Below are 288,358 nucleotides of genomic sequence, written 5' to 3' on the forward strand. Positions count from 1 at the left end.
AGTGGGTCTGGAGCTCCAGGCAGAGGTTCAGGCTGGTAAAGAAAATTGGACCCTGTATTTCCTGTTAGCTCACTCCCTGTTCTTAGCCAAACTTCCTGTGAGTAGCCTTATCCACAGTATCTACTTCCTCAGCCCTTTGCGCTCTGGCCTCTGTCACTGCTGCTTTCCTGAGATGTCTTGGGGAAAGGGTGCAGCCCTTTGTGGTTAGCCAAGTCTGAGTCTTTAGCTCTCGAAGGCTTGATTTGCATCCAGTAACACTGTGAGCTGTTCCTGCCTTGGAATGTTCTCACTTAGTCCCTTGTCTCTCTGGTTCCTCATCCTGTGGCCCCTTTGCTGTCTCCCAACTTCTCAGCCAGGCCCTGAAATGATAGTATTCCCCCAGCCTTCTGGCCTTGGTCCTCCTGGGTTCTCTCTGTGCCTCTTTGAACAAAAGAGTCCTCCCCACTTTCATCATGCCAATGTCTACTTGCCTTTCCAGCCTCATCTCAGCCGCCCTCTCCTCCAGGAAGCCTTCCCGACCCCTCAGGCTGGATTAGGTGCCCCTTCTCCTTTTTCATTTCTCCTGGAGCATGAAGTGGATATGATAGCACTTAGCACCCTGCTTACTTATTTGTCTCTCCAGTCTAATCGTGCTTGAAGGATAGGATTACAACGAAAGGCCCTGTGATCTAGGACAAAGATTGCTTTCTGTAGTTTAGGTGAAAGCCACACTTTGTAATGAAGGTATCTACACCTGATTGTATGTCCTTTAGTAGAGCAGTCATTTCTCACTTGGTCTGAGGACCGGGATTCTGGTATAATGTCTTCTGTGAACAGAAGGAATTACCTCAAAAGAATTAGTAATTGTCTCCATCTTCTGAAAGGAGAAGAAATCTGAGAATTTAAGAATATGAATTGGCTTCAGAAGAGCTTCCAAAGACCTGCCATGCCTGGTAATTTCGTTCTCCACACCCTTGTTCCCACTTCAAAAATGTGTTCTATGTGCCTCGTATTTTGTGATTCCACAGTTGTGGGTTCGCCGTTACAGTTGCCTCTGTGTTGATGAGCACTAAAGTTCTCCTGGACTGAATTGTGATAGCCTTTGAAGGCAGCAAACAGGGTGAACGAAAGACCAGCTTCTGCCTTTATACCCTGCCTCCTGCTAACCGGCTCACTGTGTGAGTGAAAAACTAGAGACAGCACAGTATCCTCTTAGGCATGCAAGTCACAACCCTGCACTTTCAGCAAGGTGGCCAAGGCCACTAAGCTCTCTTCTCCTTCAAATGTCTTCTTCTACCCCTTTTTTTAAAGTTTAAATTTTAGTTAACATACAGTGCAATATTGGTTTCAGGAGTAGAATTCAGTGATTCATCACTTACATTCAACACCCAGTGCTCATCACCAGTGCCCTTTTTAATGCCCATCATCCATCTAGCCCATCTCCTACCCACCTCCCTCCATCAGCCCTCAGTTTGTTCTCTATTAAGAGTCTCTTGTGGTTTATTTCTCTCTCTCCTCCCTTCCTCCTCTCCTCCTCTTCTCCTCTCCTCTCCTCTCCTCCTCACTTCCCATATGTTCATCTGTTTAATTTCTTAAATTCCACATGAGTGAAATCACATGGTATTTGTCTTTGATTGACTTACTTCACTTAGCATAATACATTCTAGCTCCATCCATGTAGTTGCAAAAGGCAAGATTTCATCCTTTTTGGTGACTAAGTAATATTCTTTGTATGTGTACACACACACACACACACACACACACCACACGTCATCTTTATCCATTTATCAGTTGATGGACATTTGGGCTCTCTCCATAGTTTGGCTTTTGTTGATAATGCTGCTGTAAACATTGGGATGCATGTACCCCTTCAAATCTATATTTTTGTGTCCTTTGGGTAAATACCTAACAGTGCAATTGCTGGATCATATGGTAGTTCTATTTTTAGTTTTTTGAGGAACCTCCATACTATTCTCCAGAGTGGCCGCACGAGTTTGTGTTCCCACCAACAGTGCAAGACGGTTCTCCTTTCTCCACATCCTTGCGAACACCTGTTGTTTCTTGTGTTGTTAATTTTAGCCATTCTGACAGGTGTGACATGGTATCCCATTGTGGTTTTGACTTGTATTTCCTTGATTATGAGTGATGTTGAGCATCTTTTCATGTGTCAGCCATCTGGATGTCTTCTTTGGAAAAGTGTCTATTCACGTCTTCTGCCCATTTTGTAACTGGATTGTTTTTTGGGTGTTGAGTTTGAGAAGTTCTTTATAGATTTTGGATACTAACGTTTTATCAGATATGTCATTTGCAAATATATTCTCCCATTCTGTAGGCTGTCTTTTAGTTTTGTTGATTGTTTCCTTCACTGTGCAGAAGCTTTTTATCTTGAAGTCCCAATAGTTGACGATTGCTTTTGTTTCCCTTGCCTCTGGTGACCTATCTAGTAAGAAGTTGCTCCCACTGAGGTCAGAGAGGTTGCTGCCTGTGTTCTTCTCTAGGACTTTGATGGTTTCCTGTCTCACATTTAGGTCTTTCATTCATTGTGAATTTATTTTTGTGTGTATGGTGTAAGAAAGTGGTCCAGTTTCATTCTTCTGCATGTTGCTGTCCAGTTTTCCCAACACCATTTGTTGGATAACAAATGGATATTCTTTCCTGCTTTGTCAAAGATAAGTTGACCATGTAGTTATGAGCCCATTTCTGGGTTTTCTGTTCTGTTCCATTGATTTGTGTGTCTTTTTGTGCCAGTACCATACTGTCTTGATGATTACAGCTTTGTAATACAGCTTGAAATCCAGAATCATGATGCCTCCAGTTTTGTTTCTCTTTTTCAGGATTGTTTGACTATTTGGGGTCTTCTGTGGTTCCAGACTTCTTCTACCCTTTTGAGTTCTTTCTGTCTTCTCTAGGTTCCAAACCCACTTTATCCTTTTTTTTTTTTTTTTTTTTTGCAGGTGGAACAAAGAAAATAAAATATTGAATCCCTTTTTCCCAGTGGCTTGAGTTTTAGAAACTTTCTTGCTTTTTTCAGTGTTCAGTGTTCTGAGCCTGACTGAGTAAAAATCAGAGACACCTTTTACTAAGTGCAACACTTAGTTTGATTACTCAAAATAATGCTACAGTTTGTCCTTGTGCCTTTTTGGTATAGTGTGGAGCTGATTATTTTTTGGGGAAAAAACACTGAGGTTGTTATTTGTTTTAACTATAGACATCTCTCAAATAAAATGAGACTGCCTGAGTATATAGAACAGTGGCCTGACTTTGAGCCCCCATCTTACTTTCTCAGGCGTTTCTTGTTATTAGGGTGAGCAGTGCTCACGCATGAGCCACTCTCTATTGATTCTGCTTACGTTTACTTCTGGTGTCCAAACAAGACATTAGGATTGCAGACTCTCAGATAGGAAGTGACATAGGGTTTTCCAGTATGCTCACTGGTGAGACACCAACTCCCCTTCTCATGTGGGGGGACCTCTCTGTTAGCCCAAGAACATTCTTCCTCACAGGAAGCTGTAATCTGTCTTGTGACCTTTGACCCATTTAATTTTCTTAGTTTCCCCCACCATATACAACGTATACCTCCCTTCAAGTACGTGAAGGCAGCTATCATCGCTTTCATCCCTCAGGCCCTTTGTTCTAGAGGATGGATAGCTGGTGTTTTCAGATGTTCCTTATTCTACATACTGCGATTCTCATAGATCATCCCAAGGTTTTGTTAACTTTTTCAGGTGGCTCAATCTCTTGTTAAATTTACTCTCAGCTGAAACCCGCCTCTGAGTGAGGTTCTAAAATGTCTATTTAATGGACTCCTTTTATCTCAGGGTCTTAAAAGTACTTTGTTATATTTGGTAATATTATAATATGTTTCTCCTTAAAGAAAACACAGGCTTTTAAGTCCTGGGGTGCTGGTGCAATGCCAGTAAGGCCATAGAGGTTGATTGCTAGCCACAGAAGAGGTAAGCAACTTCATTTGGGTCTGATAATAAAAGCTAGCGTTGACTGAGCCCTCATAGCATGACGGCCGCTGTGCCAAGGACTGTTATGCATATCATTTAGTTTAATACAGCAGTGCTGGTTAATAAAGATACCTCTAATACTGGATGCTGTTATTGACCTCATTTTGATGGTGAAGAAACTGAGACTTAGACAGGTTGAGACTTACCCAATTTTCACTTTTCAGTGTGATCCAGACCTTGAACTCTTAATACACGATTATACTGCTTCTTTAGCACCTTTTTGCTGGGTAAAGCTCTATGTACAATGCCCTTCTCTTGTGTTTCGTAGTTAGCTCTCTGATTTTCTTAAAGTGTAAATTTTGAGGGGTTCCTGGGTGGCTCAGCCAGTTAGGCATCCGGCTCTTGATTTCAGCTCAGGTCATGATCTCGCAGTTCGTGGGTTCGAGCCCCGCGTCAGTCTCCGTGCTGCCAGCACAGAGCCTGCTTGGGATTCCCTCTCTTCCTTTCTCTGCTCCTCCCCCGCTCATGTGAGTATGTGCTCTCTCTCTAAATAAATAAACTTTAAAAATATATAAATTTTGAGGGGTGCCTGGGTGGTTCAGTCGGTTAAGCATCCGACTTCGGCTCAGGTCATGATCTTGTGGTCTGTGAGTTTGAGCCCTGTGTCAGGCTCTGTGCTGACAGCTCAGAGCGTGGAGCCTGTTTCAGATTCTGTGTCTCCCTCTCTCTCTCACCCTCCCCCGTTCATGCTCTGTCTCTCTCTGTCTCAAAAATAAAAAAACATTAAAAATATATATATATATATTTTTTGAAAAGAAAGAATTAGATTGTTCTTTGCAACTCACCAGGGCACTAGAAGAGTGCCCTGCACGTGGTGGGTACTTACAGTAGAACTGAGGTCCTTCTAGGTCTCTAGATCCAATAAAAAGAGACTAAACCTCTAAGAGTTCTTTAGACTTAAGTTGTTCTCTGGTGCCCCTCCAGACCCCACATGACCATCTTAAGCCAATAAAATTCTAATGCCATCATGGTGGGCTGGGCTAAACTTTTGATTTGCCTTTGGGCAGCTTGTAGCATGGATCAAATGGGAGAGAGGGGTGGCGGTGGTAGTTAAAGTTAGACTGGCAGGCAGATAGCTGTACTCAGTCCTGGCTTTGCCGTACACACTCTCTAGGGACCTCAGTGTCCTCATTTCCTGGGAGTTGGGGGGGAGAGAGAAAGGCAGGAGGATGGGGGTGGGTGTTGGTTACTCCACACTCTTTCCCACTCTTTCAGAGGTTAAAATAGCTCTTTTGGTATTGGAGATTAAGTTTTTGTGCCCTGTTGCCCAACTCCGCACTTGAAACAGTGGCACAGTTGGAAGGATGGGTCTTTGGGAGGCTGCTCTTTCCCCCAGCCCCCAAGAGATTGGTGACTTGGATACCGTTATTAACTTGGGATAAAACTGGACTCATTAACTATGCTTGGACTGAGGAATTAAAATACGGGTCTGCTTTGGGGTGCCTGGGTGGCTTAGTTGGTTAAGCGTCCGACTTTGGCTTGGGTCATGATCTCTCAGTTCATGAGTTTGAGCCTTGCATCGGGCTCTGTGCTGACAGCTCAGAACCTGGAGCCTGCTTCGGATTCTGTGTCTCCCTCTCTCTGCCCCTCCCCTGCTCACACTGTCTGTCTGTCTGTCTGTCTCTCTCTCTCTCTCTCTCTCTCTCTCTCTCAAACTTAAGTAAACATTAAAAAAATTTTTTTAAATACGGATCTGCCTAGGACGTCTCCCCCAGTTCACAGGGCCCCAAGGGTTTAGGGACTGACAGTCTGTGGTCTATATGTATATAGTGGAAGGTGGGGAAAAAAGTACGAGGTAGGCATTTCTTGAGCATCACCATGTGCTAGGGACTTTCTCCTGGTACAATCACCTTTTGGGGTGAATAGTAGTATTTCTGTTATATATGTGGAAAATTTGAACCCAAATCTCTTGGCCCTAAGTCAGCCCAGTCCTGGTGATCTCTGTGGTGACAGATGGTAGCCAGATATCCCTCACATCTGATTCTGTCTGCAGCCACAGAAATCCACAGTTGATGGCATTGCTGGGAGAACAGGGAAGGACTGTAAAAGAAGGGCTGTATATTTTTTTTTCCTTCACATCTGTGAACTTGAAGAGACGGGGAAAGAGGAGGAAAAAAACCCAACTTGGCATGAATGATGTTAAGTGAGATCAAATAAGGTGAAAAGCAAAATAGAATCCAGAAATTTAGTTTTGCTTTTACCCAAAGTTCACGGGCGGCTGCTGTACAAAGTCCTTTTTACTTTTCACAAATGTTAAGCACTTTTCATAACATGAATCTCATTATCTTTTACTTTGTTTATGAACTTAAATAGCTTTATAAAAGACAAAGAACCAATTCAACACAAACTGTGTGTCACCTTTGTTATTTTATTTCTTGCTAATGTACAAATTATTACACTTAGGAGTTAAAATTATTTTAGCTCCTCATGCATTCATTGTGAAAGTATTTTTTGAATAGTCAACAGTGAAGTAGAAATTTTAAATAAAAAAGAATCCTAACACCCTAGAAAGTAAACTTTTAAAGTTTTTTTTCCTACTTTTGGTTGCATGCATGCATTAATTTTATATAGCTGGAAATGTACCAGTTTATATTGTGTTCTTGTCTTTATGAATGTGTTTCCATGTTGCTATCTAACCTTCATAATTAATAATTTATCACTTTACCTTAAGCATTCTCCTACTTGTTGAATATTATTACTTATTTACCTTGCTTCATGTCATGAAACAGATTGGCAGTTTTGTTGGACATTGAAGTGGTTTATTTATTATTTTTCTTTATAAACATTATTTATTTGCGTCTTTGTACACCAGTTGCCCATCCCTCCCTCGTTTGTTCTTTCTGGCAGAGGGAAAGGAATTGTTATTTTTTTAGGATAATTTCTTAGAAGTGAGATGAGCAACTCTGAAGGTATATCAAAGAACATAAATATGGTAGTTTTAGGGGTTATTGAGAGAAGCAAGATAACAATTAAAGTGAGTCATTAAGCAGGGTTGTCACTTAAAATGTTAATGTGGATTTTTATTAAATCCTAGTTTTTTATTTTATTTTATTTTTTTAATTTACATCCAAGTTAGTTAGCATATAGTGCAACAGTGATTTCAGGAATAGGTTCCTTAATGCCCCTTACCCGTTTAGCCCATCTCCCCTCCCACAACCCCTCAAGTAACCCTCTGTTTGTTCTCCATATTTAAGAGTCTCTTATATTTTGTACCCCTACCTGTTTTTATATTATTTTTGCTTCCCTTCCCTTGTGTTTATCTGTTCTGTGTCTTAAAGTCCTCATATGAATGCAGTCCTATGATATTTGTCTTTCTCTGACTAATTTCGCTTAGCATAATACCCTCTAGTTCCATCCACGTAGTTGCAAGTGGCAAGATTTCGTTCTTTTTGATTGCCGAGTAATACTCCACTTTATATGTATACCATATCTTCTTTATCCATTCATCTGTCAATGGAGATTTGGGCTCTTTCCATACTTTGGCTATTATTGATAGTGCTGCTATAAATGTTATTGAATCCTAGTTTTAAAAATTATTACTAAAAGAGAAATTAGACATTGACATTTACATACAAAGTTTAACTGAAACTCTTAAGTTGTGATTAAGCTTTAAAAAGTAATTTGTTTTTGGCTAAATTGAATGCAGTATAATTTGGAACAAATCTTGTATTTGGTTAATAGTATTGGTCCAAGTTATCCTGCATCCCTGAAATATTAGCATTGGCCTGGCAGTCCCCTGGGCTCTTCCCTGGAAGGTGATCATCCCCTTCCTAACCCATTCTGTTCAGCCCTGGGGAGCCTGGCCACTTCTGTGTGTCCACTCCTTTTTAACCTGGGGCCCTCTGGCCAGAAGGGCTTCTTTGTATGGTGCTGTTGTCCTTCCACTCGCCTTCCATGGACCGTAATTCTGCTTTCTGGAGCAACAGTCATGTTTATTCCCCTGGTCAGGAAACTTGAGAAAATCAGAGATCTGTTCTGGTTTTTGCTTTCTGCGTCCTTAGCTCTTGGCACAGCTCCTGGCACTTAGGAGGTGCTCAAAAACACATTTGTAGATTGAAATTATCTTGAGACAGTCTTTCAAATATATGAATACAACCATGATGTCCCAACTTAGTCACCTCATCTTCAGGTTTAATATCCTCCAGTCCAGCCGTTCCTCATGAAAGAATTTCCAGAGCCTTCTCCTTCTTAATCAGTTTCTCACCATTGTCTGTGGCTGCCGTTGGCTGTCAGTCATTCTGTTATAACATGTGGCCGGATTGGCACCCAATTCTCCATAAGTGGTCTGATTTGCAGTCATACATTCAAGTGGGCATTACTTTCCCCCCTCCTTAGCAAATCCCTAGTTGCTTATATCTTTTCATGTGATCTGCTGTTAAGCCTAGTTTCTTCTAAGAGGTGCTTGTACTGTTGAGTGTTTTCTTCTAGATTAGTGTCACTTGGGATTTGATGAGGGCTCTTCAATATCCTCATGTGAGTCCTCAGTAAAAATGAGGAACAAGGGTGGCCCACAAAAAGCTCTGTGGAAGCCTCCCTTCAAATTGACAGTAATCCCCTAATCCCATGTTTTTCAAACTGTGGTGTGCCTACAGATTATCTGGGAATTTGGTTAAAATGAAGATTCTGGTTCAGTAGGTCTATGTGCAATGTGAGATTCCAGTTTTCTAATCAGTTCCAAGGTGATGCTGATGCTGTGGGTCTATCCAGTCATGCTTGAGTAGGGAGGCACAGTTTTTAGAGTTGTTCATGAAAACAAATCCTTTGGTGTCTGGATAACCGTACCCGTCAGAGCCCCCAACAGATACTATCTGATGAGGTGCTTGACTCCATTCCCAGAGGTTCATTTCCTTCCACACTAAGTAAATGAGGAAAACAAGAGTGGTGCTATTTCTACCATCTTCCAAATGGTTGTGTATCTCTCCATGCATATTTAATTGGACCCTTTTGTCCAGCCCGGCAAGCTCTTATCCAACATATTTAGTATCTTTTCAGGTTTCTCGTTATGTGGACGTTTGATAATGTGACCAGCTATACTGAACACTTATTTTTTTATTATTAATCTAGCATACTTTTGTATACCAGAAAGTTACCCAAAGAGAAACTAAAGAGACAGTTTTTAAAAACATTGGTTAGAAAGTATAGTGTTACTGATAAAATTCTTTTATAAGAAATGCTATGGAGCATCCAATTTTTTTTTTTTTTTTTTTTTTTTACTCAGTTGGAATTTGGGGAAAATGGATGCATTGTTGAAATTACATTCCTCAACTGAAAGATACTCCTGCAGCTGCCAGCCTTTCAGTAATAGATTAGCAAGTGAGTTTTGTAGAACTCAGGTTGGGGAGGTCATGAGCATCTGATCCCACTTTTCTGCAAGCTTTCAATCTTTTAGCTTAGGAGACAGGTGCTTTTGTACAAAGCAGATAACACTATGTCCAGGACTTTTTTAGGGTGTTTTAAGGGATGATTATTATGTCAAAATTTGACGACAAAGGCATTTACACTTATTTTGTAGAGCTCAATGTGATCTGCTTAATAGAGTGTTGTCTCTGTATTAGGGATTCCCTACCTCTTGGTGAGATAGGCTCTTATTTCCTCAAAGCTGTAGGATTAATAGAACAAGTATTCTGCTAAAGGTCTTAAAAGAGAAGTTTTGCTTTGAATCATTCTGTAGGTTAAGCACCTTCTGAGCTCAAAGGTTGTGCTTAGAAATTGACTAGTGTTCTCTTTTTATGAGCAGGCCTTTCGGATGTAGTGTTCTTGAGGGGAGAGGATATCAGAGTCACTTTCAAAGTGCATTCCACCCAGTGCCCTAGTCATGGCAATTTATAGCTTGATTGTTGGAATTATCACAACCTGCATGTGTGCACACACATTCACAGAGTTATATAGTCCCTTAAATTTTGCTTGTGTAGACCTGTAGACCATCTTTTCCTTTTGTTTTGAATATAGTAGGTGTGGCCACACCCTGGAAAGTATTCTCCCCACTGAATATCAAAAAAACCCCTCCCCCTGCACTCTCAAAGCCCGTGAGCCCCAAATTCATCATTTGAGCATCTGAGGGACAGGTTGACATGTTGCTCTTGTAGTTTATGCATTAATTTCCTCCCTTTCCATGATGATGGTTTTCCATGGTCGACTAGATCTTTTGTTGTTCTTTCGGCTGCTCACGTGCAAGCTCAGTTGCAGTGATAATCATGCCTTCCCTTTAACAATTTTCTTCATTATAATAATTTTCAAAAATGTATTAATAAACCTCCATGAACCCATCACATAATCTTGACAATATCGACATCTTTATGATCTAGTTTCATTTACTTTCTACTCTTCTTTATCCTTCCTACCACCACACGTGGTCTTCTGCCCACCCCCCCCCCATCTTCTAGTCTTTTAAACCAAATTCCAGATATCGTATCATTTCATCTGTGATATTTCAGTTTGTAACCTAACAGATGAATATTTTTTGCCACCTTTTTGTTGAAGTAATATACATAGGGGGAAATGAGCATAAGTGTAGAGGCTCGTGACTTTTCACAAGCTGAATGGATCTGTATAACCAACACCAGATCAAGAAGCACAACATTTCCAGCACTAAGCAGTGGATTTTTCTGGGTGAATTTAATGTTAATCTCCAATTTGTTCTTTACTAAATATTCTGAACCTATGCTGGTGCATAATTGAAGCTTTTATGGTATGTCCACAATTTAACTAGGCAAATGTAATTAAGTTTTTATTCCAAATACTGTATATGAAACAGTTTGAGTCTGGCTCTGTCAAAACAAACCAAAAACCCAAGTATTGCTAGTCTCAATGAGTTGATCACTTAAGCACTGTTGATTAATATGTTTAGATAATTATGACTCCTAAATAGTAAAGACAGCATTTTCCAAATATGTCATGAAAGTTGAGTACTATAACTAGATGTTAAATTAGGAGAATCCCACTCAGAGGATTCTTATCTGATTGATAAGAAATTTTGACTCTGTTAGCATAGCCAAGTGGTTAAGAACAATACTCTGGGTTGAAATCCTTGCCTTGCCACTGTGTAGCCTGAGGCAGGTCCCTTTGCCTCTCTGTGTCTGATTGCTTATCAGTAACATGGAGATGAAACATCTGTTTCATAGGGTATTTGTGAGGATTAGAAGAAATAAGCGTGTAAGGTGCCAAGCACAGTACCTGGTACATAACCATTCAACAAAGCAAACTGTTTTTATCCTTTACTTCTTTTTAGATTTCACAGTCTTTTTAAAGGAAGGCTGTGGGGTTTTAGTAGCTTAATAACATTCAAAGTTGTGTCCACAGATTTATCAAATTTTCCAACAACCATAGCAGAACTTTGTCAAACATATGAGTACTTTTCTTTCAAATCAGTCATCTTGAAACCCTCTTATTCAAATGTTGCCTTTGCTCAAAATGTATTTAGACTTCTTATTACTAGTTGTTAGTCTACAGATGTCCTTTTTGCTGAAATTACAACTAGGATAGAGGTGAATATGTGCATAATGAAATTTTGTTATTTATTTGATTCAGCAAACTTTCATTGACCACCTAGTATTTGTCAGACATACTAGGCACCAGAAATATAGCAGTGAACAGGTGAGACAGGGTCATTGCCCTATGGCATTTGCAATTTAGGGGACAAAAAGCTTTCACCAGTACCCTGGATCATGTCAACAATGTGACAGTACTAAATAACATTGTTAAAACTGTGGGAAGGAAAATGCAAAATTTTGGATGTTTTGTAGATATATCCAGTACTTTTATTGGTACAACAAAATCTCATCCTTGATATATTACCTGAAAGAAGACAGATAACTTCATTAATAAAATGATATGTACTGAGGGACACTCTGATCTGTAACAGTGCAATGATGTAACCAGCCCTTTAAATTCAAATTTGAAATAAAACAAGGAGATCCTTTATTTCCTCTCTGTTTGACTGTGACTTTGGAGCCACTCAGTCATGAACTTTAAATCGGAAGCACAGTTACATTAAACAACACAACTGAAACTAAATTATTCACCAGTGGCCTGGTGATGATCAAAAATGGTTATACATTCAAGAACATTTGTTAGGTTCCATTTTTTAGCATATCTAAAAAATGAACATGCTAACTAATTGATTTCTTCTTAAAATTTTCCAAATATTTGTATCTATTCGATTTAACACCTTAATGTTAAATAATTACAAAGTACATATAGTTAAATAAACAAAATTATAGAGTCCCAAAATTCAAAGGGGCTTTAAAGATAGTTAAGGATAGTCACCCTTACAGTGCAAAAATGCCCTCAGCCTGTGCCCAACACCTCTGGTGATGGAGATGTTTAACTATAGACTAGGGGGTCAAGGGCATATAATATAAATGTAGCAACTTATCTGTTATAGGAGTGGTAGTTACCATATGGGGAACTTTTGGGCCCTCTCTGGAAGTACAGGTTGGTTGGTTGGCTGGTTGTTTTTTTCCAGGTAACATTCTGGCCAGCTGTACATTGTCTTTTGCAGTCTAGTTTCTGTCTGTGGACCTCCATTGTGTCACCTTTCCAGTAAACTTTGGCATTGGGGAGGGAAACATCCCAAGATCTTTTTAGTTTTCTAAGTTTGTAATTAATATTATAGCATAAAATTTTAACCATTTATTCATTTAACAAATATTTATCATCTATTGTGTGCCGGTCACTGTTCTAGGCAGAAGGGATGATAGCACTGGGTAAAACGTCACTACCATCATGGAGATTTCAGGTTCATGAGTGAGTGTCTCTAAAGTTGCAATCAAACATGAAATAAAGGAAATGGATCAGGTCTTGAAGGAGATGATGATTCTGGTTTGGGACATGGTGAGCTTGTGAGGCAGTGGGCCATCTAAGAGCAGATATCTGGTAGGCAGCCAGCTCTGTGGTTGAGAGAAAACTGGCTTTGAGAATTCTTGGCATGTAAGGTGGGACTTGAGGCTATTGGAACAGAGGAAGTCAGCAAGGGAAGCAAGTGGTCTGAAAGTGGGAGGTAGTCTAGGATGGCATGGTGCTTGGTGCCTTGTAAGTGCCACATAGAAGTTTTTGAATTCATTTATTTGATCAACAACTGTAATCCTTTTTAAGTAATTATGTAATAAGCATTACTTATTCAGTAATTGTAACATGAAGCAAGTACAGGTTTCTCATTACTTTGGAGAAACTCTTTTCTACTACAAAAATTTGGGAAGTGGAGGTTTTGTGTAATAACCTTTCCCTTTTTTTCTTTTTAAGAATTGTGTGAGTAGCACATAGCCAAACTTTTAATAGCCAAAAATATGCAAGTGTGAAGAGTAAAGTTTGCCCCTTTACCCCTCTCCTTACCCTTTTCCCACCTAAGACTTTTTGTCTATGGCTTTCCACATACTGTTCCTAGAGAAGCTTTGTTCTGAACAGAGTCTGTTTAGAGACTGAAGAATGTAATTCCTCATGTTTGTGTTTGATTCACAAAGACCATAGATAAGTTATATTAATTTTTCATGGTGGCCTCCCCAGGGGATGTTCTTGCCCTTGCCCTTAGTGGTGGGTAATCTTTTATAGGAAGTCCTTCAACTGCATAGTTAGTGGGTAGCTGAAGCTCCATTATGTACTTTGGGAAGTACAGCTGGACAGATGCAGGGTGAGGTGAGATCTCATTTCCAGGATACTAGAAAATCACACACACACACACACACACACACACACACACACACACACAGATGGGACATGTAAAGAGTTCTGAAATCTCTTTTATGGTGCACTGAATTTTGGGTGTTACTTATACCAGTCAAGAGTTGATCAAAATAATTCTCATGTGAAAAGTAGTCACAAGACATTGTACATTTTGTTAGGATTCTTGTTTCCTTAGTTTTACTGAATGTAATGGATCTAGGTTTCTAGAGTTGATGTTTGGCTGTCATTTATAGGTGGACCTCATTAAAAGCACTGAGAGCCTAATTGTGTCTAATGACTTCTGAGGCATTGATTGCGCAGTATGAAAAATGCATAACCATTTGTGCCTGAGGAAGATTGTTACTTGGTAGGGAAGAGGAGAGAGAAATTATGTGATTGCCCTTGGTGTTTGCAGCATATTATAGGATCTAGAATTTAAATGAAAAATTAGTCCAGAGCAAAAGCACTGCTTTCGTATTTGGTATTTTTTGACAACTTGCTGATCTCTGGTCTTCCCCATCTTGGTAAAATGGTACTTTCAAGAACTTAGTTGTTGAAGTCCTAAACCTGGAAGTCATCCTTGACAACTCTGTCCTGCACGTTCAGTCTACCAGAAGACCTGCGGATCCTACCTCCAACGTAGAAAACCCATCTCCAGGGGTGCCTGGTTGGCTCAGTTGGTTAAGCGTCCAGCTTTTGATTTTGGTCAGGTCATGAACCCATGGTTCATGGGTTCAAGCCCCCCCATTGGGCTCTGCACTGACAGTGCAGAGTCTGCTTGGGATTCTCTCTCTCTGCCTCTCTCTCTCCCGCTCACACACGCACTCTCTCTTTCAAAATAAATAAAATAAATATTCATACTTTTTAACCCAGGGAGTTAAAAATAATCTATCTCAAAGAAATAATCATAGGTTAAGACACTAATTTATATAGAGATATTCATCTCCACATTATAAAGTAAGTAAACAGTAAACCAAAATGAACATGTTCAAGTGCCTGACACTGAGCAATTGTTAAATTATGTACATCTATGAAGCTAACAAAATTCTATGAACAAAATGAAACTAACAAAAATAGACTTTAAAGACATAGGGAAAATGTTTATGTGGTTTTTAGGGATGCTAAGTGAAAAAAATATATACTCCAAAACAGATTTATCCAGAATATCAATTCTATAAGAAGGTATATGCAAAGGAAAGTAAAAATTAATAGTAATTGTTTTTATAACTTGGATTGTGTGAGGGTTTCCCCCTGTATTCATATACTCTTCTGTATTTTCTAGATTTTTACAGTAAGTATACTATAATCAGGAAAAAAATATTTTTTAAATCGCCAAGTTGTCTCACAGAGAAATAAGAATGGCCAGTGATCACATGAAAATATTTAACTTCAGTAGTAATAAAAAATGGGAATAATGCTCAGTGAGATGGAGAATGCCTATTCCGTATATTTAAGTGGGGGGAAAAAAGTAATATGTATACTGTGATCCCAGTTTGGTTAAAATTGTATGTATCAACATGTTGACAGTGCTTATCTCTGGATAGTTGATATTTTTTTAGATGACTTTTAATTTTCTTCTTTATGCTTATGATTTGGATTATGTGAGTTTTCTGCCCCTGTAGTCTTATCTATTTTGTATTTTCCAGTTTTCCTATATTAAATGCATGTTGCTCTTATAATCAGGAAATTTTTTCACACATTAAAAAATATCAAATTAGCCTTTCCATCCTCTAAAGCATACTTTCTGCTCTTAAAATATGCTTAAAATATTTAACTTGGATGTTAGAATGAGAGAAATTTGAGGGAACTCTTTATGTAATTCAGTATTTTTTAAAAATGTTCATTTATTTTGAGAGAGAAGGAGAGAAAAGCCCAAGCAGGCTCCACACTGTCAGCGTGGAGCCCAGCTCGGGGCTTGATCTAACAAATAGTGAGATCATGACCTGAGCTGAAATCAAGAGTCAGATGCTTAACTGACTGAGCCAACCAGGCGCCCCTATAATTCAGTCTTAAGAGCTAAATGTATACAATGATATAAATTTCTACATTACTTTAAAGAGATGTATCTTTGTTTTGTCTAAGGTATATTTGCATACCTCAAATTATCTCCTTATATGGTCGGCCACATAAGGGCAATATGATGGAAAACTGTCTTTTTGCCACTTTTTATGAAGACTTTTGAGCCTTTTTAAAACGTTTTTTTAAAATGTATATTTATTTTGAGAGAGAGAGCATGTGAGTGCATAAGCAAATGGGGGAAGGACAGAGAGAGAGAGAGGGAGAGAGGGAATCCCAGGCTCCACACTCAGTGCAAGTCCCACACAGGGCTCGATTCCATGAACAGTGAGATCATGACCTGAGTTGAAATCAAGAGTCAGATGCTTAACCAACTGAGCCACCCAGGCACCCCTGAGCCTTTTTATTTCTAAAAAATGAGATATCATTGACATACAGCACAATGTGCAGATTTTAAATGTATGGTCCAATAAGTTTTAACAAATATTTATACCCATGTGAATACCACCCCAGTCACTATGTAGATCTTTTTTATTAACTACAGAAAACTTCCCTCATGCTTCCTTCTTGTCAGTCTTCACCATTCAAAGGTAATCTTTATTCTGCTTTTTACCACCATAGATTAATTTCACTTTTTCCAGAACTCCATATGAACAAAATCATATAATATATTCTCTTTTATGTGTAGCTTCTTTTGCTTAACATGATTTTGAGATTCACCCATAGTATGCATATCAGCAACCGATTCTTTCTTTTTAATTGCTGAGTAGTATTCTGTTGTGTGAATAGCAAGGTTTGTTTCCCCATCCTCATGTATGGACATGTAAGATATGTCCAGGTCTGGGTTATTTTATTATTATTTTATTTTATTTTATTTTATTTATTTAAGTTTATTTATTTTGAGTGGGGGGACAGGGGCAGAGAGAGAAAGAGAGAGAGGGACAGGGGCAGAGAGAGAAAGAGAGAGAGGGACAGGGGCAGAGAGAGGGAGAGAGAGAGGGACAGGGCAGAGAGAGAGGGAGAGAAAGAATCCCAAGCAGGCTCCTCATGGTCAGTGCAGAGCCTGATACAGGGCTCGAACCCACGAACTGTGAGATCATGATCTGAGCCAAAATCAAGAGTCAGACATGCAACCAGCTGAGCCACCCACATGCCCCCCAGGCTTGGGCTATTTTAAAATCAGGAATGGTTAGCTTGTAGCTGTGTTATAAAGCCCAGTGTGCACCTGCTTCTCTTTTCCAATGTAGCAGTGTTGGAAGATCAGGCATTTGTCCTGCAGTTCAGGGCTTGTTTCTAGGAGCCTGTCACCAAGACCACCACAAAGAGAGCAGAGAATAAAACTGAAGCGGCTGGCCAAGTCCAGGGCAGATGCCTCAGGAGTTCAGTTCCTGGGCACAGAATGGCAGGCCTGAAGATGAACTGAAAGCTCCTTTCACAGAAAGAAAGAAGAAAGACAAAGCTCAGCAGCGAAAGAGCTCAGGGCGTCCAGTCAGGGACCAAGACAGCCACTACCACATTGAGACCAAATCACAGCAGCTGTGTCAGGTTCCTCAGAGTGCTGAGCGTTGACCACCCGGAGAGAGGGTTGGGGGGTCCTTCCTCACCCCAGCCGGCCCTGCGGCAAGTGTTGCCTGAGTGCCCATCTGGGCTCCCTTCTGCTGGGGCTTCTGGGGTAAGGAGCTCCAGCAGGACTTGAAGCACTGGCTGTGCAGCCTGTGACTGCTCTTCTGATACGAGTCAAGTGAAAAAAACCCATGACCTCTTGGAGATACACCATCTGATAACTGGAAGCAACACTTCCCCGCCCCCAGACTCAAGGTGCTTACCATACATGTGTTATTATCTATACAGTGTAAATTACTCAAGAACAGGAATTGTAAGTTCTAGATTTGAGAGGTCTAGGATGTGTATCTCTGTGACAGAACAGGACACAGCACCTCGTCACCTAGCCTCATTCCTTGTAGAGTTTGTTTCCCTCTGTGCCATCACCAACCAAGGGGAATGTGGCCTTTATCCCATCTCCTTGGGCACTGCCCCTTTATCCCATCTGTCTCCTGAATCTTGACACACAGTTCAGGTTAACTGAGTGTAAACAGAGCTGAGGAAATGGGGAGGAAGAAGTACTTACTCAGTTAGCTTGTTGAAAACACTCTTAGAGGAAGGGATACTGTGGGGGCCCTCATTAGGCAGTGGCAGGACCAAAGAAGAGGGTGCCCCCCACCTGTCATGTTATGGAAGAATTTATGGCAACACTCATCCCGTGAAGAGGGAGTTGACCATGGATATTACACTGACCAGCTTTGCTGGAAACTGCTGAAGGGATCCTTGGATGCTTGGCAGCAGACTCAGCCAGCACGGAGTTCACTCTCTGTACCCCCTAGGCAGCTTTCCCCCTCCCTGGACTGTTGCCTGTCTGCTACCTCACTGTGTCAGAATCTTATCTGATTATCTTTTTGCCCTCATTTCTTGTCCAGGTCTATTTTTTTCTTTGCCTCCTTTTTCCTTGACCTCTTCAACTTAAACTTTCTGGTTAAAAAACAAAACAAATATCAGACTTTCTAACTTTGCGTTAGCTAACATTCCCTGCCCAGGCACTGACCCTGAGCACCTGCCAAAAGATATTTTTATTGCCTTTGGTTTCATTATAGATGACAAAACACATGGAATTGAATGTCTTTTCCCCAGGATTGAGTTGCTAGTTGTTTATTTCAAAACCAGATAGTATTTTCTGATTGAAGTTATTTATAAGCAGTTTCTTTTTTTTTTTTTAATTTTTGTTTAGTGTTTGTTTATTCTTGACAGAGAGACACAGAGTGTGGGGGGGGGGGAGCAGAGAGAGAGAGGGAGACACAGAATCTGAAGTGGGCTCCGAGCTGTCAGCACAGAGCCTGACGTGGGGGTCGAACCCACGAACCGTGAGATCATGACCTGAGCCGAAGTTGGACGCTTAACCGACTGAGCCACCCAGGCGCCCCAGCAGTTTGATTCTTAAAACCCTTTTTGATATTACTGGATCAGTGTGGACTATTAGTCCCATGTGACACATGTGTTGAGAGGACATATAAATTAAAGCATTGATAAGTTGACACCAAACATGGGAACTGAAGCAATCTCTGCCCATCAGATAAATAATCTACTGGTTTTAAGGTGACTTTTACTTTTGGGGGATATATAATTTCCTTGAAATTACTGGTTTTAGGAAAAGCCACAGTTATTTTTCCTGGGTTACTATGTTATCTTCAGTTATAATTTTGATACAAGAGCAAAGAGCAGATTTTGTCTAGCCCGTTACCTTTTGTAACTTCAAACAATTATACTCTCTTAGACTTTAGCAAAGAAATTTTAGAGAAAAGACTTTTAAAGTCTTTCACCTCTCCCTACCAAGTATAGTTGACATTTTTAGGTCTAAATAACCAAGGATGTTTGAGCACATTCTTTAGCAAAGTAGTTAATATTTCATAATCAATTTTTTGGGATTTGAAGTATATGAAAGAAAATTTGTGATACCATTCTATGAAGTCTGTTAAACAACTTATTCTCATCGGTGAACATACAAGGTTCCTGTATCAATTCCTCTAGTAGGAACTGAGGATGATGAAAATTAATTTTAAATAAGGGAAATGAACATATTTGAGTTCTGACCTTTTCCGTAGACAAAAGCAAACAATAAGACCCTGAATAATTGACATTCCTTCTCTGGAATATGAATATTGGGTTCTCCGTGGCAAGTGTAAAAACTTCATATTTGTAAATTACTCTAGGGTGTTAGTAGATTATCATAGAGATAGAGACAACTAAAGGAAATCATTGCATTACCTTATCAAGGGCGTTTTAAGATAAGGTAAAATTATGTCTTTGAACGGAAAGATATCCCATCTTCATGAATTGGAAGACTTGATATTATAAAGGTGGCAATACTACGCAAAGTAATCTTCAGGTTCAGTGTAATCTCTACCAAAATCCTGGAGGCCTTTTTTGCAGAAATGAAAAAGTCGATCCTAAAATTCATATGGAATTGCAAGGGACTCTGAATAGTCAAAACAATCTTGCAAAAGAAAGATAAAGTTGGAAGAATCATACGTTCCAATTTTATTTATTTATTTATTTGTTTGTTTATTTTTATTTTAGAGCATGAGCAGGGAGAGAGGCAGAGGGACACAGAGAATCCCAAGTAGCCTCAATGCTTAGCATGGAGCCCAATGTGGAGCTCAGTCCCACGACTGAGATCCAGTCCCATGACTGGGATCATGACTTGAGCTGAAATCAAGAGTTGGACACTCAACTGACTGAGCCACCCAGGCTCTTCACCCTTTCCAATTTTAGAAAAGCTACAATCATCAAAAGTGTGGTACTGGCATAAGGCTAGACATATAGATCAATGGAATGGACCTGAAAATCCAGAAATAAACCCATATATCTATAGTTATTTGAGTTTTTTTTTTTTTAATTTTTTTTTTCAACGTTTATTTATTTTTGGGACAGAGAGAGACAGAGCATGAACGGGGGAGGGGCAGAGAGAGAGGGAGACACAGAATCGGAAACAGGCTCCAGGCTCTGAGCCATCAGCCCAGAGCCCGACGCGGGGCTCGAACTCACGGACCACGAGATCATGACCTGGCTGAAGTCGGACGCTTAACCGACTGCGCCACCCAGGCGCCCCTATAGTTATTTGAGTTTTGACAAGGGTGCAAAGACTATACAATGGTTGAAAGGACAATCTCTTCAGCAAAGGGTGCTGGGACAACTGGACATTGACATGCAAAATAATGAAGTTGGATCCCAACCTCACACTATATAATACAAGTAACTCAAAATGGCTCAAGGACCTAATTGTAAGAGCTAAAACTCTTAGAAGAAAACATAAGGGTAAATCTTCATGACCTTGGATTTGGTAATGGATTCTTAGGAATGACACCAAATGTATAAGCAGCAAAAGAAAAAAAAAAGAGCTAAATTGGACTCCCTCAAAATTTAAAGCTCTTTGCATCAAAGGACACTATTAAGAAAGTGGCAAGAAAATCTAGAGAATTGGATAGGACATTTGCTAATTTGATAAGGGCCCTAGTGCCCACAATGTATAAAAACTCTTACAACTCAACAACAAAAAGACAACCCAATTAAAATATGGGCAAGGGCTTGATTGGACATTTCTCCAAAAAAGATATAAGAATGGCTAGCACACTTCTGAAAAGATGTTCAACATGCATTAGTCATTAAGGAAATGCAAATAAAAAATCATAATGAGGTACTACTTCATGCCTACAAGGATGGCTATCATCAAAGCAAACAAACAGAAAAGAAGTGTTGGTGAGGATGTGGAAAAATTGGAACTCTCCTGCTTCACTGGTGAGAATGTAAAATGATGTAGCCACTGTGAACAACAGTTTGGCGATTCCTTAAAAGTTGAATATAGAATTACCATATGACCCAGCGATTCTACTTCTAGATATATACCGCAAATAATTGAAGATATACAGTCAAACGAATACTTGTACACAAGTGTTCATCGCAGCAATATTCACAGTAGGTAGAAGGTGAAAACAACTCAAATGTCCATCAATGGATGAATGAACAAAATGTGATCTATCCATACAATGGGATATTTTTCAGTCATAAAAGGAATGAAGTACTGATATTTGCTACAACATGGAAGAACCTCAAAACATCATGCTAAGTAAAAGAAGGCAGACACAAAAGGTCACATACCCAGAATAGGTAAATCCATAGAGACATAAGGCCTGTTAGTGGTTGGCCAGCCTGGAGCAGGGGGATGGTAGTGACTATTTAATGAGTACAAGGTTTCATATTGGGGTGACTAACAAGGTTTGGAACTAGGTAGAGGTGAAAGTTGCACGATATTGTGAATATACTAAATGTCACTGAATTGTACACTTTAAAATGGTTGATTTCATGTTATGTGAATTTTTAAAAATTATGTCATATAGTTTTTATGATCTCATAAATGTGGCTTTGCTGTCATAGTTACCTTGTGACTGTTGGAACCCATGGGCTTTGCAGCGTTTGTATGTTGGGAAAGTTCTTTCCAACTGTGGGCAGGAAAACTCAAAGATGGATGATCCCAAGTGGGTTTCTTTCTAAAATAACAATTGAGAAATATAATTTTGTTTTCAAATTTTTATTCATAGAAGGTGGTAAAACTACCTTGAATAGGCCCTGGGTTGTTTTAAAATGTGGTTTGTTAGTTAGTTTGTTTGTTAGTTTCTTCATTTAACTTAAAAAAACTATGTTTAAAATAACTGTATATTATTTGGTTTTTTGAAAATTAAGAGTAATTTTAAAGAATCTATGATATATATATATACACATATGTATGTGTGTATACATATATATACACACATACATATGTGTGTGTGTGTGTGTGTATATATATATATATATATATATATATATATATGCAATTGGAATTTTCTGATGGTTTGTTGTCCTGCACTGCTAGTGATTTTTGTGACAGTTTCTAAAATCATCACATGTGCTTTGTATTGTCAGCGGAATTGGTGTCAGATATAAGAAGGTTCTGTTTTCAGATCAGTCAAGGTGGGCTTGTGTGATAAAAATCTTAGTTGGTTTTTTTTTTTTTTTTCAAATCTTACACCTGTTTTGTTTTTGAAGGAAGGACTTTAGGTTAGATTTGGCAAAATATCTGGCATTGAAAAAGCTTCTCGCTCAGAGACGTAGAAATGCTATACCAGTGATCATAAAGCTTTTCTTTATGATGAAATTGATGCTTTTGTCTCATAGTTCTGCTTCTGGCCCTGTGTTATTTGTGGACCTGTTTCTCTAGCAGACATATTTATTCTAGTTGTGTTGCACACTCCTACCTGATTCCTTATAGGACTCAAAATATGCCATCCAGGCTTAGAGTTTGTAGACATGAAGCAAACAAAGCTAACTGGTCTGCAGTGGATTGAATCCACAGCTTTTGGCATCATCATCATCATCGTGTTCCAATAACTGAACTAGAGTGTAAGAGAATAAATGCCTTACTTTAGCAAAGGCTTTGCAATTTCAAAATTAGAGGGGATCTGGCAAAAGTGTAGCAAAGTGTCTGGAATAAATATTATAAGCTGAAGTTTTGCGTAAGTGTGAGTAGTCAGCTTAAAATAATTGCTTCTGACTTCCACAAAATTAGGAAGATCTCCGTTTTGTTATGTTCATTGGATAATGTTTTAAAATAAGGGGCTAGTTTTTAAGTTGTGGAGAATTCAAAGTTAAGTTTTTCAATAAATTATTAATTAGGAAAAATTTCCAACAAGAGCTAGCAGTACCAACTAGACATGGTACTGCTGAACCATGACAGCCACAGGAGAAAACAAGTTATGCAGATGAGGCTGCCACTTACTGGGGGTGTCTGTTTGCTCCAGGACCCTGCCTTTGAACAGCAGCTTAGTGCATTTCCTTGTACAGTTTACGTAAACTTTCTGTGCCTTAGTTTCCTCACCTTGGCAATTAGAATAATAGAATCGATCACATATGGGTGTTACCAAGAACGAATTAGTTAATGTAGTTAAAGCTCTTAGAACAGTGCCTGACACAGAGTAAAAGCTTGATGTGAACATTAGAGACCTAAGAATCACGGTGAAAGGTAGCTAGGAGCTACTTTGGTGAAGGGTGCTTTTATGTGTTTACATTCACAGATCCTTATAGTTCCCACCTTCTGTCATGTGCCTGTGCACCGTTCTATCTGAGGTTCTGAGGGCCTCTGGTATACTCACTTTAGGGCCATTTTATTGGTAATGGGCATGTCAACCAAGAGAATGCTTTGGGGGAAAAAAAAAAAAACAACGAACTCAAAAGCAGTGGTTTTTCAGCTGCTTCCTGAGAAATTTGAAGATTGCATGAAGCGTCTCTAGTGGTTTGTTGAAAACACATAGTTACTGTCTCATTCATTTGCTGAGAGATACTGTGTGCCCATCATTGGCCCTGGGCAGAGTGGGACAACATCGGTGTTAAGGGTCAGAGACACAGATGATGATAATATGGTTCCTTGGCCTGGAACTCACAGGGTAGACCATTTTTTGGTACCACTACAATCCATGCCAGGAAAACCCCAGGGCTTTGAATGGCAGAGCATCAGAAAAGAGCATATCCTTAATGGTGTGCATTCTTGAAGTTGTAAGGCCCACATCCGTTGATTTTTTCCTCTCTGTTAAGCCATCTCAAACTTAACCAGAAGAGGGACAGGGAAACTCATTGGTGGAAAGAGTGTTAAAATTACTGATTTTATGAATCACCTGAAATTACAGATTTTAGAAATCATCTTGTTCTGATCTATTATCAGAGAAAATTGAGTTTGCTTTATTTCCGTTTATATTTTTTTCATTTCTGCTAGAATTTTAATAGTTTTAAATTGCTAGTTTGTATTTTTACAACCACATTTTACTCTCCTTCCTCCCTGCCTCCGGCCCTGGTTTTTCTGTTTGTGTATAGTTTTAATGGAAATGAATTAGGAAAGGAGATTGATGAGATTGGGTTACTCAGCTTCCTAAAAGGTACTTTCTCTCTCCTCACAAAGTGATGAGATGCTGCTTTTTTTCACAGGGCTGAATTGCAGCTGCCCAAGCAACAAGTGGACCTTTAAAGATGCATACAGGGCTGCAAGAGATGAAGGGAGAAAGTGGAGAGACCAATGAAGGGAGGAAAAAGCATGTTTCCTGGGTAAATAGTATGCTTCTGAATTTTAACAAGTTTCTTGCCATACTTTGTAACTCCTAAGTCTTTAAAGCTATATTTAGTCTTTGTGTTATGGTTAAACATTCTTTATTTTCTCCTCCCTTGGTTTTTATTGCTGAGCTCTTTGATCAACTGATTTTTTTAATTAATCTAAAAATATTTATTGAATATATAATCTAGGTGAAATCCTAGATGCCTTGATAGGAACTTCTTCTACCTTAGGCTGATTATTGGATATAATAAAAGTTGAGCTGTGTATTGTGTCTCTCTGATGTGCAGGTTTAGTCTGAGGTCAGCTTTTAGTTTGAGTGCAAGACTTATACTTCTGCTTTATTAAATAACTGACTTGAAAAACTAGAACACTTGTTTGAATGCCACTTACCCAAACCATACTCTTAGGCTGCCCTCAGGAATAGGAAACACTTTTCAATGCTAAATATAATACTAAAGACAAAGCAGACGAGCAAACAATTAATGTAAGCCTTCATTTGCTGAAGTAGATGTGACCTACTTATGGTTTTGGGGTGTTTTTTTGTTTTTTTGGGTTTTTTTGGTCATTTACTTATCAAGTTGTGAACTCAATTTATTCTGTTACTAAGCCACTCACAAGCTTTAGACTTTGGCATTTTGTTGTTGTTGGCTGTTGTTGTTAAACTTATGAAATAAAGGAAATCTATTGTATTAGTCTTCATTATAAAGTTAAGAACTTCAGTGTGCTGAATAGAAGTTTTTGGAAAGAAAGGGGAGGAAATGGAGTCAGAGTCAGTGATGGTATATAATGCTGGAAGTTCTGTGTTCAGCGTCCTGACGTAGACAACTGCACAGCAACATCACTCCTCCGCAGGTTTGGGGCTACCCAGTCCATGGGAATGTTTCTACTGTTGGAGCTTCTGGAACTTCCTGCCTTATGGTGGACTGCAGCAGGACTACTGTTAGATATAGGACACATTCCAGCTTGCTCATTCTTTAAATTTGAGGTGTAGATTGAGTAAAACTACTTTGTGGCCTTGCATGTCAATCCTCTAAATTAAAAAAGAGCATAAGATAAGCTTTCTCACACGTGAACTTTTATGTACATTTTCTAATGCTCACCTTCACGCCAACTGTTCCAGTCATACTGGTCTCCTTGCTGTCTGCAATCAATCCAGAGTCAACCCAGAAATGTTCCTGCCTCAAATCTTGTCCTTTCAGATAGCTACATGACTCCTGCCCTCTTTCACCTTCAGGTGTCTGCTGTGGGGACAGAGTTAATAGGAAAGGCAAAGCCAAAATTGGACTCATGAGGAATTCTCTGTTATTTCAGTCTGTTTACCTACTACCTGGCAACACTGAGCCATCTTGCCTCGCTCCAGCCTAGCTCATTGTCCTGCTCCACTCGTACCTATCAAGTACGATGTTTTTGTTTACACTATACATCATGCTTTTTCTATGTTACCTTTAAGAGCTTTCAAAATTGATCTTTGACTTTTAAAGGCACATACCATTTGACCCAGCAATTGCATTTCTAGGAATTTATCTCACATTTAACCTCATGCAGGTATGCAGGTAGCCCTGTTCCCCTTCGGCCTCTGTTGAATCCTCATGCGTACTTCCTATCCCAACGGCACTTGCACCGAGACTCGTTAGCTCTTGCTACCATTATTTTGTTGTGGCTGTGTGTCATGTCCCCCTCTAATAACTTGGGCAACTGCCTGCTTCTTTGCCTAAACTGCAGTGGGCTGGAGACATTTGCACAGTAGCTGATTATATCCCCTTTCAGGTTTCTTCTTTTGAACTCCTGTTCCCTTACACCAATGTTCCCTTAAAGCAATATGGCTGGAACTCCTGTTCGCTTGCAAATATCACAAACTGTTACACTTTTTGTGTTGTGTTTTTTAGATATTTAGGTAATTAAGCATATAAGCATGTACTGGTGGTACTCTACTTGACAGCACACTAGAATCACCTCAGAAGCTTTATAAAATACCGATGCCTGGTCATCCCTCTGGAGATTCTGAGACAGTTTATCTGGGATGCGGTGTAGGCATTGGCATTTTGTATTTAATTTTTTGGTAATTTTTAAAAATTCCAGTATAATTAGCACACAGTGTCATACTAGTTTCAAGTGTACAATACAGTGATTCAACACATGTATGCATTACTCACTGCTCATCATGATAAGGGTACTTGTTTCCCTTCACCTGTTTCACCCATCCCCCACCCACATCCCCTCTGGTAACCATCTGTTCTTTATAGTTAAGAGTCTGGTTTTTTGCTTGTCTCTCTTTTTCTTTGTCCATTTGTTTTGTTTCTTAAATTGCATAGATAAGTGAAATCATATGGTATTGGTCTTTCTCTAGCTTATTTCACCTAGCATCATACTCTAGATTCATCCATGTTGTTGCAAATGGCAAGATTTCATTCTTTGTCTTAGCTGAGTAATATTTCTGTATGTGTGTGTGTGTGTGTGTGTGTTGCGCACGCATGCACGCATGTGTGTGTACATACTACATCTTCTTCATTCATCTATTGATGGAAACTTGGATTGCTTCCATAATTTGTTGCTTCAATAAATGTAAGGATGCATATATCTTTTCAAATTAGGGTTTTCTATTCTTTGGGTAAGTACCCAGTAGTGGAATTACTAGATCATGTGGTAATTCTATTTTTAATTATTTGAGGAATCCCCATACTGTTTTCCACAGTGGTTGCACCAGTTTGCATTCCCACCAACAGAGCACGGAGATTCCTTTTTTCTCCACATCCTCACCAATACTTGTTTCTTGGTTTTGATTGTAGCCATTCTGACAGGTGTGAAGTGATATCTCACTGTGGTTTTGATTTGCATTTCCCTGATGATGAGGGATGTTGAGCATCTTTCCATGTGTCTATTGGCCATCTGTATGTCTTTGGGAAAATGTCTGTTCATGTATTCTGCCAATTTTTAATTGAATTATTTGGTGTTTTTCGGTGTTCAGTTGTATCAGCTCTTTATATGTTTTGAATACTAACCCTTTATCAGATGTGTCATTTGCAAATATCTTCTCCCATTCAGTAGGTTGTCTTTTAGTTAATTGTTTCCTTTGCTGTGCAGAAGCTTTTTATTTTGATACAGTCTCAATTGTTTATTTTTGCTTTTGTTTCCCTTGCCTCAAGAGACATCTCTAGAAAAATGTTGCTATAGACAATGTCAGAGAAATTATTGCCAGTGCTCTCTTCTAGGATTTTTATGGCTTTGGGTCTCACATTTAGATATTTAATACATTTTGAGGTTAGTTTTTGTATGATGTAAGAAAGTGGTCCAGTTTCATTCTCGCATGTAGCTGTCTAGTTTTCCCAACACCATTTGTTGAAGAGACGTTTTCCCTGTTGTGTATTCTTGCCTCCTATGTCAAAGATTAATTGACCATATAATCATAGGTTTATTTCTGGGCTCTCTATTCTGTTCCATCAATCTATGTGTACCATACTATTTGATTACAACAGCTTTGTAGTATGTCTTGAAATCTGAGGTTACGATACCTCCAGTTTTTTTTGTTCTCTTTTTAAGATTGCTTTGGCTATTCGGGGTCTTTTGTGGTTCCATATAAATTTTGGGATTATTCTAGTTCTGTGAAAAATGTTATTGGTATTTTGATAGGGACTGCATTATTTAATGTACCTTGTTTTGCATAGTATGAAAATTTTAACAATATTTGTTCTCCCAATCCATTAGTGTAGAATATCTTTCCATTTGTTTGTGTCCTCTTCAATTTCTTTCATCCGTGTTTTATAGTTTTCAGAGTACAGGTCTCTCACCTCTTTGATTAGGTTTATTCCTAGGTATCTTACTGTTTTTGGTGTAATCGTAAATGAGATTGATTCCTTTATTTCTCTTTCTGCTGCTTCATTATTGGTGTATAGAAATGCAACAGATTTTTGTATATTGGTTTTATATCCTGTAACCTTACTGAATTCATTTATCAGGTCTAGTACTTGTTTGGTGGAGTCTTTAGGTAGGCATCAGCACTTTAAAAAACATCCTGGGAGGTTTCCCTGTGTGATCAAGTGTGAGGACCAGAAACACTATTGATTTTTCTATATTGGTGATGACTCTGGTCATTTTAAACTCATCATAACCATGTAAAGGATTCCTTTGGGTTTATGAATATAAATGGTGTCATATATAAAAACATTTTGCCTCTGGATTTACAGTATTTGTATTTCTTATTTGTTTTCATGTTACTTCATATTGGAAATAAGTTCTGACACTATATTAACAGTGATTAAATACGTCTTCATTTTTTGCCTATTTTTAATGATTACATGGCTCATTTCTTCTTTGAAGTATAATATTGGCATTTTTTAAATAGATATTCTAATAAGGGGAAGAAAGTACACCTTTATTATTCGTTTTAGAAGTTTTAAATTAGGAATAGGTATTGAATTTTAACGGCTGAATTTTTGGTATCTGTTAACATGACACGGTTTTAATTTAAGCTATTCTTAGATTATGTTTACTATTATTTTCTTTTAGATTTGAGCATAAATTCTAAGTAAGCTTTGTCTATAGTTTTCTCTCTTTTCTTTAGCCAGCTTTAGGACCAGGTTAGTACAATAAACTATATAATGTATATCTTGGCCTATTTTAGGCGTAATTTCTATATTATGAATTGTTTGTTTCTGGAGAGTTTGAAAGTACTCACTAATAAACCATCAGAGGCTAGTGGCTGTGTGGGAGTGTCATTTTTTTAAAGATGTTAGTCTAGTTAGGTATTCTATTTCTGCCAGTGTTAGAATTTTACATTTTTAATAGGAAATCCATTTATTTAATTTTATCCAAACTTATTAAGCACATGACACTCCCTTACAATTTTATTGCCTTTATGTCCTGTCATTTCCTTTTTTGAAAAAATTAAATTTATGTTTAGTCTGTTCACAGGAAATTTATTAGAAATACAAAACTTTATTAGGTTATTATTAATAATTATTAATTATTAGAAATGAGAAAACTTTTAACATATAAAAAGAGGCTGTGAAAAATCAGTTTCCACTCCTGCTCCTCAGGTGGGCAGTTCCCTCTCCTACGCAGCAACTCCTGCCTATTTCTTAAGGTTCCTTCCAAAGTATTTTGGGTTTTGCTTTCAAAATCTCTAACTCCTTTCTTTAAAAAAAAAAAAAAAATTTTAATGTTTATTTTTGAGAGAGAGAGAGACAGAGCACATGAGTGGGGGAGGGGCAGAGAGAGGGGGAGAGACAGAATCTGAAGCACGTGCCAGTCTCTGAGCTGTCAGCACAGTGCCCGATGTGGGGCCCAAACTCACGAGCCGTCAGATCATGACGAAGTCGGACACTTAAGTAACTAAGCCACCCAGGTGCCCCTCTAACTCCTTTCTTTAAAAAAAAAAAAAAAAAAAAAAAAAAAAGTTTCTCTAGGTTTTTTTTGTTGTTTGTGTCTCAATATTATTAGCTGGTGTGCTTAGTTTTTTTTTTTTTTTCTTAACAGTACTCAAAGCAATGTTTGTCTTATGTTTTTTTCATTGTCCATAGATACCTTGTGTAGTGATTTTGTTACATTTTCTAACTTGATTATTGTCATTTCAGAGCTTATCTCTTTCAAGCAGATTATTGTTGGGTTTTGTCTTCTGTTGAACCAATCTTGAAGATTCTATAACTTATGTGTAAATTTATCCTCTTTAATTCATGGTTGTTATTGCATTTGTCATATTTTCTATAAATGATTTGTTTCTTGATTTTTATATTAGTTGTCTCTTTTTTGTTATACCTTCTGTTTTGGAGAATGTTTTTTTTCTTTCCTTTTAACTTTTAAACATTTTAAAGGTGAACAATCTTTTGAGTTTTCTTAGTGCCAAAAATAACATTTGTTTCTATATTTATTTACTCTCATCAAAGCAAAGAGGAACTTTTCTTTCCTTCCATATAAGGAAACTTCGCTTCTCCCTGTTTTGGCTTCCTCTCTCCTTATCTACTCCCATTATTTTCCCCTTTCACATTTTACATTTGTTCTGTGAGGTGTACTAATCTTCAGAGCTTCAACCTGGTGCTCACAAGTATTTTGCTATTCTTGATTCGGTTAGTTAACAACCACCGAGGTCTCACTCTAAGCTGGACGGACGCTGAGGTTGGTGCAGGAGATGTAAAGATGAAAGCAGTTCTGACCCTGCCTTCAAGGTCCTCTGTCTGGTTGAGGAGGTGGCGTGCATGCAGACTAACAGTGGCAAAAGATGTGATGTGTCAGGTGTCTCGGAGACACGGAGGGAGGGAGAGAGTAAAGTTTGGTGAGTCAGCAAAGGCATCCTGGGAGCTGAGTTATATTGTACCAGTAGAGCTTTGCAAGATAGAGGATAAAACAAAAGGACAAAAGCCTGAAGATACCCAAGTTCATCACAGCCTAAAGGTACCCAAGTGGCTGGAGATGAGACTGAACAAAGGGATGTTTGTAAAGCACCTCGAATGCCTGTCCAACAAGTTCAGTTTGTCGTATCCTGTGGGCTGCATCACAATGGTTTTAAAGCAAGGGGGCACCATGCTCCAGTTTATATTTAGAAAGATAACTGTGGCTCTCAGGTGAAGCATGGCTGCAGGAAGTCGGTTAAGCAGCTATGGCAGTCATCCAGGTAAGAGATGTTGGGAACTCGAACAAGGTGGTAGCAGTGGTGATGGAAAAGAGAGAATGAGGTGTTTCGAAGCAGTGTCTAAAAGCGCTAGGGTCTGACTCAGGTGAGATTGGGAATTCGTGGTTGACTGAGAGGGGTTGGTTGGTTTTAGGGAAGGCGATGACCAACAGTGGAAATATTGGCCAACTTATGGAGTGGGGTAATGGATGCAGGGGGGCTGCAGAGACTTATTTGGAGAGACAAGAGTTCATTTTAGGACTTGTCGAATTGAGGAAACCCTGAAGAGATGTAGGGAAACATATCTAGGAGCAGTTAGAAGCATGGGTCAGAAAGTCAGGTGTGTTGTGAGGGCTGGAGATAAATGGGTGGGACACACTTGCTCTGAGGATGTCAGAGTCATGAGAATAGACATAAACCCAGAGGTAGAGCGTGTAGACAGAAAATAAAAGGGTTGGGATGGCCTCTGGGCAGAGACCAGTTCTTTATGTTCAGGAAATGGAGATGTCCTGGGCACTCTGATAACATGTCCCACACAGGGTGGTGAGAGCTTTTTCACATGGCTTATTTTATCTTCTCAATAGCCCTGTGTATGGAAATTATTACTACTCTACTTTGTGGGCCAGAAAACTAAGACTCCAAGGCATTGTTACTAATCTAGTTAGTGGGACTGCAAACCAGATCAAAATGCCAAATCGATGCTAGAAGAAGAAAGAGCCGTGTGGAAGAGATGATTTCCTATAAGGGGCAGTGGCCACCACAGGTCCAGTAGGATAAGAAGCCAAGCCACTGGTTTTCCCAGTTAGAAAACTGGTAGCGATCCCAGCCTGCCCAGTTCCCACAGTGTTCTTAAGTCAGCTCTCACTGGAGTGTGGAGAAGCTGAGGAAATGCAGGTGGCTATTGACTGCAGCTTTTGGAGACGGCTCAGTGGGAGAGGATTGACAGGATACCTGGTCTGCCGGGTGGCACCACTGTGTTTACAGATCAAGTGTTTTGAATTGCTCATCTTTTTTTTTTTTTTTTTTTTGAGGTCTTAATGTCTTACATTGCCTTGTTTCTAGGCTTCTGCTACCAAAAAAAAAAAAAAAAAAAAAATCAAAACTCTGCTGGATTTCTTTCACATAATCTGCTTGTTTAACTTGTTTTCTTGGAGTTCTTTTTTTTCTCTTCCCTTTTTTTTTTTTTAATTTTTTTTTTCAACGTTTTTTTTTTTTTTGGGACAGAGAGAGACAGAGCATGAACGGGGGAGGGGCAGAGAGAGAGGGAGACACAGAATCGGAAAGAGGCTCCAGGCTCCGAGCCATCAGCCCAGAGCCTGACGCGGGGCTCGAACTCACGGAGCGCAAGATCGTGACCTGGCTGAAGTCGGACGCTCAACCGACTGCGCCACCCAGGTGCCCCTCTCTTCCCTTTTACACATTGCTTTTAGATATTTCCAGGCTGTGTCTTAGTGACCCTCTTTGATTGCTAATTAGGTGAGACCCTGGGAATTCCTCCTTGTTTCTTTGAGGTCTTTCCATTCTGGAAGTGGTTTTCTTCTGTCATTTGAATCTTTTGTTCAATTCAACTTCATCCAGAATGCTAATTCATAGCCTGTGTGTGTCTTCTGGACAAGAATTTGTTCTTACACTCTGACAACAGGAGAGCCCAGTGCTGAGAGCACGTACTCTGGAACTAGGGCCTGCCTGGGTTCAAATCCTGACTCTGCTGTCTACTCACTAGCTGAGTGACCCTGGGAATTACTTAGCCTTTTTGTGCCTTAGTTTCTGCACCTGTGGTTGGAGGCGATAATAATACCAAGGGTTGTGGTGAGGACTAAATGAACTGCTGCATCGCGAGCGTGCAGAATACACAGTGTCCGGTGCGTGTCATGTGTTCTGCTGTTGTTATTGCTGTTGGTGTTGTCTCGGAGGAAATAGGAGAGATTACCTTTTCTTGATTATCATTCAGACCACGCAAATTCTAAGTGATACCTTTATAGACTATTAGAGCCTTACTTGAAAAACTAGGAATAAGTAAATTCTGGGAGCCAGGTAGCATTCCTCCAGATTTTAAAGTAATTCAGCAATGAACAACTTTGACTTAGGTCCAGATGCCACATCTGGATGCCCGTTGTGTGACCTCACCCTCCCTATGGCAGTGTTTCATTGCTCTCCCTAAAATACAGGCTGTAAAATTTTTATTTCTACCTTACTGAATAGTTATTTCAAAAAACTGTTAATTTTGCTTACCCCATCTGCAAATAATAGATGCTGGCCAACCAGCGCACAGAAGTTAAGTGATTTGCTTGAAGTCCATGATGGAGTTGGATTTCAGCCCATGGTCTGTGTGTGACTCCAGTGGTATTAAAAGAGGAGAAAAAGTTCACTGGGATGTATATACATCAAATTATCTACAATGCTGTCTTAGCTCAGGCTGCTGTAACAAAATACCACAGACTGGGTGGCTGACAAACAACAGAAATTTATTTCTCCCAGTTCTCGTAGGCAGAAGTTGAGATAAGGTACCAGCATGGTCAGGTTCTGATGAGAGCCCTCTTTTGAGTTACAGGTGGCCTTTTTCTTATTGTATCCTCCTATGGTGGGGAGGAGACAGAGCTCTCTGAGGTCCCTTCTGTGAGGGCATAATCTCATTCATGAGAGCTCCACTGTCATGAACTAATCACCTCCCAAGGCCCTGTCTCCTAATACCATTACATGGGGAGTTAGAATTTTAATGTGAATTTTGGGGTGGACACAAACATTTAGTCCATAACAAGTACCAATCCCTAAAGGTATGGTTATGAGCTCTCCACAGTGATTTTTTTTTAACAGCAAAGGTGTGCTATTTTTATAAGCAGAAGAAAAACATAATTCCTTGAACAAACAAAAGGGTAATATCTAAGTGTTTGCGTGATAGAAATAATAAGGTGAAATCATATCAACTGAACTCTTGTTTTTAAGGAAATTGAGTAGACTTATGAATGAGGGGGACAGTATTTTAAGAAATGATTGACAGAATTTGCATAGTCTCAGCTCTCAACATGTTTATTAACTATAAAGGAAAGAAAAGACAATAACTTTGTAGCAGAGAAAGCATCTTAACCAAGTGATCAAGGTGAACTATCAACAGTTAGAAGACATACTGATATAATGACCCCTATGATATGGTGTACTAAGGAGAATACATCATTTCTGTGTTATTTTTGTCAAAAATGCATAACCTCAGGAGAATGGGTTAACTAGGTGATAGGGATTAAGGAGTACACTTGTCATGATGAGGATAGAGCGTATTGAATTACTATATTGTACACCTGAAACTAATACAACACTGTATGTTAACTAACTGGAATTAAAACTTAAAAAAAAATGCATAACCTCAGTGTAGTCATGAGAAAACATCAGGCAAACCCAAATCAAGGGGCAGTCAGAAAAATAACTGATTAATACTCTTAAAAAGTGTCAAGGACACAAATGGCAAGGAAAGATCGAGGTTCTGTCACAGGCTACAGTAGACTAAGAAATAACTACATACAATAGGATTCTAGATAAGACAGAAAAAGGACATTGCCAGAGAAAAACTTGTGCAACTTGAAAAAGATTTTTGGTTTAGTTAATAATATTGTACCAGTGTTAATGTCCAGGTTCTGTTCAATGTGCTAGGCTTATGTAAGATGTTAACATTACAGGAAGCTGGGTCAGGGATATATGGAAACTCTGTTATTTTCGCAACTTTTCTGTAAGTCTAAAATTAGCTGAAACTAAAAAAATTGTTTAAAAAAGAAAATTTTGATAGGATTCATTACCAGAGTTTTCTGTTTTCTCCCTGTCTCATTTTCTTTTCAGTAAAAAGCCATCATAGGCTAGAGAAACAATTTGGTCCTGGGTAGACACTGGCTTAAGAATAGGAACAAAGCTTGGAGGTCAGTCCCCCTCTCTGAGTGGGTAAATGATAATGGTGATTTGCCACAGTGTTGCCTGTGGGCTCAGTTTTTGAATATGTTAAATTTCCTAGACCTTTCTAAAGCTGTGCTGATGGGAGATTTTTCTGAAAATTTTGTGAGGCCGAGCGGGCAGAAAATTAGTCGGTGCAAGATATTGCACTTAAGGAAAAACAGAAATCCAAACCAGAACTTACACAGAGTCATGGGTCCAAAGATATCAATTAGTACCCTGGCATTCTCTTAAGATATTGCCTCACTGCTGCTGAGGCCAAAATGGGCCTTGAAATCGGCGCACATCCATGCAGAGATGACCAAACCCAAGCAGTCCTCTGGAAGCATATGTAGATGAAAGTCTCTCCTTGGTCATTAGGAAGCAGCCAAGTTTTAAAGTCTTGTAAACAGAAAAATCATAAAAATTAGAGGTTTATAACATGTTCAAATGAAGAACGTTGCAAAGAGATAGCAGACTGGGAGTCTGCGTGAAGTCTAGGAGGATTTGGACTCTGTCAGAGTACAGACTGCTCTGTCCACAGGACGGAAGATGCCCCACCAGGCTGGGACTGACATTTTGGTTGCTGCAAAGTTGAGTTCACTATGTATGCAGCTCACTATATATATGTGTGTATATATATATGCAGGTTGAATATCAGGTTTGTACCTGATGAGTTATAGCCTGATGAGGGATTGTTTCCCAGATGCCCTGATGTAAGGAGAGGACAGCTCTGCACAAATGGCAGGAACAGTAAGGCTCCTGGAAAGCTATACCACTTCTAAAAATGAGGGGGGAAATCTCGTGTGTCTCCATTGAGTTTGGTTGGTATTAAACCAATTCTGGCCCACCCAATTAAGAATTTAATAATCTCACTGAACTAAAAAGACAAACAAACTTTGTATTTCTGTACTTCCGAGCTGAAGACTCGACTGTTTTCAGTCAGCAGATATTTTGTGAGCACCCGTTATGTGCCAGGCACTGTGTTAGGCCCTGAGAATAGAGCAGTGATCAAGACAGTCATGGTCCCTGCCCTCATGGAGCTCTGTTCCTCTGAGCTCTGAGACTGAACCAGCCAGCCCACTCACTCAAAGTTGCCTCTTCTAAAATGGTTTGATTTATACCAAGATAAAAGTTTGCCCACATGTAATCCTAGAATTTAAAAACCTCTTTATACATATTTTGTTATTTTAGTTTCCTTCCAACAGTACTTAAAAGGTGTGTTTTCATGTGTATTTCATATGTTTCATATACATAATTTTGAAGTAGTACTTGGTGCCTTTAATCATAAAACCTGTCCCCCTCCTGACCATTCCCCTCAGGCTCTGATGTTGAAGACACTTTGGGAAGGCTTAGTGGGCTTGCTCAGTGCTTCTGGCAATCAGACATATGTTTACCAAGGCAGAGTGAGCTTGGAGAGAGGCAGCGCAGCCAGCTGGCAGTGTCCAGAGGGAGCCACCTCTTCTCTGCTGCATAGACATTTCTTCCTTCCTGAATTTAATCTCTTGGGTCAGATTCTGAGTTAAGCCTCAAAGCGATGGACCAACTAGAGTGGTGCTAACTCACTTGATTCCACAAACTATTGGTAATCTCTTCCTTGGCCCTCCTTCCAGAGGCTCTGGGCTTTCTTTTTTTTTTTTTTTTAATTTTTTGTTTTCAACGTTTATTTATTTTTGGGACAGAGACAGACAGAGCATGAACGGGGGAGGGGCAAAGAGAGAGGGAGACACAGAATCGGAAGCAGGCTCCAGGCTCTGAGCCGTCAGCCCAGAGCCTGACGAGGGGCTCGAACTCACGGACCGTGATATCGTGACCTGGCTGAAGTCGGACGCTTAACCGACTGCGCCACCCAGGCGCCCCATCTGGGCTTTTTTAAGTAGAGATTTGTCCTCACGCCTTGAGTTGGTAAAATACTAACGGTTATGAATTTTTAGTTACTGTATTTGAGAAGTACAGTGCATAAATGATGAGCAGCATACCTTATTTGTCAGAAGAGTCAAGGATAAGCTATTGGTTGACAATTAATTTGGAAGACTCACCTCTACTAACCCAGTGGAGTATATAAATGGTTGGTCAGTTTTTTGAAGCACTTTTGCAGAACAAAGTCCACATTCATCAGCAGAGCTTTTCGCCATCTGATTCTGATTCCTCTCCAGCCACAAATCTTCCAACCCACCCTTACATAGCTTCTCTTATGCCCTGGTTGGCTGTGTACTGTGTACTTCTGCATTATGAGGTTTTCCCTGCCCTCAAGTCCCAGGTCATCCAGCCCCCTTCTCCCCCATCCCCTCCATAAATCCACCTTTGGTCTTCCTCTGGCATTGTTATCCGTTTTATTTTCTGGTGTCCCAGGCCCATTGTAGCACATCTCTTATGGCACACATCGGCCCCCATTCTGTGATGCTTCTGTTGACATGTCTTCCTCCTGTCCTGGATTGTCAATCAACTCCATGAGGTGTCAGGGACTTGTGCATTCATCCACATGTTCTCTGTGTGTATCCAGCATAGTGATTGAGTACTCATACTGTTCTAGCTACTGTCTAAGCACTTTATATATATTACCATGTTTAATTGTCACACTAACCATATGTGTGCCACATACTTGCTCATTATTAAGCTTTCCCTGCCCTTTTCTGCCTTCAAGTCCCAGATCATCCAGTTCCTACCACCCTCTCCTCACCCCCACGTAGCTGTCTTTGGTCTTCTTCTGGCACTATAATGAGAGAGAGATATTGTCATCCTTTTTTATTTATTTAACAGATGAGGAAACTGAGGCACAGAAAGGTTAAAAATTCTGCCCAAAGCTACAAAGTGGTGGAGTTGGGATTTGACTCCAGGTGGTCAGTTAGGAGTCATGGCTTCTAACCACTGCTTGGTATGCTCCAAGCCCATACTCTTTGCTGTATGCTATACTGGCATAATAACAGCTAGCATGTATCAAACACCAGCTGCGGCAGGAACTGGGCTAATGTTGAATGTTTATTATCTTACTTAATCCTCACAGAACTCCCATGATTCAGAGGGCTTAGGGCTGAGACACTTGTAGGCAGTACTACACTGGGTGCCTCGTAAGTGTTTTCAACTAGATGAACAATCGGATGAATAACAGTAGGGACAGAATTTGGGCAGAGAACTAATGTGTATTGAGTGCCTTACATTTTTTCCTGTAGGAAGGTTTTTCCCAGTATTTTATTATGAAAAATTTCAAATGTTCTGCAAAGTGGAAGAATTCCACAGTGAGCAACCATACACCCACCACCAGGTTTTGACCATTAACATTTTACTCTATCCTGTCCATTTATTTAGCCATCTATCCATATTTTTTAATGTATTTTCCCTCAGTGCTTCAGCATACATATCAGTAAGTAGAGGTCATTATTTATAAGCTTACGTTTTTTTTTTCTTTTGAGGTAAGATTTGTACATTTCATTGCAGTTAAATTTTAACTGTACTTGTGCTGAGTTTTGACAGAGGCATACACCTATGCAGCTCAAACTCCTACCAAGATATTATCATTACCCAGAAAGTCATGTCCTGTCCCTTCCTAGTCACTGCCCACCCCTAATTCCCAGAGGAGTGTATACTATTTTTATATTGTATATTTACATGCTTTTTTTTTGTTCCAAAAGAGTTTAAGGTGACTCATTCAGATCCATAAAATTCAGCAAGAAATAGGTGGAAAAAAAGAAACTAAGGAATATTAAGGTGCTCTCCTGGCTCCAGTGTGATATGCCAGGCATTTTTATAAGTAATATATTACTTAATCCTCGCAGGGGTATGCATAATTATTTCATTTTATAGATGGAGATGCTGCAAACTTGTGTAGCTAATAAGTAATAGGGACTCTTTGACTCTGAAGTCCATGCTTTTTCCACTGTAGCTCAAATAAAGCAAGACAACAGGTAAAATAAAAGCTTCTCTTAAAAGCAAATACGATCTCCAATAATATGTGCTCAAGTATTTGTAAAACTGTGTTACCTTTTCATGTTGGTGGATGGCGAGGTGGGGTCATTAAAATAGTCCTGCAGTATTTGCAAAGAGCCTTAAGGTCTAGGTTGGCTTTGAGTCCTGTATGGCCCTAAAGATGGGATTCCATGTACTCAGTAGGAGAAAAAAAGCAGCTTTTCCAGAATCGGTGATAAAAATAGGAAGTCTTGGGGCATCTGGCTGGCCCAGTCAGTAGAACATATGACTCTGGGTGCCTGAGTGGCTCAGTCAGTTAAACTTCTGACTTTTGGTTTTGGCTCAGGTCATGATCTGACAGTTTCGTGAGTTCAAGTCCTGCATTGGGCTGTGTGCTGGTGGTGAGGAGCCTGCTTGGGATTCTCTCTTCCTCTTTCTTCCTCTACCCCACATGCACTGTCAAAGTCTCTCAAAGGAAAAAAAAAAAAAGAATATATGACTCTTGATCTTGGGGTTGTGAGTTCAACCCCCACATTGGGTGTAGAGCCTACTTAAAAAAAAAAAAAGGAAGTCTTAAAATGGTCCCATTGATTATTAAATAGAGCCATACAACAAAGAATATTTTTGATTATTAAATGGTCCCATTGATTATTAAATAGAGCCATACCAACAAAGAAGCAAGCATCTTACACACGAGTCTTGGTCAGAGCTTTCAACTTTGACTTTAATAGGGCTCATTTGTTGTGTTACAAAAGAGTAAAGGTAATATTTGGTAAAAGAATTATAAATATCTAACAGGAGGGCCTTAGAAATATTTATCTCTGCTACTTTCTGCATTCTATGTTGAATCTCCTTTATAATAACAGATTGGATATAGAAGTAAAGGGTCAGGAAGAATTGAAGATTACTTTGAGGGTTTCTTACTTGAAATGTCAGAAAAAGGATCAGGCCTTTTGTGGTAGGAAGGTTATCACAGGGCTCCTGAATAAAGTTAGGGAATGGCTTTGAAAAAGAAAGGAAAATGAGGGTGTTAACTTGGTATCAACTTGGCAGTGTAAAATAGAAGAATTTCCTCTTCTGGGCTGTTCTATAATTTTCATTTGATTCCTTTTTTTATAACTTCTGTTTTCTTTGATGAATTTCTGTTTGTTAATTTGTTTCAGAAAAATTTGTAATTGCTTATTGAAACATTTTTATGATGGCTGCTTAAAAATCCTTTGCAAGCTGGGGCGCCTGGGTGGCGCAGTCGGTTAAGCGTCCGACTTCAGCCAGGTCACGATCTCGCGGTCCGTGAGTTCGAGCCCCGCGTCGGGCTCTGGGCTGATGGCTCAGAGCCTGGAGCCTGTTTCCAATTCTGTGTCTCCCTCTCTCTCTGCCCCTCCCCCGTTCATGCTCTGTCTCCCTCTGTCCCAAAAAAATAACGTTGAAAAAAAAATTAAAAAAAAAAAAATCCTTTGCAAGCTAATTCCAACATCAGATTCATCTTGGTATTGGTGTCATTTGGTTATGTTTTCTCGTTCAAGTTGTGATTTTCCTGGTTCTTGGTATAATGGGTGATTTTTCAGTTCTCTTCTGGACATTTTGTCTGTTACATTAGGAGACTCTGGGTCCTATTTAATCATTTCTTTTACCAGGCAGTCAACTAGTTAGGTTTAGCACACAGGTTGGGATCATTTCTTTTACCAGGCAGTCAACTAGTTAGGTTTAGCACACAGGTTGGGATCTACTTTTGTGGGCTATGGTTCTCTTGACAGTTTCTTTTCTGAGCCTTTGTTTTTACTATTTGGGTTTCCTTAGTTTATCTGACACAGCTGGGGCTCACACTGGTCCTTGCTGGTGCTATCTCATGGAGGGAAGGAGTTTCCTCAGGCCTTGCTGTCTGGTGATGCCTTTAGGTGGGGGTTGGGAGTCTCCATCCTGCTGGGTGAAGAGTACTTCCTGGGGCCCTGTAGGGAGGGAGAGTGGTTCCCCACACTGCTTTGTCAGTGGGCTCCTGATCCATCTTTGTTGGTGCTGCCAGCTGGCCTGGTATCACCAGCAGAACTCCCATTCTATTACAGGGAAGGATGAGCCCACCTTTGCCTTCTGTTGCTAGGTTGGGGCATGGGAAACATTGGATCTTGGGGGGTGTTGAGAGAGCGGAGGGGTGGGCAGCTGTCATAAGATGTTCTACTGCTGTGTTGTTCCTCCAGTCCTGGGGCCACTAACCTGTTTGTCTTCCTTTTTCCACCTTTCAGACTTCCCCTTGGGTTGCCTCTTGTGTTATTTCCAGTGTCTGTAGTTGTACTCAGCAAGGAGGTTGAGAGAGAAGCCATTTATACCATGTTGCCTTAACTGTGACGGTGTTCTATTCAACTATTTGTCTTTTTGGATTATTCAGGGTTTTTTAAATATTTTTATTATTTTTGAGACAGAGAGAGACAGGGCATGAGCAGGGGAGGGGCAGAGAGAGAGGGGCACACAGAATCTGAAGCAAGCTCCAGGCTCTGAGCTGTCAGCACAGAGCCCGATGCGGGGCTCGAACTCACGAACCATGAGATCATGACCTGGGCCGAAGTCGGACACTTAACCAACTGAGCCACCCAGGCGCCCCTATTCAGTTGTTTTAAGTGAGTTCTGTAGACATCATGATGGAGCGGGTGGCTTCCAACCGTCTGGAGATCTGAAAGGCTTCCTTACTGCATAGACCTGCGGGCCTGCCCAGCACTGATGGTTCCTCAGCTGTCTTCCGCTTGCTTGGCTGCTGCTGTCAGTTCTTCACGTCTGCTCCAAAAGCAGGCATTTCTTATTGATGGTGTTCTTATGCTCACTGAATAATGCAGTAGTATGTCACATCTGTAGCGTGATTAAAACAGATAAACTGCTGCCTTTGTATAGCCTTTTCTTAGCCTATCATTTTGGTCAATTTTCTTTCTCTTTTGGCAAAGGTTTTGTATTAAATTCAGCCATGCGAATTATATCTAATTATGATTTAACTATGAGATATTTAATTTTTATGTGAACATTTTTTGTTTCAGAGCTGCAAAACAATAGCCAATTTTTTTTTATAGATTAGTGTGAAAAAAAATTTTGACATTTTCCACTTGTGCATGAGGAATTTGAGGTCATCTCAGTTCTTCCACAGTAAATGTGCCTTAAAAAAAATCAGAGTGGGAAATCCTTTATGTTAGAAGCCACGGGTCCCTTTGTATAGTTTACCATAATAGTTTTGCTCAAATAATTTCAGGTTAAAATTGCATACTATTTATTCCCACCCATTTCCTTTATTGGCTGTGACACACAGGAATTACGCCCATTGCTTGACTAACCTTTCTGACCTTTTGTTACTTGGCTATAAATTGACTTGGGTCTTTTGCAAAAACACTGTCAGGGGGGAAAAATCTTTTTGTTAGAACCCAGCCAATTCCTGCTTCAGTGCAGAACAGTTTGTTCTCCTGAAGAAATGAGCCAGTTCAGTGAACAGAAAAACATAGCCATAAACTGGCATCGCCAGAAACTGCAAAAGCAATTGCCCACGATCGTTCCACAGAGCAGGGAACTTTTATAAAAGTGCGACACTTTGGGGAGAAAAATACGGTTTTGCGTTCCATGGGCTCTAGGTAAACGTAACAGACTTTTTAGAATTGTAACCACATTGAAAGGGCCTTCTTTTTCTGGGCTCTGGCAGTCACCAGCACTCGAACATTTTAGATGGGAATGTTGGATTCTCCCTTTGCCTGCTCCCTGAGTCTCAGACTGCCCTTGGAGCACGTATGCCCTGCATTTGAGTTGATCTGTCCCACTAGGTGTGGGTCAAAAGCTTCTTCTGTTCAACAGCACAGACATTTCTTGAGTGACAGCTCTGTGCAACACACAGAGTCCCAGGCCCATCCCCCAAACAAGACATTTATGGTGGGCTAGCGAATTCCACGAAAATGTGAGAAGTAACTACAGCCTGGCAGCTGCAGGGACAGAAAAACTGTACAAGACACAAAGTCAGTACCTGGCCTGCTTCACTTCATTGGAGTGGTATTTGCAGGCTGTGTGGGAATTTGCCCCACAGAAGGAGAGGAGAAGGATGTAGTGGGCAGTGAGAGGGGTGCGGGAAGTTGACGAGGCGGTGTGGGTGTCCACGCACCGTGAGTAGGATTGCTTGGGTGCGGAGTCTGAGGTGGGGAAGGAGTGGTGGTCAGTGCAGCTGGAGAGGGACAGGGACCAGACAGCGTGGGTCTCTGATGCCACGTGAAGCACTCTGGAGTTTATACTAGGCCATGGGGGCTGTGTCAGGGCTTGGAGCAGGGCTGGCCCCAGGAGCTGGAGTGGGAAGATGTCGGTCCGCAAGGCAGCATGAGTGCAGGAAGGGCGGGTTGGACCAGACTGAGAACGGACCTGGACCCCAGGCTGAGTGGAGGGACCCTGTCCTGTGGGGCATCAGTGCTGATGCCACGCCCCGTGTTTTGGAAAGGCAAATGTTGTGATGCAGGAGCCCACACAGGGAGACGTGTGTGGGCAGGCGGCATACATCACTGAAGTCCCCACAGCAGTCTGCACACAAGAGGAGAGGGACTGTGCTTAGAAATCTCGCAGAGGGGCCACGGCCACCTCAGTGACCTGGGAGGGCAGGGAGTGAGGAAGGAGGCAGGAACCCTGAGACGTCTGCTTAACTCTTGAAACGCCTGGCAAGGACACCGTCACATATGCTGCCTCGTCTCATTTTCCTAGTGAGCCTTGTGCTGTAGGCACCGATACATCCCATTTTATAAAAGAGAAAACTGAGGTTTAAGAGGTTAGATACTTCACCTCAGACGCAAGTGACCTGCACTAGAATGTTGCCGAGTCAGGGTTGGAACTCCAGTTTATCTGACTCTAACAGTAAAGACATGTCACCTCTGCTCTAACTGAGCACCCACCTCCCTGCCCTACCCTGCCCCCACCCGGCCCTCGTGCCAGCCGTCTCACAATGCCTGCATCCTCTCTGCAAGAGCTGTGCCTACAAATAGACTTAGACTTTAGTATTGACAGTGATACAATTCATATTTTGAAAGCCTATTTTTCTTTTTTTCCTTAACCTGTCAATCCATGAAAATATCAGATACATGATTTTATTTCTTAAAATCTCACCATTTGGAAGAATCGGTATGGAAGAGGTCCCAACCAAATAGGCAAAAAGTATAAATGACTCAATATTCTACAAGGAATAATGCAAGCTGGTGCAGCCACTCTGGAAAACAGTATGGAGGTTCCGCAAAAAACTAAAAATAGAACTGCCCTATGACCCAGCAATTGCACTACTAGGCATTTATCCAAGGGATACAGGTGTGCTGTTTCAAAGGGACACATGCACCCCCATGTTATAGCAGCACTATCAACAATAGCCAAAGTATGGAAAGAGCCCAAATGTCCATCGATGGATGAATGGATAAAGAAGATGTGGTGTACACACACACACACACACACACACACACACACACACACACACACACAATGGAGTATTACTCAGCAATCAAAAAGAATGAAATCTTGCCATTTGCAACTACATGGATGGAACTAGAGTATATTATGCTGAATGAAATTCGAGAAAGACAAAAATCATATGACTTCACTCATGTGAGGACTTTAAGAGACAAAGCAGATGAACATAAGGGAAGGGAAACAAAAAGAATATAAAAACAGGGAGGGGGGACAAAGCAGAAGAGACTCATAAATATGGAGAACAAACTGAGGGTTATGGGAGGGGTTGTGTGGGAGGGGGGATGGGCTAAATGGGTAAGGGGCACTAAGGAATCTACTCCTGAAATCATTGTTGCACTATAGGCTAACTAATTTGGATGTAAATTTAAAAAAATAAAAAATAAAACAAGTTAAAAAAATATGTGATAAAAAAAAGAAATGTAATTTTATAATGTTCAAGTGAGTATGTGTATATAACAACTCACATTAGAATAATAAACTATGGCTTTCAGTGATTAGAGAAACTTTTAGGACTAACATGAAGTTAATTTGGTAATTTTTAGTAAATGAATGCTTTTAAAGGTTGCAGAAAACATTTTTCAGGTAAGTGTACTATAGCTGATGGAGAGGTTTACTAAATAAAAACCATCTTCAGTAAAGTCCCAGGATGAATGAATGATTCTATGAAATATTGATTCTGTAGTCACGAGGTCTTGGATCCCAGGGTTAGGACCTAGGAGGCAGATGGGAAAGAACCAAAAGCAAACAGCCTACTCTGTATCAAAAATGAGCACTGGGTGTTGTATGGAAACCAATTTGTCAATAAATTTCAGAAAAAAAAAAAAACAAACAAAAAAACTAATAAACATTTAAAAAAAAAAGTTAAAAAAAAAATATATAGTCTTGGTTAATGGATCAGCCCCTATTTAGTTACCAAAGGGAAATACTTTCCCATTTGGGACTGGAGCCTTGAGGTTCTAGCATCGAAGGCTATAATTATGGAATGTTGCAAGCTGTCTCTTTAGCATCTCATTTCACCCTTTTTTTTTTCTTTTGCTTCTCAAAGTGGAACCAAAAATAGTGTTTTTGTGATAGAAAAATGCTCAAAATGTGGGAAAAGTATCTAAGTCTTAAGCTAAGTCTGTATTATGATTTTGTGGTATCACTAGCAAAAGAAAATTTGCCGGATTAATATCTAATGTGACTGAGCTGCGGAACTGTAGTATGCTCCCTCGCCAAAACAGAGATTATATATAGCACAGGAAAAGCCAGCCCTTCTTTCCTCAAGTGGCTACGCAGCAGAGTGTAGCTGTGGCTGGAGAAGCACTTATGTAAGTGGGTGTGCTCATTAGCTGGGCTGTAAATTCACAGCACTGGGCCGCGCGGGTTCTTTGTCTGCCTGGCCTTAGCTCTTGCCTGCTTCCTCCGTGGGGTCTGGGGCCTGTGCCTGGCACAGAAGGAAATGCTGGAGACACAGAACCCAAAACACAGCCCCTGACAGTCTAGTGTAGTGGAGCAGACAGAGGAGCGGGCGGCCACTGCTCACGCAAAGCAAGAGGCTGTGGGCCCCGGAGCCGAGAGGAGGAGAATCGAGGCCCCCCCGCCCCCAGCAGCCATGCCTGCGGCCTCTGCTCAAGCGGGCTGCCCTCAGTCTGTGAGCAAAGACAGGTCACTTGCCTTCCTGCACCTCACTTTCCTCCACCAAGAAAAGATTATAACACCCACCTGGTCCGCAGGTGTTACACGATGCTGTGAAAATTAAATGTGGTAGCTTTACCCATGCAATGTGCCTTCCCTAGAATTGGCACAACGTGGGCTTTTGTGAATGTTCCATTCTCTGCCCCTTTCCTTCCCTAAGATCCCCAGACCAGTTCCACTTTGTTTTCTCTATACTGACAAACATGGTCCCCCTTGGTGAACTCTGTCAGTATCTCAACCTGGAACCTCAGAATTCTCTCCTCTTCACCGCCCCCCCCCCCCCCCCCCCCCCCCGCCAACCTTTCCTCCCAGTCTCCCATGAGTGAGTCTCCCAGTTGCTCTGGCCTTGTCTGGGCAGCGGCAGCCCCAGGGGGAGAGTGCAGGGCAGAGGGGAGACATTGCAGTCATGGCTGCGTCACACTCCAGCGTTTCTTCTCATCTGGGTCCCCTCAAATCTTCTCCTGGTGGGTCTTCCTCTCTTGCTTCAGGTTACTGAAAGGAGAGAAGGGAGTGAGGATTTGCTCATGCCAAGTTGCCTACATCTAGAATCCTTTCCTCCTGCAGACATTCTCCTCCCAGCCAGAGTCCTGCTGGGCATTCTTCGAAGGCACCCCACTGTGGGACCACATCTGGCTCCCATTTGTCCTAATGTTGTCGGAGTCCATACCTGGAGGAGTTGATGAGTGGACACTGGGGAGATCTGCTCCCTTTCTTGTGTGGTTCATGGCTCCCCTTCCTTCTCCAGCCCCCATGCCCAGGCAGGTCCTTCATCTAAGGCAGTGGTTCTCAGCAGGGCACAATTGGCAATGTCTGTAGACCTTTTTGATGGACACAACAAGGAGGTGGGTGGGAGGTGCTGTAGACACCTAGTGGGTAAAGGTCAGAACATTGCTAAATATCCTACGATACCCAGGACAGCCCCCACCCCCACCCCAACAAAGAATTACCTGGTCTAAAATGTCAATACCAGGTTTGAGAAACCCTGATCTAAGAGATTTTCCACATATGTTTCTTTCCTTGTGCTTGTCTGCCTCTGTGTCTGTGCTTGGGGGCTTGTGTTAACCTCAGAAGCTCTTGCTCCCCAGTAGATGGCCGGCCTTACCTCTCTGAAGTTTTTGTTAATGCCCACCCCAGTCAGAGTTGGTGCTCACCCTCAGGTTTCCAGACTCTGTGTGTCCATTCGTGGCAACACTTACCATCCTTTGCCTTCTGATAATCCCCTTCAATGTGGCCCTTTTTTCTCTTTTGAGAGTAGAGTAAGAGCTTGGCTATAACGAGGATGACCATCCAGGGGTGCCTGGTGCTTAGTCAGTTAAGCGTCCAACTTCAGGTCAGGTCATGTTCTCACAGTTCGTGAATTCGAGTCCCGCGTTGGGGTCTGGGCTGACAGCTCAGTGCCTGGAGCCTATTTCGGACTTGTGTCTCCCTCTTTCTCTGCCCCTCCCCCCATGTGCGCACTCTCTCTCTCTCTCACTCTCTGTCTCCAAAAATGAATAAATGTTAAAAAAAAAATTTTAAAAATGGGGATGACCATCCAAACTCCAGTTTCTAGAGTAATAATATTACAAGGCCCCAAATCTTTTTCGCTAGGAGAGTCCGTGATACAACATGGAATGAACACTGGAATTGGCATTAGGAGATCCAGTCTGATAACTAACTATAACATTCCAGCACTGTGGCCCTAGAAGTAACTTCCCTGAGCTTCAGCTTCCACTAGGTAAGGTGGAGATAACGTCCATTTCCTGGGTTTGTTTGAGGCTGTGAGGAGATGTTAGCACAGAGCCTGGTACACAGTAGTCAGTCAAATGTGGGTTGAACCTGAAAAACGAATCCGATATGACCCCGAAAACGGATTTATTTCCCGTTGCCTTGATAGCAGCAGTCTTAATTCCAGGCGGCACCTCACCATTACACCCATCAGAATGAGGAGAAACCCTACTGACACCGGGCTGGTAGCACATCCTGTTCATTGTAGAAGTACCAGAGTGTTGAAATTTTCGCCTATTCCCACTGACTCACTGGCTTCTGGCTCCCCACTGTTTTATAAGGAGATATTTCTCTTTTGAGATTTCTGGGGCCCTGGAACCATACCCTGAAGGTTGGGAGGTCACCCTGACCTGAGGTGAGGAGAAGTCAGCTGCTTTGTAAGGAGGCTGCTGAGGCATGAGAAGGACACTGCATCCATTCACTCCCACGACTTTTCTGGTACATGAAGACCAGCACAGAGGAAGTAGTCTTACATTTTGTTCAGACATTATATCACATTTGCCTTTTTTTCCACACTGCTAAGTGTTTAGTGATAAGTAGATCCCATGTGCAAAGGCAATTTTCATGTATTCCTAGCGCTAGGGTTATAAAAACCATATCAGTATCCAAACAGTGGAAATACCGTCTAACATTACCAGAGAATTTCAAACTTACTCCTTTTATATATGGCCTTATCTCTAGAACAGAGAATAAGGCTGTGCATATCAAAGGAAGAACTGATCCCACCCTTGGCAATAGCTATAAAACGTCCTCAGAAATGTCATCGGCCGTCCATTTTTATCAGTGGCTAAATAATCAAGAGATACTGCATGAGTAGGTCATGAGTCAGAGGCCAGGGGATAGATGGTGTGTGATCAGCTGGACGTCAGCATCGGTAGGGCTCACACAACTAACAGCAGCTTATGATGGTTCATCATCACACCACATGCCGCCTTTGGTTTCCTCCAAATCCTGGGGAACTTAACTCTACTTCCCGGGACTGAGCTTTTCACTTTAACATACTCTCTAGTACTATTCGCTCTTGCAGGATGTTCGTGTCTGTTTTCTTGCCAACCAGATGTGAGGTGGGTTAAGAGCGTAGCTTTGAGATCAGGAAGACCCGGATTTGAATCCCAGCCTTGCCTGTTGCTCGTGTGACCTGAGTGAAGTTACTTAGCTATTTAACTTTGGTTTCTCAACTTGGAAAATCGATTGATGATACTTAGCTCATAGGATTGTTGTGAGGACTAAATTAAATGGGGAAGTAAATGTGAAGCACTTGGCACAGTGCCTGACATAGAGTAATTTTTTTCGGTCAGTGTTGGTGGTGGTAGGGGTTCTCCTTAAGCACAGAGACATTGTGGCTGTGAATTCTCCCGTTTCTACTGCATTTCTTAGCACAGAGCTGACCATCTCATAGCACTCAAATATTTTTATTTGAAATGGTGACAGGGACACACATCTGCATACAACACATGCTCAAGAGGATAATTTGACAATGGCAATAACTTTAAAAAAAACCTCTAGAGGTCATGTTTTAAAAGTGTTTTAGCTCATTTCTAGAAATTTGATACATAAGAAGGAATCTAAGATAAGTCAGTCCCTACTCTTTGCAGTAATTTAGATCATTTGAAGGGAAGACATCTAGACCATTTCATCTCAATCCTTTGCTGAAATAACTTCACTTGGTTATGATTTACTGCCATGTCCTCTGTCTTCTGGAGGGTCAGTGTAAAGAGTGGCTGTTTGTGTTTTACCAAATTTAGCCTGCGTCCTCGCCATTACCCATTTCTCCTTACATCGAGTTCTGAGATATCTTTCTCCTTGAGTTTACCTCCAAGACACTTTGTGTAAGAGTGAATGTCCATCTTCATTCAATAATGAAGTGTCACTCAAAACGCATTTCCCTGTTTGCCCTTGATAACTAGAGATCTCCAAGTTGAATATAGTACCTGGTGAGAAGTGGAGAACATTGTAACTGTCCCCGCCGCCCCCCTGCCCCATCTCTTCCACTTCCCCACTCCCTTCCCTAGCAAACAGACAATATTTATTTTTGTCTTCCAGTAGAGAGGGATCCCTCTCACTCTCAGCTCCAGGGGTGGATCTTGATTGTGTAAACCCAGTCAGGTAACCCCTCGCATGTTGCCACAGTGATTAACCCAGTGGCAGTCAGTGCCAAGGTTCAGTGCTAGGCATGTGACCCAGTTCAGGCCATCGGAATGTTTGCTGAGGATTTGGGAAGAAGGTTCCTCGGTGTTTTGAGAGTCCTCTCTGTGTCCTTCTGTGTCCTTCATGAAGCCTGGGACTGCTATAGCCATCTTGCCTTGATTAGGGAAGGTACTCCTAGGATACAGCTAACAGAGTAGAGAGAAAGAAAACAGGCCTTGCTTTTATTGTAGAGCAAAGGAATCAAACCCAACCTGTGGGTTCTTCATGACCTGTGTTAGTAAACCCCCTTTATAATATAGGTCATTTGCATTGGATTACTTGTACCTTAGAATCCAAATGGTGCTTGGTAGATAAATTTCTTTCTATTTTATATATATATTAGTGATTCTAATCTATGGACCATGACTCTTACCTTGGAGGAGAGGGGAACAGGTTAGAGTGCTCCATTTTGGCAAAGCATGAGTTGCTTATGTATTTCTGCAAATTAAGGAAGTTTCTTGCCCATATATTAATATTTTCAAATTTATCTGAAGATTTTGATTAGTGAAATAAAAATTTAGGTAAAAGTACTGAATGTATAAGTTTCTATCATGTGTTTTCACATTGAATAGGTGTTAAAGTGTCATGTAAACTTCCGTAAAAATTTTTTGTGGTAGAGAAGGCATTGCTTAAGTGTTTCCTTTTTCCCTCCCACCCTCCCTCCTTCCCTTCCTTTCTCTAATTCTTTCTCTGAATCCTTTATCATCCTTTATCTCCTTCTGTTTAGTCTTGTTATCCCAACATTTGTTAGAAATAGCTGAGATATAAATTCTAATTAATTAATTTAGATGTCTACATTAAGATTCAGTTCAGCTTTCCAGATCCTGCACCTGTGAGCTATACAGACATGTGAACAAATACTGGGTATTTGAGTGCTTTTATAGCAAGAGAAGTGAACTGAAGTTCAATCTCCTGAAACACATTGGGTATTGGATGGGAATACTTGTAATTATACCCCCTTTTTATTGCTAGTAAAGCAGGACACTGCAGGTGAACTCCTGTCACTCGTGTGTTTAATAGATGCCTGCTATGTACACATCAACACTGCTGAAGGTGAGCGGTCCCGCGCAGACCCCTTACCTCAGATCTTGTTCTTTGGAAAGACTGTACACCAGATACTATATGAACCAGAGCTATTTTTATAGAGGAATATATCAGTGGATTGTTCTGGAACCTCTTAGAACTACTGTGTCAGAAGATCAGACTGGAACCTTGCATTTTATAAATGTCAATCACTGCTATTATGAAATATGCTCTTTGCTATTTCTCAGATGCTCTTTTCTTTACCTTTTCTATTTTGCCAGATTCTTGACCAGTAATTCTTAGCTTTTTTTTTTTTGAGCCATTTACAGTGGTTTCTTGTCATAGAACCAAAATTTTGACACCCCTTCCAGCCTTGCACACACGCACATACACACACACACATAAAATTTGTTGCAAGTAGAGCATTGCAGCAATTCATAACTATAACTCTCTCATGGAAAAGAGGCTGTTGTTGGCCCTGCATAGGTGTAAGTGAGCTAGCTGAATCCCATTCGCGTCTTTACTGGTGAATAAAGTAAAGCTGAATGCAGGGGAGATCCCTGAGACTTATCATAAGGACAACCCTGAATTGTTTCCTAATTTGTTCAAAACAAAACAAAACTTACCAAGTCTGGTATTACATGTCAGCAGTGACATAAGCTTGCTGAGCTCCCCAGTATTTGCCTGGCCCCTGTGTGCTGCTTCTAGAAGACCAGGCTGAGGCCGCCAGCTGGCTGTGGAGCCCTTATTCTAAGACTGTGCTGCCACTTTCTTGTGACACTGGAGTCAGAAGCAAAAGGGGCTTGCTGCCAGTAACCTGAAGGGCTGTCTTCAAGCACTGACCTATTTTTACCCTGTAACCGGTTCGGGTTTCTCTTTTCCCTCACAGTACTCACTCATTCTTTTGAGTACTCAAGAAGCCAGCTCCCTGGTACTTCTTTGGCTTCGTTGTTTTTCAGTTTGACATAGGTCATTCTTAACTGGGGACAGGAATATCTGCCCCCTTTCCCCAGTTGGAGGATGGGGGTTGATTGATGAGGATAAAACAAAAGGGACAGGAAAACATGAACCAGGTGAGGATGGGTAGCTGATGAGGAAGAACAGAACAAGGTGAAGCAGGTAGAGGAAGGTATTTGGGATTCTAGGTCCTGGACTCTGCTCTTTACATCCTAATCATGCATATGGACTAATTAGTCTACTCCTCAAACTGTGCTTCGGCTCCATACACCTGAGCGATAGAGGCATAGTGATACGGAGATACAGCCCTCGCCTCTGCCCACAGTCTTGTGGGGGAGGAAGCTCGTTACACAGTGATGGCGCATCATCACCAGGGCTGCAAGGGAGAGGCGTGCCAGCAAGGCTGCTGACTTGTCGGGCAGGAGCTTCCCAGCCAGGCCAGCCCCTCGCCTCCCGTCCTCTCTGCTCCAGTGTGTTTGCACCTCCATTGGACCAGTGCCCAGTCCGTGTCATGCTTGTGTGCTTGTTGCCACTTGGGTATGTGCTTGTTCAGGTGCATTGCTCATGTCTCCTCAAGGAGACCTGTGGGGCAGAAGGGAATGCGTGATGCATGGCCCCATTCTTCCAGTGGTGACATGGCTGGGGGCCATAGGTTTTTTAGTTGTTGTTGTTCTTGTTGTTTTTAAGGCCCTAAGGCCTTTCTACCTAGAATGCTACATGCTCCTCTCCTGCCTGGACAATGCATTCCCACCCTTTAAGATCTGCTCCCACAGGGTGTTAAGTTTTACTCTGTCCTGGGGAACATCCAGATAGTTCTTCTCTTGTGTTTCCACTGCCTTTTTCCTGTTCTCTGTTAGCACTTATAGCTTTGAGCATCAGCTTTACACCTGTATCTGTCTGTCTCCCCCACTGGGCTGTGAATCTTGGACACAGGCCTGTGTCTTGTTCACGTAGGATATACCAGCTGCCTAGTAGTGATGAGTCACATGCGTGAAGTGTCTGTGCCATATAAATGAAGTTCCTACCCAGCACCAAGATGACTGAAGATATGGAGAGGACCTCAAAACATTCTTGAGTGATTTCCAGCCTTTTTGGGTTCGTAGAATATCTTTTGTACTTAAAAATAAAGGAAGGGATATGGAGAACATTTTGGACAATATAGCCTAGGAGAATGTAAAAAGTGGCCTGTTGTCATTCATGAGACAAAGAGACATTGATAAGGAAGGGTCATGTACACTGTGACACCTCAGGGGCACCTGTTGGAAGAGTGTTCCCCAAGTTCTGTATTTAAGGTCCTCTTTGGCGCAGGGCAAAATTCAAATGATCTGGTAGAAAGCATTGCCATGCTTCAACGTGAAATGTTTGTGTGCCAGCTGATTTAGAGATAGCCATGTTTAACATCTACAGAAGTTCAGGTTGACTGTGTAAGAGCCTTCTTGGTTCCCAAGTCAGAAGTGCCATTGTAAGTGCTGGATAAAGATGGAGGTAGTGATTAAATGAACACTAGGACTCGCCTGGTACGAGCTTCTCTTGATTCTTTCTTGGTTTGGACCTTATATTTTGAGAAATACTGATAAATGTCAAGAATCTTCCTCAACTGAAAGCTATGTACACCAGAGGGTGCTGTGTTTCAATTTTCATATCTTTTCTTTCTTTTCCATTCCTAAGATTGTATGTTACGGGATTCGTTTGAAGATTAACCAGCTGAGGATTTGCCCTCAACAAAAGACTGTCGAAGGCCTAAACACACCCTACCCATTTACTGCTTTCTCAGCGTAATTAAAGGCATTTGGAAGTAGCTTACACCACAGACATTCCCGTCCTCTTGCTATATACTGCTAGTTCTTAGTTGTTAAGTTCTTTCTTTAAAACTAGACAACTTTTCTTATGCTGCAGCTTAAGTCCATTTCCAGTATTCTTTTTTTGGTGGAAATGGAGACCATCTGGTCACCATCGTCTATGTAATAACAATGATTGAAGATGGTTATTAAGTCACCCTTCGGCCTTTTCTCTTGTCTAGGCAAAATTGTCTCTGTTCCTGTGGCCATTCCCCATAAATCTCATTTCCAACCCTTTAATCATTTTGGTGGCTTTCTGTGGAAACTACATCAAAGGCTCAGTTTCAGTGACTCTATTCTGGTGGGATCTGGGCTGTCAGCTAATGAATTCAGAATGTGGTTGTTTTAACCATCCAGTTTCTGTAGCCAGTCCCTACATTTCCAAGCCATTCAGGATCTGCTAACCATTAGGAGGATGGTTTACTACCTCTTAATCGTGACACACTTTATAAATATGATTAACGTGCTGATTTGACTTAAAACACAAATTTTGGCTTGTGAATAATTATAGCTTTTTTTTCCCCCTCCAAGCCTGGTTTGTTGCATTTAAGATACTTTTCTGAGCTGATTATTAAGTGGATATGTTAGCTTTTTGGAGGATAGTCTGAATTTTGTTGTGTTTCCTTCATTTATTTATTCGCTCAATATCTGTGAGTGCCTACTGAGTGTCAGGATCTGTGCTAGGGATTGAGGACCCAAAGATGAAGAAGACGTCTTCCTTAAGTTCAAGGAGAGCTCACAATCTAGAAGGAAAATCAAACACATATTTTTTTTTAAGAGACAATATAAAGTATAAAGTGCTATAAAAGGTGGCAAATCAGTAGAAATTTAGAAAAGCTTCACTGAAAGGGCATCTGGATGGCTTAGTTGGTTGACCATCTGACTCTTGGTTTCAGCTCAGGGCACAATCTCACAGTTTGTGAGTTCAAGCCCCACATGGAGCTCTGCACTGACAGCATGGAGCCTGCTTGGGATTTTCTCTCCCTCTCTCTGCCCCTCCCCTCCTTGTGCTCTTGCTCTCTCTTTCTCAAAAGTAAATAAACAAACCTAAAAAATTTTTAAAAAGAAAAACTTCATTGAAGATGTCATATTTGAACTGGGTCTGAGCGTGAATTAGTCTTCAGGGATAATGGAGGTAGAGAAGGCTCTAGTGAGGGGACTCGAGTACATGTGAAGGCAAGGAGGTGTGTCATGGTGCAGCGAACCTTGGGTTGGCCAGACATGAACTTGAGTGGCTGAAGAGGCAGGCAGATGCCAGACTGAAAACTGCCCACAAGCCAACGGGTATCCAACAGAAATATAAGGTACACTTCATATGTCATTTTAAAACTCTCAGAGCAACATTTTAGAAGTAAAAATAAGAAACGAGCTATCAAGCCTTGGAAAGATATGGAGGAATCTTAAACGCATATTACCAAGTAAAAAGACAGTTTTTCAAAAAGGCGAATACTGTGTGATTCCAACTATATGACATTCTGAAAAAGGAGAAACTATAGAGACAGTAAAAGGTTAGTGGTTGCCAGGGATTAGAGAGAGGGAGGGATAGAGCACAGAGGGTTTTTAGGACAATAAGACTATGCTGTAAGATACTATAATGGTAGATACATGTCATTAGAAATTTATCCAAGCACATAGAATGTATAGCATCAGGGATGGATTGTAATGCAAACTATGGACTCTGGATGATAATGATGTGTCCATGCAGGTTCATCAGTTGTAACCAATGTACCACTCTGGTGGGGGATGTTGTTAATGGGAGAGGCTAAGTATATGTGAGAGTAGGGGTGATTTGGGAAGTCTCTATACCTTCTGCTCAATCTTGCTGTGCAACTAAAACTTCTCTCTAAAAAAAATCTTTTAAAGACAAAAAGTCGGGGCGCCTGGGTGGCTTGGTCAGTTAAGCGTCCGACTTCAGGACTTCGGCTCAGGTCATGATCTCACGTCCCATGAGTTCGAGCCCCGCGTCGGGCTCTGTGCTGACCGCTCAGAGCCTGCAGCCTGTTTCAGATTCTGTGTCTCCCTCTGTCTCTGCCCCTCCCCTGTTCACGCTCTGTCTCTCTCTGTCTCAAAAATAAATAAACGTTGAAAAAAAAATTAAAAAAAAAAGATAAAAAGTCAAATTAACTTTAATATATTTTTATTTAACTCAGTCTATCAAAAATGTTAATATTTTAACATGTAATTAATATAAAGGTTACTAATGAGATACTTTACATCACTTTCTTCTGTACTCAGTCTTTGAAATTTAGTCATTATCCGATACACAGCATCTTAATTTGCACTAGCCACATTTCGAGTACTTAATAGGCATATATAGCTAGTGGCTGCTATATTGGACAGAGCGGGTTGTGAAGACTGAAACCTGAGCTTGCCTGATTAAAAAGCCTCGATTCTCAACCACACTGCTCTCCTGCTCCATAAGCGCTGTAATGATAAATACAAGAGGAAGGGAGCTTGCAGACTATCATTTAATCCCACGGTTTCACCTGGTGCCCTCCACACTGCCGGTGGCCCCAGTTCAGAGCATCGAGAGCAGCGCTGGTCAATAGAAATATAATGGAAGCCATATTTGTGATTTAAAATGTTTTAGGGGGGCGCCTGGGTGGCTCAGTCAGTTGAGCGTCCAACTCTTGATTTCAGCTCAGGTCACAGTTCCCGGGGTATGGGTTCAAGCCCTGTATTGGGCTCCACGCTGGGCTTGGGGCCTGCTTGAGATTCTCTCTCTCCCTCCACCCCTCTTCCCTGCTTGCTCACTCTTAAAAAAACAAAAACAAAAACAAAACAGTTGAACATAGAGCTACCATATGATCCAGCAGTTCCACTTTTGGGCATATGCCCCAAAATATTGAAAGCAAGGACTTAAAGAGCTATTTGTGTATCTCATGTTCATGGCAGTGTTACTCACGATAGCCAAAAGATAGAAGCAACTCAGATGTCTATTGATGGATGAATGGATAAATAAAATATGGTGTATAGATATATACAAGGGAATGTTATTCAGCCTTTTAAAGGAATTCTGACATATGGATGAACCTTGAAGACCTTATGCTAAGTAAAATAAGTCAGTAACAAAAGGACACATACTGTCCTTGTATACATACATCACTTCCATGAAGTACCTAGAGTAGTCAAATTCATAGAGACACAGAGCGGGCTTCTAGGGGCTGGGAGGAGGGGATGAGGAGTCAGTGTTTAATGGGTACAGAATTTCTGTTTTGCAAGATGAAAAGAGTTCTGGAGATGGATGGTAGTGATGGTTACACAACAGTGGGAATGTACTTAATGCTACCATGCAGTGAACGATCATTAAGATGGTAAATTTCACATTATGTATATTGTACCATAATATATTTTTTAAATCCCCCTCCTTCCAAAAAAAAGATGTAATAACTTCTGAGACCATCTATGAACATTTAGAATGGGAAAAGACATGAAGGAGACATGAGAGTGAAGGCACTAAGAAAAATAAGCTACCAAAAACTATAAGCATACTGATTCAAAAAGGTAATTTAAGGGTGATTTAAAAGCTACTAGATAGCATTTGTTCTGTCACTACTTTAAATAAAGAACTCTGTTCTATTTTGCATTCATTTTCATATTAAGTCTTCAAATCCCGTGTGTATTATTACCCTTATGATACATCTCAATTTGGACAAGCCACAACTGAAGCGCTGAGTAACCACATGTGGCTCATGGCTACAGTATCAAACAGCGTATGTGTAGAATCTTCTGACCCTGGCAGAAACTCTTTAAACCAAACAAACAGATTTGTTTTTAAGGATGTTGACTCTGCTGGCAGTGTTAGAAGTGGACAGAAGGGGAGAAAGAACTAAGGGCTAGAAGCTTGAAGGGTTGCTTTGGACTCCAAGCCAGAGCAGACAGGGGACTGAATTACAGTAAAGCACACAAGGATGTGCCAGTAGCCCTTGTGTGTGGTGCACTTGCTTGGTGTCAGGCATAGTATCGCACCCCTTGCGCTTCCACTTTATTCTTGCAGCAGCTCTGAGAGATTGAGTCTAACACCTCCACTTACAGAAGAGGAAATGCAAACACCGAAGACACAAGCACCTTGCTCAGGTTACCAGTAAAAGCTCATAGGTAGCAGAATCGGGACATAAACCTGGCCCGTCTGGCTCCAGATATTATGCCCTTAACCATTGGACTATGTCTCTCAAGGATGTAGACAGAAAGTCCAATGTGAAACATTTATAGGCTTCTAGGATTTGACAACAGCCAGATAAGGGGAAGGTGGGCGAGGGCTGCATAAAGGATGCAGGAGTGATTTGGAGATCAGACCTGTTGCTTGGAAATCTGGATGAATGGTGGGAAGTGAGATGAAGATCTAGGCAGTAGAACATGATGGCTGAGTCTTTTGCTTATTTTGTTCTGTTTCTTTTGAGGTGTGAATGCCAGGTAAGGAGAGGCAGAAACTAAGTGTGTAGCTTTTAAAGAACTACAGGGAGCAGTGGCAGTTGGAAGTGATGGATTTGGAGCTTGACAGATAGTTTAGAGCTGGCAAGGACAATTTGGATGTCACTATGTCACTTGGGGACAGGAGATTGCAAGGTCCTGGGCAGGGGGAGTTTGTTGCCTTGTGAAGAGCTTGTAGAGGCGTGGGTCTTAACCTCCTTTGGGTCCTGAATGACTTTGAGACTGGCTGAGAAGTTGGAAAGAGCCACTTGACCAATGACCTCGGTGCAAGTAGTTTGGACAGACTGGGAGGAGGCAGTGGAGCCTGCAGGGTGCCAAAGACCGACTGAGCAAGGAAGCTGAATAAGCTGGATGGTGGAGGCTGGCTCTGTGGGGGAGGGGGAGGTGGGAGGATGGGAGAGAGCCAGTTAAAGGGCCGACTTCTATTCTTATGAGACTTAAGTGGCATTTTAACTAAAGTCAGATGAATTTTATCGTCCAAGATTGTCATAGAAACACCACCACCAAACCAATATGTAATATTAAACCTGCCCTAACAAACAGATAAACAAATACAACTTTTACCAAGTTTATGATGGCTGACACATCACATCAGGAGAAGTTCTTAGAAACTTTTGATTTAGGCACTGGAAATCTCATGGAAAAAACATAAATATGCTTACTAGTTTGCATGTCCCCAAACACTCTCCTGAGCATGGTAGTGGTGAGTGTGTGTGTGTGCACTCGTGTACCACGGGAAGAGAGTTGAAATGGGAATGGGGGACGCGTGTACATTATTCCCAGTTTGATGATGGTTGTGGATATTTGATGATGGTTGTTGGTATTTTATATTTGTACAGTCATGGTCACTCTTGTTTTCATGATTTGTCATTGACTTTACTGTTTTATAGACTAGAGGAGGCTCAGGTGCTGAGACCTATTGCTCGTCCTTACCCCTGGGGGACCTTGGCACCTTAAGGTTGCTCGAGACGGATCCAAGAGCCCCCATGAGGCCCCAAATGCATCTTCCATCTAGCTTTCAACACCTGTGTCCTGATACCCCTCAGGACAACAACATGAAAGTGAGTGTAGGGGCACCTGGGTGGCGCAGTCGGTTAAGCGTCCGACTTCAGCCAGGTCACGATCTCGCGGTCTGTGAGTTCGAGCCCCGCGTCGGGCTCTGGGCTGATGGCTCGGAGCCTGGAGCCTGTTTCCGATTCTGTGTCTCCCTCTCTCTCTGCCCCTCCCCCATTCATGCTCTGTCTCTCTCTGTCCCAAAAATAAATAAACATTGAAGAAAAAAAAAAAATTAAAAAAAAAAAAAAAAAAAAAGAAAGTGAGTGTGACCCTGAAGAGTTACAGGAAAATGTGGAACTTGTTGATCAAATCCAGTTGTCCCTTATGGTTAGACACCCTAAGATAAGGGGTGGATTTGCCTAGAACTACTCTGGTTCTAAGTCACAAGACTGATAAACCCAGTGAATATTATTTAATCGTGCCTGTCAAGGGAAACTGACAACTTCCTTCTGAAATACTAACAGCATTCAAAACATTACTTATAGAGTGAACGTATTAAAACTGTCCTGGACCACCTGGGGTAGCACCACAGTCCCACAGTATTCTGGGGACCGGGCCTCAGGCTCCTGCAACTCCGTTCTGCTCAGGCCTGGAGGGCTGCCCTACTCTGGATAAGGGATCTGGAGATTTTCCAACAGAGAGGGTGAACGAAAATTTTAATTAGCTTTCCTCCCTTCTTGATAAGGAAATAGATTTGAAATTTGACTTGTCAAATTAAAAATAGAGAAACCCGGGGGACATCAGAAAGGACAGGGGAATGAGCTAAAGAGGGAGATGATTTGGTGACAAAAGCTGCCGGGTGGAGGCAAATGGGACTGCTATGACTGGGGCCGTGCTGCTGGCATCATTGGATTATGGAGAGCTTTAGAAATAGTGATATATGGGGGCGCCCGGGTGGCTCAGTTGGTTGAGCGTCTGACTTGATTTTGGCTCAGGTCATGACCCCGGGTTGTGGGATCAGGGCTCAAGTGGGGCTGTCTGCTGAGTGTGGAGCCTGCTTGAGATTCTCTCTTTCTCCCTCCTTCCCTGCCTATCTACCACTCGTGCATGCTCTATCTCATAGTAAATAAACTTTAAAAAAACAGTGATACATATATATCCAAGAGAATTGAAAGCAGGGTCTCAAAGATATTTGTACACCCATGTTCATAGCATTATTCACAACAGCCAAAAGGTAGAAGCCACCTAAATGTCCATTGACAGATGAATGGATACAGAAAATGTGGTCTCTGTATACGGTGGAATATTATTCAGCCTTAAAAAGGAAGGAAATCATGTTGCCTGGGACAACATAGATGATAAACCTCAGTGACGTTGTTACAAGTGAAATAAGCCAGTCACAGAAACACAAATACCACGTAGTTCCACCTATATAGGAGATATTAAAGTAGTCAGACTGTTAGAAAGTGGAATGGTGGTTGCCAGGGCCTGGGGGGAGGGGGGAAAGGAAGTTGTTCGGTGGAAACAGAGTTTCAATTTTGCAAGAGGAAAAGGACTCTGAAGACGTGTTGCAGGGCAGTGTGCATATAGTTGGACTACTGTGCAGTACACTTAAAAATGGTTGAGATGGTAAATTTTATGTGTTTTTTTTTTTTTTACCGTAATTAAAAACACAAGCAGGATAAATCAACGGATGTATCTTTTGCTGTTACACTAGATTATCATCCTCCCGTGGCTAGCCTGTGCGTGGTAGTTAGAGCAGCACGGATTGCTGCAGTGACTGTGACTTACCGCGTGCTTACTGTGTACCAGGAGGCATGCTGTATCCTTTTGTAACCCTATCAGTTCACTGAGCGGCGTGCCAGCTCTGCGAGGTAGGCATCGTTATCTGCACTTACCACTGGGGAGTCCGATCATGAGAGAGGAAGTTGTTTGCCCAGGAATACACGGGTCGTAATGAAAGGGTTTGGGGACAGACCCAGCCCTGTCTGATACTAGATTTGTAGCCCCATTCTCAGCTTCCGCTTATTCATCCGTTCATTCACTGAAAATCCTTACTATGTGCCAGGCCCTGTGTCCGCCACTGAGGATACCGTGGCCATAGGCCCTGATGTTACAGAGCTTAGAGCCTAGCTGGGGTGAGAGACAGTAAGCAGGAAAAGGTGTAAATGCAGATGCAGTGACCAGTTTTGGTAAATGTTATGAAAGAGACAGGGTGCTGCGTGGAGGACTGGTCAGCATGGAAGTTGGGGCCTGACGCAGACATGTTCCCAGAAGAGCTCACGAGGGCTGTGATTCTCAGGAAGAGAGGTGTGCCGCCACCACCACCGCCAGGGGAGTCTGCAGGGGCCTCGCTGATCCAGATAACATGATTGAAATAAAGGACAAGAAACAAAAACATTCCCTCAAGACAAGAAGGTAGAATTCGAAGAGGCAAAGGGAAAGAAAGCCCAGAGCTCCTCCGTCAGGATTATAGACGAGTGTCTGAAAATGTGCAGCCCAGTGGCCTGTGATGAAAGAATCCCAGTCCTGCCAAATTCCAGTAGTGTTCTCTTGTTCCACTGGGCCACGTCACCCCTCTGGGCCTCAAATTCCTCATGTGCATGGGGAGAAAAAGAAAGTAAAACATCCACCTAGATAGGTTTCTGGTAGTATTAGTAGTGATAGTATAATCATTACAGCACTGCTCCTGTGTAATTGTCTTCTGATGGGGCTGCATCTCGAGTGCTTAGTTCTAATTGCCACATTTTGAGAGTGACCTGGACAGATTAGGTGTATCCAAAGAGCAGGTCACTACAGAAAGTGTGGAATGAGTTTGGGATGCTTACCCTGCAGAGGTGAGTGCTGACAGGGGAAATGGTCATCTCCAGTGTGCACAGGCTGTTATGTGGACAGAGTGGTTGACTGAAGAGTGAACAATGAAGGGTGTTCACTTGTTCTGTGTCCATTCAAAAGGCAGATCTGAAACCTGGGAATCAGGCCTGACTAAGAAAGGAACTTTGCAATAAATGGTTATAAGCGATAATGAGCTCCTGGACCATGGGGCTACTCTAACTAGAGACTGGATAACAGGTTGCTGTAGGAGTCTTTAATTGGGAAGGATGGTGGTCTGCATATATGTCTGATTCCTTTGTCTTAGATGTTTCTAAGTTATTTTAGAACAGTGGCTTTAAGCTGGCAGCAGATGGAGTATATTTAGATGTTGTGTTATATTTAGTTGTAGATGAAGTGGCCAATGTACACCATTACAGAAGTTCAACCAAAAGCCCATCTGTATTTATTAGAAATTTGAAATGTAAATGAGCGCCGCATGGCATTGACCTTCATCACAGGTTCTTGTCCTCTGCCCCAACCCCATTAGCCACTCACCTTTTCACTTGTTGCTATCGGTATCAGCCCACACACTTTGGAAAATGTGCTAACATTTTTTCCATTTATATATTAATTCAAATTCTAATTGTTTTGAATACGTGGTACATTGACATTGTTGAGAATTTTAAAGGGTTCACTGGGAAAAGCTTCCCTGACTCCCTATTCCCCTGTCCAGAGGCAACCATGGTTACTAGCTTCTCATGTATTTGTCTAGAGATATTTTAAGTGTATACATACCTAAGCACATGTGTTTTTTTCTTTCTGCACTTTGCTTTTTTAAAAAGCATCCAACTCTTGATTTTGGCTCAGATCATCATCTCACAGTTCGTAGGATCGAGCCACATGTTGGGCTCTGTGCTGGGCATGGAGCCTGCTTAAGATTTTCTCTCTCTCCCTCCCTCCCTCCTCTGCTTGTACACATATACACACTCCCTCTCTCCCTCCCTCTCTCTTGCTCTAAAAAACTTTTTAAATTAAAATTAAAAACCTGTATCAAGATGTCTTGAAGATTAATCCATAGTAGTATAAAAAGTGCTCCCTCATTCCTTTTCACAGGTGCATATTATCCTACTGGCCGTGTTGTGGACAAGGAGGCTATCTCCAGTCCCGTGTTATTACAGCATGGACAGTGGATTACCTTGCATGTCCACTATCGCACACGTGTACAAGTATATCTGCAGGCCATGTTCCTTGAGGCCGACTTGCTGACTCAAAGGGAATAAGCATTTGTAATTTTGTTAGCTATTGTTATATAGTTCTCAATAGAGGTTTTACCAGTTTTCTCTCTTGCAAGCAGTGTGAGTGCCTTACTTCCTCAAACCCTTGCCAAATCGGTATATTGTCAGACATTCTGAGCTTTTCCAAAGTAAGCGAAAGAAAGAATCTGAGTGCTTTCAATTAGCATTTCTCTTACTGGAAGTGAAATCAGTATCCTTTCTCCTGCGTACAGTCTTGCTGGGCTTTGTAGTGAGGCCATTGAAGAAAGTCATCGGTGCAGACTGAGCCTGGAAGGAGGGGGAGGAGCATCATGTCCACAGGACAGAGCCTGAGAGTTCTCTTTTAAATGAATGTTCGTGAGAGGTTCAAGCAGGCTCAGTCTCCTGCAAGCTAGTTAGTCCATAAACTCTCTCACCCACATTGGAAAAATTCAATTAAAACAAAACAAATGTAATTCAGAAGTAAAACCACATCCAGAACAAACCATTTATATTGCTTTTTAAAATTTTTAGTCTTAAATTTAATAAAGTGATTTACTTTTGTATTTGAAACAAAATTTAGGATGCAAGTAACATAATATGTTTAAGTTTGCAAGGAGCTGCCCCGTGCTTCCCAGCGTGCAGGCTCTGACTGGTTGACTCTCAGGGTATCCTTTGATCCCTCAAGGTTTGCTCCCAGCCTCCTCTTGTCCCCAACTCCTCATCCCCCACCCTGCCCACCCTCTGTCCGCCTTCCCTCGGCTTTTGCGGTGAGCAGGTTTTGGCAAAGACCACAGTCTTTTCACTCGGAGCATTGGCATTGCACAGCCTCACTGCTCAGTAGCGGCCTGACCGTTAGTTCTCTAAAATGCTTCTGACCAAACTGGCCCCATCCAGTTTTTCACCTGGAAAGGAACCTTCCAGTCTTAACAGCACAGGTTTGCTTTTGAGTTTTGCAGTAAGCTTCCCAGGTTCAAACCTATCTTGGTTGATGGCAGGGCCATCCTTCAAGTCCCTCAGATCAGAAACCCAGGAGGTCTCCCTGATTGCTATGGATACAGTGTCCACACACTCCATCCAGTCCTTCAGGAAATCTTGTCGGCTCTACTTTGAAAACGTATTTAGAATCCAGCCACGTCTCTGCCTCCATCTGCACCATCCTGGTCCATGCTCCTGTCATCTGCTGCCCGGATAACCTCCTGACAGGTTTCCCGCTTCTCCACTTGTTTCTCCTGTCTGTTCTCCACGCAGCCAGCAGAGGCGACCTGGAGCCACAAGTTGGATCGGGTCAGCCCTTTCTGTTCCAAGCGCTCCCCGTGGCTCTGCCCACCTCAGGGAAACCAGGTCGTCATGGCATGTGGCTCTGCACAGTAGGCCTCCTCACCTCTCTGACCCTGTCTTCTCCCACCCTCTCGACTCCTCCTACCCATCTGTCCTGGCCTCCATGCTGGCCTTTGAACCAGCCGGGCACATTGTCACTTCAGGGTCCATGCCAGCTTGTGTGCTCTTCCCACACATCCAGATGGCTCCCTGCCTCACCTCCAGGTCTCTGCTCCCGTGTCATGTTCTCAGGCCATTCCAGACACCACGTTTCACACTGCAGCCTCATCCTTCCCCACCCAGTGTGGACTCCTTCTCCCTTCCCTGCTTTATTTCTCTCCATTGCACTTACAATTTGATTGATTTATTTGCTTTATGGTCTGTCTTCCAAACTAGAATGTAAACTCCAGGAAGGTAGAGATCTTTATTTATTTATTTTTTAGATCTTGCTCATACTAAAGCATCTAGAACAGTGCCTGGCACAGGGTAGGTGCTTAGCAAACAGTTGTTAAATGAACTCTCTCTCTTTTCTTTACCAAACTTGTTCCTCAGAGTCTGTCAAACCTAAACTAAAATAAACAAGTGTACTTTGGTACTGGTACTGGTGATGTGAATTAAATCCAGGAGCACTCATCCCTATTTTTTGAGGAATCTCACAGTGTAAATACTCAGGCATCATTTGGGTAACAACATGGGGAGAAATCAAGTATGACACAAGAAGTGCCATTAAGGAGAATGCTAAATCCATTCAGACTGTATCTGGAGGATTCAGTTTCGATTCAGGCGCCGCTCCTAAGAGGGCTGTAGACAAATAAGAACACATTCAGAGAAAAGCAGTGGGGAGGCGCAGATGGTCCAACCCGTGACACAGAGTGCAGGAACAAGAATGGGGAAAAGACTCCTAGGGAATAGGATTCCTTTTTTGAAATGTTGAGAAGGTGTTCTGTGGAAGATTACTAGGTCCACAGAGAAGATCTGTAGACCTGGTATCATTTCCTTACTCCCCTCCCCCCCATCCCAAGCACTTCTAGCTCTTGTGCAACCTGAACGTTAGGAGAGAGGCCTCCCTAAAGAAAAAAAGTATAAAGAATATAAGTATAAATTTATAAAAAATAATAGATACAGGCCACTGAAGATGCCTGTGCAGTGAGGGTCTCCAAAGCATCAGCTTCATTTATTTCATGATAAATCCACCCCAGTCAGATTGCATATGCCAGCAAAACTGAGCTCCTTATAATTCTCCGAACACACCATGTTTTCTCTTCCTTCGGTGGCTTCACATAGAGTGTTCCCTGTCTAGAACACTCTTCTCAACAGTATCTACTCATCCTTTAACTTCTAATTCAAAGGTTACCTGTTCTGTGAGGCCTTAGCCGAGTCCTCCGGATAACTTAGGTGGTATGGCTTTTCCCACACCCTCACTGAATCCCATGCGTGCCTCCACTATGGTACCTGGCTTCTTGTTTGACTTTGGTTGATTTGTCAGGCTTCCCTTATACTGTGTATTGGTCAGGATGGGCTGGATTATGCCATAGTAACAAGCAAGTCCAAAAACCTCAGTGGCTTAAAACAGCAAAGGTTATTTCTTGCTCACACTGTGTGTATACATTGTGGGTCAGCTTTTGTTCTCACTTTATGCTAACAGAGTAGGCACAATCTGGAACACTGCCAGTTGTGGGCCAGAGAATAAATAGTGAAGCAGAACATGTACTTTCTCTTAAAGCTTTCTCCTAGAGATGGCATACTTGTCTACATTCCATTGGTTATAACTAATTGCAGGTGGTCAGGGAAATCCAACGTGACCCGTAGGCGAGGAAGCTCCAGAATATTGGCCAGTAGCCTCACAGCCTCAACAATTAGCTTCTTGAGAACAGGGGTGGCACAATTCTAAAAATCTTTATATACCCAGTATCTAGCACATGGTACTTAGCACATAGTAAGTCTTCAACTGTTTTGAGTGAAAAATGTAGAGAGCGAAACCTAAAAGAAGGTAATTGCTTTCCGTTTACTGCAAGGAACCATTTCCAACATCTTTTCAACCTCAATAGGTGCTGACCTTCCTGTCTCTGGAAGTATTCAAGCATAGGCTTTCCTAACTGGTTAGTGATATTTTCAACATAATTCATGCAAAGATGAGTGATTAGAGACTGATGTGGTCTCTAAAATCCCTTTAATTCTGGGTACTCTGTATTTATATCCTAATCACCTTTCTGAGCTTGAGAAGGAATAAATTTGTGTTCACGGAAAAGGTGATAACATCTGACTGGAGCAGGCTATTCTGTTGGTGACTTGAGAGAAACAAGAATGAGTTGAGGGGAATAAACAAGTAGAGGGCTCTGGCCCCAAGCCCTCCACTGAAGGGTGATTACTAAATGCACAAAGTATCGTGTCCCTTACAACCCAGAGCGTAAAAGGAGGCCAGCACTGGACTTGGCGTTGCTTTGACACTTGAGGATTCGGCTTAGAAACAGGCTTGAACTCTTTGTGATTCCTTTCTTTGTTTCAGCAAAACCTGATAATTGTAGCCAGCAGATCTGCTGGCCTGCCAAGGTTCTGCCCACACACATTCCTGAGGATGGACGGTTCCCTTGTGTTCTCTTTGTTATAGATTCCTGATGACTGACTTGGTCTAGTCACTTGGCCCCGCTGTAACAGAACTCTGTAGTCATACATAGGAGTAAATAACGTGCCCCCTCTTCTGACAGTGTAAAATGTTATACATATTAAGGATCATGGTAGCCCTGTCAAATCCTAATTAAAAAAAAGACAACACTGGAATAATTCAGCTTCTAAAACCTTTGAGCCCTTGGTAAGTAGGCTCAAAATAATAGAATTCATAATGTAAATAATGTAAAAATAATTAAAGGTAGTGGGTTTATTATTTAGTTGGTATTCAGAGTGAATATGGTCTAAAAAACAACATGGGATTTAGTCAGAATATCAGGCTCGTCCGCAGGTCTGCTGTGTGACTTTGTCACGTCACCTCAATGCGAAGATGGGGGAAGGGACAATAACCACCGGCGACTTGGAAGGCTAGGGGGATGGATCAAAAGAAATGAAAGTACTTTGCAGGCTATGAAGCACTTTGAGTGATAACATGGAAGTAAATCCAGTTTCCTAGTTGGTCATGGAAATTTCTCGGCCTTTCTTTCTAGCATAGCGGTGGCGCCATCGGTGCAAATTGATCCTCTTGTGTGTGGTGTTATCTTAGACTGCAGAAGTCTCTTCAGATGGAACCTATTGATTCAATTCGGAGCTTCTGGCAGTGGTTCACAGCACCAGCCACTGATCCCCACTGCTGGGATCACTTGACTCATGCTGAACAGTGATCCTGAAAGGTATCCACACGTTCGATCACTTATAGCCCTGACTGAATTCATATGAGAACCTGCCGGGTTTTTTGTTTTGTTTTGTTCGCACATCTGGCTCCAATACAACTTGTTGACACGCTTTGGGTGCTTAAGGGGTTCACTGATTTTTTTCAGCTACTGTGTGCAACTCCATGCAAATATGTGATATTTAGGATGTTTGTAAGTAGGGCTCTTTTTAAGTATCAAAATTCTGTAAGTGGGGCTCTTTTTAAGTATCAAAATTCTGCAAGGATTCTGCCTCCATTTGTGCCCTTATGGATTTCAGGGTGTCAAGCGTTCTTTGAAGTGGTCAGATTCGTTGATGGATTAAGAACCGTGAGTGGTCACCATCCCTCCACCTCCCTAGTCCAGGCCACAGCAGTTATCTTGTATTGTTCCAGGCAAATGACCTCCACAAGTCAGGCTTAGCAAGTAAATGACAAGATAGTGATACCACTTAGGGGCTCCATGTTGACAAAGCCTGGGCACCCCTCCTGCGCAGATGGTTCATGTCACATCGAACCTCCCTGCTCTGTGTGAGCGACTTACAACCAACCCATATGCTGGCCTCTCCATTGCAGGGTGTACTGCTCACTGGCACTATTAATTTTACCTATTTTAATATCTACTGATATTTTTTAATTAAAAGCAATACATTGGGCACCTGGTGGCTCAGTCGGTTGAGTGACTTTAGCTCAGGTCATGATCTCGCGGTTCGTGAGTTTGAGCCCCACATCAGGCTCACTGCTGTCAGCCTGTCAGCATGAAGCCTGCTTGGGATCCTCTGTTCCCCTCTCGCCCACCCCCGCCGCCACTTGCACTCTCTCAAAAATAAATAAATATTTAAAAAGCAACACATGACTGTAACAAATTCAAACAATATAGAAAGCACAAAGTTACAAAAAGAAGGTAAATGTTCCTGTCTGTCCTAATAAAATCACTCACTATTCAATGGATCAGTATTTATTCTTTGTTCTTTTAAATTTTGTTTCTATTCAAGCAAATATAAGTCTACAAAGATTGTTCTTTAAAAAATGAAACATATTTTGCAGCACATTATGTATTATTATTTAAATACGTCTTAGAGATGTATTCACATCGGTACCCATAGGTCTTAACCTTTTTAAATGGCTGTGTTTCATTTCCTAGTGCTAGCTCTATTGTGTGTTTCATCACCACCCGACTAATGGACGTTGTTGCTACTACGAAATGATGCAGTGGATAACCTGATTGGGATCTTTGCGATCATGTGCGTGTATTTTTGTACTTCATCAGATTATGTGGGCTTTTCAGAGTGAAATGGCTAGATAAAAGGAAAGGGCGTTTCAAGTTTTGATGGCTATTGCTAAATTGACCTCCATAAAAATTTCACCAATTTATACTCTCCTATTGCATGAATATGACACAGTCTGTTTTTCTGATTTTTGTCAATCTGTGAAGAAGGAGGAAGAGCCTCATTTAAAAAAATTTTTTTTTTAATGTTATTTTTGAGAGAGAGAGAGAGAGAGAGAGCGAGAGAGAGAGCGAGCACGAGAGGCTGAGGGGCAGAGGGAGAGGAAGACGCAGAATCCAAAGCAGCCTCCAGGCTCTGAGCTGTCAGCACAGAGCCCAGTGCAGGTCCAAACTTAGCAACCATGAGAACATGACCTGAGCCAAAGTCAGATGCTCAATGGAAGGAGCCACTTAGGTGCCCCGAGCCTCATTTTTAATTTAATTTTCATTTCCCTAATTACCAGTGAGGTTGAGCATCTTTTCTAGTTAATAGCTTGTGGTAATTTGCTTGTTCATTTCCTTGCCCCCTTTCTAGTATTTTTGTCATATACATTGTAAACATTATCGTCATCTTATAAATTTCCTCCCAGTGTGTCACTTATGTCTAAGCCTTATTAATGGTTTCCTTTAGTAGTCAAAATTTATCATATTTATGAAGTCAAATCAATCAACCTTTTCTTTTGCAGTTGCTAGGTTTTAAGTCTTGCACAGAAAAAATTTTCAGCACAACTTAAAAAGATTTTCACTGTATTTTTTCTAATATGTTTGTGATTTTGTTTGTTGTATTTCTATGTTAAATTCACCTGGAAATTATTTTTCTTTAAAATATTGGTGAGGATTGAACTTAGTTGCTCTAATACTTATTAATTTGCCTCACTTTCCCAACTGATTTAAAAATAGCACTGTTTTCATACTCTGAAAATTCCATATATGCAAAGTGTATCTAGATGATCTGTTCATCCATTTATCATTTCTTATGCTGATAATACACTATTCTAATTACTCAAGCTTTAAATGTTTTTTTAATGTTTATTTTTGAGAGAGAGAGCGAGGGAGGGGCAGAGAGAGAGCGAGAGAGAGAAGAGAGAGAATCCCAGGCAGGCCCTGAAGTCAGTGCAGAGTCCAAGGTAGGTCTCGATCTCACGAACCAGGAGATCATGACCAGAGCCAAAATTAAGAGTTGGATGCTTAACCACCCAGGCACCCCTCAAGTTTTAAATATGTTTTGATGTTGGGCACCTGGGTGGCTTAGTCGGTTGAGCAGCCAGCTTTGGCTCAGGTCATGATCTTGCGGTGTGAGCCGCACACCGGCCTCTGTGCTGTCAGAGCCTGCTTTGGATTCTGTGTCTCCATCTCTCTCTCCCTCCCTCCCCCCCCCCCTCTCTCTCTGCCCCTCCCCTGCTTGTGCGTGCTCTGAAAAATAAACATTAAAAAAATATGTTTTGATGTCTTGTAAAGCAAGTTCATCTAAATAGTTTTGTTTTAAAACTTAAAGCCGTTTTTTGCTTTTTGCCTTCCAGAGGAATTTCAGATTTAGCTTGTCAAATTCTATAAAGAATCCTGATGGCAATTCCTCAAACATTTTTTTAATAAAAACTTTCAGACATGCAGAAAAATTGAACTAATTTTATAGTGAACACCCACATCCTCATCACCTAGACTTTACCGTCCCCATTTTACAGTACTTGCATTACCTGCTGGCATTTTGATTGTGATTGCGATTGTACTGGATTTAGAGATTAATCTAGAGAAGACTGACATCTACATAGTTCTGAATCTTTGCCTCCAGGAATATACTATGACTCTCCACTTATTTAGGTCTTCTTTTTTGTTCTTGTTAGAGTTTTGCAGTTTTTGCCATATAGATATTGCCTGTGTTTTTACAAAGGTTTACTCTGAGATCTTTTCCAGTTTTGGTTGTTAATGTGAATGGGCTCTCCACCACCCCCTCCCATTTCCTTCTCTAATGGATTATTTTTGGCATAGGGGAAATGTAATGATTTGTGTGTATTGCTAATGTATCTCATCATTTTTTTTTTAATTTTTTTTTCAACGTTTATTTATTTTTGGGACAGAGAGAGACAGAGCATGAACGGGGGAGGGGCAGAGAGAGAGGGAGACACAGAATCGGAAACAGGCTCCAGGCTCTGAGCCATCAGCCCAGAGCCTGACGCGGGGCTCGAACTCACACACCGCGAGATCGTGACCTGGCTGAAGTCGGACGCTTAACCGACTGCACCACCCAGGCGCCCCTCTCATCATTTTTTTAAGCTTATTTATGTTTTGAGAGGGATAGCATAAGCAGAGGAGGGGCAGAGAGAGAGAATCCCAAGCAGGCTCTGCACTATCAGCACAGAGCCCAATGTGGGGCTCGATCTCATGACCATGAGATCATGACCTGAGCCGAAATCAAGAGTTGGACGCTTAATCGACTGAGCCACCTAGGAGCCCCTATCTCATCCTCTTACCCAGTCCTCTTATTAGTTATAACAGTTTTTCAGGAGATTTTCTTATTCATGTGCAAATAACACCAGTTTGTCTCATCTTATTGTCTAGGATCCCATTACAATGTTAAATAATGATAGTGGGAATTCTTATCTTGTTCCTGAGTTGAGTGTTTCACTACTAGGTGTAATGTTTGTTGTGGTTTCTGGTAGAAATCCTTTATCTTCAGGACGTTTCCCTCTTTTTTCCTTCATTTCCTAAATCTTTTAAAAAATGAGAGTTTAGACCGAAACAAGAGTAGAGACCATTTGGACCTGTGAGACACATACAGAACCCTCCACTCAACAACAGCAGAATGTGCATGCACCTTCTTTTCAAGTGCACCTGGAACATTCTCTGGGATGGATCATATATTAGGACATAAAACAAAGCCCTAACAAATTTTAAAAGATTGAAATTATACCAAGTGCCTTTTCCAACCACATTTCTTTGTGGTTGGAAATGAGATGAAATGAAATGAAACAAATCACTAGCAAAAAGAAAACTGGAAAATCCACAAATATGTGGAAACTAAACAACACACTCTTGAACAACCAATGGGTCAAAGAAATCACAAGGGGAACTGGAAAATATCTTGAAACAAATGAAAACACAAACATAACATACCAAAACTTATGGATGCAGCAAAAGCAGTACTAAGAGGGTCATTTATAGTGGTAAATGTTTACATTAAAAAAAAGGAAGATCTCAAATCAACAACTCACTCTGTACCTCCAGGAACTAGGAAGAGAACAAACTAATCCCAAAGTTAGCAGAAGGAAGAGAACAATAAAGATTAAAGCAAAAATAAAATACAGAATAGAAAAACAATAGAAGCCAGTGAAACAGAGTTGGTTTTTTGAAAAGATCAACAAACTTTGGCACACCCTTAAAACAAATTGGCACGCCCTTAGCCAGACTAAGAAAAAAGAGAGGAGACCCAATGACAAAAATCAGAGATGAAAGAGAAGACAGTACAACTGATGCCACAAAAATTAAAAGGATCACAGGAGACTATTAGGAACAATTATATGCCAACACATTGGGTAAAGAAAGAAAGAAAGAAAGAATGGATACATTCCTGGAAACACACAACCTACCAAGACTAGATGATGAGGAACCATTAAAGATCCGGTCAGACTTCTAAGTAGTAAGGAGACTTGAATAAGTAATCAAAAAGCTCTCCACAAAGAAAAGCCCAGGACCAGACAGCTTCACTGGAGATTTCTACCAAACATTTAAAAAAATGACACCAAACCTTCTCAAACTCTTCCAAAAATTGAAAAGAAGGGAACACTTCCAAACTCATTTTATGAGGTAAGCATTACCCTGATACTGAAACAAAGATATAACAAAAAAGCTACTGACCATATTTCTGATTACTGTTGATACAAAAGTGCTTAACAAAATACTAGTAAATCAAATTCAATAGCACATTAAAAGGATTATATACCATAACCAAGTGGGCTTATTCCTGGAACCCAAGGAATGTACTACATATGAAAATCAATGTAATATACCACATTAACAGACTGAGGGACCAAAACCATAGGATTATCTCAATTGATGCAGAAAGAGCACTTGATAAGATTAGACATCTTTCATGGTAACACTCCAAAAACTAGGAATGGAAGGTAATTACCTCGACATAATAAAGGCCATATATGAAAAGTCCACAGCTAACATTATGCTTAATGGTAAAAAACTGAAAGCTTTTCCTTTAAGATCAGGAGCAAGTCAAGGATGCCCACTCACACCACTTCTATTTCAACATACTACCGGAAATCTTAGCAGAGCAATTAGTCAAGAAAAATAAAGGCATCCAACTTGGGAAGGAAGAAGTCAAATTATCTCTCTTCACAGATGATATGATCATATATGTAGAAAATCCTTAAGCTTCCACAAAAATAACTGTCATAACAAAAGAATTCAGCAAAGTTGCAGGACATAAAGTCAACACACAAAAATCGGTTGTGTTTCTATATACTAGAAGTGAAAAATCTAAATAGGAAAACAGACTCATTTACAGTCGCCTCAAAAGAACAAAATAACTAGAGAGCCCAAAGACTCATACACCAAACACTACAAAACAGTATCAAAAGAGACTAAAGAAGACCCAAGTAAAAAGAAAGACATCTTATGTTCATGGATTAAAAGACTTAATGTTGCTAAAATGTTCTTACTACTCAAACCAATCTACAGATTCAATGCAATTTTTATTAAAATCCTAATGGCATTTTTTTTTTGCAGAAATGGGAAAAATCCTGAAATTCATATGGAATTTCAAAGGAACCTGAATAGCCAAAACAGTCTTGAGAAAGGAAAGCAAAGCTGGAGGCCTAACAAATCCTAATTTCAAAATATATTACAAAGCTACAGTAAGAAAAATTGTATGGTACTGGCATAAAGATGGACATAGACCAATGGAACAGAGTAATAGCCCAGAAATAAACTCTTGCATATGTAGTTAAATGATTTCCAACAGGTGTGCCAAGGCTGCTGCACAATGGAGAAAGGATAGTCCCTTCAACAAATGGTGCAGGAAAAACTGGATCTCCACATGCAAAAGAATGAAGTTGGACCGTTACCTCACACCATATACAAAAATTAACTCAAAATAGATGAAAGACCTAAACATAAAAGCTGAAACTATAAAACTTCAAGAAGAAAATATAGGGGTGAGGGCTTCATGACATTGGTTTGGTAATGATTTCTTGGATATGACATGGAAAGCACAAGCAATAAAAGCGAAAATAGACAATGACTATAGACAAATAGACAAATTTGACTATCAGATTTGACTATATCAAACTTAAAAATTTCTATACCTCAAAGGAAACAATCTAACAGACTGAAAAGGTGACCTATGGAATAGGAGGAAATACTTGCAAACTATGTTATCTGATAAGGATTAGTGTCTAGAATATATAAAGAAATCCTATAACACAACAAATAACCTGATTGAAAAATGAACCAAGAACTTGAATAGACTTTTCTCCAAAGAAACTGTACAAATGACCAACAAGTATATGAAAAGATGTTCAGCATCACTAATCATTAGGGAAATTCAAATCAAACCAAATGAGGTATCACCTCATACATGTTAGGGTGGTCACCATTAAAACAAACAAAGAAACAGAAAATAACAAGTGTTGGTGAGGATGTGGAGAAATTCATTGTTGGTGGGAATGTAAAATGGTGTAGCTGCTATGGAAAATATTATGAAGGTTCTTAGAAAATCAGAAATAGAATTACCATATGTCCAGCAAGCCTACTTCGGGGTATATATGCAAAAGTATCAAAAGCAGGGGTTCAGAGAGATATTTGTACACCCTTGTTCACAACAGCATTATTCACAATAGGCCAAACATGGAAGCATCCTAAATATTCTTCAAAAGATGAATGGATAAAATTTGGCATATATGTACAATGGAATGCTATTCATTCTTAAAAAGGAAGGAAATCCTGTCACATGGTATAACACGAATTAACTTTGAGGACATTATCCCAAGTGAAAGAAGCCGGTCACACAAAGACAAATACTGCATGTTTCTACTTTTATGAGGTATCTAAATTTGCTGGACTCACAGAAGCAGAAAGTAGAATGATGGTTTCCAGGGGTTAGGGAGGGGGAAAAAGGGATCCATTGTTGTTCAGTGGGTATACAGTTTCAGTTTTGCAAGATGAAGAGGGTTCTGGAGATAGGATACACGAGAATGTGCATATAGTTTACTGTGCTGGACACTTCAAAGTAGTTGAGATGGTAAATTTTATAGTGTGTGGTTTTTACCACAATAAAAAATTGAGAGAGCCTGGGTGGCTCAGTCAGTTGAGTGTCTGACTCTTTTTTTTTTTTCTTATTAATTTTTTTTTCAATGTTTATTATTTATTTTTGGGACAGAGAGAGACAGAGCATGAACAGGGAAGGGGCAGAGAGAGAGGGAGACACAGAATCGGAAACAGGCTCCAGGCTCTGAGCCATCAGCCCAGAGCCTGACGCGGGGCTCGAACTCATGGACCGCGAGATCGTGACCTGGCTGAAGTCGGACGCTTAACCGACTGCGCCACCCAAGCGCCCCGAGTGTCTGACTCTTGATTTTGGCTCAGGTCAGGATCCCAGGGTTGTGGGATTGAACCCATATCGGGCTCCGTGCTGAGTGTGGAGCCTGCTTAGGATTCATTCATTTATTCATTCATTCTCTCTCTCTCTCTCTCTTAAAAAAAAAAATTGAGAGTATAATCTTATTAAATGCTGTTTTGGTTCTTCTCCTTTAATTAATTAATGAAATTAATTTTTTAAAGAAATTTCCTAATATTTAAGACACTTTGAAATCTTGGCATAAACCACAGCTTCATTTATGACAGATTATGAGCCAATTTCCTTAATATGTGGAGGACTCTCTATAATGCTAAGCAAAATAAGTCTGTCAGAGAAAGACAAATATCCTATGATTTCACTCATATGTGGAATTTAAGAAATGGAAAAAAAAAAAAAAAAACCAGACAAACCAAAAAATGGACTCTTCCCTAGAGAGAGCAAACTGATGGTTACCAGAGGGCAGGTGGATGGCGGGATGGGGGAAACTGTTGAAGGGGATTAAGAGTACACTTGTCGGTCATGATGAGCACTGAGTACTATATGGGATTGTTGAATCACTATGTTGTACCCCTGAAACTAATACAGCACACTATATGTTAACTATCCTGGAATAAAAAAATATATATGGAGGACTCTCAAAATCCCCTAGAACAATGGACAAAAAAGAATTTGTTACAAAATGTCAATGATATGTGAGAAGATTTTCAGCCATGCCTGTAAAGAAATGCAAGTTAAAACAATCGTGACCAGTTTTTTGTGTGTCAAATTAGCAAAGACCAATAGTAACTATATGCAGTGATAGTGAGGGCACTCTAGTTCTCTGGTGGCGAGAGTGAAAATCAGTATCTATTTGGAGGACAACTTTGTATTTTACTAACAATATTTTACTAGTATGAAATTCTTATAAGAAAGTCAGAATTTCACAAATTCTCAAAAGCACAAAAATATATGCAGGGACAGTTTTTGAGCCATTGCCTATAATAGCTTAAAAACTAGAGAAATGTGCAAATGTCTGTTAACAGCTGGATTGGTTAAGTAAATTATGATGCACCCATAATTAGAACGTCATTTCAAAGAGCGAGCTGAGGGGTGCGTGGGTGGCTCAGTTAAGCATCTGACTCTTGGTTTTGGCTCGGGTCATGATCTCACTGTTCGTGGGTTCGAGCCCCACGTCGGGCTCTGTGCTGACAGTGCGGCGCCTGCTTGGGATTCTGTCTCTCTCCCTCTCTGTCTCTCTGCCCTTCCCCCACTCTTGCTGTCTCTGTCCCTCTCAAAATAAATACACGCACGATCTCGCGGTCCGTGAGTTCGAGCCCCGCGTCAGGCTCTGGGCTGATGGCTCAGAGCCTGGAGCCTGTTTCCGATTCTGTGTCTCCCTCTCTCTCTGCCCCTCCCCCATTCATGCTCTGTCTCTCTCTGTCCCAAAAATAAATAAACGTTCAAAAATAAATAAATAAATAAATACAATCAAAATAAATACACGTAAAAAAAAATAAAAGCGTGATATAAACTGTGGACTCTGCCACTCTTCCCATTGTCACGGAAGACACTGAGGAGCAGAATGGGGTGTAAAATACAACTCCATATTTTGTTGTTTAAAAAGTGGTTATAATAATCTATGCCTAGAAAACATACTTGAAAAATGGACACCAGATTGTTAACACCAGCTGTCTTTGGGGTGAATAGGGACGAATTTTACTTCAGTTCATTGTTTCTGAGAGAGAGAAGTTTCTACATAAAGAGCATAATTCGAAGGAGGAAGTAAAAAGGGTAAATCTCTATTACAAAAAGAGAAGGCTACCTGCAAGTTTTTGTTTTGGATAAAGTTGAGATGTACATAGCGTCTGTTATACCACAGGACCGCCTTTGCAGTCTGTTCCAGGGCAGTTTTTAAGAGAATGCCAAGTTGGAAGAGTGGGTATCACTGTTACAGTCGTAGGAGACAGCCCAGTCCTTGGTGTGTCAGATGACCTCCGGGGCCCATCCACCGAGAACCCCAACGTCTACACAGTTTCCATACAGACACGCAAAAAAGGGGAGGGGCTTGGGGAGCCCTGCCCCGTCATGCAGTCTCAATAACGCATACTGTGCCCCCCGAAATAGGAAGATGATTACTGTAAAATATTCGACTATACCCATATCTGTCGAACCAGCCTCATTATAGAAGTCACGTTCTTCCCCTGTGTGGTCCTCTGTTTGATCTTTCAAAACCACGAGCAGTATGCCACAATCTCTCTGTGAAGTTCTGTTTCTGTAACTCTGCCAGCTGCTCCCATGGTTCCTGTTCTTACTGATAAGTCGTGGGCTGTGTGTTTAGGAGGGCAGCCAGACTTGGAAGGAGTCTGCTGAGAGTTGCCTTTCGAAATGTTGAGTCCTCCTGTTGAGCTCATTGTGCTTCTAGTTCCTTCCTCAGAATTAAAACAAACAAAAAAAAAAGTTCTTATCTATAATGTAAAGTTAAACACTTTAAGAATTTGATCTATAAACATTTTTTTCAAGCCCCACATGGATATTTTGTAGTATTGAAATGTAGCGATTAATAACTGCAACTTTGCTAATTTAGTGAATTGAGCGGCTCTGAATTCCCAAAGACAGACTTTTCTTTTTTTTTTTTTTTTTTTTAATTTTTTTTTTTTCAACGTTTATTTATTTTTGGGACAGAGAGAGACAGAGTATGAACCGGGGAGGGGCAGAGAGAGAGGGAGACACAGAATCGGAAACAGGCTTCCAGGCTCTGAGCCATCAGCCCAGAGCCTGACGCGGGGCTCGAACTCCCGGACCGCGAGATCGTGACCTGGCTGAGGTCGGACGTTTAACCGACTGCGCCACCCAGGCGCCCCAAGACAGACTTTTCAAAAAGTTATATGCTTGGGGTTCCTGGGTGACTCAGTGGGTTAAGCATCCAACTCTCGATTTCAGCTCAGGTCATGATCTCACAGTACGTGAGTTCAAGCCCTGCATCGGGCTACATGCTGACAGCACAGAGCCTGCTTGGGATCCTCTCTTTCCCTCTCTCTCTGCCCCTCCTCCAGTCATGTTTCCTCCTCACCCCTCTCTCTACCTCTTCCTCCCCCTGCCCCTCCCCTGCTCACTTCTTCTCTCTCTCTCTCTCTCTCAAAATAAATAAACATTAAACAGTTTTTTTTAAGTTAGATGCTTTTCTTATTAAAAAAAAATTACAAGATGAATTTTCAAGACAGAGTATAGAAAAGATTCTACAAAGAATGATGAGCATGCAGTTGTCACCTGGACCTTGTCTGTGGCTCTTTGGCAGCTTAAAACCTTGCATTTATATCCGCCAGTGTCACTCAGGGCTTGAGTTAGGAGTTCCACGTGGTAATTAGAGCCTCGTTTGTCAGAGCTGGTCCATGAATGTCTTGTGGATGAATGGTTTTTTAGATAATTGGGGCTTTACCCTTTAAGTACCTCTCTTATTGGATGCCCTGTTAAAAATGCATGACAAGTAAGCAAACCCAGCTTACCTAAAGGTAAGGTAATGTTGCTAAAAACAGCCCACGGTAAGCATCCACTTGGTGAGCATATGGGTGTTCACTGTAAAATTCCTTCAGCTTGGTTGCATGTTTAAAATTTTTCCTAATAAATACTGAGGGGAAAACAGCATTTTTGAAAGTCCTGCACACACCTTATTCCAACAATGTTGTGGTTACTCAATGTGTGTGTGTGGAATGGTTAAGGCTGCCGGCTCTGGAGCCAGACTGCCAGGTTCCTGGGCTGTCTCTGCTGCTTCCCAGCTGTGTGCCCTTCAGGCAGTTACTGTCTTCTCTGAGCCTTGCCTTTCTTGTCTGTAAAATGGGAATGACAGTAGTTCCTGCTCCAGGGTTTGTTGTGGGAATGGACTGAGAAGATGTGTATATACGTGCCTCCCGCAGTACCGAACACCCTACACTTTGGCAAGTATGGCCACTCTACCCCCACTACCGTTACATTGCAGGTACCTTCAGCGTTGACCCCTGGCCCACTCAGAATCGTTACTGTTCTCCTTGGTCATTGACTTGAATGACAGTTTGGGGCTACTTTGAGACTTAATTTTCAATGCCATGGGTATTTTCCCCCCAATCAAATCATCTTTATGTTGTCTACCTCCCAGCCTAAATTGCCAGGAACGTAATTTAACTCTTCCTCAGTGAAGCCCAGCCCCATCCCAAACCTCAGTGATGGCAGTGTCTCGGGTGCCTGCGCCCTGTAGACAGAGCTGTGCGCTTTCCTGCCCCTGAATTCTGCTGGCTGCCACCTTCAGGTGAGCACATGGTCTCTTCGTTTGCCCCCGGGGCTGCTGTTCGCTGGTGGCTGTGCATTCTCTTCCCTCCCTCCCTCCTCTCCAGCCTTATGTTCACGACCTCTGCTGTTCATCTTTACCCAGGACAGAAAAGAGGACCGAGGTAAATCAGGAAGTGTCACGGATAAATGACGTCACCTGTATAGGGACCTCATAAGTGGGAATGATGCCCTTTTTCTACAGAACTGAGTGCTAGAGCTTTCTGTCCTCCACCTCTCTTGGGTTTGATGTCCTTCTCGTGGTTTTCAGCATATTCACGTTTTTTTGCAATCATCACAACTGTCTCAGAACGTTTCATGTTCTTAGAACATTTCATCACCCCAAAAGAAACCTCGTATGCATTAGCAGTCACTCCTCATTCTCCCCTCAGCCCTTGGCAACCACCACTCTACATTCTGTCACTTTGGATTTACCTCTTCGGGGCATTTCCTACAAATGTGGTCATATAATGTGGCATTTTGGAGCTGCCTACTTGCAGTTACCATGTTTCTGTCTGTGTTTAGGCATTTTAACGGTGCTTCGTTCCTTTTTACAGCATAATAATAAGCCAGTTACGTAGATATACCAAATGTTGTTTATTCATCCATCTGTTGGTGCACATTGAGATTGTTTCCACCTTTTGGCTATTGCGATGGTGATGCCATGAGTGTTTGTGTGCGAGTGTTTGTGTGAACATATTCTTACTTCTGTGTATATACCTAGCACTGGAATTACTGGGTTTTCTGGTAACTCGGTATTTAACTTGAAGTTGAAGAACTGCCAACTAATCTACCAAGTGGCTGTGCCATCTTATGTCCTGCCAGCAAAGTACGAAGGCTCTGACTTCCCCCCATCTCCACCTGTACGTGTTATTTGTCACTGTGATTGTAGCTATCCCAGTGGGGAAGTGGTATCTCCTTGTGGTTTTGGTTTTTCACTTCCCTGAAGACTAATGATGTTGAGCACTTTTTAATGCTTATTGGCCATTTGTAGATCTTCTTTGGAGGAAGGTCTGTTCAAATCCTTTACCAATTTTTAATTGGGTTGTCTTTTTATTGTTGAGTTGTAAGAGTTCTTCGTATATGCCGGATACAAGCCCCTTATCAGATGGAGGACTTGCAAATAAATTCTCCCCTTCTGTGAGTTGTCTTTTTGACTATCTTGCTGGCAGCCTTTGAAGCACAACCGTTTTTAATTTTGACGGAGTCCAATTCACCTGGTTTTTCTTATGTAACTTGCACTTTCAGATATTCTATTTGATGTCCCCAGTGACTTCTCTGGAAATCTGATTTGCTCACTGTGTACAGAATTGCATTATGCTTAGTTTTCCTGATTTGGAATTGTAAAGCACTTGCTTTAAAATGTTTGCCAGTAATAGAGGATGTTAGAAATGTTGATACTTGTGGAGGTGATAAACCCATTTCTGTGCCTTTAGCCTCAGGATGATAGAAAAAATACATCCTATCTATGCCCAGAGGTCATTTCACTGTCAGTGACAGTGGGACACTGGAAGCCAGTTTAGTAGCAGGGAGGGTGATTAAGTTCATAGTGGGACCTTATTAGGCAACTATTGAATAATATCATTAGGAAGCTTAATGAAAATGTTTATGATGTAATCTTCAATTTAAAAAAAATGAAACACAGGGGACCTGGGTGGCTTAGTCAGTTGAGTGTCTGACTCTTGATTTTGGCTCAGGTCATGGTCTTGTGGTTTGTGGGTTTGAGCCCTGCGTCGGGCTCTGTGCTGACAGCGTGGAGCCTGCTTGGGATTCTCTCTCACCATCTCTCTCTTCCCTTCCCCCACTGGTGCTGTCTCTGTCTCTCAAAATAAATAAATAAACTTAAAAAAAAAAAAAACGAAACACAAGTATGTGCCTTGTATGACTAAAATATGTGTTAAGACATTTGGACTAGGTTGAAGGGTATACAAAATTACAGGTAGTTTTAGTTTCATCTATTTTATTTAATACTGATATTTTATCTTAAATATCAATTTTAAGGTATTTTACCTAACAATTAAAAATTCAGTTTAAAAAAAGTGTGCATGATATTTCAAATCAGTGGGACAAATGGTGACAAGTAGTTAGGTCTGGTGTGCTTATTCTTATCCCACCCAACTTTTTTTTTAACAGGAATTATTTTTTATCGTCATGATCATCAGGGTTAGACTTACAGAAAAATAGTTTGCTATGAGTATTTAAGAACTTGAGTAGAGATATTTTGTCTCTTTACATTTTCATATTAAATCCAAATACTGACGATAAGGTGATTTTGGAATTAGAATTACTATTTATTTTAGTCATTACCAGTATTGCAGTTTGCTATGTTAATAATAGGGGTCCCAGAAACACTTTTCTCATGGCATCTCATGAAAGAATTATAATGATTTTATATGTAAATAAACCAATCACTCCAACATTTGAAACAAATTTCATTGAAAAAAATTCTTTTTATTCGGATTCTGTGTCTCCCTCTCTCTTCCCCTTCCCCGCTCATGTTCTGTTTCTCAAAAGTGAATAAACGTTAAAAAAAAAAAAAGTTAAAGAATTTTGGGGCACCTGGGTGGCTCAGTCGGTTGAGCATCCGACTTCTGCTCAGGTCGTGATCCCATAGTCTGTGAGTTTGAGCCCCGCGTCAGGCTCTGTGCTGACAGCTCAGAGCCTGGAGCCTGCTTCTGATTCTGTGTCTCCCTCTCTCTCTCTGCCCCTCCCCGGCTTATGCTCTGTCTCTCTCTCTCTCTCTCTCTGTCAAAAATAAAAATAAACATTAAAAAAAATAAGTTTATTTAGGGAGAGAGAGAGAGAGAGAGAGAACGCGCGCGCGCAGGGGAGAGGCAGGGAGAGGGGGGGAGAGAGAATCCCAAGCAGGTTCTTCAGTCAGCCTGAAGCTCGATGTGGGTCTTAAACTCAGGAACCGAACCTCGAGATCATGACCTGAGCCGAAACCAAGAGTCGGACGCTTAATCGACTGAGCCACTCAGGCGCCCTTGAAACAAATTTCAAATGATCAAAGATGTTAAAGTGTTTTGTTTGTTTCTTTTAAGGAACAATAAAGGCACCAAAGGAAATATAAAGGGAAGTAAGCACGATGCTAGGTCACGTGTATTATGCACACCCAAGGTGATGCCACAGTCTAAACTCCTGCACCGCAAAGTGGGTCCGTGGCTCCCCTGGCCCTCCGAGCTTTGGCTTCGGTCCGGGGTACAGCCAGTAACTAGGAGGTGTTCTCCCTTCCGTGGCCTGGACCGGGTGTGATAGGGCAGCAGACAGGGAAAGGCCGCAAAGGGAGGCCCGGCTCCTGTGGCAGCCAGCAGCCCCGCACCCACTTCGCACACTGAGGCTGACTTGGCCTCTGGGCCCGGCTTGGGGGAGGCAGAGGCGGTGTCTTGTTGTCATATGTGGGAAGGCTATGAAAAGAAAAACCCTTGTTGGCCCAAACATTTAAACAAGAGTTACACTAGGATGTTTTGTTCTCACTCTGACATGGTCAGAATTAATTTGGGCGTCCAAAACAGGATTATTTTGTTGTTGTTGTTTGGCTTTTGAATCTGAGTAACTTAATACAAGAACACAGAGGGAAATACAAAACAAAATGCATGGCTTAAGTCTGTCAGGGCATGGAACATCCCCTGGAACACCCCCAGGGCATTCTTCGGGGCATGATTTTGTTAGTGTTTGGGGGGCTTCACATTCAAGCTGCTGGTGACCTTCTTTGTGAAAAGGCCCCAGTGATCGGAGGCAAGCAGCTGAGTGTGTGTGGGCATCTGAGAAGTGCGTGGCCAGAGCCTGAGAGATCGTAATCACCGTTTTCTCTTCCTCCTTAGGTTTAATAGGAAAAACTTGCCTTCTGCAAACAACTGAAAAAACTGCCCTCAGAAACCGTTTCTTTGGCCCTCATGGAGCAGCTGGAACTTCCACAGTGAGGCCCTGGACAGGACAAGCTCTCTCTCCTGCCACCCGCCCCCCCCCCCCCCCGACCCCGATCAGCCAGAGCGGTGGTCGCCATGGCCAGCAAGAGGAAATCCACCACCCCGTGTATGATCCCGGTGAAGGCGGTGGTGCTGCAGGAGGCCGGTGTGGAGGCCCAGCCGGCTGAGGCCTTGCCTGAGGGGCCCCAGCAAGAGCCGCCCCCTGAAGTGCCTGCCGGGGGCAGTGGGGAGGTGACCCAGACGCCCAGCAGTACCGACGGCACCACACTGGCCAATGGGCACCGGAGCACTTTAGACGGCTATTCCTATTCCTGCAGATACTGTGACTTCAGATCCCAGGACATAACCCAATTTGTGGGGCACATGAACTCAGAGCACACAGACTTTAACAAGGACCCAACTTTTGTATGCACTGAATGCAGTTTTCTGGCAAAAACTCCTGAGGGGCTTTCTCTGCACAATGCCAAGTGTCACTCGGGGGAAGCCAGCTTTGTGTGGAATGTGGCCAAGCCAGACAATCATGTAGTCGTGGAGCAGAGTGTCCCCGAGAGCACCTGCACTCCCGACGTCTCGAGTGAGCCCAACACTGAAGGGACCGACGGACAGGCTGAAATCATTATTACCAAAACCCCAATCATGAAGATAATGAAAGGCAAAGCTGAAGCCAAAAAAATTCATACGCTCAAGGAGAACATCCCCAGTCAGCCTGTCGGTGACGCGGCCTTACCAAACCCATCGGCAGGGGAGACCGAGGCGAAGGAGGGGGACCACTCCTTTGTCGACGGGGCGGTCCCGGTCGGTCAGCCAGCCGCCGGCTCGGCAAAAGCGCCACACGTGGTCAACGGGCCCCCGATGGGAGCGGTGCCAGTCCTGCCGGCCGGCCTCGCCCAGTTCCTCCCCCTGCAGCAGCCACCCCCGGGCGTGCCCAGCACCACCACCAGCCGCCGCCCACATCCAAGTCCCTCCCCAAGGTGATGATCCCCCTGAGCAGCATCCCCACCTACAACGCGGCCATGGACTCCAACAGCTTTCTGAAGAACTCGTTCCACAAGTTCCCCTACCCGACCAAAGCCGAGCTCTGCTATCTGACTGTGGTCACGAAGTATCCGGAGGAACAGCTCAAGATCTGGTTCACGGCCCAAAGGCTGAAGCAGGGCATCAGCTGGTCCCCTGAGGAGATCGAGGACGCCCGGAAGAAGATGTTCAATACGGTCATTCAGTCTGTGCCCCAGCCCACGATCACTGTCCTCAACACGCCCCTGGTTGCCAACGCCGGCGGCGTCCAACACCTCATCCAAGCCGCCCTCCCAGGCCACGTGGTGGGGCAGCCAGAGGGCACGGCAGGTGGCCTGCTGGTCACTCAGCCGCTGATGGCCAACGGGCTGCAGGCGCCTGGTTCGTCCCTGCCGCCGGCAGTCACGTCCGTCCCCAAGCCGCCCGCCGTGGCGCCCATCAACACGGTATGCTCCAACACGACGTCGGCTGTGAAGGTGGTGAACGCAGCTCAGTCGCTGCTCACGGCGTGCCCCAGCATCACCTCCCAGGCCTTCCTCGACGCCAGCATCTACAAAAACAAGAAGTCTCATGAGCAGCTGTCGGCTCTGAAAGGAAGCTTCTGTCGGAACCAGTTCCCGGGCCAGAGCGAGGTGGAGCATCTGACCAAAGTGACGGGCCTCAGCACCAGAGAGGTGCGCAAGTGGTTCAGTGACCGCAGGTACCACTGCCGGAACCTGAAGGGCTCCAGGCCCGTGCTGCCCGGCGACCATGGCCCCGTCGTCCTCGACCCTGGGCCAGACATGCCCTTCGCCCCAGCGGCCAAGGCCCCGGAGGGGCCCTGCGTCCCACCGGCGGCCACCCTGGCCGCCCCTCCTTCAGCCAGACGGCAGGCCTGGCATCAGACCCCCGACTTCACGCCGACCAGGTACAAGGAGCGAGCCCCCGAGCAGCTCCGAGCCCTGGAGAGCAGTTTTGCACAAAACCCCCTTCCTCCCGATGAGGAGCTGGACCGCCTGCGGACTGAAACCAAGATGACTCGGAGGGAGATCGACAGCTGGTTCTCGGAGAGACGCAAGAAAGTGAGCGCCGAGGACACCAAGAGGGCCGATGAGGACGCCGCTCCAGAGGAGGCGGCGGCGGCTGCGGAGGATGACGTGGGAGAAGAGGAGCTGGCTGGCGACCTGAGGGTCCCTGGCGGAGACGGCTCCCCAGAAGGGGCCGGTGGCCACGCGCTGGCCGAGCGCAAGGTCAGCCCCATCAAGATCAACCTCAAGAACCTGCGAGTCACCGAAGCCAACGGCAAGGGCGAGCTCCCGGGGCTGGGCGCCTGCGAGCCCGGGGACGGCGGGCCCGGCGAGCCGGCCGAGCAGCCCCCCGGCAAGGCGAGCTGCAAGAAGACGGCCCAGCAGCGGCACCTGCTGCGGCAGCTCTTCGTGCAGACGCGGTGGCCCAGCAACCAGGACTACGACTCCATCATGGCGCAGACCGGCCTGCCGCGGCCCGAGGTGGTGCGCTGGTTCGGGGACAGCAGGTACGCCCTGAAGAACGGCCAGCTCAAGTGGTACGAGGACTACAAGCGGGGCAACTTCCCCCCGGGGCTGCTGGCGGTCGCCCCTGGCAGCCGGGAGCTGCTGCAGGACTACTACCTGAGGCACCAGACGCTGTTCGAGCGGGACCTGCAGAGCCTGTGCGACAAGACCCAGATGAGCTCCCAGCAGGTCAAGCAGTGGTTCGCTGAGAAGATGGGCGAGGAGACCCGGGCCGTGGCGGACACCGGCGGCGAGGACCAGGGCGCCGGTGAGCCCGCGGCGGCTCACAGAGGGACTGGTGACGGGTACTCGGAGGTGTCGGAGAACAGTGAGTCGTGGGAGCCCGGAGCCCCCGAGGCCAGCTTGGAGCCCTCTGACGCGCCGAGTCCCCAGGCTGCCCTGGAGCTGGGTAAGGAGGCCCCTGGGAGTGCGGGGCCGTCCTCCGTGGGGAGGGTAGGAGGTCCCCGATGGATGGCCCTGGGGTGCCTGCCATCTCTGAGGCTGCCCCACAGCAGGAGCGATCGGCACAGGATGTGACTCTGACACAGGGTGGAGAGTTGTGTTTTTATTTTGTTTCACGTTTCTCCAAACCTGTGCAGGGGGCGGGAACACAGTGAACCTATGAGGGTGCCAGCTTTTCTAGCCATTTCTTAGCAATCGGAGAACAGGTCAAAGCGCCATCTGAGTCCGGCAGACCCACCACCCCTGCATAGGAGAGAGCAGTGGAGCTATTGAGGACATTCAACTCATCTTGGCGGGCAGAAGGAAAGAGGGGCTTTAATTGTCCTCAGATACGTGAAGCACTTTTTTTTAAATGATGAAAGTCCTATAAATTTGTATTTCTGATTTGTTGTTCTTTCTGATTTGAAGTAATAGAAAGTCATCTTCCTTCTTGTGGAATAAAAAGCCTGCATTTTGTTCCTCAGTTTCTCTGGATCATATTTCTGGGATTATTAGAACTTAAAAGAAAACTTGAGATGATTTTATTGAAGGTAGTTTTATAGCCACAGATAAGTCACATTGTCAGTATTGGATCCTGACCCGAGTTCCCAGCCTGTCCTTTCCCTCCCCACCTTTGGGTATTTGTCTCCGTAGAGGCCTCCCTCATCACAGGATGGCCAGGAGCGATCAAACTTAGCTCTTCACAGGAGGCTGTGGGAACTGAGGAAGTATCTGGATTCTCAGATTCTCCGATTTGGGGACATTTAGAAGTTGGTTCCAGGACCTGATATTTCCAGACTTGACCTTGTTTTCTTCTGGGCCCCCATGAGTCACTGAGGTCCTCATAGGGAGTGATGGGCCCCAGGGAACAGGAGTGGCTTCACAGGGCTGGTTGCCTCAGGCACCTTCTCCAGCCCTGGGCCTGCCCCTCGGGAATGCCCACCCTCGCTTGCTGGCAACTAGAATAAACTGATTTCATTTTTTGTTTTAAATTAAAATTTCCCTTAAGTGTATTCTTGGTTAGCTGGAAATAGGGTGGTGGTTACACAGCCCTGTGAATATATTTAAAGCCATTTAATTGTACGTTCAAAAATAGTTAAAATGGTTAAGTTTTAGGTTATGTATATTTTATCACAACTTAAAAAAAAAAAATGGCTAGCCTGGAATTGGGATGAATGGGTTTGAGTCACAGTCCCTTAGGCTGGAGAATGGAGGAGTGGCTGGCAGGAAGGCATTGCTCATGGCATTAAGAGGTCCCTGGAGCCAGCAGTAGCACCTTGGCACGGCAAGGATCAGGCTGCTTTGGGGGCTATACGAGCGGCAGCTGATGTGGAGGTGACAGGCATGTGTTTTCTCCTCAGAAACGGACTGAATTTGAACTGATTACACTGAAGGACTGGCCAGTCTGGGATGCCGCCTGCCACGTGAAGGGGCTCCACCCGACTCTCCGCTGCCACATGCTGTTCCCACGCCCGCCGCTGGGCACACACGAGAGCTTCTGGAGGCCTCGCTGCCAGCCCGGAGCCCACTGCTACCTTGGGCCCGCCACCACCAAGCGAGCCAGCCAGCGGGGATCGCAGAGTCCTCGTCAGTTCTTCCTCCCACAATGTAGGACCTTTCCTTTGCCTTCCAGTGGATAAAATAGTTCAGATTTCATATTCATAGACACAAATCAAGTTTTTAACATATAAATCTGCCTATACACATTTAATAAAACGTCAGATTGTAAACACTTTAATTACATAGAAACTTTGGTTAGCAAGCAGTACATTGCCGTCTACGTCATCTCTAAACATGCCCCGTGTCTCTTCTCTAGAGATCCCTGGGGCCGCGCGTCCCCTCGGCAGTGGGCCGGGGGCACCGCACACTCAGAGGCGTACCTGTTCGCTCCTCCACGAAGGCAGGGCTTTTGAAGAGGTCTCTGCTGTCACGCCGGGCTCGCGTCGCCCTGCGGGATGATAATCTGTGCAGAAGCGCCGGTCCCTGCGGTTTGTACGTGATGGCGCGTGCTCGTCCCGCGCGAAAGTCCTTACAGCCCTTCTCCTTTTTCATGGGCGTCGGAAGCATGGACCAGAACTTTTCGGTTCTCAGATCACCTTAGACAAAAGTTTGTTGTCAAGCCTGATGTACTGACCTATGTGCCCACATTTTGTTTTTGTTTTTGTTTTTGTTTTTAATCTAGATGTGTTGAGAGTGAGAGGGAAATTGAGAAAAAGGGGGCTTAAAGTGGAAGTGCGCAGCCCCGGCAGGTGGCTTTGGCCGCTGTGGTTTTCAGAGCCCTTGACCCTCACTCGCTTCAAGGCTGCCTTTGGTTGGGAAGGAAGACCTGCACTCAGCCAGTAGTCCGAGTGAGAGCTGACAGGATCTGGGACTCCGGAGTTCTCAGAGCTGGGGTGGGCTTGCACGCAGGGGTTCCTGGCAGGACGCCCAGAGTACTCGCGGCCCTCACGCCAAGGGCCTGGCTGGGTGCTGGACATCACTGGACGGGTGCTTGTGAGGATTTTTCAAGTTCTGCATTTCTGTCCCCAAAACTTGGAAACAAAATCTTGGTCTACTTTAGCCTAATCCTCCCATCCGTTTTTTTTTTTGTTTTGAGAAAATCACAGGAAAAGGTGCTTTTGCAACACTGGGGAACTTGCTTACAGAGCTGTACTACATGGTAAATCCTTCTCTCCCCAAGACGGGCTGCTCTGACAGCAGCGGGTGGAGGGTGGGGCGGGCAGAAGGCCCATCACGTGTACTTCTCACCTTCTGGGGACCACCCGCTTCCCAAAGCACCGTGACCTCATGAGCACGCTCCTCCTGGGCCCAGGCTGGGTGAGTGGCAGGGCCTTTGGGCAAGAAACCCTGGTGGTGGGCTAGGCGTCGTCCTTCTCCCCAACCCCACGCGGGAACTGAACTGCGTGGGGCAGTGCTGGCTTGGCTCCAAGGAGTGAAGGTGGTGGTGGTGCCTTCTGCCTTCCAGGAGAGGGGCTGTCTTTGCCAACCCCAAGCCCTTGAGCCCCTGTTCTTCTAAAGTGTCTTCTCTTCTCCCGGGCCCTGTAGGGACCACCTCTTAGTTGTTAACAAGTGAGTACTTGGCAAGTTTTGCACCCCATGTTTGTGTCCTTTCCATCTGAGTGTGAAGCTCTTTAGCCCCAAGGGCCTGTTTCCAGAATTGCCAAGAGTGGTGAGTGATTTTTCCTTCAGAGAACAGACACCTGGGATTTTTCCTTTAGTGTTTATGTACATGCAGATTAATTTATATATACACATAGATACAGGACAAATACTCACTTTGATACTTTACTCAGAAGATGTACATCTGAGGTGTGCACCTGAGGAATCTAGTGGCGTGTGGGTGCCGGGGACAGTAGCCTGTGTTGAAGGCAGTGCTGGGATCCCAGGTGCGGCTGGGGTGGCCCAGCCGGAAACCATCAGTGTCTGAGACACCACCCTGCGGGCCCCACTCCAAGTCCTGCACATACTGGCCAGAGGGTTGTGTCTTTAGAGAGGGTTTTCTTGGTTATTTAATTTGTGTTCATATTTCATTTACAACCCAAACAGCAAAACAAAAAACGAATTACGTGGTAGACAAGTTGGTGCAGGACATAGGGACCCCGCCTCGGCACCAGCCTGTCTTTGGAAGGTGGGAAAGCTCCGTCCGGTGCTGCCGCCTGGGCGTGTTTTCCTCACAGATGTTCGCTCTCCCTTCGCCCAGGGCCACCCCGCACATGGCAGGACCGCCCAGGTAAGGAGCCCCGCAGACTGGATGGTTCCTCCCCACACTGTGCTCTTGGACCGGATTGGGTAGTGGGGTTGGAGCCTCAGACAATGAAAGGTGAAGGCAAGAGAGACAGGTCAGTGAGCAGGTGGCCCAGGAGATGTTGCAACAGGTGCACAGGGCTTTGGGCGCTTGAGGAATACAGCTGCCCCGGCACGCGGAAGCATGCTGGCCCGGAACCGGAACTGCACCCCGTGCGTCGGGCCCCTGTCCCGTTGTGAGACAGATCACTGCGGTTTTGCACACCGCCGGAGGGTGTCTGTAACGTCACCTCCATTAAGAAGGCAGTCTGTGGGCTGTAGAGCTGAGAGAGGTGGGACGGGGTTTCCTAAAGTGACTGGTCGTTCCCCTCTTCTCCCGACGCACTTGGACTTGTCACGGTAGTAAAATCTTTGGTGTTTCTTGTTGCCTGGCTTGCACGTTTGGTTTATTAATATTTTTACACAGAGTTGTAGATCCAGTTTTAATAGGTGAAACTAGATCATCATTCTGATCAGAGAAATCTGAATTTATGATACATACACTTTGCATATTTAAAAAATTTTTTTAATGTGGTTTTTTTTTTTTTTTTGAGAGAAACAGAGTGCAAATTGGGACAGAGGCAGAGAGAGAGAGAGACACAGAATCCGAAGCAGGCTCCAGGCTCTGAGCTGTCAGCACAGAGCCCAACACGGGGCTCAAACCCACGAACTGCCAGATCATGACCTGAGCCAAAGTTGGATGCTTAACCAACTGAGCCACCCAGGCGCCCCTACTTTGCATATTTTGATTACTCATTTGAATTCTTGACTATTAATGAGCTTTTTGATTTGAGAGGAGCATTCCCATTTTCGGGAGTCGAGGGTTCCAGAGTGTTGGATGGCCTGTTGGTGTTTGGGGTTTGGTAGCATCATGTGACTTAGAGCTCCTGGCTTGGCCAAGCTGCGTGGGTGACCAAAGCACCAGGACCTGAAGGCCTGCTTTCCGGAAGGACAGGTGCGGGAGCTGGGCAGGGTGCTGTACTGACGGTGCCGTCCGAGCTGGCCATGGGAGGCTGACCCACCGGGAAGTTTCTGCAGGTTTTCCAGGCTGAGTTGTGGCTCTTATCCTGCACAGGTCCTGTGTCACCTCCCTCTCCCCTCTGGCTCTGGGACATCTGTGCCCGGCCGCCTTCCATGGAGGGTGGGCGTTGGCCTTTCTGGCTGGGTGCTCGCCTTGTCCGCACACCCTCCTCAGCACCCTGCCTGTGCTGCCCGCTCTCGGCCCTGTTGCCTTGTGTCTGCCTGTTCTCTTCTTGTACCGAGATCCTTGGGTTGGAGCAGCTTTGTCAGTTTAAATGCCACAGCCCACATGGATAAAGGCACTTCGTAGAAGAGAACCAGCCAAACCAAACCTGAAATTTGGGTTTTTTTCTAATTTCCCCCCCTTTTCCTTGCTCAGAGTTTACTCAGGGCAGGTGATTGATTTGACCCACCTTTTGTATTGTTTACATTTTCCTTTATCTTATCAATGTGGAAGGCTCAGTTGTAAGCCGGAGAAGAAAAATCCTGTAGATGTGCTAGGGTCCACACAGCTACTTCTAGGCCAGAGCCAGCAGCTTCCTGGGGCAGGAGGCAAACAGGGCTGGGCTCTCCTCACTACTGCCCGGGGCCGTCTCCAGGTCTCCAGACTCCACTGCTTTGCTGAGGAGCACAGGCTCGCCTAGCCTTCTTCCTGCCCAGACCTTGGGGCGCATCTCCATGTGGCTTGGGGACCGTCTGGCACCTGAGAAAGCAGGGAGTGGGGAGCCGAGCTTTCTTTTGAATGGACCCCTCCCCAAGCCCGGCTTCGATCTGAGGTAACCATCGTGCTGTTTCTCTGGCCACTTAGAACAGCCAGGCTGTGCGACACCAGGGCTGAGAAAACTAGGCAACGTCTCAACAAAGTGACAGGTTTTGATTTGGGCCAAGTGCCTGGGTAGAGGTGACGATCATGAGTGCCACCCAGGCAAGCTCTAAGTCCCACACGGAATGGCGAGGCCTGTGTTGTGTACCTTGGCACTGGTCGTCCCAGGAAGGCAGTTCACTGAGCCACCCAGCATCTGTATGTGGGGGGTGTAAAGTAAAGGGCTCAGGGCATTTGGCCCGGGGGGTGATCCAGGGTCTGCTTTTCTGTTCTTCAGTCCTGAGCGCACTTGTGAAGACTGGCCACTAACCTGGCCTGTCTTCACCAGACTGGAGATCGGACAGCCCGGATCCAGCAGGAAGCAACGATTCTACCTGCCAAAGTCTGGAGCAGGGGTAGAAACCTGATGCCCGGCACGGCCTAGGCAGGCGCTGGTCACCCCATGGACAAGGGTGGGAGCAAGCACCTGCTGCCTTGACTTTTGAAAACGCTCTCCTTGGTTTGCAGGACCGCCAGGATCCGCAAAGAGCATATGGCTACTGCTCTGCTGTCACCAGCCTCAAGGCTTTAGCAGCCCTTAGCGCCTGGCCCTTGTGGCTGCTCAGGCTGGAGCCAGAAGGAGGGGTCTGCACAGCGAGCAGGGCCCGTCTGGCGGGGGCAGGGGTAGCTGCCTTCTCTTCTGCTGTCCGCTGGGGGCAGGTGGCAACCCAGGGTACCGGAGAAGGGTCTGAGCGTCCACCTGCCGTTAGTGCCTCTTCTTCTGGAGCCTGGCCCTCCTCTGTGTGCACGTGCGTACCCCTGAGCACTTGAATGTTGATGAATAGCTTTTCCTGGCTAATGCTTTTATAACTGTTGTTCCTTTCCACCATGAGTGGGTGACTTAGGAGTATTTGGAAGAAGCATTCGGCTGGAGCCGAAGGTAAATTGTCCAGGGTAAAGACTGTTTGGAGTCCCTGAATATAGAAAGCTACAAGTGTGTGGTCTTTCCCAGGAGTCAAACCCCAGAGTAGATACACTGGTGGAGGGTAACAATCTACTCAAGTGGTAGCTGTTCTGTCATTTGTGTTTAAAGAGAGAGATTGTCACTCATCCTTGGTTCCTGCCCCCACACAGTGACCTCCTTGCAGTTTGCTTGAAATGCTGGTGGGGCAGGAGTCCCAGGATGAGTGGAGCTGGCTGGAGGGGGAGCCGGGCCGCCCTCAGTACGGACCCAGCGTGGTCCTCGGGCCAGGGGAGAAGGGGTGGCCCGTGCAGAGGCGTTCCCGCGCTGCCTCGCCATTTAGCTGTGTCGGGAAAACCCGACTGTGCCATAATCGTTATTACAAAGAAAACGCCAACCAACCTTCCCCTCTCCCCTGCCGGCCATCGTCCATTGAAAGTTAACAGAGCACAGTCTTTGTGGAAGTCAGGGAGGTTGCCAGAGCTGCGGGGCCTGCCTGAGAGTGCTGATTCCTGGTTTTCTACCATCCATTTACCTTCTGGTCTTCGGAGTGACCAGAGGCCCTGGGAATGGCTGGGGTGCAGTCAGCTTTAGTGCGCCTCCCAGAGAGATGGCTGAAAGACGTGGTCACCTTGGTGCTAAGAGACAACTGCCCTGTTTGCCCAGAGGCAATCTGCAACTTCACCAAACTATACAAGAGGGTCCCCTGACTGCGGTGGCCAGGGGTGAGACCAAACCAAGGGGGCACACTCTGTCGGTCAGACCTGGGTGGAATGGGAGTTCTTTATCCAGAGTACGTGTTTTTAACAGAAAGCCGTAACTCGCCTTCGGACAGTGGCTATGCTGAGGTGGGGGTGGGCTGTCCTCTCTGGGCTGCCTCCAGGCCTCACGAGGTCCCCTGTGGGGATGCTGCTATTTCTAAGATGCAAATTGCACATTTCCTAGATTTTGTATCTGTGGATTTGGAGAAGGGAGGGAGCAGGGACAAACTGCGTATACAATTTGATATGGGCCGAAATGGTACTTCAGATCTTTTGATTGTTCCTAAATAAAAACGTAAATATGTTTCACATCTGCTGACTTTATTTTGTGGGGGAGCCAGAAAAACTAGAAACGTTTCACATCTGATTTATTCAGTGGGCAAACCAGATCTTAAGCTTGGATGGATGAGCAAGGCCGTTCCCCTCAGCCTGCTTCAGGAAAGTTCCTCTCTCCGTCTCCCACGCTGCTGTGTCCATAGGCCTGGCTTCTGTGTGACAGAACTGTGAGGTTTCTAGAATTATGCTAAACAGACAAAAGGCAGGAAGGAGTCAGACTCACAGTCATCGGGTGTCTTGTGAGAAGGTGCTGGGAAGTCCTTTTCTTGTCCCTTCCCCCACCCCCTCCCACCCAGTGAGGAGAATGTGCTCAGAAGCAGAGCACTTTCCTCTTTGCTAAGGGGGTGCCGGTGAATCGGTTAAGGATGCGGAGGCCTTAAAAGAATAGGATTTTTTAAAAAAGCTTAATTTCTGGGGCGCCTGGCTGGCTAGGTTGGTGGAGCATGCGACTCTTAATCTCGGGGTTTTGAGGTCAAGCCCCACGTTGGGTGGTAAAATCTTTTCTAAAAGCCCAGTTCCTAAGATTCAGAGCAAGTGAATCTTGGGGTGACCCCAAGGGCCTGTGACAGGAAAAAGGGAGCCCAGACAGAAAATCACCTGGGGCAGACACACACCAAGGCCGGCCAGTGATTCTGGTCCCAGGTGGACACCGGGGCCTGTTCCCAACTTGGTCCTTCTGGAGGCCAGCTGAAGTCTTGGGAAAACAGTTTTGTGTTGAGTAAAGCAAGAGCAGCCCAGTGTGGCAGCCTGAATGCCACGCAGCTGAAGCTCGGGGTGAGTGCAGACTCGGGCAGGGGCTTTCTGGGACACAACTGTGGGCAGAGTGGGCAGTGGCAGCCCGCTGTGGGTGGCTGAGCTTCCCAGGGGCACTTGCAGTGGCCTCCGGGCAGGAAACAGAACCCCTGCCTGACTCCTGGGCAGGAGTCCCCTGGGGATCATCAGAGGAAGACCCAATGAGGAGTCTCCAGCGGAGACGGGGCTTGATCTCTTTGAGATGTGAGGAGGCAGGAACTTACTCTGTTCTGTGAGCTACTTTGGTGGGATAACCAGATAGTGCTTATGATGGTTTTTCCCTTCTAAAGAACAGAAATGGTGAGAGAGGACAGGCTCAAACTTAAAGACAAGTGAGTTTTTAAGGAGCCCCAGCCTCCAGATGATGTTCAGGATGTGTCTGGTCAGGAAGGGCGGCGGGGGGGGGGGGTGTCTTGTGTCCACGTGCTTGTGGCCACAGATCCTTGTTAATGGCACTGTCCTCAACTGGAGTCAGAAACTGCTCCTGCCTTCCCCCTTTATAGAGGGGTTCTTGCCCTGACTGCTTTTTTTGCAGGGGCTTCGGAAAGCTGCTGACCTTGCAAGTAGTGCTGTGTGCACGTGTGCACGGGGTGAGAGAAGTGCAGGCCTGCAACTCTGAGCAGTTACTTGTCCCTGGTGTGCCAGCCAGCCAGGAGTGGTTCCTGTTGGAGACAGCAGGAGAGGAGACACCCCCTGCAGGGAGCCAGTCCGCTTCTCATCTTTGCCCCTGGTACCATGGACTTCCTCTTCCTGACCCTGCTTTTCTGGTTTCCTCTGCCCACACTTGTAGCGTCTCAACCCTGACCTTCCATTCAGTTCACCAGGGAAAGCTTTTGAAAAATACCTATGCTAGGGCTGTAGGCACTGGTATTTTTTAGAAGCTTCCCAGATGATGCGTAACCCAGTGGGTAGAAACTCGTGCCAATCCAAGCTGCCCCACCACAGGGACGTGGCCCACATGCATGACGAGGCAAGCAACTACGCACCATAGGGCAAGAGCTTCAGTCTCAAGTGAGGGTTTCCCCTCACCCCCATCCCTTCCCCTTTGTAGGGCCTCATGGGTCGATTAATGAGCTCAGGTCTGTCTGGAGGAAACAGGAGGTGAAACTGATCTGTGTGCTTGCAAGACTGAGACTTGTCCTGTTTTCTACCAGGAAGAAAGATCAAGGCATTTGCAGTGAAAAGCAAAGTAGTGTAGCCTGGGAGCCTGGAAGATAGGTGTGCCTCAGGTCCATGAAGCTGCCTTAGGGACGTCAGAGCTGTTCCTCTCCAAGTCATACTCCAGAAAGACACTTGTTCAGTAAATGGGGATTCATCCTGATTAAAATAAAAATGGTCAACACCAAAAAGCCAAGGATGTCCTGTGATGACAGGCAGCCCCTAACTGAGGAGTCAGCACAGAACTCTTCCTTCACACTGGACAAGCTCTCCTGGCCACAAGAACCTGGAGCAAGAAAACCCAGTTTAGAAGTTCAGACCAACTTCCATCAACTCCCTTGTCGCTGGGAAAAGAACCATCCTTTTGAATAGGACAGAGAAGCTCTAGCAAGAAAGCCAAGGGGCCAGCAAGAACCTGAGCAGTGGGCGCTCTGATACTGGCTCTTATATCTAGTTCAGTGGATGAAAGGAAGTATTTTAAACTGATCCCAGTTCTCCAAGTGGGTGGTGCTCAGAGGGAACTAGAATGAACCAGGACTTGCCCTCAATCTGTCAAATTGGGAATTGTTAGGTCTTGGTCTGACTTATCACATAGGAAAGGGATGCTCCGAACCTGTAACTCTTTTTTTTGAAGAGGGCGCACGTGAGCAAGGGGGCAGAGAGAGAGACGCGGGGCTCACCCAGGGCTCATGTTTTACCTAAAGCAGGGCTCGAGCTCACCCCTTTAAGTGGGCCTCAAACTCATGAACTGTGAGATCATGACCTGAGCTGAAGTCAGGGGCTTACTGGCCGAGCCACCCACATGCCCCTCAGAACCTGTAATGTAACTCTTAATCAGCCTTGGACTTGACAATCTTGCTCTCCATGCTTTGTTTGGTACGTGAATTATCACACCAGCGATACACTAATTACCATCTTAAGAACCAACTGATTACACTTACCTGCATCTTTTCAGGATCCCTGGGCTGGATTTTTATGCTCGTCCCCATCCATCCACCAGGCAGGCAGCTCTGTGTGTGGCATCATGTTTGACCTACACCGGCGCAGACCACCATGAAAACAGCCACAGGAAGGTAAGGGCAGTGCCTTTTCAACCACATCCGGGCAGAGATTTGGTTGCAAGCTATCGAGGCAACCAGAGTGGCACCCGGCAACCTCCTTTTGAAAGGAGAGGCTTCTGTGAACTGGGAAAGGGCTCCGGCTGCATCCCGCTCACCAGGGTTGGCAAGCTGCAGGGATTCGGGCTGCTGTCCCCGGACATCCTGTCTGCAGAGGAGCTGGAAGAGCAGGTGTTCTCACCCCACTCCGTAGCCCAGAGGAGGGAAGAGATGCTTGACCTGGGAAGTGGCCAAAAACTTCCCACCTGCCTGTACCGCACAATAACCACCTGACAAGTTGTCTCCAGACGACCGGCTTCCCGGGACCCGTGAAAGAGCACCCAAGCTAAAAGGACACGGGGCCGATTTATGTGGCAGTCAGATCTTAAGAGGCCAGCACAACTGGCAACTGAGGCCGAATGAGGGCAGTGGGCTTGCGTGTGCCGAGTGCCAGCTGTGCCGAAGGGCACCCTTGTGCCCACGGGCCTGCACCCCTTCGTGGAGCTGCCTTCCCAACCTTCCCGTCTCCTTTCCGGGGTCTTCTCACCAGCTCAATGGAAACAGCCAGCTGCATGGTGACCGCTCCCTCACCTGCCCACACAGCGGGCCGATCCTTAACCCTTTTCTGTCCCTAGGGAACGCACACTGTGTTGTCTTTGCCTTCGAACAAAAACCACCTGACCAGAATAGGCTTTGCTGTTTTCCTCCCACCCCCGGCCCGTTCCCGACAGCCTTACCATCTGTAGCACAGCTGTCCCCACGTGTCGGGTGGTCGCCGGCCCCTCCCTGTGGCTCTGCTCCAAGGTTGCCCTCCAAAGGTGAGGAGCAAGGAGAGTCACTAACTTTGTTACAATACTACTGAGAAGAAAAATAATACTGTTCTTTTCAAAAGGGAAGCTTTTCTAATAAAATTTACGATTTTTGTTAATATTCTGATTATAAACCAAATGATTATAAACCAAACGTTGGCAGCCATATGTAGATATGTTTGCTATGGACAGGATTGCGAGGTCATACTTGCAAAGACAACTTTAGAATTAGTTTAAATAAACCAATACATTTTCTCAGAAATTGTATAATTTCCTTCGGTTTACAATCCATGATCTGGGAAGTTTAATGTAATGTTAAATAATTTACTTTCTACCCTAAAAGTAAACTATAGAAAACTGAATCACTATTAGGATTGAATAACAAGGCTTTAACGGCTCAGTGGTTTTTCTTAAGAGTATATAAATATATAAATCTTGAAAAGGTAACACTGTTAGTTGAGCTGTAAAATCCATAAAAATAACAGTTCTGCCACAGTGCACAGACCAGTTCATTCGTTTTGCTTCCCCCACCCCCCAACCAAGCAGCTTTCCGGTTAGAAGTGGAAGACAGAGAAAATCATACATCCTATGTGAAATAATGAACATGGTAGGAAACGGTGTGCAAAAAATAACCTTTAAAATTCCATACTCCAACATCACAGATGCCCAGCAAGAGGACTTTCAACTGGTTTAATGAATATTCGGGCTGATCTCCACATCCTCCCACAGTGCTGTCCGCAGACTCAGAGCCCAGGTCTTATGCTGCAACGGGGAGAGTGGTCTTCAGTCTGGAACAGGACGGGGGTGGGGGGAAGGGGTCCCCTAGCCGACCTGCTGAAGGGTGCCTTGAAGAAGGGCCTGTCAGTTGTGTGCAGGAGCTTCCCGAAGGTACCGGGGAAAATCCCCGGCGTGGCCTGCGACCTGCTCCTCCGTTCTGGCCACGCCGGCACCCATCTCTGACAAAGGCCTCAAGTCCGCTGACCTTGCTGTTAGACCTTCTGTTGCTCGGTGGCCTCTGCGTCAAAGCGAGGCACGCCCTCCCAATGTGGCAGGAGCTGCTGTACTGGGCCAGCACGGCCACACACTCGTCTACCCTAGTGAGCAGGTCCGGATTCCAGGCTCACATCCCGAGTGTCAACCTTGGGCTGCCTCCCGGCTTTGGGCAGCAGGCAGGTGGTGCAGCCCAAAGCAGGGCAGGACATCCGGGTCTCCCTCATCCTCCCATGGTCCTGAGGGGCTGCTGTCCCCATTCCAGGCAGCGCCCTGGGCCTTGGCCTCCTCAGGCCCCTCACACAGTGGCCTGCAGGGCGACCCTCCATGGCCCACAGCAGCCTGGCTTGCCCAATGCTGCTATTTCTAACACGATCCCCTGTATCTTGGAGGCTGGGCTGTGTTCCCAGCCACGGGCAACATGCCCTTGTGCTGTGTCCTCTTCCTTGAGCAGGGGGGGACCCTCTCCAGGCAGGTCCTGTGCTCCTCTGCCCTGGCTCCAGGGCCAAACCGTGGGGGCATCTACCCCCACCCCTGCCCGGCTGGGGTTTTAAAGCTACAGGACAATGTAAACTTGGGTTTGTTTCCCTGGCCCCATGAGGCTGCTGCGGTTCCTTAGAGCCTCCTGTGCCACAGGCTGAGGCAGCCTCTCTCCAAGGGGCTGCAGCCATGGTCCTGGCCCCATAGATGGAAAGCTCCATCTCCAGAAGTCAGGACCAGAGGTGTGTGCTTAATTAATTTGAGACACAGTACAGTGTTTGCCTTCCCCCAGAGCTGGGGCACGGAGGCCCCGAACAGTAAAACAACTCATTAATGGCTTGGTTTTGTCTAGCAGTCACTGCTGGAATCCAGGCTCCAGGCTACGGGGCCAGGAAGGCTGCCACGACAGGCCACTTCTCAAGAACCCGGCTCACGGCACTCCACGAGGTGCATGGCACCTGCTGCTCTCAACGAGGCTGGCACACAACTAGAGGCGGTTGTCCCCGTTGACCCGAGTCCTTCGTGGGGCCCTGGACACAAGGAGAGAGTGTCCTTACCGGCGGTGGGGCCTCAGAGTGCAGTGGGACAGCCCAAAGCCAGACAACTGTAACTTCCACCCACCCAGGAGGCAAGAGAAGGACCCAGAGGGGCAGCAAGCACTTCTTCCCATCGCTCCCATCATCCCCCGCCTCCAAGCTGCACACTGGCCACCCATCCTCCAGCCCCTCACCTCCGTTCCCGACTGTCAAAATGGTCTGCCAGATGCTCTTGGGAGATTCGAAAGTCCTCAAACGGCTGCTGGTAGCGGGCTTCAAAGGAACCTTCCCGGCCCCGGCCATGGAACAGCTGGCCCGAGGCATCGGAGCCCCGCTCCCGCAGAGACATACTACTGAAGGGACTGACGTCACCGTTCTCCTGCTTCAACAAGGGCGGTGCACGAGAGATCAGTGCCACCCCGGGGCCTTGTGAGGCTGCTGCGTGGCTCCTCCCCAGTCCCCCTTCCTCGTGCTCACCTTGGCAGGGAAAACCTCGATCTTGATGAGCAGGGAGGCCAGCTCCAGGTCCTCACTGTAGTTGTTCTTCAAAGGCACGGCTCTGTATCCTAGGAGAAGGCCTGGCCCTCAGCCCAGGAGGGAGCCAAGCAGGGGCCTGCGCCCCCCGCCCCCCACCCCGTCCCCAAGCTAGATCCCGGGCACTGTCTCTAGGAAGGATCCTCACCTGCCTTCAAGCCCTTCACTGGGAAGGTGGCCTGAGCCAGGAAGTTCTGGTCACTGAACATGTCCTCCTCATACACCACAAAGCGCAGGAAGGCGAATTCTGGGTTACTGATCTGGAAGTGGAAGGGCTTGGCGGGCCAAACAGGGTTCAGTCCGTTGTCCACTGCAAAAGTCAGGGCAGAAGGCCTCAGGCCACCACCAAGAGAGGACAGGGTCACTGGCGTGGTTGAGTGGGGAAGGCAGACCTACCCACAAATTCTGTCTTCTGTTTGATGCTGTCATACTCTGCTCCGGCCACCTCAATCTCCACAAAAGGACACACGATGCCTCGGCCATTCTTCGGCAGGTGCCGGGCCCCCAGCACCTGTAAGGCAGGGTAGAGATGGGCTGGGGGACTGTCCTTTCCACTCCCTCCAAATCCTCACTATGCAGTGGAGGCAGTGCGCCCTCTGCTGGGCCCCAAAGACACGGCCCACTAAGTGGCTCATGGCATCAGGGCCCTGAGCAGTGGTATTGGAAGAAGCTTCAGCCAAACTTCTCATGGGAGTTTCTGCAATCTACTTCATCAAACTCCCCCATCAAACTCATGTCTGTTTCAATATGCAAATCTTTTAAATTACTTCCCCACGAGGTAAAAAAAAAAAAAAAAATTGAAGTCTCCTCTCGGGAAAGCAGCACCCACTCACCTTGTGCTATCCTCACCTCCTTCAACACTGCTCAGCCCCACCCGCCCCGCACCCCACAGCTTCTCACCAGGGGGCATCAAGTGCTCAGGGACTGTTCTAAAAGAGAGCTGGGGATGGGGGTCACTCTCCTTCAAGCCCCCTTCCAGTAAGTGCCGTCCCGTTGGCTCCTGCGGATAGCTCACCACGGGCCCTGGTTTCCTGTCCTGCCAGGCAGCGGCTACCCATGGCCTCACTGGACAGCCTGACTCTTCAGTGCCAAGAACTGGCTACATTTAGCCTACCTGCCTCGGGCTTTCGCCACTCTGGGCCCAGCCCCACGGTGGAGACTTGCAGCTGCCTTCCTATCTCAGAGGACGGTCACACCTTCCTCACGCTCAGGAGCCAGTTCAGTGGCCCCCGCCAGTCACACAAATCAGCACCCCATCCCTGACTCCAGAAACGAGCCCCAGGAGAACAACCCCTGCCCACCCTAAAGCCCACAGGTGAGCACCACCCACCTCGATGCAGATGGCATATGGCTCCAGGCCTCGGAGGCTGCTCTTGTCAAAGGGATCAAAGGCCTCATCCCGCATGGTGCTCGGCTGCAGCACGTAGCCACAGTGGCCACCGGCCATGAAGAGGGCCTGGTTCATCTGCATAGGCTTGTCTGAAAGAGCCAAGTTACAGTGGACTCTGGCCCGATGGCGCCCCTCCCCGCCCCACGGGGCACCTTCTCACCTGGGGTCTGGAAGTTGAGAGCCACGAGCTGACTGCCACAGATCCACATGGGCAAGGGGTCGTAATTGGAAGAGTCTAGCCGCTGGCCCTTGGGGTAGATGCGGGAGAGCTGCAGCCGGTTGTACTGGAGAAACTTCTTGCCTTTAGCCTTGTTCACGTATTTCTCAGCCTTGGTTTCCGGGAAGGACGACATGTCCCGGTAGCAGGCACGTTCTGTGCCAATCTCTGGGCCAAACAGGGAGAATGCTTACAGAGCCCACCCACCTGGGCAGCTCCCCCACCCCCCCTACAAAGGGACGAAATGTACATCTTCCACCTGCCAGGGAGGGCCCCCAAACACACCCCCACCAGCCCTCGGCCCTTACTCTCTTCATCAAAGGGAACAGGCCGACAGTAGACAACCAGCTCAGAGAGCTCCAGGGCGATCTTCTTCCTCCGCTCCATCATCTTGCCCTCCGTGAGCTGGTGACACACACACATGGCCTGATGCCCCACCCGGAAGGATGCCCCTGCCAGCTTAGGCATACCCACAGTGCAGGTGCTCTCTGGGCCCTGCCCTGTCCCCCGAATCTCCCACACCCCTCTGGACAGTACACCCCAGAATCCTCCTTTTCTGTGCCCCCAAGGCCACACTTGCCCTCCTAAGACTCTTAGAAGCTGATATCCTCATCACCCACACCCCAGTGACAGCTCAGGGTCCTGGGGTTGGCTGCACTCTTTGGTGATGCTTTGTGACCATCGGGTACCCAGCCTCCCTTAAGCAAGGCAGCCTCCTGTGACTTCAGTGGGGACTCAGGTCTCTGGTTCCGTCTCAGGTCTCGGTGCTGAGGAGACTCCTCCCACCTTGCGGGCCTAATGGCTTCACACCCTCAGATGCCCCCCTGCCTGACACAGCCACCTACCCACCGTGGCCGCTCACAAGCGCATCCCGTCCTGTCCTCATAGCTCCAGAGGCCCACTTTCTTCCATCAAGGGCTCCTACACTCACATTCTTACTTCCTCTTCCAGCCCAGACCCCAGAATCCATCCCCTCAACCAGCCAGTCTGCCAATAAAATCCTCAGCACCTTCTGTTCTCTGTGCGGCTCACAGGCACCCATCCTCCAAAGCAGCCACAGACCTGCCTTGTCGCCCTCCACCCACACCAACCACCCGGGGAATGGCCATCACACAGAATTCCCTTAACCCCTGTGAATACATCCTTCCTTCTGCTCCCCCAGGTTCAGCGGAAGTGGCTTCCCTCCTCTCTCCTGGCTCCTCCTACAGCCAAGCGTGAAAGCTGGCCCCAGCTCTAGCCCCGTGGAGGCCCACCACCACGGTTCCTAGTAGTGACACTAGGGCCATTTGCTGCTGCCAAAACCCCGGGCACTTTCAGGTTATCGTGCCCGTTGGTACCTCTGCAGCCCTCACACATCAGATACCATACACCCCTGGCCACCGCCAGCCTCTCGGCCCTGCCCTTCCGGGCTCCCCCTGCCACCAACACCCTCCAAAGTTAAACCCTCTCCCCACTCCACACCACCCATTCCTCCCAAGCCTCTGGGCACCCACTCCTGCTTCCAGCACAAGACTGCTCTTGGTCGGCCCCTGTGTGTCCAACTGCCGACCACGCAGATCCACAGGGCAGCCCACGGCCGCTATCCATCTCTGTCCTGAACGAGCCACACGGCCTGCTGTGTGTGTGTGTGTGTGTGTGTGTGTGTGTGTGTGTGTGTGTGTGGTTTCCTCCAGGTCCCAGCCTAGAGGCAGGCCTGGTGCTGCAGGCCTCACCCCCAACAGGTTCACATGCTGCTCACCTGCACCCCACAGATGCCCCTTACCCTGGCGTCTGCTGTCTGGGCCACTTCTCGGATCTTCTTCACCCAGTCCTGCAGCTCCTCTTGTGAGTCAGCAGCGACATCCAGGGACCAGTGCGCCACAGAAGCCATACTGATGGAGAAGACGAACAGCCGGTTGTTCTTGCCCTCGGGACGGATGGCTGGGAGAGCAAGAGAAACAGCGCTTGGAAAGACGTCCCCGTCCCCCACACTACAGCCCAGGCACTGGCTCGGAGCCCCTCACCACCTGCCCTCCACCCCACGGGGTGTGAGGGAGGTGATGCTGCGCTGCCAGGAGAGGCGACCAGGGCTCAAACCCCGGTCTCGTGCGGGTCACGTGCCCCACCCTGTCTCCAAGGTCCCGTCACACCGTGGCCCAACCTACAAGGACTGTGGAGGTCAGCTAGCCTTCCGCATCACCCAGTGCCTGGCTCAGGGTAAGCATGCAGGGGGTCAGAGCTGAAGGTGAAGAATCGAGACTGGGGTGTCAAGAGAGTATCCAAGCACAGGGAGAGCTCAGAGTGAGGACAGCCTTTGGGAGGCCAGCCACTGGCTTCTTCCCACAGAACACAAAGGGAGCCACAAAGGAGAGCCTGACCCTGAAGAACCGTGGGCTGGAGAAAGGGGTGGGGGCTCACCAATCTGACAAGCTGGCACATCCAAGACCCCCCGGAGCAAATCCCCCAAGGGGCTGTTCTCGTCCAAGTGCTGTGGAAAGCAAAGCCCATGGGTTGTCAGCACATCTGCTTTATATAGATGCATGGGAGGAGATGTCTGCGTGCGTGCAACAAACACACCTTAGGCACACACCCATGACAACACAAACACAGCAGGTGTATTGGAAACTGCGGACCCCACAGGGGTGTGACAGGACCGCAGGTGACTGGTGGCTGTGCATGCACAGGTACACCCGACACTGTGTGTGATGGGCATATGCACAAGAAGAGTCTGGGACGGGGATTCTGTCACACCAACATGGCTCTGCTCTCACCTCCCTCTCAGGCTCCAGGGCTGCGGGGCTGACCATCTCTTCCACGTAGTTTGACGGGAACCACAGCTGCTTCTTCCCACCATAGTCCCCCCGCCACCTGTGGAAGCCACAGGGTGCTGACCCCAGCAACCACTCCAAACTCCCACAAGGAGGGTATCCCTTGTCAGAGTCCCCGCACCTACGCCAGGCTGCAGGAGCAACGCTGGTGCGCAGGTATGTGGGACAGACACACCACGACAGCACAGTGGCAGGTGCACAGGGGGGCCCCCGCCTCCCAGCCCGCCACACATGCCAGAGGCTTTGGCTCTGGGGACCAGGCTCACCAGCCACCTTCTTGCTTCTCCACATTCTGGATGATGGCGCTCTTAGTGAAAGTCAGCTCATCCTCTCTCTGGGCCTTGTAGTCAAAGAGTGCTTTGACTGCACACTGCAGAGCGGGAGACACTGGTTAGAGCAGGCAGTCTATCCTCGCCACTCTGCTGACGTGGGGCAGCCCACCCAGCACAGTCCTCGCCATCAGCCCTACAGGAGGCTCCAGGACACATGTGACCCAGGGCCTCTGCCACGGAAGCTCCTCAGGGTCCAGGTGGAACATTGCAAGCCCCTCAGCCCGGGCCACAGGGAGATTCTTGAATCTCCCCCAGAAGCCAGGGCTCACAGGCTAGGAGTGTCTGTAGGTGCCCCGGGTGCCTCCCCCAGGACCTGAAAGCCTATGGGCATGACTGGGACCCCATCATTCCTCATCTGGAAAGTAGGAGAAAAAACCTTGTCCCAGGCTCCCTGGCTGCTGAGGGACAAAGCACAACTCCTTACTCCTTAGAGAAAAAAGCAGAGAGAGAAAGGTCCTTTCCGAGGGATCTGCACGAGATAAGGGAGTGAGCAGCAAAGAACAAAGTTTCTGGCCCTTGTGGCCAACCCCCGCCCTGCTGCCACCCTGGAAGTAAATGAGACTTACCCTGAGGAGCAGTTTGGAGGGGTCAGTGTTGACCCCTAGGGACAGGGACTGGGAGGGGGTCAGCCCCAGGAGAGCTGTGGTCAGACACCAACCACACATCTCTCACAAGCTCTAAGGACTCGGAAAACCACAAACACCACTTCTCCACAACGACCACAGATGCACCCCTCCGCCCCCAGCAGAGAAATACAAGCCCAGAGCAGCCAGGAGCCTCTCTAGCTTCCTGTGCCCAGACACCCGAGGCTGTACCTTGAAAGTCGGCATAGGATTCGCCTCTACATAGAAGCCTGGGTTGCGGCCCTCATACAGGGCCCCGTAGTCTGGCTCCTGGAAACAAGACCGAATGGTAGACGTTAACACCCAGAGAGAACAGGGGCTGCTGGCTTCCCTATGCCCCTCAGTCGGTGAGGCAGGCCTCCACATGGCCTTCCTCTCCAAGCCAAGTCTGCCCCCTCCCCTGGCACCTGGTCCACCGGCATCTTGGACCTTAGCAGCACGGCTTTTCCTTCCCTCTCTCCCAAGTTCTTAACCCTTGAGGCCCACCCCATGATTCCGAAACCTCTCTGTTCCCGAAGGCCCAAGGTGCTGCCCGACAGTCTTGCTTAGTGGCTCGCTCACTCCCCACTGGGCGCCCCCACCCCACGCTGCCTATCCATCAGCCCAGCCCCGGGCCCCAGTGTGCACAGTCCTCTCTCTGGTCACCTGTGCTCACCAATGCCAAGTCTCAAGCAGACCTCCCGCCCTAGTCCCCATCAGTCAAGCCCTGAGCCCTCTCTGTCCCCGTGCCGTCTGTGTAGCCTTCTACCTCACATGCCTCACCCTCATGCCTCTGCCTCCTGGAGCCAACTCCCCTGCCCTGGCGACAGTCCAGTTCACACCTCCTGAGTAAGCTTCTGGCCTTGGGCCTACCTTTCCCTGCATGAGCTCCTGGACCGCCTTACCCCACACCCCAGCTCGCGGGGGCTCTCTGCTCGAATGCCTTCACCTAATGCATGCCCATCCTCGCAGACACATTCTTGTGGAGGACATTCCCTCTGGGACACCGTCCCGGCACCCACACCATGGCCCCTAGCTGGGCAGAGTGACCCTCCCAGGAGCTCCTACAACATCCCTGGCTTCTGTGTCCCACATACCGACTGTCCTGCCACTGCCCAGCAGCTAGCCCAGGGTCACCCTGTCTACCACGCCCCCTCAAGCACTGGGCCCTCACAGCTGTGCCGATCTTCTCCAGCGCCTCCTCGTTGATGGGATAGCGCAGCTTCATCTTGCGGTACAGTGGGTGCTTCTCATAGTAGCTGATGAGGTCCACGAGGCTGTCGAACTCTGAGTTGCCCAGGACCACCGTCTGGCCCTCCTGCTGGACGCGGCAATGCTTGATCTTGCCCTCAGCCCTTAACACAACAGCCACACAGGGTCAGGGCAGCCCAGACTCAGGCATACCCCACACCACCTACAGTACCCCGAGGCAACACCCCTCACCGGAAGGAGATGGCGTAGGAGTTGGGCTCATTCCGTTTCCTCACCAGGAAGGCCCCATCCCGGGGGACGCGCATCAGCATGTGCTCGGCCTGAGCTCTGGTCAGGCTGGCATGGTACCACCTGAAGACAGGCCCAAGTCAAGCCCTGGCCATCACCTCTCACGTCCCCCACCCAGCCCTCGGCCCCTCCCTCACTCTTTGCTCTCGTGGGCATTGGTCTGCGGGACTGGCTCTGAGAGGCGCATCTCAAATTCGTTGCAGCGTAGGGGCACCTGCTGGTAGTGTGTGATGAGGTCATAGAGCGAGTCAAAGACCAGGTTGTCTGTCAAGAAGAACTTGGGGGCCCCAGCGTCCTGCCGAGAGTGGATCCGACAGTGCTGGACTTTCCCATTCCGCCTGAGGGAAGACAGGGAGACAGTGAGGAGCAGGCTGGGCCCAAGTGAGGTACCTAAGTTGTTCGGGTGTGGGTGGCCCTGCAGGAGGGTTTCAAAGCACCCTGAAAAGTATATGTGTGTGCATGCATGTGATGAGATCACGTTCCATGGGAGAGCCTGTGACAGAGACCAACTACGGACCGTGGTGGTCTCTGGGAGGTGCCGCGTCAGAGTATAAACGCGCCAGGAGTGGGTTACCAGAAAGAGAGGGTATAGTCGCCCACGAAGGTCTCGCTCTCTCGCACGAGGAAGGAGCCATCAGGGGCCCCGGTCTCGATGCAGTACTCGGTAAGCAGGCGCTCAGCGATGTGCCGCCCATCCCGTCCTGCCCCAAGCTTCCCGTGGAACCATTTCTCACTGGAGTGCAGCTCTGTGCTGCCACTGGCCTGTGGGGGGAGGGCAACAGCAAAGACACTCAGTGACTCTGACCCCAGCCCAGCCCCCAGCCCTGGGCTGGCCCCTCACCTCCTTGGGCTCCTCCTCATCCTCGTTGCCCTGGTCACTGCTCGTCTCCTCAGAGTAGTAGATTTTGCTGCTGGTCAGGACGAAGTAGTGGGGATACCACTCCTAGAAGACAGAAGTGGGGCCCATGAACGGAGCCCTCCTCCTGCGGTGCCCCTCCCCATGCTTGGCGTGGCCTGGCCCTCACGTGGTTCACAGGGTCCTCCAGGTAGAGGATGCCATTCTTGATGGAGTTGCTGATATCGTTCTCGGAGTACATCACTGATGTAGGCACCTCTTCATAGGCACTGCCCTCTGCCAGCTTCTTGTGCTATGGGGACAGGCCAGGACATGGCAGTGCCCCCTAGTCCCAGCGTCCCTCCTCCTCACTCAGGCTGCAATGGCCTGGGAGAGGTGCTGGGAAGTGTGGGGGGCTCACCCCTACCTTGATAAGGATCTTCCTCTTGAGCTGGTTGGGTGAGGGGAGTCCATCGGCAGCGATGTCCACAGGCTTGGTAAGGAGTGTGTCCCCAAGCACCTTCTTGAAGTACTGTGCCATGTTCCTCTGCTGGGCAATGCTGCAATGGTCCTCAATGGACAGGATGACCGGGTACCTAAAGGGTAAGGAGCCAGTGCAGTGACAGAGGCCTTACAATTCTGAGGGATCAATGCTTAGTCCAAACACCCCCTCAGAGAAGGAGGTGTTAGGGACCAAGGCCCTGGAGGCCCTGTCTGTAAGAAAGCTACCCAGAGAAGATGCTGGCCTTGGTTGCTGGAAAGGTTAAGAAGGTTCCACAGGGGCACCAAAGGGTGCAACAGGAACAAAGGGGTGGAACCCTTGCAGACAGAGGTCCCCAGAGTTGGTCCAGCTATGGGGGCTCTCCCAGCAATGCAAGAGACATCCCATGCCAAGAAGGTAAGGAGAGACAGGAATCACCCTCCAGTTAGTTGCCGGAGCCCCCGATGATCCCTTCAGTGAGGCATGAGAGACTAGTGAGCACAGGTAGGGGTGAACAGGAATTGCAGGACAGCAGGTAGGGATGTGGACAACTCTCTGGGCTGTGAAGGGAAAGGGGTTGGTAGGACAATGGCCTAAAGAGACCACTGGGGTTAAGAAAGTATTTTTTTGCGGATGGGTAGAGCTTTAGTTTGTTCCACAGGCTAGAGAAAAACCATTGAAGAGGGCAGACCATGGATTTAAGAAACAGGGAGGGGCTTAGGAAGAATGGGTCAAGCAAACGGCAAGAGGACGAAAGAAAAATGGGGCATGGGGACAGGGCACTGGAGGGGACCCTCTGTCACAGGACAGAGCTGGAGCCAAGCTGACCCCAGCCCTCCTCCCTTCTCTCCCACTCACTCTGAGGCCACAAAGGCGTGCTCCTTGATAGTGTGCAGGACGTCTGAGAACTTGATCTTGGTGGTAAGGGTGTGTCCATGGTAAATGACTGGCATCCCATCTGGGCCATCCCAGCAGTCCACTGGGGAGCAACATGACCACAGTCAAGAGGGCAGGCCCCCCCAACCTCCTCCCCCAGCCCTGGCCCTCACGCACACTCAATGCAGCGACAGCCCATCCGCAGGCAGCGAGCGTAGGCTTCCAGGGAGGACTCGCTGGAGAACTGGTCCCCAGTCAGGTATCTGGACAGGGAAGGAGAGGCAAGCGTGGTTGGGTGAGTGCCTCCCTCCCAAGGGTGGGCCAGGTGGGGCCCAAGGGAGGCACTCACGTGTTGTGGGAGGAGGAGATCCAGTAGTGGGAGAGGGGGTTGTTCATGGTTTCTGGGCACACTGCATCCAGCTGTGAGTTCCACACACTGTTCTCTTTGGAGAACAGGAAGGTGACAAACTGTCCGGGAATGGCAGGAAAAGAAAGCCAGAGTGAGCCCCTACCCCAATCTGCTGGCATGGCAGTGGTGGGAAGGAGAGGATGCTCACGGTCTACTGTGGTGGGCCAGGAAACCAGTGTGTGTTTGGGGGGGGGGGGAGTGAGGGGAACGAGGTAGCTAGCACCCCTAAGGAGAATCTGGCTCCTGGGACCCAGGTGGGCTTCTGGTCGGCAACCCCCATTCTGGCGAGTGAAAGGCAGGGCTCACCTCATCCAGGAGGAAGTACGGCTCTTCAATCTCTCGCAAGGGGTCTCGGAGAAAGCTGAGCATAAATTCTTGCACCTGAAGCTGGTCGGTGGCCCACAGCTCCTGGTGGGGGTGGGGTGGTGAGGAGCGCATGAGATGCGGCCCGTGACGAGCCCAGTCCCTACCCCCCAGCCAGGCACCCTGGCACTGCCAAGCCCAGCCATACCCCCTGGTACTCGAGGAGGAACTGCTGGAACTCAGGAAGGGACACGCGACAGAGCTCCGGCCGCTCCACCGCCCTGTGGGGAAGAAGGGAAGTACCTGGCAGCCAGCTGGCTGGCACAGCCCACAGACAGTGAGGGGCCCCTCAGAAGGCAGAGCCCAGCTCCTGGCCAGCACAGCTGCCCCAAAGGGTCCCGCATGGCTCACCCCCTCCCAATGCCTCCCACCTATATGGGGAGGGACCAGGGGAGAACCCTACCGCCCCACTTCAAACCAAACCTCAGGGCACTGGCTTCCAAGAAGGGGAGGTCCATCTGCAGGAGACAGAACCTGGTCAGAGTGAGAGCCCCTGGGGAGGCCATGTGGGAAAAGGGCTTTCAGGAAGAAAGGCTGGGGCAACAGACAGGGGTGGGCCTCAAGAGGAGAAGAGCTGGAGAAATGGCACCCAAAAGCCCTCAAGCGGGGCAGCAGGGCTGAGGCAAGCAGGGCGGGGGCTGGGGTGGGAAAGCAGGGGCAGGGGCCATGGGAGGGCAGGTGGCTCATGCACCGTCTTCTGGGCGCTGTACATGAGGCTGCGGTACAGCTGAGCAAACTGCCCATAGGTGATGTCACTGCTGCGCTGCTCCAGGTCCTGCATGGCACAGGACAGGGCTCTGGTCAGGCCCACAGCAAGGGGCTCCCGGGCTGCCCCTACTGCCTGCCTGTGGATGGCCTGAGAATTCCCTACCGTCAGACGCTCTCGGAGGAAGCGCATGTTGGGGACCCGGTAGTTGACCTGGGACAGCATGTTCTTCAGGTCCTTGGCTGATATACTGAGGAAAGAGAGACATCCCCAGTGGCATCACCCAACCTCTCATGACCTCTGACCTATGGGCTGAGTTCACCTGGGGTTGGACAGGTAAGCACTACCCTTGGACCTATGTTTCTGATGGGGAGACTAAATCAGAACCCTTGGGGTGACTTGGGGCACCTGGGTGGCGCAGTCGGTTAAGCGTCCGACTTCAGCCAGGTCACGATCTCGCGGTCCGTGAGTTCGAGCCCCGCGTCGGGCTCTGGGCTGATGGCTCAGAACCTGGAGCCTGTTTCCGATTCTGTGTCTCCCTCTCTCTCTGCCCCTCCCCCGTTCATGCTCTGTCTCTCTCTGTCCCAAAAATAAATAAACGTTGAAAAAAAAAATTAAAAAAAAAAAAAAAAAAAAAGAACCCTTGGGGTGACCAAGAGAACTCCCCTCCTTTCTCTGGGCCTCGGTTTCCTCATCTGAGCAAAGAAAAAGGTCATGATTCTGGCAAGAAAGGAGCAAACAGGCCCAGGGAGGTGGGTCAGGATGGGGGAGGGAAGCCAATCTTTAGGTGTCAGGCACTCAAGCCTGTACCTCTAGTCCCCCAGGCTCTCCCAGAGGCTGTTGGTCCACCCAGAACACAGGGAGGCAGCCTCCCCCTGCTGAACTTCCAGGCCCCACACAGCTAGCTTGCTCACATATTCCCTGTGAGGGGCAGCTCAACAGTGATTCCTCCCCAGTCATCCTGGAATGCTGGGAGTTTGTGCCTCAATACCCAGAACTGGTGGCGGTAGTAGGGGCGGGGGAGGGCCTGCTCAGTGAACTACCACTGCTGGTGACTGGGCACTCTCCTGGGGTCTGACGGGAAAGTGTCCCTGCCCTCCGGGGCCCAGGATTTGCGGATAGGGGACACTGCTGGGCCCTGACGCAGAATGGAAAAGATGGGGGAAAGGGGGGCTTTCCCCTCCTCCTCCTGCTCAGGAGCCTGGCAGGCAGCAGCAAAACTTCCTTCCAGGATCCACCTCTGTACTGAGTGGTCTTAGCTGGTGCTGGCAAGTGCTGTTGAGCAAGTGCCTGCTCTCTGCAGGCACCAGCTCATCTCTGACCCCCAGTCATCAGGGTCCTTGCTTTGCAGGTTAGGAAACTTGCTGCATCACCAAGCTTTCCCTCTGTGGACTCTTTGCCATTAGCATTACAAGCTAAGCAAGCTATCTCTCTGACCAAAACACTTGTCGTGACCCAGCTAACCTCTCCAGCTACCACCCCCTTCTCTGCTCCCCTACACAGCAACACCTTGAAGGAGCCATCCACACTCCCTTTCCTTCCCTGAACTCGCTTCTCCACTCCTCAAGGTCACCAACAACCTCCGTGCTGTCAAGTCCAAAGGGCACCTCTCTGTCTTCAACACACTTGACAAGGCCTGGCACAGCCGACCACTCCCTCCTCCCCAGGCTTCCAAAACTCACCCCCCCCACCCCGGCCAGGTTTTCCTCTTACCTCACGAGTTGCTACTTCCCTTGGCCAGCACCTCTTCACCTCTCGAATCCCCAGTGTCCAAGCAGCCTGGGATCAGATGCTAGCCCTCTTCCCTTTTCGGGCTATGCTTACCCCCACCCCCCACCTCAGGTGATCTCCAGCCTCATGGCTTGTAGAAGAAACATCTCTATACTCCTGAGGTAACATCTCCTGCTCCAACTTCTCCCTTAAACTCACTCTACCCACCTGCCAACTCCATGGCTCTACCTGGACATCTAAGGGCGTCATAAAACTTAATACACCCCAAATGAACCCGTAACCTCCCCAAATGTGCTCCTCCCATGGCCTTCCCCATTTCAGTCAATGGCAACCCCACCTTTTCAGATGCTCCAGCCAAAAAGCTTACTGTTATCCTGGACTCCTCTTTCTTTTGCATGCCAAAATCAATGGTAGGAAATTCTATTGGATTCTATCTTCAAAATACAGCAGAGCTCAGGGGCGCCTGGCTGGCTCAGTCAGTTAAACATCCGACTCTTAATCTCAGCTCGGGTCATGATCTCAGGGTTTTTGAGACCAAGCCCCATGTCGGGGTCTGCGCTAACAGCACAGAGCCTGCTTAGGATTCTCTCTCCCTCTTTCTCTCTCAAAATAAACAAACTTAAAAAAAAAATAAAACAAAACATTAGAGCCCAAATCCAACCACTTCCTTTCCCCCGCCCACTCAAACTCTCTCATCTTCCACCTGGAATGCTGAAGCGGCTCCCTGGCCAAGCTCTCCGGCTCTGCCCTGTCCTGGACTCTCCAGAGGCACCAGCATTCCTGTGCAACTCAAGTCAGGTCACCAGATGCTTCCCTTCAAAACCCTCTGTGGTTTTCCAGCTCTTTCACAGCAGCAAATGCCCTTACCATGACCTGATCTCTGTCCTCCACCTCTCCTTGGCCCCTCTGTCACAGGACAGCTTCAAAGGCACGAGCTTCAGAAGGCACCCCCTTACACACTACAGGCCCCTGACCCTCTCTGTAGGACACCCAGAGCCAGTTCTCCATGTCCTGTCTCTGTCCCCAGTGGCAGGGCACACAGCTTATAGTCCCTGGCCTCTCTCACCAGCCTCCACCAAGGCCATTAGAGGGCTTTCTGCAGGAAGTTACTTGTGTCAGAACCACTCGCCTGCCCCTCAGCTCTGCTAAAGGCAGGCCTCCCTAGGTCCTCTGGTTCTCCAGCAGCTGGTCAGAGACATGGCTACTGTTCTGGCTGCCCCAACCCACCTGCTGGGCTACAGGCACAGCTCAAACCTACCGATCCTCACGATTCCGATCCACTGAATAGAACTGCTTCCTCAGCCACCTGGAGGGAGAGAAGCCTGAAGTGAGAACACTTCTCCAGCCAGACTAGTTCTGGGGAAGTCAGTAGGCAGTGTCCGGGCACACAAAGGCCTGTGTCCCTGCCTCTGCTCCCTAGAACCTAATGCCTCCAACCCTAACCACATCACGGGTGGTTCTTACCTTTCAATCTGCAGAGGTGTGGCCGCCTGCAATGTATCTTCCATCAGCCAAGTTAACCCCTTGATCCACATGTTCACTTCATCCTCAGATGTAGCTGTGATCAAGGGGTAAAGAGCTGAACTGAGGACACATACTTCCTGCCGAGCCAGGAGCCAGTAGATATTCCCTCTAACTACCCCCTACACCTCCTCCAGACCCTGGACTCCTACCTTGCAGGCTCAGGGTCTTCAGGCGGAACTCCATCCCATACAGTATGACAAAGCAGTGTGACTGGTCTGTTCGGAAAGCAGGATCCTCTTGGTAGCGATCAAAATCCCGTGAGGTCTTCCCTGGGCGGATCTCCTTGATTTCTCGAATGTCAACTAGGAAGACAGAGAAGAGACCAAGATCAGGCTGGGGTCTCTGAGTCCACACCAAAATGAGGGCAGCCTGGTTTCCTCACTCATTCCCATACTCTCCCTCAGGGAAGGATGACAAAGAGAGACACCCTGTCCAGGGGCAGAGCCAGGAATGCTCACAGTCCCACTAGGTGGTAAAAGAGAGTTGGGCTAAGCCTAAGGGCAGGCCTCTACTAAAAGCTGAGCTGTCTGAGGGAGCAGACAGCCCCATCCTGTGTACCTTCCCTTGCTGAGAATGTAGACAGGTCACTCTGACCTGGAAAAAAGCTGGACTCTAAGAGAGAGAAATGGGGACTAAGGCTGTTCTTCTGTGAGGACCATTTCCTGACACAAAACACACAAACCAAACTGTAAAGTCCCAGGGCAGGGCTAGGAAGACCCAAATTGTCTCAGGATCCATGGGAGAAATGAGGGATCAGGCCCAGGGGACTGATGTACCCCTGAAAAGGCTCACCACCTAAAGACATGCCCAAGCAAGTCTCAGCAAGAGGCCTGGCAGTGGGTATCCAAAGGGATGTTTCCCCTTCCTGACTGTCAAAGGGCCTGGTGCTCTCCTGCCCTGACACAGTACACATCAGGGAAGCACAGGGGCCTGAATGGGAGACAACCTGCCTCAGCCACTAATAAGGGAGATGATGCCAAGTGACTCATTTAACTTCTTCCAGTCTCAGTTTTACCATATATAAGGCCAAGGGCTTGACTGAATTTCTCTAGTAAACAGGGTGGTAGAAAAACATACATGGACTCTGGGATCAGACTGCCTGGACTAGAATCCCAGCTCTACCTCCCACCAGCTGTGTGACCTCAGCACAATGACAAACGCTCTGACCCCACTGTTTCATCTGTTAACACAGGTAACAAGTAACAGTGAGGGTGCTAGTAAGATCAAAAGTCCTAAGAGCCAAAACTGCCCAGCCCTGTATGTGGCACACCAGAGCTCATTCAATGCAAGCTCCCTTCCTCTGCTCCCTCACCAAAGTATGCTTGGGGCACAGATTCTAGCCCCAGGCCTGGAGAGGGCCCTAGCACTGCGCAGCACAGAGAAGGGCTGCCTCCCGCCACACACCCACATGATCGCCCGGTGCTGGCTGCGACCCTGGAGAGGGCAGACTTTCCAAGCCAGATAGAGACGGCTTTAGGGAAGATCTCTTCAAATAGAAGAAGCCTGGCTTACCACCAGAGAGGACTCTCCCTGAGCACTGCCCTGGCACTACAGCCCCTTCAGATGCTCTCAACCCAGACTGGCCCAGAAGATCTGGAGCCAGGAGTAGCTCTAGCACACTACGGTCCACCCCAGTGCCCTCCCAGCTCCAACTGTACACCACTCTGGCTGAATGCCCTAAGGGGTCCAGAACCAGGCCCTCTTCCTCCCCTTCCAGCCCCAGGTGTGCCTCATCTATCCCACCTGAAATAGAGGCACTGCTTCTAGCCCCAACCCCAGCTGCTCCCATCACAGCATTACTGGTTCTACCTGGACCTCACTCCCTGCTCCCTTGCCTTCATCAACCCCTTAGGCCTGGTCCTCCTGCTGAAACCCCTGCCCTCACCCCCAAGTCCTCTTTACCCATGAGCCACCCTTCCTAAGTTTTCTGAATCCTTAAAATAACATTGTTCTGATCCTTCCCAAAGTTGCTCACTGAGGAGAACATGCTCCTTCTCTGGCCTTCAAGGCCCTTCTTGGTGGGGCCCAGTGATTTACACCCCCAGCTTCTTCCCTCCCATCTTTTCTGCACCATCTAAACTCAGCTGGACCAAGCGCAAGAATGGCCAGTGCTTCTTATCACCCATTGCGTCCCAGTCCCTAGGATGGACTATCTACCTCCCAGGCTCCATCCTCTCCCTCCAAAGACCCAACTTGGAATCCTACAGCAATCACACCCATGACTCCTCGTGGCAATACTTGTGTGTGTGTGTGTGTGTGTGTGTGTGTGTGTGTGTGTGTGTGAGAGAGAGAGAGAGAGAGAGAGAGAGAGAGAGAGACAGAGAGAGAGAGAGAGGAGGGAGAGAGAGAACATTCCTCATCTCCCCCTAGGCCAGGCTTGCTGAAGGACTGAATGAACAAATGAAAAAAGCAGGCACACAGGTGGGGGAAGGGGCCACAAAAAGCGGGGGAGGGTTTAGAAACAAGGAGTTACACTCAGGTAGAAACAGGGAGGGTGGGGGGAACTGAGTCACAAAAACCCAGCCTGAGAAGATAGTTTCCAAGGATGGAAGGAGGAGCTGAACAGGGGAAATGCCCAGATCAGAAACTGCAGAATAACCACAAACCCTGCCCTTTGAAACAGAAACCAGCACACTTTTCCGGTGCAGAGCTGCTGTCATTCCCTCCCACACCTCTCACAAAGGCACACAACCTCACACACACAAATGCATCTATGCCAGGGCCTGCATGCTCCACAGCCTGGGCCCTTCCTCTCAGCTGCCCGCCTATCACTAGAAGTAGTCCAGGACGTGCCTACTGCTCGGCAGGCAGCTAGAGGGTCAGTTGAAAGCTTGGGGCTAGGCCTCATGGAGCCCTGTGTGGGTGCATGAGCACATGTGCATGTACACGCAAGAACACACACACACACGAGCATATGTGCATGCACACGCAAGCGCACACACACACACACACACACACACACACTGCCAGCAGGCCCAGGAGAACTTCTGTCCTGTCCTGTGCTCCTGGGCACATTCCCCTGAGACTAGGCTGGAGGCAGAATGGGCTCCTGTCTAAGACAAGACCCAGGGAGGCCGAGCAGCTACAGAGCAGCTCCAGGCCAGGTGTCCAAGTCTCCCCAGCTCCCGCTTAGCCACACTTGATCCCTTATACTTCCCCCACATAAGGAAGTGCCAGCCTGGTCCTGATGCCTTCCAAATGCATCAAGGCAACAGCAGGCTAAAAAGGATGTAACGCCTGGTGAGATGCTCTACTACATTCTTAAAAGTCATATCCTATGTCACCTCCCAACCCCACTTCCCATCCTCCTGCCTCCCAGACAAACACAGAAAGGGTCTCCTTTCCTAAGAGAGCCAGGACTGGTCCCCCAGGGACTGCCATCAGGCGAGGAGACTCCCTGGGACAGGCATGGCCTCTGCCTTAGTTGGGGGGAGGGGGAGGCCGAGCCACCCCAGCTGTCTGGGTCAGAACTGCAGTAGAACAGGAAGGGCAGGGACAGAGACCCTCCCAGGACCTGGGAGCTTGGAGAGGAGAGGAGAACTACTTGGAAGAGCAGGAGAGTAGCACCCTGTTTCCAGAGACCCACGACCCAGCACTCATCACCCACTCACAACCATGGGAAAACAATGTTCAAGGAACACTGGGGAAAAGAAAAGCCAGGGTACTGAGAGGCCCTCGGTAGGCTGGAAACAGGCAAGTGAGACAGTGAGGACGGGGGCAGGATCTCACAACTGCTGCTGTGTGGCACAAGACAGTGTAGGGCTTTCACCAATGACAAAGGCCCATCTTCCAGCTCACTCCAACCTGAGAGGGCCTGGGGTTCCATCAGCACAATGTGGCCAAGCTCAGCCTGTCCGGAGGCATGGTGTGCTGGAGGACCAGGTTCCTGAGGCCCATGCTTTAGGAATCGCATGAGTATCACCACTCCCGGCATGGCTGTGGTGGACAGTAACAAGATAAAACTATCCCGGGCATTTAATCACCCACACATCCTCACGAAGATATAGAGACTAATCCTCGAGAGAGAGGCTTTGGGGTAACCTGCACCTGGGCCAGGGACTGGCATCACATGCCAGCTCTGCGGGCTGAGGACCTTCTGATGGCCAGGCTGCCTGGAACTCCGGGCACAAGCCTGGGGGTCCTGTGGCAATCTGCCTCCTCCCACTCCCTCAGGAAGCCTGCCCTGACCATCCCCTTCCTGAAGGCTTGCCCACACCTAGCAGAGGAGAACCACACAGGTCTTAAATTGCAGCCCTGGGCAGGCCCTCACTCTTTCGGCCTTGGTTTCCCCATTAGTAAACTGGCAATTCTTCTTACCTCACAGTGTTGCAGTAAGGGCTTTGCCAGGAACCAATGATCCCAGTGATGTCTGAAGGAGCTTTGACCCCTGCCTGCCTATGTGCCTAATGTGTTAACATGGAGTCCAAGGGGCCAGCAGCAGGGGAAACCAATGCAGCCATCTGCCAGGGCTTTGCTGGGAGTGAACCCAGACCTAGGAGAGGTAAAGCTAGGCCGCAGCTGCTTCAGCCAAAGGAAAAGAATACAAGCAGCCATTTCCCTAGCTCAAAAAAGGAGTTCACGGGGATGGGGCACCATGGAGGAGTGAGGCTCCTGGGACCAAAGTTCAGATCAGTGCACGCAAACATGCTCTAAGCCAGGAGCTGCTTCTTGAGCCTGCAGTCCCTGCAGCCACAGCAGCCACAGCACCCCACCTGCACACTCATCAAGATCTGAGGCGTATGCACCCTATGGTGCGGCATCAGAACGGGAGACAAAAAGATCTGAAATCACAAAGATCAATTTTCAAATCCTGTTTCCAAGCGTATAGCTGGGCTTCAGTCTGCTCTCCTCTCTGGCAGACCATGGATAAAATGAAGGTTTTTGTTAGGACAGCCAATTGACCATCACATGCAAACAGACTATGACATAAAGATATTCACAGAGGAGACTCAACCTTGACCTGCCTTGACCACCCCAACCTTGGATTGATTTTTATGCAGAAGGAAACAGGCTCGTTGCCTGGTGGCAGGGGCCAGCTCTAAGCATTGAGGCAGAATGCCACAAGACTGAATCTGCAAAACCAAAGCTTGCATGACCAGACAAGGAAACCCCCGCCCTTCTCTCCTCTTTTGGCCCAGGGACAGACTCCTTGCCACAGAGACTAAAGACCAGCAGTTACTCAATGCTGGATGGCTGGGTCAGGCAGGCTTGAAGAGCAACTGCCTTCTGGACATACCAGTAATGGTAGTCAATTTCCCTTTAAGAGCCTCAGTTTCCTCATCTGAGCCCCAGAACTGATCCCATGCACTTTGAGAGGTGGGTAGCTAGACAAACAACAAAGAGTACTGTTGCTGCTCTCAGGGCCAGCTTAGAACTTGCCTTTGTGGGAAAGTAGGTCCCTAACTCTGGGACAGCACCCAATCTACTGCATGAGGAGAGGAGAGGGTGCCATGAAGGGGACAAGCTAAATGACAGGCAGCCAGTTTGCAGCCTGAGAAGGGGTTGAAGACAATGACCAGAGAGGACCTGTCTATGCTAGGCTCTTCTGAGGGAAGAGCTGCTTCCGGTCTTAGAATCCTGCTCCCCAACCCCTCCCAGACATCAGGTGGAGCCACAAGTGCCCCACCAGCCCTCCTGTTGCCCAGTACAGGAACAATAGAGAAGAGAAAGGGTATTGGGGGGGGGGGGGAAGGGCGGGGAGGCACCAAACCTTTATCAGGGTATCTTAATGAATATGGCTCAGGAGAACCAGCCAATCCTGATCCATAGCAGATTTCATTCTACCTATGGTAGGCCCTGGGACAGGGAGAAGGGAGCCCAGCATCAAATCCAAGATTCTAAATTAGACCCAAGATTCTTGGTCAAGAACCAGTATCCTAGCGTCCCCTGCCCCCAGTGAAGCCACTTTCCAAACAGCCCTACAAAGATAGAGGTCCTCCAAACCTACTGGTCAATTAACCACCCATCGGGCAAGGAGGATGTACAGAGAAGGATCATGAACACCAAACACTGGAAAGGCAGGCAGGAGGCACAGCCCCACCTCTGGGCCTCATTTTCCTCACCTGCAAATTGGGATCACCACTACTGGCCCCTTCTTCATTGGGCTACTATGAGATGTCAATAAGAGACACCAAAGTGATCTCACCAGAAAGAGACAGAATGACATACTGAAAATTAAACCCCCCAAATGATGAACATATGGCCAAGAACACCACCACTAGCACAACAAAAAAAACAGAAGGAAGTGGCCCATATCACAAATTTCTGGATATGAAACATGCTTTCAGTGAAATATTTTTCCTTTTACAAGGCAAGCTAATTGATGAAACTGCAAAAATTATTCATACAGAAATATATTATACACACACACACACATTTTGCAATTTATAAGAATTACAACTCATGGTAAGTATGAACGTTTTGTTTGTTTGTTTTTCCAAATCCAGAGAGCTTGAAAGAGGCAAGTGAATGTTATCTGGTCAGGTCTGGGGGTTTTCATTACTCCCACCCGTGGTATGTGGACTTCTAGATCTCCTCCAGGCCTGTGTGCCTAGCCTGCAGAGGGTGCTGGGGGAAGCTGGGGGAAGTCCAACCCTCCTCCAAAGAGGCCAGGTCCAATCAAAGCAGCAAACTGCAAGGACCCCAGCCCATCAGCTCTCAGCCCACACTCCTCCCTCCAAGCCTCTGCACATGCCAGGCCCACCTTCTCTCCATCAGGCCCAGTCCAGTGGCATACCCAGTGCTCTGCCACTCTTGTCACACTGTCTAGTGCTTCCAGGTACCTAGGTCACTGGCTGCGAGCTAGCTCCCCAAAGAAGATACTACATTTGGCTCTTTCCATTCCCAAAACCTAGGTCCTGGGAGGACTCAAAATGTTTACAGAGTGCTAAGGAGCAAGAATTAACACATGAGTTAGACTCCAAAGCTCGTTATCTAACAAAGGCAGCAAAGACCAAAGATGCTCAAAGATGGTATCAGGGATGGCTTCCTGGAAGAGGTGGTGCAGTGGGGCAACAAAGGCAGAGGAGCTACAACCAATATGCAAATACAGAAGTTGGTGAGGTTTACTATGGGGATAGAAGAAAGAAGGAGTGGTCACAGTTGGGAAGGAGGGGGGAGACATGGCCCCTGGGGGCCAGTGCTATCTGGAAATACTGGGAAGTCCCTACACAAAGGTTGCTGCAGCTGATGGGAACCACAGGAAGCTAGTGGAGCTCTGAGGAACAGAAAAAGCAGGGCTCCCTCAGCACTCTGCCCTCCTTGGCTCTAAGCCAAGGCCACCGGGAGATTCAGAAGAGCAAGTCCAGAGAGATGGACAATCTCCCCCAGTGGGGCACCTGGTTCATTCAGTACAACATGTGACTCTTGACCTCAGGGTCACAAGTTTTAGCACTGCACTGACTGTAGAGATTACTTAAAAATAAAATCTTTAAAAAAAAATCTTCCCCCCAAATGCTCTTCCATCATTAGCCCTTCCAAGTACAGCCTGGGGTACACAAATGGGCCATTCCCAGTTGCCCCCACCCCACCCCACCACCTCTTTCATTACCCTCTAAAGAAACTACACATGCAGGGAGAGGGAACACAAATGGAAACACAAATGGAACGGACCCTTCTCTTTCAGAGGATGCCGAGATGGAGGAAGGAAGCCACGAGGGGAAGCAACTGCTCTGTGCCCAATTCCTGGCCCCCTACTTCTGTCACCCCTACACAAGTTCCCGTGCAGCACCCCAAGGATAGGGCAGGCACTGCAGTCCAGAGCCCCCTTCAGAGGGAGCCAGAGACAAAGACACTCTGCCCCCAGGCAGCTGTAACTAGAAGATACAGCTTTCACAGCCTGCAGACCTCCGAAGGGGAAGGATGGAGGTGCCTGGAAGGGAGGCAAGGACAGAACCTAGGCACAGGTGGGAAAAACACCTGACAAAGCTGGAAGCAGGGGACATGGAATGGGCCAGAAGTCACCACGCTGCTCAAGGCCTCTGTAAGGAGAGTTCCCCTCAGATCCCCCAATCCCCTCTGTTCTGAGACTGTGACCTTCCCCCTCTTACTTTCCAACAGAAACAGTCAGAAGCAGCTCCCAGCTCCCACCAGAGAGGAAGTCAAAAGTGGGGACGGGGGGAGGGGGGTGGTAGCTACGTACCTCCATTTTACAGACAAGGTTTGAGGCTCAGAAACTTGGGGCCACAGGGTCACTCAACAAAGAAAAGGTGAGGATGGGGCTTATCTCTTCCCATTCCTGTGCAGCAGCTGCTTTCAAACCAGAGTAGCAGGGGAAAGAGGCCACAGCCCCTTCCCAGGGTGTACACAAGGCAACCCTGGTTGAATCTGGGAGTCCAGGATGTACCAGGGCAGAGTTTAGCCTCTGCTTCTGGCTGGGGTTTCATCAGTCACTCCTCCCCAAACACCTGACTGAGAAGGGCAGCCAGGTCTGACTCGGTGTCTGGGCCCTCTCCCACCTTGATAAACAGGAAAAGGCCATTCAGACAGCTGGATGGAGTCTGCAGGGTCCTCCTACATGGGACCTTGAACCCATATGTACTAACTGCTTCAGGTTACAGCTGTAAAGGATCCTTGCCAGCACATGAATCATCCAAAGTCTAGATTCTAGATGAATCTCCTCTTTGGAGCAATGAGAAAATGGAGGTTCCAAAGGGTCTTGTGCTGGTCACATGGTGGTTCATGGCAGAACTAGGACCCTCTGCATGGCCCTCTGCATGGCCCATAGCTTTCACACCACCCAGACAGGCAGCCTCTTGCCTATAATGCTAGACTAATCCCATCGATGTCAGAGATGGGAACACCATGCCTAGGCCACAAAGGAAGGAAAGGAAAGGAGGCCCCACCCAGAGAACTCAAAGCTGGGAGAGAGCTGAGCAGTTGCCTATTATGCTTATTCATTCATTCCATCATCTAATCAAACAAGTATTAGACACCTATCTACTCAGTATCAGGGCCTGGGTTGAGTCCTGGGTAAACAAAGATCAATAAGGCACTTGAGTTCCTGCCCTTCAGAAAAGCCCCTGGCTGATGGCGGAAACAGATGTGGAAGCAGATAACTGTAAGGTCGTGCAAAGATGGAACAACAGGGAGATGTCTGTGGTGTTGACAGCACAGAGAAAGTGAGCAGGGCTCTCAGGGACTTCTCAGACTGCTCTGTAGAAGGCAGGTCTGAAGGGCTGATCTGTCTGTGTCAGGCAGAGGGGATCATGGAAGCCAAGGCATCAATGAAGCAGTTCGGATGTTGGAGGTGGGGGTGGGCATTCAGTTTCATGGAAGAGGGTAAGGGACAGCAAGCCTACACTGGCCTTCAATGCCACAACAGGGGAAAGCTGCACTATGGACAAGGGCTTGCTCCAACTTTCCTATCCAGACCTAAATAACTCCCCAGGCAGCCCATGGGTCAGCCCCCCCAGGCAGAGGTCCTGTAAACTCTGACCTGTGCCACCACCACAGGCTGATGCTGTCCAAGTTTTTTTCTAGATGTCTTGTGTCTGCCAGGCCCCAGCTACAGAAGAAGCTAAGGGCCCAGCAGGGCCAGGTCCCATAACTGTCCAGCACCTCAAAAGTCCAATGAACTGTTCCCCCTCGTATATTCAGGCCACCAGGAGAACCAGAGCACTGAGTTTAAGTCACTTTTCCATCGTCCTCTTTCCTGACCCTCAGAGCAGTCAACAAGGTTGACCACAGCCTGCCTCCTGCTTGGAGCTCTGCCCCTGGCTTCTCCTTCATAACTTCTCCTGAGTTTCCCCCTTCTTCTTGGGCTTCAGGCCTATCCGCATTAAACACTGGCCTTTCTCAAGGCTGAGGCCAAGGTCCTCTCCTCTCCCAATGTTCTACCTTTTCCCAGTTATTGATGCGCAGATTTCAGTTCCTCCTCTTACAGACACCACGGTCCTCACCTCTAAACTTCAGACCCTTCGGTCCAACTACTACTTGCCATTTCCACGTGCTCACCTCAAAAACAACTCAAAGTAAACCCCTCAAGCCCAAAAACACTCTTCAACATTTCTCTCACCAAAACCCAGGCCTCCTGTCACACCTCATGGGTCAGCTAACAGCATCACCTCCCAACAGATACAAGAACTAGAAACATTGGAACCATTCTTAACACTTCCTTTTCTCTCAACACCTGCAACCTAATCCTTGGACAAGCCCTACTAGCTTTATTTATTATCACAACAATGTTTACCAAGCACCTAGATGAGTAGGAATCCTATGCGTGTTTTGTCTTCTCCAATGGAGTGTGAGCTCCGTGAGGGCATGGATTGTGCCTGTCAACTTTTAGTCCCCAGGGCCTAGCAGGAAATGGAATGCCTTGGAAGACAAAAAAATCTAGGCCTTCCTCCCCCAAAGAAACAACAGGGGCCTCTGACTGGGGATCCAAACCACAGGGGCTGAGGTGGGAGGGCAGATGGGAGGGGGACAGCAGTGGCCTCCTCTGCGGAGCTCCTTGTGAAGCTCCATGCCGGCCCTGGCTCCCTGCCTCTTTGCTTTCCGTGTTACCACACAAGCCCTATTCCTTCTTGGGGGAAGCGGAGTGGGAGGGAGGTAGGGGGCCAGCCCTTAAACCCCCAGCAGAGTCAACCTTGACCAGGAGGTTGGAAATGTACTAAGTAATGAAAGAAGTCATGAAGGCAAGGCCTGCTCGCCCAGACACCCTCTTCTGAGCACCCCACTAGGCTCTCCTGTTTGAGCCAGCCTCTCCTCAGCATCTGGCCACACTCCCTCTGGGCCATGCCAGACCAAGCCAAGGCACTCTTCTTGTCCTCCTTTTACTTCCTGGGCAGGCAAGGCCTTGAGGCATTTTCTAGCCTCTGACCTCACTCCAAGGTGACGGGAACTCACTGCCTCCCCAGGAAGCCCAGCTAGGGGCTGGTCAACAGGAATGGCTACCTTGGGACCTCCCCCTCCTGATTTTAATTTCCTAGTTCTACCCGCTTAAGACGGCTTCTGGCCTCACCTCCCCTAAAGGCTCCTCGCTGCCTCCCACCCCAGCCTGCAGAGTCTCATCCTCCCACTGTGGGCCAGTTCTCAGGCCAGGGACTAGGACATCCTTGTGGAAATGGTTCAGGCACCAGGCATTCTCTGGTCACTGGAGGGGATACTCTCTGTATTTCACTGCTGGTCTCAAGGGGCCCTGAATAAAATCCTGGACAAAGTGACATATGTTACCCTTTCTAACCTCCTCAGTGGATATGCTGAGAGTTTCCAAGAAAGGCCAACAGGCACATTATACTCAATTGCTACTTCTTTGGGTAGAGGAAGTGACTAGGGTAGGAAGAGGAAAGTTGCCTCCCAACAGGTGGAGGAAAATTAGCTGGAATTGGGGGAAGTGGTCTGCAGAGCCTCAGAGAATCTATCACCCCCTGCGCCCCACCACTGCCAACCCCCACTGCTGACCTCCTGCCCCCAAGCAGGCTGAAAAGCCTTTGGAACCTGTGGCCAGCTCCTCTTCTCCTTCCCAGGGTTAGTCACTCCATGAACTCAGACACACACTCTTGGGCCTGAGGCTAAAGTCACTCAAATCCTGTGGGGTTAGAATTTACCCACCACACACCCACAGCTTCACAGCCAAAGGCCCAGTGTGGTCAATGCCCTACTCCCCCCACAGACAAGGCCAACCCAAGGACACTGTGACCTGGGGCCATCCCTTAAACAACCACTTCCCTCAGCTCAGCCATATCCCCAGGTGTCCAAGAAAACAGGAAGCCAACCCCAAAGTGAACGGCCCACCCCTACTGAGTTAGAATTAGATCTCACACAAACAAGTGGTCAAACTTGCTGTGGCCCGGCCCCTCACCAGTCTGGTCAGTGTTCACTGCCAGGGCTTGGAGCTTCCGTCAGACCGCCCACTCTTCACCGTGCCCATGCCTTGCTCCCAGGCACCGCATAGCCTTTGTACAGATTCTCTAACCAATGCTGGCATGCCACCCAGCAGGAGGAGGGACTCCACCAGGGCAAGATGGGCTGCTACAGAGGAAGCTGATTGTGTCTGGACCCTTGGGTTCAGCCTATAATGCCTTAGGTACAAATTGCCTCTTGCTGGCTCTGGGCTTTCACGGTTTTCTCCATGTTCTAGATTGCAAGCGTCCCAGGATCAAGGACCAAGTCACCTCCTTTATTTGCTTGCTACCCCCAGAGTCCTCTGTGCCAGGCATGGGCTCAGCAAAGGAGATGCCAGTCTTCTGCAGAAGAAAGCCCCACCCATTTATTCTGCATCCTGAGTCTTACTGAAGCCAGGGCCACCCGCCAACACCGGGAAGGGCCCGGAAGGAAGCAGCAGAGGCTATACACAAAGCCTACATGTGGCTATAAAAAGGAGCCCTCCCTGCTTCCCCCAGGATGGGCCCGGTTCCTAGGAGGTGATGAGTGGGGGAGAGAGCTAGTACTTGTGCCTGGGCACACAGCCACTGCAGCCTCTTAAAGGCTAGCCAAGCACCACCTCGAAAGGAACTAGTGTTACAAGGGGGGTGGGGGGGAATGTTAAGAGCTAAGTGAAAATGGTAAGCAGAGACTCTTGGAGTCCCATCTCCTGGGACCCCAGCCCCCTCCAAAGCAACCAACTCCATGTTCTCACTTCCTCTTCCCCCAACCCCAGAGTATTCAAGGAAGACCCATTTCCCACACTTCTTTACCTCTCCTCCTCCTCTCCCTCTCCTGAAGGCTCCCTGTGGAGGTGCCAGCATATCCAGCAAAAGGACTCTAGGAGCATCGGTGAGGAGGCAATGAGAGGCCCTACCTCCGGGAAAACAGCAGGAAGCTATGGCCACAACATCATAGGTTCAGGGGCAGCTCAAGGAGGGCACAGCAGGGAGATAACAATGAGGCAGTGCCACAGCTATGGTACCTCAACTCTGAACACAAAGGCACCTTACTACAGAGAGCACGGCCACACGGGTGGCAGTCTATCTGCCCCAACAGCAGAGCCACCTGCACCACTGCCCATGCCAAGACACAGAAATGAATTCCTCCCCAGCCTCTGGTCTCCGAAGCCCTCTCCAGCCTGGTTTGCCCAGCGTTCGGGCCCTGCACCAGGAGGCTGACCCAGAGCCACTGAGGCCATTCTCTGAGAACCAGTGGAGTGGCTTGTCATGGTCACACACATGTAGTAGAAGTGAAAAATGAGCCTCACTTGTTGTCTGCAACTGAGATCTGGGGTTACTCATTATCAGAACACACTCTCACCTCTCCTGACAGAACAGCCTCTGGTGTCTTTCCTCCACAGCACTCCCCAGGTCCTGCAATTATTTTTTCTGTCTTTCTGGCTGTACCTACCTCGAACTTTACATTTATTACTGGACCCCATGGTGCTTGGCATGTCAGCAAATGCCAGAGTCCAAAGCCAGGGAAGCACGGTGCTGCCTTGCTTGTTCAGTGTGTCACAAGAGCCCAGGAAAGCTGGGGTTTGGGGGTTTTTTATTGTTGTTTTAAGGACAGAGTAGCTATAGTGATAAAACACACTGGCCTAGAGACCTACTACCACTGGGAACAAGGCAGAGTTTGCAGTTCTCACGTCTATGTTAGCAGGCCTAACACACACCAGCTAGGCAGGCAAATGAAGGAACACCTGGATGAATCTTTGCATTTGAGCTTGTCATCAAGGAGAGGCCCTTCTCAGAGTACCTCAAGCACAGAGCCCCAGGTCCTCACTTCCCTGCAGAGGCTGAGGTGCAGTCATCATCGTGAGCCAGTAACAGCAAGTCAGAGCAGGGCTTTTTTGTCCCCCACCTCACATCACCTGCTATATTCACCCCCAGCCAAGAGTGTGGGAAAGCATCTGCTGGAGGTGCCATGGCAAGATGAAGGTGGCAGATGATCTAGATGGAGGGTCTACGTCCAGTTTGTCCTCAGCCAGAAGCCTGGGCTGGTCCAACAGCACACCTGGCCAGAGGGCAGAGTAGATCAGATCACTCTGTCCACATTCAAAAACACGTTGGTCCTCCAGAATACTCTATCTTTTTGTCATTTTCTCAAGAGTGGAAAAATAAACTGAATACTGTAGTGGAAATCAGAGATCCTACACTCTGGTCCCGGCACTGCCACGAACTTGCTGTGTGACCTTACCCTGGTGGCCCTGGTTTCTCATCTATGAGAGAGGGCTAACCATTCTTGCCCTCCATCGATACATCAGCTGTGGCGGCACATAAACAATACCACAAATAAGAAAATGCTCCATAAACTCACTGCACTATTCAAATACCCAATTCTCCTCATTCTCCAGTCCTCCATGCACAAACTCAGAAAAGGAACAAAGAAAACAAGCAGGAAACAGATCTGTAGCCCAGGCTTTCAGAACAGCCACCAGTGGCCATGCTTGGTGGTGGAAAGAACTTGAGCTCTGTAGTTAGCTAAGGCAAAAGCATACTAAACAAATACTTATTAAGTGCCCACAAGTGCCAAATGCTATGCAGAGCACTTTCATATAAAATCTCTTACTCTCATATGCAACTTCATTTGACTATTGCTAATATACAGCTCTATGAGGAAGTGACTTTTACAGCTGAAAATCAGTTTCAGATAGGTTAAAGTAACTTACCCAAGGTCACAGGAAGAGCTGAGACTCGAACCCAAATCTGACTTGAGCCACAAATCTTCAGTCATATAGAGCCCAATTACCAACGGCTGCTCAAGGCCACTCAACACCCTTGGCTCTGCCTAGAGTCTTGTCATCTGTTTCCTTATTGTTCTCAAAGAGTTCCCTCTAGGGAAGCACAGGCACCATACTTCTCCGAACAGAGCACTCTACACGGAGCACCAGCACATTCCCTTCTTCCTTTGTCACCCCATTTCTCCCAGGACTCTCCTCAAAGTTGCCACTGACTTCTCCAGTTCTAAGGAAATAGAGAGGGGGCAAAAAGTCTCCTATCCCCTAATATCAGACCTTTGTGACATTAGGCCTCACTTCCTCCCTCTGACTTATTCATCTCTGACCTCTTTGAAGCCATATAAGAGGAAAAAGCACAAAATGGGAAGAGAGGCCATGACTTAACAAAGACTGACAAGAACAATGACAGCAGAGGCAGAGACAGGCCCTATTATATTCAGGTGGTAGCATTAAAGCACTTCCAGAAAACAGGGGTCTCCAATCAATGTGCTCAGATAGTGTTTCTCTGGACTAGGCACACAGAAATAGGCCAATATGATACCAAGGCAGCTGCTTTCAGCCAACTACCCTGTCACCTTGCAAAAGTTGGCAGCAGGAAAGAGCCCTAACAACACCAGGGCTGCTGAGAGCTTGGAGAGAGAAAATGGGTAGGCCCCCTGGTCTCCAAACCAAAGGGGTTGGTGGCCAGGCACCACACCCTCAATACAATAGGTACATTAGCTGTCTTCCACTACTGGGTCCTCCTGGGGAACTTAATCCTCATCTTCCTCCTTGTCAGAACGCCCACTGTGCCACACTCCATGTGAAACACTTTATGAAGACTCTCCTCAAATGTTCACAATATCCTTACGAGACAAGTGCAGCTTATTCCTATAACCCTCTTTTGTAGACAAGGACCCCAGAGAGAAAGTCACAAGCTCAAAGTCACAGAGCAAGTTAGTTACACAACCTAAGTAGTGTGAGTTCAGAACCCAAATGCTAAATTATAAACTACTACGCTCCACTAGCTCATCCCTCCAGACCCCCTCCCGTCCACCACTGCTGTATCCCTGCCTTGCCTCAGCAAGGAAGTCTTGCCCCCGCTCATCAGCTCTCTCCTGAAAAGTGCAGCAGCTCCACTGGTTTCCCTCAACTTCTCCCAGATAAAATGCAAGACAGCCCTGCTTCAGCCTCTACTGACAGGCACGGCCTATAAGACGGAGCGTAACCTATGAGCATGGCACCCTGTGGCTGTCCCGGAACTGCTCCCCACCACCCCCAGCCTTACCTCTACCACACTAAATGCATACCCAACCCCCACATAAGGATCCCCAGTGCCTCAGCGTGGGCATAGGCAAGTTCTTTAATCAGTCAAGGCCCAGCTCACTGGTCACCTCCTCTGGGAAGCGTTCCCTGGCTCTCTGCTCTCAACCCTAGCTCACTAAGCTGAGCTCGCTACAGAGCTCTTGGTATAGACCTTTATTATGGTACACAGGATACACGGTTATAATTACATGTTCCCAGTTCTGTCTCTTCCAAGAGTGTGGGAGTTCCTCAATGGCACAGTGCATGTGTTATTCACCTTTAGTGCCTAGCACTGGGCAAAGAGGAGGTGTTCAAACATTTATTGAATAAATGCTCCTCATTCTAAGAGGCTACACAAAACAAGGTTAGTGGCCAAGACCTCTAACCAGTGACTCAAGCCTATGCATCTGTGTATGTACGTATGTGTGTACACGTACGTACACACACACACACACACACACACACACACACACAGAGTCTTAAAGTCAGATCTGACTGATTCTAGCCACAAACCTCTAGTTACTGTGGCTCAATTACCATTGGCTGCTCACGGCCATTCCTTACTCTTGTCTCTGCCTAGAATCTTGTCCCCTATTACTATCCTTTTCTCAAAGATGTCCCCCCAGGGAAGCATGGGCGCCATGTACAAAACCCTCTAAAAGGTGCACAAGAACATTCCCCCTCCTCTTATCGCACTGCCACGTCTCCTTAGGGCTCTCCTCAGCTGAAGGTCTTGTGGGGGTGGGGGGGCCCAATGCTGGGTATGCTCAGCTTCTCCAGTCATCTGTGAAGCAGGCCCTTTCCTACGTTCACAGGAAAGAGAGAGCCCCAGCTAAAAAGGGGGCCTGGCAGAGCTGGTCTGGAAACCCACACGTTAGGGCAAGCGTGGGGTGCTAAGGAAACACTAAGAGGTCTGACTTCCCCTGGAAAAACTACAGTCAGACAGGAAACACACAGGCAGGGATGGCTAGCTCTGGAGATCCGGACGTGTGTTCTTGCCCATCTCTCACTGGGAGCAATCAGCCAGCACAAAGAAAACCCCCATGACACCCAGCCTGCCCACCTCAGGTGCCTTGGGCCCAGCCATCAGAGCAGGCCTTGTGGTCTGTCTCCCTGCCAGCCTGACAGCCACAGAGGTCAAGTCCAAGATAACTGGTCCCAATATCACCTCCTCTCTGAGCCTCACTGCCTAGTCTGGGCGGTTTACTCTCTTCTGCCACCATACTGACCCCTCCCTCCCTACCCCGGCCAACTCCCATCAAAGGTACCACTAGAAATTATCATTGTCTGTTTTAGTTTCCCTGAGAGCAAGGACCTGTTTTCATTTACCATCTAAGGGGCCTAGCATCTAGAAGGGTAGGCAAGAATCAAAGACAAAAGCCTGAGGCTCCAAAAGTTCCACAGAAGAGCATGGCTGTCATTCAGAACCCTCCATGGAATCTTCACACAGGCCATTGTGCCCACAATGACCCTTGACTGAACCAGCTCACCCCAGAAAGGCACCAGAAGGAAAAATGTGAAGCCAGAACCTAGAGAGGCTGAGGCTGTCTGTAATGCAGGTCTAGGCACAAAAATCTGTCCTTAGAGGAGCAACAGAGACCACTGGGACATGGAGCCTGAGGCCCACTGTCAGCACGACCCTGGGGCTGAGTCCTCTTGGGATGGCCAGCCAGCCAGTCAATGACTGGAAGGCTGGGTCTAAGTGAGGCTGTCACAAACTAGGACTATCACTCCATGGCACAATTCACTCCCTATATTTCCATTTCCTCATCTGTCAAATGGGATAGGACTCCAGACACACACACATACCCAGGACCCTTGTGAAGATCAGCCAAGAAAATATGATGAAAAGTCTCTGTAGCACTCAGCAGGAAGTCTATAATTGCTTTGTATTCATTTATGTCAGTATCTGCAACATAAAAAACCAAACATCAACCTGGTTCCTGTCACATCACCATGACAACAGACACCAAAGCACTTCCCCACCCCTCTTTTTAGCCAAACTATCACCTTAGAAACCAGCAAGTGCCAGGTCCCATTTCACGAGTGGCAAAGTGAGAGAACATGGAGTTGGGTCAGAATGAGGCCTGATGCACGAGCGGTGTGCATTTTCACTGAACCACAGCATCCCTCCTTCAGGTCCACAGACACCCTGAGGGTATGAGAAGTGCCTCTCTCCTTGGCCAGGCTACAAGCACTATACGGAACCCTAGCAGAGTCAGCAGGAAAAGGCCAGGTGGCAGGGATCACAGCTGGCAGCCCAAACTTCCTCAAAGCCTGCAGAGGGGGCTGCAGGGATCAGAACTCACCAACAAGGTACCCCCATGAATGGGCAGAAGTGGGGCAGCTTCAGCAAGAGGCTCCATTTTAAAAGTGTGAACTCTACACAAGCATCTACTAGCATTTTTACTCAGACTTCTTCAACCTGGGCCTCCAAAATCAAAGGGCCTAGACTCCTTCTATAGTCTTTGCCTATGCTCCAAGCTGATAAGATCACTGAATCTGTATTTCTCTAGCTTATCTACCCTTGGGGGCTGGGGCCGTGGGTCCTCTGCATTCCTGCCACCAGCCCCCGAAGACCGGAGACACCATGGACTGGATTCTTCCCTCTTCACACCCCTCCCTTCTGTTCAGGCCCCATCTTACAAATAAGAAAGTCACACCCAGGAGTCAGATGTGCAAATCTCCATAGATTTACTCCATAAGTTTTACTCTGTCATGTACTGTTCTATACGACAGGTGGGTGGGTGAGGAGAAGAGTTGAAGCAAAACAAAACCATTTCCTCCCTTTTTCCGGGTAGTGATCTAAGTGAAATGTGAACTTGGTCCCCATCCTCCTCCCTTCCTATACTCTCACCCTCTCCTAAAGCCACGCTCCACCTCCCTTAACATTTCCAGTCCAGGGCTGAGGAGGACAGTCACAGTCTATTAATGCTATCGTTATTATTAAAACCAGCTCACACTTATTAAACGTTTACAGTGTGTCAAGCACTGTGAGATGTTTTACATCAATTTTCCTATTTAATCCCCAGAGCAACCATATAAGGTGGATATATTACCACTCCCGTTTTACAGATAAGAAAACTAAGCTGAGAGTAGATAAACAACTGGCTAAGGGAAAGACAACAAATATACAGGCTTCAAATCCAGCCTTGCCTTCAACCAGTGTGCTGCACTTACCCCTGCTGGTCACACACATGGTTTGAAGTGTTAGTTACCCAGGAAATCTCTATCGAGGAACCTCCAGCCAGTGCCACCAATTCAGCAGAGCAGAGGGAGCACCATAAAAGCAAGGAAGGGGCTGTGCCTGGAGTCTATCTCAGCTCCCTGTAGTATCTGTCCTTCCTCTACTTTGGAATCCAGTCTCTCAAATCACTAAAATCTTCTCTTGATGGCTGACAGGGCTGATGGAGGCACAGAGGAAGGCAGCTGCCATTTCTAAGTTCAGCAGCTGCATCAGATCTGGAGCTTGTAGCTGAGGATGGCTGCCTCACCACAAGACTTTCCTTCCTCCCAATCTCCTCACCCATCTACACACGTGTACACCATACCCAAGGAGGTCTGTAGGACGTTTCTGTGGGGGTGTCACTTCCTGACCCCCCTCCTCCACATGGACCTGGTTCTAACACCAGTCTCTGGGGGGGAGGGTCCTTGCAGGAAGCAACCTACAACCTAGGGTAGCGGCACTATCTCTCACACTTGGAGGCGGGGGAATGGAGGGTAGAGCTGGGCGCCCATCCGGCCACAGCATAGGCATGGCGCTAAGTGGAATAACACTGAAAGACCTGTGGGGTTTTTCAAAATCCCCTAACTCCCTCCTCCCAACTGAGACCTGCCCCAAAGCAGCCAAGCTCAGTCCTGAGAAGGCAAAGAGGCAGGAAACCAAAAGTAGCCGCTCCCGGCTCTCTGCAGCCATGGAATACAGGACACAGTACACAAAGGGCTAGACCCCAAACTGGCTGCACGCTCTTGAAAAAAGTACCTGACTCCAAGGCACTGAGGCTGGCCTTTCTGGGCCAACCTCTTGAGAATGTGCTTCCAAGGGCAAGAGGAGCCTGGCCCCTTTACCAAGAGTCCTTGCCCTGGCTTTGGGTGACTGCCCACCCACGCAGACCTCTAAAATTCAGCTTCAGGACAAAAGCAGCAACAGGGGAAAAAAGCCACTGCCTTCTCTCAGGCTTTTCCAAACCAAACAGGACCACCTTCCACCCTCCCCAAGAGAGATGAGTAGAGCTGGCTCTGATCCAAAACCAACCCTACCCTAACATCTGCCTAACTTCTACTTAGGGAACCCAAAGGTTCCTTTGCAAATGGAGCCCAGTCTGGGGCCCAGAAAGTTTCACCAAGACTGTCTTTTGGGAAAAAAAAAGGTGGTGGGCGGTGACCGTCTGGTCTGGCCCCAGGTTCTGGGGCTGGGTGGGCTGACGCTGCCTTGGCTTCCCTCGCCTTGGCCAACACCACTCCCGAGCTAGGAAGAACCAGACCCCTGCCCCGCCGATCTTGGACCCACTAGGATTTTTAGGCCTCTGGGCCAAGCGCTTGGAACACTTCCCCCCCACCCCCTCCAACGCCGGGCTGGGGGAGGGGGTGTCCTGTCAGGTGACTGAGGACCCGGATGCCCCCCGCCCCCAGTGACCACCCGGGCCGAGGCGGGGGCGGGGACCGGAGGGTGTGGGGGAGGGCCCGAAAGTTTATCCAAGTCACTCCAGCCGCGGGCCGCGGCGCGCGCAAGAGCCGGGCGCGGACCCCCGCGGCCCCCGCGCGCAGCGGGCCCCGGGAAGGGGGGGGCGCACTTACTGGCCCCCTCGATCTTGTCGGCGCCACGGCTCCACGTGATCTGCCGCGTCTCCAGCTTGACCTGGAAGGTCTTCCGTTCCGGCCGCTGCGACTTCTTGGAGTAGAACAAAGTCATGACGGTGCCCACCTCGAGGCTGCGGCAGAGGTGCAGCACCTCGGCGTCCGAGGGCGCGCCGGGCCCGCAGCCATTGGCGCAGGGGGACGCGGCGCCCGCCATGGCTCCGGCACTGGGGGTGGTGGTAAGGGGGAAGGGGGCGGCGGCGGAGGAGGCGGCGGCGGCGCAGGCCCGGCCGGCGGGAGCAGGCGGCTGTGGCTGAGGCGGCCGGCGAGCGGGCCGCGGCTGCTGCTCCTGCGGGCGGAGACGGGGCGGAGCCTGAGCGGGGGGCGGGGCGGCCCTGCAGGCTCCGCCCTGGCCCGCGCGCCGGGAACAAAGGCGCCCGCGCGCCCGTGGAAAGGACCCTCCGCCCGCCTGCCGCGCCTGCGCCCCGCGACCCCCAGACAGGCCCCGGGCGGGGGCGCGGGGCGCAATGGCGGCGGGAGCGCGCGCGCTGCTCGCGCTCAACCAGCTCGTCCTTCCGTCCCGCAAAGCTTCCTCACTGCCCCCGTCGGCCCCGTCACGCGCGGCAGCCCCGCGCCGGCCCGTCAGTCAGTCGCACACGCATAGGCGGCTGCCCAGCCCACTGTCCCGCACAGGCCCAGCTGCAGCCGTGTCCTCAACCCTGCTCCCTAAGCACTACCCGCACAGAGGCCGGAAGAAGAGGTGAGGGTGCAGAGCGCCCCCAGGACCGCCGGCCAAACCCGGTTACCTGGGCGGGCTGCCCGGCGGAGGGAGCCAGCCAGGCCGGGCCGGGCCGCCTCACACCCGCGGCGGCAGCGGCGGCGGCGGCGGCGGCGGCGGCGGCAGCGGAGGCGGGTCCTCTGCGCGCCCTCTCCGGGGCGGGGCGGGGGCGGAGCCGCCTGCGGATTGGCCGACGGTTTCTGAAGGACAGCAGGCTTGTCCCGCCCCTCCCCTTCGGCCGCGCAGGGCTGGCCCGCAGGCCGCTCCTGAGACTGCCGAGACTCGTCCGCCCCGCCCCTGCGGCCAGTGTGGCTTTTGACAGTCCGGTCTTTTGGAGAAGCCCCCCAGTCCTGGGCGTCCCCTGTAGGGCCTTTAGACCCGTGGCCCCCAGTGGCCTAAATCTCTGCGCCTTCCACTCATCAGCCACTGCCCGCCCCACCTCGCTCTCTGCCTCCACGCGCCCTTGCAAACGCTCTCCGGAGCTTTGGTTATCCCAGACTAACTCCCCGCGTTTTCCTCCTTCCTTTCAGGTCGCTGCCTTTCAGCCCCAGAAATTTTTCTTCCTCTGGGCTGGGTCCTGAACCAGTTCCTAAGACGACCTGACCTTTCCCATGGCTTCACCCCAGACCCAGGCACCCATAGCGCCAAATCTGTATCTCCCAAGCATCCCACTGCCGGCTCCACGTCCCTCTTCAAACTGCTCTTCCCGCTGTCGTTACTTTCTCAGAACATGGCCCCAGTTCTTCTAAGATGCTTGGGCCAAGACCCTTGGAGGTATCCTTGAGCCCTCAGTCGGCCTCCACCACCCAGCAATCTTGTAAGGCTTGTTTACCACGGAATATCTCCACTCCTCCCACAAACCCAACATCTGTCTTTTCTCATCCAGACTATTTACCCTCCTTGGTCTGGCCTGCGTCTATTCTTCATGCTTCAGTCTTTAAAAAGAAATTTAAATTGTGATCCCCTACCTTTGGCTTCAAACCCTCCATGACTTCCCATTGCATGTAAAATTCACACTCACTCCTGTCCCAGCTGGTCCTGTGTGGTCTGGCCCCTTTCTTTCCCTCCCACTTCATCTCTCCCCACCTCCTCTTCACTCTCCATTCTCCAGCCACAAGGCCTTTAAGTGGTTATTTGAATAATTCACACTCCATCTTCTGGAAACCATTTCCCTAGACTTGCCCCTGCAATGTGGACACCCCTGTCACAGAAAAACTGAAGACACCTGTGGTCACAGTGGAGCCCATCTGACAGATGTTGAGTCAGGCAGAGCAGGACAACTTCAGAGGCGAGAGGCCCAGCAGAGCACCCAGCTGGTACCAGAGAAAGATCCAGGCTTCTGTAATTTGTGAGTATATGTGTGCTCAGACAACCTACCTAGCTGAGTGGTGACTAGTGCCTGGGGCTGCCTCTGACTTTGTCTTGGTGCAGTGGTAACTTGTGTGGGTTTGTGTTTTAATTCCCTCAAGTGTGGCTCCTAAGAAGCTGAGAATCCAGCATGAAGTTGAGACTCTTACAGGCTTCTGCCACTTGAAGGGAGGTGTAGTGGCTGAGATGGACTGCCACCTAGTGCCCACCCTTTAAAGTGGGAGGGAGGGCACTAAAGTTGACCTGGTACCCACCCGGCCTAGGCTTACACTTGTGGTTACACCTGATCCTCATAATCACCCTCTAATTGGGGATTATTGTCTCTAGTTTACTGATGAGGAAACTGAGATTCAGGTAAGTTCTACAACTTGCCCCAAGGCCACGTAAGAAACAAATGGGAATTTGAACCTAGGTCTGTCTGACTTAATACATTTTCTGCTTCACCAGGGAGCCTTAGTGGGTCCTGGTGGTCAGCAGTCAGTGGGCACAGAGGCTAGCTGGCCAGTCAGTACAGATGAGGGGAGGCTTTGGTCATGGTTGGTCCTGAGCACAGGGAACTTCACAGAACGTGAGTGCTCCTAGAGTATGGCTTGGGCTGACTTGGGCTTAAAGTAGTGTTCCCCCTGAGCTTCCATGTGCTGGGCCTTGGTGCCATGTGTTGGAAGAAAAAGAGAAATCCAGCACCAGCCTTCCAGGAATTCAGACATTAAACAGAGAAATGGTGTTATGTAGGGACAGTGGTGATGGCGGGTAGGGAGGAAGAGCACATAGGGTTAGGAGATAAAACACAAGGAACACGTACTTTAGATCTCTCTTGGTAGAAATGGAAGGCGTTGCTAGGACTCAGCATAGGCCTACAGGATGTGAGTAGATGGCCAGGTGAATTATTAGGGGTGGGTTGGAGGAAAGTACTTATCAGGTAGGTGGACGTAACATCATATATAAAGGCCCTGAGGCCAGAAAGAACTTAAAGAGTGTAGGAATAGAAAGAAGGCTTGAGTTTACTAAGTGAGGGGGAGCATGGGAGGTGATGAAGCCAGGAAGATAGGCAGAGACTGGATGGGGCCTCTCCCTGCTTATCTGATCTTGTCCATATGTCCAGGACGCTCCCTCCTAAGTACTCCTGCCCCCCTCCTCCTTGTACTGACCTGGGCAGCCTGAAGGCTGTGATACACTTTTAAAATCTGTTTCTCCATTTTCCAAGAGCTTCCCAACACAGACCATGCTTCCTTGCTTTTGCTTTTGCCTCCATGGCCAGGCCCCCAGGGGCTCCAGAAATCTCTGTCAACAGGAGCTCAAATTTTCCGCCTGCTGCCAGGCCCTTAATCAGAAAACAAGGCCGCATTTCCTCCTGGGACTTCTGAACCAGCATCCCAAGCCTCAGGTACCTCCCTCCACCCAAAGAGACTCAGGAAAAGCAGGGCATGCAGAGGGTGTGGTTGGTTTGGGCTTCCCCCAGCTCAGCATATATATGGGTACGTGGGTGTTACTGGCAAGGCGTGCAGCTGTGTTGGCTTGGAGGGAGCAGCCCAGAACCCACACAAGGCACACGCCCTGACATCACCCAGGCTAGCCCTGCTTGGGCCTATTTCTGTCAGCACTCATGCTTCAACATGCCCAGGTCTCCACCATCCCTGTGCCTGGATTCTGGGTAAGAGTCCCGGCTCGATGCCCCTCTGGCCCTGTGGGCCTGATCTGATAGGTGTTTCTTTATCGAAACAATTAGAGCAGCGCTTGGCATATAGTAAGTCCTCTATAACTGCTTTACCCACATTGGCTCACTTACTTATTATAGCATTATGAGATAAGTACTCTTATCTCTAATTTACAGATGAAAAAACTGAGGCACAGAGAGATTAAGAGACATGTTTATGGACATAGAACTGAGAGGTGGCAGAGAGGGGATTCAAACCCAGGCATCCTGGCTGCAGAGTCAATGCTATGTTGCCTCTCATGTAGGTATGAACTATTTTGTTGTGTGTTCTCACCCTTTTCCTTAATACCCCTACCTGATGTGTTTTTTATTTTTAGTTATAGATATTCCTTGACTTACAATGGGGTTACAGCCCAATGAAACCATCATAAGTTGAAAATACAGTAAGCCAAAAATGCATTTACTGGGCCTAACCTCCAGAACATCATAGTTTGGTCTAGCCTACTTTAAATGTGCTCAGAACACTTACACAGGCCCACAGTTGGGCAAAATCATCTAACACAAAGCCTGTCCTATACTAAAGTGTTGAATGGTTCCTGTAATTTACTGAATACTGTAGTGAAAGTGAAAAATAGAATGGTTGTACAGGTGCAGAGTGGTTGTTGACCTTGATCACACAGCTGACTGGGAGTCGTAGCCACTGCCCAGCATCATGAGAGAGGAGCATACTGCGGATGGCTAGCCAGGAAAAGATCAAAATCCAAAATACGGTTTCTACTGAATGCATATCGCTTTTGCACCATCATTAAGATGAAAAATTGTAAGTCAGACTGTCATAAATCAGGGACCATCTATAGTTGGTTAAATGATGTCACAGATTAGGTTCTTTGGGAAGCGGACTCTGGGGCAGAGATTAGTGTGCAGAATGTTTGTTAGGGAGTGCTCTTGGGACCAACACTGTGGAAAGGAGAGAAGGAAACAGGACAGGGCACAGGGAGAAGTTCAGCTGTGATGCAGGCCTGATGACAGCCGCAGCCAACCTCCAGGGAGCTGTTTTGTCTGGTGCTGGCTTGAAAATGGCTGGGCCTTCATAGCCCCACTTCAGTCAGCCCTGGGAAGAGCACAGCCTCAGTCACATGGCTCTCTGCAGCTGAGGTGATCTTTGAGAGCTGAGAGATCCTCCAGCAGTTGGGGCAACAAGTGCTTCCTTGAAGGAGAATCTGAGTGGCACATCGGTATACCTACCTCAAATGTATTCCTTTCCAGTCCTTTAAAAAAGTTTAGAGTATTTAAAACAAAGGACAAAAATATTGCACTGTAGAAATGGAATGTGCCATTAGAAGGAGGAATATAATATGGTTAGTATGGGTTAACGTGACTGCTGTTACTGAGAATTGAATGTGGCTGAGCTTCCTGGTAGGCAAAGCAAAAACTTTTTATTCTGGTAACATTCCCTGACAGAGAAAAATTTTCTTGGGGTTAAATTCTAAAAGAAGTTTCTTGGGGTGCCTGGGTGGCTCAGTTGGTGAAGTCCAATTTCGGCTCAGGTCATGATCTCATGATTCATGGGTTCCAGCCCCACATTGGTCTCTGTGCTGACAGCTCAGAGCCTGGAGCCTGCTTCAGATTCTGTGTGTCCCTCTCTCTGCCCCTCGCCTGCTCGCGCGCGCTCTCTCTCTCTCTCTCTCTCAAAAATAAACATTAAAAAAAATTTATGAAAGAAGTTTCTCAATTGGACACTTACTTGACTGATATAGTGTAGAATGTTCCCAGCAGATCAATAGCAAATGCTGATGCAGTTTTCATTTGTTCCTTGTAATGACTTTGCATGAATATAGAAGATATAATATGCCTTCTATAGCTCAGTGAAGCCCTTCCACAATTGAGAGTAGGCAGAGTTATAGACTTGCAATCTTGTTTCCTCAAATAAAACTTTATCCTTTTTCTTTAAAATTTTTGCTTGGTAGTTTCTCATGTTAGGTGTCTGATCAGCCCATCTCTGACTCTGTAACCTGTACCTCAGTATATAGCTGGTATTCCATACTCACCTCAATGCACCCTGAGCTCCACCCCACAACTGCTTTTCAGACTCTTGACCTCTGGCCCCAATATCCATCTATGGCTCCAACTTAGTCGTTGGATCTCACACTTCTTAGGTCATGTTCTTCTGCTTCCCTCCGTACCTGGGATGGACTCCCAGCCCCAAGAGCCTCCTGTTTTCTATCACTCCAGGTAAAACCAGGCCTACCCAAGACTTGGCTTTCACTGCAGATTCTGCTTCCCCTTCGCTGAAGGGCTCCTGAAGTAGGTCCCAGATGTTGAGGCAGGAGAGCCGGGCTCCAGATAAGGATTTTTCAGAGAGGTGGCAGGGAAACCATAATTGCTTCTCTGAAGAGAAGGGGAGAGCCCTTGCCAGCCATGGCCCAGGCTGACCTCTGTTCTTCCGCTTTCTCTTTCTTTAACAGACACTCCTGATGCTCCTCTATAGCAGTAAGACAGCAGAGATGAATCAGACCAAGTTCTTACTCTAGTTGTAGGTAAAGAAATGCCAACAGACATTTGTCAATAGATGACAATTCAGTGTGGTAAGGGCCCTTGGAGCACTGAGAAGGGACACTTGTTGGTGGGTGTGGGGGTAGAGCAAAATGAGAGATAACATATATGCCTGAAGATATGGCAGCTCCAAATATAAGGCGATCAACTTGTTTATGCAATAAGGGCACTCCAGATATTTTGTGTTTTTTTGCAGCTAAAATATAAACCTTCTTAGAGATGCATGACTCAAATGCCCAATATAACAGTTTAAGAAAGAGGAGGGGGAGGAGCAGGAAGGGAGAGCGTCCTAAGCAGGCTTTGCACTATCAGTGTGGAGCTTGACATGGGGTTTGAACTCATATACTGCGAGATCATGACCTCAGTTGAAATCAAGTTGGACAATTAACCTACTGAGCCACCCAGGCGCCCCTGTGCGTGTGTGTGTGTGTGTGTGTGTGTATGTATACATACATATATATGTATGTATATATACATATATGTATGTATATATATGTGTGTGTGTATATACACACACACATATAGTATTTTAAATCATGTATTATTTAAAATAGTATATTGATGTATGAATATTGATTTTTCCCACTCTTGCCTGTCCAGTAATAAATTTATGTTCAAACTCTTTATGAGTCCTTGATTTCTATGTAAGGTTCACCATTAGGGCCACTTTGACTCATCTAATATAATTTCTGAAAGCATATCACCTTCACTGCCTTCTCAGTTGAGAGCATTTTTGAAAAATCAGCTTTATTGAGGAATAACTTACATACTAAAAAACGCATCCATTTTTTTAAGTGTAAAGTTTGGTGAGATTTGACGAATGGATGCCCTCCTGTAACCTCCACCTAATCAAGATATGGAACATTTCCATCACCCTGAAGTTTCTTGGTGCCTCTTTGTAGTCCATCTCCGCTGCCCCCATCTGGCAGTCACTAACCTACTTTCCATCACTAGAGTAGAGTAGTGGTGCCCATTCTGAAATTTCACATACTTGGAATCAAGGAGTATGTACCCTTGGTCTCTGTTCAGCATGTTTTCGAGACTCATTCATGTTGTTGCAGAGAGAGTACTTTTCGGGTCAGTATGTTATGCTATTACTAGAAATTTTAATCTAAGCATCATTATCTTTCTTATATAACATTAAAACAGGTTTCATTTCTCCCAGGGGTATATATTACTGCGTAACTACTTAACTTTTATGGAAAATTTCAAATGGATCTAAGTGTAGACAGGACAGTATAGTGAGCTTCCTTGTGCCTATCAGCCACCTTCAATTATGAACTGATGGCCACTCTTGTTTCATGTCAAACTCCACCTACTAACCAACCCCTTCCATACTGACACAAATCTTAATTCTGTTATATGTATTTCAGTGGTTTTCTGAAACTGTTTTAAAAATATATATATATGATCTCTACCAAACCTAAAAAAAAATCAATACCGTATTGCTATTAAAGTGACCTTTGAGAGGCTTGTTTATACATAATACTTGGGATTGTGAGAAATAATTACTAAGTCTGTGGTAAATTTCTTTGCCTCTTTGTTTACTGATTTTGTCAGGGGACTACTTGTAATCGTCCAAAACTAGCTTGACTGAGGTCATTTCAGGGTAATGTGTTTTCTCCAAAAAGTGCTTTTTGGTTCAAAACAAGTTGAGAGAGCATCCCATTATATGAGGGATTCTGTAAAGACCAAAATGTAATAAGTAAACTCTTTTCTCAGAATACACTTTTTTTGTTTTTTTGTTTTTTTTTAAGTTTTCTGAGGGGGAACTACCTATGTTTGGTGTATTTAGGAGGGGATTTCAGTTGGTAATTTACCAGGTGTGGAAGTGAGAGAAAGGAGTGAAGGATGGTGGCTCCACTAGACTCTGGTTGAGGGGGCAGAGTGGATGGAGGTGCCTTTCAGTGAGATGGGAAACAGCCCAGTGGCCGTGTAGTTGGTACTGAGCCGAGTTCCAGAAATTGGTAGATCTAATAGCCTGGGGACCTGGCCCGCAGCTCCACCATGGGTCTGGAGCTCAGGAAAGGGGTCTAGGCTGGAGACAGAGGTCTGGGAGTCATCACCCTCACATGCAAATGAAATTGGCCAGGCCAAGGAGACAGTCACAGCAGCCAGGCCTGGGGGGGGGGGGGGGGGGGGGCGGCGGTAACCAAGATGCAGCAGACTGGCGGAGACTGGAGTAAGACCAGGAGAGGGTGCCATTGTGGAAGCCAAAGAGAAGTGCTTGGAGAGGGGAGTGGGCACGTATTGTACAATTCCATTTGTGTGTGTGATGTCCAGAAAAAGACAAAGGTATAGCGCAAGTAGATTTAGTGGAGGCTGGAGGTGGGAGTGGGGATTAACTCTTAAATGGGCACGAGGGATCTTACTGGGGAGGAGAATATGCTAAAACTGACTTATGGTGACAGCCATAACCTTCAGTAGGTACAAATGTTACACTTGAAACAGGTGGATATTTATGGTATGTAAAATATATTTCAGTAGGGCTACTAAATGCCACAAAAAGCTTAAGATACACGGTACAAGCCCATCTATCGGTCACTCACTTGGTGGTGGTTGTGGTCGGAATGGAGGGAGGAATTGGGGGCAAGGTGGGACAGAAGCTGGTTACAGTGGGTGGGGAATGATCTGGTGGTGTGGATGACTGGCTCCAGGCACTCATATGTGAAATGGAGAGAGAGATGGTGAGGGAGAGGGAGATGGCTGGGAGCTGGGAGCTTCCTTTTTTCTTTCAAACGTGACGTAAGTCCTGGGTGGATTTGATGGATGGAGGAGCTGCTGAGCAGCAAGCAAGCACCCAGATACCTGGCTTGCGTTCCACTTTGCCTACAGCTGGACTTGAGCATTCCAGAAGACCCTGACAGGAGGGGCTTTTTTGGACCTTACACATCGGGCCTCTGCTCCTGGACAAAGCCAGAAGTGTGAGGAGGGAACCAAATCCACTGGAGGAATAAGTGAGGTGAGTTCTCTCCTGACTCCAGGCTCAAGTATTTCTCAGGGCCTTTCACAGCTGGCCCTCACCTACCTGTCCAGCCTCTTCCCTCATCCCCACTGGACAGGTCAGTTCCCATCCTCTGGTTTGCTCTCCCAGGCCTGCCACCACTGAAGGAGCCCTTCACAATCGTTCTTGACCAGGATTTAGTTGCCATGCACCTGCCCTCAGAAGACCTGTAAGAAGATCCCTGCTGGGAAAGGTAGGCACGAGTTGCTGCTGCCCATGAATAAAATCTTATGCCTGTGAGGCCTCCTGTCCCTAATTCCTAGTTATGGACTAAGTTTTGTCCCCTGGTTGTGGCAGGTCCTGCTCCAGTCCCAAACCTCGGGCCCATGTTCTCATCACTCACCCCCAAGCCATAAAGTACAGTGTACTGATCAGGTGTTGCAAGAGCCTCTGTTGCCATTTCTTATGTTCAATGCTTTAGCTACCTCTACACCACACGATTAAAAAAATACGTGGTTGTAATCTGCTCCAAAACACTGATGGTATATAACCTCCTTTATTCTTGGGGTGAATGCTACCTCCCTCACTGACTGATGAAATGCGGGCTGCCAAGGAGGACCTCCAGGGTTCTCTGCAGTGGGCCAACACCAGCCCAGCCCCCAGCCCCAGGGAGCTGAGAGACCATCCAGGAGATGGCTCTCCTCCCAGAATATACCTGTGCATGCATGCTAGCAAGCTAGAGGGCCCAGGGCTAAGTGGCCAATTCTGACCACTGACCTTCTTCCTGCTCCATTTGGCCAGGAAAGCTCTCTCTTCACCCTAAATTCCAGACTTAACAGTAACCTAGTATAAAGAAAGGAACAATTTTTTAGGGACCCTACAAATGTGGGTACAGGAGCCCTGGGGAGTGGCCACAGACCACGCTTTTTCAATTAACCAATCAACACGAGGAGAAGCCTACAGCTGGGCCTCTGGGATCCAGTGTCCTAATGGGCTTAGTACCCTTAATTCCTGCCATCCTGACTGTAAGCTTACCCAGACAAGCAAACCCAGACAAGCTCCCTACTGCTTCTGGCCAATATGCTCAGAAAGCCTGTCTCCCAAATACATTCACTTTATCTTGCTCAATAAACAATACCTACCCTGGGCTCCAAATTCAGTTCTTGCACCCTCCCTTACTTCCTGGGCCCGCTTTTATCTTAGGATATGGACTTTGGCTCCCCTCTGACCCACACCCAAGGCAGCAAGACAGGTGCAGCCCCTTCCAGGCCCCACCCAACCCCTGGGGAGGGAGCCGCCAGTGCTGAGCTGAGCAATGAGAGCACATCCCACACAGAGCCGAGCCCTGCCCTCTCCCAACAACGCCCCCCACCCCAACTTTGCCCCAGTCAGGTCGGGGACCTTGTGTAACAAAGAGGCAGACACTAGGTTTCCGTTAAGTTGTAGGAATTTATTTTAAATAACCTACAGTTGATTAAAAGGGAATTCATGATAAAAATAGAAGATACTTGAGGAAAGATGTGGGAAATGGACTCTGCACACACGCTAAACTAACAATGCTTCTAAAACTAATGATTATAGCAAAAAATGTCTTCACATTAAAATTCTGCTTTTTATGGGTTTTTTTCCATTTTTTACACAATTACAAAAGAAAAAATAAAAGCCCTAAATTCTTGATTATTTTTCCTTTTTTTGGACCAAATACTCATTTTCCTCTAAATTATTGACTTGTGGAACTTTTTACACAATAAAATCTTTCAAGTGAAAGATTGGGTTTAAAATGAAAAAGATGGATATCTGAAGGGTACAGAGAATGCTCAGAACAAAGAATGATGGGAAAATGGTTTCAGTCACTGATTATTTCATTATCCTTAGACTCACTCACCCCCTCATCCCTCCCCAACCCCAATCTACACGATCTTTAAGATCAAGAAAAAGGTTTAAATATTTTAAAATAATTAAAAAGAAATAAAAATTCACATTTAAAAAGGAACACTCAAGTCAGGAAATATTTTCCCATCATGCTTTTCTGTGAACAGGTGTCTGAACCAAAACACTGCCGATGTCACGACTGCTTCAAGTTTAATGAAAATTGATTCCCATGACAATAGATAGTGACAATTCTCACTAACAGGTGCGCTGGGTTTTTGTTCTACTTAATTTTAAATTCCTGAAATGGGGGAGGGGGGAGGGCGTTTAGGAATTCATTTCTATTAAAATATAGAAGTTATTGCAAAACCCTAACTGTAAAAACGCACCAATATAATCGGACTTCGTATACAGTAGCTAAGAGAATCCAAATGCTTCAGTGAAACAGTGAATTTGCCTGGCAGAACTCTGACAAATTCCCATCCACTTGCTCTCTTGAAAATAAAAACAAAATTCAAAACAAATCATACAGCTAGAATTTTGATATCTGAAATATTTTTAAATAAGTTGTCCATAGGACAACTGGCTCAGCTCTCCCTTATAATATCTCCAGGTTTATCTTTTCGCAAAGATGTTCGTTTGTTAAGACTCGCCGCCTCTCTCCCTCAGCTGTGAGGGTAAGCAAGGCTCACAGTTTATCCACCTTCCCCAAACCACACTGTTCCTTTTCACAGAACCCTGCCCGCCCCTCGAGACTGGCTAGAACTCGTAGTCCTCATCAGCCATGTCGATGGCCCACGCAAACTTCTCCCGCTGGGTTTTGTTGTAAATTTTCTCAATTGGGACCCCCCACTTCTTGCACCTGTACACAGAGGAGAAAAAGGGGGATTAGTGTCTCAGGGAGCAACAGCCCAGACCCAGGGCAGGGACCTGAATATGCTTGCTTCGTGTCCATCTGCTGAGAATGAATTTTAAGAACATGCCAAACATATTCTAACAGTATCATGTGCTCGTGACCTCTAAAGTAGATGCTACTACAGATGTACTAATGAAAAAAACCTAATGCAGGGAGTTGAGTAATTTGCTTACCCTGTCATGCAGCTAGTGAGATGGAGCTAAAAAGTGAACCCAAGCTGTCTGGCCCTGGTGTCCATGCTCTCAACCACAATGCATACTGCCCCTCAATCTAACTCAACCTCTAGCACCCAACAGGGCCAAAGAGCAAAAAGGGTACAAGAGCCGGGTGGAACCCCTGACCCATAGGAGCAGGTCAGGCTCAGAAAAATGCACATTAATTAATAAGCATCTTCCAAAAAATAAATAAATACAACTCACTTATTTTGGATGTCATTTTATGACTGTGTGGGGTTAAAAGGGAACACAAGCAATAGAGAATTTATCTTTGTTATAAGCTCCCTCTAACTCTTTCTGTACGTTGCTCAGCTCTGCAGTCTTTTTTTTTTCTGCTTGTTCCTTTTTTCCTTTACTTGTAAAAAAAAATTATCAAAAAGTTTTGTTCAAGTGTAGATAGATGGGCTCCTTTTAGATTTTTCCTTTAATAAGGGCCAAGAGTTCCTATTCTTGTCCTACTAAAGTTCCATAGGGGTAGAGGCTGCAACTGCCTTTTAAAAACAGACAAAAACACGCTCCAAGGCAGTATAACAACATTACTGACCATTTAGGGTCACTGAAGATGTTCTAGTGCAATTGCAGTGTGCATAGTAGAAAGGCAAGGATTTCCCAAAGGACTTCCAAGTATGAGGTGAAGGGATGGCATGGGAAGGCCAACAGTGCTCTTGAACCCTCCACTACATTCTCAAGCCAGCAGCAGGACCCCAAGAAGGGCCCAAAGATTACTTACCAAGCCACTGTAATCCTTGGGTCCAGATAATTGAGTTTGGAGGTTCCCAAAGCAATTTGTTTATTTTCTTCTCGGTCTGTGGCCTGAACTTCGAGCTTCATTAACTGCTCCTCCAGTCTTTGCACAGCCTTCTTCTTTGACTCTACCACCCTGGAAGAATGGAAGTCATCAAGAACCAGGCCTAGCTTCTGGACAAAAACACTGCAACCCCACCCAGCCATGCAGGGGCAGCAAAAGCAGGAAAACCCTAAATACATACAGAGATTTCCAAAAGATACCACTCAGAAACTCTAGAAAAGCTGGGGCCCCTGGGCCTCTGATATTACCCCTGCTTTTCTCTCAACCAGTCCCCAGCTCTGCATAACAACCAGGTACATACTTCTTGGTCTTTGCATCCTTTAGGACCTTGGCATCAGCCTTAGCACTTTTCAAGTCTCTCCGGGCATCTGCTAGTTGTTCCTTCTTGGCATCAATCTAGGTGGGGAAGAACAGTAAGGTTTAAAAATAAAATCAGCCCGGAGAGAAAAGAGCTCCATCAGACATGAAACCTAGAAGCTGTCTCCACCAGGCAGGCTGCCTATGTCAGTGACATGCCACATAAACCTCCCCCCTCTCCCAGGGCGGCTTCATGAAGACACAGATTAGATGCACAGTGACTGCTGAATGCAAATGCTATTTCGTCATTTATGTTCTTCAGTGACCCTTCAAGAAATCAGTGATCCTTCTATTATAGGCAGTGACCCAGGGCCTGTCCCCTTAATGCAAAAGCTCAGGTTACAGAACCTGCCAGGACTGGGAATGTGAGTGCCAATCTTTCGATCACATAACGCTTTAGTTTTAGACACCTGGGAGGAGGGCTACAGATGAAAGCTGTTCACTAAATGGATCCTGTGTCAGGTTATAGCCTTCCTTCTACAAATACTGAAGGAGATAACTCTTTATGAAGCTGAGACAGGATCCTTGCATCTACTGAACCCAGCTCATTCCTCAGATTCTGCCAGCACTCTGGGAAGGAGCTGCCAGCTTCTCAGGAAAAAAGGATGCACTGGAGAGAATACCCAAGGGACCCAGGAAGCTAAACAGCTCAGCCAGTCGGCTGAAACCTATATATGGCACAGCCTGGCTTTGGCCTTCTGTATTTTAAATGAAAGGGAGCTGAGACTGGAAGGAAATTAAAGCAGTTATCACTCAAAAACAGAGGTCTGAAAACATTTTTAGCTATGGAGCTCTTTTTTCCAAATAAAATCTCATGGAATCCCGGTTTATAAAGGATGAAACAAGCAATTCCAGCCTTTCTTGCTTATAGAACCCTTGGAGGGCCTCTGGAAAACCTAAGTTCTTAGTTCTTGCTTAAGGACAGCGCAGGCAACACCAGGAAACTAGAGCCCAAACCAGGGAGCTCATGCTGCTGGGGGCAGAACCTCAGATGTGCTATTACCTTTCCTAACCTACAAGGTCAAGGGAACCTCTGCAGAGTAAATAAATACTTGCCTGATTCAACACAGTCTGGGCTATTGCTCTCAGCCTAGAATTGTCTGTTAAATATACACATATAGCCCAAGTTTGGAAACAGAGGCCACCGTTGTGAGAGAATCATTAAATATATTTTACTATGAATGGCTTACTTCCAACATCCATGTTGTCCAAAGTCAAGCTGAAGGAACTGATTCTATACACAAAAGCATCAGACACCACTAGCTAGATTCTTCTTGGGCTAGAAATTTAACAGACCACAATCTTTTAACCATTTCCGTGGATGCTAAATTGGCAGGCTGTTTCAAATTCTCTCAAAGCATCAAAGACTCCATTGATTCACTTGGCAAACAGGGGCGTGTGTTTGCTTTGTGGGCACACAGGAGAGGGTTCCTGGGCTTGGAGGGCTCGTCTGGCAGGCGGCCCTGGGCTGCCCAAACAGTGGTTCCAGAGTAAGATCAACAAAATACCTCCTCATGCTCCAGGGGGATGGGTAGCTTGAATTGGGTAAACAGCACCTGAATATTCATGCTTTTATTTCTGGCTTGGAACAACAACATGGGGAGAGTAGATGATTCCACATGACCACCATTTAACAGAGTGGCAGCGAACAGGAGCTGCTAGGATGGGTGGCCTATAGGGTTCTTTGCCTGCCAACCATATATTCTAAGGATTTGAGAGGTCTAGGGGTATATATTCATTTACTGTGCATATGTGCATCCCTCTAGCAAAACGAGATGGCACCTGTAGCATGAACTGTAGGTTGTGGGTATCTTTTGACCCAGACATACTACTACCGGGTATTTATCTTGAAGAAATTTCAACAGGAGGAAAATATATGGACCTGAAAATGTGTATGGAGCCTCACTTTATAGCAGTCATTTTTAGTTTTTATTTTAAACTTATTTATTTATTTCTTTAAAAGAGAGAGAGAGAGAGAGAGAGACAACAAGCAGGGGAGGAGCAGAGATAAGAGAGAGACAGAGGATCCAAAGTGGGCTCTGTGCCGACATCAGAGAGCCCAGTGTGGGGCTCAAGCTCACGAACCATGAGATCATAACCTGAGCCAAAGTTGGACACTTAGTCAACTGAGCCACCCAGGCACCCCTGTAACAAGTCATGTTTAAACTCCACCTGTCCTAGTACAGAATTCTGTAAATGTGGATGGAAAAGAATTACATCTGTAATTTCACTAACCTCTGTTTGAAATTCATCATTTCGTCTTCAATTATGAATGTGGGCAACAAACCATAGTAGTATCAGTAGTACCTATGATACATTCTCCACCAATATAATACAGATATTTCCGGATCATTAAAATTGTTGCAGAAATCTTAAGTATTGTTTATGTATTCTTTACTATCCTTGAAATTTAGTGATTATTAGACCCACCTTCAGATCTTACTTAGTAAGTTAATAAGGAAGCACATCACAGACTTTAAAATATACTTGGTAAGTGTATTTCAGGATAATTGGTCCTTTGTGACAACCCTATGTGTCTGTTCTAGAGTGAAATACCTGCCAGTTCTCACTGAGAGTTAGTACGTTGGAATGGATTAGTGACATAGCCATTGCTAACACAGAAACGCTCACCACCGAAGTGTTTAGTGCCTTGTGGCTTGAAAGCGCAGTACCAGACAGAGTCAGAAGGAAGAAAAGCACATGGAAGAGGAATAGCATCTACTTGTTTGCATGTCTCTCTCCCTCTAGGGCAGCAACTCTGGCACACAGCCAGAATTCAACAGATGTTTGATGATGAGCTACATAAAAATATGAGTCATGTGGAATGTGTAAAAATAAAAATAGTTGTGCTAGGATTAGGGGGAAATAAAATATCATTGTTCATCATCTTTTTAATTTGAAGCAATCTAATTTAGAAACAGTTGTATTTCTGGACTGTGGCAAGGAATGGTGAAGACCATCTTTATATCCATTATTCTCACGTATAATAAGGACAATAATATTTCAAAAGAGGGCACACATCAAACTCAGCTTTTCAAAATAGGAAGAGTGGCCAGTGCAGGAGTTCTGTCCACAGAATACAGACTTTATTAAAAAAAAAAAAAAAAAAAAAAAAAAAAATTTTAATGTTTATTTTTGAAAGAGAGCAGGTGAGTGCGCATGCACACGTGAGCCTAGCTGGGGAAGGGCAGAGAGGGGGGAAACACAGAATCTGAAGCAGGCTACAAGCTCTGAGCTGTCAGCACAGAGCCCGACACAGGACTCAAACCCACGAACCGCAAGATCATGACCTGAGCCGAAGTTGGAAATAGACTTCTGAACAATGAGTACCTGATACTCAGTTATCTTCATCAGGGATAACTCCTATCATATTTCCATTTGTTTATCTTTAGCATGGACATATCTTCCAGAACAGACCTAGAACTGGCCTTCTCATATCCCAGCCCAGAAGGCCTCTTATTTGCAGATCATCTATCCACAGCAGATGTGACTCCCTTCATTTTGCGACCACACCATCCAGATCCACATTACCTTAGACTGCAAGTTCATCATGGACTTCTCAAAAGTTTTGGGTGGTGCCCTCTGATGGTTACAAAGAATTGCAACAGCTCGGTTGGCACGGTTGTAAGACAGGATCTTTGCTGGGATGTTCTCATCAGCTGTGAAGAAAGAAACATGACAATAAAAGAGTTAATTTGTATATCTGAGGAGAATACACCACATGGCTTCCCCAGCACTTCCTCATGATTCTGCCAGCCCTCATCTCACTAAGATGATCAAGTTCTCCTGAGACACAAGGTCAAAACTGAGAGTCAAGTCATCAGCTTTTCGGAAAGGCCACCCCGTCCCCCAATGTAGTCTGAAGAAAATGTAGAATTGGAACAGAAAAGGTCTGTAGAGGAGGACAAGACAAAAGGATCACAAGCTTTATGTTTTAAAATCATAAGTCGGTATCTGTTTTACAAAGAAAAATTCAAAGTGTCATTGGAGGAATATTTTACTTATGTCACATGGCATCCTTTGTCCCACCCCAAAATACTGACCCTCAAAATACCCTCTTTGGATTTTCTGGCTTTTAAATTTTTTTTTTTTCAACGTTTATTTTTATTTTTGGGACAGAGAGAGACAGAGCATGAACGGGGGAGGGGCAGAGAGAGAGGGAGACACAGAATCGGAAACAGGCTCCAGGCTCTGAGCCATCAGCCCAGAGCCCGACGCGGGGCTTGAACTCCCGGACCGCGAGATTGTGACCTGGCTGAAGTCAGACGCTTAACCGACTGCGCCACCCAGGCGCCCCTTGGATTTTCTGGCTTTTATATTCTAAAGCCATTTGACATAGAGGACAGAGGAAATTTAGCAGTGGCTGGGCTCTAGAAAAAGAAGTTTGTGGATGTTGGTCATACCTCCTGCACCTAGTTTTTAGGAGAATACTATCAACTCTTAAAGGGGTAAAAATGGCAGAAACTTCAGGGGAAGGATGTGCTCTCCTTTTACAAAATAACATGACAACTTTGTTCTCTCCAATTTAACCAAACATTATAGCACTTTCATCCTATTACCTTTATTAACATACATATAAAATATAAAATGCAGGCATTTTCAGAACAAATAAAAGCTCCTGTCAGCATTCCATGAAAATAAATCTTGACGTTGGGGTAGGAAAGGTGAAATAGCACTGACCTTCTGTTTATACAACTAAGCCTCAGCTCTCTGTTAGATACACGGAAGGAAAAGTTTCCAGTCACAAAGTTAGGGAGAAAAAGCAAAACCGATCCAGGACTTAAGCTAGCTGAGCAAGGCAATGGACGTACAAATAAGGGTACAGGCCTGTTTGGCCAAACAATACTTACGGGCTGTGAGTTCTTTCAACTGTTGCTGTAGCGTGATGGAGGCATTATATGTACGGAACACCTTGGCTGTCAAGCCCTCCATGAGATCCTGAAGATGCTTATTCAGGATACCAGTCTGGAGGAGACAAGGCACAGAGTATATTGGGATTTAGGTAAAAGCCCTACCACTCTGCCCCTTCTGGCAAGCAAGCCCTAGGACATTTATGCCAGTGCAATCTCAACTCTGCCAAGTTTACTGCCTTGCCAGTGAGAAGTTAGAAAAAAAAAGGAGAAAAGAATTCCAAATTACAGGCTTGCATGATACCTCCCTATGAAGTACTTTAATCTTAAGCAGGCCAATAAAACAAATGTGTCCTTCCCTATTAAGACCTTCCATGATAAGCTATCAGGGAGAGGGCTTTGGTCTCCAGCAGAGGTGGCTGGGCATCCAGCAAGAGAAGACTCTGTTAAGAGCCAGAAGAGGATAAAAGGCAGGGTTTGTCTACCTGTCTCAGGACTTTGGTCGTGAATTCACTATGTGCCTGAGGGAGGAAGTGTGTCTAGGATAGGATGGCACAGGACAGACTAAAGGGAGAGTCCAAGCCACCCCTGGGCAAACCTCTCCTTTAGGAGCTCGAGTGGCTCTGGCTGGGCCCCTCCTCCAACCCACTGCACTTTGTCCACTCACATTGAGTCTATCAAAAAGATCATCCTCAGGCTGTTTGTTCTCCATAAATAGCTGTAAGTTCTTAAAAACCTAAAAGAAATAGAAGAACCTATTATTTGAAAAGCCTTTACTTTGGAAATAATTGCAAACGTACAAAAACTTGGAAAACAAAAAAGCACAAGGAACACTGACATCCTTTACCAGATTCACCCATTATTACCATTTTACACATCATTTGCCACTCACATAGTACACGTCTGCCCCATTTCTATGTGTGTGTATATACATGTTCATTGTTTGTTCTGAACCATTTATGGGTACTTGTATTATAGTCCTTTACCCTTAAATACCTCAAGGTATTTCCAAGAATTTTGTAAGGATAGAGATACTGCCTTACATATGCACAGTACTCATCAACTTTATAAATCTGCATGAGGACATACTTTAGTGGTCGAGTTTGGTCAGCTGACCTAGTGATGTCCTCTACCTCCCCAGTATGGAACCCAATCTAAGGTAAGGTATTATATTTGTCATGTCTCTTTAGCCTCATTTAATACGGACCACTGCCACAGCCAGCAAAGCCCAATTACCTGATTAGACATCAGGCTGTTAAAGGACTGGATTATGGGGGCCCTGCAGCACCGTCTTCAGCTGTGGGCTCAGAGGTTTGAGGATAACAGGCTACTGCTTTGCTCAGTCAGGAGTTGGGGAGAGGCTGAGCAAAGCTACAAAAGTGACAAATGTGCAACATGACCAGGGGATACTAAAACATGGTTGAATCATTACAACATGGTGAGTTAAATCTTATGCTGAAATTTGTCATAAGGGCCCACTCTCTACAGCATGTTCTGTTGAATACTACTACAGGATGTGGCCCCCTAATCCCAGAAAGGTAGCATGGAGCAGAGGAGGTGAGGGACAGGGACTAAAAGGAGGTACACAGGACAACCAACAACACCTCTCCCCTCCCTTTCAAATCATTTTCTTCTAGTGCTGAGCAAAATGCAGAGCATACAAAAAGCACTCAGTAACTGTTGAATGACTGAATGGAAGAAAGAAAAAACAGGCAAGGGAGCACAGGCCACAGGAGACTTACTCGTTTCTCAACAGGTACTTTGTTATAATATCTGATTGAATCTTTCCCAAGGAAGTCAAACTCTACCACGTATTCCTGACCATCCAACTCTGGGTGCAGATTGATATGCTCCACACGAAGTGAACAGCAACCCACAGTGTCTGCTGTTTCTCCTTCTTCCTTCTCATTGCCTGCTCTCAGAGCAAGCTGTCCAGGGAGGAGGGAAAAATGAGAACAAATGAAAATACTTCAATCTCACAGGATCTACAAGAAACCCAAATAAGTCTCCCAATTCTCTTTGGGACAGAGCATCAGTCTGCAAGGCCTGGGAATTCTGGATTCTACACTAGTGCTTCTTCTTCAAATAAAATGAAGTACAGAGAATCAAAATAGTATTATCCTTTCTCAGAAAACCAAGCTTCTCTTTATTCTGTTCTCTCAAATGGGGATGGAGGAAAGAACTTCTTTCTTTCTTTCTTTCTTTCTTTCTTTCTTTCTTTCTTTCTTTCTTTCTTTCTTTCTCTCTCTCTCTCTCTCTCTCTCTCTCTCTCTCTCTCTCTCTCTTCCTTCCTCCCTCCCTCCCTCCCTTCCTGTTCCTTTCTTTCTTTCTTTTTTTTTTTTTTAAACAAAGCAGGGGCACCTGGGTGGCTCAGTCTGTTAAGTATCCAACTTCGGCTCAAGTTATAATCTCATAGTTCGTGGGTTCAAGCAGAGTCAGGCTCTGTGCTAACAGCTCAGAGCCTGGAGCCTGCTTCAGATTCCATGTCTCCCTCTCTGTTCCTCCCCTGCTTGTGTTCTCTCTCAAAAATAAATATTTAAAAAAAAAAGAAAAGAAAAAGAGTGGCTCTCTCAGCATTTTTTACTTAAAGAGATATATTTCAGTTTATAAAAAAGTAATAATAATAAAACAAAGCAGCATTCCTATTCTGGGCAATCAGACTCAACATGTGAGTCTCTTAATTTTGCTTATTTTTTAGATAACTCAGAATTTGAGCTAATCAGCACTAAAATCTTCTAAAAGATACTGACAAACTGACCTCCCTCACGGTCTTTCAGGGGTGCCTGGGTGGCTCAGATGGTTAAAGCTTCAGACTCTTGGGTTTCAGATCAGGTCATGATCTCATGGTTCATGAGTTCAAGCCCCATGTCGGGCTCTGCATTGACAGTGCAGAACCTTTTTGGGATTCTCTCTCTCTCTCTCTCTCTCTCTCTCTCAAAATAAACAAACTTAATAAAAAAAATTTTTTTAAAACACAGTCTTTCAAACTGTAGTTGTGATACATTAGTGGTTTAACCAGTTTTAAGGGTTATAACCACCCTTTTTAAAAACAAGAAACAGAATTTAAAATGTCAGAATTCACTCCTTGTAGAAAGCTAAACATTGTTTTGTGCAACTTTTGTTTCAGTTATACACAAACACCTATATATATATGTATACATATATACATATATATATACATATATACATATATACATATATATATATATATCTGTGTGTTGGGTCTGTGATGTAAAATAAAATTTTTTGGTAGCTTATAGTCAAAAAGAATTTGAAAATGTCACAGTATTTCTGGCAGATTCAGATAGCAGTAGACTCTGAACGCCTCTCTCTCCACTTCTACCTTCCTTACTCAATCAGAGGTTGGTGCTTCTCTAGTACTTAGCACAGGGCCTGGAGGAGTAAACAAGCTCCACATCTTTGATAAGCTGAACATGTTAAGCAATGTGATAGGACGATGCTCACCTTGTCGATGAAGTACAGGGCTACAGCTCTCTGCCGAACTTTCATCTCTTTGGACTTCCAGTCTTCTCGATACTGGTTCCGGATCTTGTCCACACACTTCTTAAGCCGCCGAGCGGTCTCATATTTCTGCCAATCTTTCTCACCCTGCAGAGACCCAACCCCAAAGGTGGATTGCTTAGGAATGGTGGAGTAAAAACAGACTTTGAACACCCAAGTTCAGAGCTGTGAACCAAAGAAAAGAAGCCTGAGCTTAAGCAAGGTAGAAAAAGAGTACTGAAGAGAAACTATAAAGCATTTAACCTGATGAGAACTCATGCTGTCCTGTTTCACTGTCAAGCACACACACGACTCCTTTCTAATTGCTAAATTGTTTATGTTCTTGGGAAAAGCCCACATGGCACATCCCCAAAACGGACTTCTGTCAACACAAAGGGTATAAACATCCCCATTCCCACATCAGCATCATCGCTCTCTCTGCTCCTGAATCTGTGAGCCAATAGCAGTTTTCTGCTAAGACCGAATTTCATTACATTCAAGACAACCATGCACAATTTGATGGAAGTGTCAAGGAAATAGAGCCAAAGATTACAACTTGTAATTACTAAGGAACACAATGACTTCCAGGAACAGCTGTAATCATTCACCATTTTCTAACTTCTGCTTTTTTCCCCCAATATATGAAACTTATTGTCAAATTGGTTTCCATACAACACCCAGTGCTCATCCCAAAAGGTGCCCTCCTCAATACCCATCACCCACCCCCCATCAACCCTAACTTCTGCTTTTAAAAGTATTCTTGATTAGATTGAGGAAAGCAATGTTACTAGGAAGACTTTTTTTTTAAAACATTAGAGCTTTTGATATAAGATTTTAAGATGGATTTTAAAACCAATGAAATGTTTTTGAAAGAGAGTGAAAAGATGGTCTCTACCCAACAGTGACAGGAGATTAGTCCTGCTGCCACGCTGAAAGGAAATTCACAAGCAAGGGCTGATACTAATGTCAAGTGAGAAAGGTAAGAAAGGGGGAAAAAAAAATCCAAGGACTCCCAAGAGAGTCAGGGAGTATTCTAAGGTCTAAAACAGATTATATGACATGAATACAGGGATGGAATTCAAGAACCCAAGAATCTCTGCAATTAATTCCCCCACCTATGAGAGAGAGGGACATCGTGATTTTTACCCACATAAGCCTAGTTCCCGCCTATGCCATGGGACACATGGTCCTTGAAGTGTTCAGAACTATGGTCAAAATAACTAGCCTTCTGAGCATGCAGGAAAGTTGGCTAAGTGAAAGCAAGAAAGATCTACTTCTAGCTCCACCAGCGCCCCGAACTGCAAGCTCACCCGGCTGCACTAAGGGTTCATCACTCTGCCACAAATGTATGTGGCCAAGTTGTTTGTAAGTGAACTACTTGCTGTGGGTGGGTGATTTAGCAGTTGTTGATACAATACAGAAGAAATATCAAAGTTCTATTTCCTGACAATGGCAAGCTGAAAATTTCTCACTGGTTTTTCCAAGTATGTACTAACATTTAACAGGGTGAAGAAAAGGTGTGATACAGCTGTCCTCATATACAAGTAATCCATTTCCATGACAATCGTGCGAGAGAGACACACACGCACAATCTTCAACAGCACAGCCTCCCGCTCAGGAGTGGGCTCTTGGCCATCACTCTAATGCATGCAGGCCTACTAAAGCCTAAGTCCAAGTCTTCAAAGTCCTGTAGGGTCACATTTGCGCAATTCCTTAGTTATGCCACTGAAACAAGGTTTAGAAAAACCCAACAAATAAGCCATTCACAGAGGGTACCACAAGACCAACTTTTCCTCACAGGTTGGCTCGGCTCCTGACCCAAGGATCCAGGATTCTCTCAAGTAAGGACATAAGAGGCGGGGCGGAGGGGCAGAAGCCACCTTGTCTAGGTCTGGGGGAAGGAAAGCTAGCCTCCAGGAAGTATGCTTACCCCTGCCGTCAGTTTCCTTGAATGGAATCCAGACAGTAAAATGCACTTGAACAAGCTTTCTCAGACTACTCCCAGAAAGAAAAAATATCCATTTAGGTCTTCCAGACAGGGCCCTCCTCAAAACCATCGCAGTGAAACAAGGTATCCACCACAGGGGAACTGCCTTTAATCCCCTCCCATCTTTCCCTACCCAGTCAACCCTCTCTATAGATGAGAATCTAATTTGATTACTTATAAGTGACATTCTTTGAGAGATTGTTTTTAACTAGTGGGCTCACCATATTTTCTGGTTCTAATATAACTGCTTACTCATTAAGCACACTGGATAGGGGCACCTGGATGGCTCAGTTGGTTTAAGTGTCTCTTGATCTCGGCTCAGGTCATGATCTCACGCTCATGGAATTGAGCCCCACATCGGGTTCTGTGCTGACCGTGTGAGCCTGCTTGGGATTCTCTCTCCCCCTCTCTCTCTGCCCTTTCCCCACTGGCACACTTGCTTTCTCTCTCAAAAATAAATAAACTTAAAAAAAAAAAAAAGTCTAAAAAATATATATATATATACTAGGTAAATGGGGTCAGGATCTGAATTCAGGATACAAAGTGGGAAATGAGCTGTTCCTATTCTCCAATCCTCTCTCAGAGATTTGTATTGGGGAGCGATGACATTTGCCAATATTCTTAAGTGGCTCTTCTTTATTTGTTGGAAGATTTTTTTTAATTTTTTAAGGAATCTCTACACCCAACTTTGGCCTGGAACTTACACCCCTGAGATCAAGAGTCACACACTCCACCGACTGAGCCAGTCAGGAGGCCCATAAGTGGCTCTTCTCACTTAGCTGGTGATGCACCAAAAGAGGAATGGCTAGCATTCTGAATTCCAAACATCTAACATTTAAACAAAAGATACAACAAACTGGCCTCATACATTTAATACCATGTTTAAAGATAAAATCCAACCAACTTTTCATATATGCTCATTTTTAGATGTTTGCCTTATTACGGATATGTAGAGGTTGTTATATATATTCAAATTCTTTTCCACATACAAGTAGTGCATTTTAGTCCACTATTTCCTATTCATCTTTCATTCTGAATAAATCTAAAAGAGATTTTATGTTATACAATTTTAAGTGTACTGTTTAATCCGTTTTAACAATTCATAACCCCTGTAACCTACATCTCATCAAGACAGAATATTCTCTATCATTTGAGAAAGTTTCCTCATGCCCCTTCCCAGTTAATCACCAACTAAGCAAGCACTATTCCTTTAATCTGACTTGTATCATCATAGCTTGGTTTTGCCTAATTTAGAATATTGTAAGAATGGAATCCTACAGGGGTGCCTGGGTGGCTCAGTCGGTTAAGCGTCTAACTCTTGATTTGGGCTCAGGTCATGGTCTCACAGTTTGTGGGTTCGAGCCCCATGTAGGGCTCTATGCTGACAGCATGGAACCTGCTTGGGATATTCATTCTTTCTTTCTTTCTTTCTTTCTTTCTTTCTTTCTTTCTTTCTTTCTTTCTTTCTCTCTCTCTCTCTCTCTCTCTCTCTCTCTCTCTCTCTCTCAATCTCTCTCTCTCCCCCTTTCTGCTCCTAACTCATGCTCATGCATACGCTCTCAAAATAAATAAAGTAAACTTAAAAAAAAAAATGGAATAATACAGTATAGGTTCTTGTGTCTGGGCTTCCCAATACATTTTTAAGATTCATCCATGTCGTTGCATTTATCAGCAGCTTGCTCCTTTTAATTGCTGGTATATAGATACAATCCAGGACTATCCCTAATGTGTTTGATGAGACCATGTGTTTATTCTGTTGATGGACCCCCCTAGGATGTTTCCATTTTGAGACTTGCACGAATACAGCGCTGCTATAAACATTCTTGTACAACTCTTTTTGTGGACATAGGTTTTCAATTTCATTCAGGGCAGAAATACCTAGAACTGAAACTGAGATCTCATTGTGGTTTAAATCTCCTAGTAATTAGTGATGTTGAGAACTCTTTCGTGTGCTTATTTATTGGCCATACCTCTATCTTGTTAAGCATCTGTTCAAATCTTTCGCTTTTAATGGGAATGTTTGTCTTTTTTATTGAGTTATAGGAATTCTTTGTATATTCTTGATACAAGTTTTTTGTCAGATATACATGCTGCCAATATCTTCTCCCAGCCTGTAACATATATTTAATTAACCTTGTCCTTTGTTGAACATAAGTTTTTAATTGTAATTATTTTTTTTTTTTTACATTCACTTATTTTTGAGAGACAGAGTACAAGTGGGGTAGGGGCAGAGAGCGAAGGAGACACAGAATCCGAAGCAGGCTCCAGGCTCTGAGCTGTCCGCACAGAGCCCAACACGGGGCTCGAACTCACAAACCGTGAGATCAGAACCTGAACCGAAGTCGGATGCTTAACTGACTGAGCCACCCAGGTGCCCCAATTTTAATTTTTTTAATGTCAATTTTTGAGAGAGAGAGAGAGAGAGAGAGAGAGAGAGAGAGAGCGAGCGAGCAGGGGAGACGCAGAGAGAGAGGGAGACACAGAATCTGAAACAGGATCTAGGCTCTGAACTGTCAGCACAGAGCCCAATATGGGGCTCGAACTCACGAGCTGTGAGATCATGACCTAAGCCGAAGTCGGATGCCCAACCAACTGAGCTACCCAGGCGCCCCAACAAGTTTTTAGTTTTAATGAAGTCAACTTTATCAATTGTTTCTTTTATCATTAGTGCTTATTGTGTCCTGGGAAATCTACAACAAGGTCATGTAGATGTTCTATCACGATACCATCTACAAGTTCTAGTGTTTTATTCCTTCTACTTTAGAATTCAGAATTTTAAAGATTCAGAATATAACTTTTTAAAAAATAAGCGTTATGTCTTATTTTCCTTTTCTAATAAAACTCACCAAAATCAGAGCTTCCCAAGACTATAAAGTTTTATAAGGACATTTTCCTTCAATCCAGCTCTTTAATCCCCAGATGGTTACATTCAAAAGTTTGTAGGTATATACATCTTTGAAACCCCCCAAAATTATAAGCTCTAAAGATAGAAAAGTGTATTTCTCCCTAAGAATATTTTATTAGGATTGAATGCAATGTAATGTCAACACGGATTCTAAAGTTTGCTGTACTTAATTTAAAGAAAAAATGACAAATTTTGTTCATAAAGTTAAGACCGGTTGAAGAACCTCACTTTTACTAAGGGCTACTTTACAGGTAATGAGACTAGATCATGTTTCCAACCTTGGCAGTGGGCTGGACTTAGCAGTGAGTACCTTAATAAGCAGTCCTTTTAACCTCTGGATCTATGGTTTATCCAGGATCAGAGAGCTTTGTAGAAACCACTGGTTCCAGAAGGCTGACTGTCATTTTCCTGCTATTTCAGATTCCATGGGCACCAAAGTACAGAGTGGAAGAGGAAGGGAATGGAAACACTTGCAACAAGATGTCTATATAATGAAAATCCTGGAAGGTAAAGCAGAACTAACCAAGATGAGCATAGAAAGATGCGAATGAGCTCAGGACAGTCTTTACCTGAAACACACATTCCTGCGGCTCTCAAAAGTCCCTATTGTTTCGACGGCTTGTGAGGCTGTTTGTAGTATAAACCTGACTCTGACTGCAAGTAGGCCAATTAAAGTTTCCGGAAAGGGAGACATTAAAAAGATACACTTCAGCTGTGCTTTTTTTTTTTTTTTTTTTCTTTTACCCTTGACTGCCCAACTTTAAAAAATTGCCAAAAGTCTCTTAGGGTGTCTGGGTGGCTCAGCTGGTTAAAGCATCAGGCTCAGGTCATGATCTCACAGTTTGTGAGATCTGCGCTGGGCTCTGGGCTGACAAGTGCAGAGCCTGCATGGGACTCTCTCTCGCCTTCTCTCTCTGCCCCTCCCCTGCTTGTGTTCTTTCTCTCTCTCAAAGTAAGTAAATAAATATTAAGAAATAAAAATAAAATTGTCAAAAATCTCTAAGTCACGTCATGCTTGAGCTAAATTTCTTAATGGAACAGAGATGGGGTAGAACAGAACAATAACATAACACAAGGGAAGTGAATAAGTAAAATAAAGACAAGCAAAAGAATCTCAGAATAGAAAAGTCTCTGGCGGCCGAGCAGAAAGGTATAGAACAAAGCCCCATCACGGTAGCCTCCCATGTTTTGGATCTAAAGTCCCTAATGAAGTACAACCATCAATTACCACTCAAGACACTACGACAAAAACTTATTTATAGACTTTTGGGTTAGATGGGGTTAAGTGAAATCATACTTTAATCCTCAAGTTGCTTCAAACAGCAATGAAAGTGCTCCAAGCAAGATGGGGAGACCTAAAGCCAGGGCCTGTGTTAGTTTAGGCCGAGCTGGGCTCGAAGACTGCTATGAGGAGGGAGCAGAGAAGTGGAGAGCAAAGAACAAATGAGAATGAGAACATGGACAAAAACCACCTCCCAAAGTTTACAGACAGAAATTCCAGAAGACAAAAGAAAAATGACTTAGAAAAACTGCCAACAATAATTAGTACACAAATTCAGTTCAGGCAACATTTTAAAAAACAATCTAACAAAGGTTTCCTCATATATATCAATTATGAATAAAGAGAAAACAGATGTAACAGCCACAAAAAAGGACAAGAAATTATAAAACAAAACCAACAGAAATGAAGTGAAATAAAATTCAGTACACATGAAATAATAATTAGAAATCCTGAAAGCAAAAATTAATAATTAAAATGAATTATAGGGGAGATACAAACTTCAGGATGCATATAATCAAAAGGAGAATTAGGAAATTGGAAGGGAGTCCTAAAGAACTTCCCCAAATAAAGACCAGAACTAGAGGTAAAAAATATGAAAATAGAGGGGCGCCTGGGTGGCGCAGTCGGTTAAACGTCCAACTTCAGCGTAGGTGATGATCTCACTGTTTGTGAGTCCGAGCCCCACATGGGGCTCTGTGCTGACGGCTCAGAGCCTGAAGCCTGCTTCAGGTTCTGTGTCTCCCTCTCTCTCTGCCCCTCTCCCACTCCTGCTCTGTCTCTTTTTCTCTCAAAAAGTAAATAAACAGTAAAAAAAAAAAAAAAAGAATATGGAAAATAGAGCTTTAAAAAAAGTGTAGATGGAGAAGCTCCAATGTTCATCTAAGAGAATTCCAAAAGAAGCAAATGGAAGGAATGATCTAGAAGCTGTGGAAAAATGGCTGAGAGTTTTCTAGAATAAAAATACATTAGTCATCTGATTCAAAGTCTAGTCTGAGCATCTATACAAAAACAGCAAAACCTTGGTTTGTGGGCATAATTCATTCTGGAAATATGCTTGTAATCAAGCACTTGTATATCAAAACGAATTTCAAGAACCACTGGCTCAGTCGTGATCATGTGACATTTGGTGCCACATACTACTACTTCTATTGCAAGACATCGCTTACTAATCAAGTTAAAATTTATTAAAGTTTGTATGTCTTGAGGAACACTCAGAACAATCCAAAGTTTTACTGTATATCCGTATTTAGATATATAGTAATAAAGATACTCTTTACTGGAGAAAAGATAGATTATAAGAATGAAAATAAAGAAAATTTTCAGATAAATAAATACCTAGAGAAAGGTATGGAGTGTAGAAACTAATCACATATATCTCACTGTGATAACTGCTGAATGGAGAGAGGGTTAGGATTTTATGTATGATTGTGGGTTCTTGTAAAAAAAGAAGTAAAACTTAAGCAGAGGAAGTATGCGGTGTAAGAACTGGAAATAATTAGTTTAAAATGCCCTTATTTACAGGTAATTTAATTGTCTATGTAGAAAATACAAAGGACAGATGCTTTTAGAATAAGAGCTCAGCAACGTTGTCATACATTACCACTCTAGGAAGAACAGAAATGTAGTAGAAAAAAATCACATTCAGTAGCACTAAAAACTGTAAGGTCTCTAAGAAAAAAAGGCTTTAAACATAGGAAACATTTCTGTGGAGAAGATTACAAAGCAATATTAGAGGGTATATTCAAAGACATGAATTAGTGAAGAAGTAGAATATGTTCATGGACTGGAGGACTCAAAATAATGTATCCTCCCACCCCCCCCCCCATTAATCTACACATTCAATACAATACAAATCTCGGGACACCTTGATGGCTCAGTCGGTTAAGCATCCAACTCTTGATTTCAGCTTAGGTTATGATCTCACCAGTCGTGAGACTGAGCCCTAAGTTGCCTATTTGGGATTCTCTCCCCCTCTCTCTGCCTCTCCCCCGGCTCATGCGCATGCACTTTCTCTCTCTCAAAATGAATAATAAACATTAAAAAAATTAAAAAAAATCTCAACAGTATCCATTAGAACATGACAGATTTATCTCAAAATGAATGCAAAACATCAAAGAGGAAAGAACAGTCAAGACAATTTTGAAGAACGAGATGAAGGACACTTGTCCTATGCAGTAAAAACTTACCAAGCAACAGTAGTTAACACAGTAAGCTACTGATGAAGAAACAAACAAACAGGACAGAGAGCCCAGAAACAGACTGACACACATGTAGAAATTTGATATATAAACAGAGAGGGTAATACAACTAAATAGTTCTGGAACAACTGGTTATTCATTTGAAAAAATGTATTAGATTTCAACTTCATACTATACACAAAAATACATCCGAATAGATCAAAGATCCAAATGCAAAAAGCAAAACTTGAGAAATGTTGACAAGGATACATGAGACAGAAATGTGTACATGCTGTTGGGGGAATGATGGTGATGTAAACTGGTTCAGGCACTTTAGAGAACTTAAAAGTATCTAATAAAGAATCTTTAAGGAAAAATTTCATCTATACAAGGAAAATGTGTTTATTCCAGAACTATTTATAATAGCAAAGTGTCATAAATAACTCTAAATGTTTCTTGACAAGGGAATTTTTTTTTTTTTAACATTTATTTATTTTTGAGAGATGGAGAGAGACAGAGCAGGAGCAGGGTAAGGGCAGAGAGCGAGGGAGACACAGAATCTGAAACAGGCTCCAGGCTCTGAGCCGTCAGCACAGAGCCCGATGTGGGGCCTGAACTCATGAACCATGAGATCATGACCTGAGCCGAAGTTGGACGCTTAACGGACTGAGCCACCCAGGCACCCCAAGAATAATTTTTTTTTTATAAAATAGCATACCGTGTAGCAAATAAAACAAATAAGTTAGAAGTATATGTCAAAAGAAAATCTCAATACAAAAGCTGAGTGAGAGAAGTTGCAGAATGATCTCAATAACTTACCTAGTTTAAAAGTGTGCCTTGTAAAATACTACATATTGTTTATGCACACAGAAATAAATTATGAAAAACAAAAATATACACAAGAATGAAAACATTAAGTTCAGTAATAGTAACCTCCAAGGAAGAAGGAGAATGGGGGGTGGGGTTCAACTGTGTTCATCAGAATACTTTTTAGGAAATGAAGTAACTGAACAAACAGGATACAATGTTAAGGTTTGACACAGCCAGATGGTGGACATAGTATTCAATACATTATCTATTCTTGTATATTTGAACTAGTTCATAAAAAAATAAGACCCCTAATGCTTGTATCTATTTTTTTAATTTTAATTTTATTACTTTTTAAATTTACATCCAAGTTAGTTAGCATATAGTGCGACAATGATTTCAGTAGATTCCTTAATGCCCCTTACCCATTTAGCCCAGTCCCCCTCCAGTAACTCTCTATTTGTTTTCCATATTTAAGTCTCTTATGTTTTGTCCCCCTCCCTGTTTTTATATTATTTTTGCTTCCCTTCCCTTATGTTCATCTGTTTTGTATCTTAAAGTCCTCATGAGTGAAGTCATATATTTGTCTTTCTCGGACTGATTTTGCTTAGCATAATACCCTCTAGTTCCATCCACATAGTTGCAAATGTCTCTTTTAAATTTCTTTTTAATGTTTGTTTCTGAGAGAGAGAGCGAGCGAGCGAGAGAGAGAGAGAGAGAGAGAGAGAGCGTGCGCATACGAGCAGGGGAGGAGCAGAGAGAGAGGGAGACACAGAACCCAAAGCCGACTCCAGACTCCCGAGCTGTCGGCACAGTGCCTGACTCAAGGCTCGAACTCACCAACCATGATATCATGACCTGAGCTGAAGTCAGACATTTGACTGAGCCACCCAGGCGCCCTGGAGTTGTCTATTTTTATCTAGAGAATGCTTCTCCTACTGGCACTGCATTTAAAGACTATTCAAAACACTGTCAAACCCCAACCTCTGATGTTCTCACTGTTTTGGTGAGTGGGAAACAGCCAACAAGGAGTGGCAAAAAGCTGGAGAAATCACATTTCTTTTTCCTTCCAACTTCCCAAGCCTTTAACCATCTTCATGACTCTTAGGATCCCAACCCAGCTGAGGAGAGTCAGCCACTCTGTGAGGGGTATAAGATTCTAGGCAGGCCTACCTGTGGGTGACTTCTAGGTTCATTACCATAACCATCATTCAGAAACTTGCACAAATCCCTACAGTATATGGGGGTTATCTGGATATTGTCAGGAATAAATTGGTGGCTCTCAGCTCTGGAGGGTCTCCACCTGGCCTATCAACAATGGAGATCTCAACCGGTGAAGGCTCTCCTATAATTAACTTGAATCCTGGATATTAAGAGAACGCAGTATACATTTATCTGGAATCTGTTCACCTCTCTCCGCCCACACTGGCATCATTTTGTCCAGGCCACCACTATCCGTTGCCTAGAATACAACAGCATCCGATCAATATTCGTACTTCTGGTATGCATATAATCCAATCTTCACAGAGGTTAGTGCTCAGAATGATCAGTTACGTCACAAGTTTCTAAAATACAAATCTGGTATTGTTCCTCTTGTTAAAACCCAATAGCTTCCTACTGGATTTAGGAGAATATAAACAATTTTAAGAAACAGCCTGAAAATCTGGCCTGCATCCCCCTGTAGCCTCCTCTTCCTGCCCCCTTCCTGCTCACTGTACTTCAACTACAATGACCTTCTCTCAGTCCTCAAGCCCACCAAACTCTTTCTCACCTCAGGGATTTCAAAAGGCAATTTTCCTTATCTGGAACATCCATTCCCTTATCCTTTCCATGGATAAATCCTATTCATCTTGTAAGTCTTATCTTAAATGTCACTTCCTCAGAAAGGCCTTCCCTCCACCCCGGTCAAATTGAATGCCCTGATACATTCTTATATGGTACCCTGTACTTTCCCTTTGCATCATTTACAAGAGCTCCTGTTTACTGGTGTGACTGTGTGTAAAGCCTCGGAATCTTGTTGAAGCAGGTCTATGTTCCAGACACGCCTCTGTTCAAAGTCCTTCAATGGGTCCTCACCAGATGCAGAGCACAGACCAGTCTCTTCAGCATGGCACTTAAGGCTGGCCACAATTTGGCAGTAGGGTTATCACACACAGGCAATCAGGAGGCTAAGGATTTAAGTCAGAGTGAGTAACTAACTACTGGATCATGAGCAAGTTTTTTGGCCTCCACGAGACTAAATTTATTTCTCTATAAGACAGTGGCATTAGTACATGTGGTATGGTTGTTAAGATAATCAAATATCAACTTATGTGAAAATACTTAACAGTAACCTGGTATCATTATTTTGCCTTTTTTTTTTTTTTTTTTTAAAGTAGGCTTCATGCCTAGTGCAGAGCCCAACACGGGGCTTGAACTCACGAACCACCCGAGATCAAGACCTGAGCTAAGACCAAGAGTTGGATGCTTAACCAGCTGACCCCACCCAGGTGTCCCAAATTTTTATTTTTTTTCCATGTGTAAAATACACATAAAATTTAGCACATTCACAATGTTGTGCAAGAATCACCACTTGCTAATTCTTTTTGTTACTTCTTTTTAACACTTCTCACTCTCCATCTATAATGACATAATTCTGTTTGGAATATCTCTAACACCAACAGTAACCTAATTTCCTTCATACAGTTGTTCCTCATCCGTAAGTGCTGGGAAATAACTGCTGCATTTCTCTAAAGCACGTAATGCTTACCTTTCTTCTAATACAGTTGAATACTTACCCAATTTGCCCACTAGCCTAGGAGTTGAGAGCTAAAACCACCATTCATCCACCTTTATTTCGGAAGAAAATAACATGCCCCTTTAGAAGACCTGACTTCTGCTCGTGAGGGTTTTCTTTCTGATTCTATACTTACTCTAAACTAGGAAAAGTGACATTTTCCAACTGAATGGCAGGAAATATCAGAGATTTTTCATATTAGAACAAAGAACTATAAGCTAGAGAGTGTGCAGTTTATAGGGCTGGCAAAACACATAGCCTTTTTAGGTGTGGCTTTCATGTCTTACCATGTTCAATAACCTATAAACCAAAATTAAGAGTGTCTTTAGTGCCAGTCCTCTGTAAGTTAACAGTCATAGTCTACAAAGAACTCATTTCTTGGCTGCCTTTTTAGAGCTCATCTCTCTTTTAGGTTGTTATGCAAAGTTCCACAGTACATTTGAGGGAGGAAGTTCTCCCAAGCAGGGTATGCCTAGCAGGCTAACAAGAACGGACTGTCCTTCCAAGACAGTTTTCCCCTTTCAATAATAGTATTAACAAATAACAACACAGGGGTATACAATGGTTTATGATGTGCTTTCATATACATAATCTCACCTGGTCCTGGTGGAACCTATCCAGGTGTAACCTTAGGAAGCCGAAGTATGTAAGACTCTAGATTTTACAACTTCTGGATTCAGAGCAATTCTGCTCCCTTCTTCAGGGCCAAGAAAGGGGGGGAAGAAAGCAGCAGAAGCCAATTTACATTTACTGCATTTTTCATCACAACCCCACCACTGGAATAGTAAGCAACACGAAGGTAGGGACTGCATCTGTTTTGTTTACCAACACAGTTCCTAACACCATGCATACATATGGTATGCCAGGCACATACTGGGATTTCAGTAAATATTTGTGAATAAATGAATCAGATTATAATGTGACGCAGAAGACAGATACACCTAAGGAAGGCATGAAAATACTTGATTTTGTGGAGAGTTTTTAATTTGTCACAGTGATTCTAGAGACCAGTAACACTACATTTCAACAAGAGATTATCAGCCCCACTAACTGGGGCAGCTCTTAGCTACCTCTTACCTTGATTCGTGAACTGGGGTTTAGCATGATATATTTAATGGAACCTTGGATGTTCTCTGTCCAGGAGACCAGCCAAGTAACCTTGTTATCATGTCGGACCTCTTTCCATTTATGTCCTGTAGGAGGAGAAGGAACCTTGGCATCTCTGTGGAAATAACAAAGTAGGAGGGTAGTGAATTGAGGAGAAGTGAGGGACAGTTTCACCTTTTGTAACCTAAAGTGGGTAAATCTGCTGAGCACGTATTTCCAAATTTCCTCATCACCAGTCAGTAACTGAAAAATACTAGGAGATCTATATATATGGAAATACTGTGCTGTTCCCAAACAGACTTATGCAACCTAGGAAATACTCCCAGCAACAATATTCCCAAGAACAAATGAAGCCCCCAACTTTATTTCTGGCCCAAACAATGAGCTGTGCTCACTTGCTACAGTTGATGATTATATCCTCAGGCATGATCCGTCTCTTCAGCATGCCCATCTTGGGGTGGTTGCCACGGCCACGGAAAAGCCCAGGAGGTTCTATCTTGAAGTTGGCAATCCTCTCTCTGTGGTTATCCATAATACAGAAGCCATATTCTTTCAGTAATTTTTCATTCTCCTCTTTGATTTTCTGGAACAGAGCAAAGAAGTATTCAAAAGGGATTCAAATTGCTGTTCCCTATTGCTACTATTTTATCTCTTATTTGAGAACAGGTCAAGGTAGAGAAAAGTCTAAAAATCACTAAGAAATATGCAAATAGGGGTGCCTGGCTGGCTCAGTCAGAATAGCATGTGACTCCTGAACTTGGTTATGAGTTTGAGCCCCACCATAAGTGTAGAGAATAAATAAAACGTTTTTAAAAATTAAAAAAAAAGGAAAGAAATGCAAATAAGGATAACCTCTAACAGTTTCCAAACATAAACACAATAAAAATTCCCCAAAATATCTATGCTTGACTTCTAATTACAGATTCAAAACTGAGTCTATTCTCTTAAAGGATTTATGTGTGAACATGTTACATAGGTATTTCTAAATATAACTTTAAAAACTAACGTCATTTTATTGAGTAGTGTCAAAATGGCAGAGGGGTATGACTCTCTGACAGGCCTCATAAAAAACATCTCCATGTTTTCTCATAGGTTCCAGACACATTTTAGTTGTACAGTACTTCAGATGGGTTTTCAACTCAAGCATACCTGTTACAGATTCTTTCCTAGGTATATGGGTACATACATTGTCTACTTTGTGAGCCTTGCTCCAAAAAAGGAGCGTGGGTGTGGAATTTGGAGCCTCCTTACCCTCTGCTGACTCTTTCGTATTATACTCAGAAATTCAACTTAACTAAGTCCTGTTGCCTTATAGGTAGAAACAGATTCAGAACTTGCTGGCAGGTGTCCTTGGCCAGGGCTCTGACAAGGTGATACTTCTGAAACTGTCCTATCTTTGGATCACTATTTGCAAAAACAAAGCTCAAAGTGGTTTAAGTTTTAAAACACCCCTGAAGTAAATAATAAACCAAGTTTCACTAACTGGGAATACTGAGAAGACTAAAATGGGACTGAAAAGTCTGGTGCATTTATCATTCTTACAGTAACGCGAATTTTAAACTAAAGGTCAAATAGGTACCATCAAACAATGAGTTATATAAATACAGTCGTCTAAACTGTATAAGCATGCACGTCCTTTAAAATATAGAAATTAAAGGGCTTTTTAAAATTCCGTACAGTCCTTAACATCTGGACCTCCAATTAAAGAAAGAACGAAAGGAAAGGAAAGGAAAGGAAAGGAAAAAGGAAAGGAAAAAGGAAAGGAAAAAGGAAAGGAAAGGAAAAAGGAAAGGAAAAAGGAAAGAGAATAAAAGAAAAAGAAACTTTGGTCTGAATTTCTGTAGATCAGGGTTTGGCAAACTTTCTCTGGACCGAAAATATTTTGGTCTTGAGAGCTACACGGTCTCTGCTGGACCTACTCAACTCTCTTACTGCCTCATAAAGGCAGCCACAGAGGATATCTAAACAGCTAGCTGTGGCTGTGTTCCAATAAAACTTTTTAATTAAAACAGACAGCCTATAGTTTGCCTACTGGTACCCTAGAAGAAAATGACATCTCACTGAATACTAGAAAGATCATTCTGGAATGAAGATGGAGATGGATGAGCATGCCTAGATCCCAGGGAGATCAAGAACAGGGAGGTATGGGAACAATATTATCTGTTTAAAACCCTAATATCCAGAAGTCACTGTGCAGGTCTGCCCGTCCTTAAATACTGTATTATTGGAATTACTGACTGGTTTTGGATCAAAAGAGCACCAGGTTCTTACACTAAGTCATTCAATAAAGTGCCTATTATTCACAACATTCAGTATGTAAAGCCCTTAAGAAAATTTAAACTTTACTCGGCCAAGAATCCTAAATCTTCAGTACAGAGCCATGTAAAATTACTGAAGTCAAAGTTGTGTAGGAACCAAGAAGAAAATTAGATGAACTAATCACTATTCCAAAATTCTCCAGAGGTTTAAGACATTCTATAGTACCGGGGTGCCTGGGTGGCTCAGTACGTTAAGCATCCAACTTCAGCTCAGGTCATGATCTCGTGGTTTGTGAGTTCAAGCCCCGCATCGGGCTCTGGGCTGACAGCTCAGAACCTGGAGCCTGCTTCGGATTCTGTGTCTCCCTCTCTCTCTCTCCCTGTCCCTCCCCTGCTTGCACTCTGTCTCTGCCTCTCTCAAAAATAAATAAACATTAAAAAAAAAAAAAAAAAAAAGAAATTCTATAGTACCAGTTTCTCTTCCTTGCTCATCTGTTTGCGAGCTTCTGACTGGGCTTTGAAATACTGGCTCATCTGGGTAAAATCACATTTGCTTAAGTTGGTGATAATATTCTTCTCTTCATTAGTCATTTCCTAGTCAAAAAAGGGGGGGGGGGGAGACAGAAGAAGAAGGTAAATACACTATTTAATACCCTAGGTTTCTTTGTGATTACAGCAAAGCACCATTTTTTTCAGCCAAAGGTGTTTGGAGAGGTAGCCAATCTAAATTTGTGAGTTTCGAAAAAAAAGAAAACATAATTTTATTACTTTGTGCTATTATAAAATATTTAATAGAAAAAAACTTTACATGATTTATCACTGAAAAAGCTCATGGAACTCTTATGTATTTGAGCTCTTTACACCCTGCCATATCCACAGGCCTGTGTATCCCATAGTTGAGAAACATGAATACGTATCATTTCCTTTAGCAATAAGAGAAACATTTCCATACTTATTCTCTCTTAGAAACATCACTACTCTACTCACTTAAAATGTTATTTTCAGGGCTATTCAGAAGGTAAACTTCACCTCAGCCTCTGTCCACATTATTCAAATTGAGAATAAGTAGATTGTTTAAAATCACCTAAACAGATGTAGGACATGTGATTTCAAGAGCAAAAAGTACCAAAAGCAAGGAAGTAAGAATAAAAAGGGAATGGGACATCACATTAACATCTCTCTTTGCAATAGGAGACAGAGGGGCAGGCAGTCTTGCAGAGACAAAGTTTCCTTTGCTCAACCAGAATTGAGGTTTTTTTGTTTGGTCTGATAAAGTCCCTCCTGCAGCCATATGAAAGTGAGAGGAAAGAAATATACATATTCTTGTTGGATAGAAAAATCTATGTAACATAATGAACAAATAGGGAAAAAGGAAAAACTTTAAATACAATAAAATTCATAAAGCTCAAATTTTACATCAGAATTTTTTGTGAAGTTACAGTTTACTATTTAGTATTTGATTAATATCTTTGCGAGATGCTAGGATATTAATACATAAGCTACAATACCTTTCTCCAGTCTTTAAAGAAATTTTTCCTAAATATTTCTTTAGTAGTATATTCATGGTCGAGCATTTTTGCAAAGAACGTAGCTACTTCTTCTGCTTTGGGGCTCAGCTTCATGACTTTACCTAGAGGAAAAAGTGGTTCCAAAAATTGAGGTGTATAATTCATGTTTTGAGTATAAATACTGAGCTCTGGAGAAGTCTTCTAACTAATGGTTTACCTTCCCAAGGTATACAAGGTCTGGTGACACATGGTAACAACAACAACAAAGACAATACACTGATTTATATCTAGTTGTAGAAGTTCTCCTTCTCTTTAGCAGATATTTACCTGGGTCATTCTCTGGAGACTATGCCAGTAAACTGTTCCCAGGTGCCTGCTCAGGACAGGGATGAGCTGGGGGAGGCCCAGCCACTCTTCCTTTTCCTTTCAGCAAGCAGGGTCCTTTACACCTCTTCAATGGTTTTTAAAAATCAAATCCTCAGAGGGACTCCTGCCACTGCTAAGCTAAGCAGCCTCTGTTCAAGAAGGGGAGGAAGGGATAGGGCAGGGAGTGGAAGAAAGGAATTGTGGGGAAAAGAAATAGGCATCTTTCTTCTTTAAAGTTAGGTGGGTGGAATATGAATAAAATAATATATATCCACAGCAGGCAAGCCCAGATATCCCACACGAAAAATCTAAGTAAGACCTTCCTCTAGAACTCTGATACTCAAAGTGTGGCTCACAGATCAGCAGCATTAGCATCACGTGGGAGTTCTGTTTGAAACATAGAATCAAGCCCCAACCCAGATCTATAGATTCAGCAAGTGCATTTTAAGAGACCCTCAGGTGACTCGTGTGCATACTAGAGTTTGAGATGATTGCTCTGGAACACAGGCATTATGAAGTTGCCTCTTTCAGGGAAACAGACTCATCCAGAGCACAAGGGATGACTGAGATTCTTGGTAGCGTGCACGTTAGCAAAAGCTGTTCTAAAGGAATCCTGATGTTATACAATGAAAAAGGCTAACTGTAACGTAAATCTGAATGAGGCCTACGGGCTTTGTGTACCTTAATTAGATAATAAAGCAATAAGGGGAAGTACTTGGGAGTTTAATCTACTTTTAGAATAGAGTATCTTTAACCGTACTCTTAGGGACAATTTCCATTTTTTCTTGAACATCCAACTTTACAACACCATCTGGAACTAATCCACGGCATAATAATTTGACTATACCTAAAATGCGGTTAAATACCATCCCACTGTCTTGCTATTACATAGCTACTAAAATTCACCAAGGATTTTCACTTTCATTATAGAAAACTAAATCTTAACCAGAAATCCATTCATTTCAAAACTCAGAAGATAACTCATTTCATGATGGCTGGGAAATCATCATCCCTAATTGCGGGATATAGGGAATCATGGCACAAAACTGAAATCGTCAGGGTAGACAGAACTTGTGTGGAATCCGCAACTCGAAAGGCCAACAGGTGGCACCACATTCCCCATTCAAACCTCCTCCCCCTCCCCCCAACCTCCTGCCTTTGAAAGAAGTCATTTTCGGGACGACAGGGTTATTAGCTTTCAAGGCTTTCCGGCACTTCTTCAGCTCTCCCCAACTCAGGTCTGAACTAGAGTTGCCAGTAAAGCTGTAACATGTTTCTTTTTCTTTTTTAATGTTTATTTTTGAGAGAGAGACAGAGCATGAGCAGGGGAGGAGCAGAGAGAGACAGAGGGAGGGAGACACAGAATCCAAAGCAGGCTCCAGGCTCCAAGCTGTCAACACAGAGCCCGATGCGGGGCTCGAACCCACGAACCGTGAGATCACGCCCTGAGCTGAAGTCAGATACTTAACCGACTGAGCCACCCAGGCTCCCTGTAATGTTTCTGATATAAAGGAAAATTTAAGTCACTAAATTTAAGTCACTATAAATTTAAGTCACTATATTCAAGTCACTAAAAATAAAATAAATGAAATAAAATAAATGGCAAGAAAAGAATGTAAACTGTTCTTAGGTCTGTTTGACATAAACCAGTATCAATAAATATTTGAAAAACAAAAAAATGGAGACTCTTTGGGCAATTTTACTGAATTCTGTACCAACAGAGGAAGGAATTTTGATGCCTCCTGTTTTAGATGAGCTGTCAAAAGAGGAAATGACAGCTCCCCAGCAGCAGAGTGGTGGGAAGAGGACTAGAAGATTCCTGGCAATGGGAGCACTTTGTGGAAAAGCCTGAGCTCCAGGAAGAAGAAACTGCTGAGTCAGAGCTGAAAACTGGACGTTCTCAAGAGAGACAAATCACTGCTTCAGCAAGCGGGTGCCCTGCCTCCCTGGCAGTTCCAAAGGAGTCTGAGAATTCTTTTCCCTAGAGAGCAGGCAGGACTTACAATATCAATTTGGACCAATAATTCAAATACAACATCCTAACTTACTGCACAATGCGAGTTTACGTAATCAAAGGGAAGAAATACCGGTGAGAAACCCAACTGAGAAAATGATACAGCTGGAGCTCCTATAATGGAGCACTGGCCAAGAATGAAGTAAAGGACCACAGTGACCAGTGATGACTGGTTCAGGCCTTGGCTTCCCATCTTGAAAAAGAGAAACCCAAGAGACTAGAGAATCTAGCTTTCCTTCAAATCATTTTGAACCTCAAAATGGGGCTTTACTAGTTGAGCTTTCTAAAGCTCTTGGTAAGTCCAGACATGAGCTACAAAATACATGGCCTTTTAGGATTGTCTTCTTCCAAGGTTCTAGGCTCTTTTTCCTCATTGGAGTTTGGCTTTGGAGTTATATTTAAGTAACCAACTATGAGGGCTAATAGAACTGTGTCCTGTGTGCTCTGGTCGACACAAGTCAGAATGTTTATATGATGCAAGTAATTGTCATTCAGGCTATAGGGTCCTGGTAGACTGCAAATATTGTGCAATCAGAGCGTGGTCAATATTGTCCATTGCTGGGTCTTGGTGTCTAACACAGGCACACTGAGTAAAAAATGAATTCCAGCTTGCCAAGCTTGACATGTCCCCCACTTGCAAGACCCAGTATAAACTACTACCTTTATCTATAAATATCTGTGGCCCTAAGGCCATTACTGGCGGACAAAGAGATGTACGAGAATTTTCCTGAGTGTGTTCACCACTAATGCCCTTAGGCAGTTTTCCTGCCCAGTATTTCTCAAAGTTTGGTCAGCAGACCTCTTGGTTCAGAACCCCCCAATACTATTCCACATCTATTAAATGAGTCCAGATCCACCTAGCAAATCTTAAGCATGTAAGGGTCTGGGGGAAAATGCTCTAGCCATTAATGGATAGAACTCTTGGAATGAGGGAGATCAGTTGAACATTCCCATCTGCACAGTGCTACACTGCAAACAGGAAGAATGTCAAAGGTACTCTTCAATTCTTCAGCCCAAGGACAGAAACACCAATGGTAGTTAATGGACAACTCTGAGTGTTCTGAGAGAAGCGCGTAGGCGGGCAGTTCTTTACAGCAGCCTATGAAATCTGACTGCACATATAGTAAAGGCATATTGTTGTGCTATGTACAGAGTGATTGACACCGACCAGCCCTACCTAGAGGCTGACGGCTGACTAATCTTCAACTGAATACTAGTACTATTTCTCATGATGAGCAGCTTATCAGCTTGCATTACATTGCTAAGGTAAAATACTACCATTCAAGTAAGGCTTTTCTAATAAATCTTGCAAAGAGTGGCTTCTCAGAAATGAAGTTCAGATAAAAACATTTAACTGGGGGACCAAGGGCTGTAAGCTATGTGGAGGGAACTTTTGGGGACCATGTAATTAAAACATTAACAGTTCCTTTTTCTCAAGGCAGTTCCTTCATCACCAAATGAGCCTTTAAGAGGTAAGTAAACACCTGATGACCATTCCCCCAAACCACACAATGACAATAAAACAAAATGAAATAAACAAAAAGGATTATATAGCACAAGATCCCTCCACGTTTTCTATTCCTAAGTAGAAGCAGGCTCTTTTCTTGGCCAACAATTAGACAACCTTGGAATAACTCACCATCATAGTAAAACTTGACATTCTCTGGAAGAGGCTCATATGGTGGAGCAAAAACAGGGCCTTTATGTTCTAGGAATTTCCACTTGATGCCTTCAGGGTAGCGTTCCTCTTCCCACCTTTAAAAGATAAAGTATAACACCGTTCAGTGATCACCTAGTATACAAAGTGTCATTTTTAAATGCCCAAAGAATTTATCGTTCAATTGGTTGACGCTCTAAAATAACTCTGGGCGCCACATTCAAGACCTGGATCAAAAGAACCAGTATTCTTCACCTTCAAAAAGCCAACACTCACAATAAATAAAATGGAATACTCAAGTGAACACAGGAAAATACAGTTCAACAGTTCAGTTCTACGAGTGGATACAAGGGATCCCAACTCAAGGACCTTGGCAATAACTGGGAGATATGGAAATGGAAGAGTTGTTTTACCACCATGGTATACATGACAGAGGTAGATGCCAGGTGAAGATGTAGGGAAAAACAACCCTATAAGAAAGTGCAAGACGGAACAGAAGACTGGGAAATAACAGTTCAGTTGGGGTACTGAGTTTAAGGTACTCATAGGTTACCTAGAGCTATCTAGCAGACACTGGTAACTAACTGAATGTAAAGTTTAGTGCAAAGAGTTTTTTAAAAACCCTAAAAATGATCAGACATACAGAAAAAGACAAATACAAGGAATACCAGATCCCCATCACTTGCGTTCAACAACTGCTAATATTATGCTAAGTTTCCTATTTTTTGCTGAACCATTTCAGCAATGTAAACTGCAGATATACCTCACCTCTAAATAGTTCACCTGTAAAAATAAAGATATTCTCTCACATAACTATGATACTATCACATCTAATAAAATTAGCTTCATTCTAATACCTAGACCATACTAAAAACTTCCCAATTATACTCAAAATGTATTTTATAGGCCAGGATCCAATTTTAGGATCATGCATTGAAATTGGCTGATAGGTCTCAAAGTCTTTCTTTTTCTGAATTAGACCCTCTCACCATCATCACCATTTTGTTTTTTTAAGAGTCAGTTGTCTTACAGATAGAATATTTTATTATTACTTTTTGTTTTATTTTAGAGAGAGAGAAAGAGTGCCAATGGGGGAGAGGGATGGAGGGAGGGAGTGGGACAGTGCGGGGGGGGGGGGAGGAAGAGAGAGAGAGGGAAAGAGGGGGGGAGGCAGGGAGAGAGGGAGAGAACCTTAAGCAAGTTCCAGGCCAAGCACAGAGCCCAACACAAGGCTCAATCCCATGACCCTAGGATAATTACTTAAGCCGAAATCGAGGGTCAGATGCCTCAGAATAGGATATTTTAAAACTTCACAAATTTTAATCTTCACTATTTCTACTTTAAAATTAAAAAGCTCCAAAGTTCTACAGAATACTCCTAAAGGCTAACTATGCATATTATTTATCATCTTCTAACTACAATATTTTTTCCAACTCCAATATTTTATTTTTTATAATTTTTAAAAAATGTTTATATATTTTTGAGAGAGTGAGAGAGCACAAGAGGGGTAGGAGCAGAGTCAGGGAGACACAGATTCCGAAGCAGGCTCCAGGCTCTGCTTGAACGCGCAACTGCCAAGATCATGACCTGAGCCAAAATTGAACACTTAACCGACTGAGCCACCCAGGCGCCCCTTATTTTTTTTTTAAGTATTTGTTTATCTTGAGATAGCAAGCGCATCCACAAGCCAGTGAAGGGCAGGGTGTGGGAATCCCAAGCAGGCTCCGTGCCCAGCAGGCTCTGTGCCCAACACAGAGCCTGCTGTGGTGCTCGATCTCACAACTGTGAGACCATCCTGAGCTGAAATTGAGAGTCAGATGCTCAACTGACTGAGCCACCCAGGTGCCCCTAACTCCAATATTTTAAACGAAGTTCAGAAACATCAAATAAAACATTACACATACCAAATTACTGTAAAAAGAGCATCACTATAAAACCAAAGTCAATGGAGATGATCAAATGATTTTTGACAAGAGTACCAAGACCATTCAACGGAGTAAGTAGGTTTTTCAACAAATGGCGCTGGGAAAACTAGACATTCACATGCAAAAGAATGAAATTGGGTCCTTACCTTACACTATATGCAAAAATAAGCTCAAAATGGATCAGAGACACAAACATACAGGCTAAAATTATAAAACTCGTAGAAGAAAACAGAAGGGCAAAAGCTTCATGACTCTGCATTAAGCCATGATTTCTTAGCTAAGACAAAAGTACAGGCCACAAAAGAAAAAGACCAACTGGACTACAAAGTTAAAAACTGCACATCAAAGGACACAATCAACAGAGTGACAAGACAACCCACAAATGAGAGAAAATAATTTGCAAAGCATTATTATCTGATAAAGGATTAATATCCAAAATAAAGAACTACAACAATAAAAACAACAAACAATCCAATTAGAAATAGGCAAAGGAGGGGCGCCTGGGTGGCTCAGTCGGTTTGGCATCCGACTTCAGCTCAGGTGATGATCTCACACTCCGTGAGTTTGAGCCCCACGTCGGGCTCTGTGCTGACAGCTCAGAGAGTGGAGCCTGCTTCCGATTCTGTGTCTCCCTCTCTCTCTGCCCCTCCCCTGCTCATGCTCTGTCTCTGTCTCTGTCTCAAAAAAAAAAAAAAAAAAAAAAAAAAAACGCTAAAAAAATTTTTTTTTAAATAGGCAAAGGACCTGAATACACACTTCTCCAAAGATATACAAATGGCCGGTGAGCATCTGAAAAAAAATGTTCCACATCACCAGTCACTAGGAAATATAAAAGAAAACTATGAGATTTCACTCACACCTATTAGGATGACTATTATCAAAACAAAAACAAACCAGAAAATAACAAGTGATGATGAGGATATGGAGAAATTAGAATCCTGTGCACCGCTGGTGAGAATGTAAACTGTGCAGCCACTGTGGAAAGCAGTATAGTGAATGAGTGCTTGAAAGTTAAACACAGAACTACCACATGGTCCAGCAATTCCACTCCTAGGAATATACCCAAAACAATTCAAAGCAGATATTTAAACACATTCACAGCAACATTCCATTCCAGCATTCGTAGCACCACTATGCACAACTGCCAAAAGGTGGAAACAATCTAAGGATCCATCAATAGATGAATGGATAATCGAAATGTGGTCTATACATACAATGAAATATTATTCAGCCTTGGGAAAGACGGAAAATCTGACACATGCCACAACACAGATGAACCTTGAAGACATTTTCTTAAGTGAAATAAGCCAGTCACAAAAGGCCATACATTGTATATTTCCACTTACATGAGATTATGTAATCAAATTCAAAGAACAGAAAGCAGAAGGGTAGTTACCAGGAGCCAGGAGAAAGGGGAATGAGGGAGAGTTTCAGTTTTGTAAGATGAAAACAGTCCTGGAGATAGATGGGATGGTGCTAAGGGTCACACAACAACGTGAATGTACTTAGTACCACTTAACCGCACACTTAAATGGTCAATATGGCAAATTCTAGGTTTTTGTATTTTATAAAACTAAAAATTAAAAAAAAAAACACCTCAAAGATTTAACAGAATCTTAAATCTAGAAGGAGCACTACATCAAAGATCCTCAATAACCAACCTACCACTTCCACATATGAAACTGGCAGAATCTCCCAACTAGACACTGGCACAGGAAGGCTTAGATGCAGGAACCCATCCAAATCCCAGAATCTGTTACTCTCCAAATCATAAAAAAATCCACATGTACGTATATATGTATTATGTGTGTAGGCATGTATATGAAAGCAACTGCAAGACACCTATGTGCAGCACTGCCAGAGTGACAGTGAGGAGACTGAGAACACCACGTTTTCCCTTATACTGGGACTCGGTTCCATTCTTCTCATCAACTCCAGTGGTGGTGGTTGTTGTTTGGGGGGGAAGGGTTGGAGAAGAGAGGGAGGGAAAGAATCCCAAGCAGGCTCTGGGCTGACAGGGGAGCTGGATCCCACGAACCGTGAGATCAAGACCTGAGCCAAAACCAAGAGTGAGACACTTAACTGAGCCACCCAGGTACCCCAACTCCGGTGTTTTTTTTTTTTTTTTTAACTTCATTTATTTATTTTGAGAAAGACAGAGACAGCATGAGCAGGGGAGGGGTAGGCAGAGAGTGAGGGAGAGAGAGAGAGAATCCCAAGCAGGCTCCACACTGCCAGCTGTGGAGCCTGACCTTAGCCATGATCCCATAATCTGTGAGATCATGACCTGAGATGAAACCAAGAACCCAGAGTCAGACGCTTAACCAATTGAGCCACCCACGCGCCCTCCAGTGGTTTTTAAATTTAGACTCCAAACTGTTTTTATAATTCTTCCTATTCCAGCATGTTCATCCTGAGGACTCACAGTAACTTCTCTACCATTTAAGTAAAATAAGAGATTCAGTGAATCACTCAACACTAAACCCCAGTTTAAACAGAAAGAGACCATATCCTTCAACAGGCTGATATCATTGGATCAACAACTATTACTGTAAATATGAAAACAGTAGTATTGTCCTTTTAGGCCTACATCAATGGCTCACCAATAAAATTAAGAAAAACATGTACCTAGACACCAAAATGACTTCTTTATGGCAGACTTGACTTATGAATTCAAGGTAGGTATCAATGGATAGTAAAATACGCTTGAAAAGGGGAAGGTGACAATGTGCTAGAAATGTATGTAAGACAGGAAGGTAAACATCCATGTGCTGTGTGAAATCAAGCTCCCTCGCAGTTAAGAAGCACCTCACAGTACACTGTAAATGTGTAATTTTTAAAATTTCAGAAATAAAGCTCAGTTACTACAGCTTTCTTGAAGCTAATCTCTGGAATCAAGGACAGTTTCTCTGGTTTGAGGAGAGTATCAATTCATATTCCATAAATTTAATTATCACTATTACTGATTATATTTCTGAGTCCTGGTCTTTCAACACTAATTCCTTACATTACAATCCTAAATCCTTACAGCATTTTGCCTTTGTTGAAAAAGACTGAAAACTCCATTTAAAGTCATACCTAGTACAGCAAACGAACACCCCAGTTTCTAGGTCTTTTTGTGAAGAATCATCTGTTTAGAACAAACACGGGACTTCTGTTCTGACAGGTCAGTCCTGACAGAAAAGTGTGTTTAACTCAAGAACTGAAACTCCATACACCTACAAAGAGTAACCCTCAAAAACAGGGGGGCTCTTGGGTAAATAGGTCTTCACAGACAAGCCTGAGCATACCACAAGCACTTGTAACATGGTCTGTATGGGGGAAATGTGAAAAAATAAAACCCAGAGGGGATCTGAACCATTTTCCCCTCTCCACAATTACCAAAGTGAGGAAGATAAAGATCAAAGTTTTTCTGGTTTATTTCGGCAAGATTAACAAGTCTGCAGACCCTGCGGGGTGGGTAAGAGGGGTGGGGGGAGAAAAAAGTTCTTCATGTGTGCCTGGTGAAGTGTGTAACACTTTCAGTGGGATGCCAAGAGGAATACTAAAAATGAGAGTATCTTCCACTTAAGGTCCCTGACTATGCTGCCAGTGGCAGGCAGACACTGAGGACGAGAAAACTGACTTCAGAGTACAGTACGCAACCTACCATGAAAGGAAGAACGGGCAAGCTATCAGTTAAGAGGCCAATCATTTTTGTTCTCTACTTCTAAAAATTTAGTGTGCCAACAAGCAATGTGCTAAAGAAAGCACAAAATTTAACAATGTATGAGGATAGCATGCATTGGAGGCTGTAGTAAAGACAGCTCACCCCCAAACCAACCATCTTCAGTGAAAGACTAAGCAGTCCCACTTAAGCCAAAATAAGAATATAAAAATCAAAGGTCATGGTCTCTCGGGATTAATATGTGGCAACACTGATATGGATTTCAACCACAGAAGCAAAATGAGACTATTACACTCTTCAAGGGTTATCTAATTCCACACATACAAGGCTGGACCAGGACAAGAGAATGTCTGCTTCAGGGCCCAATAAAAGCCAAGGCTCCACAGGAAGGGGGAAGGCAGCAGGGAGCTAGTGATGACCAGGAAATAAACTTGTTCGTTCAGCAAACACTTAACTGATCACTACCTCACCATTCTCATGACTCCTAATAACAACCCCTAATTTACATAATCATTTCATTTTATCTTAAAACAGTCAACAGTCTATCTCTGAAAAACTCTGAAGAAAATAAAAACACACATCCTTTTGTTTCCTGACTCTGGCCCAGGATTCCTTTGCTCTGTGACTTTCTGTTTCTAGACTTTCCTTTTAACCCCACATATGCTCAAACCAACTATGCCAATTACATAGCTGTGTTGAGCATTTCTGCCACTTTAGCTCTGCTCCTCTCAGTCACCTCCCTGGTGACTGATCCTTCCCTTTTCCTCAGACATGCTGGGTTGGGGAGATTACTGTTCCAAATTACAAAAGCCACAGAGGAAATGCATACTAGTGGGTCTAAAACTCTACACACCAAACTATGAATGGTAGTTACTTCAGAGTTGGAAAGGAAAAACAAGAATGGGAAAAAGAACTCATTTTTTTCTAACTTGTACACCTCTGGATCATTCAAATTTTTTTCAACACAACTATAAATCATGTATAATTATACAGTAGTTAAAAAGTTGTAAGAGGGGCGCCTCTTGGGTGGTTCAGTCGGTTAAGCGTCCGACTTCGGCTCAGGTCATGATGTCACAGTTCGTGAGTTCGAGCCCCGCGTCAGGCTCTGTGCTGACAGCTCAGAGCCTGGAGCCTGCTTCACATTGTGTCTCCCTCTCTCTCTGCCCCTTCCCTGCTCATGCTGTGTCTCTCTCTGTCTCAAAAATAAATAAACATTAAAAAAAAAAATTAAAAAAAAAAGTTGTAAGAAATATCAGTATTAGGGGCACTTGGGTGGCTCAGTCAGTTGGGCGTCGGACTCTTCGTTTTGGCTCAGGCCATGATCTCATGGTTCGTGAGATCAAGCACCACGTCGGGCTCCACACTGACAAGCATGGGGTCTGCTTAGGATTCTCTCTCTGCCCTTCCCCCCATTCGTGTTCTCTCTCCCTCTCAAATAAATAGCTTAAAAAACATATCAGTATTAAAAATACTTGTTTATTTCAAAATTCTAAATAGCTAAATTTATTAAAAAATAAAATTTCCCAACCTAAGCACATTTCAGAAGTACCCTGTTACTACTATACTCCTCCCATAAAGAGTAAATCTTCACTCCCATTGTCAATGACACTTGTTTTTTTTTTTTTTTTTCAATGTTTATTTATTTTTGGGACAGAGAGAGACAGAGCATGAACGGGGGAGGGGCAGAGAGAGAGGGAGACACAGAATCGGAAACAGGCTCCAGGCTCCGAGCCATCAGCCCAGAGCCTGACGCGGGGCTCGAACTCACGGACTGCGAGATCGTGACCTGGCTGAAGTCGGACGCTTAACCGACTACGCCACCCAGGCGCCCCGACACTTGTTTTCTTAATTACAACCCTAGATATTTTGATACGCATTGTTTCCTAATCTGAAAGACATTAAACAAAAAGATGTATCATTGATTATTGTTCTTGGCATCTTTCTTTTCCCCTATCCTAAGATGTTTTACTGATCACTTTTCTAAGACCGTTCCTTTCATATTTACGTTAAAAGACCTTTTTTCATATTAAGAATCTCAGTCCTCTGCAAGTATTTTCCCTTATGATTGTTTTTAATGCCATGAATTTGTCGGCCATATGCAACATTTTAATTTCGATAGACCAATTTTATAAATCGTTTCCTTATGGCTCTGGTTATAAATCCTGCTTCAAAAGGTCTTCGTTATTCTACAATTATAAAATATTCATCCAGATTTTCTTGTGGAGTTTATTTTTTAAACCTATAAATAGGCAGTTTCCTGAACCTGATTTATAGAATAATCCATCTTTTCTCTATCATTTTAAATGCAACTTTCTTCATATGCCAATTCCTCTAACACACACACACACACACACACACACACACACACACACTCTCTCTCTCTCTCTCTCTCTACTTCTGTAGTTCATTCTGTTCCAGGGTGGGACCAAATTTTGACAACCAGTACGTTGAAATGTAGTTAATGCTTTCACTAGGATGTTTGCTAGGACCTAGAAAACTTATTTCAGCACGTTATTCTGGAAAGATTTAAGTACTTTCTCCTCCTCCAAATATCAGGCTATTAAATTTTAATAACACTTTTGTTCAGTTAGGCCGTGGAACCCAAGAGTGGACACTGTAACCAGGGCTGCCATGTTACCATTTCCACTTCTGTTCCTCTTCTTTCTTCGGCTTCTTTTTCTTGCTATCTGGCTCAGGAACTTTTTTATCTTTATCTTTATTCTTGGGTTTTTTCAATTTACCATCCTACAAAGAAACATGGTGAGAAAGCACTTAAGTAAGTACCAATCACATTTTTAGAAGTAGTTCTGAGGGGCCATTAGGAAGAAAAACTGGAACCACGGAATATTACAAGTGGAGAGGTTCTTAAATCCAATCCTCTCAATTTAATAAGTGAATGAAAATTTACTGGTCCTTTTCTCTAGAGCAGTATTTCCCAAAACTCCCTGACAAATGATTACCTAAGAAAGTAGTTAAAAACATTCACCATGCATGGAAGAGTCTAGGAAATTATACGTATATTTTTTAGCCTCAGAGGAATGTTTGGGAGAGCACTGTTAATAGAGAGGAATCCCAATGTATTACACTCACTTGTTTTTAAACCTCTCCCAACACCATCAAATAATGGGTATAGGCCTTGTATTAGACACTTACTATACAATTTGAAAGGAAATTCCTGATGGAGTCTAGTGGGGGAATATTAACTATCACTGTTGCTTGCATATAGAGTCACGAAGCAGTAAACAAGTATTTGAGAGGTCCTAAAATGATCACCAATTTCTAGTACAGTAATGTATTTCTCTATGGCTCTTCTTTGAACTGTGACCCTAGATGAGCTGTCATTGTGGCACAAACATAAACAAATACAACTCAGTAACACAGGAGATTAATCTCAAAACACACACATCCAGTAAAAAGTGTGTTATTCAACAGGTGGGGGTCCTGCTCCACAGGATCTAAACTCTTAAAGAATATTTTCCTTTGTCCTAACTATCCAAGATAACTTCTTACTCAGCAAGTTTTATGTAGCTCTGAAAGGTGGTTTTGAGTCCTCTTAAAATCAATTACAGAATGGCAGGGCTTGAATCAAGACCTTTATCGACAGTTTGACCTTTTCCAGTTATAATCAAGGAAAACTCCAAAACAGGGTTTGGTCACTTGTTCAAGGTCCTATATAGCTGCTATTACCAGAAAAATAATAGTGTGACTCATGGGAATGACTGGAATATATAAACATTCTAGGACTACATGACAGGATATAACTATCAGGATAAACTCAGAATTTTTTTAAAACTCTTTTTTTAATGTTCATTTATTTTTGAGAGAGGGAGAGACAGAGAAACAAAGAGACAGAGCATGAGCGGGGGAGGGGCAGAGACAGGGGAAGACACAGTCTGAAGCAAGCTCCAGGCTCTGAGCTGTCAGCACAGAGCCTGACGCAGGACTCGGACCCATGAACCGCGAGATCATGACCTGAGCTGGAGTCGGACATTTAACTGAGTCACCCAGGCGCCCCAAACTCAGGATTTTAAAGCAAATGATTTTTGGGCTAGAAGGAAGGGGAAGGACTATGATACCAAACTATTTTAAAATAGGAATGGAGAATATAAATGTATGTTTGGGAGGAGAAAGTACTAGAGGATCATATAATCCAGATAATGTTTACTATTTAGCCTGAAACACACCACAGGAAAGGGAAATGTTTTTCAGTTAAGACATTCTCCCTACAGCTTCTGAACACGCAAGCAGATGGTCCCATCAAGAAACCACTGGCTACACTGTATGTTTTCAAGCCTCAAAATGGGATAATCAGTCACTGAGAGACTTCCCAACAATTCCCAGAAATGAAACAAAACCGCAGCCAATTAGTGAGGTTTCAGGACTGCTCCTGCCATCTAGGGTACTGGCCATAATAAGACTGTGTATTAACTCTAGGTCTTTCAGCCTGTGTGTTTTTTTTCCTCCCCTGTAGGGAGAGGGTTGCTGAAAAGGACAATAAAAAAATAAAGTTAAGCGTCCTTTTTTCCAAACGGTTTAAAGCAGTTATTACTACCTCCTTCTAAACTGTGAAAAAGGTATTATTTTACATTAGTGCAGCAAAGGCCTAAAAGCAGTACAGAAAGCATCGAAAAGCTAAAGTTGTGTGTATTTCTTTACCCACTAGTCTGTACTGATAATGTACACAAAAGTGGGGTGACTACCACAACCACTCAGCATTTCACTCTCGATTCCTTGAGAGGGTGCTCATAAGCTGACACTGCTAAGAACGGGCTAGCTGTCAGGAAAACCAGTTTCCTAACTTAGAACCTGATCATCTCTCTCTATGGCTCTCCTTCTCATTAATAATCTTAATGTGATTTCACTTCAGACTCTTCTCCCTCCCGTGGAGTTAAAAGGTCAGCAAAGACATGCAGGAGACAAGATAACATGGTAGCTAGTGTAATGGTTCTGGAATCAGAGTGCATGGGACTGAATCCTGGCTTTACTACTTAGTAGTACGTAGGACTCAAGCAAATGATTCAGCTTCTCTATACCTCAGTCTCTGCATCTGTAAAATGGAGAGAGGATAGCAGCAGTATTTACCTCTTAAAGGTGATTGTAAGGATGAAATGAAATCAATCATTCATTTAAAGCACTAATAGTGTCTGATACACAGTAAGCATCTGTTATGTTTAATTTTAATTATTATAAATTTTACTACTACTATAATAGATTACACTCTTAAAACCCACTGCTCCTATTACTATCTTTACTGCTCATACTCTGATGTGCTAGTGACTTAATACCTGTGAATCCATCTTGCCCATGACCATGGCTAACCACAAACACAGCATAAGAGCCAAGAACTCATTCAACCCCTTCTGAGAATGCAAGATGTAAGACTCCTGTGATCTTCTAACATCTTTCACTTGAATTACTTGCTAATAACTCTTTAGTATAAGAAATAGGAAGTGTCAAAAGAAGGGACCATATTATTTTAAATCTACTACAAGCATAAAACCAAACCCCTAGAAAAGTACTTGTGATGAGCTGAGATGTTAAGGAAGGTGATAAGCCAGGAGAAGAAGGGAGGAAGAACATGTGTGTTCCAGACAGAGGGAACAGCATGTGCTACACAAAGCTGTGAAGCACAAAAGAATCCAGTGTGGAAAAGAAACAAAGGAATTCAGTGTGTCTGGAACAAGCTAAATTAGAGAAGAGGCACAAGATGAAGGGAGGTACCAGATGCAGGGGCCAGATCTGGAGGAGTTGTGGTAAAGAGCTTGGATTGCATCATATGTCCAAGCAGCACCCATTAAAGACCTTTAAACACGGAGAGTTACCCTAAGTAAGTGATGAGCAAGCTTTGTTAGATATGAGAGCACTAAAAAGCATTCTTAGGGAAAACTCTTCTGGGTTGTAAGCCAAAGTATGATTTCTTGTTAACACTTCCTCTGCAGGTATGAAGATGGTGTACTTTCTCCAAGAACATCAGCTAGCAGCAGAGCTATGGGGAGTCACCCACGAAGGCTAAGAAAGATCTTAAAACTTGCAGTGCCACAGCAACTGTTACACGTCTTTCTTAGCAGTTCCCCTACGAAAGACCAATAAATTCCTAAAATTCACCTGCCTTCAAAAGCTGTCTTATGGAAAACTCCCTATTCCAAACCCAAGCCTCCAAGGGCCACAGTCTCTTTACTAACCTCTTCTTCCTCCAGTTTTCGTTTCTTCTCTTTCTTGAGATCTTCTGTTTTAATTTTCTTAGGTTTATAATCAGCACTACAAAGGGGAACATGAACATGCAATTAACACAACTTTGACTCAGTAGTTCTCACCAACAGGATCAGGACCTCCAAACTCCTCTTGGAGGCTTCCAAAGCAGGCATGACTATTATTCTTGGCTGGGGATTGATTCCACAGTCAGAACCGGAATGGAGAAAGTCAAGAAGGCCTAACAAGGACTAACAGTTATAGTCCTACATAGAACAAAACATTTATATTATATACAGGCCTGGAAGAGATGGGGGATGGAGGGCTATCTACAGAAACAGACACCACTAGAAGATGAAAGTCTGGGGACCAAATGCCCAGCGCAACAACAGCTACCACAAAGTAATACCTACCTGGAAAGGGGAGGAAAGAAATACTATATGCATTCTAAGTGAATACAAATGAGTTCACTAAGTATTTTCCCTCCTCCCTTTCCACCCACTTTCTATCATAAATCTTTTATAGATTCCTGGAGTATAAGAAGCTATACAAGATTGAAATTATAATGAGTAGAACTTAACCTCACTGAATCTGAGAAAGAGGTACACACAAGCCTCAAATAATTGTTTTAAGAGCAATTTTATTATCTCTATACACTGAAACTTCACTTAGAATGCATGGACAGGCACACACACACACAAAAAAAAAACCCAAAAAAGAATGCATGGACAGGCACAGAACCTAGGAAAAATTGCTTTAACAGTAAAAACTTATCTGTGGTAGGAGATAATAAATTTAAAGTAACTTGAATAATTTAAATGTTCTTGATGAACTCTATATTATTCGAAATTTGTACAATAAACAGGCATTACCTTTTTAAATATGAAAAAATAAAAAGATAAGCATTTCTGCATTAAGCATCAGTCAGGTACACTACTTATTTGCTTAGCAAAGCCTACATTTATAAATCAAAGATGACTAAGCTGCCCAGACCATTAATCACAAATTCCAAATGACTAAAGTCAATCAATGCCATTTTTCTGCAAACTGGAGAGACATACATCGCATTTACTGTTTAAACAAATCCTTTTTTGTTTCCAAAAATCAAGGAATAAGAAATACTCACTCATCCTCTTCTCGAGGTCTCTTTAATGGCTTTATATCCTCTTTAGGAGGAGCAAAATAGCCATCATCTTCAGGTTCATCTTTAATTCGTGGTGGACTGAAGAGGGAAAAAAGACTAGTTAATGAGACTGGTATGTCTATAGTTTGTTAAGTACTGCAAAGTAGGGATAAATCATCTCACTGAGAAGTAGTTAATACAAGGATAACAACATGCACTTGTACAAATTATAAAGGTTTTCACTTCCTTACACTTAATTCTCACTACTGTGAGAAAGAAGTAGAAGAGTAGAAGTATCTACTGTGAAGTAGGCAGTATTGCCCGCCATTTTACAGGTGAACAGGCAATATCAAAATCTGGGATCAGGACTCCTTAATCTAAGTCAGTATTCTTTCCTACTGCATCTTCACGGTCTTTGCCAGCATGACCCAAACCACAACATGAACATGTATCTAAACCCACCAATGATGCAAACTGATTATTCTAGTACCAAAAGCTAAATACAGCTTTTATAAGGAAGGGAATAAAAATTTATTTCTCGAACTTGTATCTTAAGATTCTAATGGAAAATAACCTTAGTTACATGGAAAAATAACTAAGCTCACATTACAACAAAAGAAGTGCATGTGCTAAATGACAAGAAACTGCAGTTATTCCAAGCCAAATCTATTCATTGTTCAACTTCCTCCCAGAGTTTACTTACTTTATACACAGGAGAGTGCCTTGCCCTATTTTTGTTAAGACTTTTTGCCTTCTGAATACAAAAAGATGATTCTCTTAGGCAACTATTTTGAACCAGAAATAGGAAGGAACAAGTTAAACACACACACACACACACACACACACACACACACACACAAAACCATGGGACCAGCAATCACCAAACCTTGGGATGTTCCCTGGCCTGGCATAAGTCAGCAGAACCTCACAGTTCACAGACAGAAGCAACAACAAAGCTAACTCAGTACAGGGAATGCCTCCCAACATGAAACCATCTGTTTCTAAGGGCTCCAAGAGATAAGCATCCAGAGTCAGCTGCCAAGAACACTCAAGATATTCACAGGGTTTCAATGCTACCACCCCCCAATTCCCCAAGCATACTGGATCCACTTGCTTGTAACAGAATCTGAATGTTTAAAGAGATCAGTTTTTCTTCCTTACACCTGCACACTCCTCAAATGCCAATCTCTATAGCTGCTTCTCCTCACCACGGAAATTACTAACATAGTGTCAAGAGTCCAGTATCTCCAAACACTTTGCACCAGAAGGAAAGAAACACTGTCATTCACCCAACTAGTTAAGTAAATGCTAGATCCTAGTACTATCACGGGTGAAGTTAACAACATGTGGGCAGGGTTACTAGGCCTGAAGGAAGCACTTGTAAAACAATTTACTGTAAAACTGTGTTCCACCCAGTAAAGTATCTGGATTGGTCCACAAAAAAAACCCTGCAAGCTAGCAAGCAGTCTGGCAAAGTGAATGGAAGGCTGCCTGGAAGGCTGTGTTCCTGATCTTCTAACATGGAATTTCTGAAACTGAATCCTGGACTACACACCAAGTCCAGAGAGTCTATTCGTATCTTAGTGTTAGTTTAATGAAAGTCCTAGGTGGTCTCTTGGCAGCAAATAGCTACCCTGTACTCACTGTGAGAAATCAGAACACCTAGGGAAGCTTTCAGCTCTAATGCTTCTTGACTTGTATTATTCTGCATTCCTAGAACAGTTACAAAATGTGCCTGAAGAGGGCACCTGTTTCTCCTAGTCAATGGACTCAGAGTACACAGCAGAATTTTTCAAAACTGTTCTCAAACGAAACTGAAAGTTCGAAGTTCCAAGGAGGCAAAATTCCCCAACACTGTGCTCTAGTTAATATGCAAACCCTTCCACCAATTCTCAGAAAAACCATTCTGTCATTCAATAGAACAAATGAGAATATATGACCATAAACTTTTTATTTTTTGAAACCAGAGGGGACTTTCATGTTTTTTTTAGGGAGCTAAGGTTGATGAAGAGAATCAAAATGGCAAAAACAGTACAGGAAAACCAAACTCGAGAGTGCATTTTCCTCTTCTTCTTGAAAAGAAATCGTGTATCTCTACTCAAATCTACACCAATCCCTAAAACATATATCAAGTAAGCTTCTACAGATGAGCCTCAGAATACAGTAGTGCCCCCTTATCCACAGGGGATATATTCCAAGACCCTCAGTAGATGCCTCAAACCGCAGAGTACTGAACCCTATATATGCAATGTTTATTCCTATACATACATACTTGCAATAAAATTATAAGTTAGGCACAGCTAGAGATTAATAATAATAATGAAACAGAACAATTATAAAACACTTTAATAAAAATTTATGTGAATGTGGTCTCTTCCTCACTAAAAATATCTTACTGTACTATACTCATCCTTCTTGTGCTGATGTGAGATGATAAATGCCTATGTGATAGGATGAAGTGAGGTGAATGATGTCGGCACTGTGCGTAGCATTAAGGCTACTACTGCCCTTCTGACGGTATGTCAGGAGGATCATCTACTTCCTGACTGTGGCTAAATGAAACCACAGAAAGCAAAACTGTGGATAAGGGGGGATTACTGTATTACTAAGGAGGAATTCAGAGTAGAGTTTTCTTCAAGAAATCCATAATTACTACTGACTGAATATGAAGTTTCTTTTTGGGGGTGATGAAAATGCTCTGAAATTAGAAAGTGGGGTAGGGGGAGGCTGTACAACCTTGTGAATACACTAAAAACCAATAAACTGTAAACTTTTTTTTTTTAAGAAATTTTTTTAATGTTTATTTTTCAGAGGTGGGGAGGGGCAGCGAGAGAGGGAGACACAGAATCTGAGGCAGGCTCCAAGCTCGGTCAGCACAGAGCCCAATGCGGGGCACAAACCCACAAACTGTGAGATCATGACCTGAGCCAAAGTCAGACGCTTAATCAACTGAGCCACCCAGGCACCCAAACTGTACACCTTTAAAGGGTGAATTTTATGGTATGTAAATTATATCTGAATTTTTAGAAATTTCTTCCTGTCAATTTTCTCCACTGAAAATAGCCTTCTGGACAATGTGCTGGTCAGTTTCACTAAATGACACTTTGGAAATGCTTAGATTGGCTTAGAGCAAGTCCTCTCACTACTGACCTCCTTGGGAACCTAGAGGTGGGTCAAGTCAGTATATTTAAGTTCAGACAACACTACAACATGCATAGCTGGCCAAGAAAAAGAACAGCCAAGGTAGCAGAGGAGTCTTACCTAGAGAAGCCATTTTCCTTCTCCTTTTTTATTTTTGCATCCCCAGAGGCTCTAACCTGAAAATAATAGTAACTGGTTAGTACCTTGACAGGACTAAATTTGAAGAAGCCTCGCTCTGATTTGAGAACATGTGGTCTCAATTCTTGATCACAGACGGACTTATTATTAGCAAAACTGAACAGGTGAACTAAAGGTCTTGACATTTTCCTAAGACTCATTTTTTACAGTTCTTCAGGGTGAATTATCCAATTTACTAAGAAATGTTTCCCTTCAAAATGACAGTTTTTTATCATTAAATGATGGCAGGTCCCCCTCCCACAATAAATATACTCCACCTCTCAAGGATTTGCCCTTGGCAGTGTGCAGAGAAAATAAAAAACAAAACAAAAGGTAAAGATGAAGGACAATGAGCAAGAGGTGAAAGAAGGTGTAATTTTCATTACATTCTCTTTCATATTGTCTGAATTTACCAAGTACCAACACTATTTTCTCAGAAACTAAAATAAAAATGATTTTTTTTTAATGATTTACCACTCATTTGCAGCCAGATGAGCCTAGCCATTTTGAGAAGGCCTGTACTGGTTACGGAACCAAAAGCCACAAAGGGCACCAGCATCACTAAGTTTTCACTCAGGAAGGACCTTCATTCAACAAAAGACCAACATGGCATTATGCCTTCTCCCAAAAACAGAATTATTTTCCCCACGAAAGAAAGCTGACATTTCCAGAAACTCTACATTCTTCATTTATCCATATGCCATTTAAAGTAAGATAACGATATGGATAGATTTGGTGCTGTGAAATTCAGTGGTAAAGGGCTTTGGTCTTCATTGCTTAAGACTGTGACTGACGCCGAAGTCTACTGACAGAGACCTTTTCACTCAAAGGCCAAGGGATTTTACTATGCAATGAAGGTACTTTCATTACCTGCTTTTATAGATAAAGAAAATGAAAAGTACATCTCACAGCTCTTCCTTCCTCATTGGAAAGAAAGTTCTGTACCTTTTCCTCCTTTCGTTTTTCCTTGTCTCTGTCTTTGTGTTTGTCTTTATGCTTTTCTGAACTTCCATCTTTGTGTTTGGTTTTCTCCTTCTCTTTGTGTTTCTTTTCAGAATCTTTATGTTCACTGTAAAAAGAAAAAAAAAGAAAAGAAAGAGTTAGCCCAGAGTAGGGACCACAAGGGTTCATTTCACAAGATCAACTCACAAGATACCCTAAGATGACATGAAACCATGGAAACTTATAATGCTTTAAACAAACAATCCTGACAGAAGGTTCAAGTAGAAGCTCTTGGCTACTGTACTTTCTTTATTCTTGTTTGATGTTTTTATGTTTTCGAAGGAGCAAAGAAACCAAAGAGAAACACAGTCATTCTAAACATACCAGGACTTTTTGTTAAGTGACTAATAATATACAGACTGGGCTTCTACAATAGTCTGCCAGCAAAAACTATGATGGAAGCTCCAAACTGAGCAATCACATCTGAGGTGAGAGGGTAGAAACAAATGACACAAAAATGCATTTGGTGACTATGTACACCCAATGACAGCCCAACACAGTAGATGTTTCCTGCTAGCTTAACTAGGAAAGGCTCGTCCCTTCTAAAAAAAAATTTTTTAATGTGTATTTATTTTTGAGAGGGAGGGAAGGAGGGAGGGAGAGGGGGAGGGAGAGAGACAGAGCCCGTGCACGTGAGCACACGCGTGCAGGGGGGGGAAGGGCAGAGAGTGTAGGGGGCCGACAGGACAGAGGATAGGAAGCAGGCTCTGCGTTGACAGCACAGAGCCTGATGTGGGGTCCGAGCTCACGTACCATGAGATTATGACCTGAGCCGAAATCAAAGTTGGGCGCTTAACCGACTGAGTCACCCAGGTGTTCCAAGGCTGGTCCCTTCCAGAGGTGGCTTATAAACCCTGCAATAAGAAAAGACCTAGCTAAAAGCAAAGACATATCCTGTGCTAAACGTTTAAAGCCTTGCTTTTAAAGGGGTTTGTAGACGGGGAACCTTGGTGACTCAGCTGGTTAAGCGTCCGACTTCGGCTTAGGTCATCATCTAGTGGTGAGTTTGAGCCCCACATCAGGATCACTGCTGTCAGTACAGAGCCCACTTCAGATCCTCTGTTTCCCACATTCTACCCCTCTCCTGCTTGTACTCTCTCAAAAATACATAAAATATTTTTTTTAATTCATTAAAAAATTAAAGGGTTTTGTGGACATACTGGTAACCACTGTAAAGGAACTGCTCCTCTGGAAAACTAAATATGACATTACAAAGCAAGAGCCATTAGAATGTTCATACCCTAGGAGCACCTGAGTGGCTCAGTTGGTTGAGCATCTGACTTCGGTTCAGGTTGTATTCTTGGGGTTCGTGAGTTCAAGCCTATGGGACTCACTGCTGTCAATGCAGAACCCGTTTCGAATCCTCTTTCCCCCTGTCTGCCCCTCCCCCACTTGCACTCTCTCAAAAATAAAAACATTTAAAACAATGTTCATACCCTAGGATCTAGATCCTGGAAGTTTCTCTTTGGGAAATAACATTGCATAAAGATGTTATGCAGCTATCGTGCTATAATTTGTAAGCCCTACAGATATATACATACAATGCCTATGACCACAGATGGAAAAAAGGAATATATAAAATGAGTGCAACTATATAAAAGCATGCATGTGGATAAAAACTAAAGTGGCAATAAGCAAAATCACATATTTAGGGTGGCAGAACATCAGACGACCTAGATGAGTGTTTTCTTCAGTGCGCTGGGCAGGTAGTTTATGAAACTTGTTTACTGCACCAACCAATATATTCCACAAGTTAACAAAAGGAGGGTGAACTCAAGTGCTATGCACTGGGGAGCCCACCTTAGACACAGGAAGCTGGCAGCAACCCCATCTCACAGGGACAGTCAGGCCTATAGGTAGCATCGGCTCCTGCCTACCCTGCCACCACACACTGAATTTCCCATCTGTCATATTTAGCCTCAGCCCAGAAAAAGATTTTACCAACAATGATCTCATTAGGCTATGTTCATCCCATGGGGTTTGTTCTAAAGAGATTTGGCCAGCACACCTGGGTACATAAAAGGCCAAAAGGGAGAAACAAATGATGGCATCCAGTTAGGGGAGAGGCGCAGAAACTGGATCAAAAGGGCATCTTCTGTCACACACATCTCTTTGTTTGAAAGGAGCCTCAACTCGAGGTAGGCATTTGGGTGATAAATAAGCAAAAGCTTTATGAAATCTAGCCAGGAGGACAGAGGAACTAGTAGGAACAGGACTACAGGCTTAGGAAGATCCAGGAACTGTCAGATAAAAGAAAATGTCAACTTCCACTTGTTTATATACTCCTCCCTCTGTTGCTCTCATTAGGTTGTTACTTAGATGTGCCACAAAATGAAGTAACAAGTTTCTCCATAGGCAAACTTTCTGTTAACTCATGAAGGCTGAGCCCAGTTCAGTGTACTTGGAGGCATATGGTGACAGTGTCCCACCATGCTTCTTGTGCTCAGCATGATAACGATGTCACCTCCACTTAGTGTATTCTCCTAACTGGTTTTTACCAAGATGCAATGTTTTACCAAAATATTATTCTTTACTTTGTACAAAAACGGCTCCCGACTCCCTTAACACTCTTACTTCCAGTTCTCTCCCACTTTAGACTAACCAAAGAGCAAAGATGCCAAGATTGCCATGAATTCTTCAGAAGCTTACACGTACAAAATCCCATTACAGCAAACCGTGTGAGGTTACTATTCCATTAGATGAGCACTGTAGTTTTAGTGCTTTTTAAACATTAATTATAAGAGGAATTAATGGCCATCTACACAAGTTTTTGCCTAAGAGCAAAAAATTTGGAACAATTACATCCATAATACCTATGGATAAATACCTCCCCCCCCACACACACAGTAAGAAAAACTCCCCCTTTCCAAAGAAGCATTGTGCTTGGTATTCTCACATACATTTCATGCAATCCTCACCTGTGAGGTGGATTTTATTATCCTCTTAGACTGATGAAGAAACAGAGGAGTCAGTGTTTCAAAGTCTAATTCAAAGGTACAATGTTAGAAAGAAGGGAAGTTGGGATTTAATTCAGTATTTCCACCTCCAGTTCAAAGTACTTTCCACCAAATCAGTACCATTACATGTCCATGAAATTGATACCTACTACTTAAAGTAGACCGGTATTAGAGAAAGATGCATGGCCAGTCTGAGATTTGAAACACAAGTCAAAACTTTATTGTACCAACAAGGAGAAACTTTCTAGAATAGACATCTTGGATATCTGAAATGATAAGACCTTTGGGATAGTTGTTCCTTATTTTTTCTTCCCATGAAACTATAAACAGTTGATTTAGGAATCTAAGTTTAGGAACGCTCCATCTTCCTTTCCACTTTCCTTTCTTTCTCAATGAAAGCAATTCCTAGAAAGAACATCAGTCTGTTTCGCTAGGACTGGCTTTCTGGCCTTTTGGCCATCACAGCATGGGAACCTACCTGTAAGTGTACACACAGCCCTCCAGTTTTCAGCTTTGCTGTTCATTATCATACCAAACAGAGATCAAGGAAAAGAAGTCAGCAAACAACAAAGCAATGTGACAGTACCCAGGCCACCCCCAGGAAAGTGAAAAAAGTCAATGATACTTCCTCTGCCTACATAACGAGAGGGAAATCTATTCAGGAAATTCAAAGTACCGGCTAGGTAATACCCCTTTTATAAGTCATAATTAAACCAAAGACCAGAATGAGATGGGAACTACTGATGTGACTTTCCAAAAGAAACTCACTTTCTTCCATTCCCAATCGTTTAGATGCAAGAGAGCCAGTAAGGATTTTTATACTAAGTGAGCTCAGATGACAATTTAGGACTGTTAAAAATTAGAGTTTATGAATCCCTGAACACAAGGCTAACAAGTCTACTTGTCAGGTGCTGTTCCTGTCCCTGTGTCCAAAAACAGAGAACAGAGTACTGGAGTCCTACCCCCTCATCCATAACTCCCATGCTGGCAGGAGTGCTGGCAATGAGCAAGACCCAGTGTCAGTCTTTCCTGGGAATCTACCTGAAGTGGCAAATGCACGTGGGGTACAAAGACCTGTGATACAGAAGCATGTCTAAGGCTGCGCCACGGAAGGTTAGAAGCAGGATTAGGTCAGTGGTAGATAAATGGAGCCAATCTGGGATCAGTTAGACTGACTCATCATCACTGAGGATTTCCTAACATGTACCTCTTTTTCCAGAAGGCTTAAAACTAGTTTGATTTTCATGGTGGCTTAATGAGCAGCATCTTTTCCACTGATAGTGAGTTGATACAAATTCTGACCAGTGTAGAAGAGTTCATATGTTGACTGCTTGTCTTGAGAGAAATTACCTTCATCTTTATTCTGATCCTTCCAACTTTTCCACACATAATAGACACAATGTCAGGGGCACCTGGGTGGCTCAATCAGTCATAAGCATCTGCCTCTCGGTTTCAGCTCAGGTCATGATCTCGCAGTTTTGTGAATTTAAACCCTGCATCGGGGTCTGCGCTGGCAGCACGGAGCCTGCTTGGGATTCTCTCTCTTCCTCTCTGCCCCTCCCCCACTAGCATGGTCTCTGTCTCTCTCAAAATAAATAAACTTTAAAAAAATAGACACAATACGTCAAAGTCACAAAATAGACTTTAATATACTGGCCAATTCAGAGGCAGTGAACAGATGACTGAAACACTGAAGAAATTTCAGTGGGGTGACATAAGAGACATCAACTAGGAGAAAGGCTTACTACTGATCATAGTAAGAAACCCAAATATAAGAAAAAAATGCATTTTAAGAATGAGTTTAGTCTGGAGGAGCCTGGGTGGCTCAGTCGGTTAAGCATCTGACTTCAGCTCGGGTCATGATCTGGCGGTTCGTGGGTTTGAGCCCCACGTCAGGGTCTGCACTGATAGCTCAGAGCCTGGAGCCTGCTTCGGATTCTGTGTCTCCCTCTCTCTCTGCTCCTCCCAGCTCACACTGTGTGTGTGTCTCTCTCTCTCAAAAATAAATAAATATTTAAAAAAAAAAAAAAGGAAAAAATTTAAGAATGAGTTTAGTCTGGGATATACTGAAGGCCAAAATACAGACAGTAGCTAACATTCCTAGAACTTCTGTAATGGTCACATTTTTGGATGAAATATTAATTTCACCATTAGAATCCTGGGAGAGAAAGCACCAATTATTGGCTAGGTACAGAAGCTGGCTCCTTGGCTTAGGGCTCCTGTCTGGGGTTTAGATCCACCACACTAGCAGAGCCTGGACAAGCAAAAGGCAATGCCAAAGAGAACAAATGGAAAGATTCAAAGCCACATCTCCAGATTCTACCAAAAAAAGTAACCCATGCTACACTATTTTTAAAGTGACAGTGAAACCTTTGGTCTGTACCTCCTGCTGGAGCTGAGTAGACAACAGAGAAGGTTGACCAGGGTTCTAAGGCACTGAGGCAGAAGTGTGGAAGTAGGGAGATGGCAGTAAGAAGCCAGGAGGAAAAAGTATTTTCCTTTTGTCCCGGGAAGGCACTTGGTACCTCTTTAGGGGAAAAAAACAACAAACTTGTGTCCGATATTCTGGGAAGCTAGGACGTTGGCAATGGGAAACCATTTAAATCTGTTAAAGAAAACAGAAACTGTCCTCTATCACCAATAAAAATATTTAACAGATGGGACATCTGGGTGGCTCAGTCGGTTAAGCGTCTGACTTTGGCTCAGGTCATGATCTCATGGTCCGTGAGTTCGAGCCCCACGTCGAGCTCTGTGCTGACAGCTCAGAGCCTGGCGCCTGCTTCAGATTCTGTATCTCTCTGCCCCTCCCCATCTCGCGCTGTCTCTCTCTCAAAAATAAACAAACAATAAAAAATATTAAAAAAAAAATTTAACAGAACTAGTGCCATCCCCCCTTCCAAGCAGTTTAAATCCTCATAACAAAACTCTTGAGATAAGTATTAGTATCTCCATTTTACAGATGTGGAAACTGAGACACAGAAAAGTAACTCATCAAGGAATACTTCTAATGAGAGTCATAAAGATTTAAACTCAGGCAGTCTAGCTTGAGTCAAGCACTCAATCACTGTTATGTCACCTCTCAAAACAAAAAAGAAAGACTGCTAGGGACAGAAGGAGGCTTTCTATCTTCTGAGAATAGGACTTAGCCACTAATGGCTAAGAGAACAAACTCATCCCTGCTACTGGGCCATTTCTCAAGGAAGCAGAGCACAGCCAATGGGGAATTCCTATGGGAGGGCCTAGAGAGCTTCAAAGCTATGGAAGGAGGACATTCATGGCCCCTTCAAGGAAAGCAGGCAATTATGGCTTAAGTAGCGTTTGCTAAATAAAAAATTCCAGGTAAATTCAAAAGTTGTCTCTGGATCAAGAACCCAGCAGTTTCTGAAAGCTTCTAAGAAACGAAGATTTCCTCACTATTACAAGTTACTAAACAAATCATGAGAATTATCAAAACTTTGTATTGAATGGAATTTTAGAAAGTATTTATAGACCCCTCATACCATTTGTGGCTAAGTCCTGTATCTTCCTTTCTCAAGTGTTTTCAAATGGCTTCTAGCTCCCTTCAGAATTAAGTCCCAACTTTGCAAAATAACATTTAATAGTTTTGCTTCAAGCTGTTTTTTTGAGTCCCATTTTCTATCCCACCTTCTATTAACCCAAGGCCTACCTAAATGGATTCCTTCCAGAGCAAAGCACATTACAGCCTGTCCATGTTTGTATAAAAACTCTTCTCGCTGTCTCATGTCATCTTTCTAGCCATCATCTTCCCTTGTCAAGACCTTAACAGTCTTTTTTAGTGACTAGCTCAAATCCTCTTCCTACCATGAGATCTTTAAAAATAAATTACTACAGTTCATTATAATAGGGCTAGACAGAATTGAAAACTAGCGCTCCAAATTGGATGTTATCAATTAGCAACTACTAAACTAGATTCTAAGATTACAAAAACTGACAGCTCTACTTTATCTGAATGACACTCTACTAGGATTTAAGGTCACCGTCACCACCACCTCAATTATTTAGTATGTTAAACTTTCCAAAGACTTTTTATGTACCTAATTTCACTGACTTCTCCCCCCAACAAACCTGAAAGGCTTACCAGACCAATACTGCTATCAACAATTGACCAAAATGGAAAACAAGATCCAGAAAGAAATAAAATGGTTTGAATCAGGACACACAACTAGTAAATGTAGGACACACAGTAAATGATAGAACCTGGACTCTCAACTTCTATTTTTTGTGTGCTTCTACTATATAACATTGACTCCCACGTGAATGGTGGTGGTACTTCAGTTTTGTTTCTCAACTACTCAACTTTACCTACCTACTTAGGTTTAACTGTCCCCCCCGACATGCTGATATAGGGATCTGCAGATAAGTGGCAGGGTGTTGGCAAATAGCTCACAAAAACGAAAGCAAAACGTCTTTTAAATTTGATTCCTTTAAGAAAACGTCCCCTGAGAAATGGATACTTAATCCCAGTGTATTTTCCTAAGATCATACATTCTCTCAATTCTAATTCAGGTAGAGTTTGAAACTGAGGAAAACAGAAACCAAAAGCATCCTTATCCTCACATGTTTCTCACACTGCACAGATTAGCACTGCCAACATGGCTGGAAAAGCGCTTCCCTTACTATTTCACAGCAAAGCTTTTCTATCTTCCCTGGCTTTCCACAAATTTGTCACTCCAGCCTGAGTGCCAGGCTTAAAATTGGCCAGAGACGCACAGTCAAAAACCAGCAGGGACTGGGGTGGGGGGAGGGACTCTAGCAGGAGGAATCTTGTTTTTAATGTATGATAGTCCTTTATTTCTAAAAACCAACCCCCCCTCAACACACACAATTGCTTTTAATAATGTTGTTTACATAACAGGTCCAGTATTAAAGATAATTTATGGCTAAGATTGTAACTTTTCAAGAAAGTATCCAGTGAGATCCCACAAGCCCAGTGATTCCTCAGCATCTAGAAAGAATATTCCTTTTGTTTCTTTTGACAAGATTTATATATATATAGATTTATATAGATTTATATATATAAAATATATATATTATATATATATTATAAAATAAAAATATAGATTTATATATATATATATATATATATATATATATATATATATATATATATATATATTTTAAAACCTGACGGGCTCAATATTAATGCTAAAAGAAAGAAGCAGTGCCAGAGATAAATAATAGAATAAATTATTTTTATTTGACTTTGATATAAACTCCGTGTTATTACAGGCCAAAAAGGCAGTAGTCAGAGGTGGGGTTTTCATAGGGTCGGAACTTAATGAGATTAATACTTCTATTACCAAAACTTTCAGGGATTTGGGGCCCAAAGAGAAGAGGCAGTGCCTGAAAGGTCTGGCATTTTAAAACCTGAGCTGCCAACCACTGCATATAAGAAAGAAGTGCTTGTGTTAACGCAGTTCAGCTATACAACTAACCTTTCTCAGGGAGATTTTTTTCTTTTTACTAGAAGGAATAATGTAGTGGGGAAAAAACACAACTCAGAAGCCCTGGTCTCTCATCCTTGCTCTGCTACCACACCACCATGTGACTTCGGGCATGTCACCTCAGACTCTTGACCACACAAAGAGATAAGATGGAATGATCTTTCATACCCTCTCCCTTATTTTGTACCTTAAGTAAGAACAATACAGGAGAATGTATATGAATCAGATGGGATCTCCCGAGGGATGGGATGGGTCCACATCCCGTCCTGTCTCAGCAGAAAGGCTGGTTTCCCTTTCTCTGGCATTCCAAGTATGCAGCACATGTTACTGTGTGGGAGAAAGAGGTCTCCTGGACCTCCTTTGGGTCCTAAGTGTAGTCTGAGAAATAACTGATGCTAGTATCTAACAGAAAAGAAAAGACACAGAAACACATTAGTGTAAAACTTGTTTCCTTATAACACCAACAAAATCATGCCAAACTGATTAGCGAATATTGGAATCAAATGAAGTTTTAAGAAAACATGTTAATAAATCTTAATTATTCTGGGCTTTTGCTACAGAAGGAAAATGAAGAAACCCAAAACTACTAGAAAGATCAGAAGTCACTTAAAAAAAAAGGAACACAAAACTGAAACAGGGGCACACAGATGGCTCATCAGGTTAAGGGTCCGACTCTTGATTTCGGCTCAGGTCATGATCTCATGGTTCATGGGTTCAAGCCCTGAGTCAGGCTCCCCACTGACAGCACAGAGCCTGCTTGGGATTCTCTCTCTCTGCCCCTCCCCTGCGTGCATGCTCTCCTCAAAACAAATAAACTTTAAGAAAAAAAAAAAAAAAAGGGAACACAGTGTACAGGATTTTAATGAAATATAAATATATAACCAATTCACTTGCTTTGTTGCAAAGAGGTAGTATGTCAGTAGAGGTCAAAACAGGAAGTATTTAGAAGTCTGCTTACAACACATCATCTGGTTAAACTGTCTTAAACTTACATGTGAATTAGAGATCCAGGGCTAGATTTAGTCATTTACTAGATTTAGTAAACAGAAACTTGGGCCAGGTTTTTCAATGCCTCTTGGCAAACACAGGCTATTATTTCTTAAGTATTTTGATAAAAATGAAGAAAATATTAAATGAATTAAATGAAATATTCAATGAATTTGCCTATGCTATAATCTTGGAAAAGTATGCTTGATAGATGTACAAAATACCACCTCCTCCTATTTGTGAAACTGTTCACAGTTAAAGAGCTCTCACAATTAAAGACTCCTCCTGACTCCTCTGAGTCCCCTCTGAAATGTGTATTGATGCACAGGAACTGAAGAGGAGTTAAGAAAGGTTAGGTGACCTAATGAGCAAGGTCATGGGAGACCTAAGCAGAGGGACCAGGATGAGGCCTTCTTCTAGACAGAGGCAATTAAGCTACATTGGGCTTTCCAAGAAAAAGGACACCAAAATAATATCTTTTATTTTTAGAAAGGAAGTTTTGGTAAAACGGAGCAGGGCCAAACGGATGTCCCAAAGCTTTTTATGCCACTTCTACCTAATCTTTTCTCACACAAGGATAAATTTTGGTTGGTGAAGTCAGATGTACCAGAGAAAAAGGGATTCATCTTAAAAAGCTTGTTTTAAACATTAACCTCCGTTTTCTCTTAAGATTTGTTGGTGGGGGGGGAGAGGGGGGACAGATTCATGCTAACATAGAAATTAGCATTCTTTAACAGCATTTTCCTCAGGATGAAGTTCTTTGTGGTCAAGGATTTCTTTTCTTTTTCTTTTCTTTTTTTTTGGTATTTCATATCAACCAGCAGAAGAGAAGCACAGCAGGCAGGATAAAAATACTTGCTTCACATGAGCCAGCAATTCTACTCCTAAGTATTTACCCTAAGAATTGAAAGCAAGGACTCAAATAGAGACTTGTACACCCATGTTCACAGCAGTGTTCTTCACAACTGCCAAAACGTACTAACAACCCAAGTATCCACCAACATAGGAAGAGATTTTTTTTTAAATGTGGTACAGACACACAGTGGGAGTATTATTCAGCTATAAAAAGGAATGGAGGGGCGCCTGGGTGTCTCGGTCAGTTGGGCGTACGACTCTTGATTTTGGCTCAGGTCATGATCCCAGGGTCATGAGATCGGGCCGTGTGTTGGACTCTGAGCTGAGCATGGAGCCTGCCTGGGATTCTCTTTCTCCCTCTCACATTCTCTCTCTAAAAAAATTAAAAAAAAATAAAAATAAAAAAGGGTATGGAATCCTGATATGCAACAATATGGATGAACCTTGAAAACACCAGATTAAGGGAAATAAGCCAGACACAAAAAGGATAAATATTTTGTGATTCCACTTACATTAGTACTAGAATAGGCAATTCAGAGACAGAAAGTAGAAAAGAAGTTGCCAAGGGATGGGGGTTGGAGGAGAATGGGAAGGAATGGTTCAGTGGGTTTGGGATAATGAAAAAGTTCTAGAGATGAACACTGGTGATGGTCGTACAATACTGTAAATATACTTAATGCCATTTTGAAAGCGCAAAACACATTATGTATATTTTACTAAAAACAGAAAAAACCTGCTTGAAAAATGGAAGCGCCAGAGGGAACTATCTCGTCGAAGATTAAGAGTATGTGAAAAGAAGAGAGAAGATGGCAACTAGTGTACCCACAGGTCATCCATGCACTGATCCAATACATGCTAGGTAAGTGCCAGCTATCCACCAGGGACTATACAAAGCCTTGAGAATGCAGAACAAAACAGGCTTCAGCTCTCTTCTGAGAGACTTTAAGAGTCTAACAGGGAATACAAAGAAGTAAAGAGACAATTATAACACCAACACAACTTGGCAATTGCTGTGATAGGAATGTATTCAAGGTGTCAGAGAGCACACTGAAGTCACACTCAATATGAGGGGATGGGCAGAAAGGATACCTGAAAGAAGTAAAGTCTAAGTTGTAACTAAAAGAATGATATTAAGAGGGCAACAGAGTACTCCAGAAACAGTAATAGCATATTTTAAGGCATATTTTAATAGCATGTTAAATTCAAATGAGATTAGGGGCACCTAGGTGGCTCAGTTGGTTAAACATCCAACTTCAGCTCAGGTCATGATTGACGGTTCGTAAGTTTGAGCCCCCTACCAGGCTCTGCACTGACAGCATGGAGCCTGCCTCAGATCCTCTGTCTCCCTCTCTCTCTGCCCTTCCCCCACTTGCACGTGCCCATTCTCTCTCAAAAATAAACATTAAAAAAAAAAAAAAGTTTCCCAAGACTGGATATGGAATATGAGAGAAGGGTAAATGGCAAGAGAAGTAGCAGATGGAGAGCCAGAGAATTGCTACGTGCACTGGAAGGAGAGGAGAAAGGTGGCCAGAAAGGTGGAAAAGGACAGATGCATGAAAAGCAAGGAAGCTGGTTTTAAGGAGGAGGGCTGGGCCCAGAATATAGTGTGTCTCAGAAAATGCTCTAGGTGTCAAGAATCTGTATTCTGCTGTTGTTGAGTGGAATATTCTATAAATTCCAATCAAATCAAGTTAGTTTGTGGTGTTCAAGTATTCTACATAATGATTTTTCTCTCTGCTTACACTATCAATTGAGAAAGACTTAGCAAAATCTGACTATAAATTGTCCGTTTCTCTCTGTAGTTCCATCAGTTTTTATTTTGCATATTTTAAGGCTCTGATATTCATACATAAACATTTATAACTGTTATGCCCTCCTAATTGGTCCCTTTTTATCTTTATGAAATGAACTTCCTTATTCTTGGCAATACTCTCTGCTCTCAAATCTACTTTGGTAGATGTTAATACGGGCTGAACAACTATAAACTGGAGAAGAAAAGATACATGTGAATGGAGACTGGATTCAACTACTGATATTAAATTCACCAGAGTAATGAAAATGGAAACTAGATGATCGAATGGTAAGAAATTAGTGAGTGGTGGGGGGAAAAAAAGACCACAGGAGTGGTAGATGATACATAAAAGCAATGTCCCCACTAGAGAAAATTTATCTGGTTATTTAAAAAAAAAGTTTTTACATGTTTTTATTTATTTTTATAAGACAAAGAGAGAGAGAATGAACGAGCAGGGGAGGGGCAGAGAGAAGAGGGAGACACAGAATCCAAAGCAGGCTCCAGGGTTGGAGCTGTCAGCACAGAGCCCAATGCAGGACTCGAACTCGTGAACTGCGAGATCACAATCTGAGCTGAAGTTGGACACTAAATCGACTGAGCCACTCAGGCAGCGCCCTTAATCTGGTACTTTTAATGATTCATAGACTTATTCATAAAAGGAATTCATTAGAAATATCTTAACATTTTTTAGTGGCTCATAAAGAAGAGACTTGGAAAAACAATTCTCACTTTTGACTTGTCTGTAGACAATATGCCAAGAATGATGCACTTCTAAGAAACTCTAGGCTAGAGGTACTTATTCCAACACACAATTCATCTTTACGTTCCCTTTTAACAAAACTTAGGCCACTCTGAGGATATCATATAGCACTGTTCCCCAACAACTGCCTTTAACTTAAAATGGAAGCATAAGTCCTCAACAAGGGGTCCCATATCCAAAGATATGCAAAGTCTTTGGGCTTAACCACTTGCTTCCTACATCAAAAAATGGGAGCAAAGCAAAAATGAAAACATCTTTCTGAGGCTTGAATCCCTGAGGTAGCACTACTGAGTTTCATTTATATTGGTGGTCACTGGCTTCTGTAAGAGTTGAACCCTTCTGATAATCTCATGAAACTAAAAAATGCTCTCTCCAGGAAAATCTCATATATCCAACCTTTGCAAATGATTTCAGGGGCTCATAGACCATGGATGCTCAAGGTAAGAAATTTTAATTTATGCCTGCTTAAAGTACAGAAAGAATATATAGAGAGTCTCCAATCCAGTCACACCTTTTTATCAAGCAAAGTTCTCTGGACCTCATGTGTTACAATGAATCCATAGTGGACTTAGTTAAAAATTATATTTCTAATGAAATATATATTGAAAGAGGATTCACCATACTTGCTTTGTAAACCTTGATGTGAACAATAGCCTTCCCAGTAAGGCCGAATTATCAAGGCTATACTCTTAGCAACTCTGGAATCAAATGCAGTCTCTGCTTACTTTGCTATCCATGCTATTTACCCATGGCTCAAGTTAAGGCCTATTCCAGGTGAGCCAAGCCACAGTCAACCCACTGCCAAATGATGAAGGACTTGCTGGTTTAACCCTTACCTGTTGCTATGCTTGGACTTTTCTCGGTCCTTCTCCTTGTCTTTCTTGTGTTCTTTGTGCCGGTGTTCTCGATCTTTATGTTTATCTTTGTGTTTATGAGAATCTGCAACCGTAAGAGATGAGTCAGTTAAGAAGAGTCATAAGCTATCTCCTGCCCACCTATCTTGACAAGTTGGTCAAGAAGCACAATGACATGACTCAAATGGAAGGTAGCCATAATAGCACACTCCACTGGAAGGAAAGATTTCACAAAGCCGCCCAGACAAGGCATCCCATTACCCTGCCTCTAAAACCAAGACATGTGTTACAAACATGAAGGGGAAATGGGAATGAATTCTACTATAAAAGGAAGTAACAGTTTAGCATTCTTCTCCCTGTATCTGGTAGCATTGAGACTAAGTCATAAATGATACAAAAGGATAAATCTTGAACACTGACTCTCGAGATAGTTATCTACATAAGTTCTGGAAAATACAAACCTTAGGAGATATGCTTTTAAATCAACTTTAATAAAGTATAATTTCTATGCAGAAAACATACACATTTTCAAAGATACAGTGTGGTAAGTCTAACAAACATATGCACAGGTGTAATCCCCATCACAATCAAGATTTAGAACAATCCCATCACCCCAGAATGTTTCCCTTGCATCCATTCCCTGTCAATCCCCATCTTCCCCCCAGCCCCCTCCTGCTGAAAGCAACCACTAATTTGCTAGCATTATGGATATGTCTAAAGTTTTATATAAATGAAATCATACAGGATTTACTGTTGTGTCTGACTTCTTAGGATGATACTTTTGACATTCATCCATGTTGCTGGATCTATCAGCAGCTGGTTAAGATTTTACTGCTGAGTGGAATCCCACTGTTATGGATATACTGCAATTTACTTATTCACTTGTTGACGTACATCTGAGTCGTTTCTAGGTTATCATGAATGAATCTGCTATGAACATTCATATATAAGTCTTTTTGTAGACATGTTTGCACTTCTTTTGGGTACATACTTAGTAGTGAAATCACAGGGTTATATAAGTATATGTTTAACTTAAAAAAAAATTTTTTTTAACATTTATTCATTCTTGAGAAAGAGACAGAGCATGAGCGGGGGAGAGGCACGGAGAGGGGGAGACACAGAATCTGAAGCAGGCTTTAGCCTCTAAGCTGTCAGCACACAGCCCAAAGTGGGGCTCGAACCCACGAACTGTGAGATCATGACTTGAGCTGAAGTCAGACACTTAACCAGCTGAGCCACCCAGGCACCCCAGTATATGTTTAACTTTATACAAAACTGCCAAATTGTTTTCCAAAGTGGTTGTACTATTATATATTCCCACCAATATGCGTTAAGAGCTCCAACTGCTATAAATTCTCTAACACTCAGTACTGTCTTTAATTTTAGCCATTCTAGCAGGTATGTAGTGGTATCTCACTGTTGTTTTAATCCAGCTTCCTAATTAAATAACGGGCATCTTTCCACATGCTTACTGGCCACTCATGTATCTTCTTTGGTGAAGTATCTCTTCGAATCCTTCCCTCATTTTAAAAACATTTGTCTTCTTGGGCATCTGGGTGGCTCAGTCAGTTAAGTGTCTGACTTCAGCTCAAGTCATGATCTCATGGTTTGTGGGTTCAAGCTCTGCACTGGGCTCCACACTGACAGTGCAGAGTTTGCTTGAGATTCTCTCTCTCTCTGTCTCTCTCTCTCCTTTCCCCATGTGCATGTGTGCTCTCTCTTTCAAAATAAACTTAAAAAATATATATATTCACACACATACATATGTACATATATACATACATATCTGTATGTATGTATATGTATACATATACACACACATATGTATGTATATATACATGTATGTCCTCTTATTGAGTTTTATAAGAGCTCTTTATACACTTTAGATTACAATTTTTTGGCTGGATATATGTATTGTGAATTTTTCCTAGGAATTTTACAGAGGTAAAGGATAGGGCACATTTTTAAAATTATAAAGATATCCAGTCGCTGTAGCGCCATTTCTTAAAGAGATAGCCCTTTCCTCATTGAACTGCCTTGGCCTATATGTTGAAAATGAAGTGACCACATAATCTTAAGTCTTATTTCTGGACTCTATGACACAAACACACACTATTTTGACTACTATAGTTTCACAGTAATTTTCTTTTCACAGTATGTTCTAATATCGGGTTATAAAAGTAGTTTTGTTCTTTTTCAAAACTGTTTTGGCTACTCTACGTCTTCTGCATTTCCATGAAAGTTTTATATTCAGTTTGCCAAATTCCAAAAAGAAGAAAAAAACAGCTGAGAAGTTTGTTTTCACAGGACAATGTGGAGAAGTGACATAAAAAAATCATTAGGTCTTTTGATCTGTGAACATGGTATCTCTCTGCATATTTATGTTAGTGACTCTTAAATTTTATTGCATATGAGAATTATTCCAAGGGCCTATTAAAAATGTGGCTCACTGGGGTCAGGTCACACCAATGCTGAATATGAATCAATTGGAAGTTTATGTACCCAAAACATGTTGTGGTGGTTTTTTAAAATCTGTCCAACAGATTCTCTGACACTTCTCTGTTCAAGAAGTGTAACCTAATTTTCTTCTCCTTGAGTATAGGCTAGATCTGGTAACTCGTTCCTAAAAACCAGGATAAAATGGAAATGTCAGTATGAGACTTTTGCCACCAGGTCATGAATGGTGCTTGATCTTTCTTCTTGCTCTGGGGGGGAGCCAGGTGCCATACTGTTAGGACACTCAAGCAACACTAGTGGAGAGGCCCATGCAGTAAGAAAGTGAAATTCTAAGAACAGCCATCAGAGAAAACAATCTCAGAAGTAGGCCCTCCAGTTTCAGTTATGTCTCCAGACAACTCCAATTTCATGACAGACCCTGAGCCAAAACCACCCAGCTAAGCTGCTCCGGGATTCCAGGCTCACAGAAACTACATGAGAAAACAAGTGTTTGTTGTTTTAAGCTATAAACTTTGAGGTAACATGTTTTGTGTAACACATGTTCTGTGTAACAATAGATAACTAACAATAATGTGCAGGCAATGTGCATGCTCATCCCATTCCTGGCTCACAGCAAAAAAAGCCACATTTGGCATAATCCACTAAGCATCTATCCTGTGCCAGGCCCTAGAGAAACAAAAATTTGATGACCATATCCCTAGCTATAAGAATTCTCATCCCAAAGAGATGGGGAAAATAAAATCATACGGTGTCAAAAAAAAAAAAAAAAAAAAAAAAGAACTTAAACCCAATCTTCCACTTAGCACACAGAACCCTCTAACTTCTCGAAGTCTCAAGTCTAGAAGTATAAAATGCTGAGTCAATCCAATACACAAAGGTGGTGACCCGTTTACGACAGTAATAAATACCCACATTATGTCTGCCCCAAACTAACAACTTACGGTTAAAACCACAATAATAACAAAACATGCCACCAGCACTACAACCTGGAATGAAGTCTGTGTGTTTTGATTTTGTTTACGGGTCAGATTTAACAAATAAGAAACAGAACATTAGGATCTGCTATTATGGCCAGAGTAATGGCAAGGACACAATATTTTTTTTTTTTAATTGCTCTCTGTATAAGTTAACACATACATAAACAAACAACATTAAAAAGACTAGAAGACAGACACCCAAATGTTAAAAGTATCTCTCTGTGGTTGGTAAATTTATGAGAAAACTGAGATTGTGTGTTACTTTCTTTGCCTTGTTTTCCAATTTTTGCCCATGATGAATCACTTATATAATAAAAGCTATTTTTAAAAATCACCAAGATTTCCCAAATACTCATATACACAAGGAAAAAGTAGTTTAATTCATTAAAAAGCACTAAACTTAGAAAAAAGGAAACTAAGTAAAAGATGAACTGAAAGTAATTCCAGGTAGGTTTCAGGGAACTATTCTGCCAATAACATTATCTTTTTAAGGGCACAAAACTTCAAAACTGATTTTAAAGCCAGGTCAGGTCTTTTAAAGCAATTGCTAATCTAAAAACTCGTAACTAAAATGTCTGGTAAGAAACTTAAGGCTGTAGCTAATAATCCAATGATATAAATAAGACTCAGGTCAAAGATATAAAACCAAGTGCCTTAATTTCAAAAGACGTTATTACATATCTATCGTATCGATCATATGCTCAAACTGTGCTATGTGTGACATGACAGGTACCAGAAACTCTAATATATGACAACTTCAAATACGTGAATGGCTATAGTATAGCTCCACATGGCAGGCTGGGTCCTCCGAGGAGAACTGACAGAGAGGTAAAATGAGACACCTGCAGAACATCAACAGTGTATAAACAAACATAATTACCAACTGACAGAGAAACTATAGAGATGATCTACACCAGGTAAATTGATAAATAACCTCTACAGATGCATACAGAAGTACTTCCAGGTAAATGCTATCTGGAATTTGCTTTAAAATATGCTCAAGGCAAGAAAAAAAATCAGGGGGATACGGGGAAAGATGAAACAAGATTGGCAAAAAGTTGAGTTACTGAAGTGGGGGTGTAAGATACATGGAGTTCATTATACTACTCTCTCTACTGCTGTTCATGTTTGAAAGTTTTAATAATAAAAAGCTGAACACTATCTTTAAGCTTCTTCCCTTCCAATCCCTTACTTTTTTATGACATAAGGATACAAGAAGAAGACTAGCTTGGCCCAAGAAAGGATTTGTGTTAAGGAGCAGAGAGAGAAAAGTTTGATAGATAACATTAACCCATGAGCCAGGGTGTCCTACTCTAAGGGTGACAGGGAGCCACTTCAAGCACAAAAGGAACAAAATAAAAGCCATACTTAAAGAAGATTAGTTGAAGGGCAACATGAATGGAAAGGTAAAATCAAAATAACTAGCTAATGGTTTTTTAAGCAGTCTAGGAAAAAGTGACAGCAAGGAGTGGAGAAAGAAAGGGAAAATGTAAAAGCATGCTGAAGAAAATGGGAATAGAACCCAGTTCCAGGAACTCCATAGATTGTGTATAGTAAATACATTCAGAGGAAGAGTCAAAGAGAACTCAAAGACTGGGTGTAGGTGATTAGGGGAACAAGGTGCTTTCACAGACACAGGAAAGCTGTGCAGAACGAAGATGGGGGTCAGGGGGGAAGAATGGAGAAATGATAAAACTAACTCAAGTCATATTATACTTAGGGTAACAGTAGACCATCCAACTACAGATGTTGGTCAGAAGAGAAGCCAGTAAGTGAAAAAGTGAAGCCAATAAGGGCAAACTGATCTATGTCCCTCATGGTGAAAATATTTATAGAAAGCAGACTAAAGGGCTTAAAGATCACTTCAATAAGTATGTACCCCTTCCCCTTAACTGGAATTCATCTAAGAATAGATACTGTTAAAATGTTTTAGAGAGGGGCGCCTGGGTGGCGCAGTTGGTTAAGCGTCCAACTTCAGCCAGGTCACGATCTCGCGGTCTGGGAGTTCAAGCCCCGCGTCGGGCTCTGGGCTGATGGCTCAGAGCCTGGAGCCTGTTTCCGATTCTGTGTCTCCCTCTCTCTCTGCCCCTCCCCCGTTCATGCTGTCTCTCTCTGTCCCCCCCAAAAATAAATAAACGTTAAAAAAAATGTTTTAGAGAAAGGATCTTGCCACTTTAAGCATATGTTAATGCAAAAAGAATGGTGTTGAACTTGACTGATAGATTAGAAATGTAAGATGTAAACCACTACATATAAAATCCCTAGAAAACCTCACTGGTTGTAAAGTCAGGTCACCTAATAACTTGACAAAAACTGTTCCAAAGGCTAGCATTAAAAATTTTGAGAAGACATGGGGGGATGACCCCTGAAAGAAGGCAGCCTTGAGGAAACAGGCTAACTGCTAATTCCTTTCACTGACTTCACTGGAGTTATAAAGACAGATAAGTAAATGAACAAACAGAATAGCAGTCAACATCTCTTGCCAATATTATCTAAGGTGTTCCTTAAAGTTAATAAAGATTTTAAGTAAAGACACTTCCAAATGACAAAAGAGGAAAATACCTGTGTGTCCTCAGGACATAATTCTCAGGATAAGTTGCTGGCTAGCATAACATAAGGATTTGATGGTTCGTGTGCAAAAGAAAAGGAAATCTTTTACTACTAGATTCAGAATTATATTCTTAGGGTTAATTCAGGTACAACCATTTTTAATATATTATTAAATGCAAAGCGTCCTGCTGAAGATTCATCAGACATGAGCTCAACCCTCAAGGAGTTTACAATCTAGTAAGATATTTAAGACATGGAGCCAAACAACCACGGCCCAAAGCAAGCAAGAAAAAAGGGGCACTAATATATGTGCCAGAACCATGCTAGAGTACTCAGAAACACAGTTTTATTCAATTTTCTTATGACTCTTCTAAGAAAATATTCTCGCCGTTTCATAGAAGATAATATTAATAGCTATCTCCTATTAGGTGAGTTCTCCATGCAAGTTAGTAGGCTTCACATGTCATCTCTGGTTTTTACAACTCTGGGTGGTGCCAATTTCCTCAAATCTGAGACACATTTTTGCCTCTTTTAACATCTTAAAAGTTCACATAGTTCATTAACCTCTGTGGAGGGGGAATTTGGCAATGTCTAACAAAACTAACTTATACACAACTTCTTTTAACCCAGCAACCCGTATCTAGGAATTCAGCCTGAAGACACACTCCGAAGAAAGAAAATTTATGCCGCTCCATGCATATGTGAAGGCAGAGAAAACCTTTTTAAATTTGAGACTTGCTAAAATAGATTAAATTTTGTTTAACCCCAAAAATCTCAAATGTCAAATGATTAACATTAAAGCAACAGTGTTTTTATTGCATCATGATGCTCATATTCAGAAACTATGCAAACTTTTTATAAAGGTAATAGACATTTTCCCCAGTCTACACATGAAACATATGGATGTCATGACCTCCCCATCTCTTAATTGATGGCAGAATTTTCTACTTTACTGCCCTCCTGCTATCTTTCATTAAGGGTAGTAAAGCAGTAGAATTACTTAATTTATGGACATTTTGAAAAGAGTCTTAAAGGTAAAGATAATTGGGGGTGCCTGGGTGGCTCAGTTGGTTGAGTATCCAGCTCTTGGTTTCAGTTCCAGTCATGATCCTGGGGTAATGAGATGGAGCCCCGGGTCAGGCTTCATGATGAGCATGGAGCCTGCTTGAGAATCTCCCTCCCTCCCTCTTCCCCTCTGCCCCTCCCCCCAGCTTGAACACATGTGCTGTTTCTCTACTTTAAAAAAAAAAAAAAGAGTAAAAATAACTGAAACAAGGCTTAATGACTCCTTTGTTTCCAAGTGAAAAGTAGAATGATGAGGGGAAACAACCATAGAACAAGAAGAAATAAAGAGCCAGGGTCCAAGAGGGCAGTGAGGAGTAAACTTAGGCTCCCTGGAGGAGGCAGTGTGTGACCTAAGTCTTACTAAAGGCAAAAGGGTTAGGAAAGTAGAAGGAGAGAGGGCATTCTTGGCAGATGAACAATTGAAGTCAACTGTCAATTATTACTGACAGTTTGATTTTGCTGAAAAATTCATCTTCTTCATGACTGAGCAAAAATTAAGTGCGATCTACTTTCTGCCAGCTAGGAAATGACAGAGTTGATTCTTGCAAGGGGCATATTAAAAAAATAAAATTCCAGAGTTATATTTAATTTGCCTCTCGAAAGCCATGTGTTCCAAAAGCAGTGTCTTAAAAAAAGATATAGATGCACTCCTACTTCTTGTAGCTTTAGAGTCCTAATCTTCTGCTTAGATAGAAAGGAAACCAAATACCTAAGAATAAGAAACTTCAGTATCAAGTAAGTCCAGCAAAATTCAATCCAACTCTTATCAAGTCCCTGAAAGCTGGTCTAATCCCAGGCTCACAATGAAGCTGCAGGTTTGGAAACCAGGTAGAGAGTCAGCTCCATGTTGTCAAATCAGTGTCAAACCAGGCATAAGGAAAGAGTTCATTCCCCATTAAGAAAACCAGATACACACACACACACACACACACACACACACACACACACACACACTTATATGAAAAACAAAACCAAAAGACTTTGGTTAAATATGTTCAAGAATGATGCAGTAAGCACAAAAAATCATGGCTAAACCCTAATGCTGATTACGGACGTTACAGAGTAGCACAGAATGCTGGAAGACAACTTCTGAAGGAAGCTGGAGGAAGCTGACCAGTTTAACAGAATGAAAAATAGCTGATTCAAATTCTTGTCCACTTACTGTATGACCTGGGGTAAGTCACCTAACTAGGGGCGCCTGGGTGGCTCAGTCAGGTTAAGCGTCCAACTCTTGAGTTTGGCTCAGTTCATAATTTCACGCTTCAGGAGTCTGAAGGTTCCTGTGCTGACAGCTCAGAGCCTGTTCGGGATTCTCTCTCTCTCTCTCTCTCCCTTTCTCTATGGCCCTCCCCTTGCTCACTGCTCATTCTCTCTCTCAAAATAAATAAATAAATATATATATTTTTTTATATCACTTGACTATTGGGTCTATAAGAAGGCAGCACAGGTCAGTGATTAAGCTTCAAATCTCTGTTGATCATCAACTCAGATACCTGTAGCCTTAGTAAATAAACTCACCTCTCTTACAGATGAAGAAACTGGGGTTCAGAATATTTAAGTGACCTTATTTTATCTCAAAAGTCAGTCAAATTCCTTGTGTATGGTTGTAATGGAATTCCTGGCTAAGCGCCACAAAATTACAAACTGTCAATTACATACAACTATTACTGACCCCTCTTCATGATTAATTTACATAGAACTAAATCAAGCCTACTCAATCATTCCAAATAACTCAGAGTTCAGGCTCTACACATGCATTTAAGGCAGCAATCATGCCCATTCATCTTGCACAACAAGCCAATGACAAATAAAAGCTTATCTGATTTTCTTACCTGTCTACAGATCCAGGTAAGAAAAGCACTTATGAAGAAATAACAAACCGACTTGCTCTAACAGTCCTGTACCCAGAAGTCTAAAAAAACCTACAAGTTTTAAGGGATGTTAACACCAGTTAACACCACCTGCATGGAAACATTTGCATTAGTTTAGCTGCAATCAGTAGGTGGCTAACAGTATTTGCCAAGCTTATTCTGCTCAGGGTCTCTAATGCAATCACTATTCAACTCAAGCATAAACATTTACACTATGAGAAAAGGCTAAGGAATTGGCAAATGTTACTGATCATTTTGTCAACTATTCCATGACCTTAAAAAGCATTTACCACTCCACCATTCTCCTAAACTATTAGGGTAATCAGATCAGGGCAGGAGAGAAGAGTCCTCTGCTTCCTTGTAAACAAAGGCAGAGACTTTTCTGGTATAAAGAGCTCTTTGCCATGTTTTGAGCCAGACCTCATTTTCGATGACCTTTAATGACAAGTTTTGAGACTTAATGCAGCTGTATAATATGATGGGCTCCTCCTCCAAAGACAGTCATCAAGTGTATGAAGGATGGGGATGAGGAATAGCTATTCAACCAAAAGCTGCCCTCCCCAAGGAGGCAGTCACAATACAACTTTGCCAAAGATAACCTCATCAGAGATGATACATAAATATACAACCACTGTGTTAGGAAGGTGGGCACTGGAATCATTTGGGTGAAAGCACGGGGTGAAGAAATTTTTTTTTAAGTTTATTTATTTTGAGAGAGTGCGCACGCACATGCAAGTGAGCATGAAGGAGTGGCAGAGAGAGAGAGAGAGAGAGAGAGAGAGAGAAAGAGAGAGAGAGAGAGAGAGAAAGAGAGAAAGAGAGAGAGAGAGAGAGAGAGAGAGAGAGAGAGAATATCCCAAGGAGGCTCAGCACTGAACCTCAGTGCAGAGCCCAACTTGGGGCGTGAACTCACAGAACCAGTATATCATGACCTGAGCCAAAATCAAGAGTTGGATGCTTAACTGACTGAGCCACCCGGGCACCCCAAAGAAATTAATTTTCTAAAGAAGATACTCATCACCTGCTGCTCATTTATTAAATCACGTTTACTGGGATAAATCCTTGCATCTTCTCCTTGCTCCCTCACTTTCAAACCTATGGATACCACATCTCCAGAAGCTGGAGTTTAAATAAAATCAACACTTCTACTTAATACTCTATACCCAGTATGTGCCAGCACTTTAAAAGTTTGTCTAGGACAGATAACAAGCTGGTTTTGGTGATAAAAGACTGGTATCCGGGAGTGTGGTCAGTATCAAGGGTGTGTGAATCTCCCCAGGAACTTAATGCCAAACTAAAAGCAGGAAGGAAAAATAACTGAGGGGTGCAAGAACTCTACCCTTCCCTCCCCCCCCCAGCTCTCTAAATTCAGACTTTACCAATGGTAATCTGGTTTCAACCTGGGAAACCTGCTCTGTGATCCATCCTAATAGTGGCCGATTTAAATCTGTAGCCCACAGAAGAGTCCTTATCACTATTTTACAGCAATTCTCAATGAGAACATTTCCAAAATTCCAGGGCATAGTTAACAGCCTTTCAAAGTAAGGAGGACAGATGGTGTTCTGGCTAAAAGCTCAAAGAACTCTGGAATTTAAAAGAAAAATGTTGGGAGAATTCAGCTCTAAAGCAAATCAAGAATGAGGGAAGGGACTAGTAACATTTCCAATTTTTAAAGTCAAATTATCATTTGTATTTGTTTTCCCCAAATGTGTACTGTATATATACAAGACCTTTTGTCACAGACTTGGGTCAAACTTAAATAAATCTTACCGATTATTTTGCAAATTGCTTGTGTCTTTCTCCTCAATATTCAATACTTGGTAATACTTCATCATCAGAAATTCAGAAGTACACTGCATTAAAAAAACTCAGAGTTGGAGCGCCTAGGTGGCTCAGTCTGTTTAAGCATCCAACATCGGCTCAGGTCACAATCTCACAGTTTGTGAGTTTAAGCCCCGCGTTGTGCTCTATGCTGACAGCTCAGAGCCTGGACCCTGCTTCAGATTCTATGTCTCCCTCTCTCTCTGCTCCTCCCCTGCTCTAGCTCTGTGTCTCTCTCTCAAAAATAAACATTAGGAAAAAAAAATTTTTAATAAAAAATAAACAAATAACCCAGAGATGCTCAAAGATAGACATCTCGTATTTTCAACTTCTTTTATCAGCAACACAACTTCAAATCTCTAAAACCTTTCACATTTCCCAAAGTATCTACATATTCAGAAGAAATGCTACACATTGACTTAAAAACCCTTAAGAGACCTGCTGTGGTTCTTAAACATCAGCAACTCTGTTAGTGGCCAGATGTTGCCTTTAAGGAGCTTGTCAAGAAAAAGACACAAATGAAGCATCCAACTGGTTTGCTTTAGGCCTCAATCCCACACAAAAAAGGGGTTAAATGGTCAGAGGATGTTTTTCTTCCAGTCAGTCTACTTCCGCATTTAAGTTTCTTGGACTCCTTTTATGCTTTTACAACACTACAATTACCTTAATCTGTCTTTTCAGGCTCTTCCTGTCTATGCACCCTATTTTAACTTATTTTACAACCTTCTCTCCCATCCTACTCCTTCCTTCCATTATGCTCCTTAAATTCAAGTTCATCTTCCTCTCTTCCTCTGGTTCTCATTCCCAATTAATTACATTAAAAAAAAATTTTAAAGAACTCAGATTTCAGCGATAGGACCACCAAATTGTCTTCAAAAAAAGTATGTTACCTAATTAACTATAAGGTCTTCTGAGCTGTGGTTTCTAGACACAATCAGGGTCCAGAACAGGCTGCTCACATTATTATTATGCTGAGGACTAAATGACATATTTAAAAACTCAATTCTTAGAGCAACTCTGAGTGTCCTTTATGCAATGTCCTAATGGGGTCCTTAAATTATTTCTCTGCTCTGGTCTGTTTCCCAATCTGTAAAATGACCTCTACTGACGCCTACACTTGCAGTCCAAAGAATTCTATGACCTTTAAAAATTGTTTTAGTTTAAACGGATTAAGGTAAAAAGAAAAAAATTGAATGCTTGAGAGCAGTGGTTCTCAAACTTTCCTAACACCTGGGACTTATATCATCCCCAGATTATGTAGAGTTTAACACAAACTCTCCAGGTGACTATCATCTACATTGTCCAGAATCCTATTTTGAAAAATTCTGCCTTGTTGTTTCTTGGTCCTCTGAGCAATAATTAATACCAAACACCAGCCACCTGCAATAATAGACATGCTACTGATTTTATTTCCAGTTTCTGTTTCAACTGGGTTTCAGTGCCTTTAAAAGGCAGGCACAAGGTGCTGAGTCAGTCCCTGGGGAATTGATTCATTTATTCATTCATTCATTCGCAGCTAAGAATACAGAGTCTCTACAACTGAGGAAGTAAAGAGGCTGTTTTCACCTGCTACTCTCCCAGCCCCTATTTGAGAGGAAGAAGAGCTACATAAGGGGTGACACAGCTTACATAAGGAGTAAGACAGTCAAGTTCTTTAGAACAGAAATTTTCTTTGTTGTTTAGACATCACTGGGCAGAGCCATGCTTAGAGAAACAGGTAACCTGAGTCTGGCCAGTAGGACTCTGTTGGGAAAATGAGTAAGAAAAAAATGGATTAAGACCTAAAGAAGCTGCAAGTTCACAGTAAACTTCTGACACTTGGCTTATACAGATTTCTTTGGGGGCTAGAGGCTACCAAGTAATATGGAAAGAGTCTTGTGAGCTTCCTGTGATACATACATTCAGTCAGGTAAGCATCTGAGACTACTCACCAATGCAACAATCAACAAAGTTTTTCTTTAAAGGGATGGGTAGTAAAGTGGTTTAGGCTTTGCACCCCGTTCGATTCCTGCAACAGGTACTCAACTATGCCACTGTAGCACAAAAGCAGCCACAGATTATATGTAAATGGATGAACACAGACTGCAATAAAATTTTAGCTATAGACACTGAAATATGAATTTCATAGAATTTTCCTGTGTCATGAAATAACCTCTTTTTAAAAGTGAGGTATAACTGACATATACAATTAGTTTCAATAAAATAAATTGAAAATAAATTTAAAAGGGGGGGGCGGCGCCTGGGTGGCTCAGCCAGTTAAGCATCCGACTCGATTTCAGCTCAGGTCATGATCACGGTTCATGAGTTCAACTCCCACGTCAGGCTTTGTGCTGTCAGATTCTCTCCCTCTCTCTCTTTGCCCCTCCTCCCACTCACACTCTCTCTCAGAAGAAATAAATATAATAAATAAAATTAGTTTCAGGTGTATTTAATTCTTTTTGAAACTAGCTCCAACGTACCCTGTGAAGAGAGGTGCCTTTCTCAAGGTCAGTGTGTAAGTGAAGAATATCCTCCTTACCTTTACTTGCAACCTCTCTCTAATTCCTAAGCTTTCTCCTAAAGGATATCCACACTAAACCCCACTCCCACCTCTCTCCTTCCTTCAAACAACCCATGAATGGGCTAAGAGTCATTAGCAATATGATTTAAAAGCGGTTAAAATCTACTCCCGCTCTGCATAACTAGATGGAGTTGCATGAATGAGAACACTGAAGGGGAGGCCAATGCTGAGCCCACTGCTAATCCTGCTTCTTAAACAGCAAGTTAGTTTGTTATTTATCCCCCTTGAAGTAGGAACATCTTAACTTGTTCACATATTGCTAACCAACTCTGATGAAATTCCTTTGTAAATAAGCAGACTTCAGGATCCTTCAAAAAGGGGGGGGGCGGTGGAAGTGAGGGGTCTAGTTAATCCTTGGCTAACAAAAAGAACCTTTTTCTTTAGTACTCAGATAGAAAGAAGTTTTACTGATTTCTGGAATAACTGGATCCAAGTACAAGCCAATCTGCTAAAAAAGAAATTACCGTGGGGTCTTTGCTGCACAGGCAGGCAGACTTTCCTTAATAGGGAAGTTCAGCAAAGCCTACTAGTCAATGATATTAGTAGGGTAAAAATCCACTGTAAATTAAGGGGAGTCTTTGAGAGCCCACAGTCTGATACTATATGGGTAGCTCCACTACAGCCCAGAGTTCCCAGCAGGCAATGGAGTCACCCACCCAGGTTCCCCTTTACTTTTTTTGACACATTTAAGAACTCAGGTTGTGGCATCAGGTAGGCCTAAATTAGCCTCCCAGCTCTGTGGCTTTCATACAAACTACACAGCCTTGAGTCTCAGTTTCTTCAAAAGTAAAGTGGAGACAGTAAATGTTCAAATATCTGTTATTTATTTCATCCCTAGTCCATTTCCTCTTCCCACTTCAAAAATAAATGACCATAATTTGAAGCTAAAGCTGAAAGAAAATGGATCTGTCCCTGCTTTTTAAGCATTTTACCCAAGTTGTTCTCTGAGACTTCACATGTCCACTATTGTCAGTGGTCCTCACAGTGGCCAAGGCTACAACCCCACTCTGAGCCCTTGGACTAATATTGTCTAGCTAACTGCGGGCCAGAGTACATATTAAGTGAGATGCAGTCTACATTCACTATGAGCATGAAAATGAGAGGAAGACTCCCAGATAAGTTGTAGAAACTGAGTTTTGATCTGTTTTTACTATAGCCAACACCTTGAGTGAGTTAACCTCTTGGTGCTATTTGTTTGCTTGTACTTTTTTTTTTTTTTAAAGTAAACTCTACCCCCCAGCATGAGATCAATAGTTGAATGTTCTACTAACTGAGCCAGCAAGGCACTCCTATCTGTACAATTTTAGATTTTCCACCACTTATAGTCATTCACTTATTTAACTGACTACAACTTAACAAATTAACTTCTTGTTATAACAACATGCTAAAAGCTTGCAATTTCAAATTAAGTTGAATACCAACCATTTTAAAGAATAATGATCCATAAAGGTGTATATAAAATGTAAGTTAATCTGTTTTGTTAACTACAAAAATAGACACGACTTATCTCATAAGGCTGCTGAGATAAAATGAGAATTTATTCAATCCAAAGGACCTTAAATGTTCATCTTTGTGTAGCACTAAAGGGGTCAAGTAAAATGGAAAGCTGCCTAAACTCCCAGCTGTTCTTGTAAACACAACTGTATGTACCAGTCATTAAGTCCTCTTAGGTCACCCAGGATAAGGCAATGTAGATATCCAGAAGGAAGACTTGTTACTCACACTCATCAAATTCACACCACTTTCGGATTTTTCCAAGTGCCCCAATCACCTATATTCCAAGGAAAACCTGAATCTCTTTGCTCTTATCTAAATTTTATCTGAAGCTGTGCTGTCAAGGACACCTGGGTGGCTCAGTCAGTTTTAAGCGTCTGACTCTTGATTTCAGCTCAGGTCCATGGTCTCAGTTTGTGAGTTTGAACCCTGAGTCAGGCTCCAGACTGACAGTACGGAGTCTGTTTGGGATTTTCTCTCTTCCCCTCTGTCTGCCCCTCCCCCCTAGCACTCTCTCAAAATAAATAAACTTAAAAAAAATTAAGCTGTGTCGTCCAATTATGGCAGCCACTAGCCACATGTAGCTATTTTAAATTTAAATAAAATAAAAAATGTTTAAGTTCTTTGGTCACACTAGCCACATTTCAAGGACTCAATAGTCTCATCTGGCTGGCAGCTACTATATGGGACAGCACAGATGCAGAACATTTCCATCATGATAGCAAGTTCTATTGGACAGTGTTGACTGAAAAGCTTGAATCCAAGTCAACAGCTTCTTCCTTTTACTGGTAGAAGAACATAAGGCACCATGTTGTGTGATTTGCTCTGGTCACACCTGACGAGGCCAGGATTAAGACCTCCTTGTCCCAACACTACCCCACCACCAAGTCCTCTGCTGGAGGCCAATCAAGGGCCTTTTCCGTACATGGCAAGGTACTATACTGTGTAGTTTTCTTAAGGCCAGCCAAAAGTTTTCCTGGCTAAACTGGCCATCTCAAAAGCAGGACACTTCTGCAGAGTCCCTGGAGAATCAGGGCCTCAATGAGTGCTGCCTAGAGAAGATTTCAACTAAGGGATCAGTCCACTGAGGTGTAAGTCAAAGCTAGATAGAGCTATTATTTTAAGCATAAGGAGTATGACAAACAAATCCCATTTTACTAACTCACCTGTGTTGTCTAAATACAAGACAAAGTTAGAAAGGTTTACTCCTGCCTCTGAAAGTAATTAACCAGTTACAAGACCCTTAAAATTGGCATTTATATTTCATATACTCTTCTGCAGTGAGTCATGTTTTCACAAGGACATCCCTGCACTGAAAATGCTTCTTCTTTCCCAAGAGGCAGAACTTAAAAGGGAAAAAGGACTTGTCTAACCTGAAAATGTACCTTCTCAGGCAACTCAATTAGGACAGGCCCATTCCTGCAGGCTTGTCCTCCTTTGCTTCTATTAAGTGAGCTCTTAATGCTTGGGAAATAGTAAAAGTGACTATAAACCTCCTGTCTATGCTACACAGGAATCCACAGCTCAGCCTAAGTTGCCTTTGTTTACAACAGGCATGGGCCTCAAAATGCCCCCAAGTCCCAATCAAAAAGAATGAAATCTTGCCATTTGCAACTATGTGGATTATACTAAGTGAAATTAGTCAGAGAAAGACAAATATCATGACTTCACTCATATAAGGACTTTAAGACACAGAACAGATGAACATAGGGAAGGAAAGCAAAAATAATATAAAAACAGGGAGGGGGACAAACACGTAAGAGATTCTTAAATATGGAGAACAAACAGAGGACTACTGGAGGGGTTGTGGGAGGGGAGAAGGGATAAATGGGTAAGAGGCATTAAGAATCTACTCCTGAAATCACTGTTGCACTATATGCTAACTTGGATATAAATTAAAAAAATAAATAAAAAATTTTTAAAAAATGCACCCAAGTCCACACCTTGAGTGTACTGATGCACCGCTTCATGCATCCTATTACTAATTCAACCAAGAAGCACAAGTCCACACCTTGTCTACCCATAAAGGAGTCAAGGGTGTTGATGCAGTGGTTTCATGCATCCTATCACCAATTCAACTAAGGGGCCCTCTTTGTCTAGAGTATCACTATTGACCACACTTGAAATGCACAGGCCATTCTCTGGGCAACTAGCTGGAGAAAGACTAAGCCTGAATACATGTATTTCTTCTTCTGAAGAACACTTTCTAGTGCTAATCATTTAACAGGCTCCTTTTTACGCTTCAGTTATGAATTACTCCAACTTCAAAACTATAAGGAAGCACATGAATAAGTACGGAGGCCTAGCCATGGGCTTTGTAAAAAAAAAAAAAAAAAAAAAAAAAAAAAAATGGAATACTGCTTAAGAGGATGAATTACTACACAAAACTAGTTCTAAGCTTCATATGAATGTCAAGACTAAAAGCTTATTTTGATCAACTTATCTTATTCTTGTCAATTATTTGACCTTGGGTATATAATAGTACCAGATACTATTAAATGTCCTCTCATATGACTGAGATAGCTATTATCCCTACTGTTACAGATGAGAAACTAAGATCAGAGTTGTGACTTGCTTAAGACCACCCAGCTAACCAAGTTTATCTAACTCCAAAGTCTAGATTTCAAGCATGTAAGCATGTGGACTTTGTCAACTTTCATTCCTCCTAAAAATGTGAGGCTAAAAAAAATTTTTTTTCTTTAGTTAAAAAATAAAATAAAAATGTGAGGCTCAACAGAAGGGTGAATTTTAAGTCTTACTTTATTCCACTGGTTTTGTAACTTTAGTGCATATCATATCACCTGATTGGCTTGTTAAAACCTAGATGGCTAAGCCCCCACTCTCAAGAATTTAGGCCAGTAGGTCTGGATGAGCCCAATAATTTACATTTCCCACAAGTTCTCAAACAATGCTGATGCTGATCAGGAAACCATGCTAGAAGAACCACTGCTCTATTCACATCCTCCCATGTCAATCAGTGCCATCAGTAGCTAAAGACCACTAAATTGTACCCATACCTCCACTTACCTTCTAAAAGTCCCTGTCTTAACCATTTTGGGGATATTAGTATGAAAACAACCTCTTGCTCTTTGTGCTTTGCTTAGTCACCCAATCCTAAAAGATGACATCAGGATCGAACGGCTTGTTAAACATGGAAGGAGGAGAAAGAATTAGGATTCTGATGAGATAAATAGGAAAACAGCTGCAAAGTCAGTTAACTATCTCTACTATTTAGGTGAATTACTCGTTGAAAGAAGGTATTTAGAGTAGGATAAATATAATCCTTTTATAAACATATACTGAAAAACACTGTTCTGGTCCTTAAAAAATCCCATAAACTGAATAGCTTAACCAATGGAGTACCCTGAACAAATGAAGCAAAAACATACATCTTAACACAAGTAAGATAGTAAAGTCCAGATAGATCAGTTTCTCCAAAGATGATCTGTGGTCTCATGTATTAATCAGAATCATCCAGGATTGTTAGATATGTATTAAAAATGCAGATTTCTCAGTCTGTGCCACTACAGAATCAACTTAAGAGGTTTAGGCCTAGAAATATGTATTTTTACCAAGTACTCCCAGGTGATTCTTAAGCATTTTAGCTCCACAACAATGAAAAGTTAGTGCAGGCGCGCTTGGCTGGTTCAGTTGGTGGAGCAGGTGACTCGATCTTGGGGCTGTGAGCTCCAGCCCCATGTTGGGTGTGGAGATTACTTAAAAATAAAATCTTTAGGGGTGGCTGGGTGGCTCAGTCAGTTAAGCGTCCGACTTTGGCTCAGGTCATGATCTCACCATTGTGTTCAAGCCCTGCGTTGGGCTCTGGGCTGACAGCCTGGAGTCTGGAGCCTGCTTCGAGTTCTGTGTCTCCCTCTCTCTCTGCCCCTCCCCCGTGCTCGCTCTCACTTTCTCTCTCAAAAATGAATAAATATTTTTAAATATTAAAAAAATAAAGTATTTACAAAAGAAAGAAAGAAAACTTAGTGTAAAACTCTCAATTTTTCTCACTGGATTTTCAACCAGCAAATAAGCTAGGAGAGAGAGGGGTTCCCACTTCACAATTTAAACATTTGTTGAAAGCATCTGTACTGTCCACACAGGATGAGATCGTGCTCTTACACACTTCCTAGTAAATAAGCAAAACATGTAAATTTCTCCAGTCTAGAAAAAAAAAAAATTGGAAAAAGAGGACAAGAAAGGCTCAAAGCCAGAGAAAAGTGATTACTTATGGCTTGGGATTAAGTGGTGTTTGCAGACAGACTGCACTTAGAAAGGAAAAGGAGTATCCAAAACTATGCCTTCAGTACTAAAATAGGCGGAGATGTTGCTAACCTTCAAGGAGTTTTTAATACTTAGTGCCTTCCCAAATAGATAGTAAAATGGATACATACTGGGGATACTTATCCAACTGTGCCAAATCCTAAAGACTAAGGTATTCCAGGGTAAAAAGAAATACTTTAACAAAACAGGACTATAGACTTGTGGGAGAAGAATACACACTGAACGTAATTTTTGGGAAATAGAGTTGTTGTGGAATGACTTTTTTTTTTTTTTAAGGGGGAGCGAGGGGGCTGGGGGACAGAGAGAGAATACCAAGCAGACTCCACACTTTATGCAGTGCCCAATCCCGTGAACCATGAGAGCCATGACCAAAGCTGAAATCAAGAGTCGGACACTCAACTAACTGAACCACCCAGGCATCCCAAATCAAGTTTTCAATAACAAAATTGCTTAACAAAATTATCTTCACCTTTGTACAATAGCACTGACTAGCATGCATATTTACATATGTGCAGTGAGTATGGATTCTGCTTAATATACTGGTAGTCTTACTGATGCAAACACTTTTACTGTTTTCAGTCTCTTATGGACCCAATTGAATCACACTGTACTGTACTTTAAACTATTCCCCTAAAAACTGGAGCTAGCACAAACACTATCTGACATCTAAATTCTACAGATTAGCTCCAGTCCTAAAGAAGTGCTATAGTGTTTTCAGGACTACAGGAGGAAAAATTTCAGCTTGTTTGCCCAACTAGAATCTGTTTTTCTACAGTTTGCTAGCAAACAAGCATTCTCTGCTAATATACAACTCTCCTGACATTCTGAGATTAGGAAGATGCTAACATTTATAAAGGACTATAAAGTTCTGCTTAAGTGTCTATTTTTATATCACACTGCATTCAAGGGAGAAAGGAGGTGATTTGATTTTTAAGGGGAAAAGGTAATAATTATGGTCAAACCACCACCAGCTGAACTTGCATTGAGGAAGCTAACTGGAGACCTCTCAGAGCTGGGGGTCTGGCCTTGGAGAGCTTTCTGCTTGGAAGTCAAGTGTAACAAGCCAGCAGTTACAAAGCCTAGACAACTTCTGTTCCTCCTCCCTGCTTTTGTTTTCTTTTCTGGTTAACTGGAACCATGAAAAATTAACAAATTAGTCTCAATTCTCTGAGAGACTCTTGTTTCGTCATTTCTGTTGTTAAATAGCAAGCACTAGTAACATTGCATTCATTCTTGTGAAAACTCACTGTAAGAATAAGCATGGTCAGTCTAACATTTAGTCTCAATCACTTTTCCAGTATTCAGATCACTGGAAGTAATACCATTATGTACTCTCAACCTTCTTCTGAGGAGTTTAATGGCTTTCATACCAAGACACTTCATGGATTAGGAAGCAGTAAAAATAGTAATATATTTAAACTGCTTCACAAAATTAGTTTCCCAGGACTTTAAGTACTAAGTCTAATCTCAAAGATCTTAGTTCTTCAAGTTTCTGAAGATGGTGATTTTACTCTATTTCAGGCAACTGAGTTCAAGAATTTTAACCATTTCAAGCAAATACTTGGATTGGCTATTGTCACACGGATCTCTTGCACACAATGTGAACATTGCTAGTCACTGATATATCTACCAGTTTAGGGAAACCTGAAAACTACTTCTCTACAACTCATGCAATACTGTTGTCTAATAATGAGAAATCCATAAACAGAACTTTTAACTTCTTCTATTCCAGGTGAAAGGATTTAATGAGTTTACAGGTATCCTAAAAAAAACTTGAAATAGAGATGTCCCTCTTTCACTGACAGTTAAGTATTCACTGATAGAAAGTACCTTCCATCCCATTTAACCTATGTCAGGAGCCTTTATACTGTGGCCCCATGAAAAAGATGGCATCTCAACAGAGGAAGTGAGTGTACAGACCTACAAGTACTCACTTCAAAATGTTCATTCTGAGAGCCATATGGATTTGTCTCGTTCATCTGTGTCTAGTCGTTACTGGTATTTACTTTCCGAATGTTTGAACAAATGAATATGGCAGCTTAAATTTTCCATTTGCAATTAAACATGAAATTTTTAGTTTTCTGAGTAGATCTATAAATATTGCACCATCCCAAGTGCAAAGGGGGAAAAGTTACTGGCTGCCAAAGATTCTTAAACTGCAATTTAACTCTGAAAAACAAAGTGGTTTGTACACAAAATCTTACTGTCCTGAGCCCATCTGGATTCACAGCAACAGTATCATATTCAAAGCTCCCTGGCGACCCTCCCCCTTGGGTACCCCAATTTAAAAATTAAAGATATTCCCTTTGCACAAAAGACTAAAGTAATCTCTGAAAAAGGTCTGGGTTTTGGATTTTTCTTTTTTAAGATTTGGCAAGGAACTAAGATTCTGTTTTAAGTGTCACCTTTTCTTGGGGCGCCTGGGTGGCGCAGTCGGTTAAGCGTCCGACTTCAGCCAGGTCACGATCTCGCGGTCCGTGAGTTCGAGCCCCGCGTCAGGCTCTTGGCTGATGGCTCAGAGCCTGGAGCCTGTTTCCGATTCTGTGTCTCCCTCTCTCTCTGCCCCTCCCCCGTTCATGCTTTGTCTCTCTCTGTCCCAAAAATAAATAAACGTTGAAAAAAAAAAAATTCTTTAAGTGTCACCTTTTCTAAAGTGATCTTCACATGCTCTTTAATCCTCAATCTTGAGTTAAGTATTAGACCTAGTTTACAGGTAAGGAACTAAGGCTTAGAGATTAACTTGTTCAAAGATCTCACTATTGAAGCACAAGAACTTAAATTCAAATCCCCCTTGACTCAATCTCTGTCCTTTACACTCTATCATGATTTGATGGGGACACACACACATCACACAGATAGACACAATCACCCCCCTCCCCCAACCATTCACATTCTGAATCAGGAATTAAAAAAAAAAAAAAAAAAAAAAAAAGGTAAGAGAAAGAAGCCCAAGCTTTGAAGACTTTAATCCAATCTTGGACATTCTCACATACCGAGGGCAAAAGAGCCATGCAGTATTAATAAACAGTCACTTACTCTAGGATTTTTTTTTCACATACTTTAGGAACCATATGTTCCTGGGGCACCTAGGTAACTCAGTCAGTGACCGACTTCAGCTCAAGTCATGATCTTGTGGTTTGTGGGTTCAGGCCTGCATTGGGCTCTGTGCTGACAGCTCGGAGCCTGGAGCCTGCTTCAGATTCTGTGTCTTCCTCTCTCTGCCCCTCCCCTGTTCATGCACTCTCTCTCTCTCTCAAAAATAAACATTAAAAAACAAAACAAAACAAAACAAAACAACAACAAAAAGCCATGTTCCGGACACGTTTATCTTTTGAAAACTTTTAAAATGTTTATTTATTTGGGGGGGGGGGGGAGTAGGGGAGGGACAGATAGAGAAGAGAGAATCCCAAGCAGGTTCCATGCTGTCAGCACAGAGCCTGACATGGGACTCAAATTCACGAACCATGAGATCATGACCTGAGCGGAAATTAAGAGTCAGACACTTAACTGACTGAACCACCCAGACATCCTGAAAATTTTATTTATTTTTTTATTATTTTTTTAATTTTTTTTTCAACGTTTTTATTTATTTTTGGGACTGAGAGAGACAGAGCATGAACGGGGGAGGGGCAGAGAGAGAGGGAGACACAGAATCGGAAACAGGCTCCAGGCTCCGAGCCATCAGCCCAGAGCCCGACGCGGGGCTCGAACTCACGGACCGCGAGATCGTGACCTGGCTGAAGTCGGACGCTCAACCGACTGCGCCACCCAGGCGCCCCTGAAAATTTTATTTTTGAAGACTCTTTAAATCAACATACATTAAAAGATAATAATAATAAAATAAAATAAGACCCTATTTTGTAATTTCTCTCCTATAAAATTATTTTCTCTGGCCCACGTTTAACTGAATATTAAGTCTGAAGTCTGCTCCTGTTGTGATGCTTCTGTGATACTCTTTTTTTCTTAATTTTTTTTAATGTTTTTTGGGTTTTTTTATGTTTTTTGAGAGAGAGAGAGAGAGAGCGCGAGCGAGCATGAGCAGGGGAGGGGCAGAGAGAGAGACAGACACAGAATCCAAAGCTCCAGGCTCTGAGCTATCAGCACAGAGCCCAACGGGGGGCTTGAACTCACACACTGTGAGATCATGACCTGACGCCCAACCGACTGAGCCACCCAGGCGCCCCTGTGGTACTCCTTTTTTATCAATGGTGTATCTACTAAGATCCATCTGGCTGAATCTAACGGACATTTGTAAACATATCTGCAACTGACTTTGGTTTATTTTCTTTAAGGAGCACTTTCCAAGTAACAAATTCAAGGCAATTCAATAATCAGCATTAGCTAGACTTATGAGCCATTATCGAAATTTCTGCTTACTAAATAAACTTTTTCATGGACTCTCCCAAATGCCTATACTCCTGCGTAACTCTTAACATGGAGTTTCCTATTTAAGTTCTCATACTTAAGTTTTATTATTTTTTTTAACGTTTTTTTAATTTATTTTTGAGACAGAGAGAGACAGAGCATGAACGGGGGAGGGTCAGTGAGAGAGGAAGACACAGAATCTGAAACAGGCCCCAGGCTCTGAGCTGTCAGCACAGAGCCCGACGCGGGGCTCGAACTCACAGACTGTGAGATCATGACCCGAGCTGAAGTCGGACGCTCAACCGACTGAGCCACCCAGGCGCCCCTTAAGTTTTATTATTTAAGGCATTCTGTTGCCAAGAATGAACTATTTCACAGGAAGTTGAGTTGGTCACTATAAGCAGTATGTGAATAAATGAAAAATGTAGGTAACTCTTAGACACTTTCACTCTTCTGAGTTTAAAATGTTTTGGGGCAAGAAGTAAAATAGTGGCATTTGGAAATAAAAACATGTTGACACAAGAAATACTGAGTTTTGTTGTTAAGAAAAAAAAAAAATCGCAGGAACACCTGGACGGCTCAGTCGGTTGAGCATCTGACTCTTGATATCAGCTCAGGTCATGATCCCGACAGGGACATGGGACCAAGCCCCTCATTGGGCTCCATGCTGAGCATGGAGCCTGCTTAAGATTCTCTCTCCCTCTGCCCCTCTCCCCTGCTCACACACTCCCTCTCTAAAATAAAAAAATAAATAAATAAAATCATCAACAATGAACTTGGCATTTCACTTATTAAATGCATCTAATAAAGATAAAACTCTGGGTACCTTTTTAAAAATTAAAATATAATTGACATATAAGCTCTGGGTATCTTTAATAGAAAATCCATAGTTCTATTAAAGGGTTGAGAAATTAGCTAGAGCAGTATGTTTTTTTCATGTCTAAGCCCATCTCCCCTGAAAAAGTAGTTCTTTCAGCAATGACAACCTTGCCTTATTCTTAGAAAAGTAGGAACCAGATACACATTTGGCTCCTACTTAGCCCAAACCTACATATAGATACACCACCTTTCCTTTTATAGTGGTTGCTTAACAGTCAGAAGACATCAGTGTAGGCTGTGAAGTTCAGTTAGATAAAGACTCAACCAACTCTAGGTATATGCTACTGTTCACTGTGTAAATGTCAGGAAGATTTAAAAGGTTATCAGGGAATACCAGTGAAGGAAGCCAACAACAGTATGTCAAACCTAACATTCAAAATAAAGATCTATTTCATAATAGAAGCTGTCTGACCAAAGCTTAAATTGTAAAATATGGACAAAGAGGCACATTATATACTTATAAATTCTCAATAGCTTGTGAAGCATAGAAATACCATCCTTATCTACAGATAACAAAACAAAATTTGGCAGCCCGAGCTAAGTTTCATACTAAGAATAGGGACTTACTTAGATTTTTCTACTCCAATTTTCTATTTTACCACAGGTGCTCAAGAAAGTACTCCCCACAGCCTCCCTCTTCATCACTTATACCCTTCAGTCGCACTCTGGTTCCAGCCTTTACACCAAATCATCTCTTGAAGACTTAGCCCTCCAGGTGCAAGGGGTCTAAACTTTCTCTACCAGCACATAATTAAGGGAAGGCTGTGACATCTATACCAGAAGCTTACCAATTACAGTATGGGATTTCCATAATCTAGACCAGGTAATATGCTACCAAAAAGAGGAGTTGAGAAGGTGTAAAAAGCAAAATTTTCCCTTCTTGGTCTCAGCTTCTCCCATAAACCTATACAATTTGTACTATTCCCATTAAATTCCCATTTAATGAATACAAAAATGTGATGTCTACTAAGCTCTCAAAATGTGTTTCTTTCCTTCCACTTCCCCTTCTACTGCCTAGCAAGAGCTCAGATAACGCACTACAAATGAAGAGGCTATCTTACAGGAGTTGGGTAAAGTAAAGGGTCTTAACCAATGAGATCCCCTAATCCACTGATCTTGAAACCTGCGACGTTTAAGTTCTGCCCAGCCAGTATTCTGCTTACAAACCTTTCTAAATCTAGGCATTCGTATGGTAATAAGATTAAAATCTGGACTTTTTTACAAAATAGCAAAAGGGTACATTTCTTTTTTCTTTTTTTAAGTTTATTTATTTATTTAGACAGAGAGAGTGCAAGCAGGGATGGGGCAGAGAGAGGGGGAAAGAGAATCCCAAGCAGGCTTTGTGCTGTCAGCACAGAGTCCAATGCGGGGCTCCAACTCACGAACTGTGAGATCACGACCTGAGCCAAAACCAAACGTCAGATACTCAAGCAACTGAGCCACCCAGGCACCCCCAAAGGGTGCATTTCTAGTGTACTCTAGTGCGGATTAACCTACACCTTAAAACTTTTCAGGGGGATGGGGGAAGGTGAATTCCAAACAGCCAAAGATATCTTCTCCAAGAAAGATCCCAGCATTTATCTTTGCTAGGCTGTGCTAAGAAAAATGCAAATATTGAGACCAAGAGTTGGCTGATTTGTTTTTGTTCTTAAAAAATAGGAAAATGTCAGATACCCAGGGATCTATTAAACCTGTTCTCAACAATATCAACAAAGACAAGAGAATTAAAGTCCCCAGTAATGCTGACTGCTTTAACACCTTTTGTTGGAGCTTCTCTAGGTATATCTCAGGAATGTTAATGAACTAGTTCTTTGGTTCCTCCAATCCACAGAAACAAAGTTAACTTCAAAGGCTCAGAGAGGAATGAACAGCCTGGTAGAGTTGCACCTCTACCCTAAATCTAATGCACCTCTACCCTAAAACTACCCTAAGCCCTAAGAGGGCATGGAAGGAGATGTAAATAAAAATATCTACTATAAATTTCAGAAAAATTACCAAGAACAGTATACAAAGGTAAAGATGGCAGTGAGATAACTTAGATATAAAAACTTAAGCCAACAAATTAAAAAGAATACCATCCAAAAAGAAATTGAATACCTAAGTTGCTTATGTCCCTTTGAATTTCTTGATTAAAATTTTAGAGACATAAATGACAAAGACATTTAATAGCTTGATACTACAATCTATATACCTGAAGATATACTTGACATAATCAGCAAAATCACTTCTCAGTTTGAAAAATACTTAGCATCTTTCCTGAACATACAGAATAAAAATCATGTTAAATAATACCTGCTACTAAGCATACTGTCATTTCCTATAACCCTACCAAAAATAACCATTAATATCTAACATATTCTACGAGCTTTTTCCCCACCTAATAATAAAGCCCAGGCTTCCATGCTACCCGTCCTCCCTCCCTCCCCTCAGCAATCTTTAACCCCCTCCACAGTACCCAAGCACTGGTGCTATCAACACAGAGCATACATACAACGCACACCTAGATAGGCAGGTTGTGGGGGAAGGGCAGAGGCTGGCAAAACGCTAATTATTCCTTGCCTCTCTTTAGATTTCCCACTTCGATGACTGGTCTGGTGCCATAGGGATAGAAAGCTGTATCTCAAACTTGGATTTACAAGACAAGGAAATAGAGAAAAGACTTGTGCCAACTATTACTACTCAAAGTTTAATCACAATCTGAAAGCTTCCTTTAAACACAATACTTCATTCACTTCTTAAAATCCAGTTAGGAACTTCTCCCATCCCAACCTTTTTACCTTAAGAAGCCAATTCTCAATTCTCAATAGCCCAAATGCCCTTGTTATGCAAAGTTAATGGCTCTAAATATTTAAGAGGCAGATTATCTAAACCACAGGACACGGAAAACTCACTCAACTGACTCTCCCATATACAAAAGCAATGAACTGACTACTTTTTACCTTCTTTCAAAAGGGTTTTGTTTTTTTTTTTAACCTCAGGGTCCCCTATCAAATATTCAAGCATTTCCATAGCCTCATTCAAAACTAAACAATTACACTTGAATCCTTTTTTCCAAATATAGCTAGAACTTTATTGGAGTTCAACATAGTTTCATATAGGAAGGATGAAATCCCTCACAAAAACATACTGCTGGGGAAAGAACTCTGCATCTGATAAAAATCAGGTTTTACTAAAAATGTGGCTAATGTTGTTAAAGATCCATAACATACATATGCATTAATACCCAATTAATACAACACGCACAAATTCAGTATAATCTGAAGCCTCCTAAAATGAAATACATCCATGAAGTACAATAGAATCATTTCGCATACACTTAGCAGAGGATAACTGTTATAATTGATATACGACACCAAGCTTTCTAAAACAGATATTTTTGCACCCCCCCCCCCACATATGCTGAAAACAAACAAAAAACCCCCAATGGCCTAATTTTGGAATAAAAGAGTTAAAACATGTGAAGAATCCCTGGCTCTTTCTTGTACATGGTATAAATGGATACCAATTCACTAGGACCCAGAACAAATTAATGAATCACTCCTTCAAACTCTCACAATTCCTCATTTTCATGCTGATGTTAAAAAAAGTCAGATAATTCTTTTTTTACTACAATTGGTAAGTGAGATTTGGGGACTAACTCTGGGTTTGTATTTTCCATTTTACCTACTTTGGTAGAAAAGCAGGAGCTGGTGTCATCAATATTACCTAGTTTCACCTTTCAAACTGTGAGGTGTTTCTGATTCCTTTAATAACTCCTGGATTTTCTTGTTTACCAGCAACATCGGAATCTGAAATTTGTTTGGAAGTTCTGATATGCTAGTAATCTAAAAAACACATGTTGACAAGCAACTTTGTTTCAAGTCTAAATAGTATTAAGATGCTACAGTAGTCACTAATTCTGAAAAGATGCCCCAAGGAGTCTAGCTGTAGAAAGAAAAACCACTGGAGCCTGATACTTAAGTGCTTCTGGATTGAGCAAGAAGATGTGCCAGATGTCATTTGAAGGCGCCATCAGTTTGCAGTTTTAAAAATGTGATGGATGGGGCGCCTGGGTGGCGCAGTCGGTTAAGCGTCCGACTTCAGCCAGGTCACGATCTCACGGTCCGTGAGTTCGAGCCCCGCGTCGGGCTCTGGGCTGATGGCTCGGAGCCTGGAGCCTGTTTCCGATTCTGTGTCTCCCTCTCTCTCTGTCCCTCCCCCGTTCATGCTGTCTCTCTCTGTCCCAAAAATAAATAAAAACGTTGAAAAAAAAATTTAAATAAAAAAAAAAAAAAAAAATGTGATGGTAACTTTCAGATAGCCACATCATCAGTCTTCCCACCCCCCACCTCAACCTGCAACTAACAGCATAGAAATACATCTGTCTGCATCAGAAACAATTTATATTTAATTCTTCCATACAATCCGAATCTATTAAGCTAAACCAGAATCAACACAAGATGATGTCAAATTATGATCCCATATAACATCGCTTAGAATAAGTCAGTCACTGATGGAATCAAGCATTATACTTTGCTCATCCCAAGGAGGGAAGAACCCCACAAATGCAAAGTGGATGGGCAAAAACTTGAAACAGCAGAAGGATCACTAACCCCCAACATGATGTTACCATTTTCAACTCTGCGGATAACCTGGCAGTTACTGTAATAATGACTCAGACCCACCACAGTTAGTGCTACCAACACCTAGGAAAAAGGTAGTCAAAAGATTATGGTTTCTACTACTGAAACTCCAAGCTCACCATCAATATTTTAAATATAAAAGCATTTCACAAATAACAGATTTTCCCAGCAGTTAAGCATGGGCCAGAATGTTGTGAATTTCAAATGAACAGCAACAGTTTTAACTATTGTAAAGAATGAACTCCAAAGGGCATAAAACCTTTCAGATCTTAAGGGACGAGGGCAGGCAGAATGAGGGATGTTAGTATATATGAACTTCTAGTTATCTGTAAGTTCAGCTAAGTCCACTTACAGTCATGCTACAGCAAACTCTTCTTAATACAAAGATCAATAATGACATGTCTGTGTACAACTAAACACTGATTTTTATTTTTTAAAAACAGTCTTTCACGGTTACATAAATCAATCACTTGTTACCAGGCTATTACTTAATAGAGCAAGCACACAGTTACTAACACTACACCTTTCTTCTGAACAATATTTACAAAGATAATTAGTCCAGTGTCAGACACTTACGGTGGTAGGGAGGCAGTTAAAATGCTTTTTCTCTTGAAGGAGTAGGTTAGTTAAAAAGTAAGCAAATGACAAACTAGCAAATCCTTCCCTCCCACATTTTTCAGCTCTGTAAGAAAATAGAGATGTTCAGCTTTTAATTTTGTCATACTACAATCACATATATAGCATACTGGCTACACCTGGGAGCTTTGGAGTGCCCCACTCCCTGCCCTTGGGAAAGCTAGTAAACATACTAAGCCTCAGTTTCCCCATCCATAAAACAGAGATAATAGTATTTAACTCATAAGGTCCTTCCAAGGACTAAATTGAATTAGATAATCCATGCAAAGAGCTGAGATTCGTGCCAGGCAGACAGTAAGTATTCAACAAATATTAACAATTACTGCAATTACAAGTGATCACATTCTGGAAGTCAATAGTCGGTTTCAATCTCTATAAAAACAGCATTAAAGATCAACAACCCACCCAGCCCACAATCATTCACATACTCAATAGTTCCTTTGTATAATTTAAGTGAGCAACATGGAGAATAACATTGATGAGAAAGGACTAAACTTTCTTTCACTACTAAATACATGACCTACTCAGCCTGGTCTTAAAGTCAAAAGAACACTTTTTCTGTGTTTTGCTCCTACCTTCCCTGAAGAGGTCAAAAGGACTCTTTACAAATCCTCACCTGCCACGTCCTTTCTTTGCTCCCACATCCCTAAGAAACATCTACACTCTTTTCGGTTTTCTGAACTGCAGGGGCCTCATCTCCCTTTTAAAACCCTGATAGGTTAGCTCAACATAGTTAAGAAATACTCCAACCCCTGACACTCAGCACCTAGTCTTGCACAACACTCAGAAGTCACCTCCTCTGAGAAATTTCCCCACCCCCAGACAAAATTAAGTCCCCTAGTTTCTCAAAGCATTTTGGGTATACATATATGCCTTAGCACCCACCTTATAATTAACTAATTATGTCTCTCTCGATAGACTGAATTGAGGGCAAGAGAAGCGCTGTGGCCAAAGGTTCAGCTCTAGCACTATGCGCAGTGTTTGGCACATATCAGGTGCTCAAGAAATGCAACATGTGAATTTAACCAGAATCTTTCCTTTCAGAGTCCCATCTCTTGCTAGATGCCCCATCACAAAACCTGAACATAAGGCTGCTCTCAGTATACCAGGCTAACACGATGGACTGCCGATTACAACATCAGAAAACATACTCATCAGCTTCTCCCATTGGAGAGGTTCCCGGAACCCAAACTCAATTGAGCAGGATTATGTACCATCAGAATCAGTGGGAATTCCCAGCACACTACAGAGGGTGCTTTTCTCCTTCAATAAGATTGTTGAAAAGCCCTCAGGGTGAGCTTTTTATTGGGGGAACTCTTCATTAAGTGAAGTGGAAATACTCAAAGATAAATAAATGCCTCGATTTGGCTGAAAAGGGGTCAAAATCATAAAGTTCTGGGAAAAGCAAGCTAGCTCTTGATTCCTGAAAAACAGAGACCTCCAAAAAAGAACAGGAAGCAGGGGTGGGTGCTGGTCACTCTTTGTTTCAATAAATAAAATCTCTTTTTCTTCCCTACAGCCCAAAAGAAAAGGCCAATACACCAAGTCCAGATGAGATGCTCAACAATCTTTCCTCCTGACAAGTACACTAAACTGAGGTTCTTTAAAAAATAAAAAAAAAAAAGGAAGAAAGAAAAAAGGGGGGGAAAGTGCTGCCTTAGGAACCTCAGCCACAATGAAAAGTTCTAGTAATACTTTAATTAAAAAAAAAAAAAATCTATCTCCCTGGGTCCAACATTTACATTGGACGGCCCACACACTTGCAAACTTTCTGAAGGGAGGGACTACTACCTTCGCAAAGAACACAACTTGGGAAAAACAATCTCAAAATATGAAGAACTCCACAAAGGGCAGCTTTAGTTTTAGAACCATAATTCCCATCACAAACAACTTACACCATCACCACCCCCAACCACCACCAAATTCAACAGTTGCCGGAGGATATCTTTCATTCTGGAAACAGAAAAGGAAACAAACAAGCAGCAGAAAGGGAATAACCCCCAAAATAAAGTTCTCTTTGGAAAAAATTGTAACAATTCAGTCTCCCACCCTTCCCTCTCTGGTGAAGTCTATGATTTATACGGCTTTGCTCTGCAGAAAGCTCTTTCTGGGCAGCTCAAGGAAAGAGCCGAGGGAGGGAGAGAAAGAGACACAGGCACAGAAAGGAGAGGAGAGAGAAAAAGAAAATGGCGCAGAGACTAAGTCCCGACTGTCGACAAGGCGACTTTCCCGGGAGGAATCCGGGCCGGGAAAGGCTGCCCGAAGCCCGGCGGCGGGCGACGCCGGGTCTCCGTTGCCCCCTCTTGGGGGGGCCGTGATCTGGGGGTGCTGGGGTCCCCGGAAAGGGGGTCCAGAGGCGGCCCGATGGGAACAATGGGGCCGGTGAGCGAGGAGCCGGGACTTAGTCTCTGGGACGCCATGTCTGTCCTCTGCCCGGCTCCAGCGGGGCGCGGGGCAGGCGGCCGGCGGCGGGAGGACCTGGGGTCGGGGCGGGGGGCACACTCACCATTCAATCGGAAATCCGCTTCAATCTGGAGAAAGAAAAGGGGGGAAGATGAACAAAACAGGCACATTTAACCCCGCGGGCGGCGAGCGCGCGGAGCCGGGGGCCTAGCCCACCCTGCGCCCCAGGGAGGAAGGGACCCCCGGGAACGGCCTTTAAGGGGCAGCCGTTCCCACCCCCGCCACCCCAATATGTAACTTGGCGGCTTTCATCCTAGGCCTAGCGAGCCCACCTCCGCCGGCCGGCCGCCCCTGGCCTGGGGCTCCGGCCTGTCAAAGCGGCCGGGCCGGGGCCTGCGCTGGGGGTCGCGGAGAGCCGGGGTGGGGCCGGGGCGCCGAGAGGACCGTGCCGAACTGTACCTGGGAATCGTTGTGGAGATGGTCCCCGCTCATGTCGGCCGGAGCGGTGAGAGCGGCGGGCGGCGAGTGGCGCCGAGGAGACGCAGACGGTCGAGACCGGCCTATGCGGGCGGACGGGAGCTCCCGGAGGCTCCCGAAGGCGCGGGTAAGCGGCGGCGGCTGCGGGCCTGAGACTCCCGGAACCGCTAAGGCGGCGACAGCGGCGGCGACGCTGACTGACTGCCGGGCGGGCGGCGAGAGCGGACCCCAGCAGTTGTGTAACAGCCTAAGTTCGCATTTCGGCTCACTGCGCCTGCGCGGCCGCTTTTAAACGAGACGTCGCGACGTCAGAGACTCGCGGAAGGAGGCCGAGGGTTGCGGGCCCGCCCCCTCGCGCTTCCAAAGGCGGACCAGGCTTTGCATCGCAAGCCCCGCCTCCTGGCCCTTGCGCGCCGCTGTGATTTGCATAAGGAGTCGACTCCTCCCAGGGCCGCCCACCCTAAGCAACCTTCCTTTCGTTTCCCCGCGCCTTTTCTCGGAACGCCGTACTCCTCTGCGAGGCAGTGCGCAGGCGCATCCCAGACGCCGCCCCCGGACCGTGGCCGGCAGCGCGGCCACGTGGTGGGCCTTTAAAGGCCGCGGCGGGACCGCGCCAGTCCCCGGCCGAGCTGCTGTCTTCGTGCTCCTTTTCGTAGCAGCGAATATCTTGGTGGCCTGGGCTCTAGCCCTTCCACCAACTCTTCTTTGCTCGCTAGCCGGGCGCCGAGGCCGCCAGGAGACAGGAGCTCCCGCCCTAGCCTTTGTCCATGCCTTTCAACCTTCTGAATTATTTCACACTATTATTAATTTTAATTTTTTAACAAACCAAAGGTCTGGTGCAGCTCCAGTTTCCAAACGAGTGCATGTAGTCCTGGGTCACAAGGGCCCTAATTGATTTCGTTAATTCAACAGACATTTATTGAGCGTCTACTGTGAGTCAGGAATTGTGCTGAAAAGGGGTGGTGGTGCAAGGGGCCAAAGGGAATGGGACCTCAGGGTAAACCCGACCTGGCTCTGTCCATCGTTGCATCCCTAGCACACTATAGGGCAGAAGTGAGATGCACAGGATAAAGAACTGCCATTTAGGGACCACCTACTATGTTCTCTGCTCTGAATCCAACACGACAGCTCTGTGGGGCTATTTTATCAAACTGTGTCAGAGATAAGTGACCTACAACCTTCTACCTGACATCTACATTTGGATAACCTCACAAGCTTCTCCAGGGCTGAACTCAACATCTTCCTCCACCCAGCTAGAAAAGCTCCATCCTGGACAACTTCCTCCTTCCTTTCTCATTAGTCCAACCGGTTGCTTCTCTTCAACCCATCTACCTCTTCTGCCCACACATCTGTCGAAGTCTGCACTATCTCTTGCTTGCATTATCACAATACACTCCTAACAAGGGTCTCAGCCTCCATTCTGGCCCTCTCACAAGCTGATAGCCAACAGGAGCTAAAGTGAACTTTTCAACACGCGGGTCTACCTTACCCCTTTCCCACAATACTTCCCATCACTCTTGGCATAAAGCTCAAATTTCCTAAAGTAGCTCCCAGGGTGCCACATAGCCTGCTTAATTCAAGTGTGACCTCTGTGAATTTTGCCATATCTACTTACCACTTCCACTATTTTACTTACTATTTTAATCGATCCCCTTCTTTACTTAGCTTCCTCCTAAATAATAATATCTATGAAATAATAATGTCTATGAAGTCATTTATAAATAAATACAAAAAGTGTCCATCCATGGACCACTGAAATATCTCTATCACATCTAGTGGTAAACACTTTGGGATTAATTCTTGTGAATGCTCCAAAGCTCAACATTAATATCACTTTTTCAAAGTGATCCCCTTCCCCCACATTCTCTCACTCCCTCTTTCCTCACTGGGATCAAGTGCCCTTCATAGAGTGTCTTTTCCTTTGTAACACTTAGCACAATTGTTATTAAGTTGCTAAGGAGGGCAATAAGTGATTTTATGTCTGTCTCCCCTGTTGAACCCAAGGTCTGTCTTTGTTGAAACTTGATCCCCAGCACCTAGCAACAGATCCTACCAAAGAGGCATACAATAAATGAATGAAAGCAGGGTAATACAGTGGTTAGGAGTGCACACATGGAAGTCAAACCAATCTAGGTGTGAGTTCTGCTCTGCTGTTAATTAGCTGTGTAACCTCAGACAAGTTGCTTAAGTTCTCTGAGCCCTAGTTTCCTTATCTGGACAATGACGATAATGGTAGAATTTTATTAGACTATAAAAAAAAAAGTTTCTTGAGAACAGACAGCTAGTAAGTACTGAATTTTGGATTTAAACTCCGATAGGCCTGACTCCAAAGCTATGCTCTTTCTCTCAGGCAAACTGCCAGAACGAGTTTCGCCTTGCTAATGGTGTCTTTCAATAGACTTCCCATCTCAGAATCAATCCTAGACCACCAAGTGAGACATTTCAATACTATCTGTTTGCTGCAGGGAGGCCAAGATAATTCAAAGACCGCCTTAAGGAATAACAGTCTCTTACTACTACTCTACTGCCAACCCCCAAAGCCAAAGGAGAATCTGCATTTGATTTCCAGGTCCCTCCAAAGAAGATCTGGGTAGGCATAAAAACAGATCACAGACTCCAAAATTGCACAGTAAGCATGGTCCCATGCACAAACCTGCAGGTGTGCAGGCATTTTGTCACATAGCCACCCTGACTCTTGACACCTTAAATCAGTGTCTCTGCAATGTGGTCCATCCACCCCTAGTACTTGAGAAGATTATAGATAATGCATGGACAAACACTTTTACTGTAATTGTTAAGGATGTATTTCCATGTGTATGGGGGGAAAATATTTAACCACCACATCAAATCCATGATTTTAAGGATATAACTGTTTTGGATCAGGCTTTTAAAAAGTTGGTTGATTGGGGAGCCTGGGTGGCTCAGTCAGTTGGGCATCTGACCTTGGCTCAGGTCATGATCTTGCAGTTCAGGAGTTTGAACCCCGCGTTGGGCTCTGTGCTGACAGGTTAGGGCCTGGAGCCTGTTCCAGTTTCTGTGTCTCCCTTTCTGCCCTCCCCGACTCATGCTCTCTCTCTCAAAAATAAATAAACATGCAAAAAAAAATTGTACCTCTTAAAAGTTGGTCAGTTGATTTAGATAAAAATATCAAATAAGGAGCACCTGGGTGGCTCAGTTGGTTAAGTGTCTGACTCTTGATTTTGGCTCAGGTCATGATCTCATGGATCATGTGATCAAGCCCCGCAACGGTCTCTGCATTGACAACACAGAGCCTGCTTGGGATTCTCTTTCCCTCTGTCTTTGACCCTCCCCCACTCACATGTGTTTGTGCGCGCGCTCTCTCTCTCTCTCTCTCTGTCTCTCAAAAATAAATAAACTTTAAAAATACATATATCAAATAATAACAAGAGGGAACATATAAGACAAACTCCAGTGAGGTCATAGGCAAATAAATGTGGCTTGGGAAACACTGCTTTAAATCAAGGCCCATGGACCATCCCAATCCCTATAAAAATAACTAGCAGATGACAGCTGATGTTATGGGCCTGTTTCCAAAGTATGCATTGTGAAAGGTGGACGATTTATAGATATCCCAGTAAAAGAAGGGCTGCATACACGTTGTTATGATTTAAAGTGAAACAGGTCTTTTCTCACAGGACTTCTCAGATTTATCAATATTCTAATACATACGCAAATCTTAAATAGAGGGAAATTAAATGCAGTATCTCCAAAATGTATGTAAGCCCAGAAACCTTTTTTTCCACACTGCCTTTTGAGACTGGGCTCTTTGGAATGATCAGACCTTAGGCCACCTGATCTAGGTTGTCACCCAAGACCCAGCCTGTACTTATTTGCTTCTCAGTCTCTTGGGATTCTTCCTATCACCTTGGCCCAACTCTTGGCTTCCAGAACTGAACAGCTATGAGGTTGTCTTGAACAACCTCTACTTTTCAGGGACCTGTTCTTCTGCACAATGTACACATGTATACAACAAATATGCTGCTGTCCCTCTGGCTGCGGTTGTTTGACCCAGGCTGACTCAAGATGAGTCACTCAGATCGACTTCCTTGAGACTTTGGAACTGGGAAGGAGAGAGTGGTCTCTCTTCTTGTGGATGGATCTATAGGATGTACACTGGGGAGTTGCCCTGGTGGTATTTTCTGTCAAGAGGGCCCAAAAAAGCTGGGAAAGGGGGAGAGAAGGAGGAGGGGAAGAGAAGGCCCTGAATTCTATCAGCCCTTATTTCACTCCTGTTCATGTACCTTTGAATAAATTCCCCCCTTTTGTTCAATTGAGCTCCAATGGGTCACTTAAGACCAAGAGTTCTGAATAGTCCTCAGTCCTAATCTACGTTTGATTCCTGGGCACTCTCAAACCCTCTGTCACCCTTTGGACCTGGCTCTGGACCCCTCGTGTTATGGCAGCTGGATACACCTGCCAGCATTTTGACCATGGATGCTGACACAGTCTCGACTCTGCCAATTCTTGGGCAGCGGTATCTTCTGGAAGTCCCCCCTGTCTGTGGCACCTTGTCTAAGGACCCGCTGCCCTGTTGAGATTTGGACACCCTCAGAAAAGAGTCTACTTGACACACAGGAAGGAGACTCAGACTAGCAACCCCAGTAACAACCAGAAACACCCTTTTGCCTACTGGTAACTAAACATCTCAGCAAAGGTTGAAATTTGTGGAATAAAAAGAAAAGAACTAACAGGAAAACTGGCAACTCTTGAGTCATGGAAGGATAGGATAGCGACAAGGATGGAGGAGCCTGGCTATGTGTCTCAGGGCAAGGAGGAGTGTTCACTTTCACATGCCTCCTTTATCTTACTGCCAGAAGGCATCCATTCTGTAATGAGGACATTTATGCATTCAACCAATGGTCACTGAGGAATGAAGGAGGGCTATGTGGTAGATAGGAACTAGTTATTCCTTGGGAATATAGATATTAATAAGACCTAATCCTCATTTTGGAGGAATTCCTAATCTGACAACGAGACAGACATTCCCCAACTGTTACCATCAGGTACAAGGAATAACAGAGAAGAGGGGGCCAGCCACCAGTTGCTATGGGAATGCTGGGGGTGGGGGAAGCACATCCAACTCACCAGTGGTTGTAGTAGGGGCAATGTTGGGAAAGGCTTCCAGATGAATGCCATTCTTGAAAGATGAGGAGGGGCTGGCCTGTGGATAAAAGGGAGGGCATTGCAGCAAGAAGAGCACTTTATGAAGAGGTGGAGAGTCACAGGCATGAGAGTAGGTTTGGTCAGAATGAAGCAAAGGGTACATGTGAAATACACCAGAGAAGGAGGCTGGGAGGGTGGGGAGGCCTCTCCCATGACCGTGGCACTGCTTCAGGGTGAGAAATGACAGGGTTTGGAGCAGGGGTGAGAACAACCATGCGCAGCAGAGTGGGGACAGTGTGGCAGAGCTGACCCGGGAGATAGGCAAATTCATCAGTGGGCCCGTGGAAACCCTTGCAAGTGCTTCCGAAGTGTCATTAACCATGGCAGGTCACATGGAATCAGGGTGAAGGTGCAGACTGTTAAAAGAGGGCAACCCACGGGGAAGTTGTGAAAGTGCTCTCTCTCTCTCTGACACTCCCTCTCACAGTGTATGCCTGCTGGGGACATCTTGGGGCTGCTCAGGTCCAGCTGCCTCCAACTCAAGAACAGCAGGTAGGGGGAGGCAAAGAGGCAGAAACCCGGGGCTCCAGGACATTCTGGAAAATTCTGGGAGCGAGAGACACCCCAGGCTGACTCAGCATGACTCTCTAAGAAAATGGAACAAAAGCAGCAGCCTCCCTTAACAACCAGCAGGTGACAGCTTAACCCAAATCAGGTTTTGACAAGATCTACCTCCCTGTGCTCCCTAGCAAGTCCTCCAAATACTCAGTCCCAATGCCAACACTGCCACCCCCCCGCCCCCGCCGCCAGAGTCTGGCTCACTCCATCATTTTCTCTCCCCCTCACACAGCAACTTTTCTACTTCTTCTCCTCTCCCATTCCCCCCCACCCCAACTACCACCTTGTTAAAGACAACGTGTTACATCAATTGGCAAGTTACTTGCTCTGCTAAGTGCTTCACTTACATTATCTCAGTTCTTAGGTCGCTGTTCCCCTCGCCTGGGTTGACATGTTTGGAAAGGCTAGTCCACATTTGCTGCCTTGTCTGTCTTATTTCCCATCCTTCAAACACTGCTGATCTGGCTTCCATTTTAATCAGAGACTTCCTAGTTTCCAAATAATTTAGCCATATTCTCCTCTACCTTCTTGTAGCACTCAGTGATGTGGATGGGCACATTCTCTGGGCCCATTCCATTTGGCTCCAATGACCGTGAATTCTCTTGATTTCCCTCCTACCTCTGCAAATGCCATTTTCCTGCCTCCTCCTCATCTCCCAGCACATTGTAAGCATCCCCAAGGCTTCTGCCATCAACCTCTCTTCTCTCTCTACACCCTCCTCCTGGAAGCTTTATGGATTCTATATTGACTTCTGTAGAGAGCCTCTCAGATGAGTGTCTCTTGTCTTGACTTCTTTTTGGAGCTACAAAAATATCTACCCATCTGTCTATTGGTATGTGTGTTTCATAGCCCCCACAGTCCCCTGCTCCTGAATTCAACTTTTCCCTGAGCCTACCTTTCCCTTCTATGGTCACTGCTTGGTGAATAGCTCCATATGCTCCCAGTTGTTCAGGCTCAAACCATGGGAGCCTCTTGAGTTGATCCTGTCCTCCACATCCCATTAATGGCTATAATCTCTGAGAGTCAGCCAAGCCCTATAATAATTTGTCCCTCATTCTCCAGGGTTCTTATGGCATCTGCCCCTTCACTGCATCTTTCTCTCTCTCTCTCTCTCTCTCTCACACACACACACACACACACACACACACACACACACCATGAGCCAGGTACCATGCCTAGTGCTAGGGATTCAGCTGTGAACTAGACAGATATGGTTCCTACCCTCAGGGGCCTTGTAAGTGGGACAGACAAGAGGACAAGTAATTGCCATCTACTATGATAAATGCTTTGGGGATAAAGTACAGTATGCTTGCTGTAGGAGCCCTTTAAAGGATCTTCCAGGCTAGAATTGAGGAGACAAGGCTTCTCCGTGGAAACAACATTTAAACTGAGGCCTAAAGGTGGAAACAGAAGTTGGCTAGGTGAAGGTTAGGGAGGATAAAGAAGGCAACTGGAGATGAGCACTGGAGGTGAAGGAACAGATGGGCAAAGAATGGTTCACTGGGGGAGCTTTGGATGATTCAGGATGGCTGAGGGGTAGAGTATAGCAGGGTGTTGAGAGATGAGGCTGGAGGGCTAGGCAAGGCCCAACTCATGCAGGGTCTTTTGTGTTGGTGAAGGAATTTGGAATTTATCCTGAGAGCAATGGGGAACCACTGATGAGTTTTAAGCAATGGAAGAATGTAATTAATATGCATTTTAGGAAATACTACTACGATATAGATTTGAGATAGTCAATGGATTGAAGTAGTCGAGATTGGATGCTTGTCAAACCACCAATAAGGTTGATGTTGTCATGTAGGCAAAAATGATGGTGATGACAGTTCTGATCCAAAAAGCGATGAGGACAAAGAGAAGCGCACGCACCTGAGGGACATTCATGACATAGCAGTGATGTATGAACAATTGACTATATATGTCAGACAAAGGGAGAGGGGCAGATCAAGGATATGGATGGAGATGTCATTCACAAAGGCAAGGAACACTTAGGGGTGACCTGGTTTGGGGGAAAAATAATAAGTTCAGCTCTGTACATTAATTCTGAGGTTAGCCAAGTCAAGACGTCTACTATGTGGTTGGATATGTGGATTTGGAGTTCAGGAGAGTGTCAGCATAATGGCAATAGCTGAAGTGATTGGACTAGATGAGATCATCTGGCAGGACCTGGAAGGAAAGCCTTACTTTAGGGATGAGTCTGAGTTAGGAAGTGAATAAAAAGTGAGGAAGTTGAGGATAGCAAGTTTAGACAAGTTGTTCAAGAGGTTTAGCTATAAACAGGAGGGGGAACATACAGTAATTAGAATAATCTAGGGTGGGGCGCCTGGGTGGCTCAGTCGGTTGAGCGGCCGACTTCGGCTCAGGTCATGATCTCGCTGTCCGTGAGTTCAAGCCCTGAATCGGGCTCTGTGCTGACAGCTCAGAGCCTGGAGCCTGTTTCAGACTCTGTGTCTCCCTCTCTCTGACCCTCCCCTGTTCATGCTCTGTCTCTCTCTGTCTCAAAAATAAATAAACGTTAAAAAAAATTTTAAAAAAAATCTAGGGTTAAGAGGCTTTTTGTTTTATGATGGGCAAGACATACTCATATCTAATAAGAACGAGAAAAAAATTATTTCTAGTTCAGGGTCTTTTGAACCATCCCAATCCTTTTGACAAAATGCTAGCACGATTGAGCCTATATGCTTCCTTATCTTTCTGCGTGAGATAAGGAGGCAGGTCCCTTTGGAGGAGACACTTCTTTTTGCCTCTCAGAAGCCACAGGCTGCTTCAAATATTCTGGGCCCTTTCCCACCAGAACTCACGCAAGGGTTGACTCAGAGAACTCGTTTTTCAGGATGGCTCATCCAGGCGTCTGGGGATATTCTCCTCCCAAAGGGCAGAGTCCAGCGGTGCGTAATCTGTCTCTACCTTTTCAGGACTTAGCAGGTGCTAAGGAAAGGGTTCGCCAGAACAAATACCAGCTCTGGTGATGGAGCTAGAGAAAGATACCCACAATTTGGAGGATAGATGTTCCTCCTCAGGTTTTGCAATGATGTTGTTAAGTCCACTAACATTTCCAGATGCCTGTTTGGTGCCAGCCCCTGGTAGTGCTGTGATGGACTAGAGGAACCACAGTCCAGAAGAGGAGATATATAAGTAAAGCATCAATTACAAGACAGTGTTCTTAGAGCTTCATGAGACAGTCCTTGGGACTGGGAAGCCAGGCAGACTCTTCTACAGGAGCCCAGCCTCAAAAGTTTGATGGCAGAAAGTAGAAAACTCTAAATGCCTCTACCAACCCAGAGCCTGGCTGTCCTATTATTTGTGAGGGGGGGTGGGGGGGAGATGGCGACACAATCTATTTCAAATTGATTTTTTTTTTCCTCTGCAGACTTTTCCTTTCTGGTGAGCATGTGTATTCAGGACTGGGAGACAGAACATTGGGAAAACATTTGCACAAAACCTTATAGAATGTCCAAGTCTAGCCTTGGAACCTCCAAATTCAAAGCAGGTGAGGCCACCATTGCTGGATATTGGAAAGCCCCTGAGCTCAGTCCTCACACTTCTCTTCATTCCCTCATTCACTATCTCACCCTCTCCTGGTGGCTTTAAGCAGCAATTACATATGGAGAAGCCCTAAGTTCACATCTGTAATCAAGACCTTGCCCCCTGCCTTGTACTTGTATACCCAGCAGCGTACCCAACATCACTATTTGGGTTTCCAGTGGGTTTTTTTCCCCCAGTGGGCTTCTTAAACACACACCTCCAACCACACTTCTTTCTTCCCAAACCTGCCCCTCCCTGGTTTGCCCCCATCACAGTTAATGGTCCCCCATCTCCAATCTGTCATCAAATCTAGTGGACACCCCCTTCAAATATCCAGATGCTAAATATCTCTCCCTTTTCCCTCTGCTTCCCCTTAGCCAGAGCCTTCATCATCTCCACCCGCTTTAGCGTAGGGGCCTCCTAACTGGTATCCTTGCCCCCATATTGTCTTTCCATGGAACATCCTCAGAACAACTGACTCTTCGAAAATGTCAGATCTCATCACCCCATAGCTCAAACATTCCCAGTGGCTCCCATCTCATTCAAGGTAGAATTCAAAAAACTTACAATGGCCCTTGAGGCCCCTCTCCTCTGCTAGTGCCCTTCACCTTGACCACCCCTCTCCAGCCACACTGGCCTTCTGACATTGCTTGTCAACACCACTCACCCTCCCGCCTCATCACCTTTGCATCTGAGAGCTTTTCTGCCTGGAACATCCTTCCCCCAGACATCTCCACGGCCTACTTCCCACCTCTCTCAGATCCTTGCTAAAATATCTCCTTTCCAGTGAGACTTTTCTGACTACTCTGTTTAAAGTCACAACCCCCTCCCCTCATCACTTCCCCACCTTTAATCTAGGCTTTATTTGTCACCAAGGCACTTGTCACCATCGAACCTACTAAATATTTTACTTATTTGCTTATTGTTGATTTTCCTTCTCCTAGAATATAATCTTGACGAAGGTAGGGATTTTTGTTTGCTTCATTTAATGCTGAGTTTCTAGCATCTACAGCAGTGCCTGGCACACATAGGGTGCTCAGTTAATATTTGTGGAATAAATTAATTAATCCCAGGTTGCAATGAGCTCCTGACATGTGTCAAACAGGAGCCTGGAATGTGCCAGAAAACCCCTTATAGTGAGCAACACAGTTCTCATTTAGCAGATAAGGAGACAGAAGCATGGAGGGTATGAGTGCCCTGCCTCTCTGTTCCCATAGCAACCTGCGCATGTCCCCAGTACCTATTGTTCTGCACTGTCATGGTCCATTTGCCCAGACAGCTGTAAGATTTTTGAAGTCAAGGACCATCTCTTAATCATTGTTGCATCTCCAGTACCTGGTAGAGCACTGGGCACATAGTAGATGCTTAAGAAATGTTTGTTGCATGCATGCATGAATGAAATCGGGACAGAAACCCATAACTGTCAGGTATACAGGTCTCTGCTCACCCACTCTGCCCTGGGGTGTCCCTAAGACAGCTACAGAACAGCTAAGTTCCCTTCCCCTGGCAGAGTGCCTGTCTTACACATCCTCACCCACAGAAACAGAAGTATTTCAGATGGAGAACACTGTATACTGGCTGACAGTTTTTTCCCATCACACTAGGCAAATGGAAAGGATTTCTCCACTCAATCCCTATGCAGTTCCCCAGACACACAGGCAAGGTCTCTTTGTTCCACTCCCCACCCCCCACATCTGCAGTCTGCCCTACTATTTTCCCCAACTTCAGCTGCTGGGTTGGGCTGCCTGCCCATCCATCCACTCATCCAGCCTTCAGCCAACAGCCTCCGCAAACCTTCTCCAGGCTACGGTGGGGGGGGGGGGGGGGGGGGAGCGGATCTAAGCCAACCCCCTACCTGCCCTTACCTCACTCCTCCCCGCCCCCCACTGTGTGTTCAGTAGGTTCTCCAAGTCTCTCCTTTGCCTCTTCTTTCTAGATTCTCCTCCAACCCCCAAACCCACGTCTTGGCTTCATGGTGATGGCTTGCTCCATCCCATGGATGATTGTGGGCCTCTTTTCCCATCTGTTTCCCCTTCTCTAGATCAGTAATTCTTTTTTTTTTTATTTTTTTTAAAGTTTATTTATTTTGAGAGAGAGAGAGAGAGAGAAACAGAGCACATGAGCAAGGGAGGGGCAGAGAGAGGGAGAGAGAAAATCCCAAGCAGGCTCTGCACTGTCTGCACCCAGCCCCATGTGGGAATCAAACTCATGAACCATGAGATCATGACCTAAGCTGAAGTCAAGAGCCAGATGCTTAACTGACTGAGCCACCCAGGTGTTCCATCTAGATCAGTAATTCTTAAACAACTGTGGGGGAGGGGTCATAGACCCTTTTGAGAAACTGGTGTGGGCTATGGACCTTCTTCCTCCAAAAACCCATGTACATTTTTTTTTTTACATTTATTTATTTTTTGAGAGACAGAGACAGAGCATGAGCAGGGGAGGGGCAGAGAGAGAGGGAGACACAGAATCCGAAACAGGCTCCAGGCTCTGAGCTGTCAGCACAGAGCCTGACGCGGGACTCAAACCCACGAACCATGAGATCATGACCTGAGTCGAAGTTGGACGTTTAACGGACTGAGCCACCCAGGTGCCCCCCAAACCCATGAACTCTTAAATGCAGCATTTTGCATAGATGTTCAAGTGCAGCCCGGTTAAGAACTCCTCCTGTAGATGGTCTCTCTTCTCCTTCTCCCCTCCCCTCTAGATTTCTGGTTGTCATTGGCTTCCACATCAATCTCCCCAGTCTCCTTTCAGAAGCAGAATCTTCTCCCTACCATATTATTACCAATGCTGTTATTGTTATTAACAGCAGCTACAAGGTTTGAACATTTGTCACGCATCATCTGATTTCATCCTCTTGACAACCCCAAGAGGAAGCAACTATTATTGTCCCATTTTTACAGATGACAGAACTCTTGGTCACGTCGTTTGCCAATCCCACAGAGCTCTCAGTCCACAGTGTCTTTCCTCTGCCCCACGGTGTGTTGCCTCTTTGTTATAAACTGGTGTTTGCTTTGACCTTCCCCCTTCTACCACGTGAAGCTGGCCTCCACCGCCCCACCCCATGGTGTGTTGCCTGTTATTCTTAACTACTGAGTTTTTTTTAAACCTCCCGTCTTTACCACCTGAAATGCACCTTTTTCATCACCTCCCCCACTCCTCGGAAGCTCCCTCTTTCTCCCCCATCCACCACTTCAAGTGACCACAGGTGGCTTCTTTGCAGTTGCTTGAGAACATGTGAGCCATGAAAAAGGTTTCGTTTCCCTTCCCACTCTCAGCCCAGCTGTGACAGCCTCTGTGACCCTTGCCGGCCCTAAATGGAGCACTTACAGCCGCTTCTGACAGAAGGCCTTGTCACTTCTGGGACTGGCAAAACTGACATCCAGGTAAGAGGAAGGGAGAGGACATCTAGTTGATAACTCACCTGTACCAGGCCTGTGCTTGGCACGGGGACACAGAACCCGAGCTATAAAGGCCTTAGCTTCTGGGTGTTTCCAGGCGTCCTGTTGATGGACACTTGGAGGCTCTACGATGATTGGCCTCATTCCATCTACTGCCTGTCTCTGGATGGTCAGGGGTCCCTCTGCAGCATGACCAGCATCCAGCTGCCAGCGGAGCCAGCAAAAACACTGCTCAGACCCTACCCGAGAAACAGCTGGCTGCTGCATCTTTCTCCTCAGTTCAAATCTCAGAGCAGCCTGATAATTTTAGTTGTATTAATCATAGTCATACTTTTGTTCTTAGCATGATAAAGGAGTATACCATCACAAAAGCAATTTCTAAAACTGTGACTTGAAGGGCAATATACATACAGAAAGGTGCACATATCAAAACTGTGCAGCTTGAGGAATTTTCACATTTGTGTAACCTGCACCTAGTCAAGAAACAGAATTTGTCAGCACCCCCAAACCACCCTAGTGCTTCCTTCCTGCCATTACCCCAGGGTAACCACTATCCTGATGACTTCCAACAGCACACGTTGGTCTTGCCTTTTTTGTGGACAAAAGCAATGTTAAAAGAAACAGACCATCCTCTTGTCCACCCTCCAGGCACACATTTTGATTGACTGAGGATTCATGGATTCAATTAGTGATTGACCAGAAATTGACTGTATGCAAAACGGACCAAGAATCTTCTGAATTGAGGGGTGCCTGGGTGGCTCGGTCTATTAAGCATCCAACTTTGGCTCAGGTCATGATCTCGTGGTTCGTGAGTTCGATCCCTGTGTCGGGCTCTGTGCTGACAGCTCGGAGCCTGGAGCCTGCTTTGGATTCTGTGTCTCCCTCACTCTCTGCCCCTCCCCCCACTCATGCTCTGTTTTTCTCTCTCAAAAATAAACATTGAAAAAAAGTAAAACAAACAAACAAACAAACAAAAACAAGAATCTTTTGAATTGAACCAAGGGACTGTAGCCTCCAAGGGACTTTAACTGTAAACTGACCCTCTGCTGGGGCTCCAGAATCTCAAAGTATGTTCTCAACAAAGGGCCCGGCACCTGTCTGCATGCACACCTGATCACTTCCTCTACAGTTCAAGTTCTCATGCTCACTGCTGCTGGTTTTCTTTTTCCTTTTTCTTCTTAGTTCTGAAATAAGGATATTAGAGACTCTAGAAAGCACTGTCCTCCAGAACTCTGGCCTGATCACTCTTAGTGATGGAGAAATCATGATCTCATGAGCTTACCTATTCCAGGCAGATCTGACAAGTAAGTTTTAAACTGTTTAAACACACACACGCCTCTGGAAAACTTTCTTGTTTGAGCTCAAGTATACTGCAATTTTTGCTCGTGGATTCTAGTCCTGCCTTCTGCAGTGCCCCAGAACTAGTCAATTCAGTAATCAGATTTGGGTGCTCTCTCTGTGCCAGGCTCAGAGGCATGTGAGGCTCCCTGAACCCCAAATCCTTTCTGTGGAGATCCTGGGATTTACTGAGTCAGGGATGTGGCTAAACTAGCATTTACCAAAGAACATTCTAGTGGATGCTAATCCCCAGAAATACTTTATGAAAATAGAGCTCTGAGCTCAAGTCAGTTGGGTAAGAGCTCCACACTCTCTGGTCTGTTTCTAGTGTCACATCCTACATGAGCTCAGATAAGACTCTGGGAGGTCTCGAAGCAGAGAAACACTGTCTCACTTTGTCAGTGTTTTCAAGACTTTCTTGACTTAGAATCCTTTTCTATAGAGTGCCTATGCATATTTCTCAGAATGAGTGTCCCTCAGAACAGGACCTAGGCCAGCTAGCTTTAAGCCTTCTCCAGAACTGCACTGTCCAATCTGGTAGCCGCTGGCACATGGGGATATCGAACACTTGAAATGTGACTTCAAACTGAGATGTGCCGTGAGTGTAAAATATACACCAGGTTTCGAAGTCTTAGTACGAAAAGAACACAAAGTGTCAATAATTTTGTGTTGACTCTGTGTGGGAATAAAATGCTGTTTTTGAAATATCAGGTTGAAATATATTATTAAAATGAATTTCTTTTTACTCTCGAAAATGTGACTGCTGGGAAGTGTATGGTTATCCATGCAGCGTGCGTTATATTTCCGCTGGAAAGTGCTGCCCTAGCCTTCCCTGCCGGTCATGAAGGCTTAGTTGGCACATGGAGGGGGGGAGGGGTTGGTAGCGTCATGGAGGAAGTTCAGGGGAACTGCGGGAATTCATTGAAGGGACAGCTCACAAAGCTTGGGAGGGGGGAGGGAGGGGGGGTGGTCAGGAAGTGGTGACAAAGCTGAGACCTGAAAGATGAGAAGGAGTTAGCCTGAGGAAGGCAGTGAAAATAGCATGTGCCTAGTCCTTGAAGTGAAAGAGGAACTGTGGGTATTCCAGGAGGGCTGAGGCATGGGAGTGGAGAACAGAGAGGGCAGCATGGGCCAAGATTTGGGGGGCCTGGGAAGCTGTAGTAAAGGGTCTGTCTTGAGGACATTGGGAAGGCACTGAAGGCTTTTCAGTTGGGTGAGACTAGGCAGATTTGCATTTTAGAAAGATCTCCCTGATATTTGGATGAGACATAGATGGGGGTAAGGACAGACTGAAGGCAGAATGGCTGATTCTGAAGCTGTTGGAGTCATCTAGGAGGGAGGTGATGAAGGTCTGGACTATACCACAAACCATGGAATTAAGGAAACCCAGTGTGTGGGAAATAGGGTCAGAGCTAGGACCACTGGTCCAGGTTGCTACTTGGAGATGAGACCAGGGGAGGGGTGGAGTCCAGGTTGATATCCTAGTTTCTTTTTTTTTTTTTAATTTTTTTTTTCAACATTTATTTATTTTTGGGACAGAGAGAGACAGAGCATGAACGGGGGAGGGGCAGAGAGAGAGGGAGACACAGAATCAGAAACAGGCTCCAGGCTCCGAGCCATCAGCCCAGAGCCCGACGCAGGGCTCGAACTCACGGACCGCGAGATCGTGACCTGGCTGAAGTCGGACGCTTAACCGACTACGCCACCCAGGCGCCCCGATATCCTAGTTTCTGAGTCGTGAGGCGGTGATGGGACCACAGGAGGCTGTGGGAAGGGAAGATGGTGAGTTTAGGATCGTTCCAGTTGAGTTGGGAAGGTGTGGGGGTGTACAGATGGGGATGCCCGAGGCGAAGTGGATATCGAGGTCTGAGCTCAGAAGGGAGTTCCATGGTGAAGGAGAGTTGACACAAAACAGCTACCCTATGAATCTGAGGTTCCTCATTGCAAGGTGGGGACATGATCTACTTCCCAGAATCAGTGTGATGATCAGATGATGTAACATGTTGAATGTGCCTGGCATTGCACAGGCACACAGAAGGTGCTAGGGGAATAGTGTGGTTCTTTGTTTCAGAGGGTCTATCATCCCTGTTTCCTACAGGGTCAAACCCACCATGATCTTTGCAGCTGCCATTTTGTCCTTCACTACCCATGGGCCCACAACTGTGTTTTTGAAGTTTCCAATGCAGCGATGGAGAGATGTTGCCAGAAAAAGTTGGGGGAAAGGGGAGTGAAGGCAGCTCCCCCTTCCTGGGTGGCCCTAGAGTTAGAAGGGAGTGAGCAGTCGGTACTACAAAATGAAGACTGCACTGGCTGCTGGCTCCCACCCTGCCTAGCAAAGCAATAAACCTTGCCCTACTCTAAGCCTCAGTTTCTTCACGGGCTCAAGGAGAGACCTGTCAGCTGGACCCTCCCTGGTCCTGTCCCTGCCTTCTTCTTGCTCCCAGAAAGCCTCTTTCCTTCTCTTGACCCACAGAAGACATCACTTCCTTGAAGACTTGGCTCACTGCGGGCCTCCTGGCGGCTCCTTCCTGGGGCAAAGGGCCAAAATCCTGACAAGATTAAGAGGCTTTGGGACTGTGCCAGGCTGGGAAAACAGGAAGGATGACGAAGTAACCCCCCCCCCCCCGCCCCTTCTTCTGGGGCTTGTTTACTTCAGCTTCTCCTCAGCTGAGTTTTCTGGATACACAGTAACCCCTGACATTTTCATCCCATGCCCAGCCTCTGGCCCCACAGCACTTAATGCACCCTTTGGACATGGAGTTCACGGGACAGGCTTGCTCCTGTGTCCACTTGGCCAACTGCACCGAACTCCTGGAAAGCAGGAAGAACATAGATACATCCTAACTGGATACCTACCATGTTCCACGGGAGGAACTGTCCTCTCAGCTCCCCAGGATAAGCAATGTTCCTACATTTCCAGCTGTGGAAACTGAGTCTCAGGGAGGTGATCCATGTCACCAAACATGTTTGTGTTGGACCCAGAAATAGGGAAAAGTGGAAGGGAGAAGGACCTCTTAGCAATTAAGAGCATATCTTTCTGGGCGCCTGGCTGGCTCAGTTCGAGGAGCGAGCCACTCTTGATCTCGGGGTCATGGGTTCGAGCCCCATGCTGGGGGTAGAGATTACGTTAATAAATAAATACACTTAAAAAAACAAAACAGAGAGCATATCTTTTGGAAGCTGACCGAGCCTTGATTGATTCTTCCACTTCCTGCCTATGGAATTCGGACAGGTTCCTAGTGGGAGGCTGTGTGGGGTAGTGGTTCCAGAGCACAGGCTCTGGAATCAAATGTCAGTTCCCCCATCGGCTCGTTATGTGACCCTGGGAGAGTTTCTTCGCCCCTCTGCACTTCAGTTTCCACGGCTGTAAGACAGGTTAATAATAGCTCCTAACCACATTGACTTGTTATGCGGATTAAATGTGATAATCCACGTGGAACACTTAGCACAGTGTCTGGCCCATGGGCCAGCTCCATCAGTGCAGCTACGATAGGCACGGACACAGAGCTCGCTGACTCTAGCTGCCACCTGTCCCCCAGCCTGTCGCCAGTCACCCTGGGGGCTCACTCAGCTCTTCCCGTATGGTAGGCGCTCACTGGCACGCTGACAGAGGACGGGTTGGGAATTGACTCAGTGTTTCTGAAAACAGGCTTCTGACGATATGTGGGAATAGGATTCTGAAGGAAGACGGTTTTCAGGAGTTTCCCAACCAACCAGCAAGTGACAGCTTTTTGCACGCTAGTAGGAACTTAAAATATTTCCAGGCTCCTTTTTTTCTCTCTGATTGCAGGAGCAACTTATCCTCATTGTGCCCTGTTCAGATGTTACATAAAGATATAAAGCAGGCAAGTTAAAGTCCTAAGGAATCCTGCTTTGAAAGAGGTGCACACTGTTAATCTGAGGTGGGTCCTTCCAGACTTTTCCTATGCCTACGCCTAGTTTTTGAGCTCTGTTGTGTGGCCCACTCTGTGTCAGACATTGTGGGGAGGCCCCCGCAGAGTAGAGATGACTGTCTGTACCTCAGGGGCAGGCACAGTTGGGGCGGGACACAGAATTTCACAGAACACTTCATCAGCAATTAAAGCCACCATTGTACTGATGACTCATTCTCTCACCACACACTTATCATTCAGGGATCTGGGACCCGGAAATGACGAATCAAGGTCCTACTTGGCTTCAGAGAAAGAATGGAGATTGAATTAACAAGACCCTCTGGTGTACTTGTCCCCTGTCAAGCGAGAGGGCGGAGTGGGTAATGCGACGCCCGCTCCAGAGAATAGCTCCCTCCCTTTGTGTAGGGAACTGAGTCTAAGGAGCCAGGCAGGCTGGGCTTACCACAGGCGGTTTCTGTGACCTTGGGCAAATCACTTCCCTCATCTGAGCCTCAGGTTCCTCACTGAGTGAGGACAATCTTCCTGCCTTGGAAGGTACATTTCCTCATTCATTCATTCGTTCATTCATACACACTCTTACTTCCTAGGAGTATGGGGGGATTACTCATAAACATGGCCATCTAGGGGGAAAACAAGTGGGGTCCTGTGTAATTTGTGTTATTGTTGAGCAAATATTTACTTCCTCCAGCCCTCCTCAGTGTGGAAAGAATATACTTCCGCCCTCTGTTGATATTGGACTTAGCCATGTGACTTATTTTGGCTAAAAGAATGTGTGTGGAAGTGACAGAGGCCGGCCCCAAGACACCGAGTATTCCATTCACCCATCTTGAGCAACCGTCCTTAGCCATGAGAACCATGAGTCCCAGCCAGCAGGGGCTCCTTCAGCCCGGACCCAGAGTCACAAGACCGGTGAGGCAGCCCAGCTCAGCTGGGGGAGCCCCGAGGAGCTCTGGCCACCCCGCAGACCCCTGGGTGAGAAATGAATGTTTTCTCAGAAAGCATGGAGTTTCTGGAAGCTGTTTTTTTTATGGAGCATTGTTGCAGCAAAACCTGATCCCTAGTGTGGATCCCTAGCTCACTCCTTACGCTGATGTCAGCTTGGATCTGAGGAAAGATTCTCTGATTTGGTGATACTTGACCTGAGATGGGAATGTTAGGAAGGAGCTAGTTGTGGAGCCGTCTCAGGGGAAGTGTTCCAGGCAGAGGGAACAGCAGCACCATAGTCCTGAGGCTGGAGGAAACTGGGCCTCTTCAGGAATAGAATTAAGGCCAGTTGGCTGGATTGTCTGCTAAGGGAGAGTACAGAGGTCTGAGCCCTAGACCCGTATGTTCGATGGGGCACTTCACGTTTCTACTCAGACATCCATCAGACGCTTCAAACTCAAAACATTGCCTCCAGAGCTGAGCTTGCGGTTTTCCCCCAAATCTGTCCTTCCTTTCTCATTTCCCCATCTCAGTCAGTGACACCACCACCTTCCTAGCCAGTCACCCAAGCTGGAAGGCTGGACCTCATCCCTAACTCCTCCCTCTCCCTAACCCACCTAATCTGTCCTCAGATCCTGCCCGTTCTACCCTGCTCGTTCTCTCCTATCTGTCCACTGCTCTCCACTTCCATAGAGACTACCCCAGTTGAAGCTGCTTAGACGACAGCATTAGCCACTTCCCAGCTTCCCGGCCTCCCTGCCTAGCCCTCCTCCAGCTGGTCCTCCACATGGCAGCCAGTGGTCTTATTTAAAAACAAACCATCTTGGGGCGCCTGGGTGGCTCAGTCGGTTAAGCGTCCAACTTCAGCTCAGGTCACGATCTCGCGGTCCGTGAGTTCGAGCCCCGCGTCGGGCTCTGGGCTGATGGCTCAGAGCCTGGAGCCTGTTTCAGATTCTGTGTCTCCCTCTCTCTGCCCCTCCCCCGTTCATGCTCTGTCTCTCTCTGTCTCAAAAATAAAATAAAAAAAAAACGTTAAAAAATTTTAAAAAAAAATAAAAAAATAAAAACAAACCATCTATAAGCAGCCGACTTCGGCTCAGGTCATGATCTCGCGGTCTGTGAGTTCGAGCCCCACGTCGGGCTCTGTGCTGACCGCTCAGAGCCTGGAGCCTGTTTCAGATTCTGTGTCTCCCTCTCTCTCTAACCCTCCCCCGTTCATGCTCTGTCTCTCTCTGTCTCAAAAATAAAATAAAAAAACGTTAAAAAAAAAAGTCTCTCCATAAGCGAGTGGCTAGCACTACAGATAGCACAGCCATGCGATGGAATATTATTCAGCAATAAAAAGGAGTGAGCTAAGTTCTGGAGATGGACAGTGGTAGTGGCTGCACGACGTGTGAATGTACCGAATTCCACTGGACTGTGCACCTAGAAATGGTTAAAATGATAAACTTTATGTGAGGAAAAAACCCACAGAAGAACCTTGCATGCGTGTTGCTAAATGAAAGAGACCAGTCTGAAGAGATTATGTACCATCTGATTCCAACTCTACGACATTCTGGAAGAGGTGAAAGAAACTCTGGGGACAGTGGAAAGACCTGCTGGGAGGGACAAGGGAAGGATAACTAGGTCAAGCACAGGGTATTGTTAGGGCAGTAAAGCTGTTCTGTATGACATGTAGTGGCGAACTCATGTCGTTATGCATTTGCCAAAACTCAGTGAACTATGCAGTACAAAGAGGGAGACTGGATGTACACCGTGGACTTGGGTCAATAAAAACCTCCGCAAAAACAAAGACAAACACATCGAGTTTCACGAGTCCTCTGTTTAGACCTTCCGATGCTTGCCCCTTTGATCTGGGCCGGAAGGTTTGCCAAGCTTCCCCCCGGAGTATTCCCCGGCATTCTTTAGGGATCAGTTGAAATGCCACTTCTTTCGAGAAGCTTTCCTTCATCCCCCAAAGTAGCCAGCCCCCCTCATCTTACCAGCCCCGTAGAGTTCGTTCTTAACCCTGTAACATTTGCACATTTAAAAAAATTTTTTTTTGTTTTACGTTTATTTATTTTTGAGACAGAGTGAGACAGAGCATGAACGGGGGAGGGTCAGAGAGAGAGGCAGACACAGAATCTGAAACAGGCCTCAGGCTCTGAGCTGTCAGCACAGAGCCCGATGTGGGGCTTGAACTCACGACTGCGAGATCATGACCTGAGACGAAGTTGGTTGCCCAACCGACTGAGCCACCCAGGCGCCCCTGCACATTTTTAATGAGATAGTTGACTATTAATTTGGGTAATGGCAGTCTCTTAGGCCCCATGAAGGCAGAGATCACGTCTGTCCTTTCACTATCTTATCTCTAATCCTTAGCCAGTGCCTGGTCCATAACAGAACTTGGTAAATGTGTGGCTGGACACAGTTTCACATAAAAAGGTCACATATTATATGATTCCATTTATATGAAATATCTAGAATAGGTAAATCCGCGGAGACAGAAAGCAGACAGGTTGTTGACAGTGGCTGGGGAGTGAGGGACTGCCTATGAGTATAGGGTGTCCTTTTGGGGGAGATAAAAATATTTTGGAACTTGACAGAGGTGGTGGTTGTACAATATTGTGAATATACTAAATGCTGCTGGACTATATATATATATATATATATATATATGATTAAAAATTTTTAATTATTTTATTTCTTGAGGGACAGAGCACGAGCAGGGGAGGGGTAGAGAGAGAGAGAGAGAGAGAGAGACAGAGAATTTGAAGCAGGCTTCAGGCTCTGAGCTGTCAGCACAGAGCCCGAAACGGGGCTTGAACCCACGAGTGCAAGATCATGACCTGAGCCAAAGTCTGATGCTCAACCGACTGAACCACTCAGGAGCCCCTGGACTGTATATTTTTAAAGTTTATTTATTTTTTTTAGTAATCTCTACACCCAACGTAGGGCTTGAACTCACGACCCCCAACATCAAGAGTCGCATGCTCTTCCTACTGAGCCAGCCAGGCACCCCTGAACTGAATATTTTTAAAATGGTTCATTTTATGTTAGTTGAACTCCATCTCAATTTAAAAAAATGTTTGGAGTATTAGCCCATGTCTGTCTGTTTTTCTTTCTTTCTTTCTTTCTTTCTTTCTTTCTTTCTTTCTTTCTACAAAGTCTCTTATTCCTTTACCTTTCTCGGGTTTACACTAGTACCTTTGGCCTCAGAGGTAGTTTTGACAGAAGAAATGCACAAGGACTAAAATAAATTAATGTTACTTTTTTTCCCTTAAAACTTTATTATAGGAAATTTTAAGTATATGCAACAGTAGGGAAAATAATATAATGAAATGTACCAATCACCCAGCTTCAACAGTTATAAACCCAGGGATGAACTTATTATACGCCCATCTGTTCCTCTGCTTTCTTGGGTTATTTTGATGCAGGTATCAGACATCATATAATTTCATCTGTAAACGTTTCCTTATGTCTCTCTAAAAGAGAAGAACTTGAGGGGCGCCTGGGTGGCTCCGTTGGTTAAGCGTCCAACTTCGGCTCAGGTCATGATCTCATGGCCTGTGAGTTCGAGCCCCACGTCAGGCTCTGTACTGGCAGCTCAGAGCCTGGAGCCTGCTTCTGATTCTGTGTCTCTTTCTCTCTCTGCCCCCCCACCCCCACTCATGCTGGCTCTCTCTGTCTTTCAATAATAAATGTTAAAAATTTTTTTTAAAATAAAATAAAAGAACTTGAAACATGTAACCACAAAATCATTATCACCTAAAAAATCAACAACAAATTCTTAATATTATCAAACATGCAGTCAGTGTAGAAATATACACAGTTGTTGCCTAAGTTTAAAACATAGGATGCACTGCAATATATACATTGCATTGATATGTCTCTTAAGTCTCTTTCAACCTATAGGTTTTCCCTCCCCTTCTCTCTTTTTATTTTATTTTATTTTTTTAACGTTTATTTATTTATTTTGAGAGAGAGAAAGACAGAGGGAGGGAGAGGGAGAGAGAGAGAATCCCAAGCAGGCTCCAAGCTGTCAGTGCAGAGCTCGGCCTAGGGCTCGAACTCACTAACTGTGAGATCATGACCTGAGCCAAAATCAAGAGCCTTTCACTTAACTGACTGAGCCACCCAGGTGCCCCAAACGCTCTCTCTTTATAAAGTGGAATGTGTGGGAGTGGAATAGACAGGAATTCTCCCTTTCTTTGTCTTCAATTTATTTTTTGAAGGAGTGAGGTATTTGTCCTGTGGAGTTCCCCACATTCTGGATTTTGCTAATTGTATCCCTGTGGTATCATTTAATATACTCCCTAACCCCTTTATTCCATGTGACTAGACTCTTGCTAGGGTCAGGTTAAGTGTTTTTTCAGCAAAAATACCTCACAGGTGACGTTGTATACCTGTATCAGGAGACACATCACATATTTATCTTTCTTTCTGTGAAACTCCTAGCGACTGATAAGCGTGGCCCAAATCCAATGTTTTGTTAAAGTTTGCAAAATACAAAATGCAAAATTCTAATTGTTAAAATTTTGTTTTCATTTATTAGCAGAAACACTTTGATCAGGGAACTTTTCTCTAACCAATTATTTGATTACAATGAGATTCAGTTACAGTGAAATTCAGTTCATATAGGAAAAGTAGGAAAATGCTTGATTTTTTCATTGACCAATTTTCAAATGATGAGTAGGTTTCCTAACATGTTCAAGGGAAATCCAATGAGGTTTTCTTTCTCTCTCTCTTTCTTTCCCTTTTTCTTTTTCCTTCCTTCCTTCCTCCCTTCCTCCTTTCCTCCCCTCTTTCTTTCTCTTTCTTTCTTTCTTTCTTTCTTTCTTTCTTTCTTTCTTTCTTTCTTTCTTTCTTTCTCTCTTTCATATGAATTCATGGATTTTAAACTGGTTTGATTTTAAACCATATTGTCGCTTAAATAGTCTCATCTTTGGCCAGCTAGAGCTTCTTCACATTGGCTTCTGAGCTCTTTTGACATGACCATATAGCTTCCTTGCTTTCTGGAATGACAAGATGTTCCAGGTTTATCTTGTACATTTTTTTGCCCCAGACCTCAAGGCAGCCATTTCTCCAAGGAGCCCTGGTTCTTTTATGGGAAATGGTATTTTGACCTTTCACACTTTTTTACCTAGGGTTGCCCATAGCTACTATATTGGTAATTGTTTCTAGGCCTTTTCAGTGGATACAGAATTTATTTATTTATTTATTTATTTATTTATTTATTTATTTAGAGCATGAGATTGTGAGAGCGGGAGCAAGGGGAGAGGGGCAGAGGAAGAAAGAAAGAGAGAATCTCAGGCAGTTTCTACACTCAGCATGGGGCTCTATTCCACTACCCTAGGATCATGACCTAAGCTGAAATCAAGAGTCGGATGCTCATCAGACTGAGCCACCCAGGTGCCCCCAGAATTTTTAAAAAAGAGATCTTGAGTTCACACTGATAGTTCCTTTTCAGAGTTTTTACTAAATTTCTTCTGTTTTATATTTCTTTTCTCTTAGCCCAAGAGTTTTGGTTTCTTTTTTCTTTCTTTTTATAAATGTTTTTATTTATTTTTGAAGGAGAGAGAGAGAGACAGAGCATAAGCAGGGGAGGAGCAGAGAGAGAGGGAGACACAGAATCTGAAGCAGGCTCCAGGCTCTGAGCTGTCAGCACAGAACCCGACGTGGGCCTCGAACCCACAAACTGTGAGATCATGATCTGAGCTGAAGTCAGATGCTTACTTGACTGAGCCACCCAGGGACCCCCAAGAGTTTTGGTTTCTAAAGTCAATAAACATTAGATTTATTTGCTTTAGCCTCTGATGTATAAAAATAACAATTTTATTAACAATATGATATCTGGAAACATTTTAATATTAAAAACCTTTCTTTCTTTTTCTTTTTCTTTTTTTGCTCTTCTTCATGTCCTTTGACTATATTCCGATAGGAATAGACAATCAAATTATTGTGTCTAAAGCTACTCAAAATAATTCTTTTCTAAGTGGTTACACTACCGGGCGCCTTGGGTGGCTCAGTCGTTTGAGTGTCCGACTTCGGCTCAGGCCATGATCTTGCGGTTTGTGGGTTCGAGCCCCGCTTCGGGCTCTGTGCTGACAGCTCGGAGCCTGGAGCCTTCTTTAGATTCTGTGTCTCCCTCTCTCTCTGCCCCTCCCCTGCTTATGCTCTCTCTCTGTTTCAAAAATAAATAAATGTAAAAAAAATTTTTAAGTGGTTATACTACCAATTTAATTCATAGTTTGATACATCTGTTTCATTTTGCTTTTAAGTTTTAGGGATTACTTTACTTAAAATTCAATTTTGCTTTAATAATTATGTAGAACATTTATACCATTCCATAGCCAAATCTTCAAAATAAGGTATATTCAGGTAAGTATAGCTTCCATACCTGTTCCCTCCCCTCCAGGTCTTCCTCTCCCAATGGTAATCATTTTGTTTTAAGTTTGTTGTTGTTGTTGTTGTTGTTGGGGCACCTGGGTGGCTTAGTTGGTTAAGCGTCCAACGCTTGATCTCAGCTCAGGTCATGATCTCAGGGTTGTGAGTTCAGGCCTCATGTTGGGCTCTGTGGTGGGCGTGAAGGCTACTTAAAAAAAAGGTGGGTTTTTTTTTTCTGTAATTAAAAAATCTATAAGTTTTTATGTATATATGTATATTTATATCCCACCTTTCTTACATAAATTGTAACACATCATATATACTTTTATTTAACAATGTATTCTGGGGGCGCCTGGGTGGCTCAGTTGGTTAAGTATCCGACTTCAGCTTGGGTCATGATCTCACAGTCTGTGAGTTTGAGCCCCGCATCGGGCTCTGGGCGGACAACTCAGAGCCTGGAGCCTGCTTCGGATTCCATGTCTCCCTCTCTCTCTGCCCCTCCCCGGTCATGCTCTCTTTCTGTCTCAAAAATAAATAAAAACATTAAAAAAGATAAAAGAAAACAATGTATTCTGAAGATTGCTCTATGACAGTGTATAGAGATCGCTCTCATTCCTTTTCACAGCCACAAAGTATTTCTTGTGTAGATGCACCACTATTTATTTGCCTACTCCTCTGTTGATGAACATGTGGGTAGTTCCTAAACATTTGCTATTACTACGAGTGCTATAACAAGCTATATCTTGTCCACAGCTTTTGGGATCAACTCCCAGAAGTAGTGTTTTTGGGTAAGTTTATCCGGAATTTATTTTGAAGTCCTGGCCCTTCGATGCTTTCTGCGTGGTTTTTTTCACATTTCCTATCTGTACCTCAGTTTCTCACCTGCAAAATGGGTATGATAACAGTAATTACCTTCGAGAGTGGCTGGGAAGATGCTTTGTAGTGCTTAGAATGTGCCAGGTACATAGGAGGTATTCAATCACCCTTAACAAGGGATAGGAAGTAGCAGAGTGTGTGGGCAGGTGGGAACAATTGGGTTCGATGCTGGGATGCATTTCAAGAAGGGATTCTGTGCCTGTCCCTCCTGCCCCTGCAGGAATGGTAGGGATGGTAGAACCCAGAGATGAAGTTTGGAGATTAAAGAAGAGATTGAATGAATGAGACATGGACTTATAGTAGCTGGATGCCAGCATAGACAATGGCCCCCACAGGCTTCAAATGTCGCCCCCCTCCTAGGGCTTGGGGCCCACCTATACACTCTGTCCTGCCCTGAGCCTGAGAGGTACTCTGAGAGAAAAGAGGGAGGAAATGCTCACTTGACTGCATTTAGCCTGAATGGATACTTGGGATAGATATTACCTTCAATTATAGAAAAATAAAGAATTTTGTATATTCATTTTTGTTCATGGCCTGTGAAATTCAAACCCATTACAACGTGGTTATTGACTGAGAGCTTGAGGGATAAGAGGAAGAACTGAACGTGAGTGTGGGAAGAGGGAGAAGGAGAAAAGATGACTTTGCTCATCCTACGCTGAGTCTAGAGCTATGCTGGCCAGTATAGTAGCTACTGGTCTGGGTGGCTAGTGGCTGTCATGCTAGAGGGCCTAGCAGGAGAACATCTCCATCATTGCAGGAAGTTCCATTGGACCATGCTGGCCCACTCTAACCCCCGTGGAGCAGCATGTGCAGAGGTGATTGGATAGGCGTGGGACAGCAGAATGAAGACCCCAATGCTGGAGGCCCCATGCTAACACTCCCATCCCTGGTGCCCAAGGAAACAGGCCCAAACTGATCATCTGAAGGTCCAGGGTAGCTGCCCGCATCCATGTGGCCATCCAAGCCTGTGTCTCAGGCTCTCACTCCCTCCTCCCTCTTCTAGGTAGCACCTGCCTACAGCTCCAGCTCTTCACCCCCTTCCCTCCGGCCTGTTTCCCCCAAAGTCATGATCTGCCTCATTCCCCAGGTCTTTCCCCCTAGGTCCTAGCAGGCCCCAATCCAGCTGGTCCATTTGCCCTTTATCACCTGCCAAGCTTAGATGGATGTGGCTTGTAGGCTGCTGAGAGGCTGAGGAAGGCAGGGCACCCCCAGCTGGCTCCTACTTAATCTCTGCTGGCTCATATTTCCTGTTCCTGCAGCCTGGTCGCTGGCCCATCAGGGGTGGTGCGGAAGCCTGCCCCTTCCCTCCCCCACCATGTTTACTTTTGAAAAAGGGGAAGTGGAACTGCCCTAGGGTCTGTGAGCCAGGCTGACAGCACTGTTCTTCTGTGGCCTGGAAACCTCCAGCTCTCAGTCTTATTCAGGCACTCACACCCACCCTGTGAACCGTCCTGTCAGAGGCTTCCTTCAGAATCACAAGATTTGGGGAGCCTGGTGCCCCAGACCAGAAGATGCCTTCTGCTCTGTTCTGCTTGGTTGCACAGGAAACCATCTGAACCATTTCCATCCAACAAATATTTATTGGTCATCTACTCCAGGCCAGACCCTGAGAACACCAGAGTCTACAAGGCAGAGGAGGCCGCTGCCCTTTGGACATGTATCCTAATAGGAAAGACACACATATCCTAATGGGAGAGGTGGTTTGAACTGAGAAGCTTGTTGGCAGGTGGATGCTAATACTAGGAGTTCTTCTGGGCTTGGAGAGCAGTGTGGACACTGGGCAGGGAGATGTGTTCAGAGAGACCAGGAAAGGAGAGAGGAGGTGTGAGTATCACGTGAGCTCTGTGATGACAGGGACTGTGGCCCATTTGCCCTCCTTCAATCCTCAATGCTGGGCCCAGAGCAGGGGCTCAATAATAGTTGAATGAATGAATGAATGAATGAAGGAGTGAATGAGTGAATGAAATAACGTCGACTGAGGTAGGGGACAAAGCTAGGGCTTGTGAGCAGGCCTTGCCTCTGCGTTCTCCTCTACTGCTGCCCACTCTTCCACGTGGCCTGGACCTCAGCCCCAGACTGGCCAGCTCTGCTCTAGTTGGATTAATTCTCTGGTGTTTCCCAGGCATGCTCTGTGCTGTGGCCTCCAACCTCTCCCAGCTCAGGGCCATTATGGGTCCAGGCAGCTCTATCCAGGCTGGTCTCCTCCTTCAGCAGTTTGTTGAGTGGAGACATCAAGTGGTCAGACCTGGGAATGGCAGCGGTCAAGCTGATGTCAGGGAGAGAGAAGCCCTCATGCTAGGGTGAGCCGTGATCCAGCCACAGGTGCGTCTTAACCCTGGGTCTACCCTAAACCTTATCTCAGCTGAGCCTAGACTTCAGCCCTAGAATGATCTCTAAACTTGATCACAGATTGAGGCCTTGTCCCCCCACACACCACCCCTAATGTTAAATCTGTGCTATAACGACTTGAGAGCACTTTAAAAAACCTTTTATGGAAATGGTATAACATACATCGAGAGAAGTGCCCGTATCACAAGAATTTTCACAAACTAAGCATGTCCGTGTATCAAACACCTACTGTCAGCATCCCAGAAGCTTTCACACTCCCCCTAGTCACTATTTCCCAAGGTTATCCACTATTCTGACTGCTAAAAGGTTATTTTAGTTGTCTCAGCTTTTATGCTTCTAAGTACTTGAAATCATACAGTATATACATTTTGGTGTCTGGTTTCTTTATTTCTTTAAAAAATTTTTTTAAAAAATGTTTATTCATTTTTGAGCGACAGAGAGAGACAGAGCATGAGCAGGGGAGGGGCAGAGAGAGAGAGGGAAACACAGAATCTGAGGCAGGCTCCAGGCTCCAAGTGTCAGCACAGAGCCCGATGCAGGGCTCAAACCCATGAACCATGAGATCATGACCTGAGCCGAAGTCGGACGCTCAACCGACTGAGCCACCCAGGCGCCCCTAGTTTCTTTTGATCAACATTATGTGGGTGAACTTCATCCATATTTCTGTGTGGTTGTTGATAGTTCAGACCCATCCATGTCTGTTTCACAAGCCCACTGAGAATGTAGCCAAGAGGATTGAACCCAACTTTAATCAAGCATCTGGAACCAGCTTCCAACTTGCAGGAAGCATGGAGACAAACATTTATGCATCTGCCAAACTCATAAACTCATAAAGGACCATTTCTATCACTTAACTGCTTATTCTTAGTAACCCTTATCTGAACAGGTGTTTCATAGCACTCAATCTTGGAGGATGGACCAGGAAGTAACTGTTTTTTCACTAAATGATTCTTCAACTTTATACTGTGGACCTTCACCAGGAGGAGTTATAAATCTGAGGTGCCTGGGTGGCTCAGTGGTTAAGCATCTGACTTTGGCTCAGGTCATGATCTCACTGTTGGTGGGTTTGAGCCCCACGCTGGGCTCTGTGCTGACAGCTCAGAGCCTGGAGCCTGCTTCAGATTCTGTGTCTTCCTCTCTCTGCCCTTCCCCCCCCCCCCATTTGTGTATACACACACTCTCTCTCAAAAAATAAAAATAAAAAAAAAAAGAAGAAGAGTTATAAATAACAAGTCTAGGAAACCGGCTTCTGGATTTACGGTCAGGATCTTGCTGAGGATAGTGTTCATTTTGTCTACAGTGGCCTCTTCATGAGAACTCCAGAACAAATTTCTTCCACATTTTAATGATGGGAAAAGGCATTTTCGTCAGGGGGAAATGATTTCGCTTTTAGCTGACAGACCTTATGAATCATGTGTTTCCCTTTTCACAATGGTTTCTAGGAAGCTCAGAGTCCAGATTTGTGGCCCATGCTTTCTAAGTGCCTAGGATGCTAAGCTGTGTTGTCTGTACTAACCTCACCTCTGGTTGCTCTTACTTTTCCTGTTCCCATTTCCTGTTTGTCCCTATTTCTTCACCTTCCTAATTTTTTTTTTTACCTTTTTTACTCTTGAATTGTTGGTTCTTGAGGGACACAGTGAAGTGGGCATCTCAAGAACATGGAAGTGAGAGTAACAAGATTGCCTCTGAGAGTTAAATGGAGGGGTCAGCCCAGTCTGTTTGGAGCAGGGTGGAGACATGACAGTTTCTGGGTGTCAAACCTGGGTTTGAGTCCCTAGAGGGGTCTCCACTCCACAGCATGGCCTTCTCTCCACACTCCTGACCAGTGATTAATAGGTTTGGTTTTGATCTTGGTATTTGACCAGCTTTCTCCTTCAGACCGTGAAGCTTGATCTTCCTATAGATGTGTCTCCTGCGAGCAAGGCAACAATCAACCTGTCACTTAAACAAGAGGAGATTTATGACTTGCAACTAAAAGAACCGTTTTTACGAGAGGGATATTTGATTGGTTCCCAGCTGTGGTGGCTTTCACAGACTGGGGGCTGGAGGGTCTCTTGAGCCCCTCTGCCTCACTGGTCCTTCACTGTGACTTGAAGTCCAGACCCAGAGCCAGCAAGTCAGACAAAGTGGGACACAGGACATGCATCAGGGACCCTAGGCACTCGACACCTTTTCGTTTGGGTCTGGCTTATACTTTTTGCAGAGCTGGAAAGCAGCCTCTCAGAATGACTCACAGGCCATTGTTCCTTTGGGCCATCTCGGTTGGTAAAGAACTGATGTTTTTATATATATATTTTTTCAACGTTTATTTTTTTGGGGGGACAGAGAGAGACAGAGCATGAACGGGGGAGGGGCAGAGAGAGAGGGAGACACAGAATCGGAAACAGGCTCCAGGCTCCGAGCCATCAGCCCAGAGCCCGACGGGGGCTCGAACTCACGGACCGTGAGATCGTGACCTGGCTGAAGTCGGACGCTTAACCGACTGCGCCACCCAGGCGCCCCGGAACTGATGTTTTTAATCATAAGTGAGCGAAGAGGTATGGCGAAGTCTTTCACAGCGCCTGGACTTCCCCCAGCAGGTGAAAACTTGATACCGGATTGCTGTCATTTACCCTCGCCTCTGGGCTGGTGTCACAGGTGAATGTTGCGACCACAGGGAGTGGGTGTAATATTTTGTCCAAACTCTAGAAGGATCCAAATAGGTGATTCACCCCCTTCTCGCTTTTTTAAAATCTTCTCATGTGGCATTTTACCGAAATTTCTTTGAATTGAGAGGCAGGGCTTGTTTTGTTCCAAAGTTTCCCCTCTTGATAGAGCAGAGAGCAGGGGATTCACAACATCCTAGGAACTTTTAACACTAGGCTCCTGTGCTAGGCAGAATAATGTCCCTGCCAAAGATGTCCCTGTCCTCATCCCCAGAACCTATGGATATGTTACCTCATGCAAAAGGAACTTTTGTGATTAAGGATTTTGAAATGGAAAGCGTATCCTGGATTATCCAGGTGGGCCCAATGTAATTGCAAGGCTATGGTAAGAGGGAGACAGGGTCAAAGTCAGAGGAGGAGATGTGAAGACAGGAAACAGAATCATGTTATGGGACGCCTGGGTGGCTCAGCTGGTTAAGTGTTGGACTCTTGCTTTTGGCTCAGGTCGTCATCTCACTGTTCTTGGGATTGAGTCCTGTATGGAGCTCACATTGATAGCGTAGAGCTTGCTTGGGATTCTCTCTCCTTTTTCTCTCTGCCCATTCCCCCCCCCCCCCCCATGCACGTTCTCTCTCAAAATAAATAAATCAACTAAAAAAAGAAAGAATCATGTGTTGTGATTGCAGGCTTAAAGATGCAGGAGGGCCATGAGCCATGGAATGCAGGCAGCTGCTAGAAGCAAGGAAAAGATTCTCCCCTTCAGCCTCCAGACAGTTCTGCTGACACCTTGAGTTGAGCTCAGGTCCGACTTGCAGAACTATAAGATACCATGCGTTGTTTAAGTGATTCGGTTGTTACAATACACACAGAAAGCTAATACAACCCCAAACACACCCATGCATGGTCATTGCAGATCATGTCTTGTGGACTTTTCCTCATCTGGCCGAATACATTCAGCAGTATGAAGAAAAAGAGGCTCCCTGAGGGCTGAGGTCAGTCTGGCAGGGTCCATCCGGGCACCTTCTAAGGAGAGGGGGTTGGAGCCAGCGGGCTTCTGTGATCCCTGGAGCTGCTGGTCAGGGCAGCTTTGATGGAGTGGATGTGGCCATCCCAGCCTGATGCGATTGAACATCTTCTGGCTCTGATTTGGGGGTGGGGGCTGCTCATGGGGGAAAGATGTGCTGGTTTGGCCAGTGAGAAAATGCCAGTCCACATTGCTCGTTGCTCCTTCCAAACGGGCCCTCGGATCCACCTCAGCCCTGTGTTCCGACCACACTAGCAAACATTTATTGAGAACTTGCTCTGTGCCAGGATGTTGCATGGGTTAACTCAGGGGATTCTCACCAGAACCCTGAGAGGCAGGCTCTGCCCAACCCGGGGCTGTCAGTGTAGTGTAGACCTCGGAGTCGCCAGAGGGTCCTGGGATTTGGTTATGCTGTCGTGGCTATCTGCTGAAAGGGCCCTCGGTGGCAGCATGGACGCCCCAGCCCAGGATCATATTCACAACCATCTCTCTTCCCTGACTTCTGCAGTCCATATTCCTTAAAGTTGCCTCAGGTCCTTCTGGAACAATGTGGGGAGAAATAAACAAATAGATGGCTAATTAAAAAATCTGCTGGGGTGCCTGTGTGGCTCAGTCACTTGAGCATCGGACTTCGGCTCAGGTCATGATCTCACAGTTTGTGGGTTCAAGCCCCACGTCAGGATCTGGGCTGACAGCTTGGAGCCTGCTTTGGATTCTTTGTATCCCTCTCTCTCTGCCCCTCTCCCAGTTGTGCATGCTCTCTCTCAAAAATAAATAAACATTAAAAATATGTGCTCACTGGCCACAAACTGGTCCTTTTTTAAAAAAAATTTTTTTTAACATTTATTTATTTTTGAGACAGAGGGAGACAGAGCATGAATGGGGGAGGGTCAGAGAGAGGGAGACACAGAATCTGAAACAGGCTCCAGGCTCTGAGCTGTCAGCACAGAGCCCGACACGGGGCTCGAACTCACGGACCGTAAGATCATGACCTGAGCCGAAGTCGGCCGCTTAACCGACTGAGCCACCCAGGTGCCCCATGGTCCTTTAATCCTAACTACTTTATCCTAAACCAGCTCTCTCCGCCTCCTGACCTCTGACCCTGGCCCCATACTGACCACTAATCCCACACTGACTGTATCCTAACTTTAAACAAACTTCTCTCATTTTACAGGAGTAACTTATTGAAGACTCAGTATGTGCCTGATGTCAGTATGTGTCTAAGGGTTTTATGTTCATTTACGGATTCAATCTTCTCGATGACCCTAGGGGGAGGCATTAGCATAACTCCAATTTTTAAGTGAAAGATGATGTATCTTTTGACAAATTTTTTAGTGTTTATTTATTTTTGAGAGACAGACACAGTGTGAGCTGGGGAGGGGCAGAGAGAGGGGGAGACACAGAATCCAAAGCAAGCTCAGAGCCCGACGTGGGGCTCGAACTCATGAACCGCGAGATCGTGACCTGAGCCGAAGTCTGACACTTGATCGACTGAGCCACCCAGGCACCCCAAGATGATGTATTTTTAGAGTATTAGTTGAACCTTGGACTCTGTGAAACAAAGAAAAAATGATATGTCAAATTCATGCATTCATTCAACAAACGTGCTCCTGCTTTTTTAAAAAAAGTTTATTTGAGAGAGAGAGAGAGAGAGGGAGCATGTGCACAAGCTCTCGGGAGGGGGAGGGATAGAGAGAGAGGGAGGGAGAATCCCGAGCAGGTTCTGTGCTGTCAGTGCAGAGCCCAACTTGGGGCTCAAACCCACAATCCGTGAGATCAAGACCTGAGGTGAAATCAAAAGCTGGTTGCCACCCAGGCGCCCCTGTGCTCCTGCCCTCTATGACACCGAGTGTTAGATGCCTGGGGTACTAGAAACCAAGGCAGATAAGGGAGGGGCTCCAGCTTGCAGGGCTGAAGGCACAGTTTCATCTTCTGCCCACTTGCCCCAACTCACTGATGGACCCTCCCCAGCCAGATGAAGTATCAGGAGGGGTCAACCTGACCTCTTAGTTTCAGGCCAGGATCTTTCCCAGACCCTCCCTTCTCTCTGGGGGACAGAACAATCTGGGAGGTGTTGAGAAACAGAAGTGAAATTTCATCAGATACATGGTCAGGTGAAGTCCAATACATTTCCATGCTCAGAGACCGGAGTGAGTGGGTGTGGGCCCTGCACAGGAGAGGGGCCCTGGGGCATGCTACGGCTCCACCCAGCCAGGCTCCAAGACCAGCATTGTTCCCTACAACCGCCCCCCGCCCACTCCCTTGCAGCACGGGGAACCTCGAGTCTGGCTATTGTCACTCAGCTGTCTGCAGTCAAATCAGCAGGGGTCTGCAACTGTTTGTCAATGCACAGATGAAACTCTGGGGTTTGGAGCCCAGCTGGGAAGCTCAGCAGCTGTGGGGCCTTTGGCAAACTGCTTTCCTCTCTGATTTTTCCTGTTGTCGTCCATCAAAAGAGAACAGTGAGAACTTCAGGGCTCTTCATTCAGTCATTTCAGTCTTGTTTTCTCTTTTGTTCTTTTGAAATTCTTTGTTGTAAAATAAACATGAATACAGAAAATCACGCAAAACAAATGTATGGTTTAATGAGCTATCTCATGGCAAACATCTTTGTAACCGAGACCAAAGTCGAGAAATAGATCTTTGCAAGCACTCCCCTCCCCAACTCCTTCCAGGTGCCCCTTCTCCATCTGAGCCGTCTCATCACCCCCCCCCCCCCACCAAATTAACTACTAGCCTGAGTTTGTAATGATTTTCTTGCACTACTTTATCACCTAAGTGTTATCTGTAGATACTATTGCTTAGACTTACCATTAAGAAAAGAAAATGATACATCTTTAAGGTCTCTTTTAATCCACAGGTCACCATCTACCTACCCCCCACCCCCACCCTTACAAGCTATTTGTTGAAGGATTTCTATCTGACTTGTAGAGTTTCCCACAGTCAGGATTTTGCTGACTCCGTCCTCATCATGCAGATCAACGTGCTCCTGGATCCTCTGTGCATTCTGCAAGTTGGCAGCCGGATCCAGAGGCTTGATCAGATGTAATATTCAATCCCTTTGGCTAGATTCTCGGTGTCCTTGTGTTCTTTCGTCTGACAGCACGTGATGCTGGGTGGTCCCTCTTTCTTATTTGGCAAGTATTGATGCTGATTATCAGTGAGTCCATTAATTCACTGAGGGTTGCAAGTGGTAACATTCCAATCTTATCCATTTTTCCCATTTATCAGTGGGAAAGAGACTTTTGGAAAAGAGACACTTGCCCTCATTTACTCTTTGTTACTCAATGGTACAGCTCATAGAACACATGAAGCAGGGCACATGCTTCATTCTTTCTCTTTATTTACCAGTTTTCAAAAGAACAAATTGGTTTTTTATCATCCTCTGAAGGAGACCAATTGATTTCTTTTCAATATCATTTTGAACGCTAGGATTTAAACACACTTGATGCTAATAATCAGTTGTAAGTATTATTCTTCTTGAAGCTCAAACGATCCCATTCCATTGTACCATGCCAGCGAGAGCCTCGTCAAGTTGGCTCTTGAGTCCTTTCAATATAACCCTAATCATCTCTGAGAGATGCCTTGCTTTCTGTGTGACAGGAAGGACCAGACTCATACTGCACATTTTCTGCTCCAGACCTGGAATCAGCCTTTTCTCCAAGGAGGTCTTTTATTGTTATTTGAAAAATGGAAAATGATATTTCGAAACCACTGTCTGGGTGATAGAGATGTACATTGCTAACAGTTTGGTTATGAAGAAATAGATACATACAAATAAATTTTATATAAAGTTTATTTATTTTGAGAGATAGAGAGGGCATGTGCACATGAGCAGCACAGAGAGAGGGAGAGAGAGAGAGAGAGAGAGAGAGAGAGAATCCCAAGCAGGCTCTGCACTGTCATCATGGAACCCGATGCAGGGTTCGATACCACGAACCACGAGATCATGACCTGAGCTGAAACTAAGAGTTGAACGCTCAACCTACTGAGCCACCCAGGTGCCCCATGAAGAAATATATTTTATCACCCCAGCCAGAAACCAAGAGGACAAAACCCTGCGTGCTTACTGATAATTTCAATTTGCATTTAAGATTTTTACTTGATTTCTTTTGTATGACATCTCTCTTTTCTCTCTTGTGTGTTACGGCTACATTACAGCTCTCCTTTCTCCTACCCTGAGAATTGGTCTCTCAAGGGTACGGGGGATAATAGAATTAGAATCTCTCATAATCACTTATCTACTTTACCCTACATTACACACATGATAGTCTCAAAATTACAACAGTAATACCACCAGCAATACAATTACTGAGAACATTTAAAAACATTTTTTTCTTGGCATATGAGCTTTCTGTATTTTAATTGTGGTCTTGTAGCTACATTGTCAGACCACCCTCACCATTACCTCCTTTTGATCCCAGGCTAGCTTTGGTTTTACCAGTAACTGTACATTTCATGTTCATTGACTCTCTCTCTCTCTCTCTTTTAGGCTTTCTGGTCATTTAGGCTGAAGCTTGTTCTCTAGCAGGCTCTTCAAGAAAGGCTCATGAGAGCAACATTCCCTGAGTCAGTAACCATTTGTCTGAGTCCATTATACTTACAACGGACATTTTCTGATGGACAGAAAACGACCCACTTACATTTTCCTGTTTTGAATATCTTAAATATGTTACTTCATTTTTCTCTTGGCATAAAGCATGACTCTTGAAAAACCTGGTAACAATCTATTTTATTTTCCTTATCAGTCAGTTATTTATTGGTAGTGTTATTTTTGCCTAGGTGACTGAAGGATTTTTTTCCCTCTTTCCTCAAAGTATCGTAATTTTATTAAAATGTCTCGAATATGTATGATTATTTTGGGTTGAGATTTTCAGGTACTGCAGTGTGTTCTTTCAATATGTAATTTCAATTTTTAAACATGTCAGTAAGTTTTCTTGAATGGTACTTTTTAGTATTTGTTCTGTTCTCTGGCTCTGATTTTCTTTTCAGGGGCTCATTATTTGTGTGTTGGAACTTCTTTGCCTGACTTCAATATCTGTCCCTTCCTCACAAATATTTTAAAATATCTCTTCCTTCATTTCTTGTTGATTCAAAATATTTCCCCCCTTTTTGCCTTTGTGAACAGCATCATCTTAAGGTTGAGTTAATGTGCTCTTGTGTTTTTTCCTATTTTAGACTTTCCAGAAATATTTCTTTTCATGTATTTTTAAGTCTTCCTTGACTTTTGCCACTTCATAAGACTGTTTTAATTCTGATTAATATTGTTCTTTCATCTAGGGTTGGATCATTAAAAAATGCCTTTTAGGTCGTTTTGAAATAAAAGGTTATGGTTTCGATCTGTTCTGAAGCAATGTCTTTCTGGAATATGTTTACTCTTCAGAGAGATGCCATTTTGCTCCTGACTCTTCTTTTGCTCAAACTCAGTTTGTGTGGGATCTGACCTCAACACTTTTCTGTTGTTCGCCCTTGTGTGAAATTAGCCTTCCTAAACCTGAGGATGTTCAGGTCAGCATTTCTAACCTCCTGAGCTCCCTCTCTTGTTTTTACACTGTGTATGCACATTTGGTGGCTGGTGTCCTGAAGTTTCTGGCTCAATCTCCTTCTGCCAATTTATCTGGATCTTCTCCTTCCTTCCTCTTGATGGCTTTGATCAGTCCTCCTCCATTCTGATCCCGCTCCAAGCAATTTCCCCTCATTATGGGAGCCTGTCCTGGGAGGGAACCCAAGTGGGTCAGCTTCAAGGGTTGAAGTGTTCTGGCCCATCAGTCCTTCCTCTTGATCTCACCAACTATGGGAAGGGGCAAGACCCCTCTTAGTCCCATTTGCTTTTCTCAGATCATCCCTCCCTGTTCTTCTCAGGTCCATCAGATACCCTCTTACTTCCCTGTGCTGGCCGTCAGACAGGGTGCCAAAGGCCAGAGGCCAAGCCAGGAATGGCACCCCATCTCCCCCCAACCCCCCAGGGCATCTTGATAACATACAGGTGGCTACCGGTGATTGTGCTCCCCCACTCATCTTTTGGTGCTCATGGGAACACATTTGCCATCTAATTTTGAAGCAGATGCTATCTGTGGGCTTTGCTTTTCCTAATTTGCCCTGCCTTTTTCTTTCTTTAAGTAGGATCCACACCCAGTGTGGGACTTGAACTCATGGCTCCAGGACCAAGAGTCTCATGCTCCACTGACTGAGCCAGCCAGGTGCCCCTACCTTGCTTATTTTTATGTGGGAATTTGGAGAGATTCAAAAAAGTTGCTGGCATTGCTACTATCTCCCCAGCCAGTTCATGATTTTTAATGCCGGGTCCTGTGCTGGGACCACAGGGAAGATGAAATGAAATAATAAATGTGCATATAGGTATGTAAGATACCTGGCTATCTGAAGCATCCTGTAAACTAGCTGTGCCTCCCTTCTGCTGCCCTGTGACCAAGCCATTAAACTTGTGGAGACTTGATCTCTGGTCTTTGTGCCTGGTTCGGGGCATGGGGCACGAGGTAGTGCAGGCCCCCAAACTGGCTTCCCTGAGGTTGGGTGACTCTCCGGACTTTGTGCCTTTGCTCTACCCTGCTGGGACTCCTCTGGACATTTCCTCCTAGAGTGGGTTTTGGAGAAAAGAAGAGAAAGACCTCTACACCTGATATCCTTGCACCCCATAAGAGGGATGGGACAGGGGAGTGAGAAGTCTGCTGTGGGCCTGCCCCGCCATCTGCTGGCCATTTGTTTAATTGCAGAGAAAAGCCTCATTAAGTTCGGTGGCGGAGCGTCATGCCCAACCCCCAACCCTAGCCAATAAGGTGGGTTAATCCTTTCTTTCCCTAGATGAAAAAGAGATGTTTATGTCAACAGAAAGACAATAAAGGGAAATAAAATGAAAGTTTTGCACGTGTTCCCACTGCCTAGACAAGCATGAATTAAAAAAAAAAAGCCCATAAATGGAAGTATGTATTTGTTCTAAGGGGCTGGGCTGATATGTCTTGCCCTTCTGGTTCCTGAAAAGGGGTCTAGAGACCCTAGGTGGTTACATAGAAAGGCAACAAGGGGAGAAGGAGCTCAGATTCTGCAGCCTGAAAGACTTGGGTTTGACCCCTACTTCGCCAGTCACAAGCAGGGAGGGTGGGGCAAGTTAATTCACCTGTGTTTTTTAATCTGCGTGTGCTAGGGTGATAACAACCTCTGCCCCCACACCCCCCAAACAGATGTCCATGTCCTAATCCCTGGAACCTGTGAATGTTATCTCACATGGAAAAAAGAACTTTGCAGTTGTGCTTAAGGTTGCAGATCTTGAGATTGGGAGATGATCCCACATTATACAGGTGGGCCCAATCTAATTGCACGAGGCTTGAAAAGCAGAGAACCTTTCCTGGCTGCATTGAGGGCGATGGGACATTGCTGGCTTTGGAGATGGAGGAAAGGGGCCAAGAGCCAAGGCATGTGGGCAGCCTCTAGAAGCCGGAAGAAGCACAGAAATGAATTCTCCCCTGGAGCCTCCAGAAGGAACACAGCCCTGCCGACAGCTCAATTTCAGCCCTTGGGACCTGTGTTGGACTTCTGACCTCCCAAACTGTGAGACCATAAGGCTGTGTTGTTTTGGCCACTAAGTTTATGGCTGTTCCTGCAGTAATAGGGAATGAATATGCTGTAATGTGGGGGTGGTTACAGAAGCTACCCAGTAGGTTGGCGGGGAGGATGAGGTGGAATCACTGTGGGAAGTACTTCTTCTGGGAAGACATCCATTTATTCTTTTATTATTCCACAGTTACTTTCTGAGCACCTACTATGTGCCAGGCCCTGTCCTCAGTGCAGGGATTATACGGGTGAACATGGCCCCTCCTTTTATGGAGCTTACAGGTTAGGAGGGCACAGGACATTAAAAGGTCACCCAGGCACGCGTGTCATGGAGTTACGATCACCATGCTCGTGACGAAGGGATTGTGCAGGCAGCTGTGAGTGTGGAGCTGGGAACCTGCCCGATCTCAGGCTTCAGACCTTGGGCTGTGGGCCAGCCCTCCAGGCTGTGGCCAGTCCTTGTCGACCTTCCCATCCAGGCTGGTCTGCCTGACTGGAGAGTGGGGGGCTAGGGGCTGGAAGCCAGGCCAGGGACAGCCTCTCAGGGACCATCGGATGAGTCTGTGCTGGTTCAGAGATCCAGGGCCACACGTGGGGCCCACCTGTGTTAATGCATAAGGTGTAGGGGTCTGAGGCCGGTGAGGTCAGGGCTGCCTGGAATGGTGGGTAGAGAAGGCAGGGCTTGGAACGTGGCCACAGACCACTGACCCCTGGGCTTGTATCTATCTATCTCCCTCGGTGAGGCTGGGCTCAAGACTACCCTGTTTGTGGGAGTGAAGCTAAGCCAGGGTCAAGGCCCTATGGCCACAGGTGAAGGGACAGAACTTGGGGCAGGGAGAGAGATATGTTATTGGGCTCTGGAAGTCCTCTTTCTGTTTCACGCTGGTGTGAGCCTCCTCATGTGGCCTCCTGGGTTTTCCTGGGCTGTCTGGTAGCCCCGCCCTAGGCATCCAAAATGATGGAACAGAACAGGCTCCTTTGCAACAGACCCTCAGGGGCTCAGGAGATTCTCTGTGCCTCAGCTGACTGCGCTGTCTTATCCAGCTAAAGGGGTTTTGCGATGGGGCCAGCGGGGCCAGAATGAATCACACAGCTGAGACAGGCGGTGGAACCACAAGGCAGGGTCTGGGTGCCGATGTGAGAGTCCCAGTGGACCCCCAGCCAGTGAGGGACCTGGGCCAGGAACGGTGCTTCCACCTGGTGGCAAGTTTTGAAACTGCTTCTGGATCAGATGCCAGGTCTCCTGGAAAGGGGCTGTCACCCCTCATCCCCTACCCCACCCACAGACCAGCATGGACTTCAAGATCTCCCTCAGACCTGGCACTCTAGAACCCTCCAATATGGAGTGTGCACATACACCTGGAGCCACGTACAGGGGCCGTGACTCATGATAGGGATCGACAGGAAGTATGGTGCTGGTTAACTCAGGTTATCCTACGCGGCTCCTCACAGACTGGGCACCGTGCAAACTGGTCCAACATGCAAATGCACAAGCTCCTTCCCCAAGCACCACTGATCTCTAGGTACTAGACCATGGTCATGTGGTATAGCCACAGCAGAGGGTTGGAGGTGGGGGCGCGAGGAGTGTGTAGGGGGTGGGGGTGGAGGCAGTCACCAACCTTGAGACCAGCCAAACTGAAAGCCAGAGTACTCACCTGAAATCCTGAACTCAGGCTTGCAAAGGTTATTCTGTTTAACGAAACAAGTGACCTAAAAAAAAAAAATTCTTTGAAACCCATTACATGTCTCCCAAGCAGTTGTCTGTCTTGGACAAGTTCTAGAAGGAAAGGAAAGAAAGAACAAGATCTACAGAAACACTGGTAACATTGTGGCCAATGTTTTCCAGAACCTTAACTTGGCTTCAGCCAGGGTAAATGAAGTAGTAAATGAATTTGTTTTTGTATACATTTGTCATTAATAGAAACGTGTGCTCTCCTTACTCCCATCAAAATGATGGTGAAATGTCCTTGAAAGAATGCGGTCGCATACCTCAGGGGAGCTCGAACATGCGTCACTTTGAGATGCATATGCACTGGGAAGGTTATGGCTGTTTGTAGGAGTGAAACAGTGTCATCTGCAGGGCTTGGGTAAATAAACTGTGTGTGGCCAGTGTCAATGGTATGATGGCCTCCTTAGTTAAAGCAAATGGCTCCATGTATCGACGGGCAAAAATCTGAAGAGAGATATGGAGTTGGAGTGTTGCAAAAGCATATATCCAGCATACTGGTTATGGGTTTATCTATGTGTAGTAAAAAGTGAAAACCTGGCTGTGTGACACATCCATTTGCTGATGAACACATAAGCGTCTCTTTGCCTGGTTAAGGCCTGGTCACCTTTGGGATCCCAGCTTAATACATCACTTTTCCAGGAAAGACTCCCCGGACCCCCAGGCCAGGTAAGCACCCTGATATCTGGTCTCAGAACACATTCCTATCCAGTGACATCTTTTGTCACTGCTGTGTATTTATCCATGTGATCCTTTGACTCCTGTCCCTCTTCCCCGCAAACTTCATTCAGGCAGGGACCCTGGCCGCCTTCTTCCTAGCCCAGCATCGAGTGCCCAGAGATCACCTAAAAAACACATTTGTGATTCCTGTTCCCCAGTGAGAATGGAAGCTTCATGAGACGAGGGAGAGGGTCTGTTTTCTTTCTCACTGCATCCCCTGAGGCTTAGCGATTAGGAGGGAAGGCTGTGGCACCAAAGCTCAAATCCTGGCTCTGCTACTTGCTAGCTGTGTGTCTGTGGGCAAGTCACTTTGTGTCTCTGGGCCTCAGTGCCTTCATCTGTAAAAAGGATGACAATCCCTTCTTTGGAGTGTTGCTAGAATTCAATGATATGAAAACAACTCATTGAAGTGTGGGGATAGGGTGGGGTGGGGGTGGGGGTGGCCTGGACACTCTGCCCTCTGGGGCCTGCTGGGCCATCTCCCATACTACCACCAGGTGGCGCTGTAATCATTTACAAAGGTGATGCTCAGCCCATCAGCTCGCAAAGCTTCAGAGCGGTTTCCAGCCTCCCTCCCAGTGGGAATCCTATTTGTGGGTCTTCAAGTGGCCATCCCGCATTTGCCGTAACCTCTCAGTGATGGGGAGCTCACTGTTCCCAGGCTGGAGACCCTTGTGGGGTTGGTTTCTGAAAGCCCCTGTCCTCTGGGTGGGGGCAGCCAGACCATAAGGGACTGGGGAGCCCAGATGCAAAGTAGCTGGCAGATGTGGGTGGGGCCAGGGTGAGGCAGATGAGACACCCAGGGTGCAAAGCTTAAGGAGGCTTGTGCATGTGTGGAATCTGACCACTGCTGGTGGCCTCAGCAGGACGCCTTGGGCCGTGCTGTGGGCCAGTCCAAAGCTTTAGCCTGCCCTCCACTCACCCACACTGGCCTAGAGTGCTCACAAGGTGCCACGCTGCATAGTGACTTGCTTGCTTCTCTGAAGAGCCTTAACTGGTAATAGCTATTATTATTTGTCATTTTCGGGTAAGAAAATTGACACAGAGACAGGTTAAGCTTGCACGTAAAAAGTGACAAAGCTGGGGTCGGAACCCCAAGCCAACCCTGGCAGTTTGGCTCTGGACGCCTGCCTCTTGACCATATCCTCCACTGCTGTGCTAACCTGTCATCCTTCTCTCCTGTGACTGGGTCCCCTTTCCGCCCATCATGTATTTATTGATCCGTCTCTGAGTCCCAGCGCTGTGTCAGTGGGGCCCAGTGGGGCCCAGTGGGGAACAGGGCCAGACCCTGCCCTGCCCTGGGGAGTTTATAGGCTGTCTCCTTCAGTCCCTTTTTCCTAGGACATCCCTAGACCTTTGAGTATGGGTGTCACAGGCCTGGCCTCCGGGGTTTTGGGGAGGATGGTGCGACTCACACCTGGGGAGCTGCGGCCTGGCATCCAGGGAGGGGCGGGGGAGTGTCCCCACAGTGAAGCTCCCTCCAGCCTGCATGCCCCGATCCCTGGAGCTGGGTGCCTGGCTGCCGACTGGAGAGTGGAAGAAGCAGTTCAGACCCTGCCGCTACTGGCCTTGAATCTTGCTTTGGCACTGTGACCGTCCTGGACACGGGATTTCGAGCAAGCCTTTCCGAGTTCTCTGTCTGTAAAACAGGAATGACTAATACCATTCCTGGGGGGTCCTTGGGGCTGCCATGTGAAGGAACAAGGTTGAGCACTTGGCACATGAGAGGGGCCTTTGTCAAAGCTCGTTTCCTGTCCTCAAGAGGAATCGAAGTCCACACAGACCCAGGGATCAGCACCTCTGGAGGTCTGGCCTTTTGCCTTCTCCCAAGGAGGGCATGGACCCAGGAGGTTACTTCTTTTGGTTCCTTTCTTTGTTCCTTGAGCGAGAGGGGTGCGTTTCCCAGCCTCTGGGCAGCGGCCTCCATGTTGGATGTCCTGGTGCCCCACAGAGGGCTATGTCTGGTCTCTCGTCACCCAGGTATGGGGTCCCTGAGCTTCCTCTCTGCGCCTGAGGTCTCCCCAGAAACCAGAGGCCCAGAGGGGAGCTGAGGGCTGAGTGACTGCCAATGGCTGGGAAGCCGTGTCTGACCCAGCCCCCTCCAAGGTCTGGGGATGTCCTGGCTCCCCCTCTGTCCCCTCCCCTCCCCTGCTGCTCCTGCCCACAGACCAGAAGTGAGGGCAGAGCTGTGGCCCTGCCCTGGGCTGTTGGGACTGGGTGAGGCAGGCAGTGTGTGGTGCCCAGGGACCAGCATGAGGGCAGCTGGACAGTGAGAAGCGGCTGCTCAGGACTCTGACCTAGCAGGTGACATCACCCCTCTCCCATAACTCCCCCACAAGGTCGTGGTGCCTGGGCCTCATATCGGTCAGCCAATGCTTATGCTTCTCCACTGGGTGCTTGCATTGCACATTGTTACCGACACAGTGGTCACTCCTGCCCCTCCATTTCGGAGATGGGGAAACTGAGTCTCAGCAGCAATGAGACGTGACCGAACCAAGGTCTTGCAGCAAGGAGGTGTCTGAGTCCGGCGGATATTCCTGCCCAGCTCCGCCTGCCCATCCCCCTTCTACCCTTCCTTCCCCCTCCTTGTCCCCTGCCCCCCCTCCTCCTGCACTTAATTTTAATGGCCCTTTGATTGCATGCTTCTTCTCGAGGAGAGACTAATCATTATTAATGAATTTGGGCTGCTCCAGTGTAAATGAGCCAATGGGGCTGGGGGCAGATGGCGTGAGGAGCAAGGGACAGGCAGTGGGCATCTCCCTTTGGGCCAGAGAACCCAACAGAGTAGCCTGTCTTTAGCCATTTACTTCTCTTCCCAGTTAAACCAGACCCTTGGCTAGAAAGGAGGGTGCTTAGTCTGTCTGCCCGCCGCCTCCTGGTGGAGAGGGGGTGGCTCATGGAGCACGGGGAGGACCCAGCCTGAGAACAGAGGCCCCAGAACGGTCTGGGTACCTCCCCCCCCATCCAGCAGCCCTCCTTTCAGCCTGGGGTGGGGCGTGTGGGCAGCTGCAGTGGGGTTCCACTTCTCACCCCACACTCTGAGCCGGTCTCTTGGCAGCAGCAGATTTTAGGAAGGCTCACGTGACTCCCATGGTTTGGGATTTGTTTTCCAAAATCAAGAGGAGAAATAATCCCAGTGGGGAAACAAAACAAAACAATGGCAAATAAAACCCAAACCTCTCTTAGGATCTTTGAGTCCCCAGCCCTAGCCTGGCTCTGTGTGGACTTCCTGGCGTGTGACCTCCTTCGGCACCAGCCCCCTGGGTCACACAGAGCAGGACTTGCCCCCACTCTAGGGGTGGGCTCGTAGCCAGCCCCACACCTCTCTGCGCCTCGGTTTCCCCAGCCTTGTGTCAAACGGGGATCATGCTGTGCATACACCCGGGTTTGGGAGGCAATCGACCAGATGGGGGGGATGGATGCATTTTACAAACGAGGTCTTCTGATGATAATTTTATCATAGGCAAGAGACAGACACGCTCACTCACACACCCCCACATCACTAATGGGGCCTCCCTCGGAAGGTGCTCCTCGATTCTTGAGACGGCGTGATTACTCGCTGGGTTCTGTGCAATTATTTAATCAAGCCCGACCAAGTCCTCAGTGTGGAGCTGGGTGGCTGACCAGACCCCGTCCTCCCCGCCTCCCCCAGGAGGTGCAATCAGTTCGAGCTGCTGAGAGGGAGCCAGACCTCAGGCTTCTTTTGTGAAACTGCCGGGGTGAGGGAAGGAGGGGTCTGGGTCACCTTGGGCTTGCTGGCTGAAGAGGGCCAGGGGGCTCCTGCACCCCTTGTTTCATTTTGAGGACGCTGAGGACCAGAGACGACAAGTAGCACAGGACTCCCCCAGCCCCTCAGCCAGACTCGGCTTCTGGGGCTCTTTCCTCCTTTTGCTCCCTCCTCCTTCCCTCCCTCCTTCCTTCTCCCCTCCCTCTCTCCTTATTCCTCCCTTCCTTATTTCTTCCTTCTCCCCTCTCTTTTCTGCTGCCTTCCTTCCCTCTCTCCTCCCTCCTTCCCTCCCTGCCTTCCTTCCTTCCTCTCCTCCTTCCCCTTCTTCTCTCTTCCCCTCCCTTCCTCTCCCCTTCCCTCTCCTCCTCCTTTCCTTTCCTGTCACTGGCAAACAAACAGATAAAACACATCAGGTGACAGTCCCCCTTGACCCTCCTCTCCCCTCCACTCTCCAGAGGCAACTCCAGCTCCCTGTCTAGAGGGAGCCATCCAGCCAGTCCAAGGTGCCATCTTGCCAACCAGACTTTTCTCTGTGCACTCAGAACCTTAGAAATAGTTTTTGTGCTTGCTTTGTTCACATATACACTCCTGATGCTGTCTAGACCAGTGGTTTCCATGTGGCGGGGTGGGGGCGCTTTACCTGCCCCCCCCCCACGGGGACATGTGGCAATGTCTAGAGACATCTTTTCATCATCACGACTTATAGGGCAGCTGCTACAGGCATCCAGTGGGTGGAGGAAAGGGGCCGTGCTAACACCTGCAGTGCCCAGGGAATGATCTGGCCCCAAAGTGTCAGCAGTGCCGAGGTTGAGAATTCCCTGCTCTAGAATGTTCCTTCTAAAAAACATTGTATCGTGCACATCTTGGCGGGTGAGTAGGTATCTCTCCCTCATTCTTTGTACCTCAGCAGAGTCTGAGCATCACTGTCCACTTACCTAATTCTGTCTTGACAACTTTCAGAGTGCCTCTGATGTTTTTGGATTAATGGAACACCTTGCTCACACAGCGTGTGTGAGTGGAGGGGTTCCCGCTGTGGACGCTGGAGAGGGTGATGGCTCGGCCAAAGAGCTGATTGTTGGTTGATAGATTCCCAAGTACTCACCCGGAACTTCTGCGTGCCAGAAGCGGCTTGTGCTTATTTCAATTTCAATTTTTA

At 44.6% G+C, this 288,358-nt stretch overlaps 3 protein-coding genes and 1 long non-coding RNA gene across 6 annotated transcripts; 1 reads left to right on the plus strand and 3 right to left on the minus strand.

The window, feature by feature from the left end:
• The first annotated feature begins 21,651 nt into the window (after positions 1–21,651).
• Positions 21,652–88,586, plus strand: ZHX3 (zinc fingers and homeoboxes 3). The gene is given in 5 exon segments (XM_043602375.1): positions 21,652–21,748; positions 24,225–24,341; positions 83,783–84,803; positions 84,806–86,821; positions 88,215–88,586. Coding segments are annotated over 3 exon segments (2,868 nt in total). The 5' UTR covers positions 21,652–21,748; positions 24,225–24,341; positions 83,783–83,962; the 3' UTR covers positions 88,226–88,586.
• Positions 88,587–94,484: 5,898 nt separating this feature from the next.
• On the minus strand, positions 94,485–98,271 carry LOC122496271. Its single transcript, XR_006300747.1, has 2 exons — positions 97,408–98,271; positions 94,485–95,970 (listed from the first exon to the last, which is right to left on the minus strand). It is a non-coding gene; the product is annotated as an uncharacterized LOC122496271 (long non-coding RNA).
• A 721-nt stretch (positions 98,272–98,992) lies between these two features.
• On the minus strand, positions 98,993–135,716 carry PLCG1 (phospholipase C gamma 1). 3 transcript variants are annotated; one of them, XM_043602373.1, is made up of 32 exons: positions 135,372–135,716; positions 114,835–114,987; positions 114,626–114,719; positions 114,420–114,467; positions 111,596–111,680; positions 111,416–111,499; positions 111,148–111,182; positions 110,873–110,945; positions 110,668–110,769; positions 110,302–110,420; positions 110,130–110,215; positions 109,935–110,055; positions 109,023–109,191; positions 108,786–108,908; positions 108,602–108,703; positions 108,335–108,522; positions 107,898–108,098; positions 107,704–107,823; positions 107,435–107,615; positions 106,474–106,551; positions 105,593–105,696; positions 105,270–105,366; positions 104,917–104,986; positions 104,282–104,439; positions 102,828–102,924; positions 102,463–102,687; positions 102,243–102,391; positions 101,309–101,423; positions 101,061–101,222; positions 100,856–100,944; positions 100,573–100,757; positions 98,993–100,372 (listed from the first exon to the last, which is right to left on the minus strand). In XM_043602373.1, the coding sequence occupies exons 1-32, from the start codon at positions 135,586–135,588 to the stop codon at positions 100,330–100,332; spliced, it is 3,873 nt and encodes a 1,290-aa protein (XP_043458308.1). In that variant the 5' UTR covers positions 135,589–135,716; the 3' UTR covers positions 98,993–100,329. The 3 variants fall into 3 exon arrangements, with proteins under 3 accessions (XP_043458308.1, XP_043458307.1, XP_043458309.1); XM_043602372.1 differs by having other exon boundaries at positions 100,573–100,760; XM_043602374.1 differs by lacking the exon at positions 135,372–135,716 and adding an exon at positions 119,431–119,449 and having other exon boundaries at positions 100,573–100,760.
• Positions 135,717–146,097: 10,381 nt separating this feature from the next.
• TOP1 (DNA topoisomerase I) lies at positions 146,098–241,668 on the minus strand. Its single transcript, XM_043602376.1, has 21 exons — positions 241,363–241,668; positions 241,007–241,031; positions 208,905–209,007; positions 195,196–195,319; positions 194,194–194,249; positions 190,936–191,031; positions 189,803–189,878; positions 186,259–186,365; positions 178,011–178,126; positions 173,992–174,113; positions 172,955–173,077; positions 170,621–170,808; positions 170,196–170,340; positions 157,149–157,292; positions 155,426–155,611; positions 154,351–154,419; positions 153,684–153,798; positions 152,365–152,492; positions 148,778–148,872; positions 148,399–148,548; positions 146,098–147,399 (listed from the first exon to the last, which is right to left on the minus strand). Exons 1-21 carry the CDS (start codon positions 241,393–241,395, stop codon positions 147,297–147,299), a joined length of 2,304 nt encoding a protein of 767 aa, XP_043458311.1. The 5' UTR covers positions 241,396–241,668; the 3' UTR covers positions 146,098–147,296.
• Positions 241,669–288,358: the final 46,690 nt, after the last annotated feature.

This window comes from Prionailurus bengalensis, chromosome A3 (genome assembly GCF_016509475.1).
Source record: "Prionailurus bengalensis isolate Pbe53 chromosome A3, Fcat_Pben_1.1_paternal_pri, whole genome shotgun sequence".
In the NCBI taxonomy this organism is placed as follows: Eukaryota; Metazoa; Chordata; class Mammalia; order Carnivora; family Felidae; genus Prionailurus; species Prionailurus bengalensis.

Bases quoted from the DNA above. Each gene is read 5' to 3' on its own strand.
- PLCG1 (XM_043602372.1), bottom strand. From the start codon at position 135,588: ATGGCGGGCGCCGCGTCCCCCTGCGCCAATGGCTGCGGGCCCGGCGCG. The intron at 109,192-109,934 runs GTGAGTGGGAGA...CTTACCCTTTAG, and splicing joins CACGCCTTTGTGGCCTCAGA to GTACCCGGTCATCCTGTCCA. The intron at 105,367-105,592 runs GTGAGCCTGGTC...TGGCTTCCACAG, and splicing joins GAGAAGCAAGAAGGTGGCTG to GTGGCGGGGGGACTATGGTG.
- TOP1 (XM_043602376.1), bottom strand. From the start codon at position 241,395: ATGAGCGGGGACCATCTCCACAACGATTCCCAG. The intron at 148,549-148,777 runs GTATGTACCTGG...CCATTCTTCCAG, and splicing joins AAGGATGCAAAGACCAAGAA to GGTGGTAGAGTCAAAGAAGA. The intron at 147,400-148,398 runs GTAAGTAATCTT...CTCTGTGTACAG, and splicing joins CCAAGGATTACAGTGGCTTG to GTGCAAGAAGTGGGGGGTCC.